Source organism: Haemaphysalis longicornis, unplaced genomic scaffold, assembly GCF_048455015.1.
Source record: "Haemaphysalis longicornis isolate Haplotype H1 unplaced genomic scaffold, Haemaphysalis longicornis Haplotype H1 scaffold_5, whole genome shotgun sequence".
NCBI lineage: Eukaryota > Metazoa > Arthropoda > Arachnida > Ixodida > Ixodidae > Haemaphysalis > Haemaphysalis longicornis.
In genome coordinates this window covers 49,316,726-49,604,395 of record NW_027526385.1, presented here as the reverse complement: position 1 = coordinate 49,604,395, position 287,670 = coordinate 49,316,726, and the positions used below count along the sequence as shown (strand labels likewise).

Genomic DNA, 287,670 nt, shown 5'->3' with positions numbered 1-287,670 from the left:
ACAGAATTGTAGGGTAATTTCAAAAATAAAAGGGGGCTTGAAGAGATTTCGAAACTAATTGTGTATGTGGTATTTATACCTGTGAACCGTTGATATGCAAACTATGTATAGCCCTTTCGTTGCACAATATCGGCACATAGGTACAAAAATCAGGTACAGATTCACCAATTGAAGGCTCTTCAAGTCGGGAAGCAACGTCACGTTAAGAAGCCAATCCAGACAATCATAGCTTCCCCTTGTCTGCACAACATGTTGGCGTTAACTCACAATCAACAAGTACTAGTCAACAAATTGGGCTAGTGGTGCAGGCAATTGTAACCATGTTTAACGCAAACTTGGTATTTGTAAACTATTTACGCTGTTTCATACTAGTCTAAACTGTCGTTCTCCTAGCCGGTATTCTTGCTCACGCTTGCTTACGCCTGTCTCATAGTCTCTTATGTGCATTAGACGAGCGTTAACTGCCTGACCAGAAGCGGTAAGCGACTGAAAGCCTAAAATGGGAATTAACTGCATTGACACGTTTATTCAGCGATGGCTCAGAGGTTCAGCACTCGCCTCGTATGCGGGAGGTACTGGGTTCGAATCCTGGTACCGCCAGGCACCCACCGATTTCTTTAATGGGTACAGGCGTCTCTGGTCGAGTGCGGACCCTTGAAAGCGGAATCCACGCCTGGAAAGCTGCCTTTACCCTTGCGAGGGGCCCCTGACCATTGTCCATCTGGCGGGGCCCCCAGCCATCATGCCGCGTAGCGCCATTGCCGGGGGTGAAAGAGTCTGGCGGCATGTCCTGCCACAGGCGGTGGCGAGTTGAGCGTCCACCATGGCTGTGGAAGGCACCATGTGCATTCGTGTGCCTTGGTGGCGCCGGGCACCTACCGGTAAAAGAGGTACAAGCGACTCCCCGGCCTGGCGCTCGGCCCTTGTGTGGGACTACAACGCTTGGAAAATTCACCCGGCTTGCACGGGAAATCGCCCATATGGAAAGGGGCGGCTACAAAAACGCAGGATTTTTTTTTTTTCGAATGGTCAAAATGTTGAACCAATCCGTCTTTCGCTTTCCGAATTAAAAAAAAAAAAAACCTGGCGAAGCTTGCGCTAAGTCGCGCAAGGCTCGAAGCACGCTGCAGGATTTCTTTCTAAGTGAGCACTGGAGGCCACATCACCACGCAATTGTAAAAGTTTCAAATTGTTTATTTACGTGTTCCGTCGTCGAACTGTGCTAGCAGTAGTCATCATGATACGCATCGCTACCGCCGTGTTCCACCTACCAAGCATTACATGCACGGTAGCGCTTCCCGACAGCCGGGGCGCAGCGGCCACGCGTGTGCGCGCGACGCATGAGTGGCGTTCCTGGAGTCGCATCGAGGTTTCGTGGAGCAGGTGTTACGCCAGCTGGGGCGTTGTTGGTTGCTAGTCAAAACAAGGCCTCTTCAGGGCTTTCGCCAGACTTTTTTAAAGATGATAGTCTTTCTTGGGCTACTTAAACCCAGAAATTTTGGTCTGTCTGTATGTCTGTCTGTCCGTCCGTCTGTCTGTCTGTGACTCGATTCAGCCACCCGGCCAAAGCAAAACAATGCCTGCGCAATAGTCTTATATAGTCAGAGCTCAAAATACCCGTCTATGTCCGGTGTAATGTTCATACTTGTCAATATTGTTGAAGAACAGCAAGACATTACGCATATATAAGACAACAAATTAATACCGAAGTGATATTTGCAGCGTTCCTTTATAAAAAATCGTACATGTTTGATTTTGGCGAGATTAAATACTTCATCAACTGAAGAAAAAAATATCACTCCGCCGTCGCCTGCTGTCTCCCGCGCCATGTAGCTTCTGGCGGCATTTGAAGAAATCAAGTGGCAACAGTTACGAAAGGTTCCACTAGATAGGTTTCACGTTCTGCTTGCAACGCACGTGGAGTAGGGAAACGCGGTTCTATAAACGTCGAAGTAGGGCGCCTCGATTAACGAGCGTCTTCGCCGTACGGCAGCGTTCGTATCGAGACACCCGGTTTGGAGCCGTGGAACGCGGGAAATTTAAAATGATTTAAGCAAACCTTTGGAGTCTTTACCTTAGGAGGAGCGCAACGCAAGAGGAACAACATGAGAGGTGAGCGGGAAAGCGAAGGGAGGCATTTACTTCGCAAAAGCCGATAAAGACTATCGTCTTTTGACGGCATTTGCAACGAAAGGAGCAGATACGCGGCCAATTTTTTTTTTTTTTTTTTTTGCTAAAGCCACTGCACGTGCCCCGGGTAGGCTGGGCGGTCGTCACGAGGCACGCGTTCCAATAGTTCGGCATTTTCTTGCTATTTTTAACTGGTTACGCGTTACGCCCCACACATCACGACCAGCTACAACGGCACCACTGTTAAAATAGCGCGAAAAAAGCTGTGGTGCAGGGCGTCGCCGATTCTCACCATCCCGCAGTTTGAAGGCTTTCCTGCAATAAACAGGGCCGCTAACGTTTTTTTCGTCAAATGGGTATGCTCGCCTATGGCTTACTGCAGAACCAATTAACAGTAAGTTTGCCGTTATAGCTCCGTGTCGAAAAAAATTTATAAAAACCAACCGGAGGTTTGGACTAGAAATACAGTCCGGCTTTTATGCCACACTTTTTAGTCCGCGCGCTCTTTCCGCCTGTCGTCAAGTGGGTAAAATATCAGACTCCAATGCTGGCCGGCGGCCGGCCGCAAGTTCGAATTACATGCGGTGTACATCCATGTTTGAGCGGTTTTCTGCCGTCTCATATGAAAAAGGTAAGATTCCGAAGACGATTCGGCAAAAAAACGTTAACTACAGCAAAGATGATGTGTACAAACTATAGTGAACTAGAATACCCAAGTATTCTTGTTCACTACAAACAGCCAGTAATTCCGAGTTTTTCTAAGAAGTTGCCAGACGACTGAAGCGGGCGTGCCGCCGGTCAGAAGCATAGCATATACATCCGTTGTGCAGTTTTGTGAAATAACATGCAAAAAGCGTTTAATCGGGAATGTCCTCAGAATGACGTTACTCGTAGTTACGCTACCGACCAACGGTATCGCATGGTCGCTTGCGATGCGCCTTAGAACGAGCATTTCGTAAATGTTTCCTAGTTTTCAGAATCACCGAATATTGAAAATACTTCAGATATATTTTGATAAAAGGTTGTTCAGTCGATAAAAATAAGCAAGGGCAAATTAATTTTCTCTTCACGAGCCCTTTAATGTCAGAATTCCGGCATCAGAAAATAATGCGTCTGCTGGTATTGTTTAGACTGTTGTTCTTCTTCGCCGCTCAGTGTTCCATTTTTTCGGTTTCAGAACATCACCGCCAGAGCGCCTATGTTTCTCTGCACATGAAGGGAGCGAAAGAAAGCTCGCAAACAAGTGACAGAAAAGCAGCGAAGTTGTTTGTCCTCTCTCCCATTACAAGGAAGCAACTGAACCAAAGCGAAACGATAGTTTTGACGCCGTTGAAATGACGTCATTCGAGCGGGAAAGCAACGCCAAGACCGGGAGAGAGAGGAAAATCTTTTGGGTGCGTTTCAAAGCATTTATTTATTTATTTATTTATTTATTTATTTATTTATTTATTTATTTATTTATTTATTTATTTATTTATTTTCATACTTCAAGGGCCTCCTCGAAGGAGGCGTTACATGAGGGGTGGTACAAGTGGCAGACTGGTACCAAAAACGAGGGTAGGGAGGAGGGGGGTATTCTAGCTACATAACTATATACAAGACCGATACAACAAAAAATGAGTGAAAACGCATAAAAACAACAATACATGGCCGGAAACGCTACATGCTTTACATTGGGACCAATCAGAGTTTAAACTGCTTGATTAGCCGCGCTTCACACAGTACAATGGGGCAAACATAGAAGTCAGAATGGAAACAACCCGCCGCGGTGGCTCAGTGGCTAATGCGTTGCGCTGCTGAGCACGAGGTCGCGGGTTGGATTCCCGGCCGCGGCGGCCGCTTTTCTGATGGAGGCGAAAAGCAAAAACGCCCGTGTGTACGAGATTTCGGCGCACGTTGAAGATCCCCATGTGGTCAAAATTAATCCGGAGCCCTCCACTACGGCACGTCTCATCGCCTGCGTTGCGTCGGCGCGTTAAACCCCACAATCAATCAAATCAGAATGCAAACAACGGCAAAGAGCTATGTATAGCCATAAATCGGGTAGAAAAAGAAAAAAAAACTATATAAAGTGAGAAGGCAACACTCCAGTGCTTCACTTGCACTCAGAACAATGAAGATAAGAAGAACGGGAACCATAAAAGACGGCAAAAAAAGCGAAACAACGAAAGGAAAAAAAACAAAACGAAAAAGAAAGACCCATGAGGATATTACACAATTCCGGGCGCGGTGAGCAGCGATTTAAACCGGTCAAGGTGTTTGGTCTGTACCAAGTGATCAGGAAGATTGTTCCAATCTTTGGATGAGCGAACAAAAAATGATTGTGCGAAAGCGTTGGTTCGTGGACGGCGGTATGAAAATTGATGTTCGTTTTTGGTGCGAGCGGACACATGCGATTTTGGCGTGACGTAAGAGTTTGGTGATAATGAGTAGTGAAACCTGTGGAATATTGCCAGCCTTGCTAGTTTCCGACGGTTGTTGAGGGGAGGAAGGGATGCATGCGTTTTGAGGTTTGTGACTCTAGTAAATGAAGAAAAATCTAAAAACGTAAATCTGGCTCCGCGGTTTTGGATGGCTTCTATGTTGTCGATGAGGTAACGTTGCGGCGGGTCCTATATCACGGCGGCATACTCTAGTTTTGGACGGATAAGTGTTTTACAGGTCTGCTGTTTTAAGTGTGAAGGAGCAAATTTCATCGTGCGCTGCAGATACCCGAGAGACCTGCTGGCGCTGGCGATTACTTTGTTCACGTGTACAATCCAAGATAGATTGTTGCTGATATAGACGCCTAAGTACTTGTACACTTTTTTTATTGTAATGAAGAGCCTTTGGGTGTGTAATTATGAAATAATGGGCATGCACACCGGTGAAATGACATTATTGGCATTTTGGTACGTTTAAGGACATTTGCCAGGTTTTACACCAACTTTCAATACGAAAAAGATCAGACTATCGGTTAATTTGGTCTTGCTTACATGTAGTCTGGGAATATAAAACACAATCATCCGCAAATAGGTGAATGTTATTAGAAATTTCGGACGGCAGATCATTAACATAAATTTTAAAAAGCAACGGCCCGAGTACTGTACCCTGTGGTACGCCGGACAAAACGGGAGTTGTGATAGACTGAGCGCTATTGACTACGACAAATTGCTTTCGTCAAAGAAGAAAGTTTTCAATCCAATAAAGTGCAAATGGGCCAAGATTGAGCAGTGATAGTTTATAGATTAAGCGATGGTGGGGTACCTTGTCGAATGCCTTTTCAAAATCGAGGAAAATTACGTCTGTTTCGATGTTACTGGAAAGGTTCACGTACAAATCATGTGTAAATGAGGCAAGCTGCGTTTCGCATGACAGGCTCTAGCGAAAACCATGTTGCGATGGGGACAGAATGCTGTGGCGTTCGAGGTGATTATGATGTGCGAAAAAATTATATTTTCCAATATTTTTGATGGTACGGACGTAACTGAAATGGGGCGGTAGCTCAATGGTGATGACCTATCGCCGCTTTTAATGGTTGGAACAATCTTCCCTAGCTTCCATTTAATGGGGATACAGCTTGACGTTAATGATTGAGAAAATAGCAACGCGAGCATGGCACTAATAGGTGCTTTGGCATTTTTCAGCATTTTGGAGTTGATTCCATCCGGTCCCGTAGCAGATGATTGTTTCATTGTATTAAGTATGTTCATTATTCCTTCAGGTGTGAATATCATCGGGGGCATTTGTTTATTAATGACCCGATCCGAGGAAATGGGAGTGCTCATGCAGGTTTCTTTCGTGAAAACTGAGGAGAAAGGAGCTGACTCACTATCACTACGTTCTACGTTTTTATCTTTATACAATCTTATTGGTGTGGCAGGAGACGGGTTTATAGCTTTCCAAAATTGTTTTGGATTAGTTTGTAGCATATTAGAGCATGGTGTCTAAAAAAAGTTACGCTTGGAAATACGAATTGCTTTCGTTAGCTTCTTTGCCGCGCCTTGCAATGCTTGCCATGCGGACGAATTATTCCTGGCTTTTGCTTTTCTAAACAGACGCTTCTTTCTGCGGATTTCTTTGTTAATTGAGTTAGAAAACCACGGTGCCGATTTCTTGCTTTTAATATTTACTGTTGGAACATATTTGTCAGTTAATTCCTGAATTTTCTCCGGAAACAGGTTCCAGTTGTGCTGTTCTGAGCGTTCATGGAAACCTTGCTCGACAGAAAGGTAGAAGCCTTGCAGCTCAGCCGCAATTTTTTCGTAATTTCCCTTGTGGTAAAGTCTAATTCGTTTTGCTGCTGGTTTTTCTGTCTGAAATGCTGAGTGAAAAGACGCTGAGATAACTTTATGGTCACTTATTTCCCGAAGGTAATGCACTGATTGGAAACTGCTCGGGTCGGACGTTAGAATTATATCAAGAATGTTCGCGGTATCTGAGTTGTGTCTCGTAGCTTGGGTTATAATTTAGTTGAAAATCCTGTATGGTGCTTAAGAACTGGCCGGATTCACCGGTAGTTACGCGATATTGATCACTCCAATCAATGGCACGGTAGTTAAAATCACCACATATTATTATATTAGCTAGGGGATACTTTTGGCGTATAAAGTCGAGAGAGTCGTTAAAGTGCCTGAAAATATCGCCGTCTGGTTTTGGTGGGCGATAGCACGCTCCAATTATGTTAAGGCCTGATAGCGTTCGACATTCTACACACGTTATCTCTAGGGGGCTCTCGTGTTCTAGTTTAAAATGAATAATCGAATTCTTTATTTCAATAAGACCTCCACCGCCTCGGTTTAGCAAGCGATCACGGCGGCAAACGGCAAATCCTGGCATGTACGGAGCAACTTCCACGTCAGTGATATGCGGTGAAAGTCATGTTTTTAAGTAAGAACGACAATATTACAATCACATGATTGGATGACGGCAGATACTTCTTCACGCTCCGGAATTAAGCTGTGAATATTAGTGCAAAGAATCGAATATGTGACGTCATTAGTGCGTAGCGACGCACGTTCGGGTGTGTTGCGGTGGTGTGGTGGTTTGGAAAGACAAGGTTCCATTATATTTTTTTCTTGCTAGCTCGTCCGCGCTGCTCTTTCTTTTACCACCTTATCACTAGCGTCGTAGTCGTACATTTTCTTGTCGATTATAAGTTTTTTGTAGCGTAGCTTGAAAGGAGCCTTCTGGTCTCGGGCGAAATGAATGAGCTCGCGATGGGTTGAACGAGTGGCGGCACAGAAATCCTCAGATATACTGAGTTGTGCCCTTCAGCTTGAAGGCCTTAGATAAAATATCATCGTTAGTCTTGAAAGAAGAGAAATTAGCAATAATGGGGCGATTTTTGTCACGAGCAATTTTACCGATACGATGTGCTCTCAGAATATCCTTAGGTTCAAGTGCTATCTTCAAGTTTTCATTGCGAATATCTGTGACTAGTTTTTCGCTATCGCTCCAGGATTCTGACTCGCCTTCACTGATGCCATAGAAGACAAGGTTGCAGCGACGCGACCTATACTCTGCGTCATTCAACCTTTCCTCGATTCCGGCGATACCATCTGATGTCGGATGAGCTGAGTAGAACGTCTACATCGGACCGCATATCGGGTAGCAATTTGCACTGGTCTTCCGCCTTCGCGATGCACGCAACCAAATTCTGTGCTATTAAGTCGTTTATTGATACCCTTAATTCAGCCAGGATGGCGGACTGCCCGGCTTCTAACGTTGTTAGCAAAGCATGGACAGTCTGGTCAGTTTAGGTAGTGGAACTGCGTGTGGTTGGACCAGGATTTTCCTCTATGTCGCCTGATAGCAACAACAGCTCGAGCACAATATTCACACATCTACACAACAACAACACAAGGTCGGCAGCTGCACCAGGTAACGATTGCTAGTCTTCTTAGCAAAAAGAGAATCGTAATGGCGTACCTGCGCGATAAACACGAATGGTGTTACCCGCTGGGCCATGACGCAGCTGACGAGCCCACAAAGCACCGGTTGCCGGATGTGGTCCTTTAGAGGCGATGGAAAGGTTGATGTTGATGATCCGGGTGATGCCTGATGTCCCAATAGTCCCTCAGTAGTAATGATGACGGCGCCATCTTTCAATCGAGCTGTTCGGTCTGATGCTCTCAGGTATAACGATCATCCGGCAGACGGCACATGCGCGTTGGCTCCGGGATTGTCGGGGCTTCCAGTGTGCAAAGCGCTATGCAACTATATTTTGCCTACAATGTGCGACCTTCTATTCCAAGTACTGGTTTCCCTTGCTTACCACATTCTGAGAGCCTTTCCGGCTTACAAAAAAATTGAGATAAAATAGTTACGGAGCCCCTTTAAGTGTAGCACAACGGGAGGGCTGCGAACCGTGCAGCAGATATACGGAGAAAATTTTATAAGCTTGCCTTTCTTGGACAACACTTCGTGCGTAATGGGATTCACAAATGCCCCAAACGAATGATCTAAACTGATGCAGCATTTGGCAGGTCTTTATTACGTCTTGATCACCCTCGCCCCTCTTTCGGGTTACACCTCACGAGGGTGTGCCGGCAGGGCCAAGGCTTGGGAAAATCTTCAGGAAGCGGGAAAGGTCGAGGTCGAGGACGGGGCCTGTGCGGAATGATGGCGCGACGACTCCTCTACTTGATCTTCATTTCAGCTGAGGTCTCGGTTTCCGGAGCTGGAAAATGCACGGAAATTAGGTCTGTGCGATAACACCTTCATGCGGGTGACGCATTGATCAACAAACAAGACAGGTTCATCAAATAAAGAGGAGTATTTATTTCTTGGTTGCGCTTATTGCGAAAAGAATGGAGCGCTTGTTGCTCAGCTGGCTGTGCATGCGCACGTAACGGTAGGGATAGCTCTCTGTCATACCCGCCGCGGTGGCTCAGTGGCTAAGGCGTTGCGCTGCTGAGCACGAGGTCGCGGGTTCGATTCCCGGCCGCGGCGGCCGCTTTTCTGATGGAGGCGAAAAGCAAAAACGCCCGTGTGTACGAGATTTCGGCGCACGATAAAGATCCCCAGGTGGTCAAAATTAATCCGGAGCCCTCCACTACGGCGCGCCTCATCGCCGGCGTTGCGTCGGCGCGTTAAACCCCACAATCAATCAATCAATCAATAGCTCTCTGTCAGTTTTTCTTAAAGTATCTTCTTAGTTTCCTCAAGAATGCAGGCTCCGCGCATGCTGCACAAGGCCGTTCAAGTCTTCCCCCCGAACAAATCAGACGAAATAACAAAGGCTGCTTGTATTTGAGCCTTTATGACTAAACTTAGCAAGGAGGACTACCTCTAAGCGTCTATGCCACTGCACCAATCGGCTAGCTGGATTTTCAGCGGATGGCCCAAAGGGCTATTTATATGTCTAGCTAGTGTCACTGTCACTAGATAAGATGTATCGTAACTTAACTAAGGCACGCAAGACAGCAACGGCAGCCATTTCGTTGTTTATCAGTGTTGCCAGACTGCCGCTTCTGCGGCCTCCCCGCTAGCTTTGACGGGATCATTTGCAAACACCACTGCCGAAGACGCAGAAACACTGAATCTTCGGACGCACTTCTGCAGCTGAAATGCTGTCGAGCGCGTTATCTTCGATTCGCATTCGGAACGACGCCTGTCGCCCGCAGCCGCAGAGCAGGGAGGACCAGCTGAGAACTTCCACAGTTGGCCCTCAGAAAACACATAAGCAACAAAATGGCGGCACCCATGAGCCGTCGCAGTGTAAACAAATGTCACGTGATGCGAACTGCCCGCTGATCACATGGCAGCACAGAACAATAAGAGAAAAGCATGCCGATACTCTGTAACCTTGTCTAGTGACTCTATGTCCAGCGATGACTCGATATGGTGCCATGTTCGTACCTTGGAGCGGGCTCGTTTGGAATTTGCAGCAAAATAATATTTTCCCCTGCGAGGTTGCGTGCTCAGTCGCTATCGGCATCATCTCTTCATCCACTATAATCATCACTTCCTGGTGCGCAGGTCATGGCCCCTAGTCTCTAGGAGTGCCCGTTGACCAATGATACCAGGAACGCTGCTTGCTCAGGCAAGTGGTGATAAATAATTTGTCCACGTCTGGTGCAAGAATTCGAAAAATAAGAACAAACATGCCAGACAGCGGTCTCTCAGGTGGCCAAATCCTCCATTTCGCTTTCTGTGCTTACAAACATGCAATAACCGACTTTACAGAATCGCGCACCTAAATCCGCTGCTGCTTTATTGAACACGTGTGCTTGCGGCATATTATTCATCTGTATCTGGGCATGCCCTAGTACCAATACACCCGAGAAGATCAACTACAGTGTGGCCGTTCTCAAATCTATTTGAACCTACGCCATAGATTAAGGAATCTGCTGCGCAGGCATCGTTAAACTATCGTGTAGACTGAGCAATCCACATCGGTGCTAGAACACCCCAGGGATGTAAAAAACTCCCACCTCCCCTCGCGGGAACCCCTGTGTAGATGCGACGCATAGGGGGTTCACGTTGCAGTGTTGGACAGCGGAGGAACGGCGCTGGAACGATGGAGCGGAGCGGCGCAGGCACCGCGTTTTATAGCGTGCATAACGGTGAGGGGCGCGCCGGCGCCAGTGCGTCTGCCGCGGCTATGACGCAACACAATCCAACACAATCCACTTTAATCCAATCCAAGCCAAGCCAATCCAATCCAATCCAAGCCAATCCAATCCAATCCAAGCCAAGCCAATCCAATCCAATGCCCCTCGCGAGAGTGTTCGCTATCGGAGAGGAGAGGTGGTGAGCGGCGGAGAGCGCAGCTGGCGCGGCGAGGAGAATGGGGGAGGGGTGGAAGCCGACAACGCCGGATGGATGCAGGGACAAGGCGAGTGAATGAGATGCGTTCGCATCTAATAGGCGGAAAAGGTCGCGATATATTATATACTAGTCTCGACATACGCCGGCCTTATCAGCTTTTGTCTCGACTATACGGTGAGGAAGTAAGCTAGGAAAATTTGGCTGCCATGCATTGCGCTCCTGTAATGTATATGGCTGCTAAGCGCATCGGGCGCCGTTATCGCGAAAGCGATATGGGCTTCCTTCGTTTATCTGTGGTGCTGTGGGACAGTTATCAGCCCTACAACGGTTTTAAGATGCTTGCCAACATTCTGAAGGTTAAGAAAAATAGGTGTTAGTCCTGAAAGTAGCTTGATTAGTCCATACCTGGGGTGGCGGGCTTGCGGTTCCAAGGCGCGTCAATTGGCGCAGGCGTTGGTGCATCTTCTGCAGGGAGTGTCCACGGTTCGGGAGGATAGGGAAGGGGCCAGGGCATGCCGGGAGGTCGTGGCCATGGACGAGGGAAGATTATTTCGTCTGTAGAAGGAAAGTTCAAAAGGTTATTCCCAAACCTCTGTCACCCTGCACGAACAAAGGTCATGGTCCAATTCTCAGAAGCGTCGTCTTAAGCTCTTCCTTCCAATAACTATAAGAACTTTACATTTTAGAACGATGCTTTCTATGGCAAAGGTTCTGTGAATTTCACTTGTATGACATTATATATTATATTACAATATATGACATTATATTATATATGACAATATATGACATTATATTACAATTATATGACAATCTGACGCTAAAACGACTACCATTACTTTGAGTTTCCTTTTCGCGTCATATACGTTCACAGCGGAGTCGCAGGCGCTGCAGCATTCTCGTCTGCTGCTAATACATGGATTTCTACGGGAAGGGAACTGCTTACACAAAAACAATAGTCCTTGCAAGGTTTGTCAAGTAGTTCGACAGCTATAGTCATGATTAGAAAAATAAACACTTCTACATTCTCTAACCATGCGTGTGATGTACAGCTGCGATAATCATTCCCCTTTACAGTGTGGAATGTTTCGTAACTTTCCTGGGCAATCTAAAAGGGAAACGTTTGTTCTGTCTGTCCCTCTATTGAGCTGCCCTGCCTAAAGTTGGACAAATTCTTGAAAAGACAGCATTACAGACAGGCTCTTTCCAAAGTGCAAAGTGCGGTATCATGCTTGCTACTTGTGAAGACTAGTCAGAAAAAAGAAAACATTAGGGATATCTCTGGAAAAACATTATAATACACAACTACTACTGGTGATGTAATGTTCTTTTAAATGAAAATAGACGTGGCCGTGATTTTTTTTCGAAGGAAAAAAAACTAGTTAAAAACACCGTTTTAACAAAATATGAAAAAGGCTCGCGTGTAATATCTGAAGCCAAATAGTAATAAACGGCCCCAACAGAGGTCACGTGAGCAGTGTTCACGCGTGAAAATTAACTGGAGCGAGCCCCAATACAATTGATCATGGGAAGAGCGAGACAAGAATGGAAGAGCCTTATAGGTGGACAGAGGAGAGAAAACGGACAGTTACCTGGCAGGGGAAGCAGAAAACGACTAGATTTGAAGCGAACGAGCAGATACGCGGCAAATTTATTCCATACGGCCCAGCAAAAACCCGTAGAGTGGTTAATTAAGAACCTACAGGTAAGCGGGAACTGTGAGCCACCATTCCTGTAAATCCGCTCCCGCTGCCTCAAGGGCTGCCTAGGGCAGGACAGGTGTTGCTGCAAAGGAAGCCTTTGGCGTCACACCAGACGGGCTCGAACTGTGGCGAAATTACCAACCACGACGCAGGGTACGCCCAGACCGTCCTTCTGCTGCTTCATCCTCCCAACCTCCAACCGAGGACCTACGACCCGTCGACTTAGGCTCATCTTCTAAACACTCAAGTGTCCCGACTGCAGCCCGGAGTCACCCCCCCGGTGGACCATCTGCTCTAGAATTGCCGGGCCTAATCTCCGATCCAAGAACATCACCTCCGGACACTTCATGTGTCCTCCTACGGGACCTGGATCCGACTCGCCCCACGCTGACCGGATTCAGACAGGGTCGTGCTGCAGCAGCTTCTAGCTATTGCCAAGGAGACCGGCGTCATAGAGAGGCTGTAATCTTCTTTCCCTTCTCTTCCCGCTCACCCTTTCCAACCAACGTTGCTCTTTTTGTAATAAACATTTTACAGCAACAGTCACACCTCTGGCTTTCTGTTTACTTGGGGGGCCTGCACGCACCACCAGGGTATGCCAAGGTAGGCCCTTCACGCGCAACGTGCCTCATCGCACAGCCACGTATTTATTCGTAATTTTTTTTCCATCGCAATCCATAGTGCTGTGGAATGTCGAGCGCAAACACAGTGAAATCGCTCTTCGCAGCGTCCTTGCACGCCACTACATTGTTCAAAGAGGTTGTGCGATGACCGGAGATGGTCATTCTACGACTAAACGAAATGTTTATCAGGGGGTAAAGCTCTCATACCTGCTGCAGGTTTTACTTAGGAGTGAATTTATATCCTTTTATTTTGTGCGTAAGCTTTAATAATTACCCTTGTATGCCGCAACTCTTGGTTCCGGTTGAGGCCATGGCTGGGGTAGAGGCCAAGGCAGGGGTCGATGCCAAGGTTGGGGCCAAGGCTGGGGCCAAGACTCGGGCCAAGGCTCGGGCCATGGCTTTGGCCACAGATCCGGGTGAGAACCTGCAGGAAGATGCACCCTTAGCGCATCCTTCGCGGCCACGTCACCTAAGTAATACGCCTTAAGTCCGTTCTACATAGTACGAATTTAGCTGCGAATTCGCTGCTTTGGCGCCGCTCTTGTGTCAAAACGATCTATCTCTGTTACTGCTGCAAACTGCTAAATGCCAAGAGGCGTTCAGGGGGAAAGTTCGGCAATTAAAAAATTAGGCAATTTTCTGCAGCAACTAATTAATCTCTTTCCCTCAAGAGCGGCACCGCAGCAGCGAATTCGCAGGTAAAATCGCACCACGGCAAGCAGGGTTAGGTCTCACTGCATCCAGTGAAGGGTTTGCTTTAACAGATCTGCCAAAATTGCGCAGGCGTGTAACAAAATTTCAACGCCGGCGGATTCAATTGCAAATCGTGTGAGGTTTTTAAAAAATGTCCAAGGAATCAGCATAGCGTGCTGTTCACACTACATGTTTCCAAGAGGGCCACAAAATTAACACGAAACGTTATTTCTAAACAAGTGAAGAACTAGTTATCGTCGAAGAGCAGCTAGAAAAATCAATATTGGTGCGATGTTTTGGTTCAAGCGAAAATTTATTCGGTATAAAGCATCCGTCGCAATTTCAAAGAGTCTCAATTTTAAACAGCCGATGAAATTGCAAGCACGCGAACATACCAAACATGTATGTTTTAAGAAAGAGTATCCCACCAACGAAGCACGAAAATGATTAGTTTGTACCTACATATACCTATTATACCCGATCAACAACATAACTTATGCTCTTACAGAGGTTGCCAGTTCCCTAGTTATACCTATTGGCAATACACTCTAATAAAAACGTTTGGGGGTGGCAGAATAAATTAAAATAAAGTACATTCGATTGTGGCAAGGTTGTTCTAATCGGTTTTATTCAGCGTCGACTCAGCCGTGCGGTACCGATTACAAACCCGGCGCAGTGGCTGTGTGGTTCAGCCGTTGGGCAGCTCACCACAGCGATACGGGTTCGATGACGGCCGCGGCTGCTGTTTTCCTGATAGGTGTGAAAAACGAAACCGCCCCTGTGTCGAGATATCACAACACGTTAAAGATCCCCAGGTAGTCGCAAATAATGCTGAATCCCCAAATACGCCACACATTCCCCTATTCCCCACAAAAAATTTATTTTATGCCCATTAGAACAGCCACAAATAACGCTTATTGTCTGGCCCTCTCCACTGAAGAGCAGTAGCAGAAGTGCTTACCTTTTCTCACGACTCCAGCTTGAGCAACAACCACTAAAGTTGCGCAGATTGCCAACACCTTCATGGCGACGTTGTCCGCCCTCTACGGGTGCCTGTGGATAGAAAAAAAAGTCACCCTTTATATAAAGGCGCAGCGCATGTTCATATCGATGCACGCTGGAGAGATAAACATGATCCTACCGAGGTTATCCGGCTTCCTTAATTGTGCGCGTGATCGGAGTACACAGTGCCCTGGAAACCCCACCAATGTCGCTGTATTGTTTTAGCAAGCCCGATAATATGTCCTGTGCTGTGTCGGCATCCGCTCTTGAACTTAAATGGAGGCTGACGTGTCTGTCTGCGTGACTGATCGTGTTGAGGTTATCGAGGCACATTGTGTTTAAGAACTTTGGAATGATATGTTTAAGCAAGGAAAAGCCACAATTTGACCGGCATCGGCACAACACAAAAGTATCTGCTTGTCGCATGAGAGAAGGCGCCTGATGGTTTGCAAGGGTTACCAAACTTGATAGAAATGTCATTTATGGCGGTCAGTTTTGTTATAAAAACATGCAACTCTACATGAAAAAAATTGTTGACAGGTATTATGCTTAATTCAGCATAAATAGGTTTGCTTGGAGAGTCGTAGGGTGCGTTGCTAATTAAACAAAACTACTGGACCCCTGCCCTCTCCGACTGTCGTAGATCCGGCGTAATACTATCACCCCTCATATTGCGGCGGACAGCTCCTGTCACCTTACGTCGGTTCCACGACCACTGCCGTTGCTGACAACTGACTCACATGAACAATTTTTCTAACTAAAGGAAGATCTGCGTCCACCACTCGCGCTCACATCCCACCGTGTGGAACAGACCTTCCCAGTGGGCTCGCTCGCTAGGAGGAGGTCCTGCTGCGTAGACTTCGATTTGGGGTGGCCCTCTCTCGTGGAGTAACCCGGGCGTGGCCACCGCGATACCATGCCCCGTTTACCAACAACTGCCCCTTCTGTACGGCTCTTGCCGGCGACGCCGACACCAATCACCTGATATGAACGTGCCCTTCACAGAGTCCAGAAAGATCCCGACACAATACAAGCTTCAAGCCTTGGAATGATCATAGTATTCACTTTGCAAATCTGGAAACTTTTCAAAAACCGTTTTCTTTTCATCGATTCCCTTTCCTCATCTGTCCGCAACACTAGAAATTTGGCGATGCCCTCAGCAGCTTAGACTCAGCTCCAGGACATACAGGGTGTTGCATCGATAAATGCAACACATTAAAAACGTTTACTGAGCGTATCGCTGCTCCATTCGCGCTCAAACTTCACACGGAGGCCGCATTTTTTGTCTATTTTCTTTGGCACTGGGAACAATGACAGTATGTACCTGTTTATTCTGCAAATACATAATATCGATTTCCGACTATGGCAAAATGGCGGCCATTACGGACGGACAAGCTGATCTTGAATCGGTGGTGCCACCTTAGATATGCAAAATGAAACGAGCGATGACGATTCATGGTAGGAAGGAGCCGAATGAGGTAGCAGACGATCAGAAAACCTCTTTTATCGATAGCTTAGGATGGCCACAAATCATTATATAGCAGCTCGTACAAATCATAATACTGTATTGCTGCAGTTCATTGTTGTCGATACCAGTCATCCCGTTTCAGATCAGCTTTCGTCTTCTGTGCCAAGTTACCCCACTTTCCGAAATAAGGCTTGCGATTCTTTGTTCACGTTTATTGCTTTGTTCTCGTTTTACTTCTATTATTATTCTGTGCGTGCGTGTCTGTACTTGTGACAAGGCGTCATGAGATCATTCACAGCATACGAAAAGACATATCCTATTCACCTGCAGTGAGAATGATATCATGGCGTCAGGTCACAAGCACAGAATGTTCGCCGTTCGGCTGGCTTGAGAGACAGGTAAGGTGTGCCGTACATACGTGCCTTATGAGAAAAGCTTAAGTCGGATGTCGTCTGGTTCCTTCACTCCTGCCCGTTTGTGCTTGATGCGGTGAATGAATTTGGTTAGCTGAGTCGTGGTGCGTTGAAGTTGTAGTACTGCATGGGAGCCTGGACCGTCCTGTGGGATGATGAGTCCGAGTAGGCTCAAAGGCCAACTGCACTCAAAATTTCAACCTCCTGAAAACGTTATTTCCGCATATTCGGCCTAAAAAGACTGCATGCATGCTTAGGCAAAAATGACTAAATGTTCGTCTTCTGGGGGACTACTTGACGTTGCCCCAATAATTACACCCTTTCGGGACTAAATGTGAGCGGACGATTGGTTCGTCCGCCACCCTGTTGGTCAGATCTGATATTCCCCAGGGATCGACAACTATACTGAGTCTAAACGAAAGAGTGAACAAGAGAGAGCGCCAGCCGCCGATGCTGCTCGAATGTAACTATTTATTCTCATAGCAGTTCAGATGATTTTGTGGACTCGTTAACTCTGTTCAACCATTAAGGAGTGCCCCAGCTAACTCGAGAAGATATATCGCATACGTTGCTAAAAGAATCAATTTAGCAGAAGTTCGTTTTTCTAGCTTAAGAGTAATTGGCGAAATGTTGGAATTTCCGGGCCAGTCTTCCCACGCCATTAATCATACGATGGTATTCTGTGCCGCGAACAAACCGATTAGTCTTATAGATTTCATATTCAAAATCATCCTTTCTTGTTTGTTTTGTGGTGGAACTAATTTGAGAAGGTTTACAAAAGCTGTTTTAAGGACGGTCGCAGGTGCACGCCGTAAGCAAGAGGCAGACCTGGGGGCTCCGCGTCACCAGTTTATTACAAGAGCGAACTGTTCTAGAAATCTCTCGCGCTGTCAGTTCACGTGCATTGCCCGCGATGTTGCTCCGGATGCCAATCGACATTGGAGGTTGACCATACAACATCTCCCTCCGAAATAAACGAGCGAGGGAGGTTCAGGCCGTATACTTCTTCGGCCGAATGACACAGCGTCCACAGCGGCTATGGCTATGTGATGTATCCTGGCATCTCGTTGCACCTTCCTCCCTAGTGGTTCCATCTTGTAGTGAAGTTCCTTGTGCTTCACGAGTTGACCCAGGGTCATCTTGAGGGAGAGGAGCAAGGTGCGTTCGATTCCTACGCACAACTCCATCTTTCGTGTCGACGATGTACGATCGCGGCTCGGCTGCAGCCTGTACCACTGTCCCCTTTTTCTTAAGGTCTGCGATCCACACATCATCTCCGTCGAAAAGGTCGGGGAGGTCTCGTGTGCCGTGGCGTAGATCGTACGCTTTGCGCTGGCGTTCCTTATCCGCTTGTTCGAACTTTTGGACAGTTTGGACGTCGGGCAGCTCAGGAACCAGCAGCTTGGACGCCATGGGTAGCTTAGTACGCAAGCGGCGTCCCATCAGTAGTTGGGCCGGACTGTAGCCGTTTCTAAGCGGTGTTGTCCGGTAAGCCAGAAGAGTGGTGTAGACGTCTCTCGTCTTCGAAGTCGATGCCTTAATGATCTTCACGGCTGATTCTGCCATTCCATTACTGTGAGGGTAGTGAGGGCTTGAGGTGACGTGCTGAAACCCGTAGTCACGAGCAAAGGTGGCGAATTCTGACCTGGAAACTCTGGAGAACTGAGGTCCATTGTCTGTGACAACAACTTCGGGTATCCCATGGCGAGCGAAGATTGACTTGCAGTGGGTTATCACCGTCGCTGCCGATAGCTGATCAAGACGTGCGATCTCCGGATATCTGGAGTAATAATCTGTGATGATCAGCCACCACTTGTTGTGTTGGAAGTAAAGATCCATTTCTATCCGCTGCCAGGGTCTTTCTGGAAATGGTGTTGGTTTGAGCGGCATTTTCCTGTTGAGGGTGGTTTCGGCGCATTTATGACAACGCTTAACGACGTCTTCGATGTCCCGTGAAATTCCAGGCCACCAGACTGTCTCTGTTGCTTTTTCCAGCGTCTTCGTTATTCCGAAATGTCCCTTATGCAGTAGCCGCAGGATAGCTGATCGGCATGAGTGAGGAACTACTACTTGGGTCCCATACCAAAGAATGTCATCTTCATGAAACAGCTCGTGACGGAACTGGAAGAACTGCTTGGCCTCCGGACACAGGTCTCTTCTAGGTGGCCATTGTTTGCTACAAAACCTCCTTAGTTGTATGCACAAACTGTCTTCCTGTTGACATTCCTTAAGCCATTGCATGCATGGCGCTTTGATGGGCACGCTCGATGTCACGTAACGTACGAAGGTCTCGACTTCTTCCGCTAGATCCCAGGGATCTGTAGCCGTGAGCGGTGCACGTGACAATGCGTCTGCAGCAAGAAGTTCTTTCCCTGGCACGTACGTTATGTCGTAGGAGTAGCGCATCATGCGCATTCGCAGACGCTGCAGCCTTGGCGTGAGACCATCCAATGCTTTGGAGGTGAATATTGGAATGAGCGGCTTGTGATCGCTTTCCAAACGGAACTGTTTAGCGACGAGGTAGTCTGAGAACTTCTCACAAGCCCAGACGAGCGCTAGAGCTTCTTTCTCAATCTGCGCGTAGCGTCTTTCTGTGTCCGTCAACAGGCGAGAATCGTAGGCAATGACTGCGTAGTTCCCTTTAGCCTGTTGTTGGCGAAGAACGGTTCCAACTCCAAATGAAGAAGCATCTGCTGTTACCACTGTTTCCTTGGCAGGGTCATAGACAGCGAGGACTGGGCTTCTTGTGAGAAGCTGCTTCCACTTGTCAAAAGCGGTTTGTTGATATGAATCCCAGACAAACTCTTGTTTCTTGGACAGGAGCAGAGTGAGAGGTTGTAACACCTCCGCAAGGTTGGAAACAAACCGAGCTAGGTATGTTGCCATACCTAGTACTCTTTGCAACTCTGTTCTGTTCGTCGAGGCTTTCATCTCTGTGATTGCCTTGATTTTGGCTTCATCCGGTCGAATGCCTTCCTGGTCGATTTTATGTCCCAAGTAGATAAGCTCTCGGACGTTGAACACGCACTTGACCTCATTGAGCGTGACTCCCGCGTGGGCGAGGCGTTGTAGAACTGTACGAAGAGTATCGTTGTGCTCCTCTGTGGTAGCTCCCCAAACGAGAATGTCATCCATGTGACAAAAGACCCGTGGTATTCCTTCCAAGATGGTGTTCATCTGTCTCTGAAATATCTCAGGGGCTGAGGCAATGCCAAAAGGGAGGCGATTGAAGTGAAACCTTCCAAATGGTGTGATAAATGTCGTCAGCTTCCTGCTTGATTCCGCGAGCTTAATCTGCCAGAAACCTGAATTTGCATCCAGTTTTGAAAACATTCTTGCTCCAGAGAGAAGTCCTAAAGTGTGCTCAACCGAAGGAATCGGGTGCCATTCCCTTAGCACAAACCGGTTGAGCTCTGTGAAGTCCACACACACACGTATGGCTCCTGTGGGCGTCACCACCGGCACCATTGGAGCGCACCACTGTGTTGGCTCATCTGCTCGAGAAATGACGCCTGTTTGTTCCATTCGTTCCCGTTCCTTTTTTGTCTTCTCATAAACGGGAATGAGAATGCGTCGGGGTGAGCACAGTGCAAACGGTGTCGCTCCATCTTGAAGGCGAATGACGTACTTCCCTGGTAGAGTGCCTAGGCCAGTGAAAAGTGACGGAAACTCCTTTTTAGGGTTGACCGTGTGGCTGACATAGTTGAGGCAGGTGATCAGCTGGAGTTTTTCAATTGCTGGCTTGCCGAGGAGAGGGCAGCGCACTTCCTCGAGAACGTAGACATCTTCGGTGGTCTGTTGATCTCGGAACGCTAGTTGCAGTCGTGCTACTCCCCGTACAGACAACGACCGTCCATCTGGCCCGTGGAGCTTCCGTTGAGACTTGGCCAAAGTGGGGCGATGTTGAAGTCGTTCGAAGGCTTCTGGGGAGAGTACAGTTTCATCTGCGCCCGTGTCTATTTTAAATTTCAAAGGTTGTCCTTGTACCATGATGGTAGCTTCCCAGTTGTGGATGCCAGGTGAACTCACGGTGCCAAGAAACGCACATTTGGATTCCTGATCGGCGCCTTGAACAATGTCCACCCTTTTGGAGAGGCATACGGACGAAAAGTGTCCCTTTTTGTGACACGAGTTGCATTTTGCGTCCTTTGCTGGGCAGGTAGATCGGGAGTGCGAACCTCTACCACACCAACGGCAAGGCCTAGGGACCTGAGATGTGTTAGCCGTGGGTCTGCCTTGACTCGAGTCAGAAGGTGGTTTGCGTGTGTCTTGCCGCTGTGCACGACGTGTAGCGCCCACCTTGTTGACGGTTGGCAGGTCGGGGTGAAGCCCTGCCTGCTGTTGCCTGACCGTTTCGAGCTGGCGGGCTGATTCCAGGGCTTTCTGAAGCGTTAGGTCGGGGTCGAGCTGCAGTCTGGCAGACAACTTCTTGTCACGAATACCCACGACTAAGCGGTTACGGACCAGTTGCTCCTGAAGGCTGCCGTACTCACAATGCTGGGACAGTGCGTGAAGCGCCGTCGCAAAGTCTTCGGCAGACTCCCCTTCTTCTTGCACCCGCGTGTTGAAGCGTGCTCGCTCGTAGATCACGTTGCGGCGAGGAATGAAGTATTTCTCGAAGCGGTCCATCACGATGCTAAATTTCTTTGCTTCGTCTGGGGCGAGCTCAAATGGGCTGAAGATGTCCTCAGCCTTGTCCCCCATGATGTAGAGCAAGGCATCTACTTGGTGTTCTTCCGGCTTCGCGCTTAGGCCTGACGTCGTGTAGAAGCGTTCAAACCTTCTCCGCCATTTGGGCCACTCGTTGGGTGAAGAAAAGCCAAAGGGATCGGGAGGCTGAATAATGAGCGATGACATACTTGGAAAAGCAACTGAAGGCGTTTCTGTTGGTCGGTGTGGCCTCTGTTTTCCGTGGCTTTGCAGTCACTCCTCTTGATGGAGGCAAAGACCGCAAGGCCTAACTCGGCGCGGTGTTGCGGCGGTCCGTCGTGGCTTGCTGGGCGTTGTCCAGTTTACCGTGGTCCTTGCAGGCTGGGTTTGTGGCGATGCTCTCACTCATCTTCTGACACCATGTTTTAAGGACGGTCGCAGGTGCACGCCGTAAGCAAGAGGCAGACCCGGGGGCTCCGCGTCACCAGTTTATGACAAGAGCGAACTGTTCTAGAAATCTCTCGCGCTGCCAGTTCACGCGCATTGCCCGCGATGTTGTTGCGGATGCCAATCGACATTGGAGGTTGACCATACAACAAAAGCCATCTGGTCCGGCACGTTCATGTGCAACGCTTTATATTGACGCAATAGTGAGGCCTGTACACGACTACCTGCACTGTCACAACGCTCATTTTATTAATGTAGTGTAACGTTGGCACAACACACTTGAGCCTATCGCTATCGGCTTAATCTTCAGAAAAAAATCGTGTCTTGAATAAAACAGTGGGGGCTTCAGACTCGGTGGATCTTTCGTCTCGTTGGACATTCAGGCTCAATTGGACCTTCAGACTCGGTGGATCTTTCGTCTCGTTGGACATTTGGGCTCGATTAGACCTTTCGTCTCGTTGGAAATTCAGGCTCGCCGACCACATGACGAATTGGACCTTTAGACTTGTTGTATTTTTCGTCTCGTTGGACATTCAGGCCACAAGCGTGCGGCACAGGCCTGCATCCTGGGAGACCCCCCGATCTCCAGCGATGACTGCGGGGGCCCCACCACCGCTGTCCTTTTGACTTCATCCGGAAAACGGGTGCCAACTTGTACCTTTAGGACTTTATGCCAAAGGGCATATTATCGCAATTAAAAAAGCGTATTTTTGCAATGCTAATACCTTTCGAATATTTGATACTGTGGTGTTACCCCAGACAAGAAAAGAATAATTCAAACACGAATGGAAAAACTGGCCGTGCCATTAAAGTATCATCCCCGTTTTGGGCAGCCATGGCCCATCTTTGCTTGCGTAGTTCTTTCGCTACAGCGAGGAAAAAGTGCATAGTACAAAATCAACTTAGTTTTTGTCGGCAACGAAAATCTTTGGCGCGAAGTTATGTCAACAATTGTGGAAAGTTTCATTGAAGCATCAGTAACAGGGGCATCGGTGATGAGTTCTGCTGCCAGCAAACCACAAGTTTTAATTTTTCAAGAGAGAGAGAGAGAGAGACAACTTTATTGGCTAGCCTGCAGAACGAGAGGATCGCCTCCTAGAGAGGCACCCTATCGTGACGCGGCCTGGACGTCCTCGTGGTGTGCGCCGCAGGCGTCGACTGGCTCGGCTGACGGGCAGTGAGGGGGTGGATCCCTCGGCCTCGCCGCCTCCCCGAGTCTCTGCCGTGCGAGAGCTGCCTCGAGCTGCTGGACGGCCTGGAGTTGGGTCGTGTATTCGGACGAAATCATGGCACTCGTGAAACTGTCCGGCAGCCGCGTCGGGGCGGCCGCCTCGTCTGGGTTGCGTTCACAATCCCACAATAGGTGGGCCAGAGTCGCGTTTGCTCTCGCGCACAAACAGCACTGCACGCTGTCGTAGGCACCCGGACACACGTATTGCGCCAACACGGGTGTGATCACAGAGTTTGTCTGTAGCTGTCTGTAGAGCACGGCCTCGGCCCTTGTGAGCCGAGGATGAGGTGGTGGCATAGTTCGTCGGCTGAGCCGGTACCATTGGAGGACCTCGGTATAGGTCGTGAGGGGTTCGTGGTTGATGGCCGGCTGCCTAGCCGAACGAGAGGCGAGAGGGGTCGCCGCGCGGTAGGTGAGTTCGCGCGCGGCGGCATCTGCCGTCTCGTTGCGATTGGCGTGGCCGTTGCTGGAGCCGAGCGAGTCCATGTGCGCCGGGAACCATCGAAGGGACGTGGCGGACACTGATGGGGTCGTGGTGTTGCTTCGCACTTTCACTGCACTTTCACACACACTGTTTCGCGCATAACTGAGTATCGCGGAGCGCGAATCACTTAGCACTGTGGTGCACTGAGACAACCTCGTTATTTTATACGCCGTCTCCGCCGGTGAGAAAGAAGAACATCACTGACCGGTGTAGTGTCCAAGCTCGCATCCTCTCAACGTTTCTCGGTGGGGAAAGGAGTATTGAGCTCGCGAAAACGAGTCCTTTCCGCATAAGTTTGGTTCTTGAAACGCGTTAAGGCACCTAAAAGTCTCAAAATACAAAGGTGATGCTTAAGTTACGTTTGTGAATACGGGGACCGTGTAGTGGCAGCAGGCGGAAATCACGCAGTTTTTTAGTGTGAAATAAATCATAAATGGGTAAGTTCAGCTTCACTGATGTCCAGGCTTTTGGTTTTATTTCTGCTTCATTCATCCGAGCTTTACGTGGAAACCTGCATGTAACGAAAACCTGACTGTAACAAAAAATTGCGAGTTTTTGTTAACTTCGTTATATTCAGGTTTCACCGTATATTGATAGAAAAAGTGCGATAAATGTGCTGTGAGCGGTCTCAGCTGATGTCTCATTGTATACTGGATCCCAATCAACCATTTCAATACGATACCTGAACAGTTCCAGTGTTCGCTCATAAATTGGCTGACGGTGGTTTTTAAGATGCGATCTACGAGTGTGTGCTTTTCAATGCATAATATTATAGGGAGGTGATCACTGATATGCGCGGCAAAATATGTTCCCCAGCATAGGTCGTGATCGCTTCTCGAACAATGCTCTATTATTATCGAACAGTGCTCTTGCTCTATCACGAGGAAAATAGAGCCACGTGTAACTTCTTTATCGTATTAGATAACTGTATTGGGAACACTGAGTACCGCCCGTATCCTTGCGCCTATGTGGAAATAACTCGACGCAGGAATGCTACAGCTGCTCGCGAGACGATATTGGAGAAGCAGTTCTAGCGTGGTGCTGAACATAGAGTTTCGTACTAATATACACTAGAGGGAAATCTGTCGCTGCAGTCGCATGCCGCCATTGGCGGCGCCATTTCCGCTGGCGGCGTTCCTCACCTACTTCCCTCAGCCAGCCATACGGCTTCTTTTTTGTCTCGAAGCCGATATCAACAAGAAACAGTAACACTTTTTTTCTTGTTTATCCTGCATAAAGCTTCTGCATAATCACTGGCGAATTCATTTTTTTGGAGGTTCAACTTTATAATAACAAAACAAATTTGATGAACCTTCTACAGTAATATTGCAGCCAGAGCCAACTTTTCAGCTTGTTCATGAGCCATGCCAAGCCTGCCCGGTACATGACGGAACGCTCGCCGAATCGCGGCTCCCATAGACAGTGGCGCCAGATTTCCCTCTAGTATGTATTAGTATGAAACTCTGTGGTGCTGAACAGTTACACATAGATGTCCAGAAAATTGTACCCCGCACGGTGAGAGATAAGCGTTTTATCAATTGCTGCGCTGGCTGTAGGAAACATTTCATGGCTTTCGTAAACGTTCTATGGATTTCTGCCACAGTGGGAGGGGCCGAATATTTACCGGGGCAGAGATTCAAAAACAGTGGCTGTTTATGACCAAAAACAATCCCCATGGGTTGACTGCTTTAACGAAAACCATGTTGTTATACCAACCATGCGAACGATTAAAAGCAATTGTCAGCAATAGCGCAAATCGAAAGAAACAAAAAGAAGGAAATACGCATACGAAGAGCACCCAGTGAGCCCGTCCTATTTGTATGACGTTTTCAGTGATAATTAAACATGTTTCCCATATATTTTTTTACTACTACTACCACAAAGCAGCTCGTATTTAAAAGTCTAATTGAACGTGTCGCGAATTCGGCGCAATAAGCATTACCCAAGAAAGATAAGTGGTGTTTTTCAAGATTACATATTAAAACAAAAGGTAAAACGCGAGAAGCCTGACTTAACACTTCATATTATTTACAACGTTGGCTGGATTCAACCAGCCTCCTGTCGATTTTTCCTGTTCAGGTGCGAAATCGCTAACATACGAAATTTTCTGGCAGGCTCGAAAAGGTAGCGTCCTTTCAAACTATCCTTCCCTAAGCATGTGCGAGTAGCACTTTTGAGGGCCTTTCGAGCTAGAACGTTCAAACATTGGTTGCATAAACGTTCCCGAACCAAAACAAGCTCGATCGAACACTCGCATATAAATAAAAACCGAATTTCGCGAAACAACTAAGCCTAGCCGCTACAGACATTGAGCGAGAATTCAGTATTGCAGAAAAAACAAGTGAGAACAAAACCATTGACTATTTCATTGTGACAATTTAACAAGCGCTCTATCTTCCGCTTAAGGGCTCGCCCTTAGCTTCGGCCAATTCATCACCGGTTAAATAAACTGCACTTGCGCAAACATATCGCTGACTGATGGGGGACAGAACACAGGGATACACAAGAAAATGCAGACGCCGTCACATCCTTTGCCCTTTCCCCAGAACTTAGACTTTTATTAACTCCGTCTACATAAATAATAATACGTTCGCTGGCATTAAATATACATGAAACCCAACTCACACACATTTCGCTAATAGAGCACTGTTAGCCCGGGTTATGTACTTGTGTTTTGCCTTGGCTACCGGTGCGTTCAGCAATAGTGACATTACCATGTGTAATAATGTTGCCTGGATTAATTAAGGCATGTACATATAATAGCCCATAAATATCACTTAAATAGCGTATAACTTATGGTATAAGTCACAACATTATTTGACTTATAAGTCACCCCCATGTGACTTATAGAGGTCACATTTGGGCAGAGGCACGGAAAACGATTGGGCCAGTTCAAACAGCGCCAGTAGACTCAGCGCTAGTAGATTGATACTATACCCTAGGCTGAAATTGGAAGTAGTGCATTATCATTGATATACAACAACCTATACCTTCCAGCTGAAAATATTTTGACATCTTTTAAATGTTTAAAACATTTACTCGTGTTTTTGGTCTCCAACTAAACTGTAGCTGTTTAGAACCAATATAAAAGAATTAATAATGGTTAAATTTGTAAAGTCATCTTCAGCAGCTCGATAATTTTACCAATTTCTTGAACAATTTAAACGTAATTGTTTTACCTTCTTTCTTCGAAAAAAGACGCAAACATAAAAGGCCGCGTAATGTTACAAAATAAACTAAAAACACTGCCCGAAACCCCCTGCCACCCTGGAATGGCCAAGCCCACTGTTGTCTCTCCGCATAAATCTGTACTAGTGTCACGAGATAAGGGCTCAGAGCATGTGCACTCTTTTCTTCTATTGTTTCGTGGCGCCGCCGTGATCACTGGCCAGTTCGCATCATGTGACACTTGTTTCCACTGCGACGGTTCATGGGTGCCGCCATTCTGTTATTTATGCAGTTTTCTGTCGGTCAACTGTGGTAGTCTCAGTTTTTCCTGCGTGCTCTGCGGCTGCGGGCGACAGGCGTCGTTCCGAATGAGAATCAAGGATAGCGCGCTTCGCAGCATTTCAGCGGCTGAAGTGTGTCCGAAGATTCAGTGTTACTGTACAAATGACCTCGTCCAAGTTGGCGGTGAGGCTGCAGAATCGGCAATATTGCAGCACTAATAAACAACAAAATGGCTGCCATTCTACACTTGCGTGACTCAGTGACGGTACTCTGTATCTTATCTAGCGACGCCAGGGGTATGTATATACGTGCCCTCTGGCCGGAATCGATATCCGTCTTTCTTCCCTGTTGAGTCCCTTATGTGCTGTGAAGAGCTTGTAGAATGTGCCGCTCCATCGTTTTTTTTTTAAACAGCCTTTCTAGCTGCGCTAATTTCTGTGAATCTAGAGCGCTCTGCAGCCAAGGGGCTGCACAGAGCTCTTTCGATGCTCTAACAGGTAGTCCTAGTGTCTGCTTGTGTGCTCGCCAAATGATGTCATTGATTTTGGTCTTTTCGTCAATTTTAAGCGCCATAAGGGCATCACGTAGATTATTCAGCTGTTAGCAAAAGCCTGCACTAATCTGCTTAGGTTATGCTCTTTCATACCATGGTGAAGATTTAAAATTCTGGAAATGAAGCGGAATGTCTGGTGCACACTCGTTTCACGCGCCTTTGTGGCCTCTGTTGCATCCATTCGCTTGTGTGAGAAGCCCAAGGAGTCCGATTATCTTTATAAGGGGAATGGGGCTGCCTTCCACATCTTTATAAGGGGAATGGGGCTGCCTTCCACATAGAGCTAGATATTCGGGACTTCGAGGTCGAGTTTATAGCCTCTTCTCATTGTCCTGTTGAACAGCAATTCTGATTTTTGTGGCGACCATCCAGGCCCATGAAGGCAACGTATGACACTACCACGTCTATCACCTGCGGTAGATTCTTTTGGATTTCCCCGTCGCTGCCCCCGGTGACCCATAGAGTGACGTCGTCCACGTATAGGCTGTGGTGCGGTCCTTGTAATCTGCTTAGCTGCTGTGGTTGATTAATCAGGACGACATTAAGAAGAAAAGGAGAAAAAACAGAGCCTTTCGGCGTCCCTCTGCTACCCAGCTTGATATCATCATATTCTACTCCCGCAATAGACGTGCTAAAAAGCCTTCGCTTGTTAGATCGAGTTCTACTATTGCCCGTATATCTAACGGTGAGCGTCCGCCTCCGTCAAAAAGTGCTTCAGGCGGAGCATCACGTCCGGCGTGTGCAGTTTTCTTCTAACGCCTATCATTCATAGTGTGCGGGAAGAGATTTCTTTCATCCGTGAAGTTGTTGGGTCTGTTGAGAGAGACGGGATCAAGTACTTTACCTACTGACGAGATGAGTGATATGGGCCTTACGTATTCGGGATAAAGTTTGCTGCCCGGCTTAGCGATCAGTACGATCCCAGCGACGTCAGTGTAACAAATCGCGCCTCCGAATGAGCCGTTTTTATCTAGATAGAGAGGGAAGGCTGTTTATTAGAGAAAGCCGAGATGTTTACCGGAATTTCGACACCGACATGCTACTCGGCGGGGGAAGAGGGAAAGGGAGAAAGGAAATGCTCGATAGATTACAGGGCGGAAGAAAGAGCAAGAAAGAACATAAATAAAACAGAGAAAAATAACAAAAAGATGACGTTCAGTTCGTATCAGTAGTGTCATTGAAAAGTCTCGTTTTTGTATGTTTAAATTACTGCAACGACGCCAATCCTGTCCATGTAGGCGAACAACGCCACCGGTACTTTGCGTTGAGCTGGTGGGATGACCATGGACCAAGGAGTGCTTTCAAGGTGATTGGTCCTGGGCTGAGGCACTCCAGTTCCTGCACAAGACTGCACCTTGCGTTGATATATGCCGAGCATTCCAACAGCAGATGCTCCACAGTTTCCGCCGATTCCAGTTGTCGCAGTAAGGATTTTTGGTGACACCAAGCCGAAAAAGGAATGACTTTGTAAGCGCTGCGTTGAGACGAAGTCAGTGGTAAAGCGTCTCTAATCGGCGCGGAAGTATATCTGGCAGCCTCATCTTGAGCTGAAGGTCTGCGTAGCACAGAAAGGCATGGTGGTGATCTGGAAGGGACCAGAGACGATTAAAACGAGCGCCTCCGCCATAGGTCTGGCATCACGCTTAGTGAAGAAAAACTTCCTCACATTGAGCATTTCCAGGCCCCTGGGAGCAGCTTCATCCGCCTTCTCATTTCCTAAAACACCACAGGGACCAGGAAGCTACTGAAACGGTATACGGTGCAGCGTCGTTGGCACGGTGGTGCAGGTATGTAATGTCAGGAGAGGCATGTCCATGAATAGTGAAGCAGTCGCTGCGTTGCAGGCTCTGTAGAGCCGCCTCGTAGTCCGTGGAAACAGTCCATTGCTTTCGCCGCTGGCGTAAAATGTAGCGCATAGCTTCTTTGGAGGCGTGAAGCTCGGCGATCATAGATGATGTCACACGCTCTCAAGGCGATAGGAGAACGTGGGGCCAGTTTAGGTAATAAATATTCCGGAGGATCTGCGCTCAGATGTGCAGGAGCCATCTGTGGAGATGTGGTTTGCGTCAGAGTACAACCGGCTGATATCGTGAAGTGTTAATTGGAGGAGTCCACTTTGAGGCATGCTTTTTTTGGAGTCTATCCGGGGATGCTGCATCTGATATGTAGAGGCGAAAGGGTCCAGGGTGGAAAATCAGATGGCATTGCTTTTGGCGCTTGCGAGGGAACGGAAAGATTTAATGTCCTGAGTGCTTGCCCGAAACTAGAATTACCATTTTAAACCATGCGTGTTAGCGTATGGCTTTTGTCGTGCAGCCGTTGGCGCAGATGAATTCGCACAGTTTCCTGGAGTCTAATCACGTCCAAAGGCAGACAGCCAGCTTCAGAGGTCGTGCCTAAGCATGACGACCCTTTCGGAAGGCCGAGGCAGATGTGTAGGCAGTTGTTTCCAGCCGCATCTAGCTGCTGTCTGCTTGTGGGCGGAAGCTTCTGAAGGATAGGAAGGCTGTAACGCAGTAAACCATCGACATAGGCTTTGCAGAGCAGTACCATAGAGTGACAGTCACTACCCCAGCGACTGCCAGCGAGATACCCGAGAATTTTGGACGTTGCGGTTATTTTTTTACGTAGTTTTTTTCACTTCAGCAGCCCAGGAAAAATTTCCGTCTATTACGATTCTTTTAGTTCGCACATATTGTAGCGTGCGGTCTCCGATAACCAGTGGATATCGCTTCATGTGCTTTTGCGAGTAAAAGCAATGGCGACACTTTTCTCAGAAGATAGGTGAAGTCCTCTGGGTGAAAGATACGCAGGTATTTTTGCGAGAGCTTTCTGTAGCCGTTGCTGCGTGGTACGACGCGATCGCGACGCACTCCAATGCACATACCATCCGCATAAAGTGTGATGTGGACGCCAGGTGGGAGTACTCGCTTTAGATGGATAACAGTAAGGTTGAATAGCAGAGGGCTCAAGACGACTCCTTGAGGTACTCCTTTTTGTATAGTATAGTAGGAAGTGGGGCCTTCCGGCGTGGGCATGAAAACTTGTCGCCCTTGTAGGTAACTTGAGACCCAAACGTAAAGTTTTCCAAGAAACCCAAGAGCAGCAAGGGATGTTAGAATGCATCATGAAAAACTGAATCAAATGCCGATTTAATGTCTAAAAATACGGCAATAGGAACGTATCCATTACGTAATTCTTCTTCCAGAGATGAAACTAGTGTAATCACGTTGTCAATGGCTGCTCTATTTTCGCCAAAACCGTTCACCTGAGGCGGATAGAGTTTTTTACTCTCAAGGTACCAGGCCATTCTTCTGAATATCCTTTTCTGCATAATTTTGCCGACACAGCTTAGCAAAGCTATTGGACGGAAATAGTCATACGTCGTTGGTGGCTTGCGAATGTCCAGTTTTGAGCAGAGGTTCCGCCATCGCTGTCTGCTCAACTGTTCCAAGTGGCGTCTTACCTGCCTCTGCATTCTACGAGCCTCTCGAACGTCTTCTAATTTCTTAGTGCGTCGTGCCTTTCGTTCCGCACGCCTGCGAAGGGCTCGTAATCTTTCATGGTCTGGGTATATCTTCACGTTGAGATGCTCAATCGTGGATCGGGAGGACTCCAGTTGGTCATGGTTGGAATAAGGTCGTAATCTGGAGTTGCCAACGTATTTCTAAGATTTACGCGGGCTTTGTAGGCTTCCCAGTGCGTGAGTTTAATCCTCCTTCCGCCTCGACGCACATCCGCAATGGGATAGGATATGAGAACGGTATTGTGATCGCTCCCTCTCGTTTGTAAATCTGTTCTCCAAGAAACTTTTTATACGAAACGACTTGACACTAATTAAATATCAATGCAGCTGCTGATTGCTGCGTTTTTTTTTTCAGGAACGAAACGCTGCCGTCTTTCAGTGACTATATACCATATTTCGTCACCAGCTCGGCGAGTCTTGCTCCGCGAGAATTTGATTGTGAGCTCCCACAAATTTCGTTGTGTGCACTGAAATCGCCGCAGATCATTTGGGGCGGGGGAGTTCTGGTGATGATACCTTCAAGTCTGGAAGCATCAAAACCAGTCCCTGGCTCTAGGTAGGCAACAGTTAATGTGAATGATTGAGTGCCATTATAGTCCTCGCACAGACGTACTCTTCGGTTTGATGAGGTGAGACGTCCACTGCTGCAGCAGGTACATCATTGCGGAAACCTATGAACAGTCGGCTAACGCCGTTTAAACGTAGCGAATGAAGAATATAAGAATGTTTTAAACAAATGTGATCTCCAACGCGAGATTCAGATATAACAATAAATTGGAATAACACAGAAGAAATTTACCGTCAGACGAGGAATAATCAACGTTTATTACGCTGCAAGGGCCCTATTCTCGACTGCACAAATTGCCGGCAATTCAGGCAATTTTCCGGAAGTCTTTTCTCATTGGCTCTCAATTTTGGTCACGTGCTTCCGGTTGACACAGCGGTTGTGTGTGCTGTCGTCATTTTGACGTTTCATGTCGTCTACGGACACCAGTTCTAAAGTTTGCCTTATTTCTCGTTACTAAAGGCGCATAATTCTGGCCGGCAATGAAAAACCAGACTAAATGCAGTAGACATGACAACGTAAGCCTATCTTCGCTATTCAACAACAATACTGCTTGTAATACACACCCCTTCTGTGATTGGCTGAGAAGGCATGACGTAATTTAAACAGTTGCCGGGAATGATTACGTCATGCATTGGCATCTTCAGCCTGCGTAAAAGTGACGTAATGCTATGTAACAGCTTGAAAATGGCGGCTGTTTTTGTCGCAAAATACAAGCAAAATAGGGCACAATATTGCCCCGGCTTGCGGCGCCGCGAAATGTACGGCAATTTGCAGCAGGCGCAGTTTCGCACATGCACGCTGTTTAAAGCATGTTTCCTACCGAAACAAATTATAGTTTCAACTGCTTCCAAATCAGCGATCATGGAACATACAAATAACATGCAGTATTTTACCTTTATGTTTGGCAATGAAATAAAAATTATTTGTTTGGCGTAACCGCAACATAAGAGGGCAGTACAAGCCTCTCCATGACAAAGAGAACCCAATGCATGGCATTTGTCCATACTTGTCCTAGTAAGCTGTTGGGTCACATGATCGAACTCAAGAGAAAAATAACAATGAAAAGTGACTATTTAGTTCATTACAGCGCTGATTGCAGTCGAGCTTGACGAATGAGTGAATCGGCGACATCGGTGCGCTCCGCGGTTATCTGGCGCAGCGCTTCGCTGCTCTTATGTGTCATAGAAGCGACGGTCGCGGCCGTCTTTTTCTGTGATCACGCCATAAACTTGTAACATAGCTGCAGACGATGGCGTGGCGGCGGTGGCGGCAGGGAAGGTGATAACGCAACAAAGCTTGCATTAAAGCAGAGAGCCCAGCTATGTTAATAAAAGCGATGGAAAGAAATAAATAGATACGGTAAAAAAATTGTGTGATATTCTTAAGCTCGACATCCGCCTTTCGCTCGCTTTTGGATCAACGTTACTCGATCGCCTTGTGGTGTTGGCGCCAAATTTGACCTCCAGAAATGTATTTTTCTTGTCAGCCTCAGCTACCTTCTTAATTTTTATAGTACATGCCAAGTGTTTTTATATCTTTCTTGCACAATATTTGATACCTTGGTAGCGATCTTTATGAGTGACTCGTCAAATTACACTGCATGTCGTCATAGCTATAGGTGCAGCACGTCACTGATTGCTTACGTCGTGCTTACGCAAAAAAACATGGGCGAAATGCCGGCAATTTGTGCAGTCGAGAATAGGGGCCCTATTCTCGACTGCACAAATTGCCGGCAATTCAGGCAATTTTCCGGAAGTCTTTTCTGATTGGCTTTCAATTTTGGTCACGTGCTTCCGGTTGACAAAGCGGTTGTGTGTGCTGTCGTCATTTTGACGTTTCATGTCGTCTACGGACACCAGTTCTAAAGTTTGCATTATTTCTCATTACTAAAGGCGCATAATTCTTGGCCGGCAATGAAAATTTCCCCGCATTTCCCCGAGGGGAAGAATGTGAAAGTGCGAATGCACGAGTTGAATTTGCGCGGTTCAGTAATGTTCGCGAAAGAGAGATCACACACACACACACAACTACAAAGAAAGAAAGATGCATTTATTCACAGACACTTATTTGTGTTGTCGTTGTACTTGATTGCTAGAGCGGATCTCAGCTTTGAAATTTCGTGTCAGTACTCCTTTAAGCGGGTGCATTAGCCCTTCTCACGCCCGATTCCTGGCCAATCCCCCACGTGGGTATGTGCCATGCACAGACACCTATTTGTGTTGTCGTACTTGATTGCTAGAGCGGATCTCAGCTTTGAAATTTCGTGTCAGTACTCCTTTAAGCGGGTGCATTAGCCCTTCTCACGCCCGATTCCTGGCCAATCCCCCACGTGGGTATGTGACATGTCAGCGGCCAGGCAGCGCGCACCCATCTCCCCCCGTTGCCAAGGAAGACGAGGAGATTCCTGGCCAATCCCCCACGTGGGTATGTGCCCTGTCAGCGGCCAGGCAGCGCGCGCCCATCTCCCCCCGTTGCCAAGGAAGACGAGGAGCGCGCGCACCCGCAGCTGTTGCTATGTGGACGGACGGCGGTCGCCGGAATTCAGGGTCGCTTATAAAGTGCATTCGCACTTAAAAACCAGACTAAATGCAGCGTACATGACAACGTAAGCCTGTCTTTGCTATTCAACAACAATACTGCTTGTAATACACACCCCCTCTGTTATTGGCTGAGAAGGCGTGACGTAATTTAAACAGTTGGCGGGAACAATTACGTCATGCATTGGCAACTTCAGCCTGCGTAAAAGTGACGTAATGCTACGTAACAGCTTGAAAATGGCGGCTGCTTTTGTCGCAAAATACAAGCAAAATAGGGCACAATATTGCCCCGGCTTACGGCGCCCGAAAGGTGCGGCAATGTGCAGCAGGCGCAGTTTCGCATGCACGCTGTTTAAAGCATGTTTCCTACCGAAACAAATTATAGTTTCAACTGCTTCCAAGTCAGCGATCATGGAACATACAAATAACATGCAGTATTTTGCTTTTATGTTTGCAATGAAATAAAAATTATTTGTTTGGCGTAACCGCAACATAAGAGGGCAGTACAAGCCTCTCCATGACAAAGGGAACTCAATGCATGGCATTTGTCCATACTTGTCCTAGTAAGCTGTTGGGTGACATGATCGAACTCAAGAGAAAAATAACAACGAAAAGTGACTATTTAGTTCATTACAGCGCTGATTGCAGTCGAGCTTGACGAATGAGTGAATCGGCGACATCGGTGCGCTCCGCGGTTATCAGGCGTAGCGCTTCGCTGCTCTTATGTATCATAGAAGCGATGGTCGCGGCCGTCTTTTTCTGTGATCACGCCATAAACCTGTGACATAGCAGCAGACGATGGCGTGATCACAGAAAAAGACGGCCGCGACCATCGCTTCTATGATACATAAGAGCAGCGAAGCGCTACGCCTGATAACCGCGGAGCGCACCGATGTCGCCGATTCACTCATTCGTCAAGCTCGACTGCAATCAGCGCTGTAATGAACTAAATAGTCACTTTTCGTTATTTAGTTCATTACAGCGCTGATTGCAGTCGAGCTTGACGAATGAGTGAATCGGCGACATCGGTGCGCTCCGCGGTTATCAGGCGTAGCGCTTCGCTGCTCTTATGTATCATAGAAGCGATGGTCGCGGCCGTCTTTTTCTGTGATCACGCCATAAACCTGTGACATAGCAGCAGACGATGGCGTGGCGGCGGTGGCGGCAGGGAAGGTGATAACGCAACAAAGCTTGCATTGAAGCAGAGAGCCCAGCTATGTTAATAAAAGCGATTGAAGGAGATAAATAGATACGGTAAAAAAATTGTGTGACGAATCGTCTTTTCCCTGTCAAAATGACGAATCGTCTTTTCCCTGTGGCCTTCCTTGGAATTCTTGCCTTCTGGCCCCTATTTCTGCGTTCATTCAACAAGCCCCTCGACAAAGTGTAGGGGAAAGTGTAGGGGAAACAACGCTGCCGGTAGCGTAGTGGTCATCGCACCAGACGCGTATTCTGGGGGTCGTGGATTCGGATCTCACCCGGCGGCCATTTTCTCTCCACTTTCTTTGCCTTTCCAAAATCTTTATCTGTTTCAATGACCTACCACATTCTCCCCTTTGCTTTCCGAGGCTTTCTGGACTGCCAACTCTTATTTCTCTCTCTCTCTCTCTCTCTCTCTCTCTCTCTCTCTCTCTCTCTCTCTCTCTCTCTCTCTCTCTCTCTCTCTCTCTCTCTATATATATCTATCTCTCTCTCTCTCTCTCTCTCTCTCTCTCTCTTTCTCTCTCTCTCTCTCTCTCTCTCTCTCTCTCTCTCTCTCTCTCTCTCTCTCTCTCTCTCTCTCTCTCTCTCTCTGTTAAATAAAAACAGTAATGTAATTAGGGTCCCGGGGCTTCAGGGACCGCCGCAAGGTACGGCCCTACAGGATTTTTCGCTCACGGTAAACGCCACCGCCGAGCTGCGGAGCTCTTGACACTCCGAGTGAAAATGCTGTCGGAATTTCAATTCACAAGGATAATGCCAAAAAGCTAAAAACATGGCGGACTTGCCAGCTAGCCGCTATTGTATCCACGCTGTTTACCAATAGTCAATATGCTGGCACTAAATTTCAAACTGAGGGAAAATGCCTACTTTAGGATAAACTACGGAACATTGGATCAAATTCATGCCATCAACCTGGTAATACAGAAATTTGAGGACTTTAATGAATATTCTACGCGGAATTCATCGAAAACAAAAAAAACCTTGATCCAATACTGTGGGGATCGCCTTAACGCCCCTAGCTGAGAGTTGACCCCCTTGATCCTCCTAGCCCGCCGAAAGGCCACCGGCTGCGGGGACCTGGGGATGTTGTCGCCCGAAGTTGACGCTGGCGACGCGGTACGGTGGGGCCGTGACTGTGCGCTGAAGCGCACGCAGCACACTCTGTCTTTGTACACTTGAGAGGCAGTTGGTGTGCGCCCGTACGGGCGAAGACGGAGCTGAATGGTGTGGATAAGTTTAGACTACCGTGATGTGAGTAAAGAGCTATTTACACAACCGCAGCGTTCTTCATTCCTTGGCATGCTTTTGGGAGCACGTCCACAACAAATACGTAATACCAACATGACGGAAGCATTCGCGAACTTGGGATGAGAGAGGCGTACTTAAGGCATCTGGGGAACATGTGCTACGGACATGTTGGTAAAATGTATTTTCCCCACCACGTCAGCGACGCGGCGGTAAGACAAAGAGATCGCGCCCGTGCCGGAAAATGCAACCGTCGCCGGGCCTATTCTGGTGGCGCGAAATACAGGATGTAGCCGCGACGCCAAGCGCAAGTGTCAACGTCGAGCCGATGCGGTGGCACTGGAGGAAGAACGGGCCCGCGACGCGGAAAGCTACATGCACACCAGCGTCAAACTTCCCGTGGCACCCTGCCATCGGCCGCCAGCGGCGTCGCTCGCGCTGCGGGTGAAGGCTGCGGCGCGGCGCCGTTGGCGGCCGTCGGGAGGACAGCACGGCAAGTTTGACGCTAGTGTGCACGTAGCTGAACGCGAAGCATGGCGTCGAGACGATGCCGTTGCTGTTAAAAAAACGATCTAGAATGTGTTGCAAATGTAGTCGTATTGTCGTGTCGTCGTGTCGTCAATACAGCTTCGCTTGTCATTCTCCTCTTTCGTCTGCTTGCCTACTTTCTACTATTATTTTTGCTTTCCTACCTTAGTCTTTCTTCCCTCCTTAAAACATCCTTCAGTACGCCGTCTGGCAAAAACGCGATGCGAAAAAAACACCTTCGCGGGGGAGAACGTACCAGCTCGTGGGATTAGCCCGAAAGTCAGAGCGTTCATAAATGTCATCCCTTTGTTACGTTGAGTTGCTTTTCGCCACACTTCAAGTCGCGCCTCCGGTAATGGCTACAAACATCTCGCTCGCATAAAACCATTACTCTAAGCCGAATGAATTTAGCGAAGGAAGCGATTCGCCCGCAAATCAACCGCCCAGCTCTTACTCATCGTTTCAATTCCGATAAAAGTCCAGTCGCCATCGGCATCACGGCGCCCCATTCTACAAAACCAAAATGGACGTCTGAAGGCCCCGGCCTCGGGCTAGTCGCCCTCTCAAGGGCCGTGCCAAATTTTAGCCTCTAGCCGTCGCCATGTGAACGCAAGCCATTTGCCGAGTCCCTGGCGCGCTTGCGCAGAAATTCACCGAACCAGCTCCACAGCGAACGCTCATTCCACGGCGCGCCGACGAGCGCGAAATTTGCTCAGCGCAGTGATGGGAACAGGTAAGTGTACACTCATGCTAACGACGCATATTTATACATAGCTACAATGTGGATGAATTCGTTGGCCATGCCCAACCCGTGAATGCGACCAACATGCCGTTTGTTGTTATTTTCCAACCAGCGGCGATCGATTGGCCTGAATACAAATAGGAGTGACTATACTGACGGTAGCCATGAGGATCCCTGTTAAATACTCTGAATGGCTGAGCCAAGCTAGGTTACGAACGTTCGGCTACGTTAGTCTAAATCAGGCCCTCAATATTGTCACTTGAAATGTAAGACGGTCGTAGCACGGGATTATCATTGGTTACTCGTGCGAAATGTAGGTAAATTTAGGTCATTCAGATTACTTAGGCCATTATAACTATGGTAATCTTAGCATTTCCAGGTGAATTTCTTATGGTAATTCGGGTGGCTGATGTGAGAACCGATATAGCCAATACGAAATCCCCTGAACTCGCAACCGCGGCATTCAAACTGTTGTACACTCTTAGGCAAAAAGGACTAAAATAGAGACTAAAATACAGCCGTTAGTCTTCGCGGGCGACCGTTCATCTTCAAAGGGAGTATCTGCGGCAGAGTACGTGCCGTGTGCATAAATTCGGACTAACTGTTCGTCCCCGCCGATCTATAAGGAGTAACGGGAAGACGAAACACATTCAGTTAGTCTCTTTGCTGCGTCGTTAATCCCCTAATGGCGTCGTCGTTGCCCTTTCGCGCATATGTCTGCGAACAGTTTTATATTTCCAAAACACAAGGCATTGCAGTCACTGGGTGCTTTAGATGGTGCCACGGCAGAAAATATTGATGTTAGTTATAAGAAAATCGCCTAGGGTTAGTAGAGCGGCGGGTAATGGCAAGGAGCGGCGAAGCGCGATTGTCATACGCTTCTCGGCGAGGTTATGTTGATAGGCTGTGTTGCATTCGATTCGTGCGAGATAATAACGGCCACTTTCAAGCGCCTTAACAGTAACTCAAAAATTAGTGACAGTAGCAAAAGTGGATTCCTGAGCGTAATGAATATGTATATGTTTAACAGACTAGAAAAAACGCATGTTGCTGATGACAACTGCAAAACAAAAATGCTCGCTACAGGTAAGCGTCTCGAAGTTATCTTTTACACTCGGTACATAATTGCCTTGGGCACCAAAGCTATGACAATGCTGCAACTGCTGTAAAACCCGCTTGCATTTCGCAGTCGCAATCGTCTAGCGACGCGAATTTGAAGTATTCAGGCTAAGCAACACCAAATTCGCTTTCGCCGATGCAGGAAAACATGGCATGTTTCCTTATTCTGACACTCACACAGACGACACCTTTCACATACGTTACATAGAGCACTTAACATATGTATCGAACACTAAGAAAGCACTTAGCTTGCGCTAATTTGTGCGGAAACAAATGAGTCGTCCGATCGCCCAGCTACCTATCTCAACTAGGCGACGACCAGTTGATTGTTATTTACAAAAAAACTATGGTTGTGAGGCTCTACTTCGAATCGAACTGAGCAATAGTCCCTAAACCTAGCAAAGCGCTAAGCGCAAGGCGCAAAACGCGGTCACGTTCGCTTGCACAGATAGAAATTCGGGCACCAGTTGCAATGGATCTGTTGCGTTATGCACAGAACTACACCCGGTACACTTGAATATTATCAGCTGTTGGAAGCACCCGGCGGCGTGGTCTAGTGGATAGCGCGTCGGGTTCCTTGTGTATAATTCCGGGCGTCAGGGGTTCGATCCCTGCCGGTGCTGGCGTTTTTTTCTTTTTTCTGCACTCTACGCAGTTCGTCCTTGGGGAGTATCGGAACGGACCATCCGGGTGGGGGACTAACCGTTCGTCCCCTCGCAGTTAGTCCCCAAAGGGACTAATGATTGTGGCAGAGGCCGTTAGTCCCCGAAAGGACGAACTTTTAGTCCTTTTTGCCTAAGAGTGTAGTCACAAGGTCGCAGTAGTGCCGTATTCAAGTTCCATATTTAGGTTTTATGTTATCACCAAGTAACGATGCGGTATGTCGACAAAATTTTTGCATCGAACGCGTCGTTCTGTAACACAGCTAGTGAAGAGAACAAACAACGGTGCAGCGGCTGTTGTTGTTGCACGTCTTCATTGCAATCGACGTGCTGCTTGAACTGGGGTCCATCGTGAAGGAGGATCACCTCTTCAAAAGCACTTGAACTTTCTCGAACATTCACCCCAACTTTTTCTCCTATGTCCCCAACAGGCCAGACTTCCATCCTTGGGTAACAAATTCATTTATTCATTCATTCATTCACTTGAGTTGCCCCCCTGAGAGGCTGCTGTGAAATTGAAAGAAAAAGACAAAAATGAATGGGAAGAAGGTCAGTGAAATTCGGTGAATAATAATAATATTAATAATATAATTTTCAAGAAAAAGGAAAACTGTACTGAAGTGAGGCCTACCAAATCTTCACAGGGCTTCAACGGCAGTGCCTCATTATTAAAAAAAAACTAACTGAACGAAAATTTGTTGCGAACTCGCAAACAATACAGAACATGGTTTGCTGGACAGGAGACACTGAGGTCGGCATACCCACAATACTGAAACACTTATACAATAGCACGCCTTAATGTTTTACTTAGTTTTTAGTTAGTTCGGAAAGAGGGAGTTCGGGTGAAGTTGATTGAAGTCATGAGCTACATAACAAATTCTGAGTTCTTTTTCCCGTATCATGTTCCGCATCTAGGTATCAGATGCGGTTCTTTAGGGTGGAGGCAACGCTTCGGAATGTACGGTGTTTTAAAACAACCGCTCGAGTAATGTTTCAAAGCAATGGTTTCTTGCAATAGCGGATCAAAGGTAGGCATAGATAACATGGCCAATATGTTAACATTCCTGGCAATACACAGGCCGTACGCCAAATTACGCAGAAGTGAACGCAAAATAGAATCAACCCTATTTTTCTATCGTTTTCCGACGACTTTCTCCGCGAACTAAGCAAGGTGCATGATGTGTGAATGATGATGCTCACGCATGAATACCATACCATGCACTGTTCCTCTGCAGGTCAACGCTTCGTCCTCTGCCTCCTGTCCTGGACGGTGATTTTGTGCGCCACCCTACTCCCGACCGTCCTCAGCAAAAAGGTCGAGGAAAAGACCGAAATTATCACGACAACGCTGGGTCCTTTGCAAGGATTTCGTAAGGTGTTACGCCGGCTTAACCTTTCGTGACCGCACATAGTGTCACTAGATAAGATACAGAGTGCTGTCACCAAGGCACGCAAATGAGCAACGGCAGCCATTTTGGTGTTTATAAGTGATGCTAGATGGCCGCTTCTGCGGCCTCACCGCTAACGTTGATGAGGTCATTTGTAAACAGCACTGCTGAAGACGCAGCAACACGGGGTCTTCGGACACACTTCCGCAGATGAAATTCTGCGAAGCGCGCTTTGATTCGCGTTCGGAACGACGCCAGTCACGCGCAGGCGCAGAGCAGGGAAATCAAGCTCAGACTATCACAACTGACCGACACAAAACGCATAAACAATGAACAGTCGAAATGTAAACGAAGGTCACGTGATGCGAACTCACCAATCATCACGGCTGCGGCACGGAACAATAGGAGAAAAGAGTGCCGATACTCTGTAACCGTATCTAGTGAAACTAACCACGCCTATTCAAAATCGTTCAATCTGCACGATACTTTGTGGGCCCCTTTTCATAGCGTTCCAGGCGTTTCTGGAACACGTAAAGGTATTTGGAGCTGCCTCAGAAAATGCCATTTCTAAATCAGTTTTGTTTTCATTTTTGCAACATCAACATGATTTTTGACACGCGTTTGCATCAACAAGGTATGGAAAACGGGTGTGGTCATCGCGCGACACTGCTACCGAACAAGAATGCTTGCCACTCGTAATTACTGTGCATCGGCGTTTGGTTTTTGTTATCAGGGTACGAATGCTGAATCAGGAGGTGATTTTCAATCGTCAGGTTTGCACACTGACAGTAACCGACGAACGATTTTTATCTATTGGGTGAAGCGTCAGTAGCAGGCGCGCCGTAGTTCGATGTTAAATAGCGTGCGGATAATATGTGAGACTCCGTCCTCTGATTGCAAAACCCTTGATGAAAAATTTCTTTGCTCAGATTGTAGCATACGTTAAATTTTCTTCTGCAATGTCGCTTGAGTACTATGTTCGTGAGTACGGCTGTTGTACATTCCCAAATCTCGTGTGAACATTCCCGTCCCCATTCCAGCGTCCTCCCAATCGAGGCGTACACTGCTCCGTCCGCTCTTAAAGGGACCATGAAGACAAAATGCAGCCTTGGCAAATTAAAGAGAGAGATTTTGCCCGATAGCACTGACACCAACTTTATCGTAAACATAAAAAAAATAATCGAGACACAAGAGAAAATAGATCAAGTAGTGGCGGCTCCTCAGCCATTTTCCGGTGATGTATCTATGACGTCACAGACGTTTTTTGCGTGATTGACGATCACCTACTTAAGCCACCGCTAAGAAACACAACTGGGCGATTGTAGTACGGCCTCTAGTTCCATTGGATCGAACCACTTGCATGCTAACGTACAGTTAACACACTGGGCCTCCTCGATTATCAGTCCCGGATCGTCCGCGGACTGCCCGAAACGCGATCCGACGCTCGATTTTCCCATGTATTCCTATGGGGCTTCCGGTCCGAAGACAGCCCACGGACTGCCCGCGGACGGTCCAGGACTGGTAAATCGAGTAAGCCCACTGATAACTGTGTTTATAGTGCCCGCCCATGTTACGTCAGTGTAGCGCGAAATTCGAACGTTTCCTATATTTCTTCCGTTTTTCTTATGCGCTCAGACAACATTTTTCATGGATGGGATGAATCTGATAGGGTTACTAAAAGCTAGTTCCTTTAAACTGAATAAATTTGTATTGTGTCCTCATGACCCCCTTTGAGTGCTTTCACACCGGTACCAAAACCAATGACCTACAGCCAATCCATACCTTCGGGCATATTTTATATGGCAGAAACTTCAACATTTTACTAAGCACCTTCCATAAAAGCTGAGGACTATTTATAACAACCCATGGTAAGAAGAGGGATGATATAAATAACGCTTAGGGGCAATGGTCGCGAGCGCCCTGGATTAGGGAACAAACTCGTGCAGAAGATAAGAGCTGAGGTTAGAGCAAGGCAAAATGGGCCCGCCATAGGACTTGCGAGACTACCAACAGGTAAGCCACCGGAGTAGCTGAATGGCTGTCGGGACACGGGACTACAAGTAAGGAAAGGCTGTAAGCAATCAGTGAGCAATTGAATAAAATTTTATCATCATCATCATCAGCCTATCTACGCCCACTGCAGGGCGAAGGCCGCTCCCATGAATCTCCAATTATCCCGATCCTGTGCTAACTGCGGACAATTTATCCCCGCAAAATTCTTGAGCTCATCTGTCCATCTAACTTACTGCCGCCCCCTGCCTAAACGCTGGCTTCTCTAGGGATCCACTCTGTTACCCTTAATGACCAACGGTCATCGTGCCTTCGCATTATATGCCCTTCCCACACCCATTTCTTCTTCTTAATTACTACTAATATTTCCTTAACACCCGTTTGTTCTCTAACTCCCTCCGCTCTCTTCTTGTCCCTTAATGTTACACCTATCATCTGCCGTTCCATTGCTCTCTCAGTCGTCCTGAATTTAATTTGAACGCTTTTAGTGAGCCTCCAAGTTTCTGCCCCGCAGGTGAAGAAAGTTTGTCGGCGAAGAATTGATCCGTATGGCGCACTATAGTAGTACGTGCAAGACTGCCACCAGGTAGACCACGTGAGTAGATTAATGGCTATAGAGACACTTGGGCCATAAGAGCGTAAACTCGGTGACATATTAGCACCGTAGCAGTTCCTGGTGTTCTGCGGGAAAAAAGATTAGCCCTGCGGTTGAACATTAGCAAGCTGATCACAATGATAATGAAGGCGATTGTGACTTCACACCCATCACTGTCTCGCAGCATATTTTGAACCGGACTATCCACTCCTTCCTGGGCATCCCATTCGCCAAGCCGCCCGTGGGCGAACTACGCTTCCGTCGTCCCGTGCCCATAAGTCGGTGGGAAGAGGTGCTTGCTGCCGACGAGATGCCTCCGCGATGCATTCAGGTTCGTGTTACTCTACTAGAGCAAGGAAATGAATTTATTGCTCTATTCGCACTCTCAGGACCGTAGGATCGCTAGGCGCACTGTTTGTTTAATGAGTAGCAAACTTGCGAGCATAATCTTCAGTGATCCACTTGTCCGATTCCTTGCCGTCAAAATGCCCTGAACTTTGTAAACTACGCCGTATGTCGCTTAGTCGGCTGTGCTGAAATGCATATAATCGTCTGCCAATTTTTACGTGGCGTCTGCTAATCGTCTGCCAATTCTTACTCAGATTTCTTACGCGGCGTAAGAATTCTTATAGCCAGATCTTGTTATAGTAGTAAATCGTATTTCTTATAGCCAAATCTTTTTATGAGTGGCCAAATACGTTCGGTTATTTTTTTGTAGTTTGCCTTTCTTTCTTTTCGCCAATGGGGTACGATGGCACTATTATATTGATGACACGAGTAAATTCGCTAATTATGCATTTTGTGCAAATGCAGGGCGTTAGACGATTGGTCCGTTCTCAAAATTGTTCATTCGTGTTTCCATCGTAAAACCTAATTTCAGGCTGCTCTGATTGAGAGAAAACTGCATGAGGCCACCTTTTGTTTAGCGTCTCTGGTAACTGGAACAAATTGTCATAATGATTCCACTAACACCTCCACGTGTGACGCCCTCAGCCACGAGGCTTTAGTTCATTCTGTGTCATTCCGCGCTAATTGGAGACTCGCCGTATCGCTTGAAACGTCGTCCCAGTGCCTCAGTGCATTTATTTGCAGCAAGACCACGCCAATGATGACGTAATAAGATTTCTGGAGCTTTGGTGTAATGCCCTTCAAGCCAGTACACCTTGACGTTCAGTCGGAGTAGGAGGAATTATGTGTGAGTGCGCCTTGCAAGATACCACAGCTTAAAACACTGACAGAAAAGAAAATATTTGTATGCTTACGACCTCTTCAGGGACCACCAGACAACAACCAACATCCAGCCGACTTTATGCACTCTTAAAAAAAAGTCATGGCACTTACTAACAGAACACTAACCAGTTACTTGTGCCAGTATAAACTAGGTGCTTAGTGTTTTTACTAACTGGCCATGCATAACATAGTAAAAAACTACACGTGACAGTGTGTATCAGCTGAGCACGCAGCGCGACATAAGCACCTTCAACACGCACATATATCGCACTTAGACAAATAATTTGAGCGAGAAAACCAACGGGTGGTGCGGGGAGAGCGAGTATAAGTTTCTTACCTTAGAAGTACATTTGATCTTCTTGCTTTTATACCCAGCAGCAGAAATTTCTCTGAGTGAGTCTGTGAGCTTGTTGCAAAAATCAAATATTTTAGCGATAACCTTAGAATTACTCATTTTAAAGTGACCGTATACAAGTCAGCATGTGAATTTGCGGAAACTTCTTAATCGTGATTTAAAGTTGGAAAATTGTTGCAGTTATGTTCAATAATTCATAGAATTGTGTTACTTTCCGAGAATGTTCGTATCAAACAAGCAGCAGTCACTAAGTGCACGGTCTAGACTAGTAACGATAGACTTTAGGTTCCTTACTTAGTGGCAGAGCCTAGTATCAAACAAGCAGCAGTTACTAAGTGCACGGTCTAGACTAGTAACGATAGACTTTAGGTTCCTTACTTAGTGGCAGAGCCTAGTATCAAACAAGCAGCAGTTACTAAGTGCACGGTCTAGACTAGTAGTAACGATAGCATTTAGGTTCCTTACTTAGTGGCAGAGCCTAGTATCAAACAAGCAGCAGTTACTAAGTGCATGGTCTAGACTAGTACTAACGATAGCATTAAGGTTCCTTACTTAGTGGCAGAGCCTAGTATCAAACAAGCAGCAGTTACTAAGTGCACGGTCTAGACTAGTACTAACGATAGCATTTAGGTTCCTTACTTAGGGGCAGAGCCTAGTATCAAACAAGCAGCAGTTACTAAGTGCACGGTCTAGACTAGTACTAACGATAGCATTAAGGTTCCTTACTTAGTGGCAGAGCCTAGTATCAAACAAGCAGCAGTTACTAAGTGCACGGTCTAGACTAGTACTAACGATAGCATTTAGGTTCCTTACTTAGGGGCAGAGCCTAGTATCAAACAAGCAGCAGTCACAAAGTGCACGGTCTAGACTAGTAACGATATCATTTAGGTTCCTTACTTAGTGGCAGAGCCCAGTATCAAACAAGCAGCAGTTACTAAGTGCATGGTGTAGACTAGTAGTAATGATAGCATTTAGGTTCCTTACTTAGTGGCATAGCCTAGTATCAAACAAGCAGCAGTTACTAAGGGCATGGTGTAGACTAGTACTAACGATAGCATTTAGGTTCCTTACTTAGTTGCAGAGCCTATCTACCGTTCTGTGGAACAGTAAAGTTGGTAGTAAACGCAGCCGTTACAACCCTTTCACGAGCTTTTTTTTTTTCTTAAGAGTGGGAGAAAAACACCTGCCAACTGCTATGGTGAAACCGAAAGCAGGGCAAGTGCGACATAGTAATTTCAAATTACCCTAAGAAAATATTTTGTTGGCGCTCTGCTTGGACAACTACGTCCTTGATAGCTATGCTGATGGTCCCGGTAAACAAATCCAGAGTGAGGGAACCTTGGCCATTGACAGTTTTCGAATTAATGTAACGGGAAATTGTCCTAAGCCCGTGTAGCCGCTTATAGAAAGTGCGGAAAGAGTAGCACATCGGCAGCATGAATTACTATCTAAAAGTGCTGCCCCAGCCTACTTTGGATCGTGCCCTCTTTTACAGTCCAGCCTGTCCGATTAAAAAGATAACGCGGCTCGATTAACTTTACTCCCCTGAATTCAAAGTTAAGGTTCTTGCTCGGAAAAGGTCCGCACCGCAAAAAGAGCTAAGCGAGATTTTTGAATTCATGTAACGGAGAAAAGATTGAGAAACACATATCTGTACGTTGCGGGTATAGCTCATTTGTCATCTTCTTTTCGCGCGAGCTGTTCGGTGTCACGTGAAACATTGTAACACCGTCTACGATAGGCGTTTCAGAATCATTACCATGTGAGCTAATACAGGGGTAGTTAGCGACCATCTCGTATAATTGCTCTAAATGCACTAGCATCAAGGGTCCCACAAACACCTAAATTACAAGTCGAACCAAAATCACTTCAGGCTAATGGGAAGGACGGCACTTGATCACGAGTGCAATCCTCACAAGCTTCGTCGTTTAGTCCCAAAATGAATATTGTAATGAATATCGTAATGAATTTGTAATGAATAAATTTGGTAATGAATATTGTAAGCTCAGTAAAGGTTTAACGCAGCAGCATTCCCGGCGTGTCCCGTTTGTGCTTGCCAGAGCTAATGTTACAAGAAGTGGTGTTTGTAGGAGATTGGGAGCATCATTAAACGGTTGTTTGGAACCAAATCCATCATTTATTGACAGTGATGGGCATCGCTGTATACAGCTAAGCATGGATATAACTAAGTTGACAAAATTTTCAAATCTCTCGCTACATGCATGTTTTCGTTACATGCAGGTTTTGAGTTTAGGCTCGCGTGAACGAAGAAGAGACGAAACCAAAATGCTATGAATCACGGATGGTAAACTCACCGCTCAAGGATTTATTTCACGGTGAAAAAAAACTACGTGATTTGTGCCTGCTGCTTTCCCGCAACACAGCACTCCAAAGAAGCAGGGTCACTTGCTTCTGTATTCACAAACGTAGCTTGCTTGCGTACTTCAACGTGCCAAAACGTAACTCAAACGTGTCTTAACGCGTTTCAAGAACCAAACTGATGCTGGAAAGGCGCCTTTTCGCGCATTTAATGCCCTTTTCTGCACTCAAAGTTGTTGGAGGGTACTAGCCGGGGTATTGCATCGGGCGGCGACGTTCTTCTTTCTTGCCAGCGGAGACAGCATTTAAAATTGCGGGCTTGCCTTGAAAAGACAGCACTTTTCGTTTTGTCGCAGCAGAACTCATCACCCAAGAACCGACACCACAGATGGCAGTTGAGACGCACGACTACACGCCGAGAGACAGACAGGCCTAGCACCCAACCAACACCGCACTTCTCCATTTCTCCAGCCATTTATTTTTTCATAAAAAAGTGCAAAAAACAATGGTTCATCAGCGTAACGAATTCATTACGTCAAGGTTAACCGTGGCGAGGCTTTCGTTACATAGGGGTCGCCAACACATTGGTTTCAATAGAGTTGGCAATGGGGAACTGAAAAACTTCGTTCCAGGAATTCGTTACCTAGAGGTTCGTTTCATCCAGGTTTATCTGCGCGAGCAGCGGCTTATCTCGCGAAGACCTCTTGTTCGAAGGTTTACGGATGCAGGTATGATCACGCAGTTATCCCTGCAACTGACCTGTCAGCATCGCGTGCCCCCATTTGCCTCTGCCTGAGGCGGCAGATTGGTGGTTTTAAACCGGTCTGTCTCCCACGCAACTTTTCAGTAGAACTCGCTGTTTCAGCCGCAATCCGCGACCACATATTTTCTTCCAGAAAACACGCTGTTCGTTTTAGTTAATGGTGCACCACTCTGTATTTCTCTCGTAGGTTGCTGTTCAGAGCCAAGAGGACTGCCTCTACCTGAACGTGTGGACACCAACATTAAATAAGTCACAGAACCTGGCAGTCATGGTCTACTTCCACGGAGGAGCCTTCTTTTTCGAGAGACCCCTCTTTCAAAGGGACCTCAGGTAGCACAACTCTTTGCTCGCATAGAAGGTTCAAATGGCAGGATGGATACGCAAGCAAAAAAGTACATATGTACTGCAGTACATCTGTACCGCAATAATGTTTCTTTTTCACATGTCTACATAATAAAACGCCTGGACCGCACCTACATCGCCTAACCTCACTTATATAGAATGGTGGGTAAGTTGGGCTAGGTACTAGACGGAGGACAATTGAACAGCGTCAATATACAAGGGAAGGCTAATATAAACGACAGGCATAAGTGAGGGCGTCCGCAAAATGTCTTGTGGTGAGGAAGGGGTCACCAGACCACATCTGCGCTATCAAGAGAGCAGAAGAACCAAGCTATTCAACTTGGAAGTGAACGCGAGGAATCCCAATTAATCTATACAATTTTTACTCATTCCTTTTCCCCCGCCTCAGAGGGGAACCCATATCCACTAAGAGCCTCGACCTCAGTTTGAAGGGAGGGACACAGCCACATAGCTACCCCGGCAGATGACCATGGATACCAGAACTCGTGTCTGCTTCCTCTTGGTTCGAAGCTGCTCAATTCATCCATTTATATGAGTGTTAACGCACTAATGACATTTTAAGTTAACACCAAGTTCGGACGCGTTACATACTTCACCATTGCGTCAAAGCTCCCGGTTCTAGGCAACCGGTCCGAGATTAGTTTTCTATTGGTTTAGTTTTCACATTTCACAGTGCTTGCCTGTTCTTTGTTGCGTAAATACGTCCCCCCATCAATTAAACGGCGCTGTTTGAAATGCGCAAACCACTACACAAGTATGCTACATATCAAGGCGAAAAACACATGAATGGCCACTCGACTTACAACTTTTAGATGCGACGCATCTCATTCACTCGCCTTGTCCCTGCATCCATCCGGCGTTGTTGTCGGCGTTGTCGGCGTCCACACCTCCCTCCATTCTCCTCGCCGCGCCAGCTGCGCTCTCCGCCGTTCACCCCCTCTACTCTCCGATAGCGAACACTCTCTCGCGAGGGGCATTGGATTGGATTGGCTTTGCTTGGTTTAGCTTGGATTGAATTGAATTGGATTGGATTGGATTTGATTGGATTGGATTGGAACTCTGCGATGCTTCGCATCACCTCAGGGTTCCCCTAGGGAAGATGGTGTTATTTTTAGTTTAAATCGATGAAACGGGTTAACTAAATATTCTATTCGTCAGTCATGCAGGCGCAGATGAAACGCCCTCTTACTCCCTCGCAAACACCGATGAAAAACCAAGCGGTCTATTCTCATACGTGTCGCACCGGCTGCCCTAGTGTTTAAAAAGCTAGTAACAGTGAGTGTTCACTAGCGGAGTTTTCCCATTGCTTCTCAAAAACTGTGGTTGATTCCTCTGTCATAGGAATCGGTAAAACACGAAAGTGAAATGTGCAGCGACGTTTGCAGCTGAGCATGATTTACGGGTCGACGGCAGTCTTGTCGGTGTGCTTGGCAAGCGACGTCCTGTTGGCTGGTCTCTTCGGCAAAGGCGTACTGACGCCATTTCCGTGACGGATATGACGTCAGCGAAATCTTGTTGTATACAGGCATAAAACACTTTCGGGTTTCAGAGACAGACAGACAGACAGACCAAAATTTCTGGATTTAAGTAGCCCAAGAAAGAGTATCGTCTTTAAAAGCTTCGACCAGCTCTCGCTCAGGCTTTGCCGCACCTCGCCCCACAATGACCACGCCTTTTCAGATTCTGAGCGCAAAAACACCGGCAAATGAGCAAAGCCAGGCTGCGCCGTTGTTGAGGCACGTGCGATGCTCGCGAACTCTTTTGTTGATACCCCGACCAGACTGGACCATATACAGCCTTTCGCAAGACACTCCTATCATATAAACGACACCGGCGGCGTAGTCGGAGATCTATACAGGTCTATCAATTTTGGTTGCCTCCCGTAAGGGAGCTTTTATACATTCATTGCCCTCGATGACACGCGCACCATGTACTCGACCGCAGGTACATGGCAGCCCTGGGTAACGTGGTCGTGGTGAAGATGAACTACCGCCTCGGTGCCTTCGGCTTCCTGAGCGCCGGTACCGACGATGCGCCTGGCAACATGGGCATCTACGACACGTACATAGCGCTGCTCTTCGTACGCGACAACATCCGGCTCTTCGGTGGTGACCCGGAAAAGATAACTGCGTTCGGAAACAGCGCCGGTGCCATAACCATCGGACTCATGGTACGCCGTTGGGGCACGCGTTCTATAGCCACAGAAGTCTGTAGGTCACAGTTCACACCAGGGTATACTTTTTATGGTGGCGCGAGTTCGGACAGCGTGCGCCATTTGTGGTCTCTCATATCACGGCGCGTGCGCTGCAAGAAGCCACCTGACAGTAGGAAGGAACGCTCCCATTATCCGAGGCGTGGTGGTCGAGTGGTTCTGCAGAATGTTCCGGGTAGCGTATAGGCGCTTCCTAGTCAGCACAGCCAAGCGATGCGTGGCGCCATCTAGGGGCATGTTTGAAGCTATGTCCACGTGCATGTGGCGCTTAGCGTCACTAAATAAGCTACGCTTAAGAGTACCACACTTCGTGCACCCGGACGCGTCTGGGGGCCATTTTGTTGCTGGCTTTCGATGTTGCCATCTCTCCCAACAAAACCGCCGACGGTTGTGGCGGGAAGAGTGTGACCGGCCGCTCTAGCGTCCGCACAGCATAGAAAGAGAGAGAAAGAGGAGAGGCACCCAGAAACAAAATGGCTGCGCCCATATGTAAACAAATATCACGTGGTGCCGGCTGACCAAGGAAAATCCTGGCGGCACTTAACAATGAGAGAAAAGAGTGCCGATACTCTAAAAGCTTTTATTTCCGCTCCTACGAAGCAAACATCCTAACCCGGGTTGAAATCCCGTTACCGCTTTTTTTTTTTTCATTTTCAAGGGTATGTCATATTTGAATATCACATTTTGTTGTCACGCATATAATCAATTTATGACATCTTGATGCATTATAAATCAGATTTAGGGTATTTTCGTTGTCTTTTGGTCAGTCTCGGTAGCTGCTTCTTGTACGTTTTTGTGGGTTTTCCCCTTTTTTCTTTATTCTTTATTTACAGATTACCCCGCATTGCCCGAAGGCGCTACAGCAGGAGGGTTACAACATGGACATACACAAATCTTCATTTTTACAGCCCACTTGCGCTTCAGACAACCTGTTCCGCTCTTTAATGGTTTTTACAAAAAAAAATGACTTAGCGAATAGGTCCGTCCTGGTGCACCATGTCCCTATTTTGAAAACATGGTCAGTTCTATGTGAACGGTACTGAGGCTATTTGAAGTATTTTTCTTTGTTAATTCCTGTGTTATTGTGAAATATCTGAAAAAAAGAACTTTAACCGCAATTTTCGTCGTCGCGAGGAAAGCAGCTCCCACCCAAGTTTGTTTTTCATCTGAGTGCTAGTATCTTCCCTCTTGTACCGTCCCAAGACGAACATAGCTGCTCGGTTTTGAATTTTCTATGGTCCATCAGACAGTGTGACTTGGGAGTGATCCCATATGGCACAGGCATAATCTACTATAGGTCTTACATATATGTCAAAAAAGCCGTCTTCTTTAGGTTTTGCTCTGAAGTTTGAAGTTGCATTGCATAAAATTGATCGCCCTTCCAGCTTTCCCCACTACGTCGCTTGCATGTGCATTGCATGAGTAATCGGAAGGAAACACTACACCTAGATATTTATAAGTAGCAGCTTTTTTTTTTACAGAGACATTGTTTAAAAGGTACCCAGCCTCGATTGGCTTCCGTTTCCGTGTAAAAGAAACGTGAACACACTTTCTATTATTTAAATTCATTTTCCACGTAGAGCACCAATCCTGAACACGTTCCAAGTCAATTTGTAGTTGGGGAGACTCACTCTCACTTCTGATTTGTTTATACGCGACGCAATCGTCTGAAAACAGTCGGTTTCGGCTATTTCTGTTGAATATTTTTCTACACCGTGGTTTTCAACCATTGCAGGTCAGTTTTGGCTGTTATTTATTTCTGTTCGGGTATGCTTCAGGTATTTATGCTGTGAGATAACCCCCATAATCAAGCTCAGGTGATGGCTGGCTGTAATGACTCGGAAATGCATATACGCTTCCAGGCAAAGCAGAGTAACCAAAGTATCTTTGAGAATGCGAGCCCGCCAAAGCAACCCGGCGCAAACCTGACGTTGGTGCCGGCACGCCTTCATACCCTGTCAGTTGTCTGCGATCACTGGACACCCCATAACGCCTCCTGAAGACTGGATTCTTTTGGCCCCGAAAGCTGCAGAGGCGCGAGCAAGATGAAGAGAGGTGGACCAGTGTCGGCTGCCTAAAACGGGTTGATTTGTACAGCGGAGTAACCGCAGTGCCATACCTGAATTATGCATTTTTTACTACCTTAATAAAACATTCCGTACATATAGAATTGTGTGATACGTAGTTCATACCGAGCATGGCACGCGGAGGCTCAACAAAAGGAGATATTCTTTCCCAAAAACAGGGGAATCAGATGGTTTCCCGGAATTTGCCACATTTTTCGTTTTTCTATCTTCCATAACGGACGAAATCAGGCTTTGTATGTTTTCCCTGCGCTCTGTACATACGGAATTCACACGGAAAATTATTTGGGATGTCTGACAGTCTAAAGAAGCAAACATGGTGTCATTTTTCGAAGGGCATGCAGTATCGTACTACCATACGTTTTTCAAGAATGCCCCTGGTTATATGGCGGCGCGGTGTCAAGATGGGTAAAAACGACGTATCACCGGAAATTCGTTATATGCAGAACGTTTCATGAGGGTAGTTTGCCTTTTCTGGGATACCGTATTTTAGCCCGCATAACCGGCCCCTGCGTATAATCTGCACCCCCACTTTCAACCCGCCGGAAAAGAAAAACAAATCCTCGCGTATTGCCCGCACATTGGATACAGGAAAGGCTGCACCAAAGCTACTGCTCAAGCAACACTATGTAGACAGAAAAAGCGCATATTTGGAAAGTAGAATACGCTGGCTGCGAAGGGAAAGTCACAATTTACTCAGTGTCACTGCTCCCGCCAGAGCTATCACTTGAGCCGCAGTCTTCACTGTTGTACATAAGGTCATCTTCAGGTCCATCCATGTTGTTTGTGTTTTTTTTTCGTCCTTGTTGTTTTCTTCCTTGTCCTTGTATGTTTTGCGCAATCGCTGCCATGGAAGGCTTAGTGAGTGTTACTACGTAGGAGCTTCACGGCACGACGCGCATTGCCGTGAAGCTGCACTAACGGAAATACCCTACGTTTTATCCGCCCTCCTACGTAGCCGCTGAAATTTTCGCATTTTTGGTGCGGGTTATATGCGCAAAAATACGATACGTTTCTGAAAGTCTGTTAATTAGCATTCAATATGACATACGGCCGACAGCCCGTGCGTCCTTATCTGACGCTATGTGTATTCACTTAGGTGCACTGCTTTATACCCAGCTGGGCATCGATGTACACGAACGACCGATTCCAGAAACAAGCTTTGTTCCGTTCCCGTCGCTGCTGTTCACATACAGTAGCCGACCGATTTTTCTGACCTGGAGGGCAACGAATAACAGTTCGAATAAAAGAACACTCCGAAAATTCCGTGAGGCGCAAAAACGAACTTTAGTTCGTTTAAAAATCGCGCATGGTTAAGAACGAACCTGATGATGATGTTGCTTATAAGTAGAGACCGGAACTTTAGGCAAAATGCCTATTTTTTATTTGAGTCCGTATCGAGCCTATTTAACATATAAGCATGAACTAAGGGAAGGGGAGCATTTTAAGCAGTAGTTGATTGTGCCTATACGTGCCTATTTTGAGGTTCGTGCCTTTACAAGCCTTTAAGCGCCTATAAATACCTTTTTTGGGCTGTCGAGTACAGAGTTTTCCTAAATCAGTCGTATATCTCGATGGAAAAATGGGAGATCTATTGCTGGACCGATGGGAATGCATGAGCATCTTGTCCTCTTCATTACTAACTTGAGGCTTGCCTACATTTGCTAATTCAGCGCAGACCTATGCGAAGCATTAGTCGCTGCTAACATCCCTTGGGCGAAGGTAGAAAACAAGACTTTCAAGAATTTATTGCAAAAGTACTGCAAACAAAATTTACCATCAGAGTCGACTCTTCGCAAGGAGTACCTGTGACCACTCTACGAGAAGACGCTACAAGAAATTAGAAAAGAAATCGGTAAATTCCACATATGGATTTCTGTGGACGAGACGACAGATGCGACCGGACGAGTACTCGGTCGCTTTGTGGTCGGAAAGCTTGACGCAGAAGAGAAAACAACACCTTTCCTGGTCTGCTCGAAAGAGCTAGAAAAAACTAGCGGCGAGACCATCGCCCGCTTCGTGAACTCGTCCTTGAAGCTTCTGTACCCCTGCAAAGCCCACGACGACCGAGTACTGCTGCTGTACACAGATGCAGCAACTAATATGCATAAGGCTGGTGCACTCCTCAAGGTTTTTTATCCAGATTTATTGCACGTCACTTGTCTTCCCCACGGGATTCATCGGGTGTGTGAAGAGCTACGAAAGTCGTTCAGTTCTCTCAACGAACTGATAGCTGCAGGGAAGGCGGTGTTTCTCATGGCTCCTTCCCGCATTCGTGCTTTCAGGGAGCAATTGCTGGGTGTACCTCTTCCACCGGAGCCTCTTGTTACCCGCTGGGGAACTTGGCTGAAGGCAGTGGAACACTACAACCAACACTTAAACGGTGGTAAGGCTGTTGTAAGCAGCTTTGCAGAAGACGAGAGTGTCGCCGTGAGAAGGGCCAAGAAGTTTCCACATGATGGTACACTTCCATGTGACTTGGCCTATTAGTGTGCCCATTTCACGTTCTTGGCAACAACAATACAGAAACTTGAAAGTTCGGGCACCACGCTGACTCAAAATATTCAGCTGATTTTGGACGCCCAGGAAAGGTTCGCTAGTGCTCCCACGTGACCTGTTGCTGACAGAGCTATAGAGAAGCTTAAGTCTGTCTTAGACAGAAATCCCGGATTTTCTACGCTGAAGGAACTGTCTGAGGTTTTGAGCGGCGGACATACCGCGATTCCAGGTGGAATCAAAACATCCAACGTGCCGAAGTACAAGTACGCTCCGCCAACTTCAGTGGATATGGAGCGTTCTTTTTCTGCGTACAAGCAGATATTGATAGACAAAAGGCACAACTTCAAGCCCGAAAACCTGGAGATGGTGCTTGTCTGCAACTGCTTCTACAGCCTTTCGCATAGTGTTGCGTCACCCTAGATATTTTGAGACCGCGACCCTTGAGTGTTTCATGAAGAAAATAAAATTGCGTTTTCGAAATCCCGATGTTTGTATCCTGTGTTTACTCGAAGCCGAAAAATTGCACTGAAATACGCCGCCTGAGTAAATATTATTCGAGCCTATATATGCCTATAAGGTAGTACATTGCGCCTATATATGCCTAAATTACGATTTTTAGCGCCTACAATAGGCGCCTAAAACCCGTTTTGTTAGTGCCTAAACTTCCGGTCTCTACTTATAAGTCAGCGGCACCTGGTGCCTGCAATAAAGTGGTGTCTAAAAAAACTGGCCACGTATGACCCGTTTCCCGCCTTTGAGATTGCTTCCGCCGCTGACTACGGCTTGCTCCCAATTCGCGGACAGCTTGGTAGACAGCATGTAGACAGGTTAAGAAGCAGTCTAATTAGACGTCTAAAAGAAGCAGAATTGGAACGGCAACGCGGTCACCGCGGTCACCAACGAAGACAACTTTGAAGCAGACATGTTGAGCAACGCATGCCGCAGGTTTCGTAAATATTATTGCTGTTATTATTACCAACATTATGTCATTTAGAAACTCAACAAAAGCAGCTTCGCCCCCAGTAAATTATATTAAAAATTTCAATAGAATAACAAGTTAATTTGCCACAACATTAGTATGCAAAAAGGTGGCGCTGGCGTCACTTTTTACTTTAGACAGGAAGGTAGCCTGCATCGTTGCTGACTTGGAAGCAGTCTTCGTTGACTGCTTTGCTTGTATTTGAACGGGGCTTTACATGGCGGACTGTCCGCGAAGGCGACGACGAAGCCGCCTAAAGGGTCAATTGGAACGCACCCTAAATGCAAAATTATGGCCCTCAAGTTCAAAGTTCGTCAGCCCGGCGGGAGTCAAGCCAATCGCCATCCAATCTGAAGCTAGCCAGATGGCTTAGGAATAAAAATTGCGTCGTCTTGAAGTCGCACCATGGCTCTGTCGCGGGAAATTCTGACAGGAGAATTGAACTACAAGCTTTATTTTGTGCGAAATATGCGTGGTTCATATACATTACCGATATGGGATCGCTGGTGCTTCCTCGGGAAAGTCCGGAATATCCAGCAAGTCCAAGAAAATTCACGCATGAATCAGGACTAGTGGGCCAAGCACTGGGGATCGATCTTACACTAAGTCACCCGTGAGAGTGCTTACTACTGCTAAAACGATTTCCAATCCAATCCAATAAAATCCAATTCAATTTCTTCCACTCCAATCCAAATCCAATTCAATCTTATCCAATCCAATCCGATTCTCTTCGCTCATGCACAGCACGGCTCTCTATGAGCTCTCTCTCTCTCTCTCTCTCTCTCTCTCTCTCTCTCTCTCTCTCTCTCTCTCTCTCTCTCTCTCTCTCCAACCTTTTGTGAACCTTTTATTTTGTTCTGTTAGCCTTTTGTGAACATTTTGTTCACAGATGTTTCGATTTACACGGTGCTGTGCCGTGAGCACGGAACGCCGGACGCCGGACAAGCCTCGGCGTTAAGGTTCTTCGCCCCTAAAAAACGGTCGGCTACTGTATCTTCCCCCGCCCCCTGACTGCAGGCCACGTCGCCGATGGCCCACAGCCTGATCAAGGGGGCCATCCTGCAGAGCGGCAGCCCCTGCATTTCCATCATCGCGCGCGAGAACCGCAGCCTGGAGATCAGCAACAAGCTGGCCTACATGACCGGCTGCGCCCAACCCGGAATGAGCTTCGTCACGCACGGCCAACAGATCGTCGCCTGCCTGCGACGGGTCAGCGCCGACATAATTGTGGTGCGGCCCACTTCTCCTTTCTAGGCCTCTGCAACAGAGTTGCATATTAAGCAATGCTGCAGCGGACTCGCCATAATTAAAACTCCGACATTACTATAGTGCAGTGCCCTTATTTCGCCAACTTTATCAGAGGACCGTATTAGTTTTGTGCATTTTCTGGTTGTGTGCGTTGTTTGTACCGCCTTTCTAGTTACCTGGTCACGCCTTGTGTTTTTTCTACTTTTCTTTCTCTTATTTTCTCCTCTATTTTTATGTACCGCTGTCCTTTTTTTTCCCTTTCATTTCCCGTATCCCCTCCCCCATGAGTAAGGTAGCCAACCGGACAGTATTCTGGTTAACCTCCCTGCCTTTCCTGTACTATTCCTTCCTTCCGACATTTCAAACTTTCGCCTAATTAGAACAAGTTTGAAGAATATTTGTTGCCCCGCTATATTATCAATGTATTTAAGTCCGCCTAATTCAAACTGCTCCATTGCGTAAATTCGGTTAATTCGTACTTTTTTCACGTATTTGGCCGAAAATACCTGCTGCATTCGCCGCTCCTAGCTGCACATTTACATCCTTATACCCATAACAGTCACAAATAATGCCGATTACGTGCATACACGCGTCCGAGCTAACCGCGTGCGCCAACAACCGCGTGTGGGTAGAACTGGCTGCCTTGGCTAGTATAGAGAACTTTGTTTTCAACTCTCATGCAAAGACAAAACAGTCGTGATTTGCTTTTTTTTATTTTGCTTTTTTAGTTGTTTTCAAACTGTGAATTACACTTCTCTATTGTAGGTGAATGTTCTAATATTAAATACATGTGAATGATTCATCCCAACACAAGTTGGTATGTTTCCTCGACTTATATTTACGGGAGCTTCAGATAATTCAAACAAAATCCTGGGGACCCTTGGACTTTGAATTATCTCCAGTCTACTGTAGTAGGAAATCTGTCGCTGCGATCACGTACCGTCATGGGCGCCACCATAGCAGCTGGCAACGTTCCTCTTGTACTTGGCTTGGCTTGGCTTGCAACCTGCCTTCCTTTGCCCGCTCATGACAAAGACAACATTCGCGCCGCGGTGGCTCAGTGGCTGATGCATTTTGCTGCTGAGCTAAAGGACGCGGGTTCGGTGCCGGCCGCGGTGGCTACTTTTCTGATGGAAGCGAACAGCGACAACGCCCGTGTGTTGAGTTTTTTGGCGCATGGTAAAGATTCTCAGGTACTCGAAATAAATTTGGATCACTATACTGCGGCGCGATTTATATCACAGGTTTTGCGTCGGCTCGTTAATCACCATTATCTAAGAAAAAATGGAAAACATTTTTTTTTCCTGTTCACATTTAAAGAAGCTTTTAGGTTTTTCTCATAGAGACGTTTTTGGTTAGCTATGCTTTTATTATATTGAAATAACATCACCTGTTTTTATACGCAAAAATTAAAGCCGTTCCACTCGATGTGAAAACAATCGGAAGTGCGGAGCAGTGGTTCGCCATGCTGGGCTGCAGCGCCGTTATCCCTTCACTGCTGCCACCCAATGCATTTCAAATTTCCCGCCTTCACAGTGCTCACGCGCCCCCTGCATGAAACTGCGCCAGCGGCAGTTCTGGTCTTTTTGTGTTTGCTTTAATTTCGCAAGCTAGAGCTGTTTTGCGTCTTTTTGAACGAGCCACTTTTCTTGCGCGGCTGGAGCCTTTCTGTTGCATTTCGAACGCGCCATTTTTGTCAAGCGCAGTTTCTTTTTTCGCTTATTAAAACAAACCCAACGAGCGTTCCTAACTACATGAACGCGGGAGCTGCCCTTTATATACACAGATTTTGCCTGGAATGTACCTGCAGCTTTTTTTTTTTTTTTTTTGCGCTAAACAACCGGACGATGTATGACAAGCGCCAGCGGTTCACTAGGTTCGAACGGTTGGGACTATTTAACCGCGCGGTTTCAAAGCCTCAGCGTGACTCCCTGACGACGGTACATCAGGCTCTACGTGGTTCCGTTATCTCGCTGCGCCGCCTGATTCCGGCAGTCGCGTCGACTGTTAGGGAACTACAACGACAAGGCGAGCTCGCCCGTAATAGCAACGGTTTTTGTAGCCACAGACAACTTTTGAGCTTGTTTGCTAGTCATGCCAAGTAATGGTGGAACGTTTCTCCACGGTACATAAAGGCACGTTCGCTGAAGCGCGCATCGCCTAGACTTTAGCGCCAGATTTCCCTTAGTGTAATATTAGAGTGAAACTCCACGGGTGCTTGGGCCTAATCCCACGGGGTGCCGGAAACCGTCCCGTGGGGTTGATTTCCCACGCGGTCTCTCGTGATTGGCTGCGCGCGCAAAATGTCGCTGCGGGCGCAGCCAATCATGGGACACCGCGTGAGAAACCTGCCCTGCCAGAAGTCTTGCGGCGCCCCGTGGGATTTGGAACCTGCTCTTGCAACACAAATCAGTACGCCTGCAAACACGTTGCCAAAAAATTAGCAGGGGTTTAGCTCGGCTATGCCAGAATATACGTAGCGTGAGCTAAGGTTCAGCACAATACAATCCAGTCCAGTCGAGTCCAGTCCAGTCCACTCGCTGCTCCTCGCGCATGCGCATCACGGCTCTCCAGAAGCCACGCGAAACGGCTATCACGCGGCTTCGGCGAAGCGCCAGACTTTGCTACTGCGCAATGGAGGCGCACAGCTGGGCACGCGCCGGCGCCAGTGCGTCTGCCGCGGCTATGACGTCACTCCTCTAGAATGCGCAGACCGGCGAATGTGCAGACCCAATTCTCTATACACCCGTACTTCAATTTGATTGGATTTGCAATCCAATCCAATACAATCCAATTTAACCCAGCCAAATTTAATCCAATCCAATCCTATCCAATGCTCCTCGCGCTAGCGCAGCACGGCCCTTCAGAGTCCACGCGAAACTGCTCAACCTCGGCCAGTGTAGCTTACGCTTCACAACTGGGAAGCTTCAGAACGCTTATAAATGTGGAACTGTCGTACTGGCTTGTCTCTGATTGTCCGAGTGCGCAGTCACTATTGGATCCGGTAACTGGCATCACATCTGAAGACAGCGCATTCTGTGCTTCGGGCAAAACCTCTCCAACTTTTTCTGTTCAAAATATGAAATGATTTCTGAACGCAGCCGATAAGCGCGCCTAGTTCTTAGATAAGGTGGCCAAAAAGCTATAAAGTGGAGTTGGCGTACGCTCGTACTCCCGGCTCAGATTTTAGATGCGACGCTCAGAGCATCTCGTGTCGGCGGCCCTGTCCTTCATGCGTGCGTCCGTTGTTGTCCGCAGCCACTCTCCCCCTCCCCTCTCCGATAGCGAACACTCTCTCGCGAGGGGCATTAGATTGGATTCGATTGGCTTGGCTTGGCTTGGCTTGGCTTGGATTGGATTTGGATTGGATTGTATTAAAGTGGATTTTGTTGGATTGTGTTGCGTCATAGCCGCGGCACTCTCTCCGCGATCTCCTCTCCTTCGGGCGCGCTGCGCATACAACCGGTGTGCCGTTCTCCGGCGGCCTTTCGGTCGACGGTTGCTCTCCGCTTGCGCTTGAACCCCCCTCAGCGTCGCATCACACCAGGGTTCCCGCGAGGGGAGGTGGGCGTAATTTTTTTTTCTAGTATTTCTTACGCCTAGTGTCACCGCCTATTCCGGGTGTTCAAGCACAATTTCGATATCACTTTGTACGGCAATTACACACATTTAGAGCATCACCATTAAATTTAATTCCTAGCCTAATAAAGCGAAAACACGATGGTTTAACAAGCATTAGTCCTAACCGCTATCACGCCTAACGTCGATACAGTCATTAGACAGTTTTAGCGGTTCGTTTTTTATGGTCCACTCCACTCCCGACGGCCCGTTCAGCACAACCGCAGCATCAGCAGAAGAAAGACTTTTAGCTAACCGATAACCATATCTCCCTCAACGGGGAATCATTCGTGTCCATGGTTCTGCCATGTGTGTTTGTTAACGAAAACTTTGTCCGAAAGGAAATATAAGAATTGGTATTTCGGTCACTCGAATAAAGCAAAATACCGTTTTTTTTTGCTTTATGTCGCCTTTCTTTTATCAATGTAGTCGCTAACACGGTGTAATGTTACTAAATAATTTAAAAGAAGCCGTTCAACTTTCGAATAGCCAAGACAAGGCTGTCTTTCTGGGAGCTTCGTGGAAGTAGGCTCACGCTTCGGTTGACAATTTTCGCTTCCGTTCTAAACGTCGTTGAGATGTGGGACATCTGAGCTTATTCCGAGAAGCGCTTCTGCCGTTCCATGTTTCATGGATCATGTTTCATGTTTCAACTGAACAAACGGAGTTTGCAGTAGCTCGATCGCCTCGCTGGGGGCAGCCATGTTGCAATTCCGGGCGGTAGAGCAAGACATCATTCACACAGCCGTTTTTCACCGCGTTACGTCACCATCATGTCACCGTCTTCTGTCATGGGCGACGGTTTTTCAAGTGATTTCTCGCCAAAAACGGTGCGACGGTGACGGGAAGCCGATCTCTACGTTTCCGTTCCGTCAACGCGACGGGACCACGCCTCGTGGTCCCACACCACCCACACCAGCCAATCAGAAAACAAATTTTTACAGCTAAATGTAGTGAAAAGTGAGCACACGTAAACCTAAGCCATTTTGTTTACTTTTCAAATTAAGCACGCCAAATTCCAAGCTAACTGGTCACTAGGCAGTCGACCCCGTACACTGACAAAGAGCTGCAGTACGAACGCTACTCCGTCACGTCTCCGTCGCGGTTTTTCGACGTAACGGTGCCGTGATGTAGAAGGGGACGGCTGTGTGTAATGCGAAGGCAAGATAACCGCTGATCATTAAGGGTAACAGAGTGGATCCCTAGAGAAGGCAAGCGTTGCAGGGGGCGGCACAAAGTTAGATGGGCAGATGAGATAAAGAAGTTTGCGGGGATAAATTGGTCACAGTTGGCACAGGACCGAGGCAATTGGAGAATAATGGGAGAGGCCTTTGCCCTGCAGTGGGCGTAGATAGTCTGGTGATGATGATGATGATGATGACGTAGAAGGGGACGGCTGTGTGAATGTGGGCTAAGAAGCCATGACGGGCCGCTTAGAGAGGCTAGCGAGCGGCGCGGGGTTCCGCTCCGGTAACGCCGCTCGCGCCGGAGTGCGCCACGCATGCGCAATGGCGCTCCCGCTTGCTATCGCAGCGGAGCGGACCGTCAGAAACGGTCACCTAAACGTCTCTACTAACTGTGTTGCACACCGCGTGGATGCCCTTAATTGTGTGGTTTGGCCCACTTTCCCAAGGTATGTTCCGCACAGATTAAGTAAATGTAAATTTGTTGCACAGCACATTAATGAGCAACGCCGCTTCGCAAACGGGTAACACTGGCGACGCGTGGTCCGCAGAATGCCCAGCGTGCACTTTTTGCAAGCCTGGAGATCTTCTTGCCGACCTTCGGGGATCCCATGCTCCCCGTGCACATTCTCGATGCGCTGGACATGGGGCTGTTCAACAAAAGCCTCAAACTGCTCATCGGCGTCACGCCCGACGAAGGAACCAGCTTACTGAGCACGTAAGTAGGCGTCTCGTCATCCCAGGCCGCCGCTCACTGCGAGTTGAAAGCGCTGAGGAAAGTTTCAACGCGAGAGCATTCAATGTCCCATTTGGCGAAAATGATCCCTTCACCCTTCAGTCGTGGTGGCGGTGGTTGTGATGCTCAGGATGATGACGATGATGAAGATGATGACGATGAAGATGATGAAGATGGTGGTGGTGGTAGTGGTGGTGGTGGTGGGGATCATGGCGAGGGAACAACCGGAGCATTTTTTCTATTGAATTGACATATTTGTTTTTATTTTTTCTACCCAAAGCCTGTATTTCATTCTTTTACACAAACTAACGAGGTTGTTATGAATTTGTTACCGCCTCTTGAATTTTTATTGGAAGAGGGCGCTGAGCAGCTTACTCAGATCCAGCGGTTCAAGCTTCCCCGACGAATCGGGCTGCCACTGTCGCCGCCAGGCTAAAGCCAGCGGCCACCACGTCCCGGCCCTAAATAGGTTTCTGAAGGTCGCGATTTCAATCGCGCAATCGCTAGAGTACCCCTTCACGACAATGTATACCAAAAATTACACCTCTGCGTAAAGCAGGGGCTGCGCAAACACGCAACAAAGATGCTTTCGTTCTTCCTTGCTCACCTACCGCTTCCTTGCCGCCACACTTGCGCGCTCTGACGTGCAACAGAGCGGTTGTGACGCACCCGTGTGACGCACGAAGCTCTCAACAGTACGGCTGCGCTATTGGTGGGCCCCGTTAAGTGCTGTAGCCAGTCAGCGTTCCCGGCTCTGGGAGAAACGCGGTTGCGCGCAGCGCTCCTGCACCGGCGGCACGGCGTATTCGTCCTGCACGGGTGGCATGGACCGTCGCCATCCGTTACACGAGCGTAGCTGAGTTTGTAGTCGTTTACAAGGTATTAATAACGCTGAAAAACACGGAAAATCTCTGCGGGCACAAACGGCCGCTACACGCGCAACCGCGGCAAGCATCTGCCTGCTCGGTCGGCAAGCAGCCCACTGTGCGGTGTACACACGATAACGCATACACCGCAGCAGCTAAAACTTGTCACCGCCCGCGAGTACGGGGCTATTGCTGAAAATCAGTTTGCAAATACGCGAAAGGGGGTGATAGTGCAGTGAAAGATTGCGCGGGGGGTCGTCGTCGTCGCGGCCTCGCAAAGCAGTGTCTGGATGACGGCGGCGAGGCTAAGCCTTTTCACCGACCTCGATGGGACGAGTTCACCGCGAAACGCTAACGCTAGCGAGCCGCAAGCGAGCCGCTATAGTCGTCGGTGGCAATCTTCAATTATTGTCGTTAGCGAGCATGTTCAGTTAGGAAGCCCACTATCTTGCCTTCAAACGCTCGTTTGCGCTCGTTTCCTCCGACGCGAGCACGGCCGCCGCGAGGAGCCGTTCGATGCGGGCCCGCCACCGACCGACCCCGCTGAGCGGTAGTAGGCGGAGCTTGGCCGTCGTCTGCTACAAGCGTGACGTACCGCCGAGCGGAGCCAATGGCTGCGCGCTTCTCGACGCAACCCTGTTTCTCTAGGTGTCACCGATCAGGTCTTGCGCCTGGTCGGTGGCGTCTCCGCTTCCACAGTGCTTTGGAGGAGCGGTTAAAGAGGGAATGCGCCAGTCCTTGTTGCGGGCCCTTTTTAATGAACGATAGCTCGGCTAATACTGGACGCTTTTAAATCATTTTTGCGACAGGATGTTCTTTGGATAGTACTCCAATGATTGCGCACGTAAAATCTCAACCTTTGGAACCCTGTTTAGGGCCCCTTTAACAGGGGTTGGCTCAATAAAGTTTGCCTCTCTCTCTCTCTCTCTCTCTCTCTCTCCGCCAACAGCCTAACTTTAGGGGAAAACCACCGAAAAGTACAACAAAGGCAGGAGGCACGTATTTTTCGCTTGTTTCCCAAAACTTCACCGTGCACTAACTCGCCCAGCAAGCTACGCTTCAACAGCTTAACACTCACCCGTCAGCCCAGTTAACGTTTCCATCCTTTCCAAACACCGTTGTTTCAAGAACGTGCGCATTTTTTATACTCGTAACAAGATGAATACTTTGGCATGTTCGCATGTGGCAAGTTTTTTTCAGTAGTATAAGATGTAGTGATTTGACGCTCCTGGCGTTCGCATGTACTGTCTGTCAAAATTTTGTGGGCCAGTTGAAAAATTTCTGAGTCACGAAGAATTAAAGAGTTCAGTGCAAGAGTTCAAAAAAATCAAGTGATACGGGATTGATTACGTTACGAGAGTAAGAAATAAATGTGCTTTAGCCAACTTTATGGCATGCAAAAGTTTATTTCATTCAAGAGCAATGCCTGCATTATGAATCATTTGTGGCCCATAAACCATGGCCTAGAAACTTTTGAAAAAGACTGTATCTGCACCGTACGGTGCTTTCTGGTAGCGGAAACGGAATCTAATACAAAGCACGCAAACGAGAAGGTGTTGGCTTTGAAGTTCGGTAACCCATTCTTGCTATCCGTATTTGTTTATGCGATTGGGAATCATCAGAATTATGCTTCGGGCATCATTGGGGCTTCGAGCTAGCCGTATTTTTATCAACTGTGTGGTGGGTAACCGATCAAACACGAACGAGGGAACTGCGACGCACTGTTGTCACCTTTATATTCCACTCCCGTCACTTCTCATCCTGAAAGGGTCCATGCAGACAAGACGCAAGTCTGGTTCATTCGAAAGATTACCTCGTTAGAAACATACTAACACCACTTCTAACGTAAACTTCGCACGAATAAGCTACATAATAAGGAAAAAAAGAGAATGACCATGCGACCCACTAGCACATTTACCGCAACAGAACTTACGATGTCATAGGTGACAGCTCTGCGATTGGCTGAGGCCGGCAAACGCAAATTAGCAGGGTTTATAAGCTTGCCGAACAAGCTGTTTGTGGTTACATTTAGTGCACGTTATTTTTACAGCAGTAAGAATGGTGGGGTAAACAGCGGAAGTTACAAATGCACATGTAAACATAAAAGTACCGATGCGTTCTGTGGTTGGTAGAGCGCACACTATGCTGTTTTAGCTCCACAGCAGTCCGCCGCTTTGGGGTTGTCTCAGACGACACTGGCCGATTGGCGTCGTGTCTTACGACGGCGTCTTACATGGCCGTGTTTGTCGAGCGAAGATCATGTTTGACGAATGATTATTTTCTACCTTAACAAAAACAAGCGCCGTACATATACGGTCAAAAACAAAAGGCGAAAAATGGCCTGCTACGGTATGGTGGCGCCATCTAGGTTGACTAACGGTAAGCAAGCCCCACCCCCCACCCCCCCGGAAAAAAATTTATCATTTCCGACGTCACAAAAACACACGATTTGGCGGCAGAATCAAAAGTTTAACTGAAATTGATAAATTTGTCAGTGAATAAAGCATCGTTTACGTCCGGTCAAGCGCTGGCGGCACCACAAAACCCGAAATCTTTCAAATAAAGCAAACTTATATTTTGTCTGCATGGCCCCTTCAAGCACAGACTTCCTCCATTGTATGGGTACTGGATACACTTCCTTATTTTTTATCTAAAACCTGGAACCCTTAAAGAGAGCAACGCCTGCATGTTGAATTTTTTGTTGTCCATAAACCATGGCCTACAAAGTTTTGAAAAAGACTGCACATGCACTGTACGGTGTTTTCCGGTGGCGGAGACGGAATCCAATAAAACTTCATGCAAACTAGTGGGTGTTGGGTTTGAAGTACGGTAACCCATTCTTGCCACCCGTATCGTTTATACGATTGGGAGACATCAGAAGTGTGCTTCGGACATAATATGGGTTTCCAGCTAGCGGTATTTTTATAAAATGTCCGGTCGGGAAAACTCACTCTCCGAGCCCATTTCGAGTTTTGAGCCGGATTGAGTTCTGAGTACATTTGAGCTCTGAGTTCCTTTTGAGTTTTTAGTTCCTTCTTAGTTTAGAGCTAGAGTGAGTTCTCAGAGTTGGGAAAATTCACGCGGGTTGATGAAACGTACCGGCGCAAACTCGTGTGCTCAAATTGTCGCGTTTGGCAAAACAGGCATTATCTACAATACAGATATACTTGCTAGACGATGAGGTCTACATTGCCTACAAGCAAATTTATGTAATCGTTAACAAACCCTTGATATAGGCTGCGTGTACACGACGAAGAGGATTCAGGTTCGAGCGTGTGCTGGGGCCCGGGAGAGAAACAAAGGACATTGAACAAGGTGACGTGCGCTCAATTCAATTACATCGGAACTGTTTCTTGTTCAGGGACCCGTCCATTCATGTACAGCATCCCAGAAAACGCCTTGCGGCAAATGCAACGGTTCCAACGAGTCTGTGAAGCTCGAGGAGTTCATGGGAGTTGCTTTGTTTTTGCTTGCATGCCTGCTTGATTATAGCGGCTCGAGCTGGGACAGGCGCCGGTCTCTGATGGCGTCGGTCAACAGCGACACATGTGCAAAAAACGCAAAGATAGACTGGAAATGTCATGGCGTACCCATGTACAACGCGCATTATTCCGTGTTGTGTAAATGTGCAAACGCTTCCAATCTGTCATGATTGTAGTCATACGCACATCGGTGTTATTTTTTCAGTAATAAAGTGCCGGCGATGCATGTTTAGCCAAATTATTGACAGCCTCATGAGAATAATGGTTAGTCACAGATTGGGCTAAAATTCAAAATGATGCAATCAAGGTGAGAAAGGAATCAAATTGAATGTCTCGATGAGTGGATTCACGTGTGGCAAATAAAGAATGCTTCCTGGTCATAATCGGGAAATAGTAATGCTGAATCATAAATAGAGTTTAAATTCATATGATGCCTTTAGGCGGGGGGAGGGGTATCAAATCAAAGGATTCTATTAGGGAAATAACGTTGGACAAATAAAAAATGCATCCTGTCATATACATGACATAGTGATGGTGAGTCATAGATTGGTTTAAAATTCATAGTGATGCCGCTAGGGTGTGTGGGGTATCAAATTGGCTTTGATGAGGGGATTCACTTGGGACAAATAAAAATTGCTTCCGGGTTATAATCATGACACCATCATGGTGAGTGACGGATTGGGTTAAAATTCATAGTGATGTGCCGCTAGGGCATGTGGGGTATCAAATTGAAGTTCTCGATGAGGGAAATCCCGTGGGACAAGTAAAAAAGGCTTCCTGGTAATAATCATGACATAGTCATGGTCGTGACAGGTGCACGTGGCGGTACGTGCGTAGAACGGGTTCACGCAGAGGACAATTCGGACAGTGAGGTAGCTGTCGCGTAAATGACAGCCAATCTGCCTGTCGGACTAACTGGCACAAGGACGCGGGTTCGATTCCTGGCGGCGGCGGCCGCTTTTCTGATAGCGGCAAAAAGCAAAAACGTTCGTGTGTACTAGATTTCACCCCACGTTAAAGATCCCCAGGTGGTCAAAATTAATCCGGAGCCCTCAACTACCGCGCCTCATCGCCTACGTTGCGTCGGCGCGTTAAACCCTGCAATCAATCAAAACCCTGCAATCAATCAATCAACATCAAAAGACGAAGAAACAAACTTTTACCATGCCTTCCTACCCGCCGCGGAGGCTCAGTGGCTAAGGCGTTGCGCTGCTGAGCACAAGGTCGTCGGTTCGATTCCCGGCCGCGGCGGCCGCTTTTCTGATAGAGTCAAAAAGCAAAAACGCTTGTGTGTACTAGATTTCGGCCCACGTTAATGATCCCCAAGTGGTGAAAATTAATCCGGAGCCTTCCACTACGGCGCGCCTCATCGCCTGCGTTGCTTCAGCGCGTTAAACCCTAGAATCAATCAACCCTTCCTTCCTAAAGAAAGTTGAGAGAACCGCGAAAGCTTTCCCGCATCAAAACTGCGTCAAAAATGCGTCAAAACCTTCGCTAAAGGCGCGTCAAACCTTCACTGAAAGTTCGCCCAATCGATCACCAAACATTCAATGACCAAAATCATGATAAAATCATGACCAAAATCAATGACCAAATGAGCAAAATTTTATTGACCTGCTGAAACGAACCCGCGGCTCGGGCTCTGTTGCCACGGGGTAGAGTACCGGGGACTGCCTCTGATAGCCTAGGTTCGAGCCTAAGCGGATTTAGTCTAATTTTTATTGCGATTTTTTTTTCTAAACACCAAATTATTTTATTTTATTCTGGAGGAACTGGCTGATTTGTGTTGTTTTGTTATAAATGGTAATTTTGTATGTTTTATGTCGCTTTTGGTTTAAGGCGCAGCCTATGACCACGTTTAATTAACATTCTGTACCGCGCGAAGACACATATCACGGGGGGCGCTGTTCACCGAAGCGTTTGGAAATACCCAGCCCGGTTTCACGCAAGCGCCGTGTGTTCAGAGATCTGATCGAAGCTTTTCGATCGACCAACTGGTCTACGGGGAAATGCCTTAGTTTTTTTTACAGGATGCCATTCCCCCCCCCCCCCCCGCCCCTAAGAAATCTTTAGCTCTAAAGAAAGGAAGTGAACGAAACGCGTTGTAGCTGTGAATAGTACAGTGCAATCTCGATAAACGGAAATCGCTTAAACGGAATTGCCGCTTAAACGGAACAGTACCCTGTAAGTTGGTTGGTTTTGTATTCAGATAACGTAAAAAAATCTCCGGTAATCGGAACTAAAATTTCCACGTCACCGTGTAAACGGAAGAAGAAATGGAACTTCTTGTGAAACACACTGACATGTGAATCAGTTTTTTACGGTTCGGCTGTGTCGTTTCTGTTTTTTTTTTTCTTCCTCTATGTTTTTTTAGCCTACTTGGCCTCGTAAGCCTCGTCTGGTTAGTGGTCAGCCGTGTTAGCACAGCGAATGCAACATCACAGTTCCTGTTCCAGTCGCTCGGCCTCGATTCAAGACGGCCGATATTACAGGTTTCAGCCCCTGCAACCTCGTTCGTTCCATCGTGGCGCTATTCGCGCTTCATCCCCGCGTTGCCATATTTTTAATTCGGTGGCTCCTAACCACTCGCAAAGTTGAGGCCTCTAGCCTCCGTGAAGATGCAGTTGCAAGGACTCAAACAAAAATAATTGGTGCATTTTGTAGTGCACAGCGACTCATTGTCGCCAAATCAACTTTGTGAATGCAGTGCCCAAGTATTTTTCTTGCTTTCTGAAAATCTATCAGCTACATTCACCTTCTAGTGCTTAGAGTTCTACGAAATGCTATTAAGAGTGTGTACGCACACAACTTGGCACTTTCACACATCTATCTCAGTAACCAGAACTCCTCTTAAACGGAACTATTTTTTCCGGTCCCTTGAAGTTCCGTTTATCAGAGCCTACTGATAATCCCTAGACTGTCGCCTTCAAACAGCATAAGCACACTTAAAGGAGCCATGAAGACAAAATACAAGTTTGGTTCATTAGAAAGGCTGCTTTGTCCTGATAAAAATGATACCGATTTCATCGCAAACTTTAAAAAAATAACGGAGATAATAAAGAAAACGTGCGGAGCTGGGGCGACTCGCTAGCCAGTTTTCGGTAACTTTTCCATGACGTCACAGAATCTTGTTTGGGCGATTGGCGGCCGCCTAACTGACCTGTCGCGACAACACATAACTGGGCGTCTGTAATGGGGCCTCTAGTTCCATTTGACCGCATCACTTGAATGCTAACGTGCCGTTAACGCACTGAACATTATGTTTTATTGTTGGCCCATATGACGTCACTCGCGCCAATAACACGGCACTGTGGCGCGAAATTTGAAAGTCCTTAAGTATTTCTTGCGTTTTCGTCGGTTAAAAAACGTCTTTCGTGGACGGAATGAAGCGGAGGGAGGCGCTAAAGTATAACTCTTTAAAGTTAAACAAAGTTGTATTTTCTCTTCATGGACCCTTTAAGTGCTCAAAGAATTTCATGTGCCTGTAGGTGTTTCCCATGGTTGTGGCTGCACATTGCGCGCTTACGCCGCCTGTCGACCGATCGTGCAGGGCCAGCCCGCAGTTCTTCCGGAGGGAGAGCCACCAGCAGGTGTCCCAGTCGGACATGTACTCCACCTGCAACCGCACTTTCCTGCACAGCTTCTCGAAGTCGGCGCTGCGGCGCATCTACTGGAGCTACATGGGCCTTTACGGCCACAGTGACTTCCTCGCGCTACGCAACGCCCTGTCTAATTGCATCGCCGATTACTTCGTGGTCTGCCCGGCGCACGAGTTCGCCCAGAAGCTGAACCGCAAGGCGAGCGTACAACACGTGGCATCGCGAGCTGGCGTGAGCCATGCTAGGGGCAGTCCGAGTTTCTACCGCCGAAGCTTTGCGTTCCTCTTTCACATTACGTTACCTTAAACTGCCGATTGAAAAGAATAGTAGTCAGGGGTAAGATTTTTTTAGTGTTTATGGCGTACAAACAGATACCGTACTTGAATACAATATACCTTATCCACCTGTGGTCCGTTGAAGAACAATGCCCGACACGGCCGTTCACAGCAATATGGCCGCAGCGGTCCGCTGTCGGGGTACGCCCGACATGGGTGTTCGAGGTTAAAAATCGCGGTTTTTCTCACTTTTTTCTCACAAGGGGGTGCGGACGCATTTGATGCGGACGCCTCAAATGGCCAGACAGATGTACTGCGAGGGACGCGTTCTCACGCGCGTTTTCCCCCTCTCCCTAACCGGTCTTGTAGTCTTCATGCGTGCTCCAGGCCGACGCCGAACGGGTTTCCAGAGTGCGAATACGCGTGCGGGCACCCGTCCCTCTCCGGATAGCTCGGACGGATCCTTCCGTCCGAGCTATCGTCAAAATATCAGCAGCATAAAAAAAGCGTAAAAATATCAGCAGGCGTAATGCGCGCGGAAGCGGCCGGTGGGGCGAATCATCCGGCAGCTAAACCGGCTGTCGGGACGGAGGCGCGTGCGAGGACGCGTCCCTTTCCGCTCATGGGTTCGACCCTTCATACCCACTTTCCGCACAGGAACGGCCTTAAGTGGGTCAAAGGTCCGGCCCGGAAAGGGCTATGGGGTACGAAAAACTTCGGAGCCCTTGAACTCTATGAAGCTGGAAGCCATCAGAGCCGTAGCTATGGTGGGTTTTTCTATGAGGAATTCGCAGCTATTCGAAGAACGGAATTTGAGGCGGCAATGGCGGCAGCTGCACATTCTGAGGCTGCTGCGTTCAGTTGTTTTTGTGCCTATTCGCGCACCTGTGTACGCCGACGCTCCCTCATTTCCCTCTGTAGCTCCTCCGAGAAAACGACACGCGTCCGTCCCATGGCGAGTCAAATGTGCAACTGCTAAAAACGGCGCTATGGCGATATCTGCACCGGTGTCCACCGAAAAGTGACAAAAGGGCAAAGAGCCTTGCTGCAAAAAGTGGCCAAGTACACATTCGAAAACTATACCTTCGCTTGAATTGTTAGTTACAAATGCACTATACATAACTCGAGCCGAGTTATAGCTTGGGATTATCTGAAAATGCACTAGCTATTGGAGAGTTTGAAATTTCAGCTTAACACGAAAGCGTTTTATTTCGGGATAAACAGATTTCAATGTCATCATGTCCATCACGGAAGTGAGGTCAGTACAACGAAGCAAGCAGCCTATAAAGGATGCACCCCTTCACACGGGGTCTCCTTGCGGGGAAGCAACCTTTAGTACTAAAGAGTACGTTATACTTAGGGTTGTTCATTTTCGGGCTTTATATTTTAACACGAACGTGCCTTATGCCGGGATATAAAACAAGATTTCACTGACGTCATATCCGTCATGGAAATTACACCATTACACATTTGCCAAAGCGACCCGCCAGCAGGACGTCGCTCGCCAAGCACACCCACAAGAGAGCCTCTGACCCGCAAATCATGCTCAGCTGAGATTTCGCTGCACATTTCACCTTCATGTTTTACCGATTCCTATGACAGAGGAATCAACCACAGTTTTTTATAGTTTCAGCGGCGCTTTACGTTACTTATTTCCTTTTTGAAAGAAAGTGTACAGTTGGGTGAGTCAGTAGGTGCCTGGTAGTCACAGGCGGAAGAGGACACAAGTGGACGAAGACAAGAAAGACAGTGCTTGTCCTGTTGTCGTTCTTGTTGTTCCCATTCGCGGTGGCAGTACGTAAGGTGTACATTAACACAAAATACACGACAAAATATAATAATGGAGATACTAAAGGAATCATATCAAGTAGTTCCGACTACCGAGCCAGATTCCGGCGGTTCCTCTATGACGTCACACAATGTTGTTTATGCGATTGGCGGGAGCTATAGCCTAAGCCCCCCAAAACATGACTGGGCGATTCAAGAGAGGCCTCTAGCTTTCTTTGATCTCACCACTTGGATGCTAAGGCGCAGCAAGCACACTAATAAATATGTTCATAAGGTTTGTAACATAGAGCTTCATACAAATATATTCCAGAGGGAAACATGTCGCTGCAGTCGCGGGCCGCCATGGGCGGCGCCATGCCGCTATACTCGGTGACAACTTAAGGACGGCACCGGAAGTTGCCGCTGTGCCTTATCACCGTAGCCGGGTATTTCTCCGCGTGGCGCAAGTAGGGCGTTACTGGGAATGTTTTGAACATGGCGTGAGCCGTTCCCGTGATTTTTTGGACTTAATATGCTTATAAACGACTCCAGTGACGACAAACAAACTGCGTGAGACAAGGCAGACGATATCACGTATTCATAGCAAACCCCTTTCAAAACGCGCGCGCACTGAAGTCACCGGTCCGGCGCTTTGGCGGAGTGATACACTACCTGAGGTGGTGCCGTTCTTGAGTTGTAACCGAGTATAGCGACGTTCCTCGCCTACATGGCTTAGCTAGCCATACGGCTGCTTCTTTGTCTTGAAGCCAAAATCAACAAAAAAGGGTAACATTTTTTTTCTTCATCGTACATAAAGCGTGTACATAATCACTGAAAAATTAATCTTTTTGAAGGTTAAATTTTAAAATAACAAAACAAATTTGATTATTATTTTACAGTACTATTGTTGCTTTTTTGCAACCAGAGACAACTTCTCAGCCTGTTCATAAGCCATGCCAAGGGCAAGTGGAATGTGCCGGTATGGTACACGACGGAACGCTCGCCGAAGCGCGGCTCCCCTAGACAGTGGCGCCAGATTTCCCTCTAGCATATATATTAGTATGAAACGCTGTGGTTTGTAGTGCTGACTCTCCTCTTGCCAATATTAGGTCGTTCTAGCAAGAAATTTAAAAGCTTTACAAAATGTCATGCTTTATTTTTAAGGAACATCTGTCGTGACTGCAATAGAGCTGAGTGAGTCGTTGCCAAAGGCTGGTTCTTTCATACTAAAAGAAGTTGTATTTTGTCTTTATGTGCCCCTAAATTGAAGGAAGTTACTGCAACCATCGTACTAACCGCGCGTCTTTCGCTTCATTGTCTCCCGCAGGGAGTGGAGGTGTACTTCTACCTGTTCGACTACCGTAGCAAGAATTCAATCTACCCACCATGGATGGGAGTGGTACACACGGCAGAGCTGAACTACCTCTTCGGCGAGCCCTATTTCACGTCCTGGTATACCAACGAAGAGCGGAGGTTCAGCAGTACGATCGTCGACATCTGGGCGACCTTCGCCAGGAAGGGGTACGAGTCCAATTGACGTTTCTTAATTAATGAGGCGCTGAATTGAATTTGTTAACCTTCTCTTAACAAACTGTCAAAATAGGAAAGAGGTACACGTTGGTACACGTCGAGCTGATACACGTTGGTACACGTTGGTACACGTATAGAGAGCTAATTGGTGCACGTCGAGCTGATACACGCTGGTAGACGTATAGAAGGCTAATTGGTACACGTCGAGCTGATACACGTTGGTACACGTATAGAGGACTAATTGTTACACGTCGAGCTGATACACGTTGGTACACGTTGGTACACGAATAGAGGGTTAATTGGTACGCGTCGAGCTGATACACGTTGGTACACGTATAGAGGGCTAATTGGTACACGTCGAGCTGATACACGTTGGTACACGTTTCTACACGTATAGAGGGCTAATTAGTACACGTCAAGCTGATACACGTTGGTACACACTGGTACACGTATAGAGGGTTAGTTGGTACACGTCGAGCTGCTACACGTTGGTACACGTCGGTACACGTATAGAAGGATAATTGGTACACGTCGAGCTGATACACGTTGGTACACGTATAGAAGGACAGTTGGTACACGTCGAGCTGATACACCTTGGTACACGTTGGTACACGTATAGAGGGCTAATTGGTACACGTCGAGCTGATACACGTTAGTACACGTTGATACAAGTATAGAGGGCTAATTGGTACACGTCGAGCTGATACACGTTGGTACACGTATAGAGGGATAATTTGTACATGTCGAGCAGATACACGTTGGTACACGTATAGAGGGCTAATTGGTACACGTCGAGCTGATATACGTTGGTACACGCTCGTACACGTATAGAGGGCTAATTTGTACACTTCGAGCTGATACACGCTGGTACACGTATAGAGGGCTAATTGGTACACGTCGAGCTGTTACACGTTGGTACACGTTGGTACATGTATAGAGGGCTAATTGGTACACGTTGAGCTGATACACGCTGGTACACGTTGGTACACGTATAGAGGGCTAATTGGTACACGTCGAGCTTAGGAGAGAACCCTTGCACTGCTAAGGCTGTACTAAAGACGTAAAGAGACGAGGAAACACAATACGAACAACAATCTTGTCTGGGCTCAGTTTTTGTTTGACGATGGACTTCCGACAAGCCGTCGACGGACCGGCCGGCCGACTGGTTTTGCCGCTGGTTTTCATCCGTCACTGTTCGTGTGCTGCAGTCCAGCCAGTCAAGAGAAACTTTACGCGTCACAAGTACCGTGACCAAATCAGGCAAGCAGGATGAAGAAAGGGAAGCAGCCCTTTCGGATTGATTTTGTTTTTGTCAAGAAATTCGCGGAAGCGCACCCAGAGTCGTCAGAACATAGCCTGAAAACAACATGTAATTACACAATTACACAATGTTTGCGCATGCGAACGAAAGTTTGACATCGACCTAAATGCAGCCGTACGGCTACAAAGGAAAGATATACAACGTAAAGCTATAAAGGAAAGCAATGCCCCAAAGGAAAGCATCAAAAGAAAGCTACAAAGAAAGGCACTGCAGCCGTATGGCTGCATTGAAGTGGATGTCAAACTTTCCTTCGCAGAAACTTACTCCACCTTGGGGATTTCACCTAAATCTGGTCGAATAACACCTGTCCATCACTTCGAGATGTTGATCAATTCGCTCTCGCGCTACAAACGACTTGCCTGAAGGTTAGCTCAGTTGAAGAGCGACCGCTCCGGTTACGTGGGGGTCCCGGGTTCGAATCCTGGAACAGGATGAATTTTTCTTCAACTTCGAAGTTTCTGAGAAAGCTGTATAGCTTACCTTTGTAGCCGTACGGCTGCATTCAGGGGATTTAAGACTTTCCTTCGCAGAAACTTACTCCACCTTGGGGGTTTTCCCTAAATCCGGTCGATTAATGTTTGCGCATGTTTCTAGCGTCCCTTTAAGAGACGCTTTAAAATGCAAAAGAACGGAAATCTTAGCGCGTGGTCGTGTGTATTTATCTTCTTAGTCAACGTCTTTCCGCGCCAATTGTTAAGAATAAAAAGGAAGGGAACGTGACTCCATGCTCCCGAAAACGAGGGAATTCAATGTTTGCATTAGTTGTCTTCCATGGCTAGGAGCCAGCATATCAGCTGTAACAGGGGCTGTTATTGACTGTACTAGTTTGTCAGCCATACTTTCGTCTAACAGGATGCATCACTCCAGTTCATGGTAGCCCCGAGCATTACGTGGACGAAAGGATGGGAGGAGGGGGAATTTCGACCATCAGTCCTAATTGTGATGCAATGATATTATGGTCTCATTGTAAGCAGCCCAACAAGGCTGGTTCGCTACACTCTAGGCAGCACGGTATAATACGTAATCTTTTGTCAAAATTGTCTAGGTCAAGCCGAAAGTGCGCAGACCGCAAAACATTCAATGTACAGGCTCACGTTCTGAGCGAGGTTGAAACGTGTTATGCCGGAAAGCTACAAGAAACACCTTTCTTTCTTACTGTCATAAAATATTGTGGTCACATTTAAAGGTAAAATTTATTCTTTGAATTCTCTCATAGTCTAGTAGGCTTAGTTCTGGCCTAGAAAATTTTGCCAACGAGTGTACATCTAAATGTCTTTCAGTGATGCGAGAAAACGGAGCACGCCTTACAATCGGGATTTAAGAGGATGCAGAGAAAATAAAACTTTATTCTACTTGAAAGACCTTGCCTTTGGTAACTCCCATAGCTGCATTCTAGCCAAAAAACACGTTTTTTAACTGGAGAAATGGAAGAAATACGAGCAAAAAATCATTCAAATTTCGCGCTGCAGTGACGTAATATGGCAAGGAGTGACGTACTGTGGGCAAGAACTAAAAGCATAGATACCATTTTGCTAATTGCCCGTAAGCGTTCAAATAAAACGATCAAACGTAACTAAAGGCACCACTATAAATGATCAGTCCTATTCCGTGACGTCACAAAACAATATTCCGTAAAAAAACGCACGAAAGTGGCTTGGAAGACGCCACTGATGATTTGCTTTCATACTTTTGAGATTATTTGTTTCAAATTCGCGATAAAATTGTAATCATTGCGACAAGGGAGTCAATTTAAAAATAAAACTTGCATTTTGTCTGCACGAAGCATTTAAAAGGACTTAAACGGCTGGTGAAAAACTTTAAAAAAAATTGTTGGGGGCATTGCTTCATGGTTTTCTTGACGCTTAATTCGAAAAGCATGATTATTTTATGTGTAAATACCCCCAAACCATCTTTTTTCGTCAAAACAAACTACCGCTGCCCGGGGGGCACGGCGAGAGCCCCGGCTGCCTTTCGCGATTGGCTGGCGGCAGATGACGTCATATTCGGAAGTGCCGGCGCTGCGGTGACCACTCGGCCCAAAGAGCTCGTTCTGTTCCCGTTCAGGTACGGGCCAGAAAGTCCTCTGGTGAATGGAAAAGTCACACAATTTTTCCTTAGTATAGGAGAGCCTGAGGGAATTATAAACGTAACAAGTTGGCTCGCGGCGAGCTTCAGAACGCGGTTCTCCCCAACGGCTCATGGCCGACTTCTGTTTCTCGGATGCAGGGAAGTTGGGCAGATATTGGTTCGCCGCTTTCACTACCAGCGTTGTTCACAATTCCTAGTACAATTTTTCAACACACCATCAATCCCTTCCTCGCATGTGTAACTTAGTTTTTGCATTCGGACAGGCGGTAACAAGCTATGTGCAGCGGCCCGCGATGCGCGCAAGCAGCAGCTAACGAGCGTCGCCGCGTCGCGTGGAGGTGCTGGTGCTGGGTCGCTGGGCGGCCGGTCAGCAGAACGTGGCATTGCTGCACGTGGCTGCACATACGCAGATTTAGAATAGGAGAACCTAACGTTGGTGCCCCCCCCCCCCCCCCAAGAAAAAAAAAATGTGCAGGAACCCAAACGCAGCACACTGGCCCGCGACGAGCTTTAGAAGAACGCCTCCCTCAACAGCTCTAGCCGGCTTGGGTTGCACGGATCGCCTCGGATGTTGGGAACTTTCGGCTTAGCATCCAGGCAGATATTTGGTCGCTACTATCTGTACAATTGCGAATGACTATCCTGGACACAGTTTTTCGCCACACTGTCATCCCTTTTCTCGCATGTGGAAGCATATTTTCACGTTGATAGTCATTCTAGCGATAGGGGCTGTGTTCATTCATGCGCGCAGGTAGCGCCATCCATCGGCCTCTCACCACATCTCGTGCTCGGGCAGGTGCATTTGCTGCCGTCGACGAGCCTCCGCGACCGGTCGGCCCTTCGCACCGCGATTCGAATTCGATCACCTCTTTCAAAATCACCTTGTTGGATGACAATCCCTAGCACAGTTTTTCACCACACTATCATCCACTCTCTTGCACGTTTACCTTGCTTTTCGCGACTGCCTTGTTTCTGGACAGCAGCGAAAGGGGGTTGCTGCCGTGTGCGCGGTTCGAACCACATTGTGTGCCGTACGGGAATGCACGACCGGCGAGTGTGCGGAGCGCTCCCACACGCAGAAAACGCTTCATGCTTTCCAGCTTGTTGATTTCTTCTTAAAATCTACCTACTTAGCTAAGCTGTCGTCATAGCTAACAATGTTGATCGGGCAAATGAACAGGAAGTTCGGGAAACTCAGAGCTGCGGTACCACAAATTTTCTGATCCCCTAATAATAATGGATCAGAACTTGCGGTACCTATGCATTTGTTTGAGTCCGTCGCTTCGCATATGAAGCACAGAGCACCCGACGACACGGCCGTACCCGACTACTCGTGAAGGCAATGTAGTAGCCACGGGCGCTCGGGTAGGAAATCGCTGCTATCTAGGAGTCGCTTTAGGGAACCACTAAAAAGACAGTGGCATAACGGTTAAAAAACATCGCCGAAGCAACTCTGGACAATAAAGATAAAAAGACGGCATTTACCACCCCAGATGGCCGTTATGAATTTAATGTGATGCCGTTCGGCCTTTGTAATGCCCCGGCTACATTCGAACGCATGATGGACACTGTGCTTCGTGGCCTCAAATGGAAAACGTGGCTATGTTATCTTGACGACGTAGTAATCTTTTCGTCCACATTTTCGCAGCATCTCGAGCGCCTTGATCAGGTGCTAACTTGCCTTTCTAATGCCGGCCTGCAAATGAATACTAAAAAATTCCCGCGGCTTCCCGAGGGGAAGCCGCGGGAACGCGAGGCGAGGGGAACACGAGTAAATGCAGAGCATTGGGGCCTCAGTACTGGTTAAAGGCAGTGTTGCTTCCATCGCTTCTTCCGTGATGCTGGAGTAGCAGACACGAGTAAACGTGGGAGCGAGCGTCAACCAAGGAAGGAAGGAGCAACGCAGTGACTGAAGCACGAGCGACCGCTAGCCGCTTTATATTTGCAGCGCGCACAGTAGAGGGAGAGCAGTACGGGGGGGAGAGCGCGCATGCGCAAGCAGTGCGCGCCCTTCCACGCCCCACCGCGCTGCTATCACGCACCTGTTACGCCGAGACCGCGACGGAGCGAACGGGCTGACTACGACGCATGCGCGCGCCAGCTGCTGTTGAGAGAGAGGAGGGAAGGAGGAGAGGCGCACCTGCTGCGGACGCGGAGCTGTGGACGCCGTCCGACGCAGGAAGAGGCGAGGCTAAGAAATGCTCTGCATTTAGTAAAGTGCAGATTACACGTCCGCTTCATTCGGAACTTCGCCCGCAAAACGAAGTAGCGTCATCTTCCGAATATGACGCTACTTCCGGTCGCTGCCTCTCGGTTTCTCGCTCTTCCGGCGATACGGGAGAGAGCAGTAGGCGGGGCGTAGGGTCAACTTTACCGACGAATACCTCTGTCCCCAAGCTGAAAATGACCAAAAAAACTTTACAGGCATAAACCAACCAATGCATTAACTGCGAAAAATATATTGTTACCCCATCCTAAAAGCACTTCAGTAGCCCTTTAAGGTGCACTCTTTACTAACAGCGCTTTCGCTTTCAGGAGGCCGCCTGCCGCCCTTGGATGGCCCAGATACTTGTGGAATCGACCGCGCTACCTTCGACTGAGACCGGACCGATTCACGAAAGGCCGGGGACCACGCGAGGAGTGGTGTCGACTTTGGAACGCAGCAATTACGTGACGCCGCCTTGGAATCGTTCTCGCTCTGGCATTGTCGACGATTCGTGTCGCCTCCCTGAGAACAATCGCGCCGCTCCATTGGTGCGGTCAAGTGACTTTTTCGAATTCCAAGTTGTGTGAGTCACATGGGTTCAAATTGTAAGCTGTTGGTGCGCGTACATGGCGCTATGGGACAAGATGGACAACGACAAGGACAGTATTTCAAGTGCTAAATTTGTATCTGTTGTAGGGAATATGTTCGAATTATTCACCATACTATGATTTAAACTGCGATCTTTTATAAGCCTTGTTGAGAGGGGCAGCGCCGTTTAAATATGTTGAAGTGGTGGCAACTGCGGTTTTATCTTTGCGCAGTTCAAGCATATTGAAGCGTTTCATTAGTTAGCTATATATTTTGGGGGAAAAAACGTATGTTTGGATCGCAAACGTCGGTATCGCCTAATGGAAAGTGAAGGCTCAATAGAGTGATATTGAGAAGCTGCCTAAATTTGTAACTTCGATACTGTTCGGATAAAAAAAAACCCTTCTTCAGTTTAATCTTCTCTACTGAAATGCCCCATGAGCTAATAGCCTTGAAAGGTTGGTTTACGACTTATCGTGTCGGCTTCGCTGTCTTCGGCCATATAAACTTTTTTTTCCTTGCCTATAGTTAGGTTTTTATAGTGGGTCTTTTTCAATAAATCGTCGGAATTTAATTATACTAAAAAAAATCACGCCATATCCACGGAATGAATGATGATAAGTGGGGCGAAGCTCGAGAGGGGAGATCATCGGTAACCGTAACTCTCCCGTGAAAGTTCGCCCATTACATCATTAAGAAAGGAGGAGGAGGAATAAACTTTTATTAAACAGCAAGGTGCTGGTGTCAGGGGCACCCGCCCGGTGAGAGGAGTCCTCAGTCCAGGACCCCTTGGAGGCTACCGGCCTTCTTCGCTCTCTCGACCAACGTTTGCTGGTCGGAGAGGTCAGAACTGGTCAGCATCTCCACCCACTGCTGAAAGGAGGGATTGGGGTTTGGTTTGAGCTGTGGCGTGTGGGAGCACTCCCAAACGATGTGGTATAGGGTGCCTGTCTGCGGGCAGTATTTGCAGCTGGCAGTGTATTGTGTCGGGTACATGGCGTGAAGTATGCTGTTGTGAGGATAAGTGTTTGTTTGGAGTCGCCGTAGCGTGGTGGCGTCTTCTTTGGCTAGTCGGTGGTCCGGCGCTGGATATTTGCGACGAGCCTGTCTGTAGTGTGATAATATTTCTGCGTATGTGTGAAGAGGCATAGACTTGGGATATGAATCTCTCTGTTCGTGTGGTTCCCTCTCGGAGACGGCCCGGTGTGTATGTTCTCGGGCTGCGGCGTGAGCCGCTTCGTTTCCTTCGAGGGCGGTGTGTCCGGGCGACCATACGATTTCTATGCTTGGCAATTGGGGGTGTCGTTGCAGTATGTGCAGAGCGGGTTTTGAAATTCTTCCATTTAAGTAGTTGCGGCACGCCGTCTGTGAGTCGGTGATGATGGTGATGTACTCTTTTCCAGTGGTGGCTGCGAGGGCAATTGCGGCTTCTTCTGCTATCTCCGTTGACTTTGTTAGGACGGTCGCTGCCGATAGCTCTTTTCCTGCTGCGTCGATTACGCTGATTGCGTGAGCCGGCTGGTCCTGGTAGGGCGATGCGTCTGTGTACCTGGTGGTCGGCACATATTGAAACCGTTTGCGGATGTATCCGATTCGAGCCTGCCGTCTTGCTTTGTTGTATTCGGGGTGCATATTACGGGGGATCGGTGCTATCCGTATGTTCTGTCGGATGATAGGTGGGATGCGCGTTTTCTGGTCCTGCTGAGAAGGAACGGGGTAGCCAAGTTGAGATAAAGTGAAGCGGCCGGCAGAGGTGAGGCGTAGTCGGCGGAATTGGGAAGTCTGATGTGCCTCACATATTTCTTCCCAGGTGTTGGATATTCCTAGTTGCAGGAGCTTCTTTGTCGAGGTTTTCGGGGGGAGACCGAGTGCTGTTTTGAATGCTTGTCGTATCATAACATTAAGCTTGGCAATTTCGGCGGGTTTCAGACTTAGATAGGGTGTTCCGTAAGCAATTCGACTGATGAGAATAGCCTGTATTATGCGGATAGTATCCTTTTCTTTCAGCCCTGAGCGTCTTTGGGAAATCCTGTGTATAAGGTGCATTATTTGGGTAACAGTGCGTTGAAGTGGTAAGATGGTTTGCGATCCTGATCCGTCTCTAGGAATCGTCAAGCCAAGAATACGCAGGTGCGGTACGTTGGGGATGGTTTGTCCATCGATGGTAACTGTAGGGTCTGGTATTGTGTCCGCGTTCTTTTTGGATAGCCGTTTACGGAGTGTTAGCAAGGCTGATTTTTCAGGGGCACACTGGAGGCCTCGGGCGCGTAAATACTCCTGCGTTGTATTTATTGCGTCTTGTAGGGCTTCTTGTTGTTCTCCAATGGAGCCGGTCGGTGTCCACAGTGTGAGGTCGTCGGCATAAATGGCGTGCCGTAAGTTCGGGATGTTTAGGAGCTGTGGAGGCAGGTCTTTCATGGCCAGATTAAAAAGCAATGGCGAGATTACCGAGCCTTGCGGTGTTCCTTTTGGGCATACTGGGAATGTATCAGATCGTAGGTGTCCAATGCCTATAGTGGCGGTGCGGTCGGTGAGGAAGGCTTTGACGTATTCGTATAGTCTTTCCCCGCAATGTATGGAGTTCAAGCCTCGCAGTATGGCCGAATGCGAGACGTGATCAAATGCTCCTTTAATGTCAATTGCCAATATAGAGTATTTGTGCTGATTTGAAAGCCGTTGAATTACATCTTCTTTCAGCCGCAACAGTACGTCCTGTGTGGACAGATGTGGTCGGAATCCGTACATTGTGGGGGGGAAGTAATCGTTGTCCTCTATGTACGTCGAAAGGCGGTTGTGTACTAAGTGCTCCAGCACTTTACCTACGCATGATGTCAGCGAAATGGGCCGGAGATTCTTTGGGACTAAAGGTTTGCCTGCCTTCGGAATTAGAGTGACGTCGGCATGTTTCCACTGCGGTGGTAAAATTCCTGTTGTCCATTGGCTATTGATGTAGTCCAATAGTTGATGTAGTGTTAGAGGGTCGAGGTTGCGTAGTAATTTGTTGGGTACTTGATCACGACCAGGGGCGGTGTTCCGAGTGAGGTTTCTTGTTACCGCTTCTATTTCCTGTATCGTGAAGGGGGCATCCAGATCTTGGTTAGGGTTACCAGTATAGGTAGGTTGCACGGATGTGTTGTGCGTCGTCGTAGCCTTTAGGGGTGCCATGATTTCATTAAGTAAGTCCTGTTCAGTACCGGGGTAGTTATGGATAAGTCTCCGAATTTGGTGGCTGATGGCAGTTTTGGTTTCGTGAGTACCCATGAGAGTCCTCAGAAGATTCCATGTTTTGCGTGTACCAAGTGTCCCCTGTAGTTTGTCGCAAAATTGTGTCCAGTTTTGTCGGCTTAAGTGGTTCGCGTATTCTTCTGCTTCTTTAGTCAGTTTTGCGATGCGGAGTTTAAGCTTGCGGTTTGTTTTTCTATTTTTCCAGCGTTTCATCAGTCCTTGACGGGCATCCCAAAGGTGCTGGAGGTGGGTGTCAACAGCGGGGTAATCTTGCGTCAGCGGAAGCTCTCTGGTGTGCTTTTTGAGGAGGTCTAGCAGCTCCTTGGTCCACTCTTTTAGATTTCGGATTGGATTATCCGGTGTTTCTTCTCGGAATTTCTTCCAGTCTGTTATGCGAGATGTACCCAGTCTTTGGTTCCCACGTGACCGATTTGGAATCTGGAGTTCTATTATATAATGGTCGCTGCCAAGAGTTTCTGCGAGACAGCGCCATGAAAAATCTGTTATATTGCGCGTGAGCGTTAAGTCTGGTGAGGTGTCTCGGGAGACACTATTGCCAATTCTCGTGGGTGTATGAGGTTGGTTGCAGAGGGTTAAGCAACTTTGTTGGATTGCTTCCTGTAACAGGGTACCTTTGCGGGTGTTACGGGCGTAGCCCCAAGCCGTATGAGGCGCATTAAAGTCCCCTACTATTACCAGCTGATTTCCTTTGGCCCGTATGGTGGCTTCTCTTATCATGGAGTTAATTCCCGGTAGATGCCCAGAGGGTGGACTGTAGATATTAAGAAGGTACAGGCGTGGCTGTTTCTTGGTGGACGGAAGGAGCTCCACGAATGCGTAATCTATGGTTGTTGAGAGTGCGTGTAGCTGGGCAGTCCATGTGTTTCGCACCAGTATTGCCGTACGGGCCTGTGGGGTTGTACAAAAAGCATTGTAGTCTCGAAGGGCAACCCGATTGACGTCTACTTCCTGCAGGGCTATGATGTCCGGAAAACGTTGTTGTGAAAACTGTAGCAATGAACTCTTCTTATTTCGGAATGAATGACAATTCCATTGCCAAATAACCATGTTGTTTCGGGAGGGGGCAGAACCCGTGTTATGTAGAGAGCATTGAAGACTCGCCATCGTCCCAGTTAGATTCGGCCGGGTCTTTCGGGCTCTGTGGTAGAGGGCTGTGTTTAGGTGTCTTGGGCCGCTTGCGCTTGTTTGCCTCTATGACCGTGAGCCGCTCGTCAAGTTGTTGGTATTGGGTCTGGAACTTCTGAACCGCGTCGTGAATGAAGCGTTTAAGATCTTCGAATGATGACAGTAGAGTCGTGTTTGTGGGAGGGTATTGCGGTTGTGACGTGGTTGAGGTGTTCGTGTTTTCAGAGGTCGGAGCTGTAGTAATTACTGTGTTGGTATTATCAATAGTCCTGGTTATTTCCGGTGATGTGACCTGACGTTGCATTTGGGTTCGGAGTTCAGCTATTTGTTGCTCCAGAATGTTGAACTGGTTTGACTTTTCTTCCAGTAAGGCTTTGAGCTGAGCGTTTTCTTGCCTTAGTGCTTCATTTTGTGCATCGTGATTGGACAGGGTGGGGAGTTGGGGTGTTTCGCGTAGTGGGAGAGGGGGAAAATGCGTTTGAGCAGTGGGTGGAGAAGCGGCAACTGCCGACCAGCTCACCTGTGGTTGTTGGTGGCGGGTTTCCAGGGCAGGAGGATGCAGGTGGTGCTGCACAGGTTGGTATCGATGATATAGGTTGTCCTGAAGTTTCAGTTCACGTTCACGCACTCGGAGGGGTGGTGGTGGAGGTCTAAGTTTGCGTTTGCAGTCCTTGCTGGCTGTTAGATGCTCTAGTCCACAAAGCTGACACTTTGGCTTACACGTGTGGTCCGGCGCAGGGTTCTTTGCATGACACTGTTTGCAAATGTCCACTTGTGGATTGGGGCACACGTCCTGTCGGTGCCCGAGAGCACCACACAGGGAGCAGCACTGGTACGTTCGCCTATAAGGTTTGCAGCGTGTGAGTATGCCGTACGCCCTTACGTAGAAGGGCACGTGTGGGCCTTCAAATGTGATGACTGCTGTGGTCGAGGCGCCGAGCATTCTTGCTTCTAGGATGGTTGGTCCAGTTGTGACGACGGCTTCGCGCAATTGGTCCGGTGTGGTGCCGGGGTCAATGCCATGTATAATCCCTCGAACGGTACCGGGCGGTGGTTTCAGATATGCGGTGACCTCGAAGGTGGCGGTTCCAAGCTGCAGGGTCGTGATACGCCGTAGAGCTTCTACGCAGTCTTCGTCTGGTGTGCTCACAGTGACGAGATTTTGCTGAGCTTGTGGTTGCGTGATGACTTGAGCGTAGAATCGGCGTTCTGGGATTCCGCTAGCTTGTTGGATGCTGTGCATGAGTTGTCTGTCAGGCCATGCAGCGATTCGGAGTCCCGAGCGCGGGCGAAAAACGATCTTATAGTCGCTTTCAGGGAGTTTGGGCGCAGGCGGAATACGAAGTAGTGGTATTTGCTTACTTGTAAGTCCCGCTTGTACTGCAGGTGGTGGCGGCTGCTTCTGCGACTGGCGCTCTCGTAGGATTTGTCGCCAAGGGTCATATTTTGGGAGAGTTCGGCCGCTGAGTGGGTCGAATTCCATTGTTTCTTCGGCAGCGGGGCTCATGGTTGCTGGGTTCGGCTGCATACGGAGCGCAGCTGGCGCGGAGAGCAGCGCCAGAGGCCGGCGTGGCTGTTCTTTGGCTGCCTAGGCCTGAGTAGGCCTAGCAGCCGCCGTGGCGTGGTCCGGTCTTCAGATGTTGGCTGTGGTCCCGTGAGGGGACCGAACTGACCTTGGGTGGTGTCCAGGCGCGCCGGATGACGTTACGGATCCGATGGGAGGGTTTTCAGCTAGTGGCGGGCAGTATTTCGGTGTGAAACAACTTTGATGCGGGAGCCCATGCGAAGCGGGTTTGCGTTGCTTGGCCCCCTAGCGGAGGATCCACATCATTAAGAAAGACGTAAGACTGTGTGCGTACATTGTACAAATCAACTTTTATTTTCGGAGTCAATGCTCCCAGGCCCAGACCTGGCGAAAGACCCCGCGCCATCGAGGACTACCCCGCACCTCCACCACAATTTGTCACGTAGGATGGGACACAACGGTAAAGAAAGAACTTTTAGTTAGGGCGAACTGTGCCCGAACAAGACGAGAGGAAACGAGCAAAGGTCCTTGCGTCTCGTTCGATCTCCGAGAACGACTGCCTGCGTTCGTGGCGTGATCTCTTGCGTGATCTCCCCCTCGCAGTGCACGTGCGCTCGCGCCTCCGTTGGCGAACACAGACAAGCTCGCGCTCCCGGTGCCGAGTTTGCGCTGCCGGTTGCAGCCGGTTCTTGCGCGTGCAACGCGGCCCACTTTGCGACATCTCCGAAAGCATGCGGCGGTCACGTACCACGAGACACAAGGGATGGACGGACCTATGACTTAAGGAGCTTCGCCCCTAAAAAATCCCGGGCCATCTCCACTAACGTGAAACCTGAAGGGAGGGGCGAAGCATGCAGTGTACAAATGTATTCTTGGCTCCTTGGCGTTTTTGCAAACGGAGATGAAACCCTTGGGGGGTAGAGATATACAGCTTTGCTGTAAAAGTCTCTTGTCTTTGAAGCACGAGGCGTAAACAAGTGCCCCAGTGCTTTTTTTTTTTTAGGACGCGTTACGAAGCAATCCAGCGCGAGGCGTAAACGAGTGTCCGAGTGTTTTATTACCGTAACGACATGAGACGACGATTACGACGACGAAAGGAGACGCCAACAGCCCCAGCCCTTAAGGAGCTTTGCCCCTAAAATTTTGTGTGCTATACCGACAAGCTGCGTGGTTACAATTATGCTAAAAAATTGTGTGCTATATTCAACAAGCTCCGTGATTACCAGCAAGCAAAGCCTTTAAGAACTAAGCTCTATATATAGATGCGGAAACCGTAAAATATAAAAAAAGAAGCGAAGCGGTTCGATGGTGTCGATGTTTTCTACAACTTCGGATCATTTCAAGTCAGCCCGTGTGAGATTGAAAAATGTCTTCATTTAAAAAGAGAAAATATGCAGAAAAATGCATGTTTAAAATCTCAAACTTCGCAAAACTATTTTTTTTAATTCAAATGCATAATTTTTAGAACTCACAAAAATATTTATTGGAGGTGACAAGGAAAGCAATTTCAAGAAAGTAGTCATGAAGGAATAACGGATGCGGCTCTTATCTCCGCCCAAATTTATTGCCTTGAACTCCCGAAGTGTTTTCTGAAACTTTACCAGAAGTAACTTCCGCAACATTTACTTGGTGTTTTCCAACTGAAAAAGCCCACTAGTACGGGCTTGTTGATACACCCTGATATTTGACAATCGTGCTTGGACGGGGCAAAAGAAGTGGAAGACTGGGCGCTGACTAACAACAAAGAATTTATTTGGCCGTGGAAGAATGTATAAAGCACCACAGCGAGCCGGCCTATTTGGGAGCGATTCATGGTTACGATTGCGCAAAAACTTACGAGCACTAAGAAGAAAGCATAAGGACGAGAGCACTCTAACAGCTGCATTTTATTGCATCGATGAAAGACCTAAATACCTACAAAACTGCGCAACATCATCACGAAATACGCTTTACAACGCACAAACGTGCAGAACTCTGGACATTATAAACACGGGGATAGCAGCGGCATTTCTTTATCCAACAAAGCCACCGAAAGGTGATGGACACACGTGTCTTTGTACATAGAAATATAAAACGCTTCCACAAACTTAAACTACCTTAAAGTCTCGTTATGGTGCGCAAACCACACAACTTTTTTTTTTTTTTAAGAAAGGCGGTGTGCACCATACTCTTTACAATTCGTGGCCAAATGAGTGAACAGGCGTCCCTTCACACTCGATGCATGTTTTGTGATGATGTTGCGCAGTTTTGTAGGTATATAGGTCTTTCTTCGATACATTAAAGTTCAGTTGTTTCAGTGCGGTCGTCCTTGTCTCTTCTTAGTCCTCACTCTTTTTTGTGCAATCGTAACCACGTAATTTATACCCCCGGAAAGAACTTCAAAACATGTTCGCGAAGGTTTCCACCCCGAGATCAGTCAGCATTACAGGCTCGAGCGCAGAGTTTACCCTCCGGCCCACGAATTGTTAACGAAAGCCCAGGAGAGTATAATTCAAACTAATACGTTTCGCCACGTGACAAAATTGCGCCCAATGTATCCGACCCAGAACTCCGCTCTGTGCAAGCTTTGTAGCGAACTTGGCACTCTCTACCATATAGGGGAGGGGGGAGCGGAGGGGTCAGAAAAAAAAACTTGAGTTAGACGGAATTCCTCGCCCTTCTTATGAGCAGCGGGAGAGCGTGCTGTCGAGTTCCAGTCCGGAAGACCTGCTTGGGTTGGTTGAAAGGGCCGTCGCAGCTGGCACCACGAATGAGGTCCTGAAATTAGGACACCACTCCACAATTTGTTTGCTAATAGAGGAGTTTATTTTCTCTCTCTCTCTCTCTCTCTCTCTCTCTCTCTCTCTCTCTCTCTCTCTCTCTCTCTCTCTCTCTCTCTCTCTCTCTCTCTCTCTCTCTCTCTCTCTCTCTCTCTCTCTCTCGCTCTCTCTCTCTCTCACACACACACAGTGTAAATATGAGTGAGTTTTGCCTGTCCTCATATCTCCTCCTTTACTCGCCTCTGCTTCTTTCCGGGGGTATAAACATTTCCATCTGTTAATCTCTAATGAGGTCACGACATGTTTTAGGCTGTGTTGCGCATGCGCAGTTACGTCTTCCTGTCGACTGCGCCAATTATAGGGCCGCTAGCACCGCCCACTGGTAAAATGGCGGCTACAAGGACAAAGAATTTGAAAACTTCTATATATTCTGCCAAAACCGAAATAAGCTCGTTGCTGTTAATCAGCGCTCAATCTGTCACTTCTCCTGTCCCATCTAAACGCTGTTGTCTAATATCATTGATGTTCTCCAATTCTCTCCAAGAGAAAGAGCGTCTGCATTTTTAGTACTGTTTATGTGACTCTGTGGACAGGGCGCAGTCTGCCCGAGCGTCAAATTGTGACTTGACGCTGTCGCTGTGGCACCACTGGCAAGGCGGAATTGCGCACTCCCCAACGTGACCTGCCTCGTCTCGGCCACTGCGCAGGGTGGTCGAAGATGTACATCTGCGTGTAGGCCGAGTGTTTCTGCGTGAACGTGGCCGGATAGTTGTAGATCAGGGCACCTTGCTCTTCCTCCTCCGTCGCGAACTTGTGCAGGTTCTTCCGCGCTGATCATGCGAAAACAGAAAACGGGGGAAAAAGTGAGCTGAAACTGCTAACGGGTAATTGCCGAATAAATGCTTAAAGGATTACTGACCCGAAATTGTCGTGTTACGTTTGTTTTTTCGCTTCTATGCGTGCCTACCAGCCCAATAATCATAGAATGGCACATTAGACGGCCGAGCGCAGCGTAAACATTCATTTACGGCGTCGTTTATTCGTGTCAGTTTCCGTTTAGACAAAACGAACGCCGAGCGGCTACCATGACAGCAGGTATCACGTGACGTCACCATTCTTGCCGTACCACTGCCGCTCTGGACGCGCGCGCGCCCAGACCGGCCGAGGTCTTCACCGTCCCCACGCGACCGGGCAGCATGACGTCAGTTCTGAAACCATGACGTGTATACACGCCGGAGCAGCGCGCGCCAACCACAGCCAGTGCGTCGGCTCGGTCACGGGAGCCCCGACGTCGGAAGTTTGGGGCAAGTAGCAGATGATGTCATGTCGGCCCGCTCTGGGCTTTTTCATGTGGGCAAAGATTAAAACGGGTTTAAAGTATGTTACGCCGAACGGTTGCTGTTGAAACTTGCTGGGAGTTATCTCCTGATAAAAAGGAATTTTACATAGTTATCTCTGCTTTGAAATTTCGTGTCAGTACTCCTTTAAAGTGGCCATGAAAACAAAATACAAGTTTAATTCCGTAAAAAGACTGCTTTGCCACGATCAGAACGACACCAAATTTATCACAAACTTCAAACAAATATTTGAGACCTTGGAGAAAATTTATGAAGCACTGGCGACTCCCGGTAACCTTCCGGCGATTTCTCTATGACGTAACAGAATCTTTTAAAGACTATAGTCTTTCTTGGGTTACTTAAACGCAGGAATTTTGATCTGTCTGTTTGTCTGTCTCTCTGTCTGTGACTCGACTCAAACACCCGGCCAAAGCGAAAGGGAAACTGCGCAACATTCTTATATACTCATTGTCAAATTTAAACATCGAAGTCCGGTGTTAATGTTCATACTTGTCAACATTGTTGAACAAGAACAAGGTATTGCGCAAATGTAAGTTATAAAAGCAATACATAAGTGATATTTGCAGTGTTCCTTTATTAAAAAATTCACGGATACTAGATTTTTGCGACAGAAAATGAAATACTGCATCAACTGCAGAAAACCGTCGCCTACTGTTGCCCGTGCTACCTGGCGACATTTAACAACACCAAACGGCAACAGCAACGAAAGGTTCAACTAGATAGGTTCCAGGTTCCCTTTGGAACTCTCGTGGAGTAGGGGAACGTGGTTACATGAACGTTGAAGTACGGTGCCTCGATTTACGCGTGTCTCTGCCGTACAGAAGCGCTGGCAACGACGCACGCGACTTGTAACAGTGGAACGCGGTAAATTTAAATTGACTTGAGCAAACCTCTAGCGTGTTACCTTGAGAGGAACGAGACGGGAGAAGAACAGCATGAGAGGTGAGCGGGAAAGAGAAGGGAAACATTTACTGTGATTAGCGAGCGTCGGCCTAAGCCGATGGCAGTGCGGCCTCTCGCTCCGTCTGATGGTATCAGATTGCTAACGTACCGCTAACACAGTGACAACCGTGATTTTATTGCTGGCTCATATGACGTCACTGCGGCCCGAATGACGTCAGGGTAGCACGAAAGTTGAGTTTTTTCACAATTCTTAGGTCTTTTAAGTTGAAAAATGTCTTTCGTGGCTCGAATAAGGCAGAGTGGTTTTCCAAAGGCTAGTGTATTTTATCTGGGCGGTGCAATCACTGCGCTCCAAAAGAAGTACAATCAAAATTGGCTTCGCTACTACCCACACCTGAATTGCCCATAAGTAAACGTAGCCTGGACAAGTTGGCTATTCATGTCACTGACGATGGGGAGAATAAAGGAGCATGATACTTCTGCTCTTGCACGACATGTGCACTTTTCTCTTCTTCCTCGTCGCTGTTTTATGTCACAATTGCTGGGGAGACAATTTTGAAGGCGCTGTACAGGCAGTTTGATACCTGTAAGGTCGGGTTCACGGCTATGCACAAATGCTTTGCTGGGAGGGTATTTTTCAGTGGACAATATAAGACGCCTTATATGAAGATATAAAGACCTTCTGCTTTTTATTAAATACCTGCATAAGACTCCATGCATATGTCCCGACAAAGAACTATGCACCGGGCCTCCTGAGTGGTGGGTTCGCTACTATACACGAATGCGTTGCTGGTAAAACATTTCGCAAAGCAATGAGGGAGTCTAATAGCAAGCATGAAAGCCCTAGCGACTCTTATAAAGGGCATTTTTGTTTGCGCCAGAAGTGCGACACATCCGTCGTTGCACATGGACAGACGATTTTTATGTTTCACTACACACAGAAATGCTTGATAAGCGTCCTAATTACGCTCGGGGAACGAAATATATTCCAACAAATGAACCTAAAGGGCTGGCTGGGACACCGAGCTCACCTTTTCCAGTGACATGTAGGCAGGTGGTCACGAACACATTAAGTGCACATGACGATGCTAACTGGGAAGCCAACGGTCTAGTCTACGCGCATGCGCAGAAACAACAGCAGAGCACCACATATCTGCCGCGTATGCTTCCTTCTTGCCGAAGACAAACGTGCTAGTGTGCTTCGTCCTCAGTCCACTGGAATTCTATGCCACATGAACATAATGTTCCAACAGTGGCACGTGCCTTCATAGAGACCTTCGATTCAGTTTTACGTCATTGTAGATATGCAATACATTTGTTTCCTCGTCTTTACCACTCTTTCCTCTAGCGTTGGACGCAAGGGTAAAACCCAGTTCATGCGCGTGTGTGTGTGTGAGAGAGAGAGAGAGAGAGAGAGAGAGAGAGAGAGAGAGAGAGAGAGAACACTTTATTGGCTAAGGAAGTGACCAAGGAGAATTGAAGTCCCTATGTTGGCGGCGGATAAGGGCTGAACGTCGACCCCACGTTTGTGTGCTTCAAGCGGGTGGCATTTTCACCCCGCAGAATGTTCAAGGTTTCTCCTCACGTCTCAAATTTCTGAACGCATTCACCACCGCTTACCTTTCTGCATAAAATTTACCATACCTTTCTAGACAAAGTTTAGAGAAGCGCGAAGGATTCCTCACATCAAAGCTGCGTCAAAACTGCCTGAAAACCTTCGCTAAAAGTACGTGCAATCGATCGTAAAACATGCAAAGATCCAAATCAAAAACGAAGAACGAAACCATTCGACGATTTTTCGCCCACTAAGTGACCGCATCAACGAACGATCTAAATGCATACCGATGCGTGGTTTATGAGATAAACGTGTACTATTGTAATCCTGCGCTATCGAGACGGGTATTGTCTTATCTGGAAGCGTTCCCTTTTCACAATTTTCAGGTGACAGAGTTGCACATTGGAAGCCCGGTTTCACGCAAGTGCTGCGTGTCCAGAGATCTTATCGGAGCTTTTTGGTCGACCAACCGGTCTATGGGGAAATGCATTAGTTTTTTGACAGGGTGCCATTAGTCCTACTAAGAAAGCTTTCGCTTTAAAAATCAGCTACGCCAAGCACAATACTAACCTCCAAAAATGCCCCAGGTAACTTCATTTCAACTTATAGCCATGCCGCGATGAAAGAAAGCTTCACGTCATGGCGATTCCCACGTAGGTATGCGTGGGATAATGTTAAAGACGATAGTTTTTCTTGGGCTACTAAACGCAGAACAGAAATTTTGGTCTGTATGTATGTGTCTGTCTGTCTGTCTGTCTGTCTGTCTGTCTGTCTGTCTGTCTGTCTGTCTGTCTGTCTGTCTGTCTGTCTGTCTGTGACTCGATTCAGCCAACCGGCCAATGTAACAAAAGCTGCGCAATACTCGTATATGCTCATAGCCAAGTCCGGTGTCAATGTTCATACCTCTCAAGATTGTTGAACAAGAACAAGACATTGAGCAAATATAAGGCGTAAATGAATACATAAATGATATTTGCGGGCTTCCGTTATTAAAAAATTTATGAATGCGTGGTTTTTGCGATAGCAAATGAAATACTACATCAACGGCAGAAAACCGTCGCCTGCTGTTGCCCGCGCCCCCTCCTGGAGGCATTTAAGAAATCAAACGGCAACAGCAACGAAAGGTTCCACTAGATAGGTTGAACGTTCCGCTTGGAACGCCCGTGGAGTAGGGCAACGTGATTTTATAAACGCTGTAGTAGGGTGCCTCAATTCACGCGCGTCTCCGCCGTACAACAGCGCTGGCATCGAAACGCCCGACTTGTAGGAGTGGAACGCGGTAAATTTAAAGGGACATAACCAAATCTGTAGCGTGTTATATTGGGAGGAACGACACGGGAGAAGAACAGCATGAAAGATGAGCGGGAAAGAAAAGAGAGGCATTTACTCGGTCTGTCGACTATCGTCTTTCGTCGACATTTGCAACGAAAGGAGCAGATATGCGGCAATTTTTTCTTGATTACAGATCAATTTTCCTTTAAGCTCAATAAACGTTTTACCATCCATCCATTAAGGATCCTTACCGGTGGTGGGACGACGCGCTCACCTTCGTTAACGAAGAAGTTTCCCAGGTACTGGGAAACGCTCAAGGCGTCCGGGCCGTGCGGCACGTACTTGTGGCGATCATTTCGCTCCCACTCGAAGTTCGTCTTCTCGGGATGGAACTGGACGGCGTAGAACGGAAACAGGCGGCCTGCGAGCAAGCACACGCGAGTACGCGCGTTACTTCGTTCCTACGGCTGAAGTTTTATTGATGTTGTTCGCGAACAGTTATGTTGTTATCCGAACAGGTTTTATCCCCAAGTGATCATCATAACCCATTCAGTACTACGAGGTGCAGTATGGGATATGGAATTGAACAAGAAAAAAATCCCGGACCATCTCCACTAACGTGAAACCTAGAGAGGGGCGAAGCATGCAGTGTATAAGCGTATTCTTGGGGCCTTGGCGTTTTTGCCAACGGAGATGAAACCGTTGGGGGCTAGAGGTATACAGCTTTGCTGTAAAAGTCTCTTGTCCTCGAAGCATGAAGTGCTTCAGTACGAGGCGTAAACCCGGTGTTTTAGTACCGTGACTACATGGAACGACGGTTACGATGACGACATGAGACGCCAACAGCCTGAGCCCTTAATGGGCTTCGCCCCTAAATACTGTACTATCCGCATGACAAGGAAACAGATACCGAAAGCATATTTTCCTAAAATTCACGATTGTATTCTTTCCGAGGTCAAAGATAGCAACTACCTAGAGTTCCATTTTTCCAAGCGATTTAAACTGGTCAGCCCATACCTCCAATATCTGTGCGTCCGTAATGCGTAATTTCCATTTCCTTTCCATATGCGTAATTTCCATTTCCATTTCCATAACACTTTTGTAAGGAGTAAGTTAGAGTATGCAGCTGCAATATTGGACCCACATACCAAAACGGATAAAATGCAACTAGAAATATTCAACCGAAAAGCCGTGATATTTATATCTTGGAAGTACAGTAAGGAAGACGCACCTTCTCAGTTAATGCACGTTAATCGCATTCAGACCTTGGAAACTCGCAGAAATATTACATGCATTGCCTTCTAACATAACTGCCTCTCAGGAAAAATTAAAGCTACCCGAATATGTCAAACCCCTAGAGGACCAACATTCGTTGGCTCCAATCTTCGCAAAAACAAATAGCCATAAGTACAGTTTCTTTCCTCAAACAAATCAAGATTGGAATTCGCTTCCTGCACAATTATGTTTGTGCTGCGAGCTTGTGACTGAATTACAAAAAAAAAAAAATTCTCTGACTAAATTTTGGGGACAAACATTAATTTCTTTTTATCACTGTGTGACTCGTGAATTGTGTCCTGTATTTTACGTTTGTACCCACTCCTGCTAGGGGAAAATCATTGGCTTGCGGTATTGTCCAATAAATAATTTAATACAGGGGGCCACGAACACAATATACAAGTTCAGCTCCCTAAAATGACTGCGTTGACCCGACAACAATGACACCAATTTAATCGTAACCCTCAGACAATGATGGATATACAGTAATCCCTCGTCAACTCAAAGTCGTAAAATCGGCTGAAAATTCCGAAATAAGTAGGGTTTCGAGTTGAGCGAAATGCCGAAAATTTGCGGCCAGATCACTGAAATAAAAATGAATGCTGGTAACAAAAGCTCCGCTCCACAGAGATTTTGAGCCTCGATTAACGTTACAATATTTACGAACTTCACCGTCCTACAAGTCACGTGGGACGTCACGAAAATCATGTGGCCTATTAAGCACCTTCAAAGCTCGAGATGAACGTCACGCCGTCCCGGTCAACGTTGGTGGACAGTGGCTTGAAAATTTTGTCCAAGCCGTACGCCGTGAAGTTCTGTATAGAGAAAAATGTAAAAAAATGGGAAAAGCATTACCACGCTCGAAGGTTAGACAAAATATTTCGCGGGGCACTTAAGTGTGCTTACGTGCTCCCAAGGCGAGACAGGGCGATACTTATTCACTGCCACCGTCGACGTGGGCGGTTCCGGTTTTACCTGTACTATTGTGATGGGTATTTTTACGTACACATAAACTGTTTAACACAGCGGTCAGGCTATTGTACCGCCTCACCAGTCTACCGTCTCAGTGTGATTACGATATCCACTCACATCACCGTTATTCCATCCTGATCACCCTTAATCGCTACCTTAATGCACTTTAATCCACACCAACACATCTTAATTCATCTTAATCCACCTGAATTCCAACCTAATACCCCTCAATTTATGTTAATACACTTCAATGACTAATCAGTCACTTATGGATTAAAATCCTTAATTCATTTTAATCCAACCGTAATACACATTGGTAATCATTATTATGAGTGATTAAAAATCGCTAATTAACTTTGGTAATCATTAAGCCTCTTAACACAGCTGACATGTTTTCACGAAAGGTTGCGAAGCCACCTCGTCATGCAGGCATAATCAGCAGCGTCCATCCAAGAAATCCAGCTCCTTCGAGGTCAAAGATATGGACGTCGTGCTTACGCAGTCACCAATCTTCTGCATTTCCGCAACCTTTCCGCAAAGGCTTCGCAACCTTTCGTGATCACATGAGCGTGATAATCTTTCCTATTTATATGTTGACATGTTTTGTTTCGCTCCGTACTTTCCTCGGGTCGCGTGACATCTTTTGTGCCAGATTCGTGTCGGCGCAAGGTCATCAAAGGTGACCCTCGAGTGAGAAGTTTAAGGATTTCGGGTTTAAAACACGTCTACCGGAAAAGGTAAGGGCAGGGTGGTGTGGTGGATTTTAATGATGCATTCTAGGCCCGCGTGTGAAATCGGTGCATCCGTTGAAATTAACTACGACTACTGACTGAAGGTGCGTCGGATTGTTTCCTAATCAATGGTCGCAACTGAGCGAGGAAAAATGACGTATATGTTTCGTAATACTGGTTTCTCCGAGCTGCATGTCACCCAGTAACGTGCCGCATTCTGACCATGCTTATTACACCACCAGCCCCCTTTAATAAGAGGAGCTACGCGAGGAAAAATGACATATATGTTTCGTAAGAATGGTTTTTCTGAGCTAGCTATCACCCAGTAACGTGCCGCATTCTGGCCATGCTTATTACACCACCAGCCCTTTTTAGGAGGAGCTCCTTTTCGAAGCAATGACCTTAACGTCATTTTCCGAGCTAAACGCTTCAAACAACGCTCTACTTCCAGGTTTATTTTTATTACAAACAACGCTGGAAACCTGTGTATACACATAATTAGGAGAAGGTAGGGGGAACGGCTGTGAAAAGTTACAAAAAGGCGGCTATGTTTAAGCTGGTACTAGTTCTTTTTTTTTTCATAAAATGCTCTCTTTGGCAATTCACGTGGTGACCATGTTGACATTAGTTCAGGTGACGCTACGGCCGTGTTGATGTAGTTACGCTGAAGAATAGAACAATTTGTCCTGCTTTTAGTATAGCTGTGTGGTAGTGCACGAGCAACTGTGCGAATTCTGTAATGCCTTCTGAACAGTTCTTGAAGTTTCTGAATATCTTTTAATTCTTTCGTGTATCTGAAGCGATACGGTTCTGTACAAATCTGCGATTTTTCGTAATGAGGGTTTAAAGGGACACTGAAGTGAATTTGTCAAGCTCCCGTTTTTGCTTGCACTGCGTAGACTGGCTCAAATTAGCACACTTTTCATCGTTTATCCGGTTGACAAATCGGTAATTATTTTACAAAGCGCGAAAGAAGAAAAACTACCATGCGCGGTTTGCGGCGGCCGCACCAACTAAGGCTGTGACGTTGAGAGGAGGGGCGCCGTGATTGGACGATGCCCAAGGTTAGCAATCACACAAGTTTCGGTTTCGGTTTCGGTTCTGTAAAACATAACCAATGGCTTTGTTGGATGGGCATTCTCAATATCTCAGTAATCATCGTACCGCGCTTCTGCCATGTTGTCGGCTGTAAAATGCACAAGATAAGCCTCCCAGGACGGCTTGTAGTCGTAGCATTCACTAGCCGAGACCTACGCAGTGCATGAACGCCCTCCGCGTACCCGCAGACGCCCAAATGTCATGCGCTTTTCCCCCATATTTGGAGCTTGCCTCCCTCATGCCTGTATCGTAAAAAGCGTGTTCGCACCAGGCCAAGGGTCTGTTCATTCTGGCCTGTGCCCACTGCCTGCAAGCAGTCGGTGCTTATGGCAACATCACGCCAACGAGAATTCGCTAGCGCGCCAGTGCCAGCCTGCGGGCGTTTTGTGAACTAGTTCGTGTAGCCATGAACGTTGCGGCCCCAAAAAAGGTGAACTCAATATAGAAAACATCGGCGGAAAACAAAAAAGTTAACTTACAAAAAAAAAAGCACGTACCCGCGGGGATTCGAACTCGTGACTCGCAAAACATTTGCGGTGCATTCCTAGCGCCCCGAACTGCTAGGCCACTTTTCTTTATTGCCTGCTTTGGCACATACAGAACACAGACATTCATTCACAGACAGCCGTCAACCTGACTTTGGTTGACGTCATGTGTTTAAAAGTCCCTTAGGTGTACCAACGATTCCATGTCTGCGAGACATTCGGGCGGATTCGACGGAGCGGGACGCTAATGCCTTGCTAATATAGGGTATATATTGTATAACCGGTTTACACTTTTATTTAGTTTTGGCATTTCAAGCCGCTTAGGTGACTATTTGTTGTACTGCGATCGTGCAGTAAGCGTCGCCCGAGTTTCCACAGTAGCTCAGGTCTAGCAATTGCATTTCGTAGACGGAAAAGCGTTCGCAGATGCGTAGTCGTGCTGCTGACCGCTGTGCTTGTTCGCCCAGCGCAAAAAAGTGCTTCCCGCGCCCTAGTTTTACGCTGTACGGTAAAAATATCAGTTGATTTTACTTGCTTAGTACCTATATTGACTTCGCTGACTCTTCTCCCGCCTTCAAGAGGCCTTATATTTTCCTACTGGCGTACCAGTCAGCGAAGCGTCGCATGTGCAGCGCTTGTGTGAAGCGACCTTGACTTGGAGCTAGATAGAGTGTACAAACAAACCAAGTAAAGAAAGGCACATTCTTCCATTCACAAACGTGTCCTGGCTTCGTTTCAACTAAGCGAACGAATTGCGACCAAGCAATTTTTTTTTAACCTCCTTGATTGCGACGACCCGCCGGCGGCCGGCGGCCGGCGGACGAAACGCTGGGCCGACTGACTCTGTCGGCCGGGGAGCCGTGCAGTAGCGCAGCCGTGGCGCAGCCAATTGCCAGCTCATCCCCTCCTGACGTCACACGAAAACGCCACAGAAAATGGGCGAGCGTAAAGAGAGGAGGACAGCGTTTTCGAATTAGTTTTTCTACTAAATAAAATCGCGTAAACGCGCCTAGAGTGGTCGAAACATGGCCTGGGGACTCCGGACTACAATTTGCGCTAGTAATCCCGCAATGTTTACATATCACTTCAGTGTCCCTTTAAATGATTGAGTATGGCCGGCTGAAAAAAAAATTACCATCCCTTCATAAAGAAAGTTGAGAGAAGTACCAAAGCTTTGTAACATCAAAACTCGTCAAAAGTGCGTCTAAAACTTTCCGAAAAGTGCGTAAACTTCGCTGAAAGTGCGTTTAATTGATCGCCAAACCTTCAAAGGTACGAATTTCAATCGAAGAACGAATCCATATGACGATTTTTCGTCCACCAAGTTAACGTATCTACGAACGAGCTAAACGTACACCGATACGTGGTTTATACGATAAAGGTGGTGTACTGTTGTAATCTTTCTTGATGATAGATGCCTGTATTCTCTTATCTAGAAGAGTTCCTTTTTCGCGATTTTCAAGTAACAGTATTGACACAATGGAAGCCCGGCTTCACGCACGTGCCGGCTGTCCAAAAATGTTATTAAAGCTTTTTGGTCGACCAACCGGTCTATACGGAAATGCATTATTTTTATGATTGGGTGCAATCGGTCCCACGAAGAAAGCTTTCGGTTTAATAAAATAAATTGATATGCGATTGGCTTCTACGAAAACGTGCGTCGTTTACCAGACCCCATATACCCCGTCATATACCAGGTGTAGAAACAGTCGTACACCGTTTGTCCTCGTCACCATCCGTCATCACCGATTGTACCAAACGACCGCCTGTGCTTAACGATAAGCGTCCGTTCGGGATTTGTACCTGAATCGCGGGCACAGCACCCAAGTGCGCTAACCACAGCGCTAACACAGCACCCTACCAGAGGGGGAAGGATAATTTGCTAGATGTGTGCGTCGTAACAGGTGCACGTGGCAGCACGTAAGTAGAACAGGTCCACGCCGAGGAGAGCTGTGACTATGAGAAAGCTCTGCGGCGTAAATTGCAGCCAGTCTGCCTGTCGGAGTGATTCCCGTCAAAAACCGACGAAGAAACGGAAGCGCAGAAAGAGACGCAAACACGATGCAACAGCAAACACTTCGATAATCACTCACCTAAATCACGTAAGCAGGCTTAAGTGCCAATGAATGTTCATTGAGCCGACGTAACGGAGCTGCAGAAAGGTTCAGACGAAGTGATGCCTTACCTCAGGGGTGAGGCATGCTCGGTGGGCGTTGTACGTGATGGGCTCGGTTCGAAGCGCTCTTTGTAGATACTTCGGAAGGCTGCTGAACATTCGGCTCTTGCGGAAGTCTTGGTCGCAACCAACAAAGCGGGAGCAAGAACAAAGCTAGTTAGCGTAATTAATGAGAGCTGACCAACTCAAACGTGTTCTGTTCATAGCAGAATCATAGCAATTACACAAATACGAGACAGAATGGAGGGGGGTGTTTTTTGCGATATATGCCCTTCGTTTAGCGCTAATATCATCGGTTGCGCCTGGGAGAAGCTGCACTTAATGTTGTAATTGCTCCGAAATTAATGCTGTTCCAAACTGCTGAAACTACTGGCATGCGTGGTTAATGCATACCAACCGTGTTGGGCGCAGATCAAAACTTAGGCCTATTTTAGGGGGAAAAAAACGTTCCAGCTACGAAAACTGCAGGCACGGTTCGTGCAAGCCAGCCATGTTCAACGCAAAAAAAAAACCTTAGGCCGATCTGATTCAAAAACTTTTCTGTCCCGTCGTAACGAAAGTATAGAGAAGAGCGAAACCTTTCTAACATCAAATATGCGTCAAAAGTGAGTAAAAAAAACTTCGCCAAGAATGTGTTCAGCCTTCACTGAAAGTGCGTCCAATCGATCACCAAACCTTCAAAGATCCTAATCACTAACTAAGAACAAACACATCCGATGATGATGATGATGATGATGGCATCTATACCCGGTCTAAATGTATCCACCTTTGTAATCAAAACCACTCGGGCGCCGCCATTTTGGACTGTTGTATGCGCGCGCATAAAATGGGCTAAGATAGTGACTTCGGAAATCATCTGCGCTTGCTCGCAACAGTCCAGAATATGAGGCGGTTGGGCTCTGCTTATCTGAAATAAAACGGTGTACACCTCTACGTGGTTTAGGAGATAACGGTATACTTTCTTTCTGCTCTTTCTTCATGATCGATGTATGTATTGTCTCATCTGGACCCGTTCCTTTTTTTTTTGCGATTTTCACGTAACCGTTTTGACACAATGTAAGCCAGGTTTCATGCACGCCCCGTGTGTTCAGAAATCTTATCAGAGCTTTTCGTTCGACCAACCGGTCTATGGGGAAATGCATTAGTTTTCTGACAGGATGCCACCAGTCCCACCAAGACAGCTTGCGCTTTAAACAATAAGCACGTAACAGAAAGGGCCAACGTTCGTGTGAAACCCTTTCTACATCGTGCCCATGGATTTACCCTACGAATTCTCGTTGCTATGGCAAATTTTCAACTGTTCGAAGCAGTTGAACTACTCCTGTGAACACCGCTTGCCTTTTGGCAAGTTGTCGCAACAATGAAAATAGGAAAATAGATCGTTTTGCCGCACGAGCGCCGCTGCAGCTGCGAATTCGCAGGGTAAATTGGCACGATGTAGAGCGGGCATAATTAAGAATACACGATAGATTGGTTAATTGTTACAATAACAGAGGGAAAACATCTAGCCGTGATAGAGCGCAGTTTGTCGAGCGGTATACCTTTGTTGTCGCCCCGGGAGAACGCGTTGAAAGTGCACGCAGTTTCACCGGAAAACTAAGCAAAAAAGCTGTTCGGCGCAGTCGCCACTGCGCCAAACAGCTTTCTACGCGGGAATAATCAGGATTTAATTTCATTAATAACAGAAAATTGTTAAATTCCGTCTCTAAAATGGTTTCAAACGCCAGGTTTTCTTCTGTAAAGCATACTTGTTACTATTCTGCGGCGCGTGACACGAAGACAACCTACGGCCAGTCTTTCTCTCATTCAATGCTTTAAATACGGTTAAACGCGAGAGGGCGCCACCGCCTCTTCAAGCACGCGATTACTCCTCCCACCGGCGCTTCTCCGGCGTCCAATCAGCGCGCGCCGTGTGGCAAGAGATAGACTTGCAATCTTTGTATACACTTTCAATCCCTCCCCATCTGCAACAAACGAGCGATTAGACGCTTTCACTCTGCAACCGCAACAGGTGCTGGCTTGTTCTTGGCTGAGCCTGGAGGTCAAATTGACGCTACAAAGAACGAGCCCTTTTTCTCTATTTATACCTGGAGTAATAGAGCTCCCGTTAAAAAACCATGAAAACGACATCGATGAGCCACGAATTCGTAACTCCGCAACCAGGACCATATATGAGATCCTCACCGGGGGTGAAGTCGAGTGGCAGTGCCATGTCAGACGCGTTGCAGTGTCGCAGTACGAGTTTGTCGATGGCAACGCGAGTAAGATCCTCGAGGCCCAGGCAGGTGCCCCAGATAGGAAAGTGTGTGCCCTTCTGGTTTGCCTGCGCAAGAAAGAGTCCCATTGTCCGTAGGGTAAGGAATTGGGCTAGTTGGTTTTGCATGATGATTGACTACTCTTTGGGTTACAAGGTACACAATTTGAAGAAGACAAACGAACGAAATGGACAGCACGGCATTGCGCTTGTACTGCCCACTTCACTTCGTTCGTTTGTCTTCTTCAAATTGTGTACCTTGCAACCCAAAGTGCTGTACATAATCATGAAAAGTCCAATTGTAGTTTGCCTAAGAACGACAATAGCATGAAAAATTACGGCAGTTCCGCTTAACGCGAAAGCCGTCGGCAGTGCTGAGCACTGATTCGCCCCTGTTTTCCTTCTGTTATTGTTGTGAGCACCTTGTGTTTATCTGCCTAAGAAAGCTGGGGATTTTTCTCTCTTTGGGGACGCTTGGATTCTGCTTAACGTCGTCGCTCAGATAAATCGGCCCTCTTTCGTCGCTCCCTTTCGCGAGCAGGTGCCCGTTGTCGCTCGGGCCATGCCAACTTTTCGGCGTCCGTGGCGGGAAAGACCGACTGCTTGTTCGCAGGGTTTATTCCGAAAGACTGTGGCGTCCGCTCTTGACTAGATTCGGTATCAGCCTAGGTGCGTGACGCCCAACGACATTGGACGAACGACATTCCGGGCCCCTAAAGTGCTCCGCACTTAAACATTTGCCGTTGGTGGAATCAGTAAAACAAAGATCCTCGAGCGACAGCTCGGCTTTTGAGCTGGGAGAGCGCACTGAGCACACACATAATTGTATCATAAGGCAAAACACAAACGCTGCTCGGAGTAGTAGTCGATCTAGGCACAAACTGGCAGTAAACTTGGATGCAGCTAGCACCGCGTTCTTTCATTTCCTGATTGCATGCGCCCTCACTCTCTACCTTTAACCCCCACTCCGCACCCCTTTCCTTGAAACAAACGAGAGATTAGACGCTTTCAGTCCGTAACTGCACGAGGCGCCACGATGACCTTGGCTGAGCTTGAAGGTCAGATCGACGCTGCAAGCCATCTTCTGTGTTTGTACGCACGTGGAGTACTAGAGCTTTCACTCTAAATTCTGCAGACCATATCTCCGTTCGTGCAACGAGTGTCCGTTAATTACTGCCCCATAGGATTATTGAGCTTCATTTGTTCATGTTAATTTTCCGGACACCCTTATTTTGTCGTCACTGTGGTTTGAGAAAGAAATAAGGACGATATAGAAGCATAGTAATTCCTTTCTGTGTTTTATTTGGTCATTTCTAGGAAAATGCCTTATTTCATTTTGGTATAGATGCATTTTTAAGTAAGCGCATTAGTGTATTTCGTACAAATGCATGTTTAGGGAAATGCACTATTGCAGAAAAGCATTTCCAATGTGTGCCTTGTTGCATTCTCTCAGCAAATGTTCTGGTTCATTTGTCGCGAAAAAATGAGTTTTTTTAAATGCATGCCTTACTGCATGTTTCTGGTATACACCTTAAGTCAATGCGAAACCACTGCAACCGCGCACACCTTGATGAAAGCGCTATCAGCCCAGTTTCTCTGTAAAATGTTCCACCTTCCCTGGCAATTAGGCAAGCAATGCTATGTTAATGCGAATGCAGTTATTAAATCGGTAGATAAAAAATCTGACGCCCTTGGCAAACGAACGGCACACAGAATGGCCGACAGATGGCACAAAAACGGCCGACGGCTCAAAGAATATAAAACATGGCAACTGAGTTGAAAAGACGTTGGGTAAGTTCAACCCTGAGGAGGATTGGAACCAACGACTTTTCGGAAGGTGAGCTTGGCACGCATCCTCAACCCACCGAGTAAGGGAGGACCAAGTGAATGCATTGGAGCCTTCGGAATGGAAGCAGGCGTTGGAAAGATGTACCAAGACCTACATGAGTAATTTGAGTATGCTAAATTGAAGTAGCAATTGAATAATTACGAAAGTACGTTTCCGAACACGGGTATGTTCCGAATCATAGTAACTGACAGAAGAATGAAAAGACAAAGGAGAAGGATAAAAGTAAAAAATATCTTGAGGTACTCACGAATTTCAAAAAGCGAGTTAGCCTAGCCAATCCCCCCTTGTAGGTACGTGCCAAATACTTTGAGGGCATCATCATCATCATCACCAAATCAAGTCAATGCGTTGTGGCCTTTAACCAACAAACGCCTGTTAGTGTCATGGACTCAGATCTACGTGACTTCTTTGAGCACGCTGACTACACATGTAGAGAAGTACGTCCCTCTCGAAGTCCTATTTGCTTAGCGATGGGTACGCGGATATGTGCGAGTCATAGCATCCGAGAAAAGAAGGACGCGAAATGTAAATTATGACTATTATAATGAAAGAAAACATCCGGTAATTGTACACTCTTTCTTCCGCATTCACAACATCACAAGGGCAACTAAGGTGTCGTCGTCATTTCTTTAATCTCGTGGTTCTGTTTGGCACACCTTTAGCAATCTTTCTTTTGTTGTTAAAATTTTTCGCTTTAATCATGGAGGTGTCATGATGCGCAAGGGTATCAGGCTTTGACATACCTGCACTGCCAGATCGAAAAGAACTTTGGTAGCCCTCTCGTACCCGGAGCTTCTCAGGTCGGCCTGACCGCCAGGGAAGAGTACGCTGGGATGGAAAAGCACCACACTTTCAATCGCAAAAGACGCCAAAAAAATGGCAAGCAAACTCCAAACCAGGAAAGTTGTGTCCTTACTGGGGCACTGCATAACTATCATGCAAAAAAATTAGCAAGAAAACTCCATACCAGGAAACTGGTATCCTCACTAGAGCACTGCATAATTATCACGCGAAAAAATTGGTAAGCAAACTCCAAACCAGGAATGTCGTGTCCTTACTGGGGCACTGCATAATAATCATGCCAAAAAATTGATAAGCAAACTCCAAACCAGGAAACTGGTATCCCTACTGGGGCCCTGCATAATTGTCATGAGAAAAAATTGGTACACAAACTGCAAACCGGGAAACTGGTATCCTTACTGGGTCTCTGCATATATATCATGCAAAAAAATTCGTACGAAAACTCCAAACCATGAAACTGGTATCTCACTGGTCCACTGCATATTTGTAATTCCTACTGAATCAGAATTTTTATTAGTGGTTGTATTAAAACACCAATTACATTAAGGCACTTTCATAACACCCGCAACCATGAGATGATGTGTTGTATTACACTAAAAACTTATTTTGTATGCCTTTGCACCGTGACACCCCGCCCAACGCAAACAGTGTGAGGGACTAGAAAAATATTGGCGGAATGTCACTAAATACGGGTAAGGTGTCGATGTTAGTACCGGGTACAACGATTTTGTCTCTTTGCACAGCATGGAATAAAGGCTTCTCGACGCCTGAGATTTTGTTGAACAGTTAGATAGAAGAAGGCTTACCCATTCACTGAGTTGAATATCCGCTCGTAATATTCATCCGTTTGGTTTACGCTGAAATAACAAATGAGCATCAAGTAATTGCAGCAGTCCGTAACAAAGCAGTACCCGACCGCACAGTAGTTCACACCAGACCTGGAGCACACGTGGGATTCGATACCTGTAGCGCAGCTTACACTAACAGCCATCGTATTATTCTGAGACAAAACGCTAGCCCTGGGTCATCATCAGCAGCTGCTTTAGGACAAAAGCCATTGACAAAAGCATCATTAGGACAAAATCATCATCACCAAGGACTGCTTTAGGACAAAAGCCATTGGTCACATGTATTTATTTATTTATTTATTTATTTATTTATTTATTTATTTATTTATTTATTTATTTGAACCTACGGCCAATCCCATCAGGAACTATTGCAGGAAGGGCAAATTAATGCAACCTTCAACATTACACAGCATAGCTGCGACAAGGCTGCACGAGCCGCATCCAGCTCGTGCAGCGGCAAGGTTTATATATCGGGTGCAGACCTACTGGCGGGGTGATTTCGCTACTCCTTACGAGCGAATCTTTCCGTTAATATAAACATACGTTTTTGTTTCGTTCGCCGTTAAAGAATTTCTCCACGGCGATTCTCGGCATAATTCCGGTTCTGTTGGCAACAGCTCTGGTTAAATCTGAATAAATTCGAGCCTTCTGCCATCGTCCTTGGAAGGAAGGAGATTGGTGCGGGCTTACAATACAGGCACCACTCGGCCCCCGGATGCTTCAATGAACTTGACGTAGGAAGCCGCGATGTAGGTCTTGTTACTCGACGGATCGTACACATCGCTGTAGAGGTGTTGAACCACGATTCCTGGGCAGAGCAGCAACATGATCGAGTAGACGAATTAAGATCTTTGTATGGGAAGCTGAACCACATTGTAAGAGTGTTTATTAGAAGGTTTGTGTTTCCTCCGTACTGCGGCATACTTTGCAAGTGTGCAATCATATAGGACCACAGCAATAATGCAGGAGGCGAAAAAGAAGAAATACATAGAATCATTGCCTTCCAACCAGTATCTATGAGCAGACGAAAGCACTGCAAACGGCTGTGCCACCAATAGGCAGCATAAAAGCAGCCCGATCTGAACGACAGCGTTATCCAGCTCTGCTTGCTATAGCTGTACCACGAAGTTGCGGAAACGGTAGGTTTAACGGGTGTGGACCCTACTTGCGTCGTTTTGTCTTATCTGCACCGGTAGCAACGCACCATATCTGCCGGGTGAGTTTGGCGACTATCGTTAAGGTATACTGCGGGAGAGTACGGTGATTCGTTCAGCGGGTGTCATCAGCGAGACCCGTACGACCTGCAGTGACCGATAGCTGTCCGGGTGACGTACGAAGGCGGCGGCAACCTTTCCGCGAACAGTGGTCTTCTTTGACTACTTAACGCGAAAGTTGCCCGTCTGTCTGCGGGTACACTCAGGTGGTACGGGCGGTACATTTGCGGCGTTGCGAAGTGTATTCCTAACCTGTACCATTTGATATGGCACTGTGAGCACTTCAAGACCGATCGCGAGCCACTATTGGACCTCGGTTCCCGACCCGGAGATGAAGAAGCGCACCTGCAACGCGTTCGAGAGGACCCCTCAGTACTTGAGAAAGTTATTGAATACGCACTAACCAGTGGTCTTTACAAGCTGGTGTAATAACTTGGACCGACACCTCTAAAAATCGTCGCACCTTCCCCACGGTTTCTGCGAACTATATGTTCACGGACTTTACAGTGCTATCCACCATATAAGGTGATTGAACCTTGAACATTGTTCTTTTTTTTTCGATTATTCCCTCCCTTCCTTCATGTCCCTTTCCTTCCCCAACAGGGCATTCATGCCCCCTCTGATAATAAAGGCATTCCTCCTCCTCCTTTCTCCACTTAAAGAAGCGAACTTAACGCAGCACGGCAGCTACATTGGATGTTGACTCCGTAAGGCGGTAGACATCGCTCTGTCCGGACGCCGAAAACGACATGATGCCGCTACAGTACGACGCGTAGTGACATGATGCGGATCAAAGGAAACCTCCCACTGTGAAATCTGTGGAAACAGTGGAGCTATTGGTTATCTTTAGAAAGATTCCGTTTAGCTTCGGCTTCTTTCTTGTGCGTAATGTTAGAGTCGTCTTAGCGGCTAATTCACGTACAATTTGTTTCTGGATAGTTGCGGCAAAACAACAGTTACTGCCGTTTTCTGTAACCATGCTGCCTCGCTATATGGACATGTATTGACAGGAGACAGCGATTCTGTAAAGTTTACAACTTCACTGTGAACTAACTAATAAGGACAAGCAAATGAAAATCTGCATACCTGTAGGGTCGTCTTAGCAGCTAATTGTCAATAACTTGTTTCTAGGTACTTTTAATACCACAGGAGAAGGAAGCGTTTTCTCTAATCATACTTCCTGCGTAGACGGCCACGCTTCACCGCGCTAAAAATAATGTGGGAAAGCCAGCTTTCAAAAAAAAAAAACTTTCCCTTAAAGTCGGCTTCAAACCTGGACACAAGTGAATTGGTGGCAAGACATCCTTTCAGGTGCAATATAAGCGGTTTTGCATCAAAATCTCAAGGCTCTAAAACCTTTTTTTTAACAGCGAAGCTGTTTAGCAAATCGTAATTTTTTGTGTCCCAAGTTACAAATACCAAGAAATTGCCGAGCGCGCGCATGTGAGCGCGGGCATCGCGGCGAACGCTCGGCCGTTAAAACCAAGAAAATGTCGAGGGCTCGTGTGTGCGTGCCTCGCGCCGACGGCCAAGCGTCCGCGGCGCACACTTGTCAAGCTAGGCGTACCCACTTAGGGAGATTGGACAAGACTGGCCAAAAAAAAAACTCCGGCGTTCGCCGTAATCGTGGCAACACTTGCTCGGAATGAGAAAGACACGTCATCATACCTTGCGTCCCTCCGAGGTGATGTCCAATGATTATCACTTCCAAAAAAACTCCCCCCACCTCCCCGAAGGGGATCGTGCGGAAATGCGAATGCATTGGGTGCACCGATGAGTGCGCTGCGAGTAGTTATTATTAATGGCGTTATTAATGAATAGAGACGAGAGTGTGAACGTAACCATTTATTCATTCATCAGCGTAACACGCCCGCCCCGCGCGCGAGCTCTCTCCGCCGAGCTCCGCGATGCGAGCGCCCTCACACGCCCGAGCGCGCTCCTCATCTCCACTCACTCTACGCTACTCCGCCCGAGCTCCGCGATGCGAGCGCCCTCACACGCCCGCGCGCGCTCCTCCTCTCCCCTTGCCCTCCGGTACTCCCGCCCGAGCTACCACCTGCTCCGGTTGCTAGGCGCGCCACAGCTGTTGCTAGGGGCGCGGAGAGATAACACCTGCGTGCGGACGCCGGCACAGACCGCACGACAACCCCCGACTAAGAAATGCATTCGCATTTAAAAAATGAAAGAAGTTCACTCTTATAGAAACAATGATGGAGTAAAGATCATTGCGGCAGCGAAGAAGACACAAATCGGCTGCAATCATAGACTTAAACCTCCATGATGTTCATGAAGTTTGCGTACACCTTCGCTACATTCAAGTCTTACGCGTTAGTGTGAGCTGCCTTCATTTTTTATTATTACTTTGTGAAATTTTTCTGTACAAAGAACGGGTTTTTTGCGTGGCGGAGGAACCTGCTGCGGAGACAGCGCGACACGATACCAGCACATACTGTCGTCAAGCCCAGCAGCTTCTCTGTTAAAAGCGACACGACGCCAGTTTAACGCGCCTAGCTTCTAAAAAGCTCCGAAGCTTTCACTTTGTACCTCCTAGGGGACTCTAAATTTGCTTTATCCGGGCCCCTAGAAATAATACTTACACGTTGCTCTTTATCTCAGAAGATATGGCTCTAAGATGTTTTTGGTTTCTGTTTTTAGGAGAAGAGATTACATCGGTTCTAGTAAGACGTGGGGTGCAGCCGAGAGTACGGTAACCCCTCCTGCCACTACTGTGTACGGAAGATTAATGAAATACGACCTGGAAGCAATGTTCGTGCATGAGGTTCAGCTGCAGATATAGTCGCTTTCAACGAACACAGATAAGCTTGTGACAACTGCAGCCGCTGTGCACGAATGCGGGTAATTGCGTATGTTAAAGGACGCGATACAAGTGATTCATTATTATAATGTTTGCGGGCTCACTTATGCAACATTTCCGTTTGTGCGTCAGCAGGATTCATTTTTTAAGGGCGGCTTAACTACAGAACTCCTCCCGCAACTCGCAACCGGCCGCGATTTCTTAAACGGTCATGTGTACCCAGAAAACATAATTTACGTCAATCAAATACACCATATTGGCCGCCCTCTCACAGGAACAGGTTCACACCACTCTTTCAGGAATCAACCATTCTTACGCAGCTGGTGACTACAAAGCTTATCTAACCTGACCTGACCTCATTGCAGCGAATGGCCATATTCGTAGCTGCCAAACAGATCTCTCAACTTCGTTTGACTGGGGTTTCTTTGTTATTCTCGATGTTGACAATTGTACATGACGGGGACCAGGGTTCGGCAAATTCAAAGCTGCTTTCTTCCCTACATCTCTAATTTGTCACAGACCCATAAACATTTACGTACACATTAGCAGCTCGTACTCTGTTTGCTTACGTTTTTGGCCACCAATCCCATAGGCGTATTTTCTTTTGTGCGCGAGAAAAAAACCAAGAACAACACGTTCCCCACGTGTTGTTCGACTGCCCGTTATATTCCCGGTAAATCGTCTATTTTTACCTCGACAGTAATAGTGTCCAATTATTAGGCCGCGTATTAGCTTTTTACCGTGAATTCATGAACACCAACCCAGGAGGACATTTTTTAGACAACTATTACAACTCACGAAAATTGTCGTGACCAGTTGATTTATATAGACGGGTCTATGACCCTTTACTGGTGAAATTGAGTAGCCGGTCGCACATTCGCTTCCAACCTCTCCAATCAATCAACCAGTTCAACTACCGCAAACAGTTCAACCTGAAGCTTTACGCACCTAAGCCACACTTAGGCTGTTAGTTGCTTCTTTTTCTATAGAATTACGAATCAACTTCGGCTTCGCCAAAATTTGTACCATGGCTCCTGATCTCAATACACAGGCGCTTGCCCGCTTTGAAAGCGGTGCGCATTCGGGAAAGTAGGCACTGCTTTAGACTGGTTTTAACGAATATCAGCACTTCTCTACTTCTTAAACGCGCTTCATCACAGGAAATGCATCGATGAAAATCTTTCTGGACACAACATATGTAACTACGTTCAACTCCCCCCAAAAAGACGCATCCTCATTCGAACCGGAAACACAACGTGCTCAGAGCTCTCTAGCTTAGGCATTTCTTTAGTAGGACCCGCACACGGAAGCACGAAAACAGTGAAGAAAACGCACGAACGGCCGCTAGTCTAACTAAAATTCACTGAGAATGGCAAAAATATCTACTCATGGGGTTAAAATAAAACACAAAAGACAAGAAGGCAATCAAAATTACTGCGCTGCGGTGAACTAAATTCATCAAAAAGGAGGTGAGAAGTCAGTTCGATAAAACACCCATAAAACCACGAAAATTAGTAATCTTGTTGAGAGTAAAACACGCACTTAGCTAACAAGTTAATATTCCTTGTCTGCAATGTGAAATGCTTCAACCAACTCTCTTGGCAGCACTCGGAAATGTCATCGCAACTCGCCCGGCTACCCTTTTGCAGAAACACATTTCTGCATGATACCGACACTCCACCAAACTCTAATGCTAGAAAATGTATTTTGGGGCATAATTTACACCGAACAGGACTTACACTGCATCGAGAACGAGGCGATGAAAAAACAGCTACTTGTACACAAAAAATGTTGTGGAAATCCTGAGCGGAAATTGGCGAATAAATCGTTAAGCCGCTCTGCTGTAGATTAAGCCCCTTAACTAGTACACATACGTGCAATGCGGGGAAAACTGTTTTAGCAGCCATTCCAGCTGTCTCTCACCGAGTTACAATGTACCAAGAGCATTTCAATAAATACCTCTATAAAACACAGCGTACCTTCATACCTTCATAGAGCGCTATACGGCAAGCACCCCTAAAGGTTGGTCGCCACTCCTATACATAAAGTATTGCTAGGAATTTGCTTTTTCGGGACCAATATAGAGTCTCACATCAAAGTAGGAAGGTCCCGGGCCCTTTTATTGCATGTATGCACGAGGCGAAAGCAAGGTACATCAAGGGTTACGGGAGTCCACGCATAAGTTATCAATCATCTAAAATAAGGAGCGTAATACTTACCTATGATCGGTCTGTCCGTGGTCAAGGCAGCTTGCGCTGCGCCTAAAGCTGCCAGGCAGAGAAAGAGCGGCCCCGACGACATGACTCCGCACAACGCACTGGCGCCTGCGGACCGTACTGCCGACGGAAGATAAACGCATCCTCTCCGAACTTGCTGGTCATCCTCCCCCGGTCGGCCGGCTGGGACGCGGTCCTGTTGCTTCGAGGCCAGATAAGCTCCAGATTCTATTGCTTGTCCCTTTGCTCCTACGGCGCCATATCGCGCAACATGTTCCAACTTCGAGTGGCTGCCTTGTGTGCCCACAACTTTGGCGGACGCTTGACGCTTCTTGCATACACCGGTAGGAACGAGTGCCTCCGGAAGGTGTTGCTATATTTGGTATAAGGCGGAAGAATTGGCGGCGCGAATATTTGAACACAGAGATATATTGGCGGCAATAACTATTGATTGATTGATTGATTGATTGATTGATTGATTGATTGATTGATTGATTGATTGATTGATTGATTGATTGATTGATTGATTGATTGATTGATTCATTGTAGGGCTTAACGCGTTGACGCAATGCAGGCGATGAGGCGCGCCGTAGTGGAGGGCTCCGGATTAATTTTGGCCACCTGGGGATCGTTAACGTGCGCCGAAATCTCGTACCCACGGGCGTTTTTGCTTTTCGCCTCCATTACAAAAGCGACCGCCGCGGCCGGGATCGAACCCGCGGCCGGGATCGAACCCGCGACCAATAACTAGTGGTGCGCGCAGGTAAGGGGGCGTGGGGGTCAAGCGTCCCCCCCCCTGAATTTTTTTAGCCCTGAGAGGGGGTGTTATAACGGAGGCGACTAAGTATGCCTCCAACAACGACTACGAATATTTAATTAAAACTGTTTGACCTAAGTACACAACCGTGCGAAACATTAGTGCGCTCTATTTTGAAAGTGCTTCTCAGGAATTGTACACCAAATTCTAACTCTCCCGAACGTGTTCAAATTTGCCGCGCCTTTTATTTAGCGTAAGAATATTCCCACCTCGAGTGTAACATCCATGAACAGCGCACTGTGTTTACCGGAACTGGTAACTCGTTGTCAATATTCCTGCACTTGTTTTTTTTTAATATTTATTATCGTAGCCATGTTCCCCGCAACACTTTCATTCCCTCTTCATTCCGTTTTCATCACGTGCCGATCATCATCATAAAGTCAGTATAATACATTGGCACACTGCAACACGTTTTCAGTCATACATGTCTAGGACATCGCAGAAGTGACGCCGTCTTCCCGGACGAACCGCTGCTATTGAATAACCTTCACGGATCCGACGAACGTTACTCGACACTGTTTTTTTTTTTCGGCGTCGTACAATCATTTTATTTCTATTTTTTGTATAACTTGACCCCACTCTACTCTGTAAAGCCTCTGGCCTTGAGGGTAAACTAAATGAAATTGAATTAGATAAAACTTTTAATTCGCGCTATTTTCCACCGCACACTGACATATATTTGTGTTTGGAATTTCGGAGAAAGAAATTTCAAAGGTTTCGTGCCAGCGTTTACATTCGTGGGTTCCAGCTGTAATTTCTGTAAGCTATACGCACGTCACCAATGCATGCGACCTGCTATTACTTGGAAATGCGGGAATAATTCCCTGCATATAAAGTCGCATCGTCAACCCCGTTGAAGCAGCCGCAGGAGCGGACGAAAATACGCCTTTCGACTTCATTATCAGCACGAAAACAGCTGACTCATTAATAGGCGTTGCTTTGTTTTCTCATTTTTTATCTGCTGGTGCGGTTTGCCATTATATCGAGGGTCAACGAGATAAAACGCAGTCACAGCGATTCCTCCCACTTCACTACCCTTTCTTATCCCCAGGTTTTTTCATGGTGGTATACTTTCATCCGGATAAGCTTTCAGAGTGCTTAGCTGTCTAGCGATAGAGCCACGCCAATAGAGATTTTTTTTTTGGAAGGGTATTACGTTTCAGCTACTCGCCTTTCCGATGTATTTGTCCAGAGAGATGCCATTTTATATCATTAAGCTGTGTCAGCGCCGATGTAACTGGCGCAGCTGACAGGACGCGCGTATGCGTTTCCTAGTCAGTACAGCCAGGCGTCATCTGAGCTTGTTGTGGGGGCTATATCCCAGCATAGACGTATCTAAAGCATGCAAAACCACCCGCACTTGTATAAATAACAGCCAAAATGGACTTACAAAGGTTAAAAACCACGTCGTCGAAAAATATTCAACAGAAATAGCCGAAACTGACCTGAAAGGGGCATACCCACAAAAACGTTCAAGAAGTAGCGGCTGAAACTGACCAAATGGCAACGAAAATACCCGAAATCCAATTTAAAATTCCTTCATATGTCATAAATAGATTATACGCGCGTTAACAAACGTTAATATTCAAATATAAGAAACCCTTGACAATGAAAAAAAAAAAAAAAAGCGGTAACGGGATTTCAAGCCGAGTGAGGATGTTTGCTTCGCAGGAGCGGAACTACTATACCACGAGAAAGCGGTTCTGGGCGGTTAAATTGAGGTCCACAAGAACGTGGAAATAGCTTCAAACATGCCCCTAATGGCATCATGCGTCGTTTGCCTGTGCTGACTAGGAAACGCCTATCCGCCTGCAAGGACTGAGGCTTGGGCATGTTGTTTCATGACTTGAAGGAGGGGAACAGCGCAAATTTGACAGACACGAGAAGGAGACGACAAGGAGGTTGTAAGTCAGCGCTGTGCGTGTCGTCTCCTTCTTCTCGTGTCTGTCAAATTTGCGCTGTTCCCCTCCTTCAAGCCTATCCGCCGACAGGAGTCTGACTGCGCGTGCGCAGAAACGTTCGCAAAATGTCAATTTGTAATTAATGTTAACAGATTGAAAACATCTATGGGAAAGAAAATATTTCTGTTATAATGATTGACTGATTGTAGGGTTTAACGCGCCGACACAACGCAGGCGATGAGGCGCGCCGTAGTGGAGGGCTCCGGATTAATTTTGACCACCTGGGGATCCTTACCGTGCGCCGAAACCTCGAACACACGGGCGTTTCCGCTTTTCGCCTCCATCAGAAAAGCGGCCGCCGCGGCCGGGAATCGAGCCCGCGTCCTCGTGCTCAGCAGCACAACGCCTTAGCCATTGAGCCACCGCGGCGAGTATATTTCTGCTAGAAATAAAAGCAGTTGAGATAGGGGGCAAGCGCCGATACTCGGGTAAAATGCTACCACTGAACTTCCAACAGATGAGCAGAAAACTTAGTGGACATGTTGTTTTGTGCCTTCTTAGTTACTTTGTGCTTGCGCACTACTCAAACTGGTTTTATTGATAATCATAAACTGACCCGCTTGTGATTGATTGATTGATTGATTGATTGATTGATTGATTGATTGATTGATTGATTGATTGATTGATTGATTGATTGATTGATTGATTGATCGATCGATCGATTGATTGACTGATTGATTGATTGATTGATTGATTGATTGATTGATTGATTGATTGATTGATTGATTGATTGATTGATTGATTGATTGATTGATTGTGCGGTTTAATGCGCCGACGCAACGCAGGCGATGAGGCGCGCCGTAGTGGAGGGCTCCGGATTAATTTTGACCACCTGGGGATCTTTATCGTCCGCCGAAATCTCGTACACACGGGAGTTTTTGCTTTTCGCCTCCATCGGAAAAGCGGCCGCCGCGGCTGACCCGCTTGTGACAAAGCGTTCCGCTTTAATTACATTTGCATCACGCGAGCACCATGAATTAGGCAAGGAAAATTGCATTTAGCGACCCTATCGCTCACTAACTTCTTCTGCGCAAGTGCTTTGTTTGAGTGAAACTATAACAGATACGAGGACACCTAAGCACACTCTTTATGATGTAGTGAATGCAAAAGCATTTTTTGTTTAAATGCCGAACGTGTCCCTCATTATTACCATCATCATTTTTTCTTTTGCGTCTTTTTTTCGTCTCTGCGTTGCTATCACACGGCACATACACACGTTCGCAACGTCAATCGAAGCGTACACGTAACGGGAACGTTCCTTGCTACTCGCTTTATTGGAACCTCTGTAATTAGCATGCTCTAATTAGTAACGCAGGCCTGACTACAGTTACACCTGGATGTAACGAACCCCTATGTAGCGAATTTTTGGATTTAACGAAGTTTTTCATTCCCCATTTTCACCCCCATTAAAGCCTGTGTGTTTGCGACCTGTATGTAACGAAGGCGTCGCGGCGGTTAAGCTTGATGTAACGAATTCGCTACGCTGACGAGTCAATTATTTTTGCCCTTTTTCTAAAAAATCGGCTGGCGAAATGGATTAATTTAGTGAATTTCGCCCGCACCGCCATCTCCCGTTCGTTTCCACGTGTGAGTGCGGTCTCGGGTAGGTGCTTGGCCTCCTGTCGGCGTGTAGTCGCGCCTCTCCACTGATATGTGTGGTGTCGGTTCGACGCTGATGAGTTCTGCTACCACAAAAGGAAAAGCTTTGTCTTTGCAGCCAAGCTCGCAATTTTAAATGCTGTCTCCTCTGGCAAGAAAGAATAACGTCGCCACCCGGTATAATGTCCCGGCTAGCATCGCCTCAACAATTTTGAGTGCGGAAAAGAGCACGAAGTTCACGAAAAGGCGCTTTTTCAGCATAACTTTGGTCCTTCAAACGCGTTAAGGCGCTGAAAAGTATCAAGAAGCAGAAGTGATGCTTAAGTTACGTTGGTGTAAACGGGGCCCGCGTACTACCAGCAGGCGCAAATCACGCAGTTTTTCAGTGTGAAAAAATTACACCATCTTCCCGTAGGGGAACCCTGAGTAGTATGCGAAGCAGCCATGGGGTCGACTGAAGTTTTTTTTTTTTTTTCAGAATCAGACTGTTTTTTATTTTCCTCAGTAGAAAAACGGACCTCAGACAAAAAGCTGCTCATTCAGCAGCTTGACGAGGCCTGAGGCCCTACACACAAGGTGGCAGCGGTAGCACACAAGACACTTGCGGGCTAGAAAAAATAGGAAAGGAGATAGAGAGAAGAAAAAAAAAACATTCCCAAAAACGGTGTGATCAAGAACAACAAACTAACAGAAATGATTTCATACGCACAAACGTAAATATAACACCACAGTACACTGACATAGTATAAACACATGTACACGCGAAAAAATTCAACAACCGTGATCATCTACACACCGGCATAAACACGGATACAGGTGTATGACATGTGCACAAAAGTCCAATGCACTCATGCATACCTGCAGGGAAAACGACAATTTATTACAACTTACTATCGGGGAAAACAAATGACAAAAAAGCTTGGTACGCTTTGTAAAAAAATAACAACAACAAAAAAAAAAAACCCCGAAAGAACCAGACGTTCACACAACGCTGTGAACAACGTAAAAAAAAAAGAAGAAAAAAACACGCACGCACATATATGGAACTCAAAGGCAAATCCGACAGGTCTTTCTGGACAAATAAAAGTAAGGCAGTGTAGCACGCCACGTGAGAACTCGCTGCTATCTTCTACCCTTCAGAAATTCTGCTTAAAAATTGTTCAATTAGATCAAGCTTATTTATTTTGGGACCATCAAAGAAAGTTATATTACTGTTCAGGGTGTAGGGTATTATATATTTTAACATTTGTTGGCCGTAGTTTGTGCGCGTTCTGGGAACAAGCCACTTTTCTGTGTTTCGAGTGTTCGCGGCCGGTATGCGTTCTTGCAATGCTGACATTTTCATTAGGAAAGTGGTGCGGAGTGAGGCTTTAGAAGTGAACAATGAAACAATAATGTACTGCAGCATCATGTGAACGGGTAGACATTTGAAGCGAATGAAGAGTGGTTTAGTATGAGCACAGTACTGTTCGCCTGCAACGATGCGAATCGCTTTCTTTTGCAGGCCTACAATTGTATTCATGTTAGTGTGTGAGGCTGTACCCCAAACAAGATGACAATATGTAATATGAGATAGAAATAATGAATCGTATATCTGCTTTTTTATGTTTACCGGAAGAATACCATGACACCGAAAAAGGGCTCCTACAGCTTTTGACAAACTTATGGCTACGTAATTAGTGTGTTGAATCCATCGAAGGTGCTCGTCAAATATAACTCCCAGTGTTTTATGGTGGCTAACCACCTCAATAATATTGTTACCAAGGTTAATAAATAAATTTGTTTCTACGCGCCGATTTATTGGGCGGAAAAGGACAGCTTTCGACTTAATCGTATTTATTTTTAGATTGTTCATGTTAGACGAATTTAAAAGGCATTTGAGGACTTCATTTGCTTTCTTAAATATTTCTGAAGTTGTAGAACCAGAGATAAATAGGGAGGTGTCGTCAGCGTAAATTACAAATTGAGTTTCTTTAGAAATTGAGTTCCAATTAGTTTTCAGTTCGTCGTTTCCGTTGACGTTCAGTTTCGCGTGCCTTCGTTGTATCAGTAGCTTCTCGACGTAGTTTGAATGAGGGAAGGACATAAGGCGCGTTCGTAGCACATGCTCCCGTCTCGATTTGCAGCGCAGTGGGAAGAGCGCCACGTACCTCCCGTTGCGGCCAGAGTTGTGGGATCGAAACCGGGCGCAGCCTAACTATTTCTTTTTATAGTGTACTGCGCTGACGTCAGGCCAAACGCTGACGGGGCTGAAGAGACGCGGATGCGCAGTAGAGTGCGGACGGCGGACAACAACAAGGGAGGGAGGGACACAGCCCCGAGCATGAGATGCTTCGCATCTAATATATCCTTGCACAAGAGTGAGTTCACCATCATTGATGCCTAGCATATTGGTTTCGTTTCTGCTTCACTCACGCGAGATTTAACTCTAAACCTGCATGTAACGAAAACCTGGATGTAACGAAAACCTGGATGTAACGAAAAAATGCAAATTTTTGTCAGCTTCGTTATGTCTAGGTGTACCTGTATACGTCTCTAACGCCAGTTTCTAAGCCCAAGGACACAACGCATTCACTTAGTCTACCTAGGTCATATAGTGTCACCGAGGTGTAGTGGTGTTGGGGATGCGGCATAGACTCACATTTCGTAGGCCTTGGGTTTGCTACATTTTTTTTACAACCCGATCACTTTACTTTTGATATCTGCTCACCGCCAGCCGTAGTCACTCACGCTTAGGAGCCACTTTGCTGCCGAAGACGCCAGACGACGGCTTTTTCCCTCAATGGGCTATTTAACGCTTCCGCATCAAGAAAATGTTTAGTACCAGTTCCCGGTGCGCATAGTCATAACTCTTTTCACCGTAAACCACATACCCGGTATTCTCTTATCCCAACGCATTACCACCCATGGAAAATCAACAACACCTTCTGCTGCTAAAAACACGAAATTTCAATTTCCCAACAGTATACTTAAGCATTTACTTCTTAAGAGAGAGGGAGAGAAAAATCCTTATTTCAGGTTCCAACATCTGTGTCTAAATTAGTTCTAGTTAAGCTAGAAGCCTGGCGGGTCTCATACCGAACAGCAGACTATTATTTAATTCAATTAATTTGGCGCTCTTGTAAATTCAGCCGCAAAGTACTGGTACATGCACGGCAATGCACAGAAAACATCATGGCGAGGTTGCTGCCCCGTGTTGAGCATCGGGTGTAGAACGATTCCGCCGATGCAAAGAATACAAGACATACTCGTAGTTGCAACATGGCAATAACACGACTTCAAATGTAAATGCAAATTGTAAATTTTAAGCATACACATGAACAATACATAAACAAAATATGTACAAACGGTACAATTCTGAATGAAGAATAAATGGATGCAGGCACAGTACCGCTATTTGAAGCACAGTCCATGAACAAGGTATGAATATTTTGTCTGCCTACGCTTTAAAACAGTGGGCTTCTGTTGTATTATTCCTGGGACAATTTAAGAACTCTGCATAAAATAGCGTGGCCTGCACTCATACAGTTAGCTTAAAGGGACCCTGCAACAGTTTCGATAAGCGCTGTCACTCTTTCCTTCGCGTCTGGAACCACTGCGAAAGCTATAGTTATCGCCAGGACGGAGCGGCACTGCGGGATTTGCTCGTCGCACCAGATACGCCTTCCGTTTCCGCTTTGTTTTTGGGCCTTTATTTTTAAAGTTGCTATCGAAAAGCGTCCATTGCTGCAACTGAAAGAAAACCGGCCAATAGCCGCTAAATGGCCTTAATGACGTAATTCGAACCGTCGAAGAACGTCAAGAACGGGAAACAGAGAAAAATCTTTTCAGCGAGTTTACAAGTTATCTGACGGGCATAAAGCAGTTACTTTTGGATGAGGTACTTTGCGACTCCCCTCCCTAATCTAAGTACTGGGTGTGTTGGGCGACTGCGTTCTGCGAGCATTGAAGATTTCAAAAAAAGTTGAAGAAAGTGTTGCAGGGTCCCTTTAACAAACGCACTGGCACCTATTTTTTAAGCAAACCATATAAAGCTAGGATTCCATATATTTTTCGCGTCAACGAACAAAAACTCTCGAGGCTGCACGTGTCGTTGAAGCGAGAGGCGCTGGAAAACTAACGTCCTGGTTTGGTGTGCTATTAGCACGCGGTCATCACTAAAGTCGCACGCGTTGTTCAAAACATAATTTAGACCTCAAAGGGGACGTTTCGTAACTTAGACAAGCATTTTTAGTAGATTAAAGGGATGGGCAACCTATTTTTGTCGAGTATATGTTCTCTGTTCCAAATGAAAGCCAGGGTTTTATATAGCCCGGTAACTACAAGCAATTTACAAACAAATTGGCGGAAAAAAATTTAGTTTGGCACCAAAGTTTCTGAAATCGGAAGGGTGGCGGCTCGTAACTTGACACTACAATATGTGTACCGGTCACGTGACCTGCAAACCTAGCAGCTATTGTAACTGCTGAAACGTTTTTTTACTCATTGAAAACATTTTAACACAAGTATTTGTATTAGTTTAAATTGTATATGTATTTTTAAACATTATTTTGAAATTTTTTAAGACACGCCGCCCACCGCCGCTGGGTTGCTCTTAGTGAGGCTAACTGAGTCTCCATGCACAGAATCAACGGCAGCGTTCAGTAAACAGACCCAGTGAAGGAGCTTCGACAATTCTGCCTGAGCCAGGGGTGTTTCTTCTGCCGAAATATTCGATTTCAATTTCCAAATACGCAAAGGGCAGCTTAAAAAAAAGGGATGCGCCCGGGGGGAGCCTAACTGCCGACCGACCTCCAGAAAGTGAAGCCAGATTCTACCTATTGTCCATCCCAACAGATGGTGCCTTCGTGCAAAATGGACTAGTGAAATTTAAAAAAGACACAAAAGAATAGGAAAGCCTGCGATTCACACTTTTTTTAGCTGGAGACAAGTTTTTAAATATCCCCTTTCATCTCGCATACAGACAAAAACATGTTGCCGCGCTACTGTATGTCATGGTTGCCAGCATTGTTTTTGGGAGGACACATGCGGCTAGTATATTTTTTAAAAATTCGATTTAAAAAGTTCTAGGGCGTTATCAGCAAAACCGTTTACCGTTAAGGTGCTTTAAGGTACGTCCTTTCATTTAAGATAGCGAGCATATACTCGACAAAAAATCGGTTGTCTGTCCCTTTCATAACCCATAGTCACCCTTTTGAATATCAGTAGAGTAAAAATAGAGGTATGTGCGTGTCTGTACGTGTCTTTTTCCGAGATAACCACCGTCAACGCTGAAGAGAAATCAGATCTTGTGATACATTTCACTTAAATTCTGTGTCACCTCTATGCCGTCTGCTAAAACACTTCCCTATTTATCCCCCTTTGCGGAGTGGATTGGCTCATGATTTTTTTGTTAGAGTTGTTTGTTGTTATTTGACGTTGTACAGCTTTACGAAGCATTTCTTTCAAATTCTAAATCTTTCAACGATTTAGGAATTGTACTAGGTCGATACCCGTGTGTGACGAGTATCTCATTAGAGGTAGCTAACTGTCATCCTTGCAGTGTTCGTGATGACATTGAACATGTACTGTGTGTGTGTCCTCGTTATGGCACCACACGGTTAACCTTGGAGAGAACTTTAAGACTGCGTGCTGATGCAGTAGTGAAACTTTGCGACGTCATCGGTTCATGATACTCAACTGCCACGGCAACATAGAGTGCAAGGGCCTTGGTGTCATTTCTCCGTGACTACGGCCTCAACGAAACACTGTGAACATTTACTTTACTACTGTGTGTGTGTTCCTGCGTTCGTCAGTTTGTGTGCTTATTTGCGTTTGTAAGTGTGTATATGAGTTTTTGTGTCTTCGCTTCCTGCGGTCATTTCCGGACCTCTTATTTTCACATGGAGAGAGAGAGGGAGAGAGAGAAAACTTTATACTCTTTATACAGTTAGCTTAAAGGGACCCTGCAACAGTTTCGATAAGCGCTGTCACTCTTTCCTTCGCGTCTGGAACCACTGCGAAAGCTATAGTTATCGCCAGGACGGAGCGGCACTGCGGGATTTGGAGACGGCTGGTCCGTAGAACTCCCAGAGCTCCGCACTAACACGAAGGCAGTGGGCCGCCAGAAGTTGTGGCGTCGATTTGACATCTACACCAGGACCCGGGTACAACCAGTCCTCGGGAACGCAGTTGTGGTGGTAGGTCTGGCGGATGGCACTCCCAGTAAAGGTGTCGCACTGATGGGTAGGAAGGGCAGTTGGGTGTAGGGCAAGTGGGACGCGAGAGGATGCCATGCATTCAGTGGATACGGGATGGAGGGATAAGACAGGAGGTTTGTGCTTTCCGGACCACAGATGCGGCTTCACGGGAGAGGGTGGGGTGGGGGACCGGGAAACACTACCTGCTTGCGCGTAGCGCGCAGAGAAGCTGTCGTCGTGCCTGATGTTGTGAAATCTTTTGAGTGCCACGGTGACACACATGTGGCCAAAACATGGACGGACCCAGCGAGAGTTCTCGGGTAAGCGCGTGTGCTCGAGCATTGCCGTCCAAGTGGGCATGGCCGGGGACCCATACCAGCGTTATCTTGTGGGGAGTATGGGCGCGAAGGGTGCCGTCGAGGGTGTCAGAGGTATGAGGATGGAGTAGCAAGCCAAGCTCGCTGCCAGGCTGACTTCTCTTCATCATAAAAGACATCCCTCCCCTCCTGTCACACCTTCAAGCACTGCTTATAGCACTACACCGGGGCTTCTGCCACGTCTTTGTGAAGATAATTTATTCGAAGAAGTACATTTGCGTAAACGAGTCCACGTCCTCCGTGAACACAGGTTGGTAATTGTAGATGAGCGCCTTGCGTTCCTCGTCCTTGCTCGGGAAGTGGTGCTCGTTGTGGCGGGCTGCGAACAAATATTGGCCGAAGGCACGGTCAGCTTCTTTTGGCCTCTTTGGAATTTACGTAATCATTTATGTTTTGTTAGAATTCGTTATTTAATTATTCATATTATCATACTCATCATCAACAACCACAACAGCCTATTCAGGCCCACTCGAGGGCGAAGGCCTCTCCCATCGACCTCCAACCGTTGCTTTCCTGCGCTGCTTGAGTTCATTCTTTGGCCCATTCCCTCGGTGTACGCTGTGCTCTGCTGGGATGTTTCAGGACAGACCACACAGGCATACTCCAAATTTGGCGGTCAGCCGCAATTATTGAAGAATGAAATCATAATTACATGTTTGTTAAACAATTATTGATTGATTAATTGAGTTATTGTTTAATTGAGTTATTTTTAAGTATTTACGTTTTATTTAATTTATTTAAATATTTGGTTTGTTGATTGATTGATTGATTGATTGATTGATTGATTGATTGATTGATTGATTGATTGATTGATTGATTGATTGATTGATTGATTGATTGATTGATTGATTGATTGATTGATTGATTGATCCATCCATCTACCGATTCATCCCGTCCATGCACCCATTCCCATCTAGTCAAATGGAATCCAATCAGATCTCATTCCACCGATCCATGCTTGGTCTGTGTTGTACATTGTATTCCCCGTGCGTATATGCATGGACACTGTAGAATAACCACTTGGGCAATACATCAAGGTGCACGGCGAAAAGCACATGTACGGATTTCACAGGTATACGCTGTGAAGCACAGACAACAGCATTTTAACAAGGCCTAATGTACCATCGTGATACATTGAACCACGGAGCAAGATCTTGCTCCGTGCATTGAACTACGACCAACGGAGCTTGTGGCTTTCAGGACATACCGCGCTTCCTGGTGACGGGCCGCGTGCGCGCACTACGAATAAGTTACAAGAGTTCGTGACCAACCTTGGTATGCAAAGGTCATCGTCTTTTCGTCGTCTGTTGGGCGCTCGACATGAAATAAAAAATAAAGGAATATAGCTGCGTGCACCGTTTTCACTCAGCGCAAGGACGAAGTTAGATAACGCTCGCGTGAGCAGGCGCCGAACGCGGCGGGAAGACAAACCAAACTGCTCACACGCTGAATTATAGTCGTTACATACAAGGTTGGACACAAAATCTCGTAACTTGTTCGTACTGCGCATATGCGGCTAGTCGCCAGGATTATGTACTGAAAGTCACGCGCTCCGTTGTTCGTATTTCAACTTATCACGGTAGTACGGCGCAATGCTCCTTGCCGATACCACGTTTGACAAGCAGCATTTATTGGCGACGGATACGTATTCCTTCGAGGTGAGAGTGCTGTCAACCAGCGTCCTGGAACCTCCGTCCTAAATCACAACACCCCGACTGCCCGGTATTCCATTGAGAGTGCCATTAAGTAGTTGGTGCCCAAGGTCTGAGTTTCATCCAAGGTGGAGTTTCCGGACTGTATCTCAAAGACAGAATAGAACTAGCGGAGCTTTCGAAGTTAATCAATAAGCGTAAAACAGCTGACATAGGGAAGTATAATATTGAGAGGATCGAATATGCTGTAAAGAACGGAAGCAGTCGGAAAGCAGTGAAGAGGCGTTTAGGCGTGGGGAAAAATCACCTAAAGTACGCACTTAAAGACAAGCAAGGCAATGTCATCACCAATAGGGATAAAATAGTCATAGTAGCTGAAGAGTTCTATAGAGATCTGTACAGTAGCCAGGACGAGGAAGTATCGAATGAGGAAGTAGTTCAGAGGGGGTAGACATCCCACCAGTAACGACAGAAGAAGTAAAGAAGGCTTTGAAAGAAACGCAAGGGGGCAAAGCACCTGGTGAGGACCAGATAACAGCAGACCTCCTAAAGGATGGCGGGCAAATTGTACTAGTAAAACTGGCAAATTTGTACACGCAATGCCTAATGACAGCGAGTGTACTGGAATCTTGGAAGAACGCGAACATCATCCTAATCCATAAGAAAGGTGACATGAAGGACTTGAAAAATTACAGGCCGATCAGCTTACTGTCAGTTGTCTACAAAGTACTTACCAAGGTAATCGCTAACAGAATTTCTGCCACATTAGATTTCAGTAAACCTAAAGAACAAGCAGGGTTTCGTAAAGGTTATTCAACAATGGACAATATTCACACGATCAATCAGGTGATAGAAAAGTGTGAGGAGTATACTGAACCCCTAAATATAGCCTTCATAGATTATGAGAAAGCATTTGACTCGGTCGAAACTTCAGCAGTCATCCACGCACTACGGAAACAGGGTGTAGACGAGCATTATGTAATACTAGAGGAATACTAGAGGATATTTACTACAGAATACTGGAGGATATTTTCAATGGGTCCACACCTACCATCATCCTCCATAAGGAGAGCAGCAAAATACCTATAAGGAAGGGCGTCAGACAAGGAGACACAACCTCTCCAATGTTATTCACAGCAGCTTACAAGATGTATTCAGAAAATTTAATTGGGAGCAGGTGGGAGGAAGGGTTAATGGAGAATACCTCAGTAATTTCAGATTTCCTTATGGCATTGCCTTCCTAAGTAACTCGGGAGACGAATTGCAAAGCATGCTTAGCGCACTGGACAAACAGAGTAGAACCGTGGGTCTGAAAATTAATATGCAGAAAATAAAGTAATGATTAATAACCTGGAGACAGCACAGTGGTTTGAGATAGGCGGCGAAGAAGTGGAAGTGGTAAGCGAATATATCTACTTAGGCCAAGTTGTGACCCAGGATCCCAACCATGAGGCAGAGATAATTAGAAGGATAAGAATGGAGTCGAGTGTATTCGGCAGGCACTCTCAGATAATGAATGGAAGCCTACCATTGTCCCTGAAGAAGAAAGTGTATGACAGCTGCATCTTACCGGTACTCACCTACGGGGCAGAAACTTGGAGGCTCACTAAGAGGGTTCAACTTAAATTGAGGACGACTAAGCGAGAAATGGAACGGAAGATGATAGCAGTAACATTAAGGACAAGAAGGGAGCGGTATGGGTCAGGGAAGAAACGCGTGTTAAGGACATATTAGTAGAAATTAAGAAGACGAAATGGACGTGGGCAGGGCATGAAATGAGTAGGCAAGGTAACCGTTGGTCATTAAGGGTAACAGAGTAGATTCCTAGAGAAGGCAAGCGTGGCAGGGGGGTGGCTGAAATCTAGATGGGCAGATAAAATCAAGAAGTTTGCGTGGATAAATTGGTCGCAGTTAGCACAGGACCGGGATAATTGGAGATTAATGTGGGAGGTCTTTGCCTTCTAGTGGGCGTAGATAGGCTGGTGGTGGTGGTGATGGATGATGATGATGATGATGATGACAAAAACCTCGGTACCCCGCAAGCAAGAACAACCATCCATAAGGACGAACTGACAAAAGCTGAGGTCCCGCTGAGCACAAATAAAAAATTCGAATAAAATTATAACGGCACAAGTTAATATATCTGGGAGTTAACAGTCATCTATTAACCGTAAGATTAGCAGCTATGTGATTCAACTGTTACGCATGGTTAGCAGTTATGTGCGAGATAAGCGTTATACCTTGCTCAACAAAGAAGTTTGCGAGGAACTGCGAGAACATGGCGGTGTCCCAGTTGTGGTGGAGGTTGCGGCGCTCAGGGCTTCGGTCGCCCCACTCGAACACGGCCATCTCGGGGTGAAACTGCACGGCGAACACTGGCACCGAAATGGCTGCGACATGCGAAAGGCAAAAGAAAAACAGACAACGATCGCCGTTAGAGTCCGCTTGCAAAATCAAATGCAAAACCCAACTTTTTCGTCTGGCACACTTTCTATCATTCATTTTCATGCATGACAAAAGCACTCCGCACGTGGCCAGGTGGTAGCACTTGTTGTTGCAACGCATGAAATCTGCTTCGGTCCCCGCCACTGGGCCTTATTTTGTAATTTTGGAAAGCGAATCCCGCTTTTGGGCGAACTCGACACACATTAGCCGTCTGGACTGTGCATGGTGCTCACGTACAAGAGAACGCGAGGCGGCTAGAAAGCAAGACGTCTGATGTGAGCAACAGAGATTTAGAGCAAAGATGATTGTCATCATATTCATCACCGCCATTACCATCTGCCGTCATCTATCATTACTGATTACCTGCCGTTCAAACTTCAGCTTAGCCCTGCTTTTAAACGCGAAAATGTGGTCTGTCTGTTTGTCTGTCTGTCTGCAGGTCTGTCTGTCCGTCTTCTATCTATCTATCTATCTATCTATCTGTCTGTCATCTATATATATATATATATATATATATATATATATATATATATATATATATATATATATATATATATATATATATATATATATATATATATATATATATATATATATATACCGCACCAGACCGGTATTCTGGAGGTCGTGGGTTCGTATCCCACCCGGCGGGCATTTTTTCACCACTTTCTTTTCGACTAAAAAAATTCTTCATCTCTTTCTATGACCCACCACAACCTCCCCTTTGCTTTCCGAGGTTTTCTTGACTGCCAACCCTTATTTTCTAGATATATATATATATATATATATATATATGTGTGTGTGTGTGTCTGTCTGTCTGTCTGTCCCTCTAACTCGACTTAACTACTCGATAGCCACGTATCTGCCAACTTCGCTACAAATAAACTGCTGTCATGACTCATACCTGCATTCTTCAGCCCAAAAAAAGAAAACCTCAAACATAGCATATTTACGTCAAAATATGAGAACAGCCGAGAGCACCACCGTTGTCGTAATTAGGAACACACGAGATATTGGTTATAATGATAGAAAATTAAAAAAGACAGGTTAGAAACTGCTTTGAGGAAAGGCAAGGTACGAGCAAATACAAAAGCAAAACATATCAAGCGCGCGACTGTTCCAATTCGAACAAAAACAAGAAATAAAGAACAATCCGCGTGATATCCCAACAGACGGCGCCCGAACAGTGCGAATGCGGGAAGATTGAATCGAACATTAAGTGCATCAAGGCAGGAGACAGCGGGCACGGAAAAGCACGAGGGTGAGAGGCGGAGAAAGGAGATTAGGGCACGTAGCAGGAATGTCAAAAGAGAATCCTCTGTCGACATTTGTGGCAAAGCAAGCAGATACAATGTCAGGTGTCTCGGATATGGTGTGCATCTTGTTGCAGTAGATAGCCAAACTACGGTGCCTCAATTTCGGCATAAATATAGTGTTCACAGAAAAGCGGTGAATACACTTAACATGATTGCGCGCAGACATCCTTTTCAGCCATTTCATCTTTTTCCCTCAGTTGCCGTTTGCGTCCTCACACACACCTTCTCCGCGGAGTTAACTTACCTTCTATACTTGACACGAACGTCACTCCTTTGAGGTCCTCATTCGTGGAAAGGATCTTGAAGAACTTCCCAAGATTGTAGGCCTGGAAGTCCTGTAACAACAATCGTGCACGTTTAGTGAAGCATCGTCAGTGTTTCTCCTGTCTAGTGAATTAACGACAGGCATGAGAACCCAAAGATGGTTCGATCTACAATGAGGCCTGTTATCCAAGGTGTTTACTGCTACATTTCGCTCATGATTTTGTTCTCAGTTTTCTTGCGTGACACCAAACGACACAAACAGACAGTTTGATCGTTTCGTTCATACATGCATTCATCTCCGAAGGTCTTCTTTTCGCGTATAGGTGGCATTCGTTGAAAAGTTTATCTGTCAATTTCTTCGCTTGGCAACACTGGAAACGGCCACAGACATGGCGCGGCTTGGGTCACTGCGCCCGCACGCCGAAGAAAAAAAAACACGCCGGCGTGCGTCGTCTGCTCCGTTTCAACCCGATTCTCAACGGTGGCGTCAACATAGATACTATTACTCGCACTCACATTGGACTCGAGGCAATACTTTGCGTTCGGTGAGGTAGAGTTTGGAACGTACAACACAGTCATATGCTTAGCACGGACAAGTACCGCCATCCCGCTGAGCCCGACGTACCGAGTGACGGCGCTATCACACGGTTGCCTGCATGCGCGCCTCGCCAGTGAATACAAGCAATAGCTTACGTACACTGCTTGAGCAATATATTGTCACCGACTTTGGCCAGCATCCCTAGAAACTGACACGAAGCATAGCCGCACACCCATGTGTCCAGTCTCTACTTGTCTGTGTATGTGCTCCTGTGTAAATATGCTGGTCGATGGCCAACGGAAAGAAGAGCACGCAGACGAAGTCTGAGTTCCCGCTGGACCGGCTGCGTTCCAACGACCTGCCTTGGAGCCAGTGACTACGGTGTCTGCATTGTAAATACAACCCTTCCGACATTCTATCTCTTCGTTGTCACGTGACCATGTCAATATATAACAGGCTGATCCGTTCCTGAAACAAAGAATAGCACACACTTTTTAAAGCGAAGCCTTCTTTGACTCCCTCATGGTGAGCCTTCGCGAAAACGCACGGCAGGCAAGCCAAGTTTACGCAGTGGAAGGGCACAAGATGATGGGTTCCTACAACGGCACATCAAGCACCTCAAACGAAAAAAGACGCTTCCCGTGTTCGCAATCGAACCTGCATCCCTCGCGTTATGAAGCCGACATCTATCTGAATGCAGCATTCCAACATAGTCGAAGTGCTTTGGACTTTGGACTTTCCCTTTCACTCCGTTTGTATCGGAGAGAGTTCCGCATTTAAAAATCCTCTTCTGTAATACCCCACTCGACACTTTCATTCTTAGGAATTCGTGTTTTTCAACATTTTCCACAGCAACACTCATTCATTTGGTAGAAAATGGGAAGCCAATGTCACAGTATTCACTCGCTCGCGCGGGAATCTACCAGGGAGGGAGGAGGAAATAACTTTATTTAGTCCAAAGAAGAGGCCTATTCAGGCCCGTAGCGCCCTAGACGACGGCCAAGCTATCTTGACTCCTGGCGGCGTCTTCGGCCCTTTGGACGGCCCATGACTAAAATTAACAAACGGGCAGAGGAAGCCACTACAATCGTTCTACCAGGGAGGCGCAAATGATTTTTTCTAGATTTGTTAGCTTACCATGGATGAGAAAGACACCCGCCAAGTCGGTTCTACGGTCCCCTTCGAATTTCATTCCATTGTGAGAAATATCTTAGCTGCAACTCCCACATCACTAAAAAAGACGACAATAATCGTCGTTTTTTTTATCGTTTGTATCAGCTGCTTTATATTATGTTGTGACCTTGCTTGTATATATTGTGAATGTAGTTTTTTTTTTGTTGTTGACCCGCCATGGTGGCTCCGTGGCTAAGGCGTTGCGCTGCTGAGCACGAGGTCGCGGGTTCGATTTCCGGCCGCGGCGGCCGCTTTTCTGATGGAAGTGAAAAGCAAAAACGCCCGTGTGTACGAGGTTTCGGCGCACGTTAAAGATCCCCAGGTGGTCGTCAAAATTAATCCGGAGTCCTCCACTACGGCGTGCCTCATCTCCTCCATTGCGTCGGCGCGTTAAACCCTACAATCAATCAATCAATCAATCAATCAATCAATCAATCAATCAATCAATCAATCAATCAATCAATCTAGTTTTTTGTTGATGTTCTTTTGCTAGACAAGTTGCTTTTTTTCTGCAAACTTGCTCTGTACAGGTACCCAAACTGTCTATGTCTTTTGGGAAAAATGTACACGCACGGCTGTTGAACTACAGAGGGGTCGAGTCCTCATCAGACGACTCAGCCTTTAGTCAATGTCCATGTAGCATACTTTGTATTTTGGCCTCTTCAAATAAAAGAATGTATGAATGAATGAATGAATGAATGAATGAATGAATGAATGAATGAATGAAATTTCGGAAACTTTTTGCAGGTTTCGGAGCTCTCTAAACTGCCCCAAATTAAGTATCATAAAGTGCACAAGCACCAATTTGTATCTGAAGGGTGTACGTTGAATAAAATGGCGAAAACGTAAGCATTTATCGAACTAACATTCGCAACACCGGGTGCGAGGCCTCTAAAACTCTGGAGTCTGAGCCGACACTAGATTTCGGTTAGTCCCCCTCACTGGTAGAGCATGAATGGGAACACCGTTACCTCTAGAGTCAGGCAGAAGTGGTGGGCGTTGTACGTCATCGGCTTGGTGCGCAGCACATTTTCCAGCCGCACAGGAAGATGTCTGAACAGTCGGCTCTCTCTGAAGTCTTGAGATAAGCCATGAAGAAACGAGAAATGCAAAAGTCAGTCTTTCTTACAATTGAGGAGTACAGCATACAAATAAATGACCGAGCGACGCAGGAAATCTGCACCCCCCACTTTTCATATTAAAGCAAAAATTTCTACCTCTACCTGCCAGCGGATCTTTCGTGGCATGCGGGACAAGAAACTGCCAACGTGGCTGGGGAGGCTGAGGACGCTTTGCACTAACAGAGCACAGTGTAGACGGCGCGGCGACAGGACGCTTTTACCCAGCGTTCCCCGCGCTCACCCCGTAGGTCGCGTCGGCGGGACCCTTCCGTCGGCTTTGTCGTCTGCTTTAGCGACGGTTGTTTTGGGCCTGTTTAGGCGCAGCTTCGCGTCCATTGCGCGCTTACTTCGCGTGGCTTGATTAACTAGTTCGACAGCACCTACCGGGTAACCAGGACCTCACGGAATGAAGTGGTCGTACGGCAAAGATACGTTAAGGGTTGGTTTGCAGGGCGGGAAAACAAAATGTAGAGACCACATGCAGACATCTGGCCGCTAGAGAAACGCCACCTTTTGCGCACTGCTTGTCACGAGTGGGGAAGCGTTTTCTAAATTGCTGAATACTAATTCGGTTGTTTTAACCGGTATTACAAAAGACGAATGAAGCAGCCGGTTCTGATGAATAGCGATTATAAAAGTTTCCTCGGCTTTCTCGCAATTCTCAAACTTACGAAACTGTTTAGTTTAAATCTGTAGGTGGGAACCACTAAGCTCACATTCCGGATTGTTTTGGCGACTACGCTTGTGTCGCGCGGTGGTGCAGCCCCGAGCTAGCACATCAGGACGGCTAGGTTTCGCTGTCGCACGCTTCGAAACACGCTCCTCTCCGTTTTCTTTCTTCCGATGCACAGCCGGGCTACAGCGGTGGCGTACGCCGCTCGAGCCCGGCCGTGGTCGACGCTGCTGCGTTCGGGACGGCGCCCCCCGTGAATCCCAGCTAACGGATAGCAGATTCTTTGGTTTCAAACTTTGTAGAGCCACGTGTGTGAATTCAAGTGACGTCGCATGTGGAATTGTTGTGGGGGTCGTTCACGGCTTTGCTTTCCAACCACCTTCACAGCGTGGAGTGGAGCCAGTTTTTTTTCCCCTCTTCTTTTGTAGCGAGAGCTCCAATGGCCGTATTCTCACCGTTTCGCTGTGACCGGTGGCCGCATCTCGGTTCCCTAGCTGGCAGAGGTTCCGAGGGAACCTGCGGCGGCTAGGGAACCTAGCGATTCCCTAGCCGCCGCAGCTGGCAACGCCGCTCGCCGCGCCAAAAATAAATAAAAATTTAAGAAGAAATAAAGAAATAAAAATAAAAATAGAAAATAAAGAAGAATAATGAAAAAGAATAAAAATACAAAAAAATCGTGCATATAGAAAAGTCAGCTAGGTGGGATTCGTCGTCAGGCTTCGTAGTCAGAACGAAACCAAGGGAGGTATTCTCGAGTTTTGTCCCTTTTGCGTCCCTTTCAAAAGTGTCCCTTTTGGCGAGCCCTGATTGGCTAAAAGCAAACAACCGGAAGTGACGTAACGCAAGCGCAACAAACCTACTGCCAACGGCCACTGCTTAACCGGAAGTACGTCACGATGAAAGGGACTCAAAAGGGGCGTTTTCAAAAGGGACAGTTACGAGAATACCGCCCCAAGAGAAGCAAGCGAGCCGAGGAGACGGAGGAAGAACGAGCCGCACGCCTCGAGAAGCGTCGTAACCGTACAGAGAACCAAGCTAAACAATAACATTCACCGTGCCTATTGCTACGCACACCCAGGCATAACTGAGTTAAGCTACAGCCAATTTTTTGCCATGGTGAGGGTATGCGGCACGCAACAAGCAGCGAGTACGAGTCACGAACAAGGGAACAACGACAACTAGTAGTTTTGTTGAGCCGTGGGCGACGTGCGAAAATAGTGGTTGAGATGCTGCTGTGAAGACCCGGCTTCATATCCAATCGGATCACAGATGTTTTTCTTTGCGGAAGCGGCCATTTTCTTGACCGGACAACAACTACTACAACAACAACAACAACAATGGTTTTTCGCAGAATGGGGCACTTAAAACCCATTGGTTCACATGTGATATGAACACGAGTTTTCGAAGTAGAAGCAGAGAAGCCTTGCCGATTGCGAAACCTCCACGCTATTTCTTTTAGGAGCAAACCTCTTAGGGGCTGGGGCTGTTGGCGTCTCCTGTCATCGTCGTCGTAGTAGCAATCGTCGTTCGTGTCATGTAGTCATGATACTAAAACACCGAGAAACTCGTTTACGCTCGCGCTAGAGAGCTTCGTGCTTCAAACGCAAGAGACTTTTACAGTAAAGCTGTTTACTTCTACCCCCCAACGGTTTCATCTCCGTTGTCGAAAACGCCAAGGCGTCAAGAATACTCTTATACACTGCATGCTTCGCCCCCCCCCCCCCTCCCTCGGGTTTCACGTTAGTGGAGATAACCCGGGATTCGTGAACACGGGAATGTAAACACGATGCATCAGTTAACGACACTGCCGAAGTAATTCGCACAAAAAGGCGAATAAACAGAAGCGAAAAAAAAAATCCCGGGCCATCTTCACTAACGTGCAACCTTGGGAGGGGCGAAGCATGCAGTGTATAAGAGTATTCTTGGCGCTTTCGCGTTTTTGCCAACGGAACTGATACCACTGGGGGGAAGGGGAGGGGGCAGAGGTATACAGCTTTGCTGTAAAAGACTCTTGTCTTCGAAGCACGAAGCTCTCTCGCGCGAGGCGTAGACGAGTGTCCCGGTGTTTTTTTAACGCGATAGCGTTATGATGCTCATTTCTCGATTTTTTCGTGCCCGCTAGCCATCCGCTATCAGCCGTGCTCATCAAGTGTCCACGGAAATACGTCACCACTGCCAACCGGAAACTACGACAGAGGCAGCCAGATGCAAAGGTTAACTGGAGGGTGGGAAGCATGGCAATGATGCTGCGGTGGATGCTATGACAAAAATGGTGCGTGCTGATTCATCAAACGTCGCGTCTGCACAGTCCGTTCGTTTTCCCGCCGTTGGTGCATGCGCCGATGAGCCACTGTTGACGTGATACCGTTACTGGGCTCATTCGGAATTATTCCGTAAAGGCTTACTGTATGCTATCGGCTGTGCTCATGAAGCGACCACGGAAGGCAGTGTCCCCTTCAACCGGGAATAGCGTCTGTGCACCCAAAAGAGAGCTCGCACCTGCAGCTGTAATCAGTCGTGGTTGCTTAAAACCAGATGTGGGAAGGAGTAGGCTGGCCGGTAGGCTTGCCGACAATGATGCTGCTGCGCAGAAGACAGAAAGGATAGGTGGTTTCGCCAATTGCCGTTGGTTCCTAGTATCGTTAGGTTAAACGGCAGCGCTCGGAGAGCGTGAATGCCGAATGCCGCAGATCCGTTCGAAGTCTCCCTTGACGACGAGGTAACGCTATCGCGTCTTACATCTTAAGACTTAAGCGTAGATGTCCCCTGCAACTTCTTTAGCACGCGTTACGTTCTAGCGCAGGGCGCCAACAAGTTTCCTGGTGTTTTAGTACCGTGAGAACATGAGACGACGCTTACGCCGACGACATGAGACGCCAACAGCCCCAGCCTCAAAGGGGCTTCACCTCTAAAAGCGACCCACATTCAGTGAAGCAGTAAAGCAGTCGATGGGAATTATCGCGCGGTTTTCACCTTCATAGCACGGCAGCAGACTTAAGTGCCCTACGAATGCTTTGCATGAATCTTAGGAACTCGGCCGTACCGTCCGTGAAGTTCAGCGGCATTCCCACGCCTTGGGCCTTGCACTGCTTTAGGACGTCCCGTCCACCCGCTGCAAGCCTGGCCACCAGTTCGAGACCCAGGCAGGTGCCCCAAATGGGGAAAACCGTTCCGTTCCGGTTGGCCTGCGTAGTGAATTAGAAAAAAACTATGTGGCAGGTGTGACCGAAGTGAGCGTGAATGCAATAATTGCACGTTTACTGAATGTAAAATCTTGCACTGAGTCATAAAATGTCGCAGTAAAACACGTGCATTCTATTAGGGTGTATGAGCTGCAAAAAAAGGCGACTTACGGAGCATGTCAGTCATAGAAACACAAAGAAAACGAGGCAATCGAACACCTTAGGAAACAGCGCGGGACACTTGAACGAAGAGAAGGTAAACAGATACCGGCGCTGACGAAGAACTCTTCGTCGAAGTTCTCCTCGATGTTTCCCAAGGCGTCATGTGTACTCGACTAGCCCAATGTCAAGCTTCAGAGAGAGAGAGAGAGAAAGAAAGTGAAACATTATTTTGCAATCTGTGTCCAAAGGTCTGCTCGGCTTCTTACTTGGGTTACAGAGGCTCGTCTACAGTCCTGGCGTGTTTTTAATGTGGTTCGCAAGCGTGGTCCAATAGAGTTCTAACTCCTTACGGGGTGTAACGTTTGCCTCCTAGCAAGGAGGGCGCTTTGTGGCAGGAATTGCGGGCAAGGAGTTTCTCAGAGTGGTTTGAATGTTTAGGCTGCCCGGAGGGTGTGTTCATTGTTGGGGTACTGGCCGCAGTGTGAGCATTTTCGTGCACCTGGAAGCCCGCCTTTGTAGTGTTGTATGTGTTGTGTTGGCAGGCAATCGAAAAATGCGGGCCATGCACTACGTACAGATGGTTATGCAGCGCGTGTTTTAGGTACGAATCGTGGACTAACCATTTCGAAGTAACGTGCGGGCGGTGTGTGTCACTGCCACGCTGACGTGCCCCGCCCGCACCAGCGCCGCCCCTTCCCGCCATTGTCTCTTCAGCTGCACAAGCTCGCTGCGAGAGAGACTCTTTTTCGCTCCCTCCGGCGCTCCATTCCAGCTTACCAGCGTCGGTAGATGCGACAGTGTATCTGCGTCATCTACAAACCCAACCAATCTACATCCCATTACTTCAAACTCCTCTACACCCTCTTTTCTTTCGCGCGTGAGCATCTGGCTGCACCGGATGAGTTTTCTCCGTACACTCAACCGCCGGATGTTCCTCCTACCTAACCTTATAAAGCTCCGCTTCAAAAAGGGTAACAACAATGGCAGTGAAAGGGCCATGGCGCCACTTGACACGTTCGTGTAGGTCTCTGCTGTCTCTACTGTCTCTACTACGATGTACTCTGCGCGTCAGAAGAAGAAGCATGACAAGAAGATGCGAAGGTGTCACAATTGTGCACGCGTCACAAGAAGATGCAAAGGAACACAAATGCTGCAAACCGAACAAGGAGGCAGGCACATGATGCAGCTAAACTCCCGAACATCCAACGCAACACGTCAGACATATATCCCGCTCATGACGAAGATATTGTCGCAACAGAAGAGGGTAAGATCACGGCAGACCTGTGCTCGCACAACTTGCAACAAAACATAATTGCTTTCGCGATCCAAGAGGCGAGCAGTCTTAAATGCCTCCCAGAAGTTTCAAAAGGGCCGGAAAGACTAAATACAAGTTAGGTTCATTAAAAATGCTACTTTGTCCTGACAACAACGATACTAATTCTGTCGCCAACTTGAAACAGATAATCGAGATACCAAGGAAAACAACTAAAGCAGTGGCGACTCCCCAGACACGTTATGGTGATGACGTCACAAAATCATGTTTGTGTGATTGGCGGACGCCGGCCTAAGCTACGGCCAAGAAACATAAGTGGGCGATTGTAGTGGGGCATCTACTTCCCTTTGACCATATCACTGCGATGGTAATGTGCATGGGAAAGCACTGATAACTAATATTCTGGTTCCACGATAGGCTCCGCCACTCCTGTCCATATTACGTAACTGTAACGCGACACTTGAAAGGTTTTACCAAGAAATTGTTTTATTCTCGGATACACAAAGACTTTAGTGACGTCATATCCATCACGGAAGTGACGTCAGTACAACCGAACAAGTTGCCTGTAAAGGGTGCACCCCTGCACACAGGGTCATCATGCGGGGAAGCAACTTTTATTAGTCAAGGGTACATAATACTTAGGGCTGTTCTTTTCCGGGTTTTATATTTTAACACGTAAGTGTTTTATGCCGGTATACACCAACATTTCACTGACACCAGTACACCTTTGGCGAAGCGACCCGCCAGCAGGACGTCGCTCACCAAGCACACCCACAGGACCGCCGCCGACCCACAAATCATGCTCAGCTGCAGATTTCGCTCCCCAATTCACTTTCGTGTTTTGCCGATTCCTATGACAGAGTAATCAACACAGTTTATTAAATTTTCCTGGCGTTCTTTTGTATAAAAAATTGGCTGGCGATTACGCTACTCCCTAATGCGATACTTGGGCGCAGCAGCACTGCGCTGAGGCAGCACTCACTCGTGGGTTCTCTCGACAGCGGCGATGATGAGCCTCTGTGTCGGCGGCGCTTCGTCAAGGCCGACCCGCATGGAGCGTTTTTTCACGCGATTCGCGAGCGTCGGCGTTGCGCGTGCGTTTTTTCGACGCCCGCGTCGACGATTCCGCGCCCGCGGCAGCATCTGCCTTGGCTAGATTTTGACGCGCGTCGCGCGCGGCAGTGGGAGGAGCCTGGCGACTTGCGCCAATGGGGAGGCGCGCGCCCCATGGCGGCGGTTTCAAAGCGTTCGAGACAGCCGACTGGCTCCGCCGGGGATGTTTAGGCTTACCACCCCAGCAGATATTGAAGGGGCGCTTTCACTAGCGGCGCGGGTGATGTTTTATAGTACCGTTTTCACCCACATTATAAGCTCCTTTACCGCTCAAGCAACTTCGTGCGTGTCTTGAGCGGCATTTTAGAGAGCGCTCAGAAGCGGTCGCTCGAGCTCCCGACGCCACTTCGCGGCCGAAGTCGCAGCCATGTTTCCGCCGCCTGCCGCGCCGCGCGCAGCGTGCGGGTGGCTCAGCGGCAGCGTCAGCGCGCCTGTGGCGTGCGCGACGCGTTTTCGCGAGCAGAAAACGCTCCATGCGGTTCGGCCTTCAGGAAGGGACAGCGAACGCACATCATAGTCACGTTTTCACCAAGTGTCGCGACGTCGAGCGCCTCGTGCGGACACAGCATACTGCCCCCTCCCCTCCCCCACCGCACACTTTCGGAGAGCGCTGGCTCACGCCGCCACGGCGAACCGTCCTCCCCTCCTCCTCCTCTCCCAATTTCGCGACACTCTCCTCCTTTGTTTTCTTTCATCGTTCGCTTTTTCTTTCGCTCGTCGGTCCAGCCATCATTCGCTCGGTCACGAAAACGGCGGCGCGGCTCAGCCGACGAGCGGGCGACAAAGGGCTGCGCCCTAAAAACACGTCTTTTGGGGCTCGAATATGGTTGAGTGAGTTTCCAAAAGCCAGTTCTTTAATATTGCACAAAGTTGTATTTCCTCTTCGTGGCCCCTTTAAATTTACCGCGCAGGTGAGAAGCAGTGTTCCACGACTAGTAATATATATGTACTCACCTCCATCGCAAGGCCAAAAAGAATGGCTGCCGCCCTGCCATAGCTAGAGTTGACCGCGTCCACGCCACCGCCAGGAAAGAGGATGCTGCACACGCGAGGGACGTGTGATGTCAGAGCCAACACGTGACATTGTTCTCTCAATAAAGCTAAAAGTTGGGATGTTTGTGTGTATGCGTGAGTTTATGGCTCGGAATCAGCTAAGGCAGACGAGCGCCACAAGTGTGTTGAGTGATCCTTGAGTGTCATCTTTAGTTGCTAAAACATGCATATTAACCACATGTAAATCTATTTTTTTCTTCCCCCGAATAATTGAAAAATGGAATTTACTACCAGGTGAAATGAGGTAGTTGCCATTAGAGGAGTTTTTTTACACTTCAAACTGATTTTGTTGTGTGAATTTTTTCGCACAATTTTATTGGGACGTTGTTGCGTTTATTATTACTTGACATGTCTGATCTTCGCGAGAAATGTGTGAGGGTTAACGAGCCGTGAAATATCGCGGTTGATTTGTGAAGAAAAGTGTTTTTGCATTTAATGTAGACACCCACTCCTCCGATCGCCCAAATGGGCTGCGATATGTAAAAATAAATGAATAAGATGATAAATAAATAAATGTATTGTATGAGCATGATGTCTCTAGAAGAGCCGAAGATCGGGCGTAAAGGTCCCCAAGCTAATATATAGATGTGGTCATAACGGTAGATGAAGGTGCGAACTACGGGTGCGCAACCCTCAATACCTCCGTTATTACTGAGAGCCTGAAGTTACGTGCGGTAGGAGATGAGATCTTGAAAATTGGCTTCAGCGATGTAGGCTAAAACACGTTTATTTGTGACCATTGGTTTGTCGACTGAAAATAAAGAAGAATGAGATGGATCTGTATATGTCAGGGAAGTGTCACTGTCTCAGTAAAAAAACGATGCTTGTTTTCGCGAACTGAACTGCTTGTTTATTTGCTGTTGTGACAGCAACGCATTAAACGCACAAAAAGGTGTTTGAGAGATCACTTTACAACTCCTCCTTCACTCAAACATCTTCAACAAACATACGTACCCATTTACAGAATTGAATGTCTTCACGTAGTAATCCTCTTCGCGGTTTACCCTGCATTCGAGGAAGAAGTAGATGACAATGTTATTACAAATGCGGACGATTGCGACTGGTATGCTTTCATCGCCTTTTTTCTAGGAAGGTCTTTGCTCGCCCAAAGTATTTGTAAGCCGGAAATGCTTTTGAAGCACCCATGTAAATTTTCCTTCAGAGTTTATGCGTTCACGTTGACACAGGAAACCAAAATAAAAAATGGCCGCGTATCTGCTCCTTTCGTTGCAAATGTCGATGAAAGACGATAGTCCACTGGCACCCCTGCCAAGTAAAGGCCTCCCTTCTCTTTCCCGTTCACCTCTGATGCTGTTCCTCTCCCGTCTCGTTCCTCCCAAGGTAACACGCTAGAGGTTTGCTCAAGTCGATTTAAATTTACCGCATTCCACCGATCCAAGTCGGGTGTTTCGATGCCAGCGCTGCCGTACGGCGGAGACCCGCGTGAATTTAGGCACCCTGCTACAGCGTTTATAGAACCATGTTTCCCTACACCACGAGCGTTCCAAATGCAACGTGGAACCTATCTAGTGGAACCTTTCGTTGCTGTTGCCATTTGATTTCTTAAATGCCGCCAGGAGGTAGCGCTGGCAACAACAGGAGACGGTTTTCTGCCGTTGATGTAGTATTTTATTTGATATTGCAAAAACCAAGTATCGATATTTTTTTAATAGATGACCACTACAAATATCATTTATTTATTGATTTGCTGCCTTATATTTGCGTAATGCCTTGTTCTTGTTCAACAATGTTGACAGGTATAAACACTAACACCGGACTTAGACGTTTACGTTCGGCTGTGAGTATATAAGACTATTGCGCAGCTTTCGTTTCACATTGGCCGGGTGGCTGAATCGGGTCACAGACAGACACACAGACAGACAGGCCAAAATGTCTGCGTTTAAGTACCCCAAGAAAGACTATCGTCTTTAAAATTCACATATGAAATAGAGCCGGCTGGGTTGCCCCTTTGCCTGGCTTGAAAGAAACTCCTTGGCAGCCATTGTGACTGCCACTTTTGTGTACATTAGAAGCTTGCCAAAGAGCACCTGTTAGATATCTTAGTAGATATACGTTCGATGTCTGCTAGATAGGACGTTATTGTCGGATAGGACGTATATGTACCTATTACGTGTGTGTTATGGGAAAATGTTGTAAAACTGTATTTAGATACCTGAGTAAGTAACCGATATCAAAAAACCAGCTCAATAACTCAAATTGCCTGTGCTGAAAAAAATAAACATCTGAAAAATTATTTCACCGCTTTTCTCTCTCTCTCTGTGGTGTAATTTCCAAATATTTCAGCAATATTGGGCTCCTACATCATAATCACAATGTGCTCAAAACATTTTGAAGCTGTTTTAACCAGTAGTTCGGCTAGGCGTCTGAAATCCCCTGTCAGGCATTTTCCCCTATTCGGGCGTGTCATTTCAAAACATTTCTGTCACCCTTACACCGGCGTCACAGGGCGAAATCCCAAAAATTTGTTTTGTGCATTTGTATGAGTAACATTCATCAGCAAAAACCAATTGGATAAATGAATCACTGAAACAGTTATTAGAGGATCTTTAAGAGCACCCTATTTGTTCCGAAGTGCAGAATCGCCCAAATAGTTTGGGTTAGCGCACGACCCTAAAACTGCTTTTTAGATATTCTTAAGGGTTACATATATCAGCAAAAAGCGATTGAAAATGTGAATGGGTGTAGGAGATAATCACGAATTCAAGAAAACACAATTCCCCCGTGTTTCTTGGTTATGAGTATAATTTTCAAAAATCCCGCCTTAGTGAGCTTCTACGCCAAGACGCAAATGTATTCCCGAAATTTCAATTGTCTAGACCTAGCAGTTTTCGCTGGGCGTTGGTGAGTCAGTCAGTCGTCAGGCAGTTAGTCGGGCACTTATTTTATAGCGTGAGCTACACTGGCCGAGGTTGAGCAGTTTCGCGTGGACCATGAAGGACCGTGCTGCGCAAGCGCAGGGAGCATTGGATTGGATTGGATTGCATTGGATTGCATTGGATTGGAGCATTGGATTGGATTGGATCGGACTGGATTGGATCGGACTAAATTTGGTTGTATTGAATTGGATTGGAAATCGAACCCAATTGGAGTGCGGATGTGTAGAGAATTGGGTCTGCACATTCTCCGGTCTGCGCATTCTACCGGAGTGACGTCATAGCCGCGGCATATGCACTGGCGCGGGCGCGTGCCCAGCTCTGCGCCTCCGTTCTGGCGCTGCGCCGGAGCCGCTTGATAGCCGTTTCGCGTGGCTCCTGGAGAGCTGTGCTGCGCATGCGCGATGAGCAGTGACCGGACTGGACTGGACTGGACTCGACTGGATTGGATTGCTGAACCTTAGCTCACGCTACGTATATCCTGGCATAGCCGAGCTAAGCCACTGCTAATTTTTTTACAAGTATAGATTCAGGCAGGCACGCTTCCCCACAAGGACAGTGAAAATCATGACCTTCCGGACGCATGAATTGGTGCTATGCATTAATTTAGACCCCCTGCCATTTTTTAATGTGCGCAGAAATCTCGTGGACAAGGGCAGTTCTCTGTTTACAAATTTCAGAAGTAACGTTACGCTAAACTTAGTGGGTGCGACAAAACACACACTAAACGAAGCGCATTCTCTCCGCGTGTGTTTCATATCGTCCCTTACCCTCCCCTGTAACTCTTCCTAGAATTAATACAGTGAAGATTTTACACAGTAAATTCAGTTTCCCCTCCCTCGCACTGGTTGAGCGCCATCTGTTGAAAACACGCCCACCTTGCCTCTCATCGACGCCTTTTTTTTTTTCAAGTGCATCGTCCTTTTTCGTGTGCTATCCTACAATCTAATCAGACGTTTATTTTAAATAAAAGAGCGGTGCTACTCTTGGTTATGTACTCTTTGTTATGTACTGATATGTTGCCTCCACCATGTCTGAGCTTTTCTTTGAGCTGCATAATGTCGACATACGTTGCCCATGCCAGCGCTATTGGTAGTTCGAAATGGTCGCCTATATATTCTTCTTGTTCATGCGTTGTCGTTTAGCTTTTGCTTGAATAATGTAACAGACATACAGACAGACAGACAGACAAACGAAAAGTTCTGCTTGAGGTAGCGAAAGAAAGACGTCTTTATAAAATCGTCCATACACATGGACTACCTTGTTCCTATGTTGGTACTCGCGTTTTTTTAAAGGCGATTGTCTTTCCCGGACTACTCAAACCAGAAAATTTCTGTGTCTACTGTATGTATGTACGTATGTATTATGTATGTATGTATGTATGTATGTATGTATGTATGTATGTATGTATGTATGTATGTATGTATGTATGTATGTGTGTATGTATGTATGTATGTATGTATGTATGTGTGTATATATGTATGCATGCATGTATGTTTATTGCTTTGATTGTAGGGTTTAACGTGCGGACGCAACGCAGGTGATGAGGCGCACCGAAGTGGAGCACTCCGGATTAATTTTGACCACCTGGGGATATTTAACGTGCGCCGAAATCTTGCACACACGGGCGTTTTTGCTTTTCGCCTCCATCAGAAAAGCGGCCGCCGCAGCCGGGAATCGAACCCGCGTCCTGTATGTATGTATGTATGTATTTATGCATGTATGCATGTATGTACGTATGTATATATGTATGCATGCATGTACGTATGTATACATGTATGTATGTACGTACGTATGAATGTATGATGCATGCATGCATGTACGTATGTATGTATGTATGTATGTATATATGTTTGTATGTATGTATGTATGCATGTATATATGTATATATGTATGTAAGAGAAGAAAAACTTCGAACAAGGTAAAAGCACGATTGTGGCCTACGTTTCAGCAAAGAGAACTTGCTTTCCTCAGGGCTTGTGTTCTCTACCATCTTCAAAGTTCTACTACTCCCTGGATTATATGTATGTATGTATGTATGTATGTATGTATGTATGTATGTATGTATGTATGTATGTATGTATGTATGCATGTATGTATACATGTATGTATATATGTATGTATGCATGTATGTATGTATACATGTATGTATGTGTGTATGTATGTATGCATGTATGTACGTATGTATGCATGTATATACGTATGTATATATGTATGTATGTATATACATATGTATACAGGGTGTCCCAGCTATCATGCACGAAGATTTAAAAAAAGAGTAAAGGCGTAACTCGAAAGAAACCAGGTGCATAATGTTTGCGCGGAGAGTAATTTTTTCGTTAATGAGACTTAATTAACTAATTGTAATTAATTATCTAACTCGAGAAATACTGTCCTAATCACTAAAGTGTCAATGGGGCACTTGTAGGTAACCACGAGGGGCATCTAACTGCGCTAGTTTCAGCGACAAACTAATTGCGTACTCATTTATTCTGACTGATAAAGGAAACCCGCGAAATATGAAAAATACCACGTGACGGCGCCTCCGCGCGCACCGTAAAGCAACGCCCTCAAACAGGCTGCCTCTGAGTTAGCCAGAATGAAATAGACAAAAGAAACAAAGAAGAAATCGCAACCGAGTTTGTTCCTTATCTGCACACGCGTCCCGCGAATCTTGCTGCTGCTGCTCCTTCCATGCATGCTATTATCAAGGTGATGCGCCGTCTCTTCGGGCGGGTAACACGCGAAGCAGTTGCTTTCAATCAGCTTTGTTTGGGGACGCTGCTTTACAATGCGCGCGTAAGCGTCGTCACGTGGTATTTTTCATATTTCGCGGGTTTCCTTTATCAGTCAGAATAAATGAGTACGCAATTAGTTCGTCGCTGAAAATAGCGCAGTTAGATGCCCCTCGTGGTTACCTACAAGTGCCCCATTGACACTTTAGTGATTAGGACAGTATTTCTCGAGTTAGATAATTAATTACAATTAGTTAATTAAGTCTCATTAACGAAAAAATTACTCTCCGCTTCTTCACAGTACTACAAACATTATGCACCTGGTTTCTTTCGAGTTGCGCCTTTACTCTTTTTTTAATCTTGGTGCATGATAGCTGGGACACCCTGTATACATATGTAGGTATTGCTCGGTATGATGTATGCAAGTATGTACGTATGTATGTATGTATGTATGCATGTATGTACGTATGTATGCATGTATGTACGTATGTATGCATATATGTACGCATGCATGTATGTATGTATGTATGTACGTACGTATGTATGTATGTATGATGTATGCATGTATGCACAGTGCGATACACGTTTGTCTATAACACTGAGCTTAACGTGAACTGGTTATCTCTCAAAACTGCGGACTCAAACTTGTCCCAAAAAACGTTGAGGTCAAAATATATGGTCAATACTTCAGAATGACAAAATAGTTTTCTTCAAATGTTTTTCGGCCGAGGCAAGATAAGGCTATAAGTACGAAACCTGTGTTATAGACAAGGGTGTTGCCCTCTGTACGTATGTATGTATGCATGATGCATGTATGTATGTATGTATGTGTGTATGTATGTATGTATGTATGTATGCATGTATGTATGTATGTATGTATGTATGTTGATTGCTTTGATTGTACGGTTTAACGGACCGACGCAACGCAGGCGAGAGGCGCGCCGTAGTGGAGCGCTCCGGATTAATTTTGACCACCTGGGGATATTTAACGTGCGCCGAAATCTTGTACACACGGACGTTTTTGCTTTTCGCCTCTATCAGAAAACGGCCGCCGCAGCTGTGAATCGAACCCGCGTCCTGCATGTATGTATGTATGTATGTATGTATGTATGTATGTATGTATGTATGTATGTATGTATGTATGCATATATGCATGTATGTATGCATGCATATATGTACGTATCTATGTACGCATGTAAGTATGCATGTATGTATGCATGTATGTATGTGAGTACGTATGCATGTGCGATGCATGTATGTGTGTACGTATTTATGTATGTATGTATGTTTGTATGCATGTATGTGTGCATGTATGTATATGCGTATGTATGTATGTATGTATGTATGTACGTATGTATGCATGCATGATGTATGCATGTATGTATGTATTTATGTACTTATGTACGTCTGTGTGTATGTATGCATGTATGTACGTATGTATGCATGTATGTATGTATATATGTATGTACGTACCTATGTACGTATGCATGCGTGTATGATGTATGCATGTATGTACGTATGTATGTATGTACAGCCGTGAGCTGAAGTAAACGGGCCACGGGAGCAGTGGCCAAAACTAATCGCTGCGCCGTCTGGTTGCGCCGCGCCTGCTGTCGAGACCGCGCACAGCGCAGGCGCGGCCTACCAGTACAGCACACATGCCGCTATCGCTCGCTTCTTCGCGACTGTATGTATGCATACATGCATACATGTATGTATGCATGTATGTATGTATGTATACATGTATGTATGTATGTATGTATACATGTATGTATACATGTATACATGTATGTATGTATGTATACATGTATGTATGTATGCATGTATGTATGTATGTATACATGTATGTATGTATGCATGTATGCACGTATGCACGTATGTATGTACAGCCGGTAAAAGGCTTGTCTATAACACAGCGTTCGTACTCTCAGCCCTATCCTGCCCCGCCGGAGCGGGATTTGAATAAAACTACTGCGGAATTCTGAAGTCTTAGCCCTTCGCTTTTGCCTCCGACATGTTTGGAACGACTATGTTTCGGCAGTTTACGGATGTGGCTGGTTGAAGTTGAAATCGCTGTTATAGACAAGCGTTTTACCGGCTGTACGTATGTATGTATGGACGTATGTATGTAGGTATGTATGTATGCATGTATGTATGTATGTATACACGTATGTATGTATGCATGTATGCATGTACGCACGTATGTATGTACGTATGTATGTATGAATGTATGTATTCATGCATCTATGTGCATATGTATGTATGTTTGTATGCATGTATGTATGTGCATGTATACCTGTATGTGTGCATGTATACCTGTATGCATGCATATTTGTATTTATGTAATGTATGCACTTATGTATTTCCCTAGAATCAGCCATCCCTCCAAAACATAAAAGAATTATTGAACGAGAAGTTGATTTAGGCAAGCCCTTTCCAAATAACTAAATCTGGAAACATGCTTAATATTGTTAACACTGTTTAGAAAAAAGAAAACATTAGGTTAACAACAATTCACAAGCGGTACTTACACTGTTCTTTTTTTTAAGTAAATGTGTGCTTGATATTTGCGACAAAAAGCGGAAAATACGCGTTTGAAACAGTATTTTGGCACAAAAATACGCAGAGAGCTCGCGCGGGCCTGGACCTCGTGGTAGTGTTCCAAGTACAACAGAAACAAAACGTTCCAGTAGAAGGCGCGAGCAGTGGAACGCGCAAAAATTGAGTTTATTTTAGCAAAACCTCCTTCGTTTTTATCGTGGGAAGAGCGAGAGTGAGGGAAAGAGCAGGAGAGGTGGGCGGGGGAGAAGAAAGGTATTTTTGGGGCGACATAAGACTATCGTCCTTCAACGACATTTGCAGCGAAGCGAGCAAATCCCAGTCTAAAATCCCGACAGGAATACCTCAGAAACCAAGCAATAATTCCTGTTGCACGACAAAAAACTTTGTTGTGACAACAGAAGTCGTGTTGTTACGACAAAGCTATCTGTTGTTACGAAACATATTTCTGTCGTAACGACAAGGTCAGTTTTCTCAGCGGCAAACTTTTCTGGAGTCACAACGGAGCTGTCATTTGTGTTTTTGTGTTTATCTTCACATTGGGTAATGGCATTCAAGCCATGTGCTGATGGAACATCAGCACATGGAACGACAGGATCACGACAAGACAGGGATTCGGCCCGACGGAACAACAGTCAGGACCGGAATACGACACACGACAGAACATCAGAATCCCGACACGACTAGAATATGTCAAGACGACCGTGTGACGACACGCGAAAATACAACAAACTACGGAATTTTTTCTTGTCTTTTTCGACTGGGATACGCGGTAAATTTTCTCGCTCGCTCGTTTTATCAACGAGTTTTGTTAGCGCTGCTGAGCCGTATACTCACAATATGGGCACTACGCGGGCACCGGCCTGTTCAATGAATTTGACATAAGACGCTGAAATATACGTTGAGTTGTTCTCGGATGGCGTTGCGGAGACGTCTTGGGCCAAAATACCTGCGCCGAGAGAGGAAGAGGATATATTCAGGCTGAATCATTATCGTTTCTGTTAGCAGTAAACCCTGCAAGCGGCGGCGTCAGAACAGCACGCGACACAACAGTACCTACAACAAGCACGGCGCCAAAACAGCACGCAGCAAAACAGCGCAACGACAGATCAGCAGGGCGACAAAAACATCACAAGTTCTTGGAACTCCTGAGAGCGCGATCACCGTATTTTCGCGCGTATAACCCACCGCTGCATATATTCCACACCCAACTTTCAGCCCAGAAGAAAAGAAAAAAAGGCCTTGCGTATTGCCCGCACATTTGATACAGGAAAGGCTGCACCAAAGCTACTGCTCAAGAAATACATCACATACTATGTAGACAGAAAAAGCGTATATTTAGCTCGTAGAATTCCCTGACTGCAAGGCGAAAGCCTGAATTCAATAATAAAATTCAGTTAATAGTGTGCGCTCGTCCTTGTTTTTTCTCCCTTGTCCTTGTATGTTTTGCGCAATCGCTGCCATGCAAGACCTAGTCAGTGTTACTGCGTAAGAGCTTCACAACACAGCGCGCATTGCTGTGAAGTTGCACTAAAAAAAACCGCGTATTATCCGCATTCCTACTTTACCACTGAAATTTTCGCTTTTTTGATGCGGGTTATACGAGCGAAAATACGGTATTTACATTTTGAACTTATGTAATATCAATAATTAACAGTAATTCTGGCTATTCAGTTAGCGGAAAATGTTCGCCCGGCGGATCAAAATGAAGTAACACTGAGTCTTGCAAGATGAAGCAGTCTGCTTTCATTTTATGTCAACCAGCCAAATCACTTCCGCTCACTGACGAGCCACAGTCACTGTTAGTTACAGTGGAATCTCAGTGATACGATTCTGCATAATACGTTTTTCGGCCTAATGCGTTCTTCTTTTCATTCCCGGCCAACGTCCCTTAGAAATAACGTACTTTCGTTGCGGTCCCATTTTCGTCGTGAATTACATAATACGAACGCTAAAGTGGATCTTGAGCGACGATTCTTGAAATCTTACGTTACAAAAACATTATAAATTTTAAAAGAAATGACAATACTAGTTAACGCTAATATTAAACAATACACCCCTCAAATATTTTGTCACAATTTCACTCACACGCAGAAACAAAGTCAGCGGCAAATAACGCGATAATAGCCTTTAGATCTTTTGTATTTACCATTGTTCTCTAGTAAGTCATTTTCTGCGTAATTATCTTGTTTAATTACCTTTTTACGTTTTTTTTATTTTAAATCCATACATCCATTTTCAATGTATTTAATTTACCCGTTATACCTCGGTGGAACGGGGAGGGTTTCAGTTCTTGAGCCCGTTTTAATAAAGGTATACTGGCTAAAGCAGCATTCCAACAAGCCACGATCTGCACGTTGCAGAGGCGCTGAGGCTGCGGCAGCGCTGGCTTTGCGGCAAAGAACATCGCTGCCGGGCCTGGCCACTCCATCCAATTATTATGTTACGTCAGGTGGGTGCCTCGAATTACGATACCGCTGTATAGAATGGAGACACGCCGCCATTTTGAGTCACTCGCTCTCCGCTGCAGCAAGTCACTGTCACCGCAACGCGGTTTACTCACGAAGTTTGAATCTTATCAAACTCGCGTTGCTGAGTCTCCTGGGAAACGAAAACTACGCGTTAAGCCCTTTTACGCACTGGCGGCGGAACGGTAACGTTCAGAGGGTGTCGTTCTGAACGCCGTCTGAACGGTACCGTTCAGACGGCGCCGTACAAAAAACAAAAAACATCACAGCGACAAATGCCGCGGCATTTGTCGCTGTGATGTTTTTTGTTTTTTGTTTTTTTTTTTCGCTGCACTGTGTTGCAGCTGCGTTGTTTTGTCCCTGTAGTGTTCTGACACCATGCTGGTTTGTCGCGTGCTGTTTTGTCACGACACCCGATATCGGAATAACCGCACAGAACTCCTTCTCTGGAAGGTTGTGACGCTTCTAAATTCACATCTGCAAAACATCATGCACCCCTTCTTGCTTCCAGGCTTCGGGGTCAAATAATACCTGGTTCCGAAACATCTTTTATCCGTTAGGTTATGCAGTGGTCCTCAAACGAGGGTCCGCGGAACCCAGGTGGAACGTCAGAATCCTTCATGAGTGTGCGAAGCCTTCCCCAAATTCTCTCTCTCCCCTCTATTTATCGTGTTTCACCAAAGTTCAGTCTTGATGCAAAAATGTGGCTTCGCCGCATGACATCAACGTTTGTTATCTGCGTGGCACATCTTTTAACGCCCGCTTGTGCCCAACACGCCAGAAATGGAAAAGTGTTTCAGACACACTAAAGGCAGCAAATAAGTGTTTGGGCGACCATTAGCTGTAATAGCAAATCTTTCTACAATATGACACGCATCAGCATGAAAGTGATCCTCAAAAGGCGGACATTAGAGATGTGTGGGCGACCTTAGCAGCATGTGCAAACTGCTGGACATTACGACACGCGTCAGCACAGTTCATCCTGGGGTCCGCCATTACTTTTGCAACTCGCCCAAATCAAATCTACCCAAGCAGAATTTGAGAAAAAAGCAAAACTTTGTCACCGGACATAAATGCAATGCTTTCAAAGCTATGATATGGCGTTTTACATGTCAGCTCGAGGAAATTTCCTGCGGCAAGTAACTAAAAGGTAAGTAAATAATTACCAATTATTTATTCAAGTAATTAATTTCTAGTATCCTAATTAATTATTCCCGCCTGACCGTCCGAATTGTCAGGCGGGAACTCACCAGGAGGCTGCCATTTTGGCAATACTACGTTACGCCAAAAGCACACTCCCATTGGGAAAACGGATTTGGCTTATTTTGATCCATGCCACAACAGGACATGGCTCATTGTCGATACGCAGTACGGTCTGCGTACGCGTTCGCGGGGCGTTATCTGACCTATTTCGTTGCAACAGCTTTTCCGGGGGAAAGTTGCCGAGTTTTTCTCGTCACAACAATTTTATCTGGCTCAGTTACGGTTTGTGAATTCGACCCATTTAAAAAACTCTTCATGCGTTTAATGAAAAATAATGGATGGTCTTCTAACAGTACTACAGGAAAGTTAGCAAAGTTTGTCCATCATTCGAATAATAAAATGCGGAGACAAAGTCGTTTTGCGCACGGCACTCACCGATTATCGGTCTGTCATTCCCGGAGACGCAGACCGCCAGAGTAGCTAGAAGGGCAGATGCCAGGCGGACTAACCGTTGGAAAGACATGTCGGGGACGAAGATGGCGGTGTACAACGGCTGCGAGGTTTAAAACAGAGAATTTCTTTCTTATAATAACTTTGACGGAAAAGGTGCTGAGATGCGGAAGTAATGAAATCCCGAAGCGTAAGAAGTAGCAATGAAAAGACTGAAACCGCAGAGGCAGCACTTAACTTCAGTGGCGAGGCTAGCCGAAGACTTTCTTGGCGCTACCTGAAAGACAAATGTATGCTCTCCGCGGGCCATCTAGGAATAAAATCGCATTCATCTACGCTAGCTCACCCCGTCGGTTTGTATTTCTGGAAGCGCCGCAGCCGGTCCGTCACGGTTATGGCGTAGTAGTGAATAATGTTATGGCGTTCCTCGATGGGAACCCGAGGTGCCGTTTTGAATAATGCCGACGGGCAAAGCGAACAGACAATTTATGTGCGTACAGTGCTCAGCGATTGAAACGCGATACACGGAGCGCGTGGCTGCCGGTGCTTGTTGCGCCACAGGTGAGCGCTTGTGAAAGCGAGCTGACGCATTGTGGTATACGGTGAGGTTGAGAGCGTTCGTGACGCATGCTGACTGCATCCGGGGGACAGCCATTCAGTGTGTGGTTCTTGGCGGCGCAAGAGGGGTGCGACATGCCATGGCTTCAAAACGCTGCGCCTGCGTGCTGCGCCTGCATGCCGCGCCGCTCCGCGCGAAGCTGGGCGAGCTGGCACCTCGCGCGTTATGAAGAATTTGAATGCGCATTTATCGCGATGTGTTATCGTGTCGCGCACAGCACGCAGGCGCAGCGTCTTGAAGCCATGACATGTAGCACCCCTATGGCGCGGGCAAGAACCACACACTGAAGGGCTGTCTCCCGGATGCACTAAGCATGCGTCATGAAAGCTCTCACCCTCAACGTATACCACAATGTGTCAGCTCGCTTTCACAAGCACTCACCTGTGGCGCAACAATCACCGGCAGCCACGCGCTCCGAGTATCGCGTTTCAATCGCTGAGCACTGTACATACTTCTATAATTGTTGAGTAATGAAGTAGGCAGCAAAAACACCGAAGCAATTTCTTTCATCAAACTTGCAAATCGCCTACTTTATGAGCGGCGGAGAGCGAGCTGAAATATATGTTCAGTGGACGAATTACAAAATAAACAAGGTGAATAAAGGTTCGCTATTCATACAGTTGTCATTTCGTCGTCGGTATACCGCGGTACTGTGAAGCTGTGCTTCGCACGCGCTTCATTCGCGGACGCCGTTCGCAAGCCGCTAGTCTCATCGTCTATACGCGATAAAGCACAAAACAAACAAATAAAACATTCCGCGCAAGTGTTTATCAGGACGCGAGGAGCACTTGCGCCAAAGCCCTCGCAATCGTCACGTTAGGCCCCAAATGTGCCATCGGGAAGAGAGGAATGCTACAAAGGCGTCGCTATGCGGTGCTTGAGTGACCATTGCAGCGCCGCTGCAGGAAGCGAGAAAATCGGCGTGCCTGCGAGTAAAACAGGACGCGTATGCGCGCCGCGCCGATCTCGACAACAGGCGCCGGGCCTCCAGAGCACGCATCGGTGGCTTTTGCCACGCGCTCGCGTGGTCTGCAAAATTAAGTCTCCGACTGTACGTTGACGATTTTCTGGTCCTATTGAAGAAACAAGACAAAGCCACCTACCCCAGCACTGTGGCTGAAATTTTAGACCTTTTTAATCGGAATGGGAAGGGTTTAACTTTTACTCATGAGCTACCCCTTCACAGTAGTCTCCAGTTTTTAGATCTTAACCTTAACTTTTTAGACGACCACGTTTGTTGGGAATTTTCACCCCGAACCGCCAAGAAACTGCTACCTTACGATTCGGCACACTCCAAGACGGTGAAGCAAGCTATAGAGGCCTTGTGCCTCCAATTTGCTCTCTACAAATCATGTGAGCATGCCATGGAAAAAAGTTTTGGCCATCAGATGACCAGACTAGAAGCCGCCGGCTTTCCGCGCTCAATGCTCACTGGCGTGACTGAGGCTTTGCTTCGCAAAACAAAAACTGCCTTAAAAAAAGCTTTGCACAAAAAAACACGCCCTGAAGTTATACCTTACGTGCACCGAGTCGCGCATAATCTAAAGAAGGTCGCCACGAGGTATAAGGTCGCCCAGTCGTGTTTTCAGCACCGCTTAAACTTGGCACGCTATGCGCACGAACCGACCCTACAAGGAAACGTCCCAAAACATGCGATAAGAAGCACGCTAAACCATTTTGAAAATTGCATTGAAGGTGTTGTGTATCAGGTACCGTTGGATTGTAGCATATATACATAGCCCAAACTGGTCGATGCGTAAACGAGCGACTACGAGAGCACGCCCTTTCCATGAAAAACGGGACGGGATCACACTTGCCGTCCCACTGCAAGGACTGTCACTGTGTACCCGAATTTGACAAAACAAACATTTTGAAACGAAGTCGGACGTAAGGGCACGTGAAGTAGCGGAAGCCTTTTACATTAAGCGAAAGGGAGATAACTGCGTGAGCGTGCCATCGGTGCTGTAAGGTCCACTTATGATATTAGCGGCCGGGCGCCCGGGCTGCGCGTGAGAACCCGCCGCTCTGTCTAGCGACGTAGCACTGCCGACACTGCGCTGCAGTCGACGCTAATTCGTCACGGCGCGCACGGGAGGCGGATTGTCTGGCCCACTGCATACCTCAGGGTTAATCCCCCATTGAGAAAGCCGACGGCGCCGCCGAATTCCAGGAACGTCGGCTCGACGCGCCAGGGTGAGGGGATTACCAGCGTCTCCATTGTTGTCGCGCCCTGGTCAGCATGACGCACTGTCGCCGTCTTTGGCTTTCACCCCGCGGGGTCGCACAACCTGCTCGTTTGCGAGCGTGCCGTTGACCCGAAGATGGCGGCGCCTCATTGAATATTCCGTGGCGTGCTGAGTGACAGCTGTCTACGTGAATTTGGGCACTCCCATACGCGTGTATGAACGCTACAGGGGCGTTCCCGAGAGAGTGTGATCTCGAGGTTTTATAAGGCCGAACTTGGCCGTTGGAAATCGTTCTTGTCTGAGCGCTGAGCTGGCAGTTCCCGCGGGACAAGGAGTCTCGACCGTTAACGCTAGGTTGGGATTTAGGAGCCCCCTAGTCGAGGTTAAGATCGCGTCGGAGGTTTAGGGTGCAGCGCCGCACCGGGAAACTAGACGGATCTTGCGGCGAGACAGAGTCTCGGCCGTGGTTTCTCGAGCGGTTTGTGCACGCTCCGAGGATAGGAGAGTTAGACGAAGTTGTGGAGCTCGAGTGATTTGTGCGCACTCGGAGCTAGCGTCTAGCTGAAGTTTACAGTTTTTCTTTTATTATTCATGTACCCAGTTTTCCCACTGTAAATAGCTGCATATAAACCCTTCGTTTCATTTAATCAACCTCAACGCCTCGAGTTCGTCAATTCGACCGCCGTCTCCAAGAACTTCAACACCATCGCCCAGCCAGCCTCCTGCCAAATCAACCGGAGCCCGGGCGATTGGGTTCCTGATCGACACCGGACTTCGGGGAAACGATCTTTACTGATGCTAATCTACGCAAAATAATGTGCGTTCTTGGATAACTTTCTTGATGTTTGTTGATATGTGCCCTCACCGGATGCCTGTTAAAATTTTTTTTAGCCCACGTGTGTGATTACACCGGATGTATATATGCATGTCGTCTTTTCAATAAAAACCAGTTGCGAGTTATCGCCCGTGCCGTCCTTTTCACCGCCCGTGTCTTTCGCTGCGCCAAACCTTATTTCTGTTCTTTGATCACTTTTCATCGCCGGTAGATTGTACGTTATCTAGACCACATCTGATCAGCTTGATCTCACAAACCTAGCGTTATACAAAGAAAACATGAAACTTATTGATTGATCGTAGGGTTTAATGAGCCGACGCAACGCAGGCGATGAAGCGCACCGTAGTGGAGGGCTCCGGATTAATTTTGACCACCTGGGGATCTTCAACGTGCGCCGAAATTTCGAACACACGCGCGTTTTTGCTTTTCGCCTACATCAGAAAAGCGGCCGCCGCGGCCAAGAATCGAACCCGCGTCCTCATGCTCAGCAGCACAACGCCTTAGCCACTGAACCACCGCGGCGAGACGAGCGGAATCATGGGTGCTAAATGTTCCCACGACGCTGCACTGAACATATAAAAATGTCATGTATAACGTAATAACACTATTCATTTTCACTTCAAGTTGATAAATGTTTTCTTTTCCTGCTCGGATTTCTCTTGCACATATGCAAACCGGTCTTAGTGCACCTAAACAGGGAAGTAACCATGGAGCAAAAACAGCGGGCGGAGCGGCACCGACGACGCATCGAATGAGCGCATCGGACTATGTGTCTCAAACTCGCGCGTATGACTAGTCGCGGCGACAGTCGTAACGATCAGTCGCATGCCAATCGCATGCACCAGTCGTCCATGTGTCTAGCGCCATAACACTGATAACATTTTTTTAGTGCTGAACCACATTACGTCACTCCAGCCCATATTTTCAAAAAAAATTCAAATAATTTCAAAAAATTAAAAAAAAACGACCTTCGTGGCAGCGAGTAACAAAAGGCAATTTCTTTCAAATTGCGCGAAGTTGTGTTTTGTCTTCATGGCCTCTTTAAGAAGGGGAGGGAGAGAGGAGTGGTAGGTAAATTTCACTTTCGGTCAGAGTGTGGAGGAAATGGAATGGTGGGGTATGGACCGGAGTGAGGGGAGGGTGGAAGGAGCGTGTGAAGTGAGCATACAGTTCGTGAACACAAATCTGACACGCACGTTTCCCTAGAAGCTTGATAACCACCATAAATTCCCCCACCCTTCCCCTCCTTTTCCTATAGGAAGCTGCTCACTCAAGTCAAGTATGAGGAGCGCAAACGTAAGGGCGCCTAGGCTGCCCGATGCTGTCATGCAGCCACGCTGCCATTCAAGAACGAACGTGGAACTTCGTACGTAAACGAAAAGCCACCCAAATGTCGCAAGCACCAACCGCCGTTCTGAAGCAGCGTTGAGCAATCGGCGAGCCTCAGAGGTACGCGGCGAGAAGCCGCGTACCCCTACGCGGCGGCAGATCGCCCTTCGGAAAGCACTTCACAAACGACCCGTCTCGGACCTCGCGTAGCGCATGAGATAAGGAATGATTCTCGTTGGATATCTACCCCATTCATCATTTATAGTGCTCCCCACTGGAGTTCAGGCTGTTTCAATTTTTAAATCAAAGCTTTCTAGCTCTACCAGCCAACAGTTCTTCCGTGCGTGGCGTGCGGGACAAGAAACTCCCAACGCGGCGGAGGCGGCGGCGGGAGGAGGGGGGCGGACAGTTTCACTCACGGAGCACACTAGAGATGGCGCGGCGTTCCCCGCGCGGAAGCGCTTGCTCGCCGGCGGCGGCATCGGCGGTACGGCTTTGTCGTCTGCTTTAGCAACGATTGTTTTGGGCCTGTTTTGGCGGAGCTTCGCGTCCATTGTGCGCTGCCTGCGCACGGCTTGATTAACTTGTTCGACAGCACCTCCAAGGTAACCCGCACCCCACGAAATTAAGTGGTCGTACGGCAAACATACGTTTATTGATTGATTGTTATGTTTAACGCGCCGACGCAACTCAGGCGATGAGGCGCGCCGTAGTGGAGGGCTCGGGATTAATTTTGACCACCTAGCGATCTTTAACGTGCGCCGAAATATCCTATACACGGGCGTTAAACATACGTTACGGATTGGTTTGCAGGGCGAGAAAACAAAATGAACAAACCACGTACAGACATCTGGCCGCAAGAGAAACGCTACCTTTTGCGCACGGCTTGCCACGAATGAAACTCCGTTTTCTAAATTGGGGAATACCAATTCGGTTGTGTTTTAAGAGGTATTACAAAGGCGAAAGTAGCAACTGGTTCTGATAAATAGCGATAATAAAAGTTCCCTCAGCTTCCTAGCAATTCTCAAACTTACTAAAGTAGCTAGTTTAAGTCGGTATAAATGGGAATCACTAAGCTCACATCCCGAATTGTTTCGGTGTCCGCACTTGTGCCGAGCGGTGGTGTAGCCTTAAACTAGCCCATCAGGATGGCTAATTCCGCTGTCTCCCCCTTCGAAAGACGCTACTCCGTTTTTTTTTTTTTTTTTTTTTTTTCCTTCCTACTCACGGCCGGGCTACTGCGGGGGCGTCCACCACTCTATCCCGGCCGTGAACGACGCTACTGCTGCGTTCGGGACGCCGTACCCGCAAATTCCAGGTAACGGCTGGCAGAATCTCTGGTTTCACTCTTTGCAGAGCCACGTGTGGGAATTCAAGTGTCGTTGCACGGGCAATGGTTGTGGGTGTCGTTTAAATCTTTGCTGTCTGACCACCTTCACAGCGTGGATTGGAGCCATTTTTTTGCCATGTTTTTCTTCAACTGTATGTAGGGTATGCATACTAGGTTTAACAAAAAGTAATGGACAATTCATTGGTAGATCTCTAACAATCCTTGATCACATCACCTTCGCCCTCGTGAGCTTGGCTCGTCCCTATGTGCACTTAACTTTTTGAACTGGATGCAGCCCTGGCTGAATGCAAGAAAAGGAGTGTCACGGGTCCTGACCAAGTAACCTATAAGCTCGAGGTGACGATGAACTTGCCATACTGCTTAAACACCTCAAGGAATTTTGGACATCTGGCCGCCTACCTATTCAATGAAAAACCGCCGAAGTCCGCTTCATTCCTAAAGCGGGCAAAAAACAATGTTCAGCTTTTGACAACATTTAAGCACCCAGGATATTATGTTGCGACTCAAAGAAGAGGTAATTGCACCTGCCACTCGCCACTCCCCTCGAGCCATTTTGGTCCTGGACCTAAAAGGGGCCTTCGACAACGTTGCGCACGCAGCGATTCTCTCCCGCCTTAATAATACTGGCTGTGGCAACCGAATTTATTCCTACATTTCGGACTTCCTCACAGGCCGCCAGGCTGTGCTCAAAATTGGATATATAAAATCCAAACCAATCTCTCTTGGCAGTCGCGGTACACCGCAAGGCTCGGTACTGTCTCCACTCCTCTTCAATATCGTTTTTCTGGGTCTACCAGGAGAGCTAGAGCAGATACCGAATCTTCACCACGCACTGTATGCAGACGGCATTACCCTCTGGACTGACACAGACTCTCTCGGTGGGCTGCAGGGCACATTGCAGCGGGCAGCCGAAGAAGTCAATAATTACGCCCAGGCTTGTGGCTGACATTGTTCACCGCAAAAATCATAACTTGTCATCATCCGTAAACACCCCCCACGACACCACGTCGAGCCCATCGAAATATCCTTTGACGGCCATTGGATCAAACCTAGCCACTCACTCAAGATATTAGGCCTTACCATACAAGCCAATACCCGAAACGACTTTGCCTTGTCAAAACTACGTAATATGTCTGATCAAGTCGTGCATATGATTAGGCGGGTCACTAACCGGCATCGAGGAATGAAGGAAAAGGACACAATGAGACTAATTCAAGCTTTCGTCATTTCTCGCCTCACCTATATATGTCGCCCCATACATGGCTCTAACCAAACCCGACATTGAAGCACTAAACAGGATCATTCGGAAGGCATTAAAACAAGCCCTCGGGCTCCCCATGAGTACATCGACAACCAAGCTTCTTCAAATGGGTCTTCACAACACCATTGAGGAACTCATTGAAGGTCATCTCGCAAGCCAGCGCCTCCGTCTGACACACACTCAAGCAGGCCGCTTTGTTCTGCCATGCATCCACTGGCCCTGTGCAGAACAAACCCACCTGGCCCCTTTGTTACACGAGTGGCGTAAACATATCTCTGTACGGCCCCTACCAAAGAATATGAACCCCGACCTCCACCCCGAGCGCAGGGCCGCCCGCAGCCAAGCCCACGAACGCTTATATGGCAATCGCCCTGACGTGTCCTACACCGATGCGGCGAGCTACGCTGACAATCAAACCATGGTTGCAGTCACAACATCCAAAAACCATGTAATTTCGTGCGCATCCATCCGTACGACATCCCCTCGAGACACCGAAGAACTCGCAATTGCCTTAGCCCTCATCCAATGCACCAGAGTCATTATCACTGACTCTCAAGCAGCCTGCCGCAGTTTCCTTTCAGGGAGGGTGGCACCAACGACCCTACGGGTACATCAGCGATACCGTCCATCTCACCGAGTGGCGATCTTTTGGACACCTGCCCATGCCTCTGTAACGAGCAACAACTTCGCCCACCAACAGGCTCGCGAACTGGCCCACCAAACCCCAGAGGTCACCGCAGCTCCGACGCCACTTCTCACCTATCAGGACATTACTCAATTTTACCGGACCACCAGACAAAAATTCCCGTGCCCTCACCCATCACTCAGCAAAACTTAGGGAACCAGCTGTCAACCGGAGGACCAGACTCTCCTGGTGACACAGGCCAAGAAGACGAGAGCAACGCATGGATTCCCGCACTAGGGTTCCACTCTCACATTTGAGCTTATTAAATGTTTTCTCTCTCTCTCTCTCTCTCTTGCTTTAGAATCCCACAACACGGCGTTTTTCGCACTTTTTTTGCACACCGTGTCAAGTGTCAACTGTGCTTTGCGTTCTAACCGTCTCGGTAGTGCAGTTTTCCCGCTTTAGTTGCGCGATTGGCTGCCTGTCACTTCTTCTGCATGTCGTCATGTCGTACCGTGTCGTCGCCGTCAAGTCCATTCAATCTTTTACCACCTATTCGGCCCTGTGCTCGCAACACACTCCATTTTATACTGGGACGCCGGGCGGCGTACGCGTCAAGCCACTGAATCCCCATGGAAATGGCGGCAGCTGTGTTATGGCAGCGCCACCATTGCCAGCTCGGCTTGACGTCCCCTCTTTCCGCATGCACCCTGTCGTTCTGTGCGCTTCTGATGCTTTCTGTTCAAATATTGACGGCGCAAAATTTTTGAAGACATGGGCCATCAATTGTTTGTGCAATGAAAGTTTGGGGTGGCTTTCACTACTCATGCAATGAAAGCCAGCGTGCGCATTTACAGGTCAAATGGCAGCCACCGAATGGCAGGCCTTTGAAGCCATAGAGTTTCATACTAATGTACACTAGAGGGAAATCCGGCGCCACTGTCTAGGGGAGCCGCGCTTCAGCGAGCGTTCCGTCATGTACCGGGCAGGCACCATTTCTTTCCTCCATGGCAGGCACGTGCCACTTGTCCTTGGCGTGGCTCATGAACAGGCTGAAAAGTTGGCTCTGGCTGCAAAACGCAACAATGTTACTGTAGAAGGTTGATGAGATTTGTTTTGTTATTATAAAATTGAAACTCGAAAAGGATTGATTTGTCAGTAATTATTTAGAAACTTAATGTACCATGAACAAGAAGAAACTGTTACCCTTTTTTGTTGTTTTTGGCTTCGAAACAAAAAAAGAAGCCGTATGGCTAGCCAAGCCAAGTAGTCGAGGAACGTCGCTAGCGGCAATGACGCTAGAGTGTACTAGAAGTTTTAGAGTGGCCCGAGCGGCGGCCCCTCCCATTGCTCCGCCGGGTCGACTTTCGCGCAGAAAATAAAACCGGTATAGCGGCGGCGCTGCTGTCGTCAACAACTGAACAGCCGGCGCTCCCCGGCACCAGCTCCCAGCCTGCGCGCGGCAATATTTGCGTTGCTCGCTGCGGTGTTTTGCGCTTGCGAAGCTGATTTATTTTGGATTATGAGGTTTAACGCACCGGCGCTACTCAGGCGATGAGGCAAGCGCTACTGGAGGGCTCCGGATTTTGACCACCTGGGGATCTTTAACGTGCGCCGAAATCTCGAAGACACGGGCGTTTTTCGCTTTTATCCTCCATCACAAAAGCAGCCGCCGTGGCCGGGAATCGAACCTGCGCCTTTGGTCAGCTGGCTTAGAAAGTAGACGCAGAAACGTTATGACTCCGCTTGAGCAAACTTTAAACTAGTACGACCCGCCATAAAATTATCGACCTCCCCTCCCCCCCCCCCCCCCCCCCCCAACGATACTTTCTCATTTTGTATGCGTTTTCTGAAAACGTTAATTGTTGATATACAGTAATCTCTCGTGAACTCAAAGTCGTAAAATTAGCTGAAAATTTTCAGATAAGCGCGGAGTTTCGAGTTAAATCAAATGCAGAAAATTTGTAGCCAGGTCCCTGAAATAACATGTAGCTATATATGTATATAGTGCTGCTAACAAAAGCACTATTGCATAAGGGTGATTTCGTAATGAAGGCAAAATAATTCGCAGGAAAAAGAAACTTTTATTATTGCAGAAGAAAGAAACAGCTGTATTGCGCTCGGCGTTCGCATCTGCATCCCAGAAAAGCGTAACCGAGAATTCTCAACGCATCGCATGAATTGGTGGTCGCCACCGCTACATTCTACCTTGTTACAAAGCAGACACAGCATGTATGTTGTTTCTGCCGTTGTAGGCACTTCTGGAGGCTCCTCCTCGTCGGCATGATCAGCTGCGTCGTCCACAGCTATCTTATGCGCCAGACAGCATTAATTCCGGTAACAGGGACGCGTAGTCCGCTTAAACTTGCACTTCACGACCGCGTTCGGCGAGTAGTTGGAGTAATCATTCGAACGGGGACCTTATCAGCTGCCTGCAGCGGACTTTGTCTTGTGTCCTCTCTGCCAGTATTTCGAGACATCCGTGGTCCTCCGAAAAAACGTTTTGAAATGCGTAGCGCCTATGGGAGGTAAACACGGTGAGAAAAAGTTTCGAGAAGATATTTTGAGATATATGAGAGTTCAAGTTAACGAGGGATTAATTTGACGGACAGGCACCAGGAATGTTCTTCCCTTCCCCTTCTTGACTGAGCATGAAGCAAAAGCGGTGGGGCGCACATTCTATGCTGCAAAAAGTTTACTGTTTTTTACGTTCCTATTTGGAACGAAAATACCAAAAGCCTTCTTTTGGGATACCCCTATATACAGTCAAACCCGTTTATAGTGAACTGCAATATGCACTATGATTAGTTCGATATATCCAATAGTTCGATATAGCCGAACCCGCCTATAACGAGCTGATTGTTACGAGTTCGCAATCCGCGGGAGCCCTCCCCCCTACCCAACTTCACCATCCCCCCATGCAGAAACGAACACAGTAAAGTAGACATTACCACACCCAAAGTAATCCATCTATATATTGCAAGTAATAAAGCTACTTTCTGCCCCAATTGCCTACTTTGTAAAAAAAAGCGGTGATTTTTGTTATCACTCTTTCGTTTTGGCGGCTTCAACTAGCATAGCATTCTCCACACGAAACATTGTTTGCACCAGTTCGAGTCCGCGTCCTCCAAAATCGAAGAAGCATTGGCGGAGCACATCGACTGCCGGAAGCGCTTCATTATAAGCGTCGGACGGCTCTCACTCACGACATCATCGGGAACATTGGCGAGCTCTTCCCACAGTTCATCAATGCTGCTGTCTTGGCCCGGACTCGCTGACTGGGCGGGTTCCGTCGTGAGTCCCGCGCGTCGGAAACAGTTACGTAAAGTGTCGGGCGTCACGTCGCTCCGTGCGACGCGCAATGTCTCAGTCGCGGCCAATCCACATCTCAATCGCCGCTTCGAGACCACGCATTTCGGCGGCCATTCTAGGCGCACAGAGTTCGATATATCCGATGTGAACTTCGTTATAAGGAATATGTTTCCCATGTATTTCCGTAACTGAAATATTTTTTGTTCGATATATAGCATAATTCGCTCTATCCGGGTTCGTTATAGCCGGGTTTGACTGTATACCGTTGACGCGTGTACTGTCGTTAGTGGGCTTATTTTATTAACCTACTCTGTCGCAGGCACTTGGTAAGAAAGTGTGTACTGAAAACGAAGTGCCAAGCCTGCGGGACCAACTACTGCTTCCTGCATGCCAGGGGACGATGCCGCTGTGTTTACTACCTCTTGTAATTTGGGAGACTTCTGAATCCTTCCGCGCATTTTTTAAAGTTTATTAGCGATCTCTAGGACGTTTTTACCGGTTGCTTCAGCGACAAGGAGCTCCAGCATGACAGCGTTATGTATGTGCTGCAGCCCTTATTCACAACAAACACCTTAACGGCGTTGGTTGCGACCAGCACGTGAGACCTTGACCGCAAATTTGGTTTGGTTCTGTATACATTGCGACACGGATTCATTTCTACATAAAATGTTTAAACAAGTTCCGTGATTACATGCGGAGGTGGGAGCAACACCTTAAACTTAGCCGTCGCTAATGATCGAGGGCGAGTTATGAAAATGCGTTGACCAAAAATGTCAATTTAAATCTCCATGTTACCGTTATTCCTAAACCTTTACATGTGTAGACTTTGTGCATGATTTCCCGCGTTACATTTCATTTGCTGGGCTATTGAAAATGAAAACAAAATGTGTATTTGTTGCAGTTCCGTTTATTTGAACCTCCATGTTAGCCTTCTCGAACCTTTACCTCTATAGTAGATGTGTTATATTTCATTTTTGTCGCGGTCAATATATCTTCTGATCTATGTTTTGCATTTGTTTTATGTGCGTGTATATTTGTACTCTCAGCATACTTGCGAATTAAATTTGTGTTAATCTGATTCAACTGTTTTCTTGATCGAATCAGGTGAAAGGTGGTGCCATTAATAGAACGTTGCGGGAATAGTTCTGTGAAAGACGGTCATTGGGACAACTGAGCTAACTGAGCTAACCACTCTTAAAAGATCTCTCGCTTGCGCGTGTTATTTTCTGTTCGGCCACCACGGTGACCCGTAATTATCCCAAGCGGGCCACTGCTGAAATACTGCTATAATAACAACTCACGCAATAAAAAAAACGCAACAACTTATGATATTAACCCACATAACTGCAGTCCGAGCGTAAATTGCAAGACAATAACTAAGAAATTTTTCTGAGAGGCTATCATCCCAGTCCTCATATTTTTTCGTGTCATGTCCATCAAGCAGCCCAATAAGGACACAATCATAAATCAATCATGAACTGGTTCATTCTAGTCAATTCAACGCAAAATACTTTTTTATGGGACATTGGAATAGCGAAAATGTCGCTGCAATTACTTTATTTAGAATCCGTTACGAATTCTGCACTGAAGGAAAATCCGTAATTTTCCTTGTTGTCGAGCGGGAAACGCAAAACTAACGCAAAATGAGCTGCAGCGTTTATTTTTCATTTCGTTACCCACAGTCCACTGTACCTACAGTACATTTCAGCAATTGGACGACCCGCAGAAAAAATTGATAGCGCTCCACGCGTAAAGCGTTTCCTGGCCCGGCTGGGCGCGCGGCCGTGCGCGCGGCCAGCAGCCGCTTTCGCTTTCAATGGTCGTTGACTACAGCGCCGCCGCTATTTTCTGCGCGAAACGAGCACCTCTCCGGGCGGCCGGTCGGGCCGCGTCCACGGCGGCCCGCGACTGCGGCGACATATTTCCCTCTAGTATATATTAGTATGAAATTCTATGTTTGAAGCAGCATAGCGATCGATTTCAGAAGTTTGGAGATAAATATAGCGCTGCTTTCTTCCCCTCTTAGTCCCTTGCATGATACAACCATGGCACAACCCGTAACGCGGCGCTGCTGCTGCCGCGACCATCTTTAAATAGCGACTGTACGAATCGGCTAAGCCAGAGCGTATTTCTGATCTCGCTCCGTGCGAGAAGCAATCTTGTAAATGCTGGGTTCTCTGATCAAAACGCTGCGGCCATACCAGCCTGAGGCGCCCCGTGGTTTCATTGACACTTCCATTCATCGTGTGTCGTCCGTACCACGGTTTAGGATAGTTGCGCTTAATTTCGGCTGGCAGTGCGCCATGCGGGGATCTCATGTGGTCTGTGCGTGTTCCGAAGAACTGGTTGCGCTGGATCAGACGAAGCAAATGATCCCCGCGTTCCCACCTATCTCTTTTCGCCCTTGTTTGAATACGCGTCACCCGCGCGCAAAACTCATCATATTTCTTCGATTCAAATTTTGGGGTTTAACGCACCCAAGATACGCCTGGGGTATACGGGCGCGCCGTAGTGAAGGGGTCCGGATTTATTTTCACCACCTGGGGATCTTTATCGTGAGCCGAAAATGTTGACACACGGGCGTTTTCTCTTTTCGCCTTCATGAGAAAAGCAGCCACCGCGAACGGGGTAGAACCCACGACCTTGGGCTCGGCTGCACAACGTTTCAATGAGCCACCGCGGCGGGTAACTACATCGTATTTCTACATTGAACACAGGAAGCTCGATAAAACGTTTTACGCATTGCGTTATTGCGTTTATTACCTGGATTCCTCACGAAGCGACAAAGCTCCTTATATGATAGATAGCCTGATCCGAGCAGATTTCGACATGCCAACGATGGCAGGTATTTCGTGACATCGTTGAAAGGCGCGCAAAACCCCAAATGTCCACGAGTAAATGGCATCGTCCCCCGTAGGCACGTGGAGGTGTGCGAAAAGACGCAAGAATGAACGTGCGACTTACAAGGAGGGAGAAGTGCAGAGTCTATGTACACTATGTACACTCACCCCTGCGAGCGGCTTCGCAGAGGCTCCGATAGCCGTTATCCGTTGCTGGGAAGCACATCACGCCCCCGGACACTATCGGTTATCGGTCGGCACAATGTATGGCAAGGAGCAAACCGTTATTCTGGAGAGTCAGCTGATTGTTCAAGTTACTAATGTTTCGCATTTCTTGCTCTTTTGTAGCACAAGCTCGCGCAAAATCACCAACGTCCACAACGTCATCAGCATCCACAATTCGCCTTGACCACAAGAGAATCAGTTAAGTATACCGAACGCTATAGGGTACAATGCATTTAAAGGTGCAGGTGTGTTAAAGCGTCCAGTTTATGTCTTAAAGAAAATACCCGCCGCGGTGTCTCAGTGGCTAGGGCTTTGTGCTGCTGAGCACGAGGACGCGGGTTCGATTCCCGGCCGCGGCGGCCGCTTTTCTGATGGAGGCGAAAAGCAAAAACGGCCGTGTGTTCGAGGTTTCGGCGCACGTTAAATATCCCCAGGTGGTCAAAATTAATCCGAAGCCCTCCACTACAGCGCGCCTCATCGTCTGCGTTGCGTGGGTGCGTTAAACCCTACAATCAAATAAGTCTTGAAATTGTTTGAGAGTTCAATTGTGTTATCTTGCAACAACACGTTCAGAATTTCGAGTGCGCTAGCTGTTGAACGATACAGAAGTCATTTCTGAACGCGTTATCACCACTTAGTATTAACATCTGAACACATAATCTAAAACTTGAACAATTTCGTTTGAAAAAGTGTCAGTGTTTTCCAAAATATTCGTAATGCAATCACCCCTATGAGTACACGCGGACCGTATTATCGCTTTCTAACTGCACTTATAAAAATGGATATCCGTATATTGTGATTTTCAGCGCGGTTAGCATTTTATATGCGCAAGTGTTTTTCTGCATTGTCCAGCGAGAGTCAAGTCCAGTGCAGCACTCAAAACCCATTATTTATCTTATCATGGAGGTCTCTTATCAAACCTTTCTATAAGAACCATTCACAAGGGGCCGGACGCAGTCCTGTAGTGTCAACAACGGCGAAACCGACGCGATCCTTGAACGAAGAAACGTCCGCCATGTTTTCTAACCGGAAGCTACGGCCTATTTTCCGGCGCCGCTCGCTTGCCTAATTACGACGCCCTCGAATTCTGCGAGTTACCAGCTTGTGACCTGGCATTTAAATGATTAATTGGCAGGTTATGGGGTTCAATGGGCCGAAGCAACGCCTGGGATAAGAGGCGCGCCGTAGTGGAGGGCTCCGGATTAATTTTGTGTGGCCACCTGAGGATCTTTAAAGGGACCCAGCAACACTTCTTCCAACTTTTTTCGAAATCTTAAATGCTTGCAGAACGTAGTCACCCAACACACCCAGTACATAGATTAGGGAGTCGCAATGTACGTCAGCCAAAAATTACTGCTCTGTGACCATCAGACAACTTGTAAACTCGCTCAAAAGATTTTTTTTTTTCTTCGACGGCTCGAATAACGTCACTGAGGCTATGTAGCGACTGTTGGTCGGTTTTCCTTCAGTTGCAGCAATGAACGCTTTTTGATAGCAACTTAAAAAAATGGCAGCGTATCTGCTCCTTTCGTTGCAAATGCCGTCAAAAGACGATAGTCTTAGCAGACATTTGCCAAGGAAATGCCCCCTTTTGCTTTCCCGCTCACCTCTCATGCTGTTCCTGTACAGCCGCGCTCATCCCAAGGTAAACACACCAAGGGTTTGCTCAAGGCAATTTGAATTTACCGCGTTCCACTGCTACAGGCCTGGTTCCTCGATGCCAGCGCTGCAGTAGGGCGGTGACGCGCGTGAATCGAGGCGACCGACTTCAAGGTTTATAGAACCGCGTGGCCGTGCTCCACGTGCGTTCCAAGCAGAACGTAGAACCTAGCTAGTGGAACAACCGATTTAGCCCTGGCCAATCCCCCTGTGGGTGCGTGCCGAAATCTTCGAGGACATCATCATCATCATCATCATCATCATCTTTCGTTGCTGCTGTCGCGTGACTTTTCATATGCCGCCTGGAAGTGGCGCGGGCAATAGCAGGCGGTGGTTTTCTGCAGTAGATGTAGAATATCATTTACTATCGAAAAAACAAGCACCCATGAATTTTTAAATAAAGGAACACTATAAATATTTTCGTGATGTCTTGTTCTCGTTCAACAAAGTTGACAAGTATGAACATATAAACTGGGCGTAGACGTTTACCTTTGGCTGTGAGTATAAACACTATTGCGCAATGTCTACTTTGCTTTGGCCGGGAGGCTGACTCGAGTCACAGACAGACAGACCAAAATTTCTGGGTTTAAGTAGCCCAAGAAAGACTATTGTCTTTAAAAGCCACAAAAACAGAGCAAACACGGAAGGCGTATCTGGTGCGACCCCAGCAAATCACGCACTTCCGCTCCGTGCTGGCCATAACTATAGCTTTCGCAGCGGTTGCAGACGCGAATGAAAGAGTGAAAGTACTTATCGAAAGTGTTTCAGGGTTCCTGGAAATCTCGACGCACAGGCGTTTTCACTTTTCGCCTTCATCCGAAGAGCGGCCGCCGCGGCCGGGTTCGAACCCGCGTCCTTCGGCTCAGCAGCACAACGCCTTAGCCTCTGAGTCACCGCGGCGGGTAATTATTTTTTTTGCCATCATTTTTCATAGCCAGCGCGTGTGTACCCAGCAATTTTTCGCCTATACCTGGTTGCTCCGTCCTATAGAATGCAACGCGTGCTGCTATCAGTAGTCGTTCTTATGTGCCCCTTCACCGTATTGCTCTTTGCTCGTTTCCATGTCACTGTCACCGATAGGTGCGTGCTTATCCCCCTTGCGACATTGTTTGCCTCTACCTGTTTCAAGAAGGAAAAACGCCGCAAGTGCAAAGTATGAAACTGTGCAATTTTAGTGCAAAGCATCAAAATGGGTGAAAATTCTATAACTGCAATTTTAGTGAAGAGCATCAAACAGCGCAGTTTTAGTGCGCATTATAAAACTGTGGAATTTTAGTGCAAAGCATCAAAACGGTTGAAAACTCTATAACTGTGCTATTTAGTGAAGACCATCTAACTGTGCAATTTTGGTGCGCATTATAAAACTGCATTTTTAATGCAAAGCATCAAAATGGGTGAAAACTCTATAACTGTGCAATTTTAGTGAAGAGCATAAAACTGTGCAATTTTGGTGCGCATTATAAAACTGCAATTTTAGTGCAAAGCATCAAAATGGGTGAAAATTCTATAACTGTGCTATTTAGTGAAGAGCATCAAACTGTGCAATTTTGGTGCGCATTACTGCGAAGCATCAAAATGGGTGAAAACTCTATGACTGTGCAATTTTAGTGAAGAGCATTAAACTGCGCAATTTGAGTGCTAACCATCAAACTGCATGTTTGGTGCAAAGCGTTAAGTTGTGCATTTTTCTTGCAAATCATCAAACTTTACGATTTTCGAAACTGGAAAATGTGTTTATCGAAATTACTGGTTTGCGGACATTAAAAGCATCGGACTGAATCCAATACAATCGCGATCGCGTGGTAGCAATTGTTATGAAAAGCGAAAAGAGTCGTTCCTTGTTAATATCGACCCCGCAATTTGGACGAAATTTTCCGCGACCGGTAATGAATTTCTGCCCAGATAAGAGGGAAACTTACGTCCCGGACTGTGCACGCCCTTTTCAGGGACGAAATGGGTAAACGCATGCACTTTCGTCTTGTTGTCGCGGGAACAACTTAGAAAAACTACTTAACGAAGGAGGCCATAGTGCGCTTTCGAAATTACTTTTGTTGTTCGTAGCTCTAATTGGTATCTCGGATGGGCTTTACCAACCAAACAGAAAAAAAAAAAGTTTATTAACAGCGAAGATGGTTGGTTGGGCCAGGAAAGCCGAACAGGGAAGAAAATAAAGGAAGAAAACTTGAGTTGGACGATTCTGTTGCTTGACAATGCACCATGTCCTGGGTTGGCGTGGGTTCTGAAAGCCTCGCTTAAAAATTTTCCGCCTGCCGACATTACCGCCAAAATACAGCCTTTGGGATGCAGGAACTATTCGGGCTGTAAAGGCACACCCCAAACTCGAACTTGCACGCCATTGCCTCTCCGTAAAAAACAATGAACCCCCCCAAAAAATTAAAGCCGTTCCCCTTAATGTGGAAGCTGTCGGAAGTGCAGAGCACAATGGGTGATGGCATCGATATCCGCTCCCCGCTACCACCCATCACGCTCTTCGCCGCCCTGTCTCACTCCTCTCTTGATGAATATGTAAATCAAATTTCCCGCCATCGCAGTGCTCGCGCGCCCCCTGCCTGAAACTTCGCCAACGGGAGTTCTGTTCTTTTTGCGCTCGCTTTAATTTCGTATGCTGGAGCTGTTTTGCGTCATTTCGAACGCGTCATTTCTTTCTTGCGTGGCTGGAGCATTTCTGCGTCATTTCGAATGCACAATTTTTTTTTTGTGCGGCCGCTTTTTTCGCTTACTATCGTAAAAACCAACCCAACGGGCGTTTCTAAATGAATGAACGCGGGGCTCCTGGTTATACACACAGATTTTGCCTGAAATGTACCTGCAGTTTTCTCTGAGCTCAACAACGGATAGATGTATGACAAGAGCCAGCGGTTCACGGGGTTCGAATGGTTGACTATTTAAACCGTTTAAACCGCGTGGTTTTCGAAGCCTCAGCGTGACTACCTGACGACGTCGGCGGTACACCAGGCTCTACTTGGGTCCGTTATCTCGCTGCGCCGCCTGATTCCGGCAGTCGCTTGACATCGACCGTTAGCGAGCTACGACGACAAGGCGAGCCCATAAAGTGCTCTGCACTTAAAAGTGAACTTGAGGCGGTGCCTTAGAAAACTTAGCATGGCATGGAACCCCATGAAACCTGAAACCATCGTGAACTGCTGGCGTCACACAGACGTTCTCGCCAACACCGCTGCTACGGAATAGAAAGATCCGCAGATGTGGTTTCAAATTCAAATTTTTGTATGTACCGCGCCGAAGCTACTCCTGGGGTAGCCTCATACCCCAGGTGATAGGCTCGCCAAGTATACGGCGAGCCTCATAGATCACCAGGACACCTCAAAGATCACCCGGTGGGCAAAATTATTCCGGAGCTCCTCCGGATTAATTTTGCCCACCTGGTGATCTTTAGCCTGCGACTCTGCCTGCGCGGCAATCTTGGAACACGGGGGTTTTAGCTTTTCGCCTCCGTCTGAAAAGCGGGCCACCATCCCTGGACTGAAGGGCCACTCTCACAGGACATCTTAATAAACACCCCCCACTTCTGTCCACTCCGGTACTTTGTGAAGCTCCTCGGCAGTCCGGTGAAAAGAACCCAGCGTAGGCCTTCTTGGGAATGGACGACGATGCCAACACTAGGGAGTATCTGAAGCTATTCTAGGGAAGCACATCCTGAAGCTTCCCTAGAATATCTATCGGAGGAAAACCGGGCACCGTAGGAAGCAGGTAAAGGAGGACCGACTAAAGGTCTGAACCGCTTGCCATGGCTTGGATGTAGCGATACCAGCCGCGGTGGCTCAGTGCTGCTTTCGGTGTTGTTCTGATGAACTCAAGAACGCGGATTCGACCCCGGCCAAGGTGGCTTGCTTTTAAGGCGGAGGCGAAGAGCGAAAACGCCCGTGTGTTAAGTTTTCGGGGCACGTTAAAGGTCACCAGGTAGGCAAAATTAATCCGGAGCCCTCCACTACGGCGCGCTTCCTGGCGCTCCTGTAGCTTGGACGCATTAAACCCCCAAACGTAAAAAGATGTAGCGATCGCGCAGTTTGAACAAGACAGACATTCTGAACATGCGCTTCAGGTAGCTGACATGTGGCCCTCTGACCAGTACAAACGCTTATTTGCTCATGGTTGAATCAACGATAGCTGTGTTTTTGTCATGGTTATTTCACGATTGATTCGTTACTACAGACTCCTCATATTATGAACAAATTTCTTAGAAACGGGAAGTATTTATATTGACACACGATTAAACAATGAAAGTGGAGCGAAGAAAAGCCCACCGTTTCTTGGGGTCGCACTCACCTTGGCGCCTGGAGCTCCGGAATTTCTTGCCGCGGCATCGTCTACGCGCACATATAATTCAAAGGCCGTTGCAATTTTGTTCGTGCGGGCTCGCGATCAGGCCTTAACTTATGACATACCGTGGCCCGGGACTGCCTTGGAGGCAGCAACAATGGCCTCTTCGATTATCAGTCCCGGATCTTCCGCGGACTGCCCAAGACACGATCCGGTGCTCGTTTTTCCCATGTATTCCTATGGGGCTTCCGGTCCGGGGGCAGTCCTCGGACTGCCCGCGGACCGTCCAGGACTGGTAAATCGAGGAGGCCCAATGATGATACGATTACAAGTGGGATGATGGTGATGACAATTGTCCTAGACGCTTGCCTGTTTGGAACCTTTGAAATTGGGCTTACTGGAGAGGTGCACAACTTTCGGCCCGCACAGCGCAAGCCTCCGCTTCTTCTGTAGGTTCTACACGGCCCAAGTGGCTTTTTGAATCACATCAAAGAATATCAGCCCACGCACAAACCCGGGGACATCCGCACCCCCTACACCAAATAATGCCGCTACAATCCACTGAGTGGCCATTTTTCCTGTGCACGTTCCAAGACTAGGGGCCCTATTTTCGACAGCACAAATTCCCAGGGAACAGTGATATTGCCGCGTCTCTTCTTGTTGGCTTAATTTTGGTCATGTGCTACCGGTTGACAAAGCGGTTGTGTATGCTTTCAACATTTTGTCATTTCACATTATCAACAGTTCTAAAGTTTGCCTTATTTCCCCTCAATTCTTGGCTGGCAACGAAAAACTAGACGAAATGCAGCGGGCATGACAATGTAGGCCCGTCTTTGCCATTCAGCATTATCGCGCGCAGGCCACGCCCTCTCTGTGATTGGCTGAAGATGCAACGTAAGCAGTTGAATAGGGCCCATTGGCAACTTTAGTTAACGTAAAAATGACGTACATGTCATGGCTTGCAAATGGCAACTGATTTTGCCAAAAAATAGGGAAAAAAATTTCACCGTACGATCTCACAGGGCTGCAGTTAGCATGGTGCAACCTTAATTTACTGACATTAGTGTTCCAACACCTCAGTGAATGCTAACGATTATTATACCCGTCACACCGGCAGTTTCAATCCAGAGTTAGGCGAAGTGCGATCGACTTTTCGAGTGCGCTCAACGCATTGCCACTTCTACATGGCACGTTTCGATACCAATCGACAAGTTGCACCCACGTCTGCCAGATGACACTAAAAATATACTCTGCGGCCGGCATCTGGTAACTTCGCAGGCATAGTTATACGGAACTATATAAATGTCACTGCATGCTTATTTGGGTCAAGTTGATACAATTTGTGGTGTTGGTTGTAGTTGTCACCTTCTGTTCCATTATTGCAGGGATGAGAGCATCACCGCTCTCGTCCAATCGCGCTTGAGAAACCAGGATCGAGTTCGACTCAATAGCGATTGAAAGTGCCCATGTGACAAGGGTAAAGTTTAATGTACAGTACTGAAACGTATGATTAAGATACGTTGAAATATGAACAACACAGCTCGTGTATATGCAGCAGGCACAAGAGCACCCCTGGTAACAGGTTTGTGCGATGCCTGTAATAAAGATGCAAAATCCAAACTCGTCTCTTTAGCCAGTGTTTATTTCTCTCCAAAAACTGTTACTCTTACAGGAAGCTGAAGATCTGTCAAGCTCCCTCAAACGCTGGTGATAGTAGTTCCAGCCTGGTTTCAAAACCGCACTTTTCACGAGCCGTCGAAACTGGCAGATCACCCAAATGATACCAGCACTCAAAACACGGCGGAAGTTCTAGTTAACGACTACAACGGCTTTCACTTCACACTGCCTCCTAGGAATCCAGATTCTTGTCAACGTCTCGCCTCGACTACTCTGCAGACACAACACACATCAAACGAATGCAACAATGAGAGAAAAAAAAATGATGCATCAGAAGCCAACTTGAAATAAAGGTTGTTCCCGTGACAACAAAGTCTTAGAGTCAGCAGCAATTAAATGCAAAGATGAGCCTAACATAAATAAAAAAAACAGGAATGCACAGTACACACAAAAATACACCTAGCCTTTTCTCTTTTCAGATATCACAAAAGGACGACAGAACCTCTGCCCTCTCATACTTTTTTGGTGAGTTGTCTAAGAACAAGCAGCAGAGAATACGTAGCGGGTACAAGGGGTGACCCAAGACAGGAGAGAAAAGGAACCCAGACATGGCGAGTGCAACGAACATAGCGACACCGGTGTCGTTTATAAACAGTTGTGAATGGCTCCAGTGCTTGACACTGGCCAGTTTTCATCAGGGTGCCAGATGATTTACAACACAGAATGAGAAGAGCCCTAGCAAGTTTCTCGGCGTCTAGACAGAGTAGTAGCTGGTCTGCTGCTGGCTGCCGTAGCCGTTCATCTGGTTGGTGTCGCGAGAGCCCAGGGAGACACTGTTGGCGCCGCTGGCGTAGTGGCCGCCACCGCCGCCGGAATTCCTCCACGAGCTGCCGCCGCCTCCGCCTCCAGAGCGCCACCGGCCTGCGAAGGTGGCGCGTGAGGGTACCCTAAGGTTAACCCATGATCCTCCTGCCCGTGCCCCATCGGCCTACCCCCAGGGTACCCAATGGTTAGCACAGTTCAGCACCAATACAGTTTCATTCCACAAATAATGCAACCAACGCTCGAGACCACCCAGCTATACAAGCTGGGCTGTCCGTTGAAATGTGTGATAATAAAACTGCTCGGACAAATGCCGTTTATCAGTGCAGAAGGCTGCATGCCAAGCCCATTAAATTTCTAAGCAAGTTATCAATGCATAGGAAATTACTGACAACCTTCACCATAATCCTGCTAGGCCTAGCTAGCCATGTCGCACGATGGCAAGCAACACATTGTAATATTCCCAATGAACTTTCACACTTTCCTTCATGCCTCCAAGTACTCCGAAAGCTAGTTATCCCCAGCACAAGGCGACACAGCACGATTTGCTCGTGTTTCAGGGCCCCTTTAAAGTGCTACAGCGCAAGATGAGAGGCGTAACACTCACTGCCACAGCCGTAATATTTTGCTCCAGTACTTTGTGACCCCCTATTGTAAGTACTGGATGCGTTCACCACGTTCAGGAAGCATTTGAGGTTTAGAAGAAGATTTAAAAGGTGTTGCAGGTCCCCTTTAAGGTGCCCAAGCGCAAGAGGAGAAACAAAAAAACTCACTGCCACGGCCACCGCCCCATCCTCCGGCACGGGGGTTGTTGGCGATCTCGTAGAGCTTGGGGTTCACCACCTGGTTGGCCTCCTGGAGCACGGAGATGAGCTCCTTGGCCTGCCGGCTGTTGTTGGGAGTGAAGAAGGTGTAGGCCGTGCCTGTCTTGTTGGACCGCGCCGTCCGACCGATTCGGTGGATGTAGTCCTCCGAGCAGTTGGGGTAGTCAAAGTTGATCACAAACCGCACATCGTCCACATCTGTTCCAAGCCGCGCAGAGAAACAGAAGGGGGAACCAATGAAACTCGTTCCACGAGACGGCCAAAGCTAAAGCTGAGATTTCAAGTGTTCCTGGCAATGACTTGACAAAGTGATTTAATCCTAATGTGTGCAATGACAGTTATGTAGGAAATTTAAGCCCTTCAGGCGAGATACAAGCCATTGATTCACATGAGACTAAATGTTTTCACAACAGCAAAGCCATGAAAATGAGCATAGTCAGGCTAGAAATGTTAGGCCTTATGGTGTGGCGGGAAGTTCAAACACACTAAGCCCTACAAGCTGCCTTTCTGCACTGCCATCTTGGGTCAGACTGGCTATTTTTCTGCAACTACAGACTATCCACCTGCTCTCGAAGCAAAAGTAAGAAAAGCAAGATGGTTTACATGCATCTGGTGTAAACCTCACACTGCTACCATTACACAAAAACGACCCAATTGTTTACATTGCTCCTGAGGATTGTTGCATGCTTCCCGACATGCTGACAGGCAAGATCCCGACTAAACACGGTCCCTTAGCCAAATAAACCCCAACGTGACAAAAAAAAAAAAAGCGTGACAAAGCCACCTACAAGCTTACATCATCTAGCGCCCAATTTTTTTGGCTCACATTTTCTGAACGAAATCCCACCATGATTGTGCCACACTAAGCTTGTACCTGATACGAGAAAAAAAGGGAAAAAAGCTGCATGCCCCATCACAGCCGGAGCCCAAACAGAACCCTCCCCCAAGTACATACAGCAAAGCTATGTAGCGTGCGGAAGGCAAATATACAGAATGCGGGAGTATGTAATGACGAAAAAGCTAGGAGAATTTACCTGCGGCTGCCTTGCGATAGACAGAGGGCCGTGCCGTGGCCTTCAAGAGTCGCCGGCCAGGGGGGTGGGCGGCGTGCACGGAAGTCAGGACGCCACAGACCAGGGCGCCCTACTCCCGCGGCCACCGTCGACGGCCTCTTTGCTTTTAAGCGTTTTTTCCCCCTCCCGCTCCCAGCCGAGGCCGACCCCTGGTGCCGCACCACTCACTCTGCCACGGCGCCCCAGAGGACGCTGCACTAGGCCTAACGACCCGCACGGCTACGCTAAGCCTAAATACCGAAAAACCGCCCGTAATCTTAGAAAATCGCGCTCATCACAAAATCGCTGCCTGAACGCGCTGAAATGTTCCCGCTTGAAGTTTCGGACTAAGTTCTTCTTCGAACTTGGTGTAAATGGCACATGCCAACGGTTCAAGCCCTTGTTGCACTGTGGAGTATTCCAGGCACCTTAAAGCTACCAGGAAGCCACGCTAAGCCTAATGACCTGCCTGGCTACGCTAGGCCTAGCTAGTGAACCAGCCCTCCCCTTCTCAATACACTAAAATGACGCTGATAGCCTACTTTCCTCGCAACACTAGTGGCCACTAACCTCCACTGCTCTGTCTCCCCTCTCCTTCAGCTGAAGTCGCAACTCCTAAGCCTCCCACCTGACTCGCCACCACTACAGCCCCGCCCCGCCACCCAGTATGACACGGCTGACGTGCCCGCGCCAGTTCCAGGAGAAACCGGCCGCCTAGCGAGATCCTCAACGGTCTCGGAAGGGCTGCGAGAATGCATTTGCGCCCGCCGGGCCTTTCGGTGAAGAAACCGGTCCCCGAGCATTTTTGTTTTGCCTCAGGGTGGCCCGCCCAGTGCAAAACGAGGCACTGCGTATGGACAACCGGGAGCCCACACACGTGCCTCTGAAAAAGAGGAAAAACCAAGACACAGCCAAGGTCAGCGTCTGGCCTCCGTCCCCCAAGCAGTACCCCTCCCACGACCCCAAGCTTTATGTTTGCACTCTCGCACGAGACAGTATCAGCCCAATGTTGTACATAAGTTAGCTCATTACGTGTTGCTATCTAAACCATTTGTGAGGAAACTTAAACAATCCCTCAATCCACAGTACTTTAGGAGCCGACCATATCGTAGCAAACTCCCCACAGGTGTCATACAAGTTCCGTCCCACAAGTAGCAACAGATGTTTGAAAAGGTTATTGAAGACCCCGATACGAGAAAGCATCTTCTAAAGCAAAAGCCGGTCAACGCACTTAAAATTAGCCACAAACTGAGCTAGTTGGTACTGGTTCATAGGGGGAAACTGCACTCGCGCTGTCCATGTTCTCTTCCGAGCTGTGTGTTTGCAGTTTTTCACGAAGAGGTGACAGCAGCTGCATTACAGCAAGATTCCTCAAGGGACAATTGTAGCACACGTACCCACACGGCCGCTTTCCCACTAATCTACAAGGTGCTTTGATTTGCAGAATAAGTGGCACGAGGACGCACGAAATGCTGGCAGCAATTAATCTGTGGCAACACATTAGCGATCACTAACAGGCTACCAATGACGAACCTTTAAACACTAATCTTATTTGTAACAGTGTAATAAGCAAGGCAGAAGTGAAGTGAACATAGCTAGTCTGAACCAGTTAGCATTTCTTCTGCAAGCAAGAGAACGTGCCCGCCACCATTCCCAGGACCCCACTGCATGGAAGATAGCACACTCACCGAGACCGCGGGCAGCGACATCAGTAGCCACCAAGATGGGTGACCGCCCAGACCGGAACTCTGCATTGCACGAGGAGAAAGAGATCAGCCTCCAGAACAGACACTCGCACCACTGCACAGAGTACGACCAGTGCAACCAACAACTCACCGTTGAGCACCCAGTCACGCTCCTGCTGAGTCTTGTCGCCGTGAATACAGATTGCAGGCCAGCTAGACAAGAAGACATCCGCACCATCAGCACAACAGAAAAAGCATGCTATCCATACAGATGAACATCGTCCATTTAAATTTCATCAGTTTAGGGAGCTAAGCCCTCTACGGTCGAAGGGAATACCCACCCGTAACGCCGCATCTTCCGGGTGAGATCGTCAACTTTCCGCTTCGTTTCGGCAAACACAATGGTCTGGGAAGGCAATAAAAGAAGATCAGGCACCGTTTGCAATGCTATCTTATAACCTCCGAAATCAATAAGGGAGAGATAGCCAATGTACCCACCTTGTTTTCTTTTTCATTGAGTATCTCTTGATGGAGCTTCATAAGCCTGGCGAGGGGAGACAGGTGCAAAGAATTTTACAAACGGCTCTCTCAGGCACACGTTTCTCCGCGAACAACAACAACAAAAAAAGCTGTCACTGCACGTTCGAGGCACGGAGACGCAGCTGTGTACCAGGACCCCTTACGACTGAAGGCTGACGACGATTGCCCCAGTGAGCGAGAAGCCTTGGCTGTGCTGTAACGAGGCTTTGACAGACTGCCGCAAGGTGGGACGCGACAGACCAACTAGACCTCGTAGCGACTATCTGCCCCATAAGACATCTACAATTCTAGTTGCCCTTCAACGACAGAAGAAATAACAAGGACACGAGCCTTTATCTGCCTCATTCTGAGGTGGTCGAAATCTGTCAACACCCAAATCGGCAGCAAGAGCTTTGACCAACTCCAAAACACCAGATTTGTAACAGGCATGCCAGCCCAACAGCTTGTTCAATGTTTGATGCGTGTACAGATAACGTCATGCCAAAAATTTAGACTTGTGCCATTATATAATATATTAGATACATAAAGCACTGCAACTTTACAGATGGTGCAGGGAATAAAGAGATAAAGAAAACTCAACATGGTAGTGGCCTCAGTGTCCTGCTAACGTTTCGGCAAGAAGATTCGCCCTTGTCAGGGCAGTGAAGGCAAGTCTTGCCGAAACACTGGCAATGCACTGAGGCCGGTACCGTGTCTAAAGACGTATTTGTCATGTATGTATGTATATATCTTCACAGCCAAAAAGGAAAGGCGAGAGCAGTGTGCACTCACTTGTCCTCTTTCTCGGTCTCTTGGCAGACATCGATGATCTGCAGGATGCGGTGGTTGGCGCACAGCTGCAGGGCCCCAATGTTGATCTGGACATAGTCCTTGAGGAAGTCTTCCGCAAGGGAGCGCACCTCCTTCGGCCACGTGGCGCTCCACATGAGCGTCTGGCAGTCCGGCCGGATCTGCTCCACAATCTTGCGGATCTGGGGCTCAAAGCCCATGTCCAGCATGCGGTCCGCCTCGTCCAACACCAGGTACGTGCAGCGGCGAAGGTTCACCTTGCCAGCCTCCAGGAAGTCGATCAGACGACCGGGAGTGGCAATGCAGATCTCAGACCCTGCACAAAAGACCGCACGAAGTTCAACGGACTGTTTCAGAACAGAACTGCAGGCAGGGTCAAAGACAACAATCTTCCGCATCATTACATCATTATCTTCTCTAGAAACGAACATTTGGTGCGGATTGGCATACTAAGTGCATGTCATACATCATTCACTGCATGTAACAAATGTGGTGAGACTCCATCTCAACTACACCTTCTGCAACCCATCTAACAAGTGAAATTACAGTAACATCTGACATGTATGTAAATGGCTACAAACTATGAAACTAAAGCTTCGGAAAACTTCCACCGAGCACAATTCCTAAATTAAAACCGCACAACAGCAAACTAAGCAGTAGGGACAAAAAAACAGCGGGCTCACCTCTCTCAATGTCCCTCAGCTGGGGTCCCTTGGGAGCGCCGCCAAAGACGCACACGCTGCGCACTCGGGAGAACTTTCCAAATTCGGCGGCCACCTGCTGGATCTGCTGGGCCAGCTCACGAGTCGGGGCCAGCACCAGGGCCTGTAACCGTGAAACAAGACACGCACTGTGAAATGGGGGAAAAAAGAAGAACCCCACATTCCGAGGGCGAATTCGCTCAGCTGTCGGTGCCCATTTACACATGCCAGCGCTGACTCAGCTGTCAGACATTGGTGCTTGGGCACGCTTCCCTCTAGAGGGGCACGCAGAGGACTCCCAGAACAGCGACCGTTCCAAGCTGCCCCGGAAGTACGCCCCTCACAAATCGCCTTTCTAAGTGATTGATTGCGGGGTTTAACGCGCCGACGCAACGCAGGCGATGAGGCACGCCGTAGTAGAGGGCTCTGGATTAATTTGACCACCTGGCGGATCTTCAACGTGCGCCGACAAATTGCCTTCCTAAGGCTACTACTGACTGCCTCAAAAGACGTGCACCCCACCACCGTGCATTCCTTGCTCCAGACAAGCCATGAAACCCTTTGTTCCCTTGCACAAAGCCGACTGCCTACGCCATGGTGCAGCAACCCACATGTCCTAATCCTTTTGTACATCAATGGCTGAAACTATGTCGGGCACACCCGCAATCATCTCTTCAAACGGCTCCCGAGTTCAGCCCCCGCGCTGCCGCTTCTTCATTCCCATCCCCAGGCAAAGAGGAGGAAGAAGCGACTCACGATGGGCCCGTCCCCACGCTGCAGGTACGGCTGGTGGTTGATGTGCACGATGGCAGGCAGGATGTAGCCGAGCGTCTTGCCCGAGCCCGTCTGGGCGATGCCCACGAAGTCCTTGCCGCTGAGGGCGATGGGCCAGCCCTGGGCCTGGATGCAGGTGGGCGTGGTGTAGCCCTGTGCCTGGATGCCCTTCATGATGTAGTCGGGGAAGTTGCCCTCCTCGAAGCGGAGGATCGGCTTGGGCATGTCGCGCCCCTTGACCGTGATCTCGTTGGCCTGCCGGTAGGCGTCCACCTCCGAGGGCGGCCGGTTGGCCGTGTTCGGGTGCTCCTGGTAGAAGTTCTTCTGGAAGGGCTGCAGCTGCATGCGGTCCCAGTCCGGCTTGCGCAGGTTGCCCCCCGGCTGGCTGTTGCGGTAGCTGCCCGACCCACGGCTGCCCCCGCCGCCCCAACTGCTGCCACCATAGTCGCTGCACCACGAGGAGGGGAAGAAGGCACCCGTTAGGCAATGGTCTACAAGCCCAGCACCTCGTGTACCAGTCCCACCTACATGTTCGCTTAAAACACTCCATATATTTTTTAGCAGTGCTGTTAGCCTAGGCGCAGAACTGCCCACTTCGGAGCTAAAGGCCAAAGTTTGAGCCCCAGCAGTGTTAACTCCTGGCTTAATTCAACGAATCCCTTCAATAAATAAGGGTGCTCTGGTAACTTACAAGTCAAATCAGTATCAACATGGTTAAAGAACGCCCAGCATCACATCACAAGTGCCAGGGTTGCACAGATTGGTAAAATGCACACACAATTCCCTGCGCCGTGTCATTTACACAAAGCCTCTTGCACCTGCAAGGACACTACCACTTGCGGCTCTCCCCAGACTTTAAATGAACCCTGGTGGCCCACGCTTGGATTAAGATTGTAGGGTTCATTCAGGGCCGTAGCCAGAATTTTTTGTCGGAGGGAGTTATGGGTTTTGGGAAGGGGGTAGTTTTGCCGAAAGCAACAGTAAGTATTGCTTATCCGCTGCCTGGAAAAGATTTCGGGAGGAATTCTAACCCCCAAACCCCCCCTCTGGCTACGGCCCTGGGTTCATTTATTTATTGATTTGGTTGATCGTAGGGTTTAATGCACCGACGCAACACAGGCATGAGGCACGCCATAGTGGGGGGCTCCGGATTAATTTTGACCACCTGGGAAGCTTTAACGTGCACCAAAATCTCGTACACACGGATGTTGTTTGCTTTTCGCCTCACGCTTGGATCAAGGAAAAAAGGAATGCCAGTATAAACGAGTTATAAACCAGTATAAACAAATTTTTGGCAAGCAAACACTTGCTAGTGCATTAATCACGGCATTATGGTTAAGAACAAGTGAATTCCCAATTAAATAATGTTAACCTGCCAGTCTTGTATAAATAAATAAATACAAAACATTGAGTACTGAAATTGAATGTTGGGGTCATTCGGCCCCTGAACTAAGCATTACATACACACAACCCTACCTGAACAATTTTAGCCCGCTGCAATTTAAAAAAAAGTATGAAAAATACAGACAAATTTTTAACACACAATCTTCCCTGAAGTTTAAAATCGTGTTGCTGCATTCAACGTGACAGCAGCTACCTCCCTACAGGTGCCTTTCCGAAAACAGCATGCGTAGAGCTCACGTTACCCACACCCCATGGATTTATTTCGTGATCACAATCAGTGGCACCATACACGTGGCTATTTACCAATCAAATACCTTTTATCTAGGTTAGACCAGCCCTATTTTCTTCCAGGAGCGGCAGCTCTCTTGGCATAAAATCGAAACACTTAACACTGCTGGCTACTGTGTCACAAGTACACCGACTTATTGCTTTAGGTTAAATGTTTTCACATGGTATCACTTCATAACAGTGTGCAAATACCAGCATGGCTATTAGCACTGATTATTGTGGCTATGCAGCCAACATAACAGTTTCCACTGTTTCCAGCTAAAGCATCAGCTGTTCTAAGTGATGTTCCTGCATTTGGCAAAGAGAAGATCAACCCATGTTAATTCTCAATCCCCTTAACACTGCAACATAAATTCTGAGCTAAATACTTTTGGATACTTTGTGAACATTAAGGCCTTCAAATGAGCTTCAAGAGAGCAATGTATGCATGTTATCACAAACCCGTGAACTACTATAAGGCAGGCTCCATTTAGGCCCTATTTGTGAGCATTTCACAGAGACCAAAATACTTTGACATCCCAGAAACATTCAAAGCCACCACCCCAAAATCACAGAAAAGTAGTTTTATAAAGAAGTTTGCCACGTAAGAATTAAATTGGTAAAATGATTTATAGGTTTGTATGAAAGTAACATATGAAACATAGCAACCATTCTGGTGCACAGCAGTAAGTCTTAGGGTGCACTTCCATCGTTGAAAAGGGAATCGACATATGCAGCGCCAGTACACAGGTAATTCATTACTGCAGCCATATTACAGATAAGTCTCATTCCCACACCCGCAACAATTTTTTTAGACGGGGTTCGCACTACCTCGGTCCATTTGCCAGTACAAGATAGCTCAAAACAGGGCTCTCGCTATAGAAATTCCACGTTAAAAATAAAAATACTGCGCTGCTCTTTTTACAAGCGCAGCAGACAAAAAAAGATCATTCCAAAGAGTTTCCTTGTAAAATCATTGGCAAGAACGTCACTTAGGCTTGGAGAGCCAACCGCGGAGGATTTCACTCAAGTACCAAATACTCCTCACGTGCGGTGCATTTCTGACATGTCCCCAGCGCTGCTACGGGAGACAATGGTGCAAGTCGCCCTCAAATGAACCCTTTCATACCGCGCCGCACGGTTTCTTCGGCCCCAAGGGCCGCCTCCGTGACCCCGGAACGAATCAGCGCGTTAAGAGCGGGCGAAACGCATGACGAGCCGTTCTACAGGCGCTAGCGTTGAGCTACGCGCCAGCCGCCATACGGCACCAAAATGAAAAAGCCAGCCGGGAAACGAAGCGCAACAAGACAAAGCTAGCCCTCGCCTGCACGCCGGCGCAGGTCACGAATCGAGCACGTGAACAGCCAGCCATTCAAAGAAGCTTCCCCCTTTCGCCACCAGGGTTTTTTTTTTTTAGTCATGCGTCAGCGAAAAGCGCTTAGAAAAGAAAATGTGGCAGCCGGCGTTACATGACGGCAGGTTGATTGCGTCCCAAGTAGTTATGTCACAAAAATTGTGCGCGGATAAGACTGTTGACTACACACACTGCAATGCGAAACGCCACGTCGGGTTGAGATGGGGCGAGAAAAAAAAAACCTCCTACGCGAATGAAGACACGTCTTTCGCTATGTGACGAAACAAAATGCAACAAACAACGCAGTTGGAAACCACCTGAGATTAAACGCGAACGGACTTGCCTGGACAAGAAACCATGCCGCGGCCATGGCAACCGGGTTTTTTTCCTGCGCGATCGATACGCCGGCAACTCCATTCTAAAAGCGGACGAAACGCCGGCCGGCATTTGCTCAACTCGAGACAAAAAGTATACTTCGTCGCGCGCATACTCAGTTATTAGTCACCGGAAATCGTCGAGTTGAAAGGAAAGAAATGTTCGCACACAAAGCGACCGAGGTGAACCCAGCTAGGCCACGTTGCGACTTTCCGCTAGGCTTAGCCGCATCCGGTACTCAAAAATACCGAAAAAAGAAATAATCTTCGTAAAACAATAGGATTACCTTCACTAGCTACCTGCACACGTAACAATGCAACTAAAATAAACTACCGTGAAACCCTCTGGCCGCGTAAATCACCTTTTGCGACTCAACTTTAACAAGGCCTAGACCGGACATGGAAGCGAGAATGAATGAACCGGGATTCACGGTCACAGAGAAAAGCCGATTTCCGCTGATAATTCGGCGCGTCGAATTAAAAATTGTAGTAAGATGATGAGTACTCACCCTCTTCCGCCACGTCCACTCATTTTTGGGTTGCTTGAGCTTGGTTTACTTGACTTATTTCCAGTTTCAATCAGACCAAATGCGGCTCACTGCTAGAACGACGGCTCGTGGTGTGCGGAGAGACACCTTGATGACGCGTAATGTAGTTCCCAGACTTCCCCGTGACGACAGCACAAAGGCCCCCTAGAGATAGCGTAATTAAATATCTGTAATCGCTTTACGAGAGTAATTATTACTATTATAACACCTGTTTTACGGATTAATTGTTATTGTTGTAATAGTTGAGCGATCTTCCTCTTTTTTGCCAACTGTCTGGCGGCTTATTTTACGGCGCGTAGTAGTGCGGCAGCGGTGCGGCTCCGCCGCTCGTGTATGCAGAAGAAAAAAGAAAGAAATCGTAGCGGGCGGCCGTGCAAAGGAGTGGTTGGCGTGTCGCTTTAATCTTCATCGGGGTATTTCTCGCAGGTGTATTGCGTCACGTCGGGTAAGATTCCATGTACGGGTAGCGCTGACGGAGAGTGACGACTCCGCCATTGTGCAACAAGCGCTAGAATGGCTGGTACATGCCGTTTGCACAAGATGTGCGGAAAGAAATTTAGTCAGAAATCTCCAGCGAAAATATTTCTCCAAAAAGGACGTTTCTTTTTCTTTACAGGCGTCGCTTCAGGCAGCGATTATTCTCGCTATTGTGGTAGGTCTGCAAGCAAGGAAGAAAAAAAAGCTTAGATTGCGGAAAAACGGAGATTACTCGCACAAAAAATAAACGGTGCTGGTCGTAATTGCCCTCCATACGTATTTAATTTGTTTTGCGGGCGTATTGCCGAACTGAACGGTTGATTCAATCTAAATCTGTCGCACTACGTCGCAGAGAAAAGACCACAGAAGCGGATAATCGGTACGGTACGCGGTACCGAATTGGTGATGCCACGTGCGCCTTACCGTCACCGCAATTCTCAGCTCGTGTAGAATTGTACTCTTTTTCAATACGATAAATACTCCGCAAAGAAGTTTTAATCTACGTTGTTTAGCGACAGATCAAAAACAAGCCTTCGCGTACGGGAGAACGTCTTTGCCGGATTAACTTATGCACCGCACGGATAGACGTAAAAATACAAAACGCGAGCGTAGGAAAAACGTTTTTTCTTCAGATTGTAAAAAAAAAAAAAAGCCAGTGTACCAAGGCTCTTTGTTTCTTCAAACTGATTTAAGGACGTTCATTCCTTGTGTTGTTGCGCATGGCAGACTTTCTACACCCTACAAAAAGCGTCAACTTTACTAGCTCATCTATTCCTTGTTCTGCATTCCATTTTCTCATTCCAAACGAATTGGTTCAGCATCCTTTTGTCCTTGAGGGAAGGGAACCAAAACCTAGCCACTTTCAGACTAAATTTTTGACCCAACAAAGCATCAACTGATCATGGAATGCTCTGAACACAACAGCATCAGGCTCACCTACAAAATCATGCCTTTTACTAGTGAAGCAACCGCAATAACACAACTTTGAACCAGCATGTGTACCAAACGCGGTAAAAGTTTCATTTTTAGAGGATATAGTACCAGTAGTGAGCTCGTAACACTGCAATTAGGTGCTGCAACAGGTTTGTGTGCACTGGTACCAACACTGCAGATATGGTGGCTACAGCTCGTTTTGTTTGTACCAACACTACACAGGCGATGAGGTGCACTGCAGTGGAGGGCTCCGGATTAATTTCGACCACTTGGGGATCTTTTACGTGCTCCTAAATCTGGAGCATACGGTTGTTTTCACTTTTTGCTTCCATCAGAAAAGCAGCTGCCGCGGCCGGGTATCGCAACCATGCCCTTTACGATGGCCACAGCAATCCTGAAATAATTTCCACACCACATTATACAAACCTTTTGTCAAGATGCAGTTACTTCAGCTGAAACTGCATGCTAAAAAAAAGCGAAACAAAAGCAGTAACAACATGGAGCGATTTGTGCGAGCAACGTGACAAGCAATGCGACGGGGATCCACAATTGCTCACTCAGGCAACCACATGGGAACGATCACGCGAGAGACTGCGCAACGCGATCCGCACAGCGCCCAATATGATTATCGAAGTAATAAGGCCGCAAGGTTTTTTTTTGTGTGCATTTGTCACAAAAACTCATTTCAGTAAGCAGTGGGTCATACTCTGCTAGAATGCACTGGGACACTGCCCACTTCTTCGACACGTTCTCTCCCGGAGCCGGAAGCTGCGCCTTCTAGAACTCTCCGATATTAGCTAGTCGCTGAGACCATTTCTGGAAGGCGTGATACTTTTTCTGGCAACCCAGAACCGAGCGATTCGATGAGCAATTCGGTCCGCGGCGAAAAGTAGTTAGTCGCATCTCTCGCCAAATCGCTTGCAAAATTGCTCCACGTGGTTAGCGCCAAAGAAAGCCAGCCAGCCAGGAAGCACCCGCTGAAGAGTTGCGACACAAGTTTTTATTTCTCCACAACTCTTTCTAAACGTGACAAAATATGAGCCTCAGTTCGTCCACGGAGAGCGGGCCAGTGTATTTCCCTCGGTAGAGAAGCAACAACTTGGTGGCGCAGCTTTGGTACACAATCGCTTATATACAAGGTATGTACAAGAACTCCCACCACGTCGCCCCTTCTCGCACGCTTGCGTGTAGTAGACGGTGGCCGCCACTTGGGGGACAAAACTCTCCACCGGTTTGGTGTCCCCTCAAAACTCGAGGCATCATCAAGTTACGACAGATTACGACGTTACACACGCACACTTACAATCTGTGCACCTAACGGGAGAAGAAAAAAAAAAACCACCTACACTTCGAGAAAAGGGGAGGGAAAAAAAATGGTTCCACACAATGGCTGTCCGTAACTCCGAAAGAAAAAAAAATATAAACGACTACCGAGACTCAGAGCAACGCCACCCTTTCGAAAAGTGCAGTGAATACATCTTTTAAAAGGAGAAAATTGAGTGACCGCCGCTCTGCCCGACACGAACTAACCAAAACGGTGAAGACTGTATAGGGGGGCTTGTGTCTACACGACCAGATTATACTTTCACGCACAACACAGAACTTTGTATTTTTTTTCCCCAACGCGGCCTTTGCCCGCGGTTTCGTGGAGAACGCGCCAGCGTCGACTTTGCTCAGAAATGGCGTGCTTCCCCGAAAATGATCGCCGAGCGGGAGACCAGCCGTCGTGTTTTTTTTTCTCTTGCTTCGACATCGAGACTAACAATGGACAGAGGGGCTATGCGCTTACATGAAGGTTTTGCCGGCGGCGCAAAAGTCGCAGGCAGAAATGCTCTCATCAGACGACACAACGTGAACGACAAAATGAAGGCTAATAATATTATTCATAAAGCTTCGTAGATGTTCCACGCACCGCAGAAAAAAAAAAAAAAAAAAAAAAAAAGCAAAAGGCAACGCGATGCATAAACACAGTACACCGGTCTGTAGGAAATGCAAAATAAAGGGGGGAGGAAAAAAAATAGATGTCTCGCTGGTAAAGGAAGTTCCACTCCACAACCACAAACGAAAAACAATGAGAAAAAAAAAACACGTCAAGACGAGCCAAGTCAAGACAAGACAAGACCGAAAAAGGTCAGGGCGAAAGAAACACTGCGCGCGCAATGTGTTCGACTTCCACCAGGGGGCGCCGTATGTTGCTTCCAACCTCCTAGAACCATCTTTTGCGCTGTCGGAGCCGTGCTCAGGTGATGAAGGCTCCTTTTTTTTTTCACATGACGTAGCAATGACTTGATCTCAGTCTTTGGCGACGGAAGCGTGCGGTGTAGGCGAAGAACACAATGGCGATGTAGCGGCGAGGCACATTTTCCTAGCCGTGCCTAAAGAGAGCGACTCTCCTCTCTCTCTCTCTCTCTCATATCCCGATGAACACAAAATCGCGTCCCACACAAACAAGCTCTTAAAACTTTTCCCCTGATGATAATTGCTCATTCTGTACAAGACCAGTCCCTACTGGAGAAGGCGCCACTCTCTGCAGCGGCGCGGCGTTTGTGTGGTCTCTTCCACACAGAACTGCGACTATAAAAGAAAAGCATCCGTTTCACAGCGCGAGTCGTGCTTCTTCTGGACTGATGAATACCGGGTGTCCAAGTCAGGTGCGTAAAGAACATCGTCGGCCACCAACCGGGCTTCGTGGTGGGCCATTGCAGAAGTCCAGTCTTCGGAACGGCTTGAGCTAAAAACAAAACGTCACGCGAGCGTTGCCACCAATCAATCTAGCAGCCTGAACAGGGTCAGAGATTCCTGTACTTCGAGGCAGCTGTAAACGGGTAGACCTCTCCGACGCGAACACTACACCTGGAATGACAAGGTCCCTGATGCCTTGCAGCGGAGAAATGCTACGTCTGTGTGCTCGCACTAAAGAAAACGATTTCCTGCCCGGCTCTCGAGAGGACAGTAGTACAAGAGCTCCTAGATTGGTGATAAAAATGCCTAGAGACACGCGCACGCAATGTACCCGTTGGAGCAAGACGCGGAGAATTTTTTTGAAACTCCACACTTGCAAAATACAAATCTTCCTAGATTCGCGGAAGATGCCGCACACCAGCTCTTAGCCGATGCCACCGTACTTTGGTGGCGAGAGTTAGGGGCAAGTCTCGACCCACAACTTGCCTGAAAGCCCTTGCTAGTGGAACAGACAATTCGACCTGCACTTGGACGCTGCAGTTTCCTTCGACTCTCGTCTGCCTCCACGTTGGCCCACAAGACTACGATGATGATTGCATTATCTACAGACCTGTGTGATCCCGCAAGGTGACAATCCCAGCCTTGCAGAGAGGAGACTCGGAACGACAGTCTCCGCGACTGCCGTTTGGTTCAGGCCCTTGAGAGAGAGGGAAGTTTAAAACCTTGAAAAATTCTACGGAGCCTAGATTTCCGATATCACAGACACATCTGGAATTTAAAGTCCAGAGACGAAAAACCTCCCCCGCAAAAAACGAAATTCGGTTCTAGAGCCACGCTTGGCTCAAAAGAGCTGCAACGACGCCACTTTCTTTTTAAAGGACTGCCGCTCAATGCGAAAGTTCGGCGGTCAAAAATCCATAGTCTGGCGAGCCGGCTTAATCCACACTTGAAGCAGCTGCAGCTTCTTGCGATACCTGCCTGAACACGTCCCGGCGACACCCACAAAGCGGCTACAAATCCGCAGCCAAAGTCGCAGTTGCTAGGCCTAACACGCTAGGCCTAACTGCACATGCTAGGCCTAACCGCCGTGGCACCTCTGCAGCATGTCTAACTTTTTCGAGCAAATACGAGGGTGCGAACATATTAATGCAGGCGACACATACCCAGTGGCTCGTTCTAGAACACCTAGCCACCAGCCGCCATTCAGCAAGTGAAATGCACAAAACAACTAGAGCCACGGCACACGCTCTGCTTCCTCAGAGAAACTGTTCCGAGAAATAACCTCTCATTTTCCCGGAAATACTGACACAAAAACCGGTATCACACAACTCGCACTTGGGTCGCACAGAGAGCGCTCTATCGTTGCAAGACAACCCTGTCTTGTTGACGAATCTGAGTAGTTGTGTGTGAAGTCAACCTAGCCCTCTTCAAACCCATGTAAAGTGGAAGAAAAAAAAAAAGCCTACGTTCAAACGCACGCCAAGGCTCACCCCACCAACGCACGGCAAGGCGCATCTCTAGGACAGTTCTGCGTTTGTCCTTCGACAGACGTCTAGTGGAAATGACACACAAGCCCGAAGTGCGCCAACTGCCGCCTCCGAAGCAGACGGCCGGGTTGGCGGACGTGCGCATGGGACGGAGCTCCGTGAAAAAAAGCGCGGCACTGCTTCCGTTACTTTGTACATTGTCAAGTTCAGCGTCACACCTCAATACTGTACCCCCCCCCCGAAGTCCATCGGTTTTCCACTAACCACCCCTTTCGAAGGCAGTGGAGGCCTGGCGAAAATTCCCCAAGCAGCCAACGCGACACACACTACGAAAAAGTAAGCGAAAAGCTCGGAAAAACACGAACAGAGAGGTCATCTTGAAAACGGACAAAGGATAAAGTTTGCTAGGAATTAAGGAAGGAGAGGAACAAAAAATTGAAGCAGCTGTAGACAGCACCTAGCGACATTCACAAAGAAAAACTGCAGCCTCAACACCCGTCGTTCGACAACCGCCCATAATTAAATTTGAACCAATCATGTAATCAGGAGCAATACCTTTCACTACAACTATAAAAAAAAATGCTGTTATGTTAAGACCACTGAAAGTGCAGGCACCGGTTCCTCCCCCATAGACAGCAACCACTTGCATCAAGCTGTTACGCGCGGGTACCTAACTTAACTTAAAATTTAGGTTATAGAACATGCTCGTCTCTTCGAGTCCATGCTCTGAAACGTGCCGTTGTAACGAGCACGCGCAAAATTTCGACATCAAAGCAGCAGTCGACGAGCCTCCCCACTGGAAACATCGGACGACACAACAACGTAGGAGCAGACAGCAACGAAAACGATCGCCCACGAGAGCCGGCCCGAAGGTACGTTTGAAAGCGAACCGCGGGCCCTCCACTTCTCGTTCCTCTTGCCTCCGAAACCAGCTTCGTGTTCAACGATCGCCGGAGAACGAGGCGACAAGCCTCGCCCAAAAACGTCCGTTTCACTCGCTCCTCAAGACGTTACGCTTGCACGCTCTTTCTCAAGCTTCCCTGCCGCTGTCGCAAACGTGGCTGTTCGGTCGCCAGTTTCCCAGAACACGTCGTTTCTCTCACACACAGTTTGATGGGGGGCACATTCGATAGTCTCTGGAGCTGCTTTCTGAAAAAAGAGGCTCGTAGCACAACAGTTCTGTTCGTCAATGTAGCCAGACGCAGTCGCTGCCATCGCAACGAGTACAGAAGAGGGGACAGGAAAAGGAAGTGGTACGCGGCAGACACCGTAAACGAACGCACTCACACACAAAAAAGAACGCAAAGTAGGGGACGAGAAAGACGCAAAGTCAAAGAAAAGAAGCTCGGAGAACGCGAAGAAGAAGAAGAAGAGAGCAACCGCCCTTGCAAGTTTCCCCCGCGAGCGCGACCTAGACCGGGAGCCGGCATTAAGCCGGAACCTGGTAGTACAGGCTGGGCGGCACGTAGGCCGCCGCGTTCTGCGCGTACTGTCCGTATCCGCCGGCGTACACTGATCCCTGCTGGTGCTGCGGAGCCATGTAGCAGTGCTGCGGAGCCATGCCGTGGTGCGGCGGCCCCATGCCCTGGGCGGCGCGGAAGGTTGCGGCAGCAGCGGCGGCGCCATACTGTGTGGGGTGGTGGATCATGGCAGCACTGCCGTTGGGCGGCGAAGGGCGCGGTTGCGCGTGCTGTGGCTGCTGAGCAGGCTTGTAGCCGCCACCAGCCAATCCGGAGGAAGCCACCGGGCTGCCAGCGCTGCCCGCCAGGCCGGTGGGCGCGGGCTTAGGCACGTAGCCGTTCTGGGCGCCGGCCGCGGGATTGCGCTGGTACGCCGGCTGGCCGCCGGTGTTGGCTTGCATCTGCTAAGAAAAGAGAAACGGAAGAAAAAAAAAAAAATGAAGGAAGCTAACACTAACACGCAAGACTTGAAGGTAGTGCAGCTGTACACAACCTTCACGACCATCACGAAGGTTTAAACGTACGATTACAGCCGATTTGCTGCTGCTTCGCTGCCGCAACTGCCTTTACTCTGTCATTGTTGCTATAAGTGTGAGCTTCTTTCAATTTTTTGGAAGTGATAATCATTGGACATCACATTCGATGGGCGTACGCTATGACGTGTCTGTCGTTCCAAGCAAGTGTTCCCATGATTACAGCAAACGCTGGAGTTCCGCTATCTTGGCCAATCTCCCTAAGTGGGTATGCTTGACTTGACAAACGTGTGCAGGGGACGCTGGGCGGTCGTTGCAAGGCACGCACACACGAATGCTAGGCATTTCCCTGGTTTTGTTAGCTGCCCGGCAGTGGTCTCCGCGAAGTCTGCGCTCACATGCACGCGCTCGGCAATTTCATGGTATTTATAACTGCGGACACGAAAAATTGCGATTTGCTAAACAGCTTCCCCGTAAAAAATTTGACACACGCTTAAGCCTTTTCTTTAAAGGGACAGACAACCGATTTTTGTCGCGTATATGTTCTCTAGCTCACATGAAAGCCAGCGTTTTATATAGCTCGGTAACCACAAGCAATTTCTAAACACATCGACGGAAATAATTTTAACTGGGCAGCAAACTTCCTGATATCGGAAGGGTGGCGGTTCGTAGTGTCGAAACTTGACACTACAATATGTGTCCCCGTCACGTGACCTGCAAACCTAGCCGCTACTGTAACTGCTGAATCGTTTATTTACGTATTGAAAACCTTTTAACACAAGTATTTGTACAAGGTTAAATTGTATGTGTATTTCTAAACATTATTTTGAAATTTTTAAAGACACACCGCCCGCCGTCGCTGGGTGGATCTCAATGTGGCTAACTGACATGCTGAGCCTCCATGCCCAGAATCAATGGCAGCATTCAGTAAACAGACCCAGTGAAGGAGCTTTGACGATTCTGCAAGAGGCGTTTGTTCTGCCAAAATATTTGATTTCAGTTTCCAAATACGACAACGGCAGCTTTTAAAAAAAAAAAAGAAAAAAAAAAGAATGTCGCGCTCGGGGAGAATCAAACTTTCCGCCTCCACAACATGAAGCCAGATTCTACCTATTGTTTATCCCAACAGATGGCGCATTCGTGCAAAATAGACCGTTGCATTAAAAAGCACGTAACGGAACAGGAAATCCTGCGATTCAAAATTTTTAGCTGGGGACAAGTTTTCAAATATCGTATACAGACAAAAGTATGTTGCCGAGCTACTCTATGTCATAATTGCCAGCATCATTTTTGGGAGGGACACATACGGCTCGTAGATCTAAAAATTTCGATTTAAGTGATTCCCCTTCATTTGGGATAGAGAATATGTACTCTACAAAAATCAGTTGTCTATCCCTTTAAGCTTGGAAGGCAAGATCGTTGCCGCCTCTGTTTATACCGCACGAACACTTTCCGCTCCTGTTTGCACTCCGCCAGTCGGGCCCTACGACCGCGAGTTTCAGTGGGCGCCACAAGGTAGTGCTACCCGATTTCTCACTCACGCCAATTTTCCACTCACGGTCAACATCACCGCCAGCTTTTTGCAACACAGGGCCCTTCACGCTACACATTATAAGAATGCTTAACTGCTGCACGGCTCTCCGAAAAGGTTTGAATGCTGAAATCTACACTGTCAGCGGTCGCACACAAGACTGCAATGGTGCCATATTTATTCGAATATAAGGAGAGGTTTTTTTTCCAAAATCCGTAGTCTCAAAGTCATACCCCACCTTATATGTGAATCTCTCTCATATTATACATATATATATATATATTATTTGGCAATTTTTTTTGACGCTCCAAACTGCCCCCTCGCCTTATAATCGAACAGATATGGTATGTTCAGAAATTGCTCTGCCATTTACAGGGGTGAGACAGCCCAAAGAGATTTGGGAGCAGTTTTCGGAGCAGCAAAATTTCGATTTTGGAGCAGAAGAAGCTTGATTTGGAGCAGGTAGGGACATGTAATACATCGTCATGTGAGCTTAAAAAATCACAATTTCAGCAATTTGAAGGGTCAAGTACACATTCCAATCAGTTTTGAATACACGTACACTGAAACAGCCTTACGCGAAATAATTTTTAAAGAGTATCACAAAGTTCTAACTGCACTACCCTTTTCCTAACTGGTGAGATTGTGCTGTGGCTGTACGCAACACTGACAACAAAACTGCCGTTAACATTATCAAATTTAAGGGCTCTGCAATTGTGGAGTGTTTTTTTACCGTTTCAATGCTAAAATTATTATTTTTGTAATTCCAGGCTGCATTGTACGAACGAGTGTAGTCACGGCAACAGTTGAGCAACTTCGAGCTAACGGTCGAATGCCTACCTGTTGCAGTCCGTGTGGCGCACGTCCACCCGGTGATCATTTAAGTAGCGTTACTGTTTAGCCACCTAGTTTTGGGCATTAAATTTCACTTCACATACATCAAGTGTTATTAGTCGCGTGCTATGGCAACCATGCAGTCCTGCAGCTATTGGGCGCTGCCTGGACAGGTCGCGGCGCCGCAGCGCCGCCCGCAACTTTCGTGCCGACCGTTCCCTCCCGGGCCTAGGCTCGCGATCGCGCTTCCAAGCATAGCAACACCTCAGCATTTTATAACACCACAACGAGCCAAAAAGTTCAATTCACGAACCCGTTTATAGACGCACGCACCGCGTTTCGCACTCAAGCACAAACCACGCCGAAGTCGTAGGCCCCACATTTCAAAACTTTTTTTACGAGCCACAATTGATAGAATGAATAGACTGGAACCCAGCTGATAGCGTAAAATAAACCAGGGAAAATATCGGCGATGCGCAGTGAGCGCGTGAAGTAGGCAGTAGCAGGCAGATCAGGCGGCGGCCATGTTTGTAGCCACAGCGATGCCTAATCGGAAAGGCCGTTTCAGCGAACCCGGACAGAAAGCCCATCGCGTTTTAGAAAGTATCGTTTGCTTCATTTCTTCAGTCTTTCTATTTTTGCCATTTCTGTGTTTGCAATTGACCACCAATAAAAGCGGTCACTGGGATGCGGGAGGCTTTCGTCCCCACCGGAACTGACATGAGCATCAAAATCCGTGCCTTTCAGGCTCTTTTGGAGCAGTTTGGCGCAATTTTCGCTATTTTCATGCTTTTGGAGCAGCTTGGCGCAGGAAAATGGAATTGTATCAAAAAGGCGCAATATGCGCAGCTGTCTCACCCCTGCATTTACCAAAGCCTCCCGCGAAGCAACCCAACGCCTCCTCCATTCCACATTTTCAACACCCGACGAGTCACACGCTTCCACTCCGAAGACACAAGACGGCACAATCCGAATCCACGGACCGGCCAGGTTCACAAGCCCCACCTGAGGTCGGCTGTAGCCATTCTGCATGGGCCTGCCGCCACCGAATCCATTTGGTTGGGGTCCGGGACCCCCGCGGTAGCCGCCTGGTCCACCCCGCATCTGTGGTGGTCCTCCACCCATGTTGCCGCCACCGTAGCCACCCCGGTTGTTGTTCCCGTAGCCACCACTGCGCTGCTTGTTGTCGCTGTTGTCGTTCTGAAGGCTCCCAAGGGGCTGGCCGGGAATGCGGAACCGACGAACTGCAGACGCAAGTACCAAAGTGTTAAACGTTCCAGCAGCAGCTTGTTCCCTACAATAAAATCTAGGTCATCATCACCAGCCTATCTACACCCACTGCAGGGCAAAGGCCTCTCCCGTTAATCTCCAATTACCCCGGTCCTGTGCTAACTGCGACCAATTTATCCTCGCAAACTTCTTGATCTCATCTGCCTATCTAACTTGCTGCCGCCCGCTGCAATGCTTACCTTCTCTAGGGATCCCCTCTGTTACCCTTAATGACCAACGGTTATCTTGCCTTCGCATTTCATTCCATGCCCACGTCCATTTCGTCTTCTTAATTTCTACTAATATGTCCTTAACACGCGTTGGTTCTCTGACCCACTCCGCTCTCTTCTTGTCCCTTCTTAAAGTTAGACCTATCATTTTCCGCTACATTGCCCTCTGAGTCGATCAACCCTATTAGTGAGCCTCCAAGTTTCTGCCCCGTAGGTGAGTACCGGTAAGATGCAGCTGTCATACACTTTCTTCTTCAGGGACAATGGTAGGCTGCCATTCATTACCTGAGAATGTCTGCCGTATGGCACTCCACCCCATTCATATCCTTCTAATTATCTCTGCCTCATGGTTGGGATCCGGGGTCACAACTTGGCTTAAGTAGATATATTCGCTTACCACTTCCACTGCCTCTAGGTACAGTCCCCAAGCAACTGTCAAGTGCGTCTGCACAACTTTAGTGTGCTGCTGAGAATGGAAGCAGGAAGCAATAACTACCAGGAAAACGACAGTTACTATGACTAAGATGCTAAATGAATGCCCATGTTAGGCCTATATTTTAGCTAGGCTTAATTAAGGGGGGGACAATGGTCTTAAAACAACCTCTTAATTTTCAAGTAAACTTTGTGAAACTTGTCAGTCTTGCTGCTTTTCTCCCACTGATTTCAAATAGTCCATCATTTTTTCAGTTAGTCAATTAGTTCCCGTGATTATTAGAGATAATTATTCATGTTTGGTGGAACAATACACAAAACAGTGTCGGTCATAAAACTGATCTTTGTATTTTCCAGTACTATGAACCCTGGCGAATGCAATAATCAAAGCAGTTTTCTGATGCACCACTTGGAACAAATTTTACAGCAAATGGTTCCCTGCCACTGGTGCCAGCAAAGTTTAATGAGCTTTAAAATTAGTTCCAAGTTTACATTTGGCTGTGGGTATGCAAGACTACTGTGCAGCTCCTGTTTCACTTTGGCCGGGTGGCTGAATCGAGTCACGGACAGACATGCATACAGACAGACCAATATTTCTGCGTTTAAGTAGCCCAAGAAAGACTTATCGTCCTTAAAACTCAACGCACGCACGCTAACTGTTGGTGCGCAACTCACTGTTCCGGCCGCCGCTGAAGTTTCCGCTGCGTGCCAGGCTGGCCATCTCGTAGAGCTTGGGGTTGACAGCCTGGTTGGCCTCCTTGAGCACAGCGATGAGCTCCCTCGCCTGCTTCATGTTGTTGGGCGTGAAGAAGGTGTAGGCCGTGCCCGTCTTGTTGGAACGCGCCGTGCGCCCGATCCGGTGGATGTAGTCCTCCGAGCAGTGCGGGTAGTCGTAGTTGATCACAAAGCGGATGTCGTCCACATCTGCACGACCGTTGGAATAATTGGGGGTACGGTAAGTGGACCGAGTGAGACTCTGGATTAGTGTGCATTACAGATGACGAAAGCTGAAACCCAAAGCCTAGCTAGCTCACGAGGAAACCTTGTTTCGATACAGCTGTAATGTAGTGGCCAGTGGTTATAAGAAAGCTACAGTTGGAACCCAAGTACCGTCACTTCGTGATGCATGACTTCCACCAATAACTTTGAGGGAAAAGATTTGGAGCAGCATACACGAATGGCAGAGAGCGCTTTCTCTTCTACAGCCCATTACCAATTAGCTAAGGCTTTAATTAAAATACTGCACACAATACACCAGACAAGTCACATAATATATTAGAATGTGTTAAACTACACAATGCAGTTCCCAAACTTCGGTGTCCCGTTAGAGTAACTAAACTCTAAGTTTAAAAATCTGACACTCGCATTCAGGCTTTATGCTTCAGCTTCCATCAATGACAGATTTTACAAAATAAATGTCAATAGTTATTGCCGTTAAACCTTATATAACATAGCAAGCATTAATCATCTAAAGAGTAACCTCTGGTATTCTGCAAGGTTTAGTACTAAGCCCACCGCTGTTTATCGCCATTAAGAGCCCAACCTTGCACCATTTTATCGCCTGCCGTGTGAGCAGCTGTCGCAGCAATCAACCTCGCAACACAAAACAGGCACACTCAACCCTGCCCAGGCTCGCGATGTCAAAGCGCGAGAGACCACGGGCATCCACCACGCCTCCATGTAGGAAAAACGTTTGGGCCGGCAGCCTCCCCTCTCGTTCTTCTCCACCGTCCTCCTTTCTTCTTCTCCACCTCCTCCCTCACACATGCACCACCTTGGGTCCTCGCCACTGTCCACAGCATCGCAGACACACCCACAAGAGAGGCGAAACAAGTCCAAAGCAAGGCTGCCGCTGCGCGCACTGAAAATTGCAGTGGTCGGTTAACAGGACAGCAAGAAAAGCTTAACGGTCGCTGGTCAGTGTCTCGGAATATGAAGCCACACCCAGCTTAAAACCCAACGAAGACCGTTTGTTTATTAAACTTGTTCTAATCTCATGGTGCGACACCACGGGTTCATTGCCTGGGTATTTTTGGAAGCTATTTTGAGTGAGAACAATGCAAAATATTTGAATGAGAGGAAACAGAAAAATTAACAAAGCAAAATTTTCTAAGAAGTAACCAAAACATTATTCTGACCCAAGGTTTCAGTTAACCGCAACTCCTTTTAGAACTGTTGTGCTATCAATCCACTGTTAGAAGAAAGAGCTCTGACCAAAAACAAATAGTGCTAGTTTCTGTTAAAATCTGTGCTAGTTTTGAACATTCGCGACAATCAGTAACTGCTGCTGCTGCCTGAAAACACCTGGTTAGGCAGCTCGTGCTCCAATTTAAGAAACTAAAAGAGCAAAGTTTGCAGTGCGAAGCACCGCACCAAAGAACAAAGCAAACACACACAATACACCAAACCATGCTGGAAAACACAAGACAAAAAGCAAATCGGCACAGAAAGAAGTTCCTTACCAAGGCCGCGTGCAGCAACGTCTGTTGCTACCAGGATTGGTGAACGACCCGAACGGAACTCTGCACACACAGCATATGGCACAAGTCAAGCGCAGCCTTTCGCATCTCCTTCCTCACCATGTTGGCTAGATATCGATTCCGTTCAGGCAGCGACCAGCATATAAAAAGAACTGTTAGATGTTTGCCCGCACTTGAGTGATTTTAGGGTTTAACGCGCCCACGCAACGCAGGCGATAAGGCGCGACGTGGTGGAGGGCTCAGGATTAATTTTGACCACCTGGGGATCTTTAACGTGCGCCGAAATCTCGAACACAAACTTTTTCCTTTTCGCCTTGCCAGTACTTGGGTGAAACAACTTTCATTGTACCTCAAGATCTTGTCAAATAACATCAGCATAACACAAATTACACTTCACTCCTAAATTTGTCTTTTTTTCTTAAAACGCATTTATTGAAACGAGCAAGATTTGTTGCATGATCAAGGCTGTAGGCAACATATGTACAGGGCCATGCAAGACAATATGAAAGCGGGGCTAAAATTTCCTAAAACTACCAGATTAACGTTGCTGGAGGTTTCATTTCAGTATAGGCGGTTAGGATGCATCTTTTATGGAAGAGGGGGGGGGGGGGCACACAGCAAAGGCCAAGCATTATAGTATTTTATTTTGCCTCAATTTAGAATCATAGCCGTGGCCACAGCGAAGAGAGCAATGAGCAGGTTGGCCACTGAATTACACCCAAGAGCAGTTTTGACTAATTGAGAACGACGTGTTTTGCAACAAGGTGCGATAGCAAGTTCGCCGCTACACATGTCGCGTCGCAGGGGTGAGGCTTGTGACATCACAGCCTTCTAGTTTCAACTCGCAACCATCGATGACTACTCAGTGTCTGTGCCATCAAGCAGAATAGGCTTTTAAGTGCAGAGCACTTAGGGGCTTGTCTTGTCGTCGTAGCTCGCTGTAACGCTGATGTCAAGCGACTGCCGGAATCAGGTGGCGCAGCGAGATAACGGACCCAAGCAGAGCCCGGCGTACCCTTCATACGGCGTCCCACAGAGGCCTTGAAAGCCAAGCGAATTATGTAGTCATAAGCGTTCAAAACCCTTGAACCGCTGATGCTTGTCATACATCTCCCCATTGTTTAGCGCAAAGAAAACTGCAGGTACATTTGAGGCAAAATATACGTAACTAACCAACAGCGCCCGCGTTCATACAGTTAGGAACGCTCATTGGGTTGGTTTTTACAATCGTAAGCGAAAAAAAGTGGCAGTGCAATGCTGGCACGTGCAGGAGGAAAACCAAGCACAAAAAGAACAGAACTCCCGCAGGCGCAGTTTCAGGCAGACGGCACGCGACCACTACTAAGGCGGGAAATTTGAATTGCATTGGGTGGTAGCCGTGAGCGGATAACGGCGCTACAGTATGACGAATCACTGCTCTGCACTTCTGATAGCTTTCACGGTCAGTGGAACGGCTTTATTTTTTAAACTTGGCATTTAAGTTGGGAGTTAGAAAATTGCACAGAAACATGCTTAATAGAGTAATTTCAGGAAGTTCTTAGCCGACCTGTAGCGGGAAACTGCCCACTAGGCCGGCATTTACCCGTACCCCGACCATGTGACACCCGGTCGTACGACGCTTTCGCACAGTTCCTTGAAAGTCGTATTATTGGAGTACCACTGTACTAAAATCACTCAAGAGCCACCAGGGGACACTTCTTACCGTTGAGCACCCAGTCCCGCTCCGATTGAGACTTGTCCCCGTGAATGCAAATAGATGGCCACCTTCAGGGCAGAGGGGAAGAGAAGGGAAGAACATGGTTCGTACAGACTTCAAAAGAAAAAATTCAAGGGTTTTCAAGGACTTTCAAGGACCAGAAAACACATTTTCAAGGTCCCCATATAATGTTTTATCTGAGATTATCTATAGCTTTTTTCAACACAATGCAACAGTTTTTTTATTGCACAATACCTAAGCATATTAGTACGCATTTACATAGGTGCTAACGGGTTCAAAAATGCTCCCCCAGCTTCATTTTTTTATTCATGGCTGGTATTTAGAGGTTTTTTTTCTTTGTGTTTTGCTGAGGCTGTTTGATTTCTAAACTTAGTTAATGTTGCCTGCATCTCCTGCTTTGTCAGCAAGAGCATCAGCTGAAATTAAATCGAGCAAGTGTTGCTTCAAAGCAGGATGAACTAAGTACACGTCCACCATTTGCACGTAAAAGCAAACGTACCGTATTTATTCGAATCTAAGCCGATAGTTTTTTTGAAATACTGATATATCAAACTCCAGGGTCGGCTTAGATTCGAGGATTTTGAAATACGCGCCAATTTCCAAGTGAAGTAGCGCGCAGCTAGCGCCACCCAGAAAAGAAAGTATTGTAGCCATTACTAGACGAGCCAGTAGCCACTTAAGGGCCATAGGCCGCCATTTTGAATTGTGCGGACAGTGGCCTGCGTTATAGTGCCTGCTCCATGCCTGCGTGCGGTGTGGCGTTTGGTTTTGACAGCGCAAAAAGAAGCGGTGCCATTATAGTGCCGCTTTTAAAAGAAAAGTTGTTTTAGCCGCGGAGTTGTCGTCGAACGTTCAAGCCGGGCGGGACTTCGGCGTGGATGAAAAAAATGTCCGTCGTTGGAGGACGCAACGAGGTTGGCAATCACCGAACCACGAGAATGCCGTCACCATGAAATGGAGATGGCATTGGCTGACTTCGTTCAGACGCAGCGAGCAGCTGCCCTTCCCGTAACGACGGAAGTGCTCCAGGCAAAAGCAAGGGAGCTTTTAAGGGAACGAGGCTTATCGCGGGCACACTTAAAAGCCAGTCGGGGCTGGCTACAGAAATTCATGAAGCACTTCGGCTTTGGCCTCCGTCGTCGAACCTCAATCGTCCAAAAGTTGCCCGGTGATTTTCAAGAGAAACTGATTGAGTTCCAGCACCGCATCTTCCTGTTGAATAAACGTGTTTTCTTTTTGTGAACGCTGACCTCGCCTTTTTGTTCGGCCTACATTCGAGGTAAGTTTTTTTTTTTTTTCGCGCCTTCGGACTTTCGGGGGTCGGCTTAGAATCGGGGCCGGCCTACATTCGAATAAATACGGTAGATACAGCGTATGAGGCACAGCAAACATGCAATGAGCAAGCGTCCACAGACTAGATGAAAGATGCAAGATGGAGAACAGAAGCTGGCTTTCACTGGATTGTATCGCGATATAGATTGGATTGACAAGTGCCTGCTCCCAATGTTGCCTTGTAAATAATGAAAATCCACCAAACTTGTAATTTCACGCAATACACTGAAACATGATTGTTACAATGTTTCTTCACATTTGTTAACACCTAAAATCCATGACAAACACTTTAAATTCTTGTGGCCATTGATTCTCTCAGGAAAAATCAAGGGTTTTCAAGGACCATTTAAAAATTCCAGGACTTTCCAGGCCTTGAAATTGACACTTCTAAATTCAAGGGTTTTCAAGGTTTTTAAGGACCTGTGCAAACCCTGGAAGAAGGAAATCGGGAACTTTTCAAGAAAGACCATTCCCATTTAGGAAGAAAACAACCAGCGGTAAGTACCACACAACACTATAAGCGAAACAAGAAACGGCCACGTTACAAATGTAGTGGAGCAGCCGATTACTTTCTATAGTAGTAGGTTGGGACAATGAAGAATTACAAAAATTATTTCCTCTTTTAATTCATTACAGTCCCAAAGCAACACCTCGATACAGAACCCCTGATACGGAATGGCAGCAAAGGCTGCGGCCCATTTACAAATCGTAAGCCAACCTCAGTTCCATTGACAGTGGCTGAACAAGAAGAACCCAAGAAGTCCCGGCAGCTTACCCATTTCGCCTCATCCTGCGTGTCAGCTCGTCAACTTTTTTCTTAGTTTCGGCAAAGATCAGCGTCTGCACAGAGAGACACGAGGGTCCTCACTCAGCTGAGGCCACATTCCACAAAAAGTGTTAACAAATGTCGCAACACCGCTCTCAACACTCTTTAAGATTCAGTCCAGGGCAGCGGAGACTGCACTGACCTTGTTGTCTTGTTCGCTGATGATTTCCTTGTGAAGTTCCATCAGCCTGCACAAGATAGGGGACAACTAAACCCTTCCGCAATTGCCGAATGCAGCATGGCCGGTGGGACAAAGTGCGTTGCCGCGTACGACAGCTGCTGACGACTACCAGACATGCCCAGTATCCAAACTTGCACATGCCTGCTACGCTGCCATTTGCAATTGCTCAAGTACGCCTCCTTGACTACCGTGCTCTACGAGGAAGGCGACAAAACAACGGCAGGCACACTCACTTGTTTTCCTTGTCCGACTCTTGGCAGACGTCGACAATTTGGACGATGCGATGATTGGCGCAGAGCTGCAGTGCCCCAATATTCACCTGCACGTTTTAAAGGGGGGCAAGCTTTAGCATCGACAGGGAGTCAGAAAAGGAGGGCACCTGGGCTTGACTGCTTTGCTTACATTAGTATGGCGAGTGCAAGCGACCATTACTATCAAAGTTTCAAACAGCGTCGTGTTTCCAACTTTGTACAAGCATGCCAGGGTTGACATTTCACTACAGCCAAGTGTCCAAGGCGTTTCGCAACGCCGGTTATATGACAGCTGATGCAATTCTACAAAATTTTCAGGGATTGGCACAACTGTTGCAAGGCAGCATTTTCTGCACAACAAAACTATTTCTTTTTTTTTTTCCATGGAACAAAAATGGCCACACAGGGTGCTGTAAACATCAAAGCCAACTTAGAAGTTATCCTCAATTCTTGAAATTGGTGACTGCTTGCCAATGACTGGATGAACTTATGTGGCTATGTTCCATTAGGCCTTGCCCAATCCATCCCTGTCTCACGCTACTCTGTATCAACAGTAGGGCGCACTGAACCTAACACTTGGGTATCCATCAACTTTTCTGCAAACATCGTACATCACACAAGCAGTGCAATCTACACAACAAAACCTTCCCTAACGGACACAATGCCGGCTACTCACCTGGACATAGTCCTTGAGGAAGTCTTCGGCCAGTACGCGGACTTCCTTGGGCCACGTGGCGCTCCACATGAGGGTCTGGCAGTCCGGCCGGATCTGCTCCACAATCTTGCGGATCTGGGGCTCAAAGCCCATGTCGAGCATGCGGTCAGCTTCGTCCAGCACCAGGTACGTGCAACGCCGGAGGTTCACTTTCCCAGCCTCCAGGAAGTCGATCAGCCGACCGGGAGTGGCAATGCAGATCTCGACACCTGGCGTAGTACAAAAGCAATTAAGGTTCGGACTTGAATTAAACTTCTTTTGAAACCACAAATCACAAAACCTGCTGACTTAGCTAGTTGGTTTATGACTTCAAGAAAAACCATATTGTCACTACAAGGGAGAGGATGGACTCACCACGCTCCAAGTCCCGCAGCTGCGCGCCCTTGGGGGCCCCGCCAAAGACGCACGTGTTACGGATCCGGGAGGCTTTGCCAAAATCTGAGGCCACCTGCTGAATCTGCTGGGCCAGCTCGCGCGTGGGCGCAAGCACCAGTGCCTAGCATCGGAAGAAGAAAAAAGCGGTGGACCAAGTTCGCAGCCTTGGGGGCTACCTCTCTTTTTGCACGCCCGCACCACAATAGCACAGTCTATACATTAAAACACACACGCTATGTCCACTCTCTGTCGAAAAACTAACCTGCAATGCACGTTTAGAAAAAAAGACTCGCCGTTAACACTGCACAATTTTGAGCACTTTTGATGCAAGGTAGTCGAGAAAAGTATGGAACGTTGAACTAGCTAAAATTGATCTACCTTTCCTACAGTGCAGTAATGACTACTAGATGGCTACAGATGAATGGCAGTGCTGTTTTCACTGATTTCTCTACCTGTCGTAACACACTGTAGGAATTCTGAAAGCAGTTGAAATATTCTAGATGGTGATGTGCAACACGCTTGTAGTTTGTTACTCCATAAGGACAAGAGAAGACGCAAACAATTCCCACAAACATGACTGAGGTCAGAATTTAACCCCTCGATTCAATAACTCGAAAATACCGATGATCGTAGAACATTATTAACAATTTCATTCCACAACATTCAGCATGATTCAATTAGTCCTGAGTGCAGTGCAGTCTTTTAAGACCAGGCAAAATGTGAAGGCAACGGTGTATTGCAGTAAACTTTACTTAGACAAGCACCAGTTTTTTATAAAAGGGTAAACAAGCCCTAACTACCCCAGCAGTAACTGGACAGATGACTCACCACAGGTCCATCTCCCCGCTGAAGGTAGGGCTGGTGAGTGATGTGAACAATCGCCGGCAAAATGTACTGAAAGTGGAAGGAAAAACAGAGGTGAATTTGCGAGGGGATGAGACTTGCGCAGTTTTACAAAGAATCCACTTCAGACACAAATGCCCAAAGCCCATACAAACATGCAAAAAGGAAGAAAAAAAACAGGAAATTTATGTGTTTACCACATGGAGTAAGTGCTAAACCAGCTGTTGCATGGTTATACCAATAGGCTAGTATTAAACTGCTACTCATCAGTTCTCTCCTTCTCAAACTGTTGCTTTCAGTTTTGTTGCAAGCACGGAGAACAGATAGCCGGGAACCTAGGTCAGGAATCTCGGAAAAAGGATTAGGGGACAAACTCGCACAGGAGAGAAAAAAACTGGAGTTAGAAAGGATACGCATTGAAGGATCAACAGGAAGATTATGTCAAAAAGATAATGGCTACTGAAGAATATGGGTACAAGCTGTGGAACACAGAGGGATCGGCTGAGGGACAAGATAAGAAATTCGAGGTGGGAACAGTTCGGGGTGAGAAGGTCAAGAAAGAAGTATTTGTTCCCAAGAATTTGAGGGATAAAATGCAGCGAGAGAAGAATTTGAAAGGAAAACTGAGAACTGAAAGGAAAACTGAGTGAAAAATCTGAGGGAAAACCAGATGGAAAAATCTGAGGGAAAAGAATTTCGGGGAAAAGAATTTCAGGGAAAAGAATTTCAGGGAAAAGAATTTCAGGGAAAAGAATTCCAGGGAAAAGACCGAGCGAGAGTGTCTTAGGATGAAGCAGGAGAGGAGGTCAACCAGAGAAGCCTTCAGGGCCGACACTCACGGCCAGGGTCTTGCCCGAGCCGGTCTGGGCGATGCCGACCATGTCGCGGCCGCTGAGCGCGATGGGCCACCCCTGGGACTGGATGGCCGTGGGGGTCTTGTAGTTCTGGGCCTCGATCATGCGCATGCAGTAGTCCGGGAAGCAGCCCTCTTGGAAGGTCAGGATGGGTCGCGGGGGGTCGCGGCCCCTCAGGGTCATCTCATGCTGCTGCCTGTGCCGCTCTATATCCTCCTGCGATGGGAGGACAAAGAAAAAAAGGTTTAACTAATGCCAGCACCGAAGCATTCCCCCAGAGAAAATTTTCTAGCGCAAACAGATCTTCACAAAATATGATTCTTTAACAAGGACGTACAAAAGCTACAAAAGGTATCAAAGTACATAAGGTAAGTACCAGCCCTCTAGCATGCCACATTCACTACACCACTGGTTCTCAATCATGTGTGTGCCGGGAAACCTTTTAGGGCTTGCAAAAATCATGGCGGGCGCCACGATCAACTACGCTGACGCGTGTCATGCCTATACGCTTTTGTGTGGCTGGCTTTTCCGCATAGCTCGCGCGTTCTGCGAAAAGTCAATGTGAAAAATAGTGCCACGCCCAGAAATTAAAGGCTAACTGCACTCAAATTTCACCTCGGCCATATTTATTTTTAATGCGTGGTAAGTACCCCAAAATCAGCTGGGACTCAAGTGGTAGTCCCATGAAACGCCTCGTTAATCAGTCAGAAGCGTTTAAAAAAGCTTCGCCGCAGACCACGCTGCCCCTGCCGGCGGATCGCGTAAACAGCCATGACGCGCCTGTGACGTTTCAGCCGACGGGGGCTTCTTCCTCTGGCCAGCCACGCAGCTGGAGAACCGGTCGAGCTCTGCTGCGCACGCTTCACCCATCTGCTGCCCCGTGCACGCGTAGAGCTTGCGCGCAGACATTCCCCCGAGCTGGTGACCGTCCGGCCGCTCGCTGGACGGCTGCAACATCATTGCAATAGCCGCGTTCTCCTCGGTTTCGGTTTCAAAATCGCCGATTTTTGCAGACCGCTTGCGGCGTCAACGCGCGTATTTCAGCTGTTGTATTTTGCATGCTGCTTTCTTTTTAAGCAGACTATACGAAAATAGGGTTTTTAAGAGGTCGAAATTTTGAGTGCAGTTGGCCTTTAAACGTAACAGTCATGCACCGAAGCCACCTTTTAAGGGCAGAGCACTTTAGGGGCTTGCCTTGTCGTCGTAGCTTGCTCACTGGACCCAAGTAGAGCCACACGGCGTTCTGTTATGCCAAGCAGTTTATATAGTCGTAAGCATTCGAAACTAGTGAACCGCTGGCGCTTGTCATACGTTTAGTGCAAAGAAAACTGTAGGTACATTTGAGGCAACATATATGTAATTAACCGGCAGTTACCATGTTTATTGAGTTAGGAACGCTCGTTGGATTGGTTTTTATGATAGTAAGCGAAAAGTGGCAGTGCAACGCTGGCACGTGCAGGAGGAAAAGCAAGCACACAATGAACAGAACTCCCGCTGGTGCAATTTCAGGCAGGGGGCGTGTGAGCACTGCGAAGGCAGGAAATTGGAACTGCCTTGGGTGGTAGCAGTGAGCGGATAACGGCACTACAGCTTATTATGGTGAATTACTGCTCTGCACTTCTGACAGCTTTCACGTTGAGTGGGACGGCTGTAATTTTTTGCAATGCCAGCAAGGTTTGGCAAAAAAAGAAAGCTGCAAATGTGCAGCCTTTTCCCTTTCCCTCCCTTTCTCTCTCTGAAGGGAAAAATAAAGGTTTGATTTGAGTTTTGAGGACAGCTTTGCGGACCCCTGAAACGCCCTCGCAGAACCGCTAGGTCCACATCCACATTCCACCATTAGAGAACCACAGAACTAGCTAGACGAATGCAACGACCAGTTGAAAAGAAACAGCGACGTATTTCACCTCAGAGCGGTTGGCAGTGTTGGGGTGCTCCTGGTAGAAGTTCTTCTGGAACGGCTGCAGCTGAATCCTGTCCCAATCTGGCTTGCGGAGATTTCCCCCTGGCTGTTTACCCTGCAGAAGAAGCAAGAGGCCATTTATAAACAGAAACCCGTTTATGAACCCGTTCATAAACAGACACACTTACCCCAGCAATAAAACATATTGCCACAAATCTTGACAGCAGGAATTGTACACTACAGAAGACTACCCCTTTTCCCAGAGAAGAGAAAAATTCATGCAACATAGCAATGAACAATTTTTTTACAAACAAGCTGCATGCACACACACACAAAAAAAATTAGCGCCATCTGCAAACTACTTCCCGGCACAATAGCATGCAGGGGTACCATATTACACTCCAGGGTGAGTAATGGCATTAAGATGTACTACAAGGCTGTGTCATTGTCACCGCTCCTTTGTTACCAGACAATATGCCTTACTTCGGGCCTTGCTTTTATTGGCAGTTATGGTACAACTCCTTTGGTGACGTCCATATCAATGGCATTCGAGTGTACTGAAAGGCCGCAGTGTCCCCGTCACTCTCCAGGGAGTGATGGATTTGGGTGTGCCACAAGGCTCTGTACTGTTTCCGCCGCTTTTCACCTGGCAACGCGCCTTATTTCAGGACTTATGGCAGCCATACAGCCCTTTCACATACAACACCCACCTTGAGGCTGTTGTTGACGAAGCTTCCCCCGTTGCCGCCGCCCCCGTATCCCCCCATCATGGGGCGCCCCATGCCACCACCGGGCTGGGGCCGGCCCCCTCCGCCACCCCTCCACTGCTGCTGGCCTCCCTGCTGACCCCCAAAGTCCCTGAAAAGAGGGGGGAGGTCAAAGGTCAGGGCACGCGCAAATACAGGGCACGGTTCATTACAGTCATCTAACGAGCCCACAGCACCGGTCGGTCACTTCAGACAGCATTGGCTTGTATAAGCGCACTTGGCAGGGAAGAAACTGGAGGAAACCATTAAGCCAACAAACATACCGGTTTTATTTGAAAAGCTAGCTTCTGACAACACATAACTTTATCTTGGCTGGGAAACTCTTCACGAATAGAAAAAGTCGCAAATATTCACAAATTTTGAAATTTCCTGCAGTGTAACCAGCTGTGAAGTCACTGGCAATGTGCAAAATAAAACAGCTTTCTGCAGGGCTTTTAGAAGTATCGTTCCGCAGACATTCCAAGAGGCACTATGGTATTCGTTTTTCGCATGTTATCCCCAAGGCAACAAAAGCCCTTATCTAGAGATTACGCGTGGCAAAGTTGTCGAATGTTATTTGAAGAGCTCTAGTGCGTTAACTCTGTATCACCAATGAAGCAGAGTGATGAAACAAAATAAGAGGCACCGCTGCACTCGTACAGTCATTTTTGTGGGTGAAGCTTCCGTCGGTAGCTGATAAGTTTTCCCGATTCCTTAAGCCTTTACTTTGAAAGGCCTTTAAATGCATATAGGTACTCCACTGTCAGTCTGCTGTTTCACATCACTGCACAGAAAGCATCGATTCTTTTTGAAGCAGCTATTTATAAAAGCCTCTACGTGCAGCAAGCAACTGGATATTTTGAAATACGTAGCAGTCTAAGTGCATTGTAGTGCACTGTATAAAAAGACACTAACATATAGTCATGAATTTATTTAATTCTGTAATTCTTAAGCTCCTGTGGGGCAGTGGGGCACCCCCTAAAGTATGACTAACAAAGCAAGCTGTGATGAGGAGCTCAAAATTGACAAACAAAAAACCAAATCAATGTAGTTAAACATTTGTATACTGAGCTCCGAGGCACAGCAAATCAATGTAGTTACACATTTGTATACTGAGCTCCGAGGCACAGCAAACGCACTAATACCTTCAGTCATTTGCCCGGCATTGCAACAGCAGGAAACCAGATTTGCCACTCACATTTTTATTTAAATAATGCCCCTCTTTTGGAAACTATTGCTACCTGTCCCTTAACTATTTTACATTCCTCCAAAAGAAAGGCGGAACCGTATCAGTGCAGAAAAAAATGCTCTGATCACGTTAGTTCAGACAATAATAAACCACACGAAAACATTGTGGCATGGCTCTGAGCGATTCCATTCATTGTGTTTTACGGAAAAGCGCAGCTATGGAAAAAGGACAGTTTTTGTGGAGAAGGACAAAAACTTTGTGCCACTTTTGTAGAACAGCTGTCATCACAGACGGCATGTTCCGAAAATTCAAGATGATCTATTTTCGGGCCTTGAGAAGTGCCATATGTAGAACAAGTTCCACTGAAGATGCACCCAAGCAGTAAAAAAAGAAAACTGCTGTAAAATGCTTGCAACCCCATTTAAACCCAAACACCTGCAAGAAGGCCAACCAGAGCAGCAGTTGGGGAAACTTTACCTAACAGAAAAGGCTAACACAGTTCAGCACACTATTTTTTTCTTTTTATGAACCGCGTTTGTATCCCGGCAATATGCCCGTGAAATTCACTGCCTATTCACTGCTTTTATTCACTGCCTACAGAACGATGTTTATCCAGATGGCCCTGGGCAAGGCCCAAGCATGCGAAAGCCAGACACTAAAGCAGCACGGTCGGTCCAAGACCTCAGCTACAAGGACATGGAGCCTCAAATAAGGGCCCTGTTTAATGCCATTTTCACTATATTAAGAGGTGTGGTATGTCTTGACTATAATACGAGGAAAACAATGGCCACACACAGAACAGTTCGTAAGAGCAGAATGAGAGAAAAGGTCTTGCATGCACAAGACAAAATAAGAAAAATCTTTGGACGAGTAAGCGCCACCTTCACTTATTTGACAGACGCCACCCACCGCGGTGGCTCAGTGGCTAAGGCGCTATGCTGCTGAGCTCAAGGACAAGAGTTGGGTTCCCGGCCACGGCGGCCGCTTTTCTGATGGAGGCGAAAAGCAAAAACGCCTGTGTGTACGAGATTTCGGCGCACGTGAAAGATCCCCAGGTAGTCAAAATTAATCCGGAGCCCTCCACTACGGCGCGCCTCATCGCCTGCATTGCGTTGGCGCGTTGAACCCCAATAATCATTTCACAGGCACCGAAGACTCGGTTCCTTTGACAGAAACCAAACAACACCAAACTTCCCGAACCTTTCAAGACTACCAGTACCTCGCTTTCCTGAATTCCCTAAGAATTCCAGGCTTCCCTGGTTGGCAGACACTCCATACATGTCAAGCCTTTATCTCTCCAAGCAACAGTTTCCACACTCCGACCCAGATTCCAGTAACCTGTAGCAAAAATGTTCCTTTACAAGTGAGGATTCTCTCATGCGAAATATGAAAATCAATTATGGAAGCCTCTTTCTTTACCCCCCTCTCCCATCTCCAAAGTGGCGGGCCTAACCCTCGCTGTACAAACTTTCAATTCGAGAACAACAAAGCTGCCTGAAAGGACATTTTCCAAAATCATCTGTAAGCCTACAACCCTTCCCCCCCCCCCCCCCCCTTTTTCTTACATGCAAGGAACTGATTATGGACTTGAGATGTGCCTGTATTTGCAAATTGCTCCCCGAAATGCTCATTTTAGTGAACAAAGTGTGTATGATGTTGGAACTTTGCCAGAGCAAATAAGCTTCCAAATATTCCAGCCAGCAAAGCCTCGCTAAAGTACCAGTACTTTCTGTTCAAATGTCCCGCAACAAAATTAAAAGATTGCCTCTGACACCCAACCATGCTTGAAATTAAAATCAGACACTTCATAGAGGCCTTCAGCGCATAAAACATCAAAAACTAATTCCAGATTAGCGCACATAATGCATAACTAAATGAACTTGGACAAACTATATCCCACTGTAGAGTGTTCCAATATGCTGAGGGCATACACTGCTACACACGCTGTTCCCAATTAGTTACAACACTACGAAGTGATACTGCATCTGCTATGGACAGTTTTTTTTTTTCAATAAACATGAAAAACTGAATTGCTCCCACAATCCACACAAACAAATTGATAACACTTCGGCAATTTTTCTTAATTGTTCTCGATGCACTGATTACCAACGCTGTCCTCTCCAACCATCCTTGCACGTAAAACATCGAAAAATTATCTCGTAAATCCACAGGCACAGTTCTGCAATGATATGTTCTGTATGTTCTTTGCGATTAGAATTCCAACTGCAAACGTAAGCTTGAAAAAAGAAAAAAAAGAAAAAAGAAAAAAAAAAAGAAAAAAGAAAAGAGGCATTAAAAGGAAACACTGAACACAATGCCGACTGTCAACAGTTTACCAACGCAAAAGCACCCACATATACATCAAACATTGCACAACGTCAACAAAGTGCAACGCTCATTTTAACCTACTGTCTTTTCATTCAAGCAAAAGTTTGCAGTCGATATGAACCAACTCACCCAATCCCAAACAATTCTACAATAAGAATTCCATTATACCTTCCTTTTTTTTTAGTTCGCAGGGTCTCGTTCATTCCCTCGGGAATAGTATCCTGAGATATGGTGCAACAGTACCATATCGTAGTTCTTGTACTTGGCATTCAAAAATAAATTATATGGATATCGTTGGCTGCAATATTAACATTCGCAGCGATATTAGCTTGTTTTCTGTTTCCCTGTTGGCATTCTTTACGTGATATTTTTTCACACTTATTCGCAAACTTATCTGGTTTCCCTTTGCACCCCTCAGTCATCTCTTGTTTTGCACGCACTGATGTTACATCGTTTTGGACGTTTCGTGACAGATTATGCTTCCGAAGCATTATACTCCATGCCTATTGACCCTTATTCTACGGAATTTAAAACTTCACACCTACTGATATTTATTCTACTTCATCGAAATACGCTCCGAAATTGTACACAAGGTTTTTCGATATTGCGAATTTTTTTTAAAATTCTTTTTTCAGTACCTTTGCCCATATGCATTTAGAGCCGATACGTTTTTATTTTCTTTGCATTTTTTTTTATTCCTGTGAATTGACTGTCGGAAACAGCCCGAGAGCCTGAAAGCATTTATTACTACTGTTGTTACTAAAACGGAAGTTGAACGCACTCGTTCCAACAAACATTAAAGGAGTACTGACACGAAATTTTTATGTTACGTTTTTTTCGCTGCTATGCGTGCCTACCAGCCCACTAATCATAGAATGACAGATTAGACGGTCGAGCGCAGCGTAAACATTCATTTACGGCGTCGTTTATTCGTGCCAGTTTCGGTTTCGACTGAAAAACGCCGAGCGGCCGCCATGACAGCATGTATAACATGACGTCACCATTCTTGCCGTATCGCTGCCTCTCTGGAAGCGCGCGCGAGCGAGCGCACGCGCGCGCCCAGACCGGCCGAGGTTTTCGCCGTCCCCACAGGCCCGGGCAGCATGACGTCAGTCCCAAAACCATGACGCGTACACACGCCCGAGCAGCGCGCGCCAACCACAGCCAGCGCGTCGGCTTCGTCACGGGAGCCCCGACGTCGGCAGTTTGGGGCACGTAGCAGATGATGTCACGTCGGCCCGCTCTGGGCTTTCTCGTGCGGGCGAAGATTAAAATGGATTTTAAATATGTTTCGCTGAACGGTTGCTGTTGAAACTTGCTGGGAGATATCTCCTGATAAAAAGGAAGCGTTTTACATAGTTATCTCAACTTTGAAATTTCGTGTCAGTACTCCTTTAAAGCCAACCCGCGGTTTTGTTCGTGGTTTTTTACGCGGTTTATTATTTTTTTTTTTACAACCCGGCATAATGGAACGCATTCATGAGGTGGCTATTACGCTTTATGTTCGACCAGCCCCTCGAATGTGTTTATTACAGGAACGAGACCACCCACCGGAAGTAAATTAGAAGCCAACAATAGCCGACACAAGAAGCCCATCACCGAGCCAGACGGCGGGCTTCCGGGCTTTGCGCGTGCGCCGTGCCGCATTGCCGGCGGTAGTTGCTAGCGCCAGCGCCTTCGGCAGACGACTGGCTGTGCGCGCCGCGATAATCCGAAACAAAAACAAACGGTCACTACGCAGACGGTGTGAAAGGGAACGGCGGCGGAAAAAAAAAAAGACGCCGGCGAAGCGAGCGAGGAGGAACAGCACGAGGTATCGATCTCTTCGCCGGCAAGAGCGAATTCGCGACCTTGAATTCCTCTAGGCTCGCGGGCGCATGCTCGGGTCACCGGTAGAAATAATAATATTACTAATACGATAATAATAATAATAATGACTGCATAACAGTGCGCAAAAAAAGCCGCGTGCCAACAAAATGTTATCTTTCGAAGGCGCTTCCCAGAGTGCAACAACCCGAGAGAAGTGTCAATCGGGAAAGCCCTGTATTTACTTTGTTTTCCGTTTGCAGCCGGTTAAATAGGATACATTTGATTTTCGTTTTCCATTATTATTATTATTAGTGGTTCAGTATTTCCAAGTCGGTACGCACCGTTATTCTGGGCTGTTGCTACTACCTCTTAGGATTTCTATTTTAAACCTCGCCAGAAAATTTGAGAAACCGCCAGTACAGAATAAGCATATGCTTATTCTGTACTGATGAAAAAAAAAATCATTTGGATTTTCTACTTTATTCAGCAGGGCACAGAAAATTCCCACATCAAAACTATTTGGCCGGAAGAATTTGCAGATGAATGAAAAATGACATTTTGGGCAAGGACGTCGCAATTTCTTTTGAGTTTCTCTAAAGCTGACAAAAAGAAAAACCTTTACCAAAGACGCTCTTGTAATAACCCCGATAGTAACGTTGCTCGAGAAATGCGTTGCGAATCCTTTATTAAATGCTGATCAAACTTGTATTTACCGTCCCCTTAAATGTTCAGTTAATTTTTTTTTAACAATCTCTGATAAGCGCGCAGAATCACTGTAAAATTATAAAGCCTTTAGTTCGCCCTTGGCGTCAGTTCCGGCAACAAACAAGCAACACTCGCCGCGGCATCCCGGAAGAACAACGAGATGGCACGGAACTTAAACCTGTTTCATTCAATCTCCGAAACAATGGTTGGCCCAGTTTAAACCAGCGTCGCGCGGCCAGAAAGCGCTACCACAACGCTTTCCTCCTCGTGAATATCAAAGACGTGTCATTTAGTTGCGCCGTCGCAACAAACAGCTGCGTCAAGACGGCGTGTCACAAACTAAACAAACCAAGCGAAACTCGCACGGCGTCTCGACCTTAACTAAGTTGCGGACTAACACCGATACACCAACAAAACGAACGCTTTTAAGCAGATAAGCCACTGAAATTACTTTGAGACTACCACCAATTTGGACGAACAAATCTAGTTCTGCAGCACAACGATACAGTACACCGGTAGCAGCTGATCCGTCGCCTTCATTGCAGTCATCTCTATCGTAACTTTCATTCAAAGAAAGCCTGCGTTTCCGCATTGCGCGCCGTGCGCTTTCAGATAGGCGTTCAAAAATAATCGATTCCGGAGAACTCAACGGTTAATACGAGGCGTTATTAACAGCATCGGATGAATTATCGAGCTGTCCTGGCTGAAATTCGGCGCTCCGCGACAGCGCTCCTCAAGCCTCGCCGCAATGGCCTCGGGGAAGGAAAGGCTTGGTCCGCCCGCACTTGGCGTCGCGGCCCGACAGATAAGGAAGCGATAAAATCGCCGGTGCGGCATCGCAGTGCGGTACTCACGATCTGGGTCCTCTGTAGGCCATCTTTCACGGGCGAAAAAGGGACGATTTACCGAATCGCCGACGCCAATTCTGAGCGCTCGAAACTACCTCTACTTTGGCAAGCCGACACGTAGGATGGAGCGTTCAGTGACGGCGCGGTGCCTCGCAAATCGTCGGCCGAGTTGCAAGTGCCGTGATTCGCTGCCGAACGACACGTCCGAACGACCTGCGGCAACTTGCGACCCGTGCGAGACGAATTGTCAGCGCGCGACCCGGGTGTAATTGCCTATTCTTTTCCGGCGCGGAATGTTATCGAAGGCCTGAGCACGCCCATTCGTGCAAATCAATATTTCTTTGGTGCCGCGCGGAGTAACACAGGTAATAAAACTTGGCTCAGCCGCAGTCACGCATGCATGGGTGGCTTTGTTTTGTGATTTAGGCCCTCGTTAAACCTTTCTATAAAATTATGACAGCCTTACTCCTCGCAACAACCTGTTTTACGGAACCTTTTTTTACAACAATCGATCAGTGTTGTAAAAACTCACCTGCGACAATACGACCGAGGTTGTAAGATACGACACTGCGGCCGCTGCGGAACCTACCGTACTGTTTTGCACGACGCACTGTATGGTCAACTTAAGTCTTTTAAAAAAAATCCTAATAGACTTTGGAACACCGTAAATCAAGAGGACGTGCGTGCAAAAAGCCGATCTTCAGGTCGCGGGGAGCCCTTTAAGGTATGTCGAGTGTGGCATTTGGTTCCGGACCGTGTTTTGTGATGCCGTCGCGGCTACTCGGTTCGCACGACATCGTGTCTCACCGCCGTTGTAGCGGGAGGAACCGCCGGTATCGAAATCTCGATTATAGCGATTAATATTGCTCGATCCGTGATGTAATAGACATCGCTTTGATCTTTAGAGTTTCAGGATTCCCGAAGTGGTGGTCCGCGCTCGATTTCATACCGAACGTGGCGCCAGAGGCCTTGAAACCGAAGCGCGCGTTAAAAGAAAAATGTCGGATGGGAGTCCACACGCGTTCGGCGTACCGGCTACGAATTTCGGCGCGCGTTTTGGGCAGTGATGGTCGGCAATCGTACGCGTTCTAAATGCACCTTTGTTTTCCCTATTTCCAGGCCGATATGGCGGACGAAGACAGCCGATGCGATCCTCCGAGCGAAGCCCTGGAGGAGTCGGAACCCGCGGATGCAAATAATGACGCCTCGCCAGTCGACGACGCCGCTCCGGCCAGCGAAGACGGATCCGGGGACAAGCCGGACGATGCAGCTGCGCCCAAGGAGCCCGTGGTCGTCTTGAAGGCAGAATACAACGAACACAGTGACGTCACCGCTAGAACCGATGTGAGTTGACTGTTTTTCGACCAGCGCGGGTGTTTCTGTCTGCCCGTTATGAAACTTTTGACCCCTGCGCCGATGTTTGACGGCCGCGGTGCGGCTACCGTGCGCGAAGCGACTTGAAATGTAACTTATTTGCGCGCACTGCGTTTGATAGTAACACTTTTGGCTACAGCTAAAAGGTCACGGCCTGCATTCAACCCTAATGCATCGTATTAACTACTGGTTAGAGGCTGGCATGCTGATTGTTACATCTAAAGTTTCACTTAGTTTTGTTAAGAGACTGGGTCAGAATGGAGGCACTTTTCAATGCTGAAATGTCGTACAAGGTTCAAAGGTCAGGAATACCTACACTCGACTACTGTTAAAAGGTCACTGCTCACACAAAACTCTGGCAACGGTGTTTTTAACAGTCAGCTAAAGGCGAACACACTGATTGTTATGATAACACCTAGAGTTTTGTATAGTTTTGTGATGCTGAGGCCTTGCAGCGCTCAAATTTTGCGCAAAGGTTGAATGTAGGCCAAAGCTGGAGCAGCCTTAATAAATTTGGCCCTGAATTTAATTGTGAAGCGTGAAGGATGTCACGTTCGACAGTAAGTTGCGTTTTGCGCTACAAAAAGCACCTACGCCCCACAAGAAGCCACGTATGATGTCCAGTCGACATATATTGCTATGTAGGGATGGCTGTTAGCATGCGACTGCATTTTTGCCTTGCTAAATAATTGTACAATGATGTTGGTGAATAAGATGACATCACAGTAGCCTGACGGTTAAAAGTTCCACCTGCAAGCATTGTTTACCAAGGCAGCATTTTTTTTTTTCCTCGCGAGGTAATAAGTTTTTTCCACTACCTGAACTAATCACTCATTGCTGCACTAGTATGTAACTTTGCAGGAGCCGGGTATATTACGCATTCTAGGTAAATAAGATGTGCATAACATACTCTTTAGTTTCAAGCCGTTCTATTTACCTCGTTTATGTATAGGTTCGTGCAGAAGTAAATGGAGCATGGTAGCGGCAACTAAACTGGGTCACTGCGCCACCTTGGAAGGTTGCTGGGAACCATTGGTCATTCTTCTGGGGATGAGTGTGCACTGCACTCACTCCCCTGGCCAACATGTTTAATCACCACTCTAATGGCGCGTCTGCTTGGGCATGACAAGTACTACAGTGCAGCACTAGTCTATACAGTGGTGATAGTTACATTGCCACTCGCAGCCATTGTCTGTGGCGACCAAAGCCACCTTTTTTGAGTTCGAGGAAGCTCCGCGCTTCAAAACGAGCCTTGTTGAGTGCTATAGAGGGCAACCGATGATGTCCTGCTAATGGGCGGCATATCTGGTCTCCCAGTGCCCGCATCTGTGGTACAGTACAGATAAACCGACAACTAAATTTCTCTGCACATTTATAGCCAGCCTATTCTGAAGGCGGGTCTCTCGATATTTTCAAAGGGAATTCCACTTATGAGATTGTTCTCTTTTATTTTGCGGTACCTCGTTTGCTAATAACTGACGGCTCTCACGTAGCTCAGGATTGTTCGAACAAAGGGTAAATAAAAATCGTGCGTTCTCATAAAACTTCGCATGGTTAGCGGGCAATGCTATGCTACCCATTATCAGGACGTTGATGGTTGTGCTCTGTAGTGTGCAACAAGGTACGTTTTCGAAGCGCGGAGCTTTCGGGAACTTCACAGAGGCAGATTTGGTCACTGCTGATGGCTGTGAGCAGCAGTGTAACCAAGCCTAGCGCTGCCTCACACCGGGCGGTGTACACTCATCCCCGGAATAATAATGCCCGTTGGCTCCCGTGCTCTGTTTACTTCTGCACAGACCTGTACATGTGCAGCATAGGTAAGTACAGTCGACCCCCTTGTGTTACCTCTCTGCAAGACTGCTAAAATTTGGTTAAAGTGTCCAATCGAATTGAAGCATCAAAACTGCAGTGCAAATACATGGCATTAAGATCTAACAAGAGCTACAAATTATTTAAAACACACGGTAAAAGAGAAATGACTGCAGTTGGATGCTGATTTTTTTTTTTTAATTCTTTGCTTCCGCAATGCGCCTACTTGCCCCTCTTTCCACCCACGAGTGACGGTCCTAACGTGAGTGCCGCTGTCGAAGCCGCCAGCGGCACGAACCGACCCAGTGTTAGTGGCCCTGACGTTACCGTGGTACTATGCTAGCCCTCTAGCAATCTGCCAGGTTAGCGTTCGGAATGAGCTCACGCATGCGCGGTCAGGTTACGGTACCCACCAATGCTAGTGTAGCCTACGCTACCTGCTATGCTAAAACTCTGTTATCTCTGTGCCAGTGGCATGGAGCAAGGATATACCGTATTTTCGCGATTCTAAGCGTCCTCCTCTACTTTCGGGGAAGAAATTGGAAAAAAAGTTTGCATGCGAAGCTTAGCAAACCCCCGTTTCTAAGCAGCTGTTGCGAGGTGGATTTCAGACGCGGGGAAGCGGGACCAAGTTGACGTTGTGGCCAAGTCATTTATGGAGTTTTCAATTACAAACCACTTTGACGGAACAGAAGATGACCTGCTGTGGTATACTGAGAGAGGGGGCACAAGTGGCACAACAGACTCGAATGGCAGTGAGGGTGACTGGGTATCAGACATAAGCGGTGGGTTCACTGTCTGTGTCTTTTTTTTTTGTTTTTTTAGTGCGTGCCAACTAAAACATTGTTTCTTGCATCCGTCTCTTCGAGAGATGGCCGGGAAAAAAAGTGGCGGGGAGCGGCCGTAATTTAGGTTGTTTGGAATCTAAGCACCACGCTCTCTTTGGGCATTGTGGTTGTGAAAACAAAGGAGGTGCCTAGAATCGAGTGGGCTTCTGACTAGATAATGTCATTATGCAAACCAATGAGGACTGTGACGGCGAAGAAGAGGGTAGTGGGACCTGATGGACAGAATGACTGGCACAATTCAGTGAAGTGTCGATCGCAGCGTCCACGCAGTTTCTTCTCCTGTGACAGATGCTGTTAACTGAAACTAGGCCAAGCGCTTGTGATGTTATCTGGCCGCCATAGCAAGCAACGCTTCCCGTCCTGTGTTGTTTGTATACTCCGTGGCCAGCGGTGAGGCCGAGGCAACTGCCGTTATCTTTGCTGTGTATAGTGCAGCCTAGAGCCACTAAATAAGCTACGCTTAAGAGTAATGACACTGACGCATGGCGACAGCCATTTTGGTTCCTGATGCCAGGATGGCCAGCTTTATGCATCCCGTTGCGGCTGACATTGACGAGCGGAATAGGTGTGGTCACCACTTTGCAACCATGAGGGCCGCGTTTACTTTTCGAAGATTTAAAGACAGCGTGCCGGTGCGATAGGGTCAAGCTCGGTTACACTAGTGTGGCGTATTTAGTGGCTCTGGGTTACACTAGAGCCACTAATTGAGCTGTGCTTTTCTAGTGGCTGCAGGTTACGCTAGGCCACTGTCGTTCTTTCCCAGTGGGAAGCGACGCAGGCGTTTTCCACCTTCAAGCCGGGTTGAAACAGCCTAGTACAGAGCAGCGTGGCATTGCTACTCTGTCTGGGGGCTTGAAAACTTGCTCTCAGAGTGTCTTGCAGCCACACGGCACTCTGAAAATCACGACTTACCGAAGAGCGCGCGCGCGGCAACACAGAGGCATTAAAATGTCAGTGCCCATGGGTCTTCTGGGGTAATCAAATGTCACGTGACGCGGTTCGATCAATAGCCGCTGTCGGCGGCATACAACAATGACAGAAAAGAGTGCCGATACTCTGAAACCAGGTCTGGTGGCTCTAGTGCAAACCCGCAAACATCTGGTGTCATGCCGTGGCAGATTTTCTGTCACGCGGACTTTTTCATGGAAGTTCATTCTGCATCAGCCTCAGAGTGGTCACTTAGCACACAAAATGCTCAGTGCTCCGTGTAGGTTTTTAAGGTTTTGAAGAAACAATTGCAGGTTGGAACTCACTCGTGGCTTTATCTAGTGGGCAGTGCCAAAAACTGCTTTTTTAAAGGGGCCCTAAATAGGCTGCCAAATGTTACGATTTTGCGTGCGCAGTCACTGGAGTACTATCCAAGGAACGTCATCCCGCAAAAATTGTTTAAATGCGTTAAGTATTAGCCGAGTTATCGCTCATTAAAAGGGGCCACCCATAAGGCCTGGGGCTCTCCTCCTCTAGTAGCTCCTCCGAAGCACTGTGGAAGCCGCGACGTCATCGACCCGGCGCAAGACCACCGAGAGAAACAGGGCGATCCATCACCCTCCTTGATGTACGTGCAGTCATTGGCTGCGCCAAGCCCTGCGCGCGATTTTTTTTTTTAGCACTCGACGCGCATGCTCCGCCCACCAGATTCCGGTTGCACGGTGAGCGCTGTTGCTGTGGTTCGCGCTCGCGGCGCCGCACTGGGCAGTGTCTCGTGCGTCATAGAGGCGCGTCAGAGCCGGAAAGAACTGCGTCAGAGCGCGCAAGTGTGGCGGCAAGGTATGGTTGGTGAGCCAGGGGAGGAAGTGAAATCTTTTTTTCGTGTTTGTGCGGCCCCTGCTTTACGCAGAGGTGTAATATTTGGTACACGTTGTCGTGAAGGGGTACTCTAGCGATTGTGCGAATGAAATGGCGACATTCGGAAGCCTATTTAGGGCCCCTTTAAGGGCACTTACTTTTAATGATGTCTGCACCGCAATCATCATTGGTCACATGACCTGAAGGGAGGCAGGCAGTGATTCTATTTAATGGCAGTTGCAAAGTATAATTGAGCATTTTAGGGTAATGAACACCAATACTGAACACTCACATTGTGATTACTTATTGTCCAATTTTTCTCGTGTGGTCTTCCACGTTCACTCCCTCATGCTGCGTCGGTGGTGGAGGTTGTACCTCCCCTGTATGTTTTTGTCCACAGGTTACTGTGAACAAAAAGTTTAAGCAGAAAAATAAATTGGGATCACCGAAAAAACCGCGAGATTCGGCAAAAGCTGTGTCCAGTACGTGGCCAAAATACTTGGCAAAGTAATATTTTCAAAGGGGCTGTGAAGACAAAATGCAAATTTTGGTCCGTTCGAAAGATTGTCTTGTTAGAGTAACACCGACACCACTTCACCAAAAAATGCTGTATAATAAGGAAAACAGAGAATAGGCGCGCGACACCCTAGCTACTTTTTTCACACTGACCTCATTGCTTATTATGTTGCGATTGGCTGAGGCCCACAAGATCCATCACACATTTAACAGGGATTACAAGCTTGCCGAGCAAGATATTGCGCTTAAATTTAGTGCACATTCTTTTCGTAGCAGTAACAGTGGTGGGGCAAAAAAAATGTCAGTTACCACCGAACACGTAGACATAGAAGCACCAATGTGTATGGCGTGCGCTATGTCGGCCGAATCTGCACAGCCGTCGGATGCGTTGGCCTGTCTGACATGACGCTGGTTACCTGGCATGAGCGACATCGCAACTTATGTGACCCTGTTTGTCGAGCATGCCATATCTTTCACGAACGATTACTATCAACCATAGCAAAAGTAAGCAGAGTCTGAAGCAATGCAAGTGTGGACAGCGGTCTCTGAGCGGTATTGTGGCGCCACCTGTGAAGGCGGGCTGTAAACAAAAGGCACCTTTCGCCATTCACAGTAGCCTTAGTCAAAAACTAACTCTCGTCTCAGGTACATTGGCACTCGCTGTGACCTGCGACACTCATTAGCATTCAGCAGTTATATGGTCAAAATGTCTGTTGGCATAAACGTTACTATAGGGCTTGATTCATTAGGACATCGTGCTTCTAATGTGTACTTGATCGTTAACCTCAGGTACCAGGTGAAGGTTGTATAAAGCGATGAATAGTATTCATCAGTATTATACTGATGAACGTTCCAGGTCATAGTGGGTGATAATGCCTCCCCTGAACACGTCCTCTCTGACGTCATGAAACAGACGATTTAGCGGGAGAATTAAAAATTTGGCTTGAAAGGTTCAATTTCTCGTGCTGTATTCGGGTGGTCGCTCTGATACTCTGGCTCAGGGTACGCGCGCGCGCACCCCCCCCCCCCCTCCCCCCTTGCTCCCCAACCGAGCACCGAGTGCGCACCCGATCTTGGAGCAGCAAGCGACCATGGCGCGTTCAACAAATGGCGGCTTTCACAACAGACGTGTCCTTTTCGACATGATGCGTAGATGCCTTCAGTATTGGCACGAGAAGCAAAAACGTCAAAACGCGACCACAACAAACCGCTGGCAAGGCCTTAGCGAACGCCACCGACCAGCCGGAGTCACATGACTCGATCGCCTCCAGATTTCGGCGGCGCTCCCACTACGAAGTCAGAGTAGTCGGAGGCGCTCAGAGTGGAGGAGGACGCTCTGAGACGACCAACCGTACATACGTCGAGCGCTCGATTTCGACCAGCCGAACGCGGAGTCTCTTTACGGAGTGCTTCAGAGCGCTCTAAAACGACCACCCGAATACAGCATCAATGAATATAACATTGTTTGCTGCCGGTGAAGCACTGGGGGCACTATAAAACACCAAATCTTTCGAATGGAACAAATGTTTTCCCTCTTCATGGCCCCTGTAAGTTAAAACTTGTTAGGCCACAAAACTCCAGGGGGACTATGTTTCAGTGTCTAGAATTTTGTTCCTTCTTGCCCTCCCTGATAAAGGCTCATTTGCAATAGCAAGGTGTACAAATTAGAGGGGTGTAAAATTCATCTTGAGTGTACCACTGAACCAGGTTTTGGTAGTGAACGATGTTGATCGCTCGTACCATTCTTCGCTGTCACAACTGACTTTCTTCTGGCTATAACGCGCAATAAATGCGATGCATTGAAGCAGGTAAAGTTGACAGCGTTGTTGCGGAGGTGACTTTCCAGTGCAAATATCTCGGGGGAGGGACTATCCATTTACCAAAGAATTTTGTTTCGTTTCGTCCAGGAGCAAATTGAAGAGTTCGTGTCCAAACACAAGCTCAAGGTCGAGGGCGAGAACGTGGACAAGCCCGTTCTCAAGCTCGAAGAAGCTGGTCTCCCAGGTGAGTTTGCTGACTGTCTTGCCTGTTCCATTACCTTTCGCCCGCCATTATTGTATTTAAAACGGCAGAGGTGTATATTTCTATTAAAAGGAATTGTCCCTCTGCTTGGGCTTTTTTTTATATTATTTTATAATAATATTATTATTATAATAATATTTTATTATTTTATATTATTTTTATTTTATAAAGGTTTTTATAAAAAAAACCTTTCAGCCCTTCATTTTTCCTTTCTATCGAAAATATTTTTTTCTGTGCATTTTCTTCAATATCTGAACCCTGTAAGCTTACAAAAGTAAAATTGAGCTTGTGGCGCTAGTAAATAGTGATTTATAAGCGTGACATCTAAATAGGTTATCAGGCAAATGAAATTTAAAATTACAGCCGAAAAAAGTCTTTGCTTGGTTTCCTAGATTTTGGACAGCAGTGAGCCCACATACAAAAGATCAAGCTGGTAGTGCAAGTATTGTTAGATTTACAACCTTGTCATCGAACCAGGACTTTAGTCGTTGGGGTCACCCTGACATCAGTTTGGTCTTCATTGCAATGCCTTCCTCTTTCTAATGTTTTAAGCTTTAGCAAAAAACGAACAATCGAGATATCTATCGAAAGAAGCAGCCTCGAAAAACTATTTCCCAGAAAACAAGCTGTTTTGCGTTTGTTCTCAATTTGCTGGAGGAGTTTTGGTTAATGTCGTAAATATAGGATACCAAGTACAAAAGGGTTTAGGCTCCCACAAGGGTTGTGAGCGGACAAGTGTCATGTGCTCTCTCCACATTGGCCGTGGCCCAAGTTACTGGACTTAGCCAAAGTTTTCGCCATCCCCAAAGCATGGTTCATGGGGGTCCTTATCCTTGAATTTGGAAAGCTTGTTTTCAAGGCCTCGAAAGTCCTGCGATTTCTAAAAAACCTTGAAAAATCCTTGAATTTCACGAATTTCACTTTTTTATTAATAAGCAGAAAAGCGACACGAGGCTACGTAAAAACTGAGGGGGGATTTTTTTCGTGGTTGGTCTTTAGCGAATAAGGGTTTGCGTTTTGTAACACGCTGAGAGTGCTCTTATTCTTATAGCTCAAACAAACAATGGTGAGAAATAGTCGAAGAAGGAAGCGTCGCTGGAGCCATCATTTTGAAAAGGGGACCTACCTGCCTGAATGAGAGTCCTCTTGTTGAAACGTTGGCCCCATCCGTGTTCCCATTTTTCGCCGCTTTCTCATTGTTTCAAGGCTATATTTTGCGTTGAACGTCGGTTTACTTTCAACAGCGGAGCTGGTTAAGGTTGAGTTCCAGCCGTACCAGGTGGCAATCAAATATTGGTGCAGTAAAAGGACGGGGAGGGAAAATGCCAAGAAGTGTGGGAGGAAGTGGCAAGGGGCTGACCACCAGGTGTGGAGAGCACACATCGCGGCGCAGATGTTGGGGTGTAGAAGCGCAATGGGGACTGGATGCGCCTGGTGATGAGGTCAGCTCTGACGTGCTGGTGTTCTCCTAGTTGAGAGAGACGGCGTGCGTTTGGCAGGATCAGTGTCTGACCTATTGATAAGACGGGCAGAGCTCTGCTGTTCCCTCAGTCTTCGAAGGTGGCTGATTTTTTTTTTTTTTTTTTTTTTTTTGAACAGACAACGAGGTCCTTGAAAAATCACACAGAGCTTTGAACGTCCTTGAAAACCCTTGAATGATTGACACATAAACCAGCATGAACCTTCTTAACAAAGCTGACTGTATCCAAAAAGCTTGGTTAAGGGGGGACGCGGCTTTCAACTTCGGAAAAATGACCAAAACATCGTTTTTTTGAAACCCGCATATTCGGCTTCTATGTTTCCTATTCTATGCGTCTGCAAAGTTTTTACGCTGAAAAGCGTCGCAAAGTGGCATAAAAAAATACTTTTGTCAGGCGCGGTGACAAACTATCAGCGCAAAAGGCCGAAAAAACGGCAATTTTCGGAGCGCTCTATCTCCGCAACGGTGCCACCGGGCGCGGCCATTTTGATATGGTTAGATCGGCCGAGCGATCGTCTTTCCGGTTCCGCTCGTCTCTTTTATCTTCGTTCATTCACAAACGCACAAACGGCAGAAAAGAAACGACGCACAAACGAAGCTAGAAATAGATGCTGAAGCGCTGTTGGTCCTCCGGTCGGGGCTCAGAACAACGACCCTCCTGATTGGATGTCACGGGCGCAACGCAAGATGGCGGCCGCCTGAGCTGCGTAGCGAGCGCATTGAGTTCATTTTCGCCGCTTCGCTCGGCCGAGTTTCTGTTCAATCTGTGGTATTCAACACGCACGTTATCGCGATGGGAATGCCTGAGATCGCGAGCCAGATTACGGGAAGTTGTGTGGCTCGAAAGGAGGAGGTCATCGAACGCTTCGTGGTGCGCGTGACTCTACCGTCGCCAGACCCCGGAGGGTGACGCGGTGTGCGCGCTTGCGATAGCGGTTCGTGAAGTGAACTTTTAGTCGGGTTTGCGATGTTTACACGCTTAGTTATTGCTGTGTTTTGACTGTGGACTCGCTAGCCTTGAAAAAGAAACGGTCGACGCGTCAAACGCGCTGGCGCGCACGGCATAGCCGACGCGCATTGGAGCAGCACATGACTGGGCAACCGGTTACGATTGAACGCCAGTAGTTGTAATTAATGCCTGCGACGTTAGATTTAATCTTAAAAGCGACCTGACCAGCCATATCAGGTATAATTAAAGTTCGATATGTCGCGGTAAGCGTGCGCTGCGATGCGCGCGAGCCATATCGCCCGTATTGCGCAACGTTTCCCGTGCACTTGTAATTTTCATGCAAACAGGTTTGAGTTAGTAATATAGGAATAAAAATATGCTCTCTGCGTTAAAAATGTACGTTACTGTGGCAGCATTTAACGGCGATTTTTTAAGGGAAATTATTGATGCCATTGCTTAGGGCATACTGGCTGTGCTGCGAGAAATATTGGATGCCTTGAATGTCAAAAGTAGTAAAAAAAAATATGCTCTTGCATTGAAGTTGGGAGTTATGCAGAATACTCTACCAAGCTTCAAAGTAGCTCATTTTCATCCTTGTGGTATGCAAACTTTTGGCAATGAACACCTGCACGTATGAGTACTAAGTTACTGTGCCAGGCAAGATAAAACATAAAAAAAGCCAAAAATGTTCAAATTTAAGGAAAAAAAATGCTTAACTTGTTGCCATGGTGACAACACTGCAAAAGGAGGTTGTCCAGTGCTATACAGCCAACCAGCTAACCTACTTTGCATTGAAAGCCCATTGAAACCCATCTTCCCCTCCGTTTGGTTTGCAAAGGGGGTATGTACTCTTCACAGAGGAGCTGAAAATGATGTTTTCTGGAAAGAGAAAGGCTGTAAAAGGCACTCCAATTTCAAGGCAAGGCCTTCCAGAAGCCCCATGTTCAAAAGGACATGAAAGGCTGCAACCGTGGCGACTTTTGATAAGTGAAACCTATGTTGCAACTTCGGAAGCCGTTTTCTCAAAACAGTTTTTTTTGCCACCTATGTCGCTTGTACCAGGGATTTCTTCGTGACCACTGGGTCTATTTTGATTCCGTTTCTTGCATTACATTCCTTGATGAACAGTTCAGGTCGTGACACTTTTGGTTTTCCAGATTTGTTTTTTGTGACTTTTTTATTGAAATAGTCGTTCACAGTCGACATGCCTGTTGCACATTAACCTCTAAAAAAATGAAAACCAAAAAACATTGTGTTGTAAAAAAAAAATTCTAAAACTGTCACGACCTCGTCCATTCATTTGGGAATGCAAAGCACTTCGAACAAGTTTTCTATCGTGTTTTATAAGCCGCTCAAGCTCGGTACAAGCGGAACAGAAAGAAAATTTAATACATAAAAAAGTTTTCAAAATATTAGTTTGAAATTTTTATGGTGTTATCACGGAAGCATTTCCAGTTGCTGTGCCAATTTTCATCAAAATCCACAAAGAAATAAAAAAGTTGATTTTGAAAGCCACGTCCCCCCTTAATGCTGATCTGTTGACTTTCAGGATCACTGGACTGTAGCCGGCCCTTCTTGATAATGGCATTCTAATCCAGTGTTATTCTGTTTTTATTATTTATTTTTATTTATATTTAGTTGCCTGTGTGCGTGTGTGTGTGTCTTCCGCAGACGACTTCGTCGCCAAAGTCAAGGATGTTCTCGGAAGCTCGTTACCGGCACTGGCGTCGTACGCGTTGCCAGCGCTCCTCAGCGGGCGGGATTTCATCGGCCTCGGTGACTGCTCCATGTCTGAAAAAGTCATGTCGGTGAGTACTTGGTTGTATCTTGTTCTTTTCAACTGCTAAAGGCACTAGGCACACTTTAGAAGGGCACATGAAGATAAAACACAAGTTTGGTTCATTTGAAAGATTGCCTCGTTAGAATCATGCTGACACCACTTTTAACACGTACTTTGCTCACATAAGCTATGTAATTTGGAAAAGAGGGAATGGCCATGCGACTCACTAGCTCATTTCCCGCAACAGCACCTATGATGTCATATGCGCAGCTGTGCGATTGGCTGAGGCTGGCAAAAGCAAACGCAAATTAGGCACGGCTTATACGCTTGCTGAACGCGTTTTTTGCGCTTAAATGTAATGCCTGTTCATTTTACAGCAGTAAGAATGGTGGGAAAGGTTATCAAAGTTACGAAAATACACATAAACATGAAGTACCGGTGGACACTGTTGTTGGTACTGGGCGCACTATGCTTGTTTTAGCTGCACAGCTGTCCGCCGCTTTGGAGTTGCCTTACGTGACACTGGCCGATTGGCATAAGCGACGTTGTCGTCTTACATGACCCTGTTTGTCGAGCATACGCCATGTCTAACGGAGCAATGACTTACTACCGCAACAAAAACAAGCCACGTGCAAATACAGTCACAAACAACGGTCCATGGATGAGTATCGTAGCGCCATCTGGGAGGACTGACGGCAAGCAAGGCTGCAGAGCCGGATGATTCAGTGGAATTTTGTTTGCATATGCGCTCTTATGACTTCTTGGCAGACGTCGCGGAAGCACACGGTTTGGCGGGAGAATCAAAATCCTAACCTAAATTGATTAATTTGTCAGTGACTACGGCATCATTTGCTGCCGGACAAGCGCCGGGGGCACTATAAAACACGAAATCTTTCTAATAAAACAAACTTGTATTGTCTGCATGGCCCTTTTAATGAGAGTCAAGCTTAATAGGGCAGATTTTTTTTTATATATATATTGTCAATCGCACGTCGGCGTTAATCTGCATTTCACTTACCTATTGTGATTGTTGGATGTGCACTGCTGTACACAGGTCATGGGTTTCAATTTGCTGGCTATGGAGGTTGTGTTTTTGGCGGAGGCAGAGAACAAAGGTGCCCACGTGCGAATGGTTTCTCACTGCGTCATGGGATCATGAAGATAGCACACAGCTCTCCTCTATTTGAAAGATTTGGCAGTTCATGCGTCACTGCAGTTGTTTTCATGCAGGAAACGGGGTTGCTATTGTCACGTAAAAAGAATGCATAGGACGGCAAATTTCAAATTACCGCTTTTTCGAAGGGAAGCTTGCGACGTACTGAAGGTGCGTTCTTGATGGCGAGAAGACAGGAAAGAAAAGTGCTTGCTGACTTCGTGCTCTCTTTGCAGGATGAACCCTGGTTTGAGGTTTATATTCGTCTGAAATTTGACTACTTGATCCCAATCCGGATCAGTTTGACAATTTGGCCCGGACCCCCAACCACGAGGCAGAGATAATTCGAAGGATAAGAATGGGGCGGAGTGCATTCGGCAGGCATTCTCAGATAATGAATGGCAGCCTACCAGTGTCGCTGAAGAAGAAAGTGTACGACAGCTGCATCTTACCGGTACTCGCCTACGGGGCAGAAACTTGGAGGCTCACTAAGAGGGTTTAACTTAAATTTAGGACGACTCAGCGGGCTGTGTAACGGAAGATGATAGGTGTAACATTACAGGACGAGAAGAGAGCGGAGTGGGTCAGGGAACAAACACGTGTTAAACATATTAGTAGAAATTAAGAAGAAGAAATGGACGTGGGCAGGGCATGTAATGAGAGGGAAAGATAACCGTTGGTCATTAAGGGTAACAGAGTGGATCCCTAGAGGAGGCAAGCGTGGCAGGGGGCGGCAGAAAGTTAGATGGGCAGATGAGATCAAGAAGTTTGCGGGGATAAAATTGGTGGCAGTTGGTACAGGACCGGGATAATTGGAAATGTATGGGAGAGGCCCTTGCCCTGCAGTGGGCATAGACAGGGTGATGATGATGATGATGATAACTTGAATCCGATTGACCTCTCATTATTCCAATGAAGAAATAAGCGGACCTCCAGAATTTGGCTTCAGTTTCAAAGGCATCAACCAATCCATGTGGGCTACTTTGCGACGTTGCGCGATGGCTTAGTTTGGTGGTTGCAGGAAACTGCCTTGAGGTGTCGTAACACTGTCTTATTCTTCTCCAATTATCCTACCTAATTAGTACAGTTTGTGTTGACCTTGACAAATTTGTAGTTTGCCGTGGCATTTTTTTTTTTCCTTTTTTTTTCAGTGAAGTAAATTTGTACTTTGTTTTTGTTGGTTCATTTAAAGGCCATCTAGGAATTGCAGCCTTAGAAGCTGCTTTGTAATAATTGTACTCATTTAGCCTGTTTCTATTCCTACTGCTATCTCACGCGTACAATCTAGCTACATATTTCGTGAAACTGAAAATTGCAGAGCTGGCATTTTTACTTGCAAGGCAACTATCGCGGTTTTGTTTTGGAATTTGCACATATAAATAAAAAAAAAGCCCTAGTGCTTCAACAATAAAGACATTGCTATCCTGACGTTGTGTACCCCTCCCTTTTTCTTACCGACCAACAGTTCCTTCCGTCCGTTGTGATGCATTGCCAGCGAAACATCAAGACAGAGTCCAGAGGCCCAGTGGTGAGTGGAGGACTGTATTTCCTCATTTTGCGGGATTTCGACCCCTTGGGTGTTCCTCTTTAACCCTCCTTAACAGGGCTTCTTCTGTGTAGATGGTCTTGCCGTAGATAGACGAAAAGATGCGTCACGTTGCAAAGCTCCCTGTAGCACTGTCGAGCACGCCAACGGCGCAATTGTCAGCAAGGAGGAGGGGCGTCGGCAAAGTCCATGCTTTTGTAATTAGAAAAAGAGTATTTGCGCATTAGAAGGCAAGCACTCTGTCACTCAGAAGAAAAATCTACAACTAGTGCATTGTGTTGGTGATGCCATACGGAGCTGAAACGTGTGCAATATGTGGGGTTCTTGGGGGCGACCTAGTTAGTACTACGGTGTAGGCCACAATGCTAGCTCCCAGTGTGTCAACCATGAGGGCCCCCACGTCTTCGGCAGCCCAGCCAGGTTCGCCGATGCGAGAACACAGTGAGCTGTAGTGCGCAAGCACAGCCGTTTATTTGGGAACTCCCAAAGCATGCGAGCACAAAGCTCGACGGCGCTCACGAATCACGCCGTCCGTTTGTGGTCGCGAACGGGAGGCAGGCACTCGCAGCGCGCGACAAAACAGTTGCCTCCTGAGATGCAAGGTGTTCCCCCGATCTCTCCCAGGCCGGTTCTCCGATCTCACTCTCTCTGTCTTCCGTGCGGACATGTTTGCGCAGCCAGCGCGCCTATGTGGTGCACGGACCGGTGGTACCACCTCAGGGTGTCAACAAACCAGTAAAGCGCCGGACCAGTTTCAGCGCATCGCGTCTCTCCCCGAAGTGCGCACCGGCTCGGGATCGCAGTTCTCCATGATTCCCACAAACTGGGCGCCTTACTAAACTACAAAGCAAACTTAGGTCGGCCCAACAGGCCACGGAACAAATAATGATAGGAGTAACACTGAGGGGCAGGAAACAAGCTACCTGGATCAGGGAACAAACTCAGGTACATGATATAGTGCAAGTAAAGAACAAGTAATGGGACTTGTGCTGGCCATGTAGTGAGACGAACCGGCAACCAGTGGACAATTAGGGTAACAGCGGATACCAAGAGATGGGTCTAGGAACAGGGGAAGGCCAGTAACCCGATTTAGGGATGAAATAAAGAAATTTGAGGGTAAACTTTGGACTCGAGCAGCGCAGGCGAGGAGTAATTGGAGGTCATTAAGGGAGGCCCGAGTAGGCTGATGGTGATGATTAAATAGGTAGACTTAAAAGTGAAAAGCACTTGAGAGCAGCCGTATTTATTGCTTTAAGCAGTTGCTAATGAACAACGCAAAAGGCACGTGAGGCTACCGGAGCACGGAGCGCATGCCGGATTGCATCGTCCCATTTCTCCGGCCAATTGCGGGCCGCTTTTCCAGGCAGCCAGTGGTCCGCGCCCCAGCAAATGGCACTGGCTTTCCAGGCACTAATCACCTTTTTTTTTTTTTTTTTTAAGCTCCCAGGGCCTTCAAGACTAGGCGCGTCCACGCAGTCTCTCTCTGAAAGGGGAGTGAAGCTTGTCAGGTTATACGTTTTGGATTCAATTAGACTTTATAAGTTACACTGGCTTTCAGGAGGTTTTAATATAAGCAGTTAGTTTGGCGCTGCCTATGCAGTCATCCCTGAGCGTAACCCTGTCCGATTCCAAGATTTCTTGGAATGATAACCAATTGCATGATTTAATAATATCTGACTTTTCTTTTTTTTTTTTTTTTTTTTTTTAAGTGGAGGAGGTAATGATAATTTGTGATTACAGTCGACTCGCGATAATCCAAACTCAAAGGGGCCCCAGGATTTTGTTTGAATTATCAGAAGTTCTCATGTATATATGACTCTGGACAAGGTGACAGCTCGCATTATGATCAGGCTTTGATTTCAATCACATTCAAGTGTTTTTAAACCCTAACTGCACAAAATAAACAGAAAGCAGAGGCATAAGGTCCACAAGCCGAATCACTTTCGTAACCGCTGTGTGGTTTTTTTTTTTTTTTTTTTTTTTTTTTTTTTTTTGCTGACACGTGATTTTTTTTTTGGACAGCCAATCATGTTTAGACGGTTTTTGAGGCCTGTTTATTTTCTTTTCTTTTTTTCCCCCCTAATTTGCACCGTAGGAACGGTAAATAAGGCTAGAAAGGTGAGAAACATCATGGTCTACCATACTTGTGCTTTGTTTTGAAAGTTTGTTTACTAGCAACGCCTTTTTGCTTGAAGGCTTGAGGCACTTATTTTTCATTTTTCCACTGTTGTGATTATATAAGCGCGCAAATTTTCAAGTATTTGTGGGAAAGCAGTAGATATTTTCCGGTGTGGACACGCAAAAAGTATGAATGAACCGAATGATGGAGTTGGAATTAAGTGGCTTTTTCAATACATTGAAAGAATAGTGGGCCAACCAAAAATTTGAATTTTGTTTGAATTAACTGAAAGTACGGATTATCAGAGTTTGAATTATCGCCAGTCTACTGTACCATTTTGTCATCTGGACCCTCGGAGAGGAGATGATGATGATAAGTTGGGTAATAATTTGTGATCAAGTTCTCTGCGCGTGCTCGTACACCGGTTCCCTGGCTGCGGGATGACCGTTCAGAGGCGATGAGAAGGAATCGCCCTGGCAGCTACCTGTTTTTCTCTGTGATTCGATACACGTTTAAAAAACATGAAAACATTTACTCCGCTGACGGATGCGTTGGTTGCTATAAGTGTATCAGACAGCCCTGTCAGCCCCAAGTCGTTGTGCAACCAACGCCGCCTGTATAATCCTTGCTTAACGCGAGAGTGAAAAATGGCCAAACAGCCACTCTCCTGTTGCTCTCTCCTACCCTTCCCCGCTCCGTAGCCTTTCTGCGTGCTTTCATGTCCGCCAGCCAGCACCGCTTCTCGGAAACTATGCAAAACAGTTGACAGTTTCTCTAGTGTTCCCCAGACGGCGCTCCGACGCCTTCGAGGCAAGCTGACAGACACTCGCTGTAGAAGTGGGTTCAGTGTTCGCGACTCGCGAGCAGTCACGTAAGGCGGGATGTCCGCCGGTGTGCGCCACATACCGGATTTGTGCCGGAACTAAGCGTCCCTACCACTCCCATTGGAAAGTGGACGACGCGTTAAGCAATGCTTATACAGGTGGCGTTGGTGCAACGTTTGCGTAATCGTCTTGTCAGTGTAGTGTGTAGTCTGAAAATTGTCATGCAGTGAAGAACGAAGTGAGGTTATTGCAAAAATTAACGTTTATTGGAGCGACCATGTGCTCTATGGAGAACTTAAAAGAGGACCCTGGTCTTAAAGGGAAGGTGAAGCAGTTTTAGAATTAAAAGAAAAGTTGACTAGCAGCAAGTACACATTGAATAGTTCATGTGTACGAAATATTTTTGCAATACATGCAATAGAAGCGGCGCAATGAGCAATGAGCAAACAAAAGTGGCCCGATGCCCCGCCCCCATCTCGCCGCGCGATGCCGGAAGACCGAAGAGCGCGGGCGAAAACCGGCTGAAAAACGTCATACCTGGACTTCCGGCCGGATCGGCCGCCTCGGCCATGCTCTTTTCGCCGTGTTTCTTTGTGAATGATACTTGTTGTTGTTGTGGTTGATAGCACTCATTTGTACAATTTTCGTGTTCAAAAAGTATGCACGAACGCCAAACGAGGCATACGTTATAATGCCGTATTCCTAAGCAGAATAATGCCACGCCGGGATGCTTGATAACATACGGAAGCGACAGCCGAGGTGGCTGTGCTTGATGACAGAGAGTTTACTACACTACGTTAAAAATACTTTGTAAACCGCTGCAATGCGTTTTTTTTTTTTTTTTTTTTTTTTTTGATGCGACGGACGTGAATGCTCACATTAGATTCTAGATTTAGGAAGGATGGGAAATACTGCTGTACTTTGGCCGGGGATGCTTCGTTTCATTCCAGAAACCAAGTCACATTTGTTCAGGAAATACTTGCTTCGTTAAACGCGTCGGTTTTCTTTCCCTATGGGCTCAGGACAGTGTTCAAAAAAACAATTTTTTGGCGAAACTAAAACAAGGGGCCAATCCTGATAGAAGTTCTCTCCCGGCTAAGAGGTAAACAGTATTCCGACAAAGTGAAAAAGCCAAGACAACCAGATTACTTATTTTGCAAGTATACATGTCCCGATAAGGTGATGTTTGTCTGGAATTAAAAAAAAAACACCACTCCGAACCACCACCGTGCCATAATTTGTGTTGACTGCGGGGGCCTAATTTTTTGCCCAATATTCCGTGTGGCTGCATATTATAACCTGGCAAGCACTTGTTGTCACTGAACCTAAAGTGTGCTCCAGTGATGTCGGTGATATATATAATGATGATACTAAAAAAATTAGGAGCGAAGAGTAAATATACGGCCTCTGTCCGACTAGCGCGGTACATGCTTAAATCTAGAAATGCTGAAACAGGCCAACGATTCATTACCACAAACGTTTGGTGATTGTTACCTGAAGTAACGTAACTACAACGTAACTGCCTTGTCCGACTGGTCTGTTAATTATAACGAGGTGGCCGTAATATTGTAGCAGAATGCGCAACGCACAAGCGAAAATCAAGCCCTACTACAGCCAATAATGCTGAGCAGGCACTAGTATGCTGCAGTGTTTTCAGAATAAATGCATGTGAAGCAGTAATAAGACGCCACTCATCGAAGTGCAGCTAGCAATCGCGGAGGCGCCGTAGCGCCGCTGCCGAAATTGCGCGCGCGTGTGGGTCTGTGTACGGGGATGAGTAACGGGGCTGGGGTGGGCGACAACGAACAAAGGAAATGCGGAAGCAGAGTCTGCTTGTTGGTTTATGCGTGTACCGGCAAGATGTGTCTCGCATATACGTTTACAGCGAATGAACGCTATTTTTTCGCGCAGTGCACGTACAGCCGGTAAAAGGCTTGTCTATAACACAGCTTTGGTACTCTCAGCCCTATCCTGCCCCGACGGAGCGGGATTTTAATAAAACGACTGCGGAATTCTGAAGTCTTAGCCCTTCGCTTTTGCCTCCGACATGTTTGGAACGAGTATGTTTCGGCAGTTTTCGGTAGTAGCTGGTTGAAGTTGAAATCGCTGTTATAGACAAGCGTTTTACCGACTGTACGTGCTTTTCGCTGGTAGATTGTTTATAAAACGCCCATTAATCTTCGGCATAAATGGTTCTGTGTATAATAATTCAGTTAAGGCAGTGCCTAATATTAACATAAGGTATAAAATCCCCCTTACTGGTTGCCTAATTCAAAAATATTTTGATGGAACCCACTAGTCGACGTCACAGTCACGGCTTTGGGGTTCTCTGTCGTGTAAAGTAAATTTAAGCTCCAAGATAATTGAACCAACAGCACGGGAAATTATAAAACAAACTTCCAGTCATGTGCGAAAATTAAACTGCAAGCTAAATTGCCGCAAAGGCAACCGTGCGATCGTTCGCAATGCTTCCGACAACCCGCGCGGCCGAAGGGTGTCCTCCTTTGACGTCATGACGGGCGCAACCAATCAGGGGCGTCAAAAGACGAAAAGCGCGCGTCTTTCAAACGGGGCCGCGCTTTTTGCAAGATAAATGCCACTTGGACTCATGTACGATAAATTTCAATGTGATATTCGGAATCAGCGCGCAAGAAAGTATATAACTGTTAATCTAACTCAAATTTTTTGGAAAGCGCTTCAGCTTCCCTTTAAGGATTGAAAATTTGCCAAAAAAAATCAGTTTCTGTACTAATTTTATTTGCAGTCTACAGGTCTCAAAGAATTTACCTGACAAAATTTTATAGCTGTACCATAAGCATTTACAAAGCTGGCGCCATTCGAAGTCACCTAAATGACCATTTTGCCTACCGTATTTATTCGAAAATAGGTCGAGCACGAATATAGGTCGACCCCCTAAAAATTGAAGTCGCCGAAAAAAAAAAATAATATATTCGATTATAGGTCGACCCATACTTTTAAGAAAAAAACTTGAGGAAACTTTTCAAAACTCCCATTTATTTACAACGTGGTCACCTCACTGGTCGGAGCCACACACTGCGTCGTCGTCGGAACTTGCGCCGCATGCGCCGCAGTTCATTACCCACCCCCGCTCCCGACTGGCTTTGAAGGCTGAATGGCCAATCCCGCTTCGCAGCGCTAACTGTTGAGCTTTGGTCTGAATATCTTCGCAGGACACTCGGTGTCCTTTCGCACGCTCCTCTTCCACGTGCAGCCGGAGTTTTTTCTCGAGAGCATCGTGCCTCCCACCACGAAACGCACGACGCAGTCCCCTACAAGCAAAAAGTTCGTCCCGCTGTTTCCGCCATCCCCTGATCAGCTTTTCGTTAACGACTAACTCTCGCTGAGCGGCGCAGTTGTTCAAGTTCTCAGCAAACAGGATCACCCGGCGCTTAAAGTCCGACGTGACATCGCGAAATGCGCACGAGGAAAACGTTGTGTGCGGAAATCACAACGAAGCAAACACAAAGAAAGCGCATGAAACGGAGAACGGGAGATAGTAGAGACAGCGAGCGAAGCAGGCAACGCCGTTCCGTTCACGAGGTGGCTACGCTAGGTGGCGAAAGTCACCTTTACCCCCACCTCGCGCTAGCCGCTACCGCGGCTCCGAAGTCACCAAGCCAAGCCAATCTGGCTCTCTAGCCAGTACGTAAGCTGGCTGGTGCGGTTCGGCTAGAGTGAACTCTAGTTCGGCCGCAGGTAATGCGCGATAGCCGGCAGTGACTGTGGGTGGTTTTCTTACGCTGATTGTTTTGTTATTTTTTCTTTATTTTCTTGCCTGTCTTTGTTCTAGATGCTCCGCGCTGCTGCCTCAAATTGAGGAGCGCCGGGCGCGACGGAGAAACGGATCGCTCGGTGCGCTCGCCATTTTTGATCACGACTATAGGTCGAGGTTCTTCGGTCACGATTATAGGTCGACCCTCAATTATTAAGCACATTTTCGGAAAAAAAAGGTCGACCTATATTCGAATAAATACGTATGTTTCCAAATTTCATGCCGTGTTTCCTCAGAACCAGATTTTTTTTTTTTTTTTTTTTTTTTCTCACGAGGTCAATTGTCGGGTACAATATCTTTGGATTAACTGGTCCGATTTGCATCATTCTTGCTTCATTCGAAAGCTTGGGAAGTGAAAAGAGCAATAAAACCACAAAAATATAGCATTTCTGTTTGCTGGCACAAGATTTTATGCCGCCCGTTTCACGAACACATTGGTAATTGATGACCTGACATTTGTGAAATATACAGTGTTTGCAGAAACAATGCTAAAGTTACTTGTGTGTTACAGTTGCACTCCCTGGTCTTTCTAGAGCACAAAAGGGTAAAGGTATGAGTATCTCTCAGGTAGATAATGAAAAAATTGCCCGAAGCGGAATGGCATAACATGTTTCACAACTCTGACCTTACACCACATAGACAAAAACTGACTGCATATTTGTGCTCAGGATGCTGGGAGACACCTTATGTGTAAACGTAAAGCTCATAGGTTAAAAAATAACGAAAATGTCCTCAAGACCAAGCGGTGAAGAAGGAGTCAATGAAGTGATGTGCACAAACAAGCGGCGATGAATCGAATGCCGTGGCACTTCTGCACACATTTATCTACAGTGCTCTGGTTACTAGATGCATCCATTTCGATCGAGAACATTTTAAATTAAACAAGAACAGTCTGGGAGAGCGGCCGCAATGCAACACCCTTTTCCTATCAAAACAGCATTGCCGTTGTGCCATACAAAAGAAGAGGTAAGCATGCGGTTTGCTTAGACGACAGTGTAGGACAGGTGGACGCAGCCAGAGGCCGGCAACAAAACGCCTGTAAACAAGTTGAATAGCATGGTTCGCGGCAATATTGTGTGCAGAGCACTTTAGGGGCTCGCCTTGTCATCGTAGCTTGCTCGCTGGACCCAAGTAGAGCCGCATGTCGTTCCATCGTCGCACCATCCCATGGAGGCTTCGAAAGCCAAGCAGTTTGTATAGTAATAAGGGTTCGAAACTTGTGAACCGCTGGCACTTGTCATACACCTCCCCGTTGTTTAGGGCAAAGGAAACTGCAGGTACATATGAAGCAAAGTATACAGGATTAACCGGCAGTGCCCGCGTTTGTTTATTTAGGAACGCTCGTTGGGCTGGTTTTTGCGATAGTAAGCGAAAAAAAGTGGTGGTGCAACGCCGGCACGTGCGGGACGAAAAGCAAGCACAAAAAGAACAGAACTCCCGCTGGCGCAGTTTCGGGCAGGGGGTGCGCGGCGAGCACTGCGAAGGCGGGAAATTTGAATTGCATTGGGTGGTAGCAGTGAGCGAACCACGGCGCTACAGCCCACTATGGCGAATCACTGCTGTGCACTTCCGACAGCTTTTACATTGAGTGGAACGTTTTTTTGCTTTCATTTCGAACTCCACCTTTGCTTATCCCCGAAGCAGCAAGCGGGGTTGCGGGCACTCAATGCCCTCGTGTCGTCACCCACTGTGCAGGCGATGCTGCTGGCGTCCAGCTGCCGGCAGGTTCGGGACATCTACAAGTACTTCCGCGACACTGGCCGCTCCCTGGATCTGGAGTGCCTGGAAATCTCCGAGGAGACCTCCAACGACAAGGAGGACTTCCAGTCGGGCAAGTCTTCCTCTTCCCCGAGTCCCCCGAGCTTCCGACTTTGACGGACGCCGGAGCGTGGCACCTTTAGAGGGGCCATGAAGACAAAATGCAAAATTGTTCAGTTTGAAAGAGCTAGCTAGCCTCTGGAAACTCGCTCTGCTTCCTTCTGGCCACGGAAGACGTATTTTAACAAAAAAAGCAAGAAATATTGAATCACTTTCAAATTTTACGCTTCCGCGACATAGTACGGGCAGGAGTGATTGCACGATATGTAACAGTGTGCTAACTGCTTGTTGGCATTTAAGTGATACGACCAAACGGAATTAGGGGCTCCACTACAATCGCCCGGTCACGTTTTTTGGGGCGGCTCAGACGGGCAGCAGCCAATAGCACAAACGAGATTCCGTGGTGTCATAGAGAAGTTGCCGGATAACGGTGCTGCCAGTTTCATCACACAGCTTCAAAGACATAATCGAGATATCAAAGAGAGCATATGAAGCAGTGGCGACTCCCCGGCCACTGTCCGGCCGGATTTCTCTATGTTGGTACGAAATCTGGTTCATGTGATTGGCGGCCATTGACCTAAGCCACCGCCAAGGGACCTGACTGGGCGCCTGTAGTGGGGCCTCTAGTTCTTCTCTTTAGTTCTTGTTTAGGGGCCTCTAGGACTTGTCTTTAGTTCTTGTTTAGGGGCCTCTACGTCTTGTCTTTAGTTCTTGTTTAGGGGCCTCTAGTTGTCTTTAGTACTTGTTTAGAGGCCTCTAGTTCTTGTCTTTAGTTCTTGTTTAGTGGCCTCTAGGTCTTGTTTAGGGGCCTCCAGGTCTTGTCTTTAGTTCTTGTTTAGGGGCCTCTAGGTCTTGTCTTTAGTTCTTGTTTAGGGGCCACTAGTTCTTGTTTAGGGGCCTCTAGTTGTCTTTAGTTCTTGTTTAGAGGCCTCTAGTTCTTGTCTTTAGTTCTTGTTTAGTGGCCTCTAGGTCTTGTTTAGGGGCCTACAGGTCTTGTCTTTAGTTCTTGTTTAGGGGCCTCTAGGTCTTGTCTTTAGTTCTTGTTTAGGGGCCTCTAGGTTTTGTCTGGCTCGTGTGACATCTTACCTACCCATAATACGTCACCGCAAAGTGGAATTTGAAAGTTGGCAATATTTGTTGCGCTTTTTCGGTTAAAAAGTGCTTTTCGTGGCTGGCATGGAGCTGAATGAGTTACCAGAGGCTAGTTCGTTGAGAGTGAACATACTGTAGCCGACCGGTTTTTCGGACCTGGAAGGGAACAAAAAATAGTCCGAATGAAAGAGCAGTCCAAAGATCCGCGAGTCACAAAAAACGAACTTTATTTCATTTAAACAGGACCGAAGAAGTCGCGAATAGTTCCTTGCCTCAAATTCCTTTTTCGTGTGAGAACGTCTGCTTGCATCTCTGCAAACGTCACATTTTATTTGTAAACATTGGACGACGACGCCAAAGCATTGGCAATGTCTTGCGTTGACGGTTGCGAGCGGTCGGGAGTGTCTTCGTTGGGAGTCGGAGTCGCTTTCTGGCCGCATGGTCACTTTGTGCACGATCTCGTCGTCTGTTAGCTCCGCGCACAACGGTATGTTGTTGTCCACTGCAGCAAGCTCTCGGAATGTCACGAAAGATCAACGTTGGTTACCTCGGCGAGAGTCAAGCCAATCCCCATCCAATCCAAAGCTAGCCAGGTGCTTAGGATTCAAAATGGCGTTGTCCTGGAGTTGCATCGTGGCACTGTTGCAGAAAAATTTGTCCGAAAAAAATAAAAATTTTGGCTTTATTTTGTCCGAAATATCCGTTGTTCATATACATTACTCGTATGGGACAACTGGCAGTTCCTGGAATATCCAGCAAGTTGGAATTTTCGGAGTCCGAAGAAACGGTCGGCTACTGCAGTTGTATTTTGTCTTCGTGGCCCCTTTGTGAAATCTGGACGGAGGAACGTTAGGCAGTTGGGTCTTTGGGGCCGAAAAACGGTCAAAGAAAGCGTTTTTGGAAAAATGGCATTTTCAGCCTCCACGGCCATTTTTCTATCAGTCTGTAAATTTCCTCATCAAAAGGCACCATATTTTGTTGTTATTACATTATAGTAGCATTTTAAAGTGCACTCTACAGCTCAGTTTAGTGCAGAATTCGATGGTGAAATGGCATTTTTCTTGCAATGCAAAGCGAGCATTTCATCCTCAGATATCTCGGCACCCAGAGCAGGTACAACTGTAACTCTTTTTGCTTCTGATACCGAAATGTGTGGAGAGTACAATGTTCGGAACAAATTTTTCAAATGGAGGCTTTGGAAAATTATTACTGCGTTCAACTGGCACCACCTGCGAGCCATTTCTGGCAGAGTGCGGGAGAAGCGAAGTTCACTGTGTTGTAAAATGACCAAAAATAGCTGAATCAAAAAAGTTCTTCCTATGTTGTATTCTTTAGTCATTTGTCTGCCTAGCCACGTGGTAATTGCCATACTGTATGGAGTGGTTATTTTGTAACTGTGACCCAAAATAATGACAATTAATCATCAATTAACTCGAAATATAATCAACTTACAAACAATCTAATGGCAGATGTGAAATCAGCACAGAGAACTCTATAATGCAGTGCAGTTTCATTAAAATTGGTTGGTAAATAAAAAAAAATAGCTCCAAGACCGGCCTGCCCCCTTAACTGAAGCAATGCGTGCCCCTTGCAGAGTTCCACATGGCCATCGCCACGGTGACCACGATGCAGAAAGTGCACAGTGCCGGGCACTTTGACTTTGGCACCATCTCTGTGGTCATCCTCTACGGAATGGACGAGCTCCTGGAGAGCAACCACGGCGAAACCATCGAGAAGATCGTCAAGGACCTGCACGTGAGTGCCGCTTGGGCGATGCGGGGAGGGGCACAGTACGGAAACTGTTTGTGGGGGGGTTTGGCATATGTACACGTTTTCCTTGCAACTGTCTCCACAAGCATGGACGGACCGGAGGCATTCAGGGGGGCAGAGAGAGAAATACTACTGGGAGGCTGAAATGCTACTTACAGAATAGAAATGTAACTCGGATTTTATTTCAGCCTGTGTCGCTGGTTGGGGAGCTGAGAATTTGTGCTTGAACGATGAAGTATGCCTCCGGTGTGTGCGTACTCAAGGTTTTGAAAGTAGTGTGGCTTTGACTGGTTACCACAAAATCCGGTCTAACCCAAACTCACTGTTGAATGTCCTTGTACTAAATGTCTTATCGAGTCTGTTACAAACACTTGAATAGTTCAGTGGTCATACTGCCTGTCTCGGTACACACTGTGCCTAACGGTGCAGCTACGTGAAATTCTTTGCACCATCCTTTCCCATGGGGGGGGGGGTCTCCCTGAGGGTCTCCCTGAAGCTCTCCGTCTTGGTTGTACAGTCACATTTCACCTCAACAAAATCTCTGCTTCAACAAAATTTTTGCACGTCCCATCAATTTTGCTGTAGCAGGATTCGACTGTACTGCCTTTCCTAAACATCCAGGGCTCCTTACCAATGCACTTAAAATTTGCTTCAGCTACAGGAAGACCCTTTTTCCATGTGGGGGAGGAATGGGTCCCCCTGAAGAGAGGGTCTCCCTGACCGTAGGGTCTTCTGCCAACAACAGTAACGAGTGGCTACTTGGGGCGCCGTTCCTCAGTTCGCCTTCCCCTCGGCGCCTCATTCAAACAAACACTTTGCCCTGTCGCGCCAAACTGCACCTAATTCATCCCACCCTGTATCACAGTCCCCCAACTGCCCCGCATGTGGCTTGAGAGACACCATCATCCGTACCATTTGGGCATGCAACAACGACCCCTTCCCACTCATCCGTACACCGCCAACTACGTATCGCAATAAAGTGTATTTCTCTCTCTCTCTCTCTCCCCTCGGCTTCCTTGTGCATGTGGGAAACAGGCGGAGCGCCAGCTGGTGGCCTTCAGCAGGAGCTGGCTGCCGGACATCAGCGGGGCGGTGCTCGCGCTCGCCAAGAACCCCGTCATCGTCTACGTCGGCGACGTCGAGACGCGGGCGCTGCCGAGTGGCCTCGAAATCGACGTCCGCGTCTTCGACGATGAGGCGGCCAAGAAGGCAGAGTGAGTGCTCACTTCTCTTCCCCACTTTTCCCATCCCTTTCGTTGTGGGGGGAGGGAATTTACATGCGGGGTCAACGCAAAAGTTCTCAATGTAAGTGTTGGAATGCCAATGTATCTGGGGGCACATTTTGACGACGCATATCTCGGACCACAAGCTCAGTTCGGGAAGTTTTTTCCTGGGTACTGAGCTCTAATTGGTAGTTGCCTGCAACATCGCAGTTTGAACTGCTGACCTTAACTGTGTTTCCCAAGATGGCAAGTTGGGAAGGCAACCATGTGCCATACGAAGTGCATATGCAATTATATCCTAAGCCCTATGAGACGGGTTTGATCCCGGCCGCGGCGGGGATGGAGGCAAAAGTGAAACTGCCGGTGTGTCGAGATTTCGGCACACGTTAAAGATCCCCAGGTGGTCAATACTAATCCGTAGCCCTCCACTACGGCGTGCCTCGTGGCCCAGGTGTAACCTCAGTGCTCTAAACCCCCCGAATTTGAATTTGACCGTGTGCGCTTATCCAGAGTGTTGAATCAAGGCACGCCAAGGACGTTTGATGAACCGCAGTGAAGAAGCAAGGCCGGAAACCGCACTTGCTTCTCATGTCGACGCTGTGAATGGGCAGTAGAATTTTTGTTTCTATGATGGTGTTGAGCAGAATGCTTGTTGCGTAATGCCGTGAAATGAAATTATTTTTTGTATTCAATGTGCCGTTCACGCTTGTTTTGACTGTGCTGAAGTTGCAGCTATGGTCGATAAAATGAACAATAATAAACAGACATTGCCTAGAGCGTTAGTGATTGTCTTGATTTTCGATATTTGTAAGTTTCTGAGCCACTTAGCTTTTGCAGTGCTGTTGAAAGTCGACGTGTGTTTCTTTTGCAGCTACTAAAACATTTTCAAAGTGATTGTACCTTAAAGAGCAGGTTCGGCATTTTTTAAAGTCTTTTGCAGCTTTCATGTTGGTGCCTTACAGTCTGCGGTAAACAATGTTATCGATGCAAAGGCAACCCAAGAGGCTCGCACAGTGCAGACTTTTGTACATTTCAGCTACACGTGTTGTCAGCACAGAACTTTGGGAACATATTTTTGTTTCAGCAAGCTTTGTGCGGGCACGTGTAAGAGTTTAGCCTCACAGTTCGACGTGCTTGAGACGAGAGTGTCTATGCGTCAAGAACGCGCACGCTGTATTGACAAGGGTCAGAGAACCCGAAGAGCCAGAGTTGCTGCACTTTTTTTTGTCGCGCACACATGTCGACTGCTTTGCTGCTGCTTCGTCGGCGGACAACACTGTAGTGACGGTAACGGCCTGGGTTTTTTATATTTCCCATTGTGTAGCCTGCAAAGCTTACTTGAAGAAAGCCTGAGGAAAGAAGATGCTGGAAAGGTTAGTTGCCTTCACTGAGTCAACGCTGCTGCTGCCGACTGCTCCTCCTCTTGGCTTCTTCTACCCTGAACTGGTTGGCATGCACTGGCGGCGGTGGGCGGTTTTCTTGGTTCTCTGTGTGTGTGTGTCCGTGTGTAGCGACGGGACCTTCGACGGAGAGAGAGAGGGAGAAAAACCTGCGCAATGTTTTCGCTAAGAACGTTGACGCTTACTTTTTCAGGTCTTTTTTTAAATCAAGTAGTGAGTGAATCTCCCCGGAACGTCGGGTGTACGGTTAGGGTTCGTGGTATTTGAAGAAATTGGTGCACTGAAATTTTATTCTATTATTTTTTTTTCCAGCTTTCTGAATATTATGTTTCAGGAGAGAAATGAGGCTGGAAAATCTGCCAGACCTGGAAAATTTTGCAGATGTGCAAGGAAGAGTTCTGTAGCAATCACGACAGCCACTTTAAAAAAAAAAAAGTCCCAGCGGGACTTTCGCATTGCTGTGTTTTGAATGGCGTGTGCAGGGTGTTTTACAAAACTTGGTTGGAGATTGTAGTTATACAGTCGAACATGACTATATTGAACCCGTATACTTTGATTATTTCTGGTTACTTTATATTTGCAGTGAGAATCTATAACAAATATTATGCCCATATCAAGCAACGTGCGCAAAATGCCGCAGAAGTCTCCCCCCAAGTTGGCTTTCCCTCGGAGCGGAGAAGTTCCACCGGCACACCCCAGAAGTGGTTTAGCCTGGCCGTTCATGGGCAGCGGCAGCAGGCGGCTCTTGGAATGTAGCATCCAGATCCTAACGTAATGAATGCTGCTGTGTAAAGATATCGTGAAGTAGCCGACTCCTCACTGAATGCCCGACCATACTTAGTTGCCGAAAAATTCAACGTTTTTAATTTCAACCTCTCGCCCCAAGTTATGTGGAACACCCTGTAGACAGATATGTAGGCTCGGCACGCAAGATGGAGAAATAACTACAGCCAAGCTTTGAATCCTCCGCCTTTGTGTTTTCTCTGGACGTCAGGTCCACCCAGCACTGTCCTTTCCTTCCTAAAAGCCCTCATGTGGTTTCGCCCGCTGTTTCTTATCTGGTTTGTCTTTCGCAGACACTCGTTCTGGTGAAGACAAAGCGGAAAGCCAAGAACGCCAAGAAGTGGGTCGACCACAAGGAGTGAGTGTCCTTGCTATACCTCCCAACCACCGACCTCATCTGCCTCTTGCCTTAGATATTATGGGTCTTTATCAGCATCTGTTTCACGGACTAAGAGCAAGGCCGGAGGGGAAACGTCGCTTCCTAGGGCAGCCAGACGTCACAAGCCCTTGGCCTAGTTTAAAGGGACACTGAAGTGATCTGCAAACATTGCGGGATTACTAGCGCAAATTGTAGTCTGCAGTCTCTAGGCCATGTTTTGACTACTCTCGCTGCGTTTAGGTGGCTTTATTCAGTAGAAAAATCAATTTGAAGTTGCTGTCCTCCTCTCTGCATCCTCCTTGCTGATTTGTGACGTTCCGTATGACGTCAAAACGAAATGGCTCGGCTTGGCTGCGCTACTGCACGGCTCGCTGACCCTCCAAATGAATCAGTCGGCCCAGCGTTTAGTCGGCCGTCAGGTCGCAATTTGTCCGTGCAGTTGAAACTAAGCCACGGCACATTTGTGCCAGGAAGAACATGACTTGACTTTGTTAGTTTACAGTCTGTAAGTCCAAGTCGCTCCACACAAGTGCCCATGCGATGCTTCACTGACTGGTATGCTAGAAGGAAAATCTAAGGCCGATTGAAGGCAGGAGAACAGTCAGCAAAGTTAATATAGGTACGAAGGATTTAAAATATGCCTAAACTTTTATTGTGCAGCGTAAAACTAGCGTGCAGGGAGCACTTCTTGCGCTGGAGGAACAGGACAGCAGTCAACAGCACAACTACACATCTGCGAACGCTTTCCTGCGTAAGGAATGCAGTCGGTAGAGACGAGATATTGTGGGAATTTCAGCAACACTTTCTGCTCGAGCGCTATACATGAAATAGCCATCTAGACTGCCTGAAATGCTAAAACTAAATAAAAACGTAAACTGGCCACACATTACATACTTTATATTTTCATTCCCAGCTGCACTGCCTGGTAGCCGAGTGGTCTGGAGCGCTAGGCATATTGCTTTGCAAATTGCAAGTTTGAATCCCCAAAAGCACTTTTTTTTTTTAAGTTGATTTATTTTTGTTTGGGCAATGTTTTGTGTACTGAATTCACCATTATTGTGCTGTAACGTTCACTGCTCCACGAGTGAGTTTGCAGAGCATGTGCAGGCTGACACTGACGCGCTGGTGAATTCTCGTAGGCGTGGTGTTGCCATAAGCACCGACTGCTTGCGGGCACAGTCCCAAATCAGCCGACCCTTGGCCTGGTGCGAACACAGCTCTTGCGACACAGGCACGAGCCAGGCAAGCTCCAAAGATGGGGGAAAAGTGCACAGCTTGAGCGTCTGCGGTGACACGGAGGGCGTTCATCCACTGCGTGTGCGTCGCCTAGTGATTGTTACGATGCCAAGCCGTCCTATTAGGCTTATCTGAGGCATTTTACAGCCAACAGCACGGCAGAAGTGCGGTATGCCGATTACTGAGATATCGAGAATACCCAGCCAATGATAATGTCTGATCCAAGCACGTTATTTCACTGAACTGAAACCGAAACTTGTTTGAATTCTAATCTTGGACATCGTCTAATCATGTAGCACCTTGTATTGACGTCTCTGCGGTTAGTTGGTGCAGCCACCGCAAGCCACGCATGGCAGTTTTTGTTCTTTCAGGCTTTATAAAATGAATACGTCCTTATCGCCCAGATAAAGGATGAAGAGTGTTTATTTGAGCCAGTCAACGCAGTGCAAAGCGAAAGCAGGAGCTTGGCAAATTCACTCCAGTGTCCCTTTAACCTAGCAGCATTGTTCCGTTTGGGAGAGAAAACTGTGCGGCCACTGCGATGAGCATTTCACTGTGCCGCTGTGGAGTGAGTGGTGGCCACCGTCGTTCTGTCTATCAGGTGCTGCTACCCTCTTCCTCACCGTAACAGCTACGATGCTTTGTAGTCTGTCTTTGTTTTCAGTGTGACGTTAGCTGGTCGCTCATGTGCGCCCGCCACAAGGGGCTGTTTCGTCTCCTGTGGATACTTTTGCTCCGTGGCCTGTGTAGACCAATCTACTGTTGTTTCACAGCCACCACAGCCCACACGAGCCTTCTAATCGCTTACAAGATTGCGTATAACCCGCACCAAAAATGTGAAAGTTTCAGGGGTGAAGTGGAGGTGCGGATTATGTGCGAGGTATTTCCTTTGGTGCAGCTTCACCGCAATGCGCGTTGGGCCGTGACGCCCCTACAGAAGTGGTAGCGACTAAGCCACTGTTGTCCCGTTGACGGTGTTTATTTTGCACACAGCTCAAGAATATACCAACCTGAAAAAATGTGTGGCGAGTCACGTACGTAGTCAGCTAGGTCAGTTCTTCTGCGTAAACAAGTGTGTAATGTGGCTTGAGTAGTAGATTTGGTCCATTCTCGTGTGTATAAAATATGCGGGCAATACGCAGCAATATATATATATATGACAGAAATAAGAATTGGCAGTCAAGAAGACCTCGGAAAGCAAAGGGGAGGATGTAGTAGCTCAAGATAAAGAATTTGGAAAATAAGAAAGTGGAGAAAAAATGCCCGCCAGGTGGGATCCGAACCCACGACCTCCAGAATCCGGCACTGGCGCTGGCTACCACCCCCAAGCGCAGGAAACAAAAACACCTGGACATAAATACCCCAGAAAGTGGAGGCTTAAGTAGCCCCGCCGGTAGCGTAGTGGTTACCGCACCAGACCGGTATTCTGGAGGTCGTGGGTTCGGATGCCACCTGGCGGGCATTTTTTCTCCACTTTCTTATTTTCCAAATTCTTTATCTTGAAGAACTACTAGATCCTCTTCTTTGCTTTCCGAGGTCTTCTTGACTGCCAATTCTTATTTCTGTCTTATTTTCAACGAGCCCCTCATTTCCTATTCTGATTCGCTATATATATATATATATATATATATATATATATATATATATATATATATAATTTCATTCATCGACAAAAAGTGTGAGTGCAGGTTATACACGCGAAAATACAGTAATCTTCACGTGAGAGCAAAGTAACGCAATTATTTCTTTACCTAAGTTGCGTGGCATAAAAATGAGCTTCTAAAATGTTGTAATAATATCACTTGTGTCAATTCTGAATTAATATTTTCAGTGCATTTGAGTTTATTTTAGTTACTCGCGTCAGATTAACGCTTCAGCTATTACTAGCGGGGTCGCGATTGTGCCCCTATATTTTCTCCGTGCTGATGAGGTTTATTTGAATGCAGAGATTAGCTTAGCAACAAAGCTCAATCTGTTTCTAGCTTTGTTTCTCGTATTTAGGGCTGAGTTGTCTAAGCAGTGTAACCAGCTGTAGCTCACATCGCTATATTCACGTTGTGGAGCTGCTACTTTTTTTTTTTTCAGAGAAATAGAAAGGTCTGTTAAATAATTTATTTTACTTTATTTTTGTCTTAAGGTGAAAGGCTTAAGTGCCCCAATCTGCAAAAAAAAATGTCTTTGTTGTAGACGTTATCTGTTCAAGAAAATGGCCGCTGTTGTAAAGAGGGAATAAAAAACGTCCGATTTTTTAATATTTACACGCTCATCTCCGCAGTAGCAACTCGATGGACTGCTGCTTTACTACAGCAGAATTCAGATAATATGAGAAATAAAAATCAGGGCAAGGGGGTGGACAAGGGGGTGGAAACGCCGGTTTATTCAACCAACGTTCGTCGTATGAAGCGGGCCACGTGCACTTGAGCGTTGTATAATACAGTCAAACTCCGCTACAACGAAATTCACGGGGATCGCGAAAAATTTCGTTGTAGCGAGAATTTCGTTGTCGCGGAAAAATCAGTAAATAAAGAAAACAGGGCAGGCGTCTAACTGGCGTCGTGAAATCTCCCGCCTACCTTTTCGCCCCAATGTTGCCAACTTGCTTGGAGCTCGCTCCGCCAAAAATAGCACCCTTTTTATAGCACGGAGTTTATATCGTAATTTGCGGTGACAACGCGTCTCGCGGCGCTTAGACCAGCGTTGTAATATGCGCGTCGTACTCGTGGAGATCCGCGCAAAAGCAGGCGTCGTGAAATCACAGCGCGGAGTTTATATTTTAATTTGCAGTCACGGATATGCACAGGATATGCACGACACTCTGGGAGTATTTTATTTCCAAAAATTGAAAAAAAATCGCTGATTTTTGACTGCTTGCGCTTTCCCACGAGCAACGGGAGAATGCGCTGCTCAAAGTCTGCGAGGAGCTGCATGGCGACATCATCGTCATGGGCGCCAAGGAAACTACGTAAAACGTCCAAGGAGTCCATGACCTGCGACGCGGTCACTGACGTCTGGACCATCGGAACACCATGCCCGACTTCGTCGTCGGATGAATCGGCGGCGGCGGCGGAGGCGGCGCGAGCACTCTAGAGGATCTCGGCATCACTCAGCTCCTCGTAGACGATCACGTCCGCGGCGGCATTTACGTAGTCGCTTAATGCTACCGTATTTACACGATTGTAGGTCGACCCATTTTTTCAAATTTGAAAATCTGAAGTTGGGGGGTCGACCTACAATCGAAACTGAAACTTGTGCCGCTGGTGATGGCAAGCCAAACAAGAAATCGGGGACGCAACGGCGTAGTTGCAACTGTGCGTTTGCTTTTCGACTCTACGTATTGCAGTTATTCCTAACGCTCGCTCGCAATACTTTTTTTTTTCTGCTCTTACTGGGCTCACGGTAACACACGTGGCATCTTCCGTTGGCCGTTTCGGAGCGCTCTCACGAGCAGCGTCGCGGCGAAGCGTAGTGTCGAACACGACGCTGCTCGCGTGAGCGCCTCAGAGAGGCCCGAAACCACGACAGATTCCAACGGCAACGGCGCGCGCAACTCTCCGAGGAGCCTCCTGTAAACATGCCGGCGCTGATACGGCGTGCGGCACTCGGCGAGTGCCGGCCGGCAGCTCTCACAGCGGCGTCCGCGCAGCTGTAGACGTCACGGATGCGTCGCGGCACGTCATATCACGTGACAGTGGTGAGCGCTCTTCCTTGGCGGCTTGTACGGGGGGTACCAGTAATTGACGGAAGAGCTCTTCTCCTTGTTCTTTGTGAGCCTTCGGCACGTTTTTCTTTCGGCGTCCGACATTTCTTCGTTGCCATGACTTCACCCGGACCGAAAATCTTTCGGCGCTCCTTCACAGCGGCATTTAAGAGGGCCGCTATTGTGCATGCTGAAGAAAGCAACAACTGCGCGGCGGGACGCAAGTTCGGTGTGAGCGAGCGGGTGGTGCGGCAGTGGCGAAAGCAGCGCGACGAAATATTCGCGTGTGATGCCAAACGCCGAGGATTTCGCGGGCCGAAATCTGGACGCTTTCCCGAGCTGGAAGCAAAGCTTGCTGCGTATGTAACCGAACTGCGCGATCGGTCGCTGCTGGTGACTTGTGAAATGGTCACAGAGAAAGCCCGTCTCTTCGCTTTGGAAGCGGGGATACCGAGGTCGCGCTTCAAAGCCAGCAGGTCGTGGGCGTCGAAGTTCATGAAGCGGGCCGGCTTCTCTCTGCGCCGTCGTACAAGCGTGTGCCAGAAGTTGCCGTCCGCTTACGAGGAAAAAGTGCTCGCTTTTCACAGATATTTTTTGAAGCTCCGCGACTCTCGGCAGTACTTGCTCGGCCAGATCGGTAATGCCGATCAAACCCCTGTGTACTTTGATATGGCGAGCAACACAACCATGAGCGCGAAGGGAGCTCGCGAGGTGAACCTTCTCACGACAGGGAACGAGAAACTGCGGTTCACTGTCATGCTTTCGTGCTTGGCGGACGGTACCAAGCTCCGCCCGTATGTCGTCTTCAAGAGGAAAACGATACCGAAAGAAGTGTTCCCCGGAGGCGTCGTTGTGCGAGCAAATGAGAAGGGCTACATGACGGAGGACATGGTGGTCGAGTGGTACCGCCTTGTGTGGCTCATGAGGCCGGGCGCTTCCCTCAGGAAGGGTCTCCCCAACCTGCTCGTGTTGGACTCCTTCCGCGGCCACCTCACCGAGAAGGTGAAAGCGGAGCTCCGCAAAGAGGAGACCGACATGTTGGTGATCCCCGGTGGTCTGACGGGGCAACTTCAGCCGCTTGACGTGGGCGTAAACAAGCCTTTCAAGGACCTTTTGCGCCGCGAGTACAACGAGTGGCTGTCGGCGGACAATCGTGAACTCACTCCAGCCGGGCGTGTGAAGAGGGCCTCGCTGGCTACTGTGTGCGGGTGGGTGCTTTCCGCGTGGTCGGCCATTCCGCGCGATGTTGTGATGCGGTCGTTTGCGAAGTGCGGGCTAACACTGGACGACGACGTGCTGTGGGACCGCAGCAGCAGTGACGGCAGCAGCAGCACTAGTGACGACGAGGACACTAGCGAGGACGAGCTGTAGTTCAAGTGATCAATATATTGTGGTTGTGGAATGTGCTCGTGTGTTCTGCTTTTTTTTTTTTTTTTTCGACTTGCGATGTGGGGGGGTCGACCTACATTCGGGTCGACCAACAATCGTGTAAATACGGTACGTTCTCAGGAACAATGCCGGCTTCCTCGAGAGCTGCCCATGCTTCGGCCGTTGTCGCATCTTGCCCCGGTCCAACGTCGTCGGCAGCTTGTGCATCGTCACTTGAACGACACATCTCTTCGGGTCGAATCGAGTGACTTGTGTCCCGGGAAAATTTCGTTGAATCGGGAGAACAATAAAAAAAGTGGTTCGTTGTGGAGGGAGTTTTAATACATTGGGGCCTATGGGATGCGGGCGGGGAATCGAAAAACCTTCGTTGAAGCGGGAATTTCGTTGTAGCGGAGTTCGTTGTAGCGGAGTTTGACTGTATCGGGGTTTTTAAGGCATTGTTTCTAATGGGAAGTTTTCTGGGGCCACAGTGATCCATCATAAGATGCAAATCGTCGTAAAATTGGAGGTCGTATGATCGGGGTTCCACTGTATCTCCGAACGGTGCCAACGATAGAACAGAAGTTGCTGTCATCGTTTCTTTCTTCACAAACGTACCTACTTCTGGGGATTGGCAATTGGAAGTTTTGAGGGGCTCATATGCTGCCTGCTTCACAAAACTCTCGATATTGAAAATTCGAAATGTGAAATATTGTAGAATATTGCGTGCCGCGGGACTCCCGAATGTGATGGCACGTGAGTAGAATAGATGCACACCAGCCATGCAAGAACCCTGATTCTAGGGAGGCTGTGCTGTGTGCCAGTCTTCTTGTTGGTGTAATTCACGCCTTAAGACAATGAAACGAAAGCAAAGAAAAAGATAAAAACACGGTGTAACAAGAAAGAAGCCTGTCAAAGTAATTTGCGCCAAAAGACGAAGCGAAAGCGATGCAAAGCGATGTCGCAGCAAAGGAGTTGTTTATTAAGTATGGCCAAACTTTCGCCTTGGAAGCACCTAAGCAGAACTTCAGTGGCCTGAGAAGTTTTTTTGTCTTAAACTTGCTGCGTTCTTGTATTGCATTGCAGCTTTCCTGCTGACGCTCTGATTGCTGGGCGCGGCAGGTCGAAAGCGTCGGACCGGGATGCTGTCATGAAAGGTCAGTGGTTCATTGATGCGCGCTGGATACGCCGCAATGTGGCTCTCACGTTTCAAGAGCAATTTTACAGTTTGTTGAACAGCATTAAAAGTGTTTATGCCAAGGCTTACCAAGTCCATGAACAAAGATTCATTTTGGCTTAATTTTTTTAATAATATTTTAGAGTACTTATTTTTATTACACTCCAGGGGGCACACTGGTCTTAAAAACTTTTTTTTTCTTTCCAACCAATCTTCATTAAACTTTGTGTGCTTGTGCTTTTTTTTTTTTTTTTTGCAGATTTTAAATATTTACTTAGTTTTGGTGTAAGGTTAGTTTCCGAGGTAATTAAAAATCTTTCTTGAATGTTCTTGAGAACAACAATGGGAAAAAAAACTAATCAACAAAAAATTACCAGCAAGGCATAAATAGATACCAGGAGTTGTGGAGAATTAAACGAGAGAAGCAGTTTTTTGTTTTGCAATCACGTACGTACAAGTTTACGTCAAATCTAAATTCTAGGTTTGGAATAATCCTGCTCACCAGTTAAGAATAATGCTAATGAGACCACTGCTGAAACAGAAAGTGCAAAATCTGCTTCCCATGTTGGATGGTTTGAACACTCGGGTGTACACCGCAAAAAAAAAAAAGATCTTTATAGCTGCTCGACTTGTTGGGATGTACCTCTCAGGAATTTCCTATTGCCGCAATACTGCTCGTGGCAAAAAATGAGAAAATTATGGAAAAAACATTATTTTTTTCATCGAAATAAGGCCTGTACAGCTTATATAGGTGCCTGGTATTGTTAAAGTACCAAATTTTTGGAGGAAAAACTATGCAAGCTAAGGAAGAGGTGGTACCTAAAAAAATGCTTTTTCGGGCAATTTTCTGTTTCCGAAGACCATGTGTCTAATTAGAAATATCGCGTCAGGAGTAATCGGGCAATAAATAAAGCTCTCCCAAGCCCTTTCTATGATCTTATTAGCGGCACAGAATGCAATTGAAAGGCTCGGCACGCAAGATGGAGAAATAACTACAGCCAAGCTTTGAATCCTCCGCCTTTGTGTTTTCTCTGGAGGAAGTGATTTCTGTTTTCCCTCGATTGATCGAGGGAAAACAGTTACGGGCACACTCTCCCGAGCCAGTAACATTGAAATTGAAAAAACTGCACCCAGTGCCACCAAAGCGTCCTGAAAGGCAAGAATTTGTGCACGTATTCCAGTTTCAGCTGTAATGAAGTTCTAGTTGACAACATGCCCTTGCCGGTGGTATCGTTCACAGTACAGTGAATTCCCATCGTCTTTACCGCCATAACCGTAGCTTTCTTGGTGGTGCCCTTACGTGCGATGCTGTGTTCACTGCAGTCTTCTGCCATTTTTGTGGAAAGGAAGCGTTCTGGTTATACTTTTGACTGGTGAAAGAACATTTATTTAAGCATTCAAGACTCCATTTCCCTCAAGACGTCTGAGCTAGCCTTCTGTTCGAGTCAAAATGCCCTAATATTTTTTCTTTCCTAAGCTGCCCAAATAGTTACCCACAAGCCGTGTAGAAAAATGTTGGCATAAAAAAAAAAGCGAACCATTTCGTTTGACCGCATTGTGGGACATCGCTCAAATTTGGCCCATGAGACTGGTATTTGATGCAGGGCATCCTTAATGCTTAAAAGTAAACACAAAAATTAATTTCTCGACTAAACTGGAATGCTGTAATGTTGTCGTGCGAGCACTGCTAATAACATGGCCCAGGTTTTAAAAAATTTGGCACTAATGTCATATTTGTGCGCATGTGTTGTGTTTGAAAGAAGGGGGAAATATTTGGCGCAGGTTTGATTGCCCTGCTACACTATGAAGATAAATTTCGCGAGAAGGTCGAATGCATACCTGCCAGGTTTCTCTATTTGTCTGGGAGTCTTCCGAATTGAGATGGTTCTGTACGAATCTACGGCTGAAACAAAAATTTGCCGAAAACTCGCCCGTGTTTGGCCAAATCTTTCTCAAAGTCTGGACACATTGCGCCGGAGCTACCTGAGAATCCAATCCAACCATACACCAATTGACATTGTCATCAGTGGAGAGCTCAAAAAGCGCAGTCGGCTGTGCACACAGGTTGAACCGGTCATTACCACAGCAATGCCTGTGTGTACGAGATTTCGGCGCACGTTAAAGATCCCCAGGTGGTCAAAATTAATCCGGAGCCCTCCACTACGGCGCGCCTCATCGCCTGCGTTGTGTCGGCGCGTTAAACCCTGCAATCAATTAGTTAAGGAGTACCGCAGCAATGCTTGATGCGAGAAGCAGTTGAGCATAAGAGAAAAAAAATCGCAATCTATGTCTGGCAACTCTCAGTCACGTTATTTTGGCGAAGTGTTGTATGGGTAGAACATTGTTATGCTCAACAGTATTCCCAAGACTTCCTGAAAAGGGTGGCGTCAGTCACGTTGGAGATTTGGCAAGTGACCAGTGGTGTAACTTGTGGGTAGTTCGGACGAGACAGTTCTGGACCTGTTCTGTTGTAGCTAAAATAAAAACGCATGTAGAATGTTCTATTCTGTTGCTACTAATCCCCCACCCTCCATCAGGTCTCCCTAATATCGTACTGGCGAACCTGGCAGATATGCAAATGCGTGGCTGTAATTTTAGAGACGATAATCTTTGTTGGGCTTCTTAAATGCGGAAATTTTGGTCTGTATGCCTGTCTGTGTCTGTGACTCGATTCAGCCCCTCGGCCAAAGTGAAACAGAAGCTGCGCAGTACGTAGTCCTGTATTCCCACTGACAAATCTAAACGTCCAAGTCCGGTGTCAGTGTTTGTACTTGTCAACATTGTTGAACAAGAACGAGACATCACGCAAGTATAAGGCAGAAAATCAATACATAAGTGATATTTGCCGTGTTCCTTCATGTATGCTTGATTTTTGTGATTACAATTTCTACATCCAGTGCAAAAAAAAGCCACTTTGTCGCCGGCTGTCGCCGACGCTGCTAAAGCTTGTGGCGGCATTTTACGAAATCAAATGGCAACAGTTACGAAAGGTTCCGTTAGATTGGTTCCACGTTTTCTTGGAACGTACGAGGGAGAAGGGCAACGTGGTTCTATAAACGTTGAAGTTGGGCACCTCGATTCACGCGCATCTCCGCCGTATGGCAGCGCTGGTATCGAGGCACCCGGCCTGGAGCAGTAGTGTGCGGTAAACTTAAATTGACTTGAGCAAACCTCTAGCGTGTTATCTTGGGAGGAACGAGATGGGAGAGAACAGCATGAGAGGTGAGCAAGAAAAAGAAGGGAGGCATTTACTTGGCAGGGGCTCCAGTTGGCTATCGTCTTTCGTCGACAGTTGCAGCCATTTTTGTTTTTTGTCGTTGTTTACAGACTTCAAGTCGGGCAAGGTCAAGGTGCTTGTGACAACGGCGGCAACACTAAAGGATGTTGGTGAGTGATGGTGCACACTTTTGCCAATTTTTCACTGCCCTCAGGTCGTCATGTCGGGGTGGACGAGAGCAAACGGCATCAGCCCGACTCCTTGCGTGAGAGCCTGTCTCAAATTGCAAATGTAGATTATTACACCGATCCACGTTTGTGAAGAGGAGCTTTGTTAAAGAACTGGGAAAGGGGGGAGCCACTGTGGCTGCTCTGGAAGTTGGTGTCTACTGTTCATAATTGTATATGCAGTGTATGAAGTTCTTGTGATGGGTGTGCATATATGGTGTATTTACTCGGGTAGTGCACCCACTTTTTTTTTTCTCTCCCAAGAAATTTGGCATGAATTTGGGGGGTGGGTTCATTATGCGGGAAGAAGTTGCAGCAGATTTTTAAAATATGAAATTTTAGACAATAACGATGCTAAGCGAAGCGCTGTCAAAAGCCTTACCTTTTCAACAAAACACGTACTAAATTACGTAACCTTTTTTTTTTTTTTTTTTTTTCACAACATGGAAGTGGCCCCCTACTGCCATTATTCCCCCTACTTGCCATTGGAGCTGTCTTCATTGAAGTCCCTTGAAACTTCACATTTGTTGTCGGCCCACAGCGCATTGTCTTCCGTGCTGTCATGGCACTCCAAAACTTCTTTTTTCCACACCGCGAAACTTCCCTTTTTTGGGTCCACGAAACGATCCCTGCTCATCGCCCAAACCTCTTGTTTTCTCTAGTAGCGTACGTGCACTGGGTCAACACTGAAGGGCCGCCCAGCCGCACGGTTTCAATGTGCATCAACACATGCTCCGCCACCATCAGTTTAAAACCAGCTCTGTGGCTCATGTACTGGCCCATCACGCCGTGCACCAGGAGCACAAAAAAAAAAAAAGGTCGTAACAGAGCTGAACAACAAAACCATGGAGCGTAATGGCGAAGTCGCGGAACAGCACAGAGCAGGGAAGGAGTGCGAAGTGCGTTTGGTGCTGTGCTTGCACACTGCTGCGCTTTTGTGGCACCTTACGCCAGAAGGTTTCTTTTGTGTTCGGCAGGTGGTGCTCTCTCTGCAAGCACGCAATTTTTAAACTGTTAGCCACAGCATTCGCTTTCGTTTGCATTTCCGTCTACTTTTGAGATTATTTTAGATGCGGCGCATCTCTTGCTCTGAGGCATGTCCCTCCTGCGTCGGCGTCCGTCCGCAGCCCTCCTTCATTCGCCTCTCCCACAGCTGTGTGCAACACTCTCACTCCGGTGCATTAGCATAGCGACAGCTGGCGGGCTTGGTTGGCGCGCGCTTCGCTGCGTTAACAGCTGCTCCGGTGCGCATGTGCGCGCATGTGCGCGCATGCGCGACTCTCCTCCGCGGTCTCCTCTCCTTCAAGCGCTAGAATATAAAGCGGGTGTCGCGCTGGGTGGTGGCCGCCAAAACACGTGTACTCTCTCATTTCGTGTATGCATGTGCATGAAAATGTAAAATTGCCTCCATCGTCCCGTGTATGAGAACATCCGTATGTGATGGAAGGCATCCTACGCGTTCACAATACGTTTCACGCGATGTAGAGAATCAACCCAATGGAAACGCCAATTGAACTCCCAGATGCGCCGCATCACACCAGGGTTCCCTCGCGGGGAGATGGGGGCAATTTTTTTGTTAGAACGCTTTTTTTTTTTATCGTTTCTGCCCTTACTGCGGCATGATATCAAGTTACTGTGAGTGATCGTCAATGGCATGAGCAACCATGCCGAGATAAAAACATATTGAATAGTACCTTTCCTATTCCTGCTGCATTTTTTATGCAAGGTAGCAAGTAAATTCTCAAGAAGTGTGTGTGTGAGAGGGGGGGGGTAGTGGGTTCAATGTGCGGGTAAATACGGTGTGTGTGTGTGTGTGTGTGCTTGCATGTGCACGCCCTCGCACACAAACACATGCACAGTGGAATCTCAGTGATTCAATCAATGAATAATACAATTTTTGAGACGATACAAATTTTAAAAATTCCCCAGTTTAAGTGTATTGTGGCCAGGGGGCTAAATTTCAGCAGCTAGGAAAGCATCTAGAGCTATGGGGAATGATAATGAATCAGCTAACGGTTTTACAGCAATGATGGGGTAGGTCTGACTCTGACTCACTTTGCGATGCACATATTTGAAAACAAATTGCACAACATTTTGTCACAAAAGACAACTCCATGATCATGCTGTGTCTTGTTTCAGTCGATGACGTAGGTGAGTAGGAATTGCAGTTTTAAACGTCATTGAGCCGCCATTCATAGGGACACAACTGTGAAATGGCAGCTCGCTGCACACTTCCTAAAACATAGTGTGTATGGCTGCTACATTAAAACAATAACACTGACTAGTTTAAGTGCACTTACGAACTCAGAAATGTACTATATTGAAATCTGAAAGCAATCGTTTATTGGTGTTACGTCTATTTGGTAACGACTTACGCTGACTTTCCACTAGTTTAGGCCACATTTGGGGGAGTTGGCTTAGCTCTTGCTGTTACGTTTTCGCACAGTGAGCAAAGAGTACGGACTTTCTGTTAACCATTGGATGACGGGTGCAGTTCCTATTTTCCTGAAGAGTGGTGCTTCTTCCTGAAGTGCTTCCTTAAAAACACTTTGATTGATGACTTTTTTTTTTCCCTCCTACAACTGTTGCTGGTGGTTTACCTGATCACCTTCAACACGGCTTAGCGTGACCAAAAAGTGTGTGATAAGACGTACCTCCCATAGCAAAATGCGTTTGTTGTGCTGCTCTTGTTGCGCTGCTCTTGTTGCGCTGCTCTTGTTGCGCTGTTGTGCTGGTGCGGGTAAAAAATCGATTTACATCTAAGCCTTCCAGTGACCTTTTGCAAAAGACAGAGATTGTGTAATTTTCTGCAGGTGCAACTAGAGAAAATTCCCAAAGAGATTAGCATCGTTGATATTTTTGTGTGTGTGTGTGGGTGTGGGTGGGTGGGTGGGTGGTCGTGTGGTTAAAAATTATGCCCCTGAGCGTCATAAGGATGCGGGCTTCATCCCAGCACCCATTATTCTAATGGAGTGGGACTATTAAAACACCTGTATATGTCAACATTTGTAAAATTTATCCGGGGTGCTCCACTGCGGCGCACTTCATAGGCATAGTGTAGCTTTGGTGCGTAAAACCCCCAGAGTTTAATTTGTGTGTGGTATCCTTTTGCAGCAAGTTGTGCTCTTGGTTATGGAGTGAGTCCCCTAGTCAGTAGAAACTGGTTTCTGCAGCGCTGTCATCGCTTGCTTTAACACACGGTCCCACGGTGTAGCATTTTCTCGTTTGCCGAGCGAGGACAGCCAGTCAAAGCCACGGAATCGCGGACTAGGGATGCTGTTCACTTGGCGAGTCCCGTAACCTCGGCCTCTACACAACTACTAAAGATTTATTCTTATCTCTCTCGCTTTGCAAACCCCCCCCCCCCATAGGCAAGGAGGAGGTGAAGCATCTGGTGGTGTACGACTTCCCGGCTTCGCCGCGTGAGTTCGCCCAGCTGCTGAGGCAGCACGCGCCGCCGCTGAAGGTGTCCAAGGTGTACGTCTACATGACCAGCGTTCAGGGCAAGCATGCTCCGGGCCTGCACGACCTGCTGGTCAACGCCGAGCTCGAGCCCGGCGAGAAGCTCGTCTCGCTCACCGACTGGGCCAAGGCGGCCGCCGAGGGCACGGGTGAGGAGGGCGACAGGCGAGCCGAATGAGCACAGTGTGATGCATTTGGGGCTCTTGAATGCCACGTCTTGCGCTCGTGCACAGCGTCTTAAGTCAGCATTGAAAAATATGTTACTGGCATTACTTAAAACAAACAAAACATCCTTGATTGTGGGACTTGTTTACTTGTAGTTCACTTAAATCATGAAATCAAGTTGTAATAATTCCATACTCTCAACACCAGTGCTAGCAAGCGACAAACCAGTAGTTCAGACAGCACAAAACATGCGACTGAAAGTATAAAAAAAACCTTGGTTGCAATTCAAGAGTTAAGTGCCACCAAATTAGTGCCAAAGCTTGCGTAATTGCTAATTTGATATCATTTTGCTTCCAGACACTGCTGATAAATTTGATTGTTGCAGTATTTGTGAAAACAGAACTCCTACAGAAGCAGCTTCACTGCAGCACGGCGATCTGTTAAATCTTTTAACTGCCATCGAAATTTTTGGGGAGCATGACTGATTCCGAGTGGCTCTCGAAGCCCCTCATTTGAGTCGAATGACATTCGGTTCAAAGGCATTCAGGATGGCAGTGTAGCAGGGGTATTATGCTGGGAAAGAGGGGGGTGGGTACAAGCTCGAGAGTTGATGTGTGTATGTGTGGAAGGGACGCTTACGGATAAGAAACCAGCATCTCGATATAAGAGGCAGATTCCGGTGAAGTAGTCCTAGCTCAAACAAAGAGAACGAAGCGGACTTCTATGTGATGGGAGAATTTGCAGGCGAACCCTCCAGGTAACAGTGTGGCTATGGATAGGGAAGGTAACTTCATGGAAGGATGGAATAAGAAGATCTGGGGGCGAAGAATGCATTCAGGCACAAAAGGATAGCAGTATGTTCGTAAACTGCGCTTGAGGTTACCAGGGACAGACTTTTTAAGGAATACAAACGAACGACGTGGAAAGCACGAGCGCTCGTTCGTTTGTATTCTTCAAGAAGTGTGTCCCTGGTAACTTCAAGTGCAGTTTATGAACATGCAAAACCAACTAGCCCAATTCTCTGCCTTACTGAAGATAGCAGCAGTTGACACTCTAGGCCCCTGTCCTGCAGTGGACATAAATAGGGCTGATAATGTTGGTGATCAGTGTGGTGAGGATGACTTTCGTGACAACAATAAGGTCATAGTGTAGGAATTGTCATAGTGTCAAGGAATTGTCATAGTGTAGGACAATTAGAAGTGTGTGAAGGGCAAAAGTTAAGCTTGAAATGCGCTAGTGCCAGATTGTTAAAGGACTTGAACATTCAAGTAGTGTAACTTCAAATACCTTAAATCTTAGAACAAGAAGATTTGGCAACATTCTTCACATTTGTAGGTTCCATGTGAGGTTGCAAAACAATAAGTGTTCTGATTTAAACCGTACAATTCGTATGCATTTCTGTAAGGGAACCCCCCCTTCCCCCCCCCCTTTTTTTTTTTCTCGGTGTTTGAACGTTGTCAGATCATAGGTCGGTGCTTCAATACTAATAATCTGAACAGGGTGTGTGTTATATGAAACCAAATTTTTCTTTCCTTCTATTATTTTTCCCAGATGGTGGAAATATCTGCCAGCACTGCCAATGTGAAGGAAGCAGTGTTCCATGCATACTTATTTATCCTATTGGCGTTGTTCATTTCACCGACCCTTTTCGGACACTTCCCTGCACATCTGAACTCATTGTGCAATGAACTGAGTAGGAAATGAGTGAACCTTGTTCTCCCTCTTGGTGCAAAGGCAGCCATCACAGCCAATCCCTACTTTCCAATTATTTCGGAGCATGCCTCACTTCTTATCTGGAAAAGCCCCTATTACTTCTGTTCAGTTCAGCCAGAGGGTCATGCATCAGTTTCTGTGCGCACAACCTTTACGGTCCTGCGGCATAAAATCTTATTGCCAACGTCCTTTTGTGCAGGACCACCTCTGCCAACAAAGTCGGCCGACGACGACGCGGATGACGAGTCCGACAGCTCATCAGACGACGACCGCAAGCGTCGTGGAAGCAGCAGCCACCGAGACCGTGACCGGGATCGCGACCGAGAAAGAAAACGCTCGTACTCGCGCAGCCGGTCACGAAGCCGCTCGTCGGACGACGACTACGGCCGGGGGTCTTCCAAGCGGAGCCGCCGTAGCGGTGGGGGGAGCCGGTGGGGCGACGACGACCGGGACAGGGGCCACCGCCGTGGGGGCGGAGGGGGTGGCGGGGGATACGGGGGTCGAGGGGGTGGTGGATACAGAGGTCGGGGAGGAGGGGGCTTCAGGGACGACTTCGGGGGAGGCCGAGGCGGCGGGCGTGGCTTCGGAAGGGGTGGTCGTGGAGGATTTGGGGATAGGGGAGGTCGGGGCGGCGGCTTTGGAGACCGTGGGGGTCGGGGTGGCTACGGAGATAGGGGTGGTGGCCGTGGCGGCGGATATGGAGATAGGGGTGGGCGCGGGGGTTACGGCGGCGGCGGTTACGGGGACAGGGGTGGCCGTGGTGGCTATGGAGACAGGGGAGGAGGGAGGGGAGGCTTCCGCGACCGGGGCGGCGATGACTACGAGGAGCGAGGAGGCTCCCGAGGCTACGGCGGCGGAGGACGAGGCGGCGGCTATGGGGAGCGCAGCAACGGCGGCGGCCGCTGGGACGACCGGGAGGAGAGCAGTGGGGTGCCTCGGTTCCAAGGAGGCGGGCGCGGGGGAGGACGAGACGGCGGCGGCGGACGTGATAGTGGGCGGGATGGTGGCCGCGACGGCGGCGGTGGGCGGGACGGTGGAGATCGCTTCGAAGGCGGGCCCCGTGCCGGCGGCGGGCGCAGCCGTTACGATGACCAGCAGCGAGACGGCTACGAACAGGAAGGTGGAAGAGGCTACGGTGGCGGCGGCGGCCAAGGGTACAGCCAAGGCCGTGGCGGCGGCGGCGGCGACAGTGGCGGTGGCTACGGCGGTGGCTACGAACAGCGGTCGCAGCAAGGGGGAGCCACTCCACATTCCAGCTTGCAACAGTCCTCGCCGCCGATGGCCGGCTCGCAGAACACGGGCTACTTCACGAGCTACGGCGCAGCCGGCATGAAGTCCCAAGGGGGTGGCGGCGGTGGGGGCGGCTCCACGCCATACGGAGTGGCGGCCGGCAACCCCCAGCAGCAGCAGGCGTCTGCTCAGCCCAGTGTGGCCTCAGCGGCCGCCTACAGCGCCTATATGCAGAACGCGTATGGTGGTCAGCAGCAGCAGCAGCAGCAGCGACAAGACTCTCAGCAACAGCAGCAGCAGAAGCCAGCGTCCTACACCGGCTACGCTCAGCAGCAGGCGTCCTTCCAGAGTGCCGGCATGCAGCCGCAGGCCGGGTACGCCACGGCGGCGGCGGCGGGCCAACAGCAAGCCGGCTACGGGGCGGCTGGTAGCCAAGCCTATAGCACGACCTACCCAACAACGGCGTACCAGACGGCGGCGGTTGCCGGCACCCAGAAGACGGGGGCCGCGGCGCAAGGCGGTGCGGCGGCGTATGCAACGCAGCAGCAGCAGCAGGCGCAATACAACAGCTACAGCACCCAGTTTGCGGGGAACGCGGCCAACCAGTACTACCGGTCAGGAAACCAGTAGCGGGAACCACCATCACCACCAACCTCATGATTGTGTTGTTGCGGGCCTTGCGTCTTTCTTTGCCCCGCCCCCCCACCGCCCCCCCTCTTTCTTCATATGTTCCTCGTCACCAAACGTTAGAGGCCCGCGTACATGTTCCCGGAAAAAAAAAAAAAAGCGGCTCTGGCTTGGGAAGGACTGGAAATTGAGTGGTCCCCCCATTTTAAGTCTTCGTTTTTATACCGCCGCGTCGGGTCAGACCGTCGTTCCTGCCATTGAGGGAGAGCTGCTCTGCTGGTACAAAATGCTGGGTGGGAGTGGCTCATTGCAGGACTTTGATCTTGTTATCACTCTCTCTCTTTTTTTTTTTTTTTTTTTTTGTTGAAATCATTCTTTCTAGTACGTTGTTTTTGTTTTGGAAGTTCTTTAATCGTGCATTCACTTTTTTCTTGCCTGGCCACTATAATTTACACATACTGCCAGTCTCTGGGTGCGTAGACCCCCTCATCGCATGTTAGCAGTACCTAAACAATCAGGTATAATAATGGATTTTCATCCTTAGAACACGGCATTGTTCTTCCGTTGAGCGCTGCTCTCAGCTTACCTGCATGGTCTCGTTTATTTTTTCCCGTCGTGTGTACATATCGGGCGCATACGTTTCATCAACCTCTCCTCGTTTACCTCATTGGCGACTCCGCGCAGCATGGCAGCAAAGCGTTCTTGTTTTCTGCGTGTCTCAAGGAGTAGGTGGGTCATCTGCTTTTTCGGTTAGACCCGGGCATTCAGTGTTTGCTGGATTTTTTTTTTTTTTTTCTCGGCATTTACGGCTGAATGGAATTGAGAATAGTTAAAGGCTTTGTGGTTTTGATACTGTTTTCTTTTTTATACATATTCTTTTCGGATACCTTGCACATTCATTGTGGGTTTTGTTGTTGGACGATCCACAGTGTGGAGTACAGTAGGCAGGGAGTCTTGCCCTCCTCCCCTTTGTTTTGCGTACGTGCGTGTATGTGTGGTTGGAAGCGGGCTCGGGAAATGTCACCATTCCGTGCGCACATGCTTTGCTGCTTTTCTTCTCTTTTTTTTTTTTTTTTTTTTCTTTGTCTCCTGATCGTGAAATGGGCGGAGGATACGAGATAATTTGTATGCTGGCGATCGCTGCAGTTCAACTGTGAATAAAAACACTGCTCATCAGACCCATGTGTGAAGTGCCTTTCTCGAGTGAAAAAACAATGGCAGCTGTGTCTCGAAGTGCTGCGGGAAAGGGGCCAGGAAACACTTTTTTCCAACTTTTTTAAAATCCTAGTTGGTTTCAGAACATAGTCAACAAACACACTCAGTACTTAAAGTAGAGTGGAACGAAGTACCTCAGCCGAAAACTACTGCTCTGCGCATCGTTCAAGTGATGCGTTAAAGGGGTCCTGAAACACTTTTTGCAACTTTTTTAAAATCCTAAACGGTTTCGGAGCGTAGTCAACAAACGCACTCAGTACTTGGAGTAGGGGGTCACAAAGTACCTCAGCCAAAAACTACTGCTCTATGCGCATCGGATAACTTAGAAAGTTGCTCAAAAGATTTATCGCCCTTTCCTGTCTTGGCGTTCTTCGACTGCTGGAATTGCGTCATTGCAGCAGTGTAGCAGCTATTGGCCGGTACACCGCTGCTTTCAGTTGCAGCAATAAATGCATTCGATAGCCACTTCTAAAAAAATCCACAGAAACAAAGCACAAATGGAAGGTGGATCTGCTGCAATGAGCAAATCACCGTGCCACTCGGTGCTGGTGATAACTATAGCTTTCACAAAGCTTCCAGACGCAAAGGGGGGAGAGATGCCGTTTACTGGATGTATTGTGGTGTCCGTTTAAGGCATGTCTGCATGCGTTAACACCTCATCTGATGAAGCAAAATCCATGCTGTGAAGCCCCTGTCTAGCTTCTGAAGCATGGTGCTGGTTGGTTTTCGCTGCCTGGTTTGACTACACCTGCCATTATAAAGTTTCAAAGAACGACCACCCAAACTCCGTAGAGTTCCGAAATAACGTCCACCGAGAGTACAGAACTATCAAATGAAGAAAAAAAATTCATCTTCCCGTAGGGGAATCCAGAGTAGTATGCGAAGCAGCCATGGGGTCGACTGAAGTTCCCATTAGTTTTCAGTTCGATCGCGGCGTTGCGGGAGGAGATTGGGGGGAGCGGAAAGCGCGCGCGCGTCATTTATACCGCGCAGCCACAGTGGCGCCCCCAGCGGAGTAGGCAGTGGCTACTACGTCGCGTCTCTAACACTAAGCTGCTTCGCATTATCGCGCGCGGAGCCCCAGGTGTTGCCATTCGTTACGCAATCATGGAGAGGAGAGGATGAATGCCTCGCATACTAAGTGTTCCCCTACGGGAAGATGACGACGGTGGTTGAACCAAGGAGGTTAAAAAAAATTGTGAAGCTATCTCCTGATGGAATTTTTGGTTTGCCAATCCCTAGGGGCATCCTGCCACAATCATAATCAGCGGTACCTGGCCAGGCATGCGCAGTGGGGGTGCGGACGGCGGACAACGACGAGGGAGGGAGGGACACAGCCCCGAGCATGAGATGCTTCGCATCTAAAATACGGGACTGGCGAAGTTTTGGGGTCAGGGGCAAAAAACAACATGGACACACCGTCAACCAAAACTGCGGAGTTATCCGGAAAAATACAAGGGCAAACTTTCGGGTCAAGTGCGGTAAGGACAAACAAGTGACTATGAGTAGATGATTCGTGTTTATTTTGTTCACTCGTAAGCGATAAAGCCATTGATTTCAGGGGGTGGCCGATCTTTGGGGTCTTAGTAAATTTAATAATTCACCCTCAAGGTGGGTGGGCAGTGTTTCGGGGTGGGCGTTCCCTCTGGACTTGATGGTAAAGAGATATCAAGTGAAAAATACGGGACGGGCGAACTTTCAGGCCAAGCGCGAAAAAACTACAAAAATGCGGCTGCACCGCCAAACAAAACTGCGGAGATATCAGGTAAAAAAGCCTGACAAATTGTGTCTCCTGTCCAAAATCAATGGTGCTCGCGGAGGGAGTTCACCGGCTTTCAAAACGAAGCTCGCGCAATTTTAAGGGGGCGGCCATCTTTGGGGCCCGGTACGTGACTCCACAGTGCGCCGATGCCACGGGCGGCGCTGTTAACCAAGGTGCGGTAAGGTCCCTGGTACCTAAAATATTCTAGGCACTATAGGTCCGTACTGTGCAACGCCACCCCGTTACAAAGGGGAAGCCGCTAAGCATCATCATCATCATCGGTAAGGCGCGGCAAAGCGCGCAGCTGGAATGAGCGCACCATGAGGGAGCTCCCCTTTCAAAAACGAAGCTAGCTAGCTCCGAGACCGTACGAATCGTGGGCGCTGACATGATACAATTTCCATGGTTGCCAGATTAATTGTGTTCAGTCTTCTAAAAAGTTGTTCCGTAATTATTTAACTAAAACAAAAATTGAAGCAAAATAGTTACAAATAATTGCTTCAGTACTTAAAACTAGCTTTATAAAAAACTTTTAGTGTAATTAAGCTCTTATTAGCGGTGAAAGAGTAACTGTGTAGTTCAGTTTTGGTTAAGTGGCGAGGCCCTTGCGCCTGACTTTCGTAGTGTGTGTGTGCAGTCTTCAGCTCAGATCTGCGTGCGTGCAAAACGAGTACAACTGGTACAACTCGGATGCACGCGCTGAGCAAGTGCGTCCCCGGGCGCTTGCGAGGCTGTCATTCTTTTTTCACGTTAAGCACCCTATCTATTGCCCCTGAACTGACGCCGGAACAGCGATTCTGATCTGACCTTGACTACCGCAAGTTCACTACAGGCTACGGAGTGGCAGCCAGCGATCGTTCCCGTTGGAAGAGAAATAAAAGGAGCTTTTATAATCGTTTGGTTCCAGTTGTTTTATTCATGAAACTTCTTACAGCACTTCGTGCTTTGAACTTTCGCGCAAACGTTCGTGAAGGTAGAACGAAAAAATAGGTAACGAAATGCGGTTTCTTTTTTAATCAGTCAATGTTCTCTCCTCGCGCGCTCTGTGAGGTAAATTACTGCCATTCAATACTGCGCATTCAGTCCCGCAAGCTTTCCCTTTGAAGTGGTGGAAAGCAGCTAGAACTTGACTAATACAGACAGAAAGGAAAACGGGACATGCCGCGGACTATATTTCGCATACTCCCTTGGCATGCATTCTTCCACTCCGTTGGCATGCGATCGACGGCGCTCTTTCGTTCCTGTGCTTCAAAGCGCCGCGACTCACCGGAAATATCAGCGTTGGCCCATGCAATGTCTTTTGTGTGTGTGTCAATATAGGTTTTACATTGAGCTACACTACACTTCGTTTGAAAAGCATTGAGCGACTCGCAAAATGTTACAGAACGGCAAATAAAGCGGCACAACGCAAAAATGCACGGAGATCATACGGAGATTCATTTTCTGTGCACCCAGTACGGATCAGCTGACTCCTTGGCGTCCTCGCGCATGCGATCAGTCGCATTCGAGCTTGCGCGCAAGTGTTGCGTGAGCGTTGCCACATCTTGCTCAAATAGTCTCAGTACATACAAGTCGCACGTACGCTAAACCGAAAACACGTCGGTTACCTACCCACAGGAGATAGACTACGCAATGCTGTCGACGCCGCTATAACGCCGCCTACACAAAATCCGCCTGGCCAGCGGTCCGCCATGTTACAATTTCTCCCGGCATGCTTCGCTAGCCGGACGCGGAAACACCGCAGTAGCACGTTGCCAGATTACAACCCATCGCTTTCGCCGTTTTTAGTAAGCAAAAGCTCATCTGGCAACATTCAAATCGTTGTATCATGTCTGCCACCGTGTGTCGTACGGTTCCAATGCATTGGCTCAGCGGCGCGCTTTCCCTCTAGAGTCAGTATATTATCTCTATGTTTTAAGGGGGTGGCGATCTTTGGGGACCTTTAGTAACTGAATATTGCACCTGTAAAGGTGTGGGCGATGTTTCGGGGGAGGGCGTTCTCGGAACTTCACGGTATGTTTTAAAGCAAATGCAGCTAGAGCTGCCATGCGTGCAGTTCGAGCTGCCTTGAGAGGTAAAGGTAATGACGGGCAAACAGGAGGCTCCTGGCGATGGCAAGAGAGCGGAGTGAGCTTGGAGGGTGCTAGTCAAGAGGCGACGACTGCGACCGCAAAGTTTAACACAAAGTTCAACAGCTGATCATCAGGCAATCCACCTAGGCTTTCTCCTGCACATTCTTTGGGAGTTCTTCGCTGGAATAATCCATACAGTCCAACCAATTTATAATGCGAGTTACGACACAATATCTGACGTAGTGATGAGCCATTCTGGAACCATCAACTGTTACGCAAGGATAGTTCTCTTCTGTTATAAGGATTGAGCCTGGCAATTTAAACTTCAGACCTGTGAAAAAGGATAGTTCTGTCCTGAGGCTGATATAACGATTGAGCCTGGCAATTTAAACTTCAGACCTGTGAAAAGTTGTGGGTGCCGTAAAAGGACACTAAAGGCTGAATGAAATTTTGTTTTAGCCGAAAAATGATGCGTTTCGTAGCTCTCTCAGGTTTTGTTCGACCAGCAACGATGTGTTATTTGCTGAGAAATAAGGAAAGCTGGTATTTCTCCTGTTTCCCTTTCATTTTTTTTCTTGACGTAGCCATTGCGTCACAAACTAGGGTCGAGGCACCGGTGCGGTCGAGGCCATAGAGTTTCATACTAATATATACTAGAAGGAAATCTAGCGCCACTGTCTAGGGGAGCCGCTCTTCGGCGAGCGTTCCGTACCCTAGTTCCGTTGGTTCCGTCCTGTACCGGGCCGGGCCCGGGAGGAGGAACCAACGGAACTCCTCGACCACGGATCGGCCGTGGAGTCCGGCCGTGGATTGGCGGATCCAATGGTACGTCGCGACCGCGGCACCGTTGCAGAGATGCAGCGCTCCGAAAATTGCCCTTCTTTCGCCCTTTTCCGCTGACCTTTTGTTACCGTGGGTGGCAAAAGTAGTTTTTATGCCACTTTGCGACGGTTTTCGGCGAAAAACTTTGCAAACGGACAGGATAGACAACAATAGAAGCCGAATATGTGGCTTTCAAAAGAACGATGTTCTGGTCATTTTTCCGAAGTTGAAAGCCGAAAGTTGAGCCCCCCCTTAAACTAATAAATCCAAATATTAGATAATAGCCGATTATTCGAACCCTTTCGAATACTCGAAATGTTTCGAATACACATAGTTTTCGAAGCGAATACGAATATAATTTACTTAATATTCGAGGAATATTAGAAATTTTCAAATACCCGCCGCGGTGGCTCAGTGGCTAAGGCGTTGCGCTGCTGAGCACGAGGTCGCGGGTTCGATTCCCGGCCACGGCGGTCGCTTTTCTGATTGAGGCGAAAAGCAAAAACGCCCGTGTGTACGAGATTTCGGCGCACGTTAAAGATCCCCAGGTGGTCTAAATTAATCCGGAGCCCTCCACTACGGCGCGCCTCATCGCCTGCGTTGCGTCGGCGCGTAAAACCCTACAATCAAAGAAATTTTCAAATATTCGCACGCTTAAAAAAGAGTAAGCAATGAAAAAAACTGAGAGGTAGAGCTGCTGGGGCTCGAACCCAAGCCGTCAGCGACAGTACGCAGTACTCTACATTGATGATAGAGAGAAAAAATTACGCCCACCTCTCCTCGCGGGAACCCTGGTGTGATGCGACGCTGAAGGGGGTTCCGTTGGGTGTTTCCGTTGGGTCGATTAGTCGAATTGCGTGAAACGCGTAGTGAACGTGAATTGCGTTTCAATCACATCGTCGGGTTCCACTCGAGGGGATGCGGGCGTAATTTTGAGCATAATGAGAGACGTTGTTGTTTGTCGTTTAGACGGAGGCTTTATTAAAGGAACCGTCGCATCAAGCAATCGTCGGTACTGCGAGAGAGCAAGCGCAAGCGCGGGCGACGTCGACTGAGAGAGACCGGCCGGAGCACGGCACGCACCCGAAGGAGAGGAGAACGCGGTAAGGTGGCTAACCACCTTAACCGCGGAGAGAGAGGGTACTGCACATGCGCATAGAGTGCCTAGAGGGTGAGGACAGCCGCGTCGTCTGCTACGGCATCCGCCATTACGCCTCCCGCCGCAGCTGGTCAGCTGGGTAGCATGTGAAGCGCGCGACCATTGCGGTGCACGATACGTTCAGGAACAAGCTCACGTTCGCAAGCTTTTTTATTTTGCGAAGCTTAGCCAGCACTTAGTGCTGTTGTTGCCTAAATGCTTATCAAAGGAACGAAGTATGCCTTGTAAGCTAATGGCCTGTGCCTGTGTTAAGCGTCAGTGGTTGATGTAGACTTCGATGTATTAAAAACAAATCATCTTCCTTAGGCGGAAAACAACAGACGTTCAATAAGTCTAAACCTTTACCCATTTTCCTTGTAAAAACGTTCTTCCAAACACGCTACCCATCGTTTGAAGTGCTTATATACATGCTGCCAGCAGCCATACATGTACCTCAGCGTAAAAATTTCAGTATTGTGGAGCTAGCTAGTGTTTGCAAACAATGTTTACAAACAATTTATTAATTTTCTAAAACTGGCATCATTGCATTGCACGCAGAAGAAGCGCCCCCCCCCCTCCCCCCCCAAGGAACAAGGTGCTGAGCGGCAGTACTGTGTAAATATGCTGGTAAGATGAAATGTGAACTACTTTAATAGTATTCTTGCGGAAATTATTCAATTTTTTGTGGTATATAAACATCTGTCTTTCCCTTTTTATTATCTGGCATTGATACCCCTCCCCCGCCTCACCATTTACATGTACTTTACGGGCATTGAACACATCACATCCATACTGTCGCTCTACTTTTACGAAACAAAACCTGAAAAGTCCAGTGAACATGTGATTTATTCGTGTACACAGATGCTGCGCCTACAGAAGCAATTTCACTAATAAAACCCTACACGGAGAACTTGCTGAGGACTGTCGCTGACTCGCAGTTATCTTCATGACTGCATTCGGTTTCAGCCTGTCCCAACCATCCCACAGTTTCATTCATAGTAGTTTGATTCAAAGTAAGCCTGCAAAGGAAATTACAATTGGATTTCAGCAGACTGGCAGAATAACGATGAATGTACGTCCTTGTAATTTAACCAAAACCTCATTTATGCGCACTGTATGATCCCCGGCAAGAACGAGCTGTGTGTGTGACAGAGAGAAGTATTTATTCATTGGAGAGGTTAGCTCCACGGGAAAATTTTAATAATCTGATTTCACGTGCGTTTTCCCGTGAGCCGTTTCAATGAGCGCGACACTGGACCTTGCCTGCTGTTAGGGTAATGCTTTAAACCTTTGAACTGAAAATTTTTGCGAAATAAAACAATCAGCTGACGAAGAATCAGGTTTGTGGGGCGAGGTTATATAAAGGGCGTTCCTTGCCTGCTGTTGGGGTAATACGTGAAACCTTTGCACTGAAAATGTTTGCGAATAAAAAACAATCAGCTGACGAAAGATAACGACGTTGGGGCGATACTTTATAGCAGGCATTACAGATTTATTTCTATGAAAAGTTTGTAGCCAAGTCGTGATTTCCTACTAGGGCAGAATTTAATTATCGTGTAAGAATGACACAACACTGCGCAATAGGCCTGGGCTTGTTTTTACTAGTCATTTAAAAAGCACTGCTTCACAAGAACGAAGACAGCGGTAACCGGCCCGGCATTGTAACGCTGAACATTTTTCGCAAAAGCAGCCTACGTTTTGTGTCCAAACGTTCTCATTTCGGAAGAGGCATGCAAGTTTCGACGAAGTTGTGGAAAGCGTGCACGAATAAATATAAGTTCTGACCCCATGGCTGCTTCGCATACTACTCAGAGTTTTCCTACGGGAAGATGGTGAAATTTTCCATTTTCAAGGGTTTGCCATACTGGAATATTAACATTTGTTATCACATCTTTGTGCATTATGAATGGGATTTCGGGTATTTTCGTTGACTTTTGGTCAGTTTCAGCTACTGCTTGTAGTTTTTGTGGGTTCTGCCCTTTTAGGTCGGTTTCGGCTATTTCTGTTGAATATTTTCCTACATCGTGTTTTTCAAACATCGCAGGTCTGTTATGGCTGTTATTTATTTCAGTTCGGGTGTTTTTGTATGTTTTAGGTACGTTTATGCTGTGATATAACCCCCATAAGCAAGCTCAGGTGGCGGCTGGCTGTACTGACTAGTACGCGGCTGTACTGACTAGTACATGTACGCGGTCACCTATAGGGTCATTCGTCATAGACCGGTTCCGCAAATCGGGAAGTTCGTCATAGGTACACGAAACGAATGTCCACGTGCTTTTTTTGTACGCATGTGGGTCTCAAGGAAGTAGGTAGGATAGTTCGACATAAAAGAGAGAAGCGAGGCGCATGTTTTCTTTTTTTTTCTGTTTTCGGCCGTACATCTGGGAAAGTTCAGTAAAGAATGCAAGCCAGAGTGAGCAAGTAGGGTGGCCTAGGTTGGTCAAAATATCGATAAGAGTTCAACAACCCTAGACAGAAAAGTGAGGCGGGGACGTAGCCTAATAAAATGGAGGAAGAAGCTCACACTAACGCGTAGCGAAGCTGGACGCAACAGTAGGGTCTTTCCTCTTCTTCGCCTCATGGCGTTGTTTATGCGTCGCCGCTGTACGAGCGACCACAGCTGGATGTTCGTCCTGGATGTTCGGCGGCGGCTTCCTCGCCTTCCTCCGCCAGGTGGCAGCACGGTTCCCGCGCGCTTAAACGAATCGGTATTGAACGAATCGGTATTCGTTCAAAAAGCAGCAATACCGTGGGTAACGAAATACAAATATCTGGGCATATGGTTAAACGAAGGTGAGGCGTATCTAAAAAAAAAACTCCCACCTCCCCTCGCGGGAACCCCTGTCACCCCTGTGTAGATGCGACGCATAGGCGGAGCGGCGAAGGGACCGCGTTCTATAGCGCGCATAACGTTGAGGGGACTGCGTAAGCCGGTCCCAGTCGATGACGACGTTGGCGTACTTGTAAAGCGGCGTGGACTGTAGGTGTTTGAGCCAAGCGTGGATGTTGCTACGCCGGAGAACGGCAATAGGGTAGCCACCCTAACGGCACACCGGTTATATGCGCAGCGCGCCCGAAGGAGAGGAAACCGCGGAAGAGAGAGTACTGCACATGCGCCGGCCCCAGCGCGTCTGCCGCGGCTATGACGCAACGTGCCGCGGCTATGACGCAACACAATCCAACACAATCCACTTTAATCCAATCCAAATCCAAGCCAAGCCAAGCCAATCCAATACAATACAATACAATCCAATCCAATCCAATCCAATCCAATCCAATCCAATCGAATTCAATCCAATGCCCCTCGCGAGAGAGTGTTCGCTATCGGAGAAGAGAGGGGGTGAGCGGCGGAGAGCGCAGCTGGCGCGGCGAGGAGAATGGGGGAGGGGCGGACAACGCCGCCGACGACGACGACGCCGGAGGGACAAGGCGAGTGAATGAGATGCTCTGCATCTAAAAACTCATGAGGAGCATTTAAGAATGAAAGGCAGAAGAAACGCCTCTATCATGAATCACAGAGCACTGTGGGGAATTGGGATATAAGATATGAAGTAGTGAGAGGAATCTGGAAGGGAGTAATGGTACCAGCACTCACCATTTCAAACGCTGTAGTGTGTGTCAAATCAAAGATTCAATCAGGGCTAGAAGTAAATCAGAGGGCCGTAGGTCGATTGGCATTAGGAGCACAGCACACAGTAAAACAACAAATGAGGCAGTGCAGGGAGACATGGGATGGGCATCCTTCGAAGTGAGAGAAGCACAGAGCAAAATATGTTTTGAAGAACGACTTAGAAATATGGATGATCAGAGATGGGCGGCCAAAGTGTTACGGTATCTTTACGTGAAAAGCGTGGACACACAATGGATGAAAAGAACCAGAAGGCTCAGGAAAAAGTATATGAAACCTGGAAGTGCAGGGGAAACGATCGCGGCAATAAAAAATGAAGTGAAAGAAACAAAAAACGACCTGGAAAAAGAGGATGGATGCGAAAAAGTCCTTAGGTATCTACTGGATCGGGAAGCAGGAGATCACAAGGGAAAAATTATTCGATAATACCAAAGGGAGTGCATTGCTTTTTGAAGCCCGAGCGGGTTGCTTGCGGACAAAAACACTTATCCGCGAGCCGGTACAGAAAGAACTCTATGCGCAGGCTGCGGAAATGAGCCAGAAACCATACGACATATTGTAACGGTGTGCAAAAGTGTCCGTCCAGTCCTCAGTGATGGAGCCATCCAGCTTCCGGAAGCCCTTGGCTTTAAGGTTAGCGGAAAAGTGAACTGGACAGTAGAGGTTAGTAAAAGAAGGTTAGAATGTTGGTGGGAAAAGAGCAGAGAACAATCTGGGAAGACGTGCGAACAGAGAAGTCAGACTAGCACAAAAATTTCGTAAAAATATGTGCTTTTTATTTTGACATTATTTTTTTATTTATTTTGTTTGTATTTTTTGGCGAGGTGATTGTACAGTGGCGTTGCGACTAAGGCCGCTGCGCAACGCCACCCCGTTACAAAGGGGAAGCCACTAAGCATCATCAGCTTCTCCGTCCCCTCCTCGCCTATGTCTCCCCGCCATCAGGCAATTGCGGAAGGGGGTGTGGTTTGATCTCTAGCTTTCAAGGTCAAAACTGGTCCCCCCGCGAAGAAGGCCCGAGGTAGCGTACTGTAGCTTTCGCTACAAAATATTTTTGAAGACGGGCTACAAAGAAGAATGCGAGCCCCCATCTTCAGTGTTTTCGGCCGGCTTGGGCACCCTCTATGGGAACAGGCCCACCCATCGCAGTCGACTGGTCATAGGGAAACTGGTCGAAGATGCATCTGGTTCTAACTGGCCCCGTAATAGGGAAAGTGGCAGCACCGACCTTCTCGTTCTTGGAAATTTCGTCTGCAACTTTTTATTTTGGGTGGATGACGAGGGGGGGGAGGGGTTAGTGGCTTCAGCTGACCCTTTCGCAGTGGGTGGGTTGACCTTCCCTTTTGCTTTTTTTGCAGGTGGTGGTTGAAATTATTTTTTCGTTTAACACGCGGTTTCTTATCTTACTTCTCTTTCCAAAAGAAATCTATCCCTATACCTTTCCCTACACGGGTAGGGAAAGATATAGTGCAAAACTTAACCCCACATCGCTGAAAAAGGATGGCGAGAATCACGTAGTTTGTGAGAACAACGTGTGCAAATTAGTTATAATTACACTTTCTTACTCAGCAACCATTAAGCAACATGTACAAACCACAACGAATGATGCCTTACTACCACTTGCGTCTAAAAACACCCGCAAATTTTGTTTTACCGTTCCTGTGACCAACTTTCTTAAGGGATGAAAAGTCCTTTGACAAATGAACCTATGTGACCAAACGGCCCATTACGAACCAGCCTTTGACGAATCGGCATGGGACGAACGGGCCTACACCCCGTACAGACCTACCTAATGGTGACTTGGGGAAGGGGTGCATATCATTACGGCTGGGCCAGACAGGAGGGTGGAAAGGGCACACCAGAACCTGGTCACGGCTAGTTAAAATTCTGCTGAGGCGGAGGACCATTGCCTGTCCTCTACGCACTGGATATGCCGATGCGCTCCCGTGCGCTTTACGCGAAGTGACCCAGCCACTAAACAAACAAAGCGGTGAGCACACTTGTTTAGCTCAGCACCACATGGGGATTCTGAAGATATAATCATACCGCTCAGATAACAGAAAGTGATAAAAAATGGCTGTGGCTTAGCTCAGCTAACTTTCGATATGCAAAGCAAGAGCTTGGCTTAGCCTGGTTGAGTCTTGATTTCGCTTGGTTAACCTTTCATTTAGCTGTATTGCCGATTACGTCTCAAAAGCCGTTCGGTTCCGTGCAATGGTAACAGGAGGAGGCCGGGCGAACGCGACGTTCATTCATGGCGAACGCACCGTTCCTCTTCGCCGGGCGCGAGACGAGTCACGTTGCCCGAAACGACCCAGCGCCGCATGCATGGGAGGCTGCGGGGGTGGTTGGCTGCCTCGACCGCAGCGGCGGTGGCTACCGCTGTGGGCTCCCGCAGGCGCCGTTTGCGGGCCCGGTGAATCACGCGATGCGCTTCGAGGGGTGTCACCCAGGGTTTGTCTCCGGTCAAAAGGTCACCTTGCGCATCCTCCACGAAATCGCTGGACGAAAGTAGTAGAGCTTTGCTTTAAAAGCTTCTGATTGTATTTCGGCTGAGAAAGGAGAGCTTGAAAGTTGGCCAGTGTTTTTCCGGTCCAGCTTCGGGGCGAGACAGAGGAGAGCCCCCGTATGAGAGCCTAGTTCATCTCACAAGCTAGCTGCAGCACTGTGGAGGCGACATTGTTGTCCCCTCAGGGCGCCTAACTCACCGCGAAGGAAGCGACAAAAGGCGCCGGGGCTGTGCGGTGCCACTTGCCGAGAGGGGAGAAGGGAGTGTCCTTTCAGGACCCCCTTCACGGCGGATTAGGCGCCCTCAGTGGGCGCACTATTGATAACAATGTAGCCTCCACAGTGCTGCAGCTAGCTTGCGAGATGAACTATAGGTGCCACTGCTAGTGCAGCCGCGACGCAGCCACTTCAAGGATGTGTTGGGTCCGGCGACTCACGGCGGCAGCGCGTTCAAGACGAGCTCTGGGCTAGAGATCTTGATCCGTACACCCGGAAGGCCATCGAAGGTGGGTGTGACTGTGAACAATCTCTCGCCGGTGCAGTCGTACGATGTGATCTACTATATTTGCGTGACATCACAGATAAACGCGTCCGATAGCCGCCATTGTTCCTCATCGTGCTCTTCTACTAATACCGCGATCACTTTTTTGTTCTCACGCTAATAAAGTTTCAACAGGTGTGGTAGCAGGCAAACAGCTGAAGGAAGCGTGGAAAGCATCAGCATTCAGCTGTGGCATCTCGCTGACGACGGAGCTGTTTTTATAAACAGCACCTTGTCCTTCAACAGACCTTCACACAGAATGATAAGTGCTAGTGGTCCGAGAGCGCGTTTCCGCTTGTCGCTGCCCTACACATAACACCGGTTATCAGACATGGTGAGAGATGGTAATTTCGGGATCTGCCGCTATAATTTGCGAAAGCCTGTTTTAACCGATACGGTGTTGTTAGAGAGCTTTGGCTTACCGTGTGTTCTGTGGGTTCTGTATGTTCCATGTGTACCAGAACCAGAGTGCGCATGTGCGTGCGGGCACGCGGGCGGGCTAGCTACTCAGCGGAACGAATGGGCGGGCACGGCGAGGGCCGAACGCACGTCAGCAGAACTAGGCCACCCCACCGGAACGAATGCGGACTTTCCCAGTTCGATCCAGATAGCAACAAAACATGCGGAACCCACGGAACACATGGTAAGCTAAAACTGTCTGTTACTACCCGATAGCATAACGTCGCCAGCACCGTAACAGAACCATTTAAGCTGCTTTTGCTTGTTCGAAAACGGTGGTGTGCTCGTTCTGCCGAAAGCAAATCAATAAAATATCAGATGCGCCTTTGTATCGGTGATTAACTCGGTTAATTGGCGCGCAAGCGAATATCATAACACCTAACACTGAGGTTACTAACCATATATCATATTGTAAGGCCCTTGAGCAACGGGTGAACCGGGACGTTTATTCGGCGATCCAGTTGGTTCCGAACACCGCACCGAGAGCGATGATGATGATGCGCGAGGTAAGAGGATTGGGTAATGTTAATGAGAATGATAATGTTACGGCGAGGAGGGAATGCGGGAGATTGCCCAGAGTGTATGAACAGTCCCTGGGAGTGTCCAGGCCGTGGTGACGCGACATACGCGCTCACAATATATATTATTTGTCGACGAAAAGTGGGGGTGCGGGTTATATGCACGGGCGGGTTATACGCGCGAAAATACGGTATTTGAGAGAAATTAAAACAAAAAAGTAGGATATTCGATCATTTTTGCGCAGTCACATGGCCGTGTGCCCTCCAGATGCCCGCAACAATACGTGCCACATGCCTACGGCCCAGTTCCCGTTTTCCGAGAAGTCGTACTGCCAAACACGTCAGCAACCTCGTCGATCGTCTCGTATTTCCCTCGCGCGTTTTCCTGATGAGACTGTGCAGCCGCCCATATCTGCCAAGCACCGCCAGTGGGATGCGACCACGTGTTCTTCCGAAAGTTCCATCGTGGCCGTGCACGTCCGCACGCTTAGTAAGTGTCAGGGGAACCGCAGTGCACAATGGACACGACGTCATCGTTGTATGCAAAGTGGACGAACTCTGTCTGTGTTCCAGCACCCAAGACCAGATGTCAGTGGGACTATTACTGCCCGTGAACATTTGACTTACGCAAGTCGTTTAGAATTTTACTTTTTTTTCTTCCCGTTTTTGACTTACGCTAGTCGTTTAGAATTTCCCGTTTTTACGTTCTAGTTTCTCTTTCAATTGGTCGTCACTGTGTCCGTACCACTGCAAGATAACCACGCGACAGCGCCATTTCGAACTTCCTGTGCGTAAAATCATGGCCGTGAATTTTCAAATACCCCGTGTTTCAAATTGTTACAACGGAAGAAATAAAAACATCCTCCTGATACCAACTGTGTTATTTGCTTGTGAAGCGTAGTCTTCACGAAATCTTGGAATGCTTCTGCCTTTGCGGCACGTGCCGATACTTTACTAACCGTTACGAACCTGTCGCAGTAGGTTGTCGACTTGTGCTGCTTCTTTTTCAAGTTGTTTGTAGCATGAATTGGTGTTCATTAAGCAGCAAATTACATGCCTGTTTCTGTCGTCGTTACTGCTATTGTTGTCTTTTTCAGCTATGCAATTGTTGCTTTTGTAGCAATTTATTTCAATAAATTATGTTGTTCCTGGTTTAGCTTCCACTGGGACGATCGAACTTAATCAAATTCCAGATCAACACAATAGGAACCGAAAGCTGAAGGTCCAATTGTAACTATATCACCACCCATAAGTGATGCGGTGCTACGCTAGTGTATGTGGATAAAAATGAGAAAACTAAGCATGACCTGGAGTACGCGTGCACACTCCAGGTCATAACTAGACTTGTTGAAAGAAAATTGAGTTGGATGCAAGATTTTAGTGATTTGCGCCTGCGAGCGGGGCTTTCGCTGAGGTAGATGACGCTTGCACAGAAACTAAACAGGCGTCTTTCGGTGTCATACCACTGTTTATTAAATAAAATACGAACGTCCATTTTACGGGTTTGCTTTGTTAACACGAAAGTGTTTTTTTCCGGGTTTCACGAAGATTTCACTGACGTCATATCCGTCACGGAAATGACGCCAGTACAACAAAGCAAGGGGCCTGACAAGAGTGCACCCCTGCACACAGGGTCTTCTTGCGGGGAAGCAACCTTTAGCACTAAAGAGTACGTTATACTTAGGGTTGTTCGTTTTTGGGTTTTATATTTTAACACGAAAGTGTTTTATGCCGGTATGCAGCAAGATTTCACTGACGTCATATGCGCCACGAAAATGACGCCAGTGCACCTTTGCCGAAGCGACCCGCCAGTAGGATGTCGCTCGCCAAGCACACCCACAAGACACCACCCGACCCGCAAATTAGGTTCAGCTGCAGATTTCGCTGCACACTTCACTTTTGTTTTTTACCGATTCTTATGACAGATGAATCAACCACAATCTTTGAACGATGGACCCTGTGGAACCGAGAGTACGGATGCGCAGTGGGAAGTGCATGCAGGCGCGCAGTGCGTGTAATTCAAAGTTGATCGACCAACGTGCAGCTCTTAATTTTTGCTTCGAATTAACCGTGACCTTATGCAGCACCGCGGTCATCACCGCACAGGGAAAGCTGTCCCGTCGAACTCCGCAGAACCTAAGGGTGCTGGCACGTCTGCATTTCGAGCTAAGCAGTACGAAGTTAAATAAAAAGCAATGAATGAATAAGGGAATTTATCGTATTGAGACTTGAAAGAAAAGGCTATCATCGGGCGCATTTATTACGAAGTAATATCGAAAGTTGGGCGAGTTGGTAAATCATCTTGAAAGAAACACACACAGCGCGCTAAAAAAAAACAGGACGAAAGACGGAGGGATGTACAACACAAGCGCTGACTCTCAACTAGTTTTTATTAGAAACCCAACACATTTATTACACCTGGGAGTGGACACCAGAACGCCTGCTGGTGTGGCGGTTCGAGCAAGGGAATGACGGGCCGATGAGTAAAGAAAAGGAGATGGAGGGAATAAAAACAACAGAACGCAAAGATGAGTTTCTTTTGATGCACGGCTTAGAACTGTGTTCAATAACCAAAATTTAACAAACTTTACTAACACGAACACCTCAAGATGCAATTACCTAGAGTTATTAAAGAAAAGCATTACCACTTTCGTCCAGCGATTTCATGGGGGATTCGCAAATGACCGTTTGACCGGAGACACACCCCAGGCGACACACCCCTCGAAGCGCATCGCGTGATTCGCCGGGCCCGCTGTTGGCGCCTGCGGGCGCCGACAGCGGTCGCCACCGCCGCTGCGGCCGAGGCAGCCAACCACCCCCGCAGCCTCCCATGCATGCGGCGCTGGGTCGTTTCGGGCAAAGTGACTCGTCCCGCGCCCGGCGAAGAGGAACGGTGCGTTCGCCATGTGCGAACGCCGCGTTCGCCCGGCCTCCTCCTGTGAGCGTTGCACGGAATTGAACGGCTTTGAGACGTGGTCGGCAATACAGCTAAATCAAAGGTTAACCAAGCGAAACCAAGACTCAACCAAAAATTACGCCCATCTTCCCGCGAGGGAACCATGATGTGATGCGACGCATCAGGGGGAGCGTTTGGACTGACGCTGGTATTGGATTGCGTCAGTCCACTCGCTGAAGGGACTGTCGCTCCATCACGTCTTCATCGGAAGCATCAAGCCAAGCACGAAGTCATCAATCGAAGTCACGCGGAGTCGAACGAGAGCGAGCTCTGACTGAACCGCCGCAGCGCTCTACCCGCTTTATATTTACAGCGCCTGAAGGAGAGGAGACAGCGGAGGAGAGTCGCACATGCGCGCACTTGCGCGACGGGAGCGGAGCGAAGCGCGCGCACGGAACTGTTGTTTATGATAATGAGACGGAGTGAGAGTGTTGCGCACAGCTGTCGGAGAGAAGAACGGAGGAGAGTCCCGCATGCGCAGGTGGCGTGCGGACGCCGCCGACGCCGACGCAGGAGGGACATGCCTCAGAGCAAGAGATGCGTCGCATCTAAAAAAGCCAAACTTTTGCTTTGCATATCCAAGGTTACCGGAGGTAAGCCGCAGCCATTTCTTTAATACCCTTATTTGCAGCGCTATTTTCGCAAAACAAAGAAAACAAGAATGCCATAAACTTCAAGAGCGCGAGGAAAACCGATCGGTGCGCTGCAATTTCGAAGGTTACCTGAGAGCGGGCTCCAATATTTGTATGCTCATAGGCCACAACGCAGCATAGGTATGTCGGGCTGAACTTGCCTCTATGTACGGACATGAGCACAGAAAAGTGATGTAGAACTGTTGTGACTTGTATGTTGAGTTCCACGCGTGAACTCCGGTGTCTGGACATTGTGCCGTGAACATTTGCGTAAAGAGCCCTTGTTGCGCTGTACCTTGTTTTTTTGGGGGGGAACTTGTGTGCTGTTCAGATTCTTTTCCAGTAGAACATTGCGTATATCACGTGTCCTGTCGACTCAGTAGCTAACTAGAGCGGGTCCTGACTCCTAGCTGTTGCTAGATTTAAAAGTTCTCTTTACGATGCCCGGTACTGTGTTGGTGCCACGAGGTGCATTATTCATTGTAGGAGCATGTGCCTCTCACTGTACATGACTATGTTCTGCAACATAGATGAACATACGTGGGATACGACATGTGAACACCATAATGTCTTGTTTTAAAATTATGCTGTTATTCAACCGAAGTAGTCATTTCAATTTTTTCGTTTTTCAGTGCGCAGAGCCTGGGGTATAAAGCATTTATGATTCTGCAAATTGACACCGAACATCCAAAATTCACCCAATTTCCGATGTCCGAGTGGACGTACGCAAGATATAAATCCGGATGTCCCATGGATGTACACTGGATGTCTCTCAGCTCCGAAACGGACGTCCAGCAGACGTCCGCTAGATTCGGAGTAGACGTACTTTGGACGGCCGAAGGACTTCCGGTGGTTGCTTTGGAAACTCGCACTGTCTAGGCAAGCGCGGCGCTCTTCATAGCCAGGAGGGCTGCAAATCAGGGGGTCAGGCGGCGACCCAGCTGCGGAGAGCGCATGCGCCAAGCCGGCGGCGGTGCAGCTCGGCGAGTCACGTGATGCGTTGCCAAGGCTATGGCGCAGCTGCGGTCATATGAAGGTCAAATTGCTGGCGCCGGGGTGAAACTCGGCTCGACTGGGTTTTTAAGCTCTGCTTTAAAACCGCCGTTGTTGCCCTGTACAGAGAATTGCCGCCGCTGTAAAGCGTAAATAAGAAAACACATTTGAGCTCATGCTGGATTTCAACCCGGATCACGACAGAAGGAGCCCAGTGCGCTACCACGGCGCTATCTCGTCACGTTGCGGCGGTGGAAGAAAAGTTAAACCAGTGCGTGTCCGCGTGACAAGTGAACGTGATGGCGCGTGAGTTAGAACAGGTGCGCCCAGCCACGCACAACTTTGATTGTGGAGAAGCTGTGACGTTTGTCGCCAGTCTGCCTGTTGAAGTATTACGCGCCAAAAGACGAAGAAAGAAGCGCAAACACAGCGTAGCAGTAAGCATTCTTTCTAGGTAATTCGCGCCAAAACACGTACGGTTTAACTAAAGCGAACAAAGAGACGCAAATACGATGTGTAGCAGTAAAGTCCATAAGTATTACTAGGCTCTTACCTTCAAAACACACAAGCAGGTATTTTCCCTTTGTGTGAAAGTTTTTTCCACTTGTTTCTTGTTGTTTTAGAAATCAAGAACCAACAGGCCCAGCTTTCTGCGTTAGTTGTCTTCTGTGGTATGCAGATGTATGTTGAGTGCTCCTTCTGCTGAGCTCGTCATTGGGCCTGCCAGTAAATTTTTATAGATGAATGTATGTACAAAAATTGCACTTCTTTAACGTACGAACAAATTTAACCTAGCAGTTCCGTTATTAGAACAGCTTATAAAACGCGCAGTCACGCGCAAGCAAATTATCTTTATCTTAAGCCTGGTAGTATCCACTGAAGGACGAAGGCCTCTCCCACGGATCTGCAGCCACGCCTATCGAGTGCCTGAAGTGTGAGAGTGTAATCATTGCGAGGTTTTTAGGTAGTGTGCTCAACCAGGATTGCCAAATCCTTGTCTGGTGAGGAAGTGCTGTTTGTGTCCCAGGGAGCCTCACCATGCATGGCTGAACCTATCTGTTACAGCCTTCCGTGGTATCCGGCGGCGTTATATGTCGGACCAGGCAGCATTTCGAACCTGTAAAACCCTGTAGGACGACCCTTTGTGGCAAGTGGATACAGCGGGCAAGGAGAGCAGCAGGGCTGCCCCTGCGCTTACTCTGCTCCGAAGCGCTTAAGTAAATTATTTCATACTAATTACCACGTGAAAGACCATAAGAACAAGTAACTGTAAAAGATAGCTTGGTATATTTGATACTTTTATATTTAAATCAGTCCGATATTCAATGGTACGTTGATGGTGGGTAGGTGCAGACGACGGGAGCAGCGAATAAAGGCAGAGTAGGTGTGGAGGGAATGGCGAGCAGAGGAGAATTGGGGACATGAAAACGAAATACTGGCTCGTAAAAGACTGTTTTGTCCTGATAAAAACGATAAGAATTTTGTTGCAAATTCGCCACAACTGAGCGAAATATCAAGGAAAACAAATGAAGCGACTCACCAGCCACCTTCTCGTTGGGTGTCTATGACGTCACAGGATTTTGTTTGCGCGATTCTCAGCTGCCGGCTAAAGCTACGTACCGCAAACAACGGTGACTGTGCGATGGTAGTGCATGCCTCCAGATTCGTTTGATGAAATCACTTGAATGTTAATGTGCAACTTACGCGTTGATATCAATTAAGTTGGTGTTCCCTCTGACGCGTCACTGCTGACGTCTTGTAGCGCGGAATTTGAAAGCATTTTGTAATTCAAAAACGTCTTCTTAGGCTGGAATGAAGCTAAGTGTTGTATGTTACCGAATGCTAGTCTGTTCAACGTAAGCCAGAGGCGGAATTCTCAGTTTGGTCTGTTTCGTGTTCGTTTCAAGGTGTCTATTTCTAGCCAGCCCGTACTGGTTGAAAGCAGACGACCCGAAAGTGACGTAGAAGGAGCAAGGACCCTCCGCGGTGGCTCAGTGGCTAAGGCGTTGTGCTGCTGAGCGCGAGGACGCGGGTTCGATTCCCGGACGCGGCGGCCGCTTTTCTGATGGAGGCGAAAAGCAAAAACGCCCGTGTGTACGAGATTTCGGTGCACGTTGAAGATCCCCAGGTGGTCAAAATTAATCCGGAGCCCTCCACTACGGCGCGCCTCATCGCCTGCGTTGCGTCGGCGCGTTAAACCCCAGAATCAACCAGAAGCAAGGAGGGGCGTCCTTTTCTGTCATGCCATTGGTCAGAGTCGTCGCAAGTGCACCATACTTTACAATTTAAACAAACGCGCGCAAAACGGACATTTTGAAAATGGACGAGCTCAAAATGCCGGACCAGGCTGTATTATGGCTTCATGACCCTTTCAAAGACAGCGGCAAACATAACGTCCTGGCCTGTCTTTAATTATATTCAGCCGTCACCGCAAGTTTCGGAGCAACAGCTCTCGTGAGCGTTCTTGTCACATTTCAGCCGGGTAGGCACACAACGCTATACTCCTGGACAAGTTAAGAACGGCAACAGAAGTTGCCGCTCTGCCTCATCACCGCAGCCGGATGTTATTCCACGCTGTGCAAGTAGTGCGTTAGTTGGGATATTTTCTGAACTTAATATGCTTATCAACCACTGCAGCGACGACAAACAACCTACGTAAGAAAAGACAGGTGATATCGCGCATTCATAGTAATCACCTTTTAAAACGCGCGTGCTCGTTGACATCCGGGACCGTCGCTTAGGCGGAGTGATACTGTACGTGGGCTATTGCCGTTCTTAACTTGTTACCGAGTATAGCCGGTATAGCCCTCGTAAATCGACCCCGGTCACGACCCGTAAGACGGGCATCTCGACACCTCCAAATCACGCGTCTAGCGAATAATGTGTTCGTGCTAAGCAGACGCAAGCGGGTCGTTGTTTTTGCCGCCT

General features: G+C 47.4%; 7 protein-coding genes across 12 annotated transcripts; 2 read left to right on the top strand and 5 right to left on the bottom strand.

Annotated features, from left to right (window-relative positions):
• Positions 1-8,584: 8,584 nt before the first annotated feature.
• On the bottom strand, positions 8,585-15,019 carry LOC144138202 (uncharacterized). The gene is made up of 4 exons (XM_077670380.1): positions 14,862-15,019; positions 13,482-13,631; positions 11,290-11,439; positions 8,585-8,791 (listed from the first exon to the last, which is right to left on the bottom strand). The coding sequence occupies exons 1-4, from the start codon at positions 14,923-14,925 to the stop codon at positions 8,751-8,753; spliced, it is 405 nt and encodes a 134-aa protein (XP_077526506.1). The 5' UTR covers positions 14,926-15,019; the 3' UTR covers positions 8,585-8,750.
• A 35,680-nt stretch (positions 15,020-50,699) lies between these two features.
• On the top strand, positions 50,700-81,208 carry LOC144139218 (acetylcholinesterase-1-like). Its single transcript, XM_077671638.1, has 6 exons — positions 50,700-50,921; positions 57,543-57,755; positions 63,127-63,293; positions 71,210-71,456; positions 74,628-74,821; positions 80,775-81,208. The coding sequence occupies exons 1-6, from the start codon at positions 50,700-50,702 to the stop codon at positions 80,911-80,913; spliced, it is 1,182 nt and encodes a 393-aa protein (XP_077527764.1). The 3' UTR covers positions 80,914-81,208.
• A 9,036-nt stretch (positions 81,209-90,244) lies between these two features.
• LOC144138201 (gamma-glutamyl hydrolase-like) lies at positions 90,245-113,668 on the bottom strand. The gene is made up of 9 exons (XM_077670379.1): positions 113,514-113,668; positions 107,956-108,073; positions 107,224-107,274; positions 106,360-106,444; positions 103,698-103,836; positions 101,523-101,629; positions 96,776-96,866; positions 95,051-95,197; positions 90,245-90,518 (listed from the first exon to the last, which is right to left on the bottom strand). Exons 1-9 carry the CDS (start codon positions 113,593-113,595, stop codon positions 90,301-90,303), a joined length of 1,038 nt encoding a protein of 345 aa, XP_077526505.1. The 5' UTR covers positions 113,596-113,668; the 3' UTR covers positions 90,245-90,300.
• Positions 113,669-124,624: 10,956 nt separating this feature from the next.
• On the bottom strand, positions 124,625-174,077 carry LOC144138200 (gamma-glutamyl hydrolase-like). Of its 3 annotated transcripts, none has more exons than XM_077670378.1 (10): positions 173,265-174,077; positions 152,703-152,820; positions 149,434-149,545; positions 141,363-141,413; positions 140,310-140,394; positions 136,669-136,810; positions 132,803-132,909; positions 130,101-130,191; positions 128,336-128,485; positions 124,625-124,762 (listed from the first exon to the last, which is right to left on the bottom strand). In XM_077670378.1, exons 2-10 carry the CDS (start codon positions 152,788-152,790, stop codon positions 124,641-124,643), a joined length of 948 nt encoding a protein of 315 aa, XP_077526504.1. In that variant the 5' UTR covers positions 152,791-152,820; positions 173,265-174,077; the 3' UTR covers positions 124,625-124,640. The 3 variants fall into 3 exon arrangements, with proteins under 3 accessions (XP_077526504.1, XP_077526501.1, XP_077526503.1); XM_077670375.1 differs by lacking the exon at positions 173,265-174,077 and adding an exon at positions 167,200-167,336; XM_077670377.1 differs by lacking the exon at positions 173,265-174,077 and adding an exon at positions 153,064-153,234.
• An 802-nt stretch (positions 174,078-174,879) lies between these two features.
• On the bottom strand, positions 174,880-186,131 carry LOC144138205 (putative ATP-dependent RNA helicase DDX5). Of its 3 annotated transcripts, none has more exons than XM_077670384.1 (10): positions 185,971-186,131; positions 182,045-182,510; positions 181,271-181,412; positions 180,570-180,903; positions 179,757-179,802; positions 179,600-179,664; positions 179,410-179,471; positions 179,262-179,321; positions 176,471-176,719; positions 174,880-175,796 (listed from the first exon to the last, which is right to left on the bottom strand). In XM_077670384.1, the coding sequence occupies exons 1-10, from the start codon at positions 185,991-185,993 to the stop codon at positions 175,630-175,632; spliced, it is 1,614 nt and encodes a 537-aa protein (XP_077526510.1). In that variant the 5' UTR covers positions 185,994-186,131; the 3' UTR covers positions 174,880-175,629. The 3 variants fall into 3 exon arrangements, with proteins under 3 accessions (XP_077526510.1, XP_077526512.1, XP_077526513.1); XM_077670386.1 differs by having other exon boundaries at positions 175,585-175,863; XM_077670387.1 differs by lacking the exons at positions 174,880-175,796; positions 176,471-176,719 and adding an exon at positions 178,255-178,456.
• A 2,266-nt stretch (positions 186,132-188,397) lies between these two features.
• Positions 188,398-217,224, bottom strand: LOC144138204 (uncharacterized). 2 transcript variants are annotated; one of them, XM_077670382.1, is made up of 15 exons: positions 216,923-217,224; positions 210,002-210,149; positions 209,296-209,406; positions 207,377-207,607; positions 206,523-206,588; positions 205,674-205,815; positions 205,281-205,528; positions 204,587-204,672; positions 204,315-204,360; positions 204,122-204,186; positions 202,000-202,061; positions 200,280-200,339; positions 198,493-198,741; positions 196,892-197,130; positions 188,398-193,452 (listed from the first exon to the last, which is right to left on the bottom strand). In XM_077670382.1, exons 1-15 carry the CDS (start codon positions 216,943-216,945, stop codon positions 193,018-193,020), a joined length of 2,211 nt encoding a protein of 736 aa, XP_077526508.1. In that variant the 5' UTR covers positions 216,946-217,224; the 3' UTR covers positions 188,398-193,017. The 2 variants fall into 2 exon arrangements, with proteins under 2 accessions (XP_077526508.1, XP_077526509.1); XM_077670383.1 differs by having other exon boundaries at positions 188,398-193,449; positions 216,923-217,223.
• A 256-nt stretch (positions 217,225-217,480) lies between these two features.
• Positions 217,481-266,676, top strand: LOC144138203 (uncharacterized). Its single transcript, XM_077670381.1, has 14 exons — positions 217,481-217,640; positions 218,036-218,260; positions 225,156-225,252; positions 229,371-229,507; positions 232,098-232,160; positions 240,610-240,745; positions 243,419-243,579; positions 244,630-244,808; positions 246,142-246,190; positions 247,294-247,358; positions 254,767-254,837; positions 258,185-258,244; positions 261,673-261,912; positions 263,841-266,676. Exons 2-14 carry the CDS (start codon positions 218,042-218,044, stop codon positions 265,499-265,501), a joined length of 3,138 nt encoding a protein of 1,045 aa, XP_077526507.1. The 5' UTR covers positions 217,481-217,640; positions 218,036-218,041; the 3' UTR covers positions 265,502-266,676.
• Positions 266,677-287,670: the final 20,994 nt, after the last annotated feature.

What these genes read in the sequence shown, in the direction of transcription:
- LOC144138203 (XM_077670381.1), top strand. Translation starts at nt 218,042, where the DNA reads ATGGCGGACGAAGACAGCCGATGCGATCCTCCGAGCGAAGCCCTGGAG. An exon ending in CAGAGTCCAGAGGCCCAGTG is followed by an intron (nt 232,161 to 240,609) that starts GTGAGTGGAGGA and finishes CCCACTGTGCAG; the next exon opens with GCGATGCTGCTGGCGTCCAG. An exon ending in GGCAACACTAAAGGATGTTG is followed by an intron (nt 258,245 to 261,672) that starts GTGAGTGATGGT and finishes CCCCCCCCATAG; the next exon opens with GCAAGGAGGAGGTGAAGCAT.
- LOC144138201 (XM_077670379.1), bottom strand. Translation starts at nt 113,595, where the DNA reads ATGTCGTCGGGGCCGCTCTTTCTCTGCCTGGCAGCTTTAGGCGCAGCG. An exon ending in GGCCGAGTGGTGCCTGTATT is followed by an intron (nt 107,275 to 107,955) that starts GTAAGCCCGCAC and finishes TTGTTATTTCAG; the next exon opens with CGTAAACCAAACGGATGAAT. An exon ending in TTTTCGATCTGGCAGTGCAG is followed by an intron (nt 103,837 to 106,359) that starts GTATGTCAAAGC and finishes TTTCTTGCGCAG; the next exon opens with GCAAACCAGAAGGGCACACA.
- LOC144139218 (XM_077671638.1), top strand. Translation starts at nt 50,700, where the DNA reads ATGGCAGCCCTGGGTAACGTGGTCGTGGTGAAGATGAACTACCGCCTC. An exon ending in TCAGCGCCGACATAATTGTG is followed by an intron (nt 57,756 to 63,126) that starts GTGCGGCCCACT and finishes CGTGGTCCGCAG; the next exon opens with AATGCCCAGCGTGCACTTTT. An exon ending in CCCAGAAGCTGAACCGCAAG is followed by an intron (nt 71,457 to 74,627) that starts GCGAGCGTACAA and finishes TGTCTCCCGCAG; the next exon opens with GGAGTGGAGGTGTACTTCTA.
- LOC144138204 (XM_077670382.1), bottom strand. Translation starts at nt 216,945, where the DNA reads ATGGCCTACAGAGGACCCAGATC. An exon ending in GCTGCGGGACTTGGAGCGTG is followed by an intron (nt 205,529 to 205,673) that starts GTGAGTCCATCC and finishes GTACTACGCCAG; the next exon opens with GTGTCGAGATCTGCATTGCC. An exon ending in ATGGCTACAGCCGACCTCAG is followed by an intron (nt 193,453 to 196,891) that starts GTGGGGCTTGTG and finishes CTCTTTTCTTAG; the next exon opens with CAGATGCAAGCCAACACCGG.
- LOC144138200 (XM_077670378.1), bottom strand. Translation starts at nt 152,790, where the DNA reads ATGTCTTTCCAACGGTTAGTCCGCCTGGCATCTGCCCTTCTAGCTACT. An exon ending in ACATTCAATTCTGTAAATGG is followed by an intron (nt 140,395 to 141,362) that starts GTACGTATGTTT and finishes TCGCGTGTGCAG; the next exon opens with CATCCTCTTTCCTGGCGGTG. An exon ending in GCCGCTGAACTTCACGGACG is followed by an intron (nt 132,910 to 136,668) that starts GTACGGCCGAGT and finishes GCTTATCTCAAG; the next exon opens with ACTTCAGAGAGAGCCGACTG.
- LOC144138202 (XM_077670380.1), bottom strand. Translation starts at nt 14,925, where the DNA reads ATGAAGGTGTTGGCAATCTGCGCAACTTTAGTGGTTGTTGCTCAAGCT. An exon ending in AGCTGGAGTCGTGAGAAAAG is followed by an intron (nt 13,632 to 14,861) that starts GTAAGCACTTCT and finishes ATCTTCCTGCAG; the next exon opens with GTTCTCACCCGGATCTGTGG. An exon ending in AAGAGTTGCGGCATACAAGG is followed by an intron (nt 11,440 to 13,481) that starts GTAATTATTAAA and finishes TTCCTTCTACAG; the next exon opens with ACGAAATAATCTTCCCTCGT.
- LOC144138205 (XM_077670384.1), bottom strand. Translation starts at nt 185,993, where the DNA reads ATGAGTGGACGTGGCGGAAGAGG. An exon ending in TCAATGAAAAAGAAAACAAG is followed by an intron (nt 179,665 to 179,756) that starts GTGGGTACATTG and finishes TTGCCTTCCCAG; the next exon opens with ACCATTGTGTTTGCCGAAAC. An exon ending in TGTCGCTGCCCGCGGTCTCG is followed by an intron (nt 176,720 to 179,261) that starts GTGAGTGTGCTA and finishes GGCTTGGAACAG; the next exon opens with ATGTGGACGATGTGCGGTTT.